Source organism: Macaca fascicularis, chromosome 2 (genome assembly GCF_037993035.2).
Source record: "Macaca fascicularis isolate 582-1 chromosome 2, T2T-MFA8v1.1".
Classification (NCBI taxonomy): Eukaryota; Metazoa; Chordata; class Mammalia; order Primates; family Cercopithecidae; genus Macaca; species Macaca fascicularis.
The window spans coordinates 97,196,562-97,413,549 of record NC_088376.1 but is presented as its reverse complement, the minus strand read 5'-3'; the positions used below and the strand labels follow the sequence as shown (position 1 = coordinate 97,413,549).

At 40.0% G+C, this 216,988-nt stretch overlaps 1 protein-coding gene across 28 annotated transcripts; it reads right to left on the bottom strand.

Moving 5' to 3' along the window:
* Positions 1-305: 305 nt before the first annotated feature.
* MAP3K13 (mitogen-activated protein kinase kinase kinase 13) lies at positions 306-190,397 on the bottom strand. 28 transcript variants are annotated; one of them, XM_065540323.2, is made up of 17 exons: positions 190,331-190,397; positions 187,641-187,768; positions 64,178-64,267; positions 57,622-57,679; positions 52,047-52,606; positions 43,742-43,925; positions 37,555-37,746; positions 33,290-33,448; positions 31,188-31,346; positions 30,146-30,254; positions 19,825-19,934; positions 17,591-17,707; positions 16,498-16,635; positions 9,410-10,196; positions 5,773-5,843; positions 2,638-2,935; positions 306-808 (listed from the first exon to the last, which is right to left on the bottom strand). In XM_065540323.2, exons 5-17 carry the CDS (start codon positions 52,519-52,521, stop codon positions 707-709), a joined length of 2,901 nt encoding a protein of 966 aa, XP_065396395.1. In that variant the 5' UTR covers positions 52,522-52,606; positions 57,622-57,679; positions 64,178-64,267; positions 187,641-187,768; positions 190,331-190,397; the 3' UTR covers positions 306-706. The 28 variants fall into 28 exon arrangements, 27 of the variants coding, with proteins under 27 accessions (XP_065396395.1, XP_073887687.1, XP_065396394.1 ...); XM_074031586.1 differs by having other exon boundaries at positions 52,157-52,606; XM_065540322.2 differs by lacking the exon at positions 57,622-57,679.
* Between the last annotated feature and the right edge of the window lie 26,591 nt (positions 190,398-216,988).

The window sequence follows — 216,988 nt, the reverse complement described above, 5'->3', positions numbered from 1 at the left end:
TTGTTTTTCCCTCCTAGAGGAAGCACACGCGCTTGAAGACGTTGGGCGTGAGTATCTGGTCACCAGACTTTTCTAGGTCATTTCTGTAACCCACCTGGACAAGCTGGTTGAAGTGAATATGATCTGTTCACAAGTTGCCTGGAATGGCTTTTCTTTTGCTGTTCTTTGTGTTCTAAAACGTTAAATGTCTTGCTCTGGCTCTTCTTTAGTCACTTATGGCCAAAAGACCTGGTCCCCTGTTCAAGCAGCAATAATACCTCCCGGCCCCACAAATTCCCAAGGATGTTGCTCCTAAATTCCACTTATTTCTTTTTTTCTGTTCTTTTCTTTTTCTTTATCTCTTTTTTTTTTTGCAAGAAATTATTGTATCTCTATCTCATATATAGTTCACTCTTTACAGTACAAAGTGTTAAAATGTCAAACAAAAATAAATATCAATGTTACAGTAGCTAGAATATTCAATAAAATAGATCCCTGCCATTCTTGATTGAAATGTTCAGTGAGACTTAATTTCATTTGGATATTATTTTCCAGAGATTTGCGAAGTTTCATGTTCCTGTTATTGCAGCTCATTTCTAGGGGGTGTAAAGATGGGGTAGTCTCTCTTCCCAGACAAAATGCTGGGAGAGAGTGGGACGAGTCTGGGGGTGGGGTGGATCTGAAATGCCAGTATAGTCACGAGATCTTCAGGATGTGTATTCCTTCGTTACCAGGTAGCAGAGCTGTAGTGTTTATTGGTCCTAACCGTGGCATCAGAACACTCCCCATCTGAAGAGTCACAGTCCGATTCTTCAAACTGCATAGGGTTCTGCAAAGGCAAGACAAAATAAAACCTTAATTCATTTCTATAATCACTCAGTAAATATACGCTCAGTAAATATATGTCAAACACCTCCCACACAACAGGCACTGTGCTTGGTAAGGGGGCTACAGAGGTAAATGAGACCAGGTCCTGTCTTTGTGGGGCTTATGGAGAAAGAAAACACATAAAGATGATGATGATGATTGCTACGACAATAATAACAGTGCCCACCACACCACCACTTCTGTAGCGTTTGCTGTGCTCCAGGCACTGTTGTACTTTATTTATTTATTTAGAGATGGAGTCTCACTCTGTCGCCCAGGCTGGAGTGCAGTGGTGTGATCCCGGCTTGCTGCAACCTCCGCCTCCTGGATTCAAGTGATTCTCCTGCCTCTCGGCCTCCTGAGCAGCTGGGATTACAGGCGTGTGCCACCACGCCCGGATAATTTTTTGTATTTTTAGTAGAGATGGGGTTTCACTGTGTTAACCAGGATGGTCTCGATCTCCTGACCTCGTGATCCGTCCACCTTGGCCTCTCAAAGTGCTGGGATTACAGGCATGAGCCACTGTGCCCTGCGGTAAGTACTTTATTAATACATCTGTTAATCCATTTAGTCCTCATGATAACCCTATGAGACAGATGCTATTATCATCCCCTTTTTACAAAGAGGTTAAGTGGGTTGCCCAGGGTCCCACAGTAAGTAGAATGCTGCGATTTGCATTCAGGCAGTCAGATTCCAGGGTATACACTTACAACCACTATGCTAGCCTGCCTCTCCAAAGGCAATCCTGAATATGAAATAAAGTGCTATATGTCCTATGATGGCATCATCCAGGGAAGAGTCAGGGTATGGAGCGGGGAGGCTCAGACCTTTAAAATAATTTTTTTTTTTCCAGAGACAGGGTCTCACTGTTGCCCAGGCTGGAGTGCAGTGGTGTGATCACAGCTCACTGCAGGCGCAAACTCCTGGGCTCAAGAGATCCTTCCACCTCAGCCTCCCAATGAGCTGGGACTGCAGGCATGTACCATCACACTCAGCTAAATTTTTTTTTTTTTTTTTGTAGATGCAAGGTCTTGCTATCTTGCCCAGACTAATCTTGAACTCCTGACCCTAGTGTGATCCTCCTGCCTCAGCGCTGGGATTACAGGTCTGAGCTACCACACCTGACCTGGGCTCAGACCTTTAACCACGTTGGGAGATGGGAGTGGGAGGAGGGGATGTTTGAGTTAAATCTTGACATGAAGGGTTCCTGAGCAGTTCAATGTATGTGTGTCATTTGGGAGAAACTCCCTCATTTCTGGGAGCTCTGTTGATCTCTGTACTTCTACTTACTTCTTGGAGGCCTGATATGCTTTGGCTCTGTGTCCCCACCCAAATCTCATGTTGAATTGCAATTCCCAGTGTTGGGGGAAGCACCTGGTGGGAGGTGACTGGATCATGGGAGAGGATTTCCGCCTTGCTATTCTCATGATAGTGAGTGAGTTCTCATGAGATCTGATGGTTTCAAAGTGGGTGGCACTTCCCCCTTCGCTTTCTCTCTCTCCTACCACCATGTGAAGGCATGCTTGCTTTCTCTTCACCTTCTGCCATGATTGTGTTTCCTGAGGTCTCCCAGCCATGCTTCCTGTACAGCTTGTGGAACTGTGAGTCAATTAAACCTCTTTTCTTCATAAATTACCCAGTCTCAGGTAGTTCTTTATAGCAGTGTGAGAACAGACTAATACAAGGTTACTGTTATATCTTATTACTAAATGAAAATTGTAAAGGCTCTAGAGCCTTGAACCCCAAAGAGCAAAAAAGGGAACAGTGATGGGAGAAGGGAGAAGCCCCCACCTCATAGCCACGTTCTTCCACGCACAGCTTGCCCAGAGACATCTGAGTCTTCACACGGCGCACGGCACACTCCTTGTCAGAGAGCCCATCTGAGTGTGAGGATATGTCAATGGGAATCTCTGGCGTCTGGGACAGCAGGTCGTCTAGCTTCTCTGCCAAGCGGTCTTCAAGTTTATCAGCTAATTCATCAGGACTGTTTGAGTGGTCACTGGTATTTCCCTCCTCTCCATCAGACACAGAGAAATTCTCAGAGCTAAAGGTTGAATATGACTGGCAGCTGCTGATGCAGCGATGGGGCCTAGAACCAAGAAGAACCAGGAGAACTTAGTCGGAGGAACAACTACTTTCCTTTCCTTATCTGTCACTCATAATAGTGGTAGGGATAATCTAGTTTTCTTCCTGCCATCGAGGAGGCCTAAGAAATCAAGATAGGTAGAAACTATTTAACTTTTAACATTAAAGCAATGGACTGAATTTTATCCCCCACGAAATTCCGTGTTGAGGCCCTAATACCAGTGCGACTGTATTTGGAGACAGGGCTTTCAGGAGGTAAATAAACTTAAATGGAGTCATAAGTGTGGGGTCCTAATCAAATAGGATTGGTGGCCTTATAAGAAGAGGAAGAGATTCTCTTCATTCCTCCCTCCCACCCTCTTTCAACATGCATGTGCAGGGCAAAGACCATGTGAGGAAACAGAGAAGGTGGCTGGCTGCAAGCCAGGAAGAGAGCCCTCACCAGAAACTGAATCTGCTGACACCTTGATCTTGGACTTCCCCAGCTCCAGAACTTGAGAAATAAGTTCCTGTTGTTTAAGCCATCCAATCTGTAGTATTTTGTTATGGCAGCCCAAGGTAACTAACACAAGAAGGAAATTTTAATTTCCCCTTTCATTTGGTTTATATATTTATGTGACTAAATACTACACTCCAAGCTGATGGCTATGACTTGTCTTTGAAAAAAATCAGCTTGTCTAATCGTATTATGTACATGTATGCATGGTATGGAAATGTCCAAATTGAAATTATGCCTCTTATTTAGAGTCATAGATTCTCACAGGTGAAAGAGACTTTGGAGAGTCTCTGGACTAACTCATTTCCCAGATGAGAAAACTGGAGCCAGAGAAGGGAAGTGACTTGTTTAAGGCCACACCATGAGAAAAGGCAGAGCTGAGGTTTGGGCTGGGTCTACACACACTTTGGTCAGTGTCCTTCTCTAACCCCCATCCCTCACCTCCCCGTCAATCTACCCCAGCTTCATTTCCCAGAGCCCAGTATCCACTGGGCATGGTGACCCTGGAGGCCCAAGTGCCTTCACTACCTCTGTTGACCAACCTCCAACAGAAATGAGCTTGGAAGGAACATTCACTCTGCAGCTGTGGGTACTGCCCAGCCAGTTAGTAGCTCATTCCAGTTAACATCTGGGTTTGGCTCTGATGAGCCAGAGCTTCTGGGGAGAAAATTTGCAAAAGTTCCTCACTTCCTTCCCATTGTTTATAAGCAGCTTAGTAAATAAGAATGATATTAGCTTACACTGGCTTAAAAAACATAAGAAAACAAATAATAAAGACTGCCTTTTTCTTTTGCCATTGTCTGATCTTTCTGTATTTCTTAGTACAAAGAGTTTTTTTTTTTTTTTTTGGAGACAGAGTCTCACTCTGTTGCCCAGGCTGGAGTGCAGTGGTGTGATCTCGGCTCCCTGCAACCTCTGCCTCCCAGGTTCAAGCAATTCTCCTGCCTCAGCCTTCTGAGTAGCTGGGACTACAGGCGTGCACCACCATGCCTGGCTAATTTTTGTATTTTTAGTAGAGACGGGGTTTCACCTTGTTGGCCAGGCTGGTCTTGAACTCCTGATTCAGCCTCTCAAAGTGCTGAGATTAGAGGTGTGAGCCACAGCACCTGGCACAGTACAAAGAGATTTTATGCCATATGACCTAGGCCTGGCTGATGCCCAGGCCAGGTGATGGGGTGAGTTGGTGGGGGGTCGGGGGGCAGATCAGGGATATATAAGAAGAGGCCATAAAGAGTCCAGGAATAGCAGGGAATGAGAACAGATTTCAATTTAGTGCATAATGTGGGGATCCAGAATATAATTTATCAAAGGGCCAGGAGTCCTTTCATTTGTAGGGAATTCCTGTTTTGGGGCAGGTACACAAACCTTCCTGGGGAGACCTTCTCGGCTCACTGCAACCTCTGCCTCTTAGAGCATTACTCTTCAAGAACACAGTGTCTATTAGCAGAAAAAGACCTCTTGGTAGGAAAACTATCTTCTCCTCCACATTAGGGGCAGCTTTTATTTTAGAAGTAAGGGGAGATGGCCCGTATTGACTCCTAGCAGGAGTATTATTATCGCAATCTAAGCAAGAAGCTATTTCTAAGGCTGAGTTGAAGGTGGACTCAACTTATCTAATCATATTTAACTTGAGGTATAAAATCTAAGGCATGGGGAATGCTATGGACTGAACTGTCTTCCTCCCAAATTCATCAGTTGAAGCTCTAACCTCCAATATAATTGTATCTAGATAGACCCTCTAGATAGGGTCTTTAGGAGGTAATTAATGTTAAATGAGGTCATAAGAGTGGGCCCCTAATCCAATAAGACTGTGACCTTTTAAAGGAAGGAAGATCTCTCTCTGCCATGTGAGGAAACAGCAAGAAGGTAGCTGTCTGCAAGCCAGTACGAGAGCCCTCATCAGGAACCGAGTCACCTAGAACCTTGATCTTGAACTTCCCCAGCTCCAGAATTGTGAGAAATCAATTTCTGTTTAAGCATCCAGTTTGTGTAACAGAAGCCTGAGCAGACTAACACAGGGAGACACACTAGAAACCAACACAATTACCCATAAAATAGCATGGCCATCTGTCACAAACTGCCCACTGTATTCTCAGTTGTAATCTTGAATCTGTATTCATGCTCCTCATCATGAAGTTGCTGTAAAATGAATGCTGATGAACTAGGATCTGCTGTGCACGGACAACTGCCAAAACATGGCAACAGGAAAACATGAACACAGTGAGTTCAAAGTTGCCTATAAGGTGGCTGCCAGGGAATCACCTGTGGTTGAAGAGCAGGAGTGGTAAACTTAGGATTTTTTCCCCATTCCACTAAAAGCAATCATGTGCATTTGCTGGTTTTACCTTTGTCTTCGTGGAAATTCAACTTCACTATCTACTTCCCCTTCTTCCTCTTCTGAGGAGTCATCTCCACTCTGAGGAGAACAAGGAGAAAAAAGTTTTATTTATTTTAGTGTCACTCTCTCTCTCACACCATCCCCACTATCTGTAAAAAATGTAATTATCATCAAAAGGCATTCATTTAATAGTAGCTTGCTGAATGTCATCTTTAAACATACATGTCCTCATTATTCATTTAGCAACTTTTCCAGAGTACCTGTGATGGTGGCCTGCATTAGATGCTGGAAGACGTGTAGAACTGAGTGAAATTTATCTCTGTCCTCAGGGAGGTGATGGCTCCATTAAAGTGTCCAGAGGTGAGTGATGGAGAGGGAAGTTGGAGAGGAGATCTTGGATTTGGGGGCAGTCTCTTGTAATCATTGTCACTAGTGGTTCCAGGCTCTGTCATAGAAGTGATCTTTGAAATCCTCAAAGCCCAACAATTACTTTTTCCCTTTTTATATACCAATCCCTTTTTCACTAATATTATGTGGTTGGATAGAGATTTTTGAGGGTTAGACTATATCCTGTTTGTACTGTATGCCTCACTCCATTAATACAATTCTGCATACAAAATTGGTGTTATCCCTATAAATATATGTAATTATTGTTTGTCAATTAAAAGAAAGTACTTAATGCATTTTTATTGAGTCAGCATGTTGGCAGCAGTAAGAGAGCTCTGGCTGGGACACCTGAGGCCCCATGATTGCTGGGGCTCCATGGTTGATCTGGAAGGCGGGCTAAGTGTCCTGACTGAGGTGATCTTCCTTTACAGAGAACTCATCTCAAACCAAGGGCATAGGAGCAGCCACACTTAAGATCAACTGTCCTTAAGCACAGCATCATGATACGCTGGATTACCCAATCACTTGTAATGTGGGTAACTGGGTCCAAGGAACTGTACCAAATATTGAGAATAATTTACCTTTTTAAAAGTCAGTTTTAAAATATCATGACTCTTACTTGTATTCTGATATGCTTTTTTTTTTTTTTAAATAGGAAAGACAGAGATGAAGTTATCCTGACTGCTGAGATGAGCAGTTTACCCTAGGAGGACCTATGGGACTATATTTTGGTAAAGAAAAGTTGAGCTGCTCTGTGGGAGTGAGGTTCCAATGAAGCCAAATGTACAAGGTATGTGTTCTACGGCGTAAAGACCCGTAGATGATATCACAACGGCATGAGAAAGGTTCAAAGATACATGTTATCTGGGGGAGCCTAGGGGATGGGGTGACTGCTAAAGGGTGCGGAGTTTGTTTCTGGGGTGATAAAAGTGTTGTAAAATTGGTCATGGTGATAGTTACACAACTCTGTGGATAAAAAGCATTGAACTATACACTTTTAAACAGGGGGACTGTATGGTATGCAAATTATATCTTAATAAAGAAGTTACCAAAAAATACAAGTTACTGGCCATCGGAGTTGGAGGAGCAGAGAATGGATTGGCCCAAATCAACTGCACCAGCTGAAACACAATTATTTATTTATTTATTTATTTATTTATTTATTTATTGAGACAGAGTCTTGCTCTGTTGCCCAGGCTGGAGTTCAGTAGTGTGATCTTGGCTCACTGCAACCTCTGCCTCCCAGGTTCAAGTGATTCTCCTGCCTCAGCCTCCGAGTACCTGGGATTACAGGAGTGGACCACCATGCCCGGCTAATTTTTGTATTTTTAGTAGAGACAGGGTTTCACCATATTGGCCAGGCTGGTCTCAAACTCCGGACCTCAGGTGATTTGCCCGCCTTGGCCTCCCAAAGTGCTGGGACTACAGGCGTGAGCCACCGTGGCCAGCCCCTGAAACACAATTTAATCTCTGGGACTGCTTAGTCAGTACAGGAGCAGCAGTGTAGGTGGAGGGGGAAATGCAATTCTCAGATGACAGCCCTCAGCTTCAGCTTCTTTTCTACTCAATGCCTAGTTGACCAGACATACTCATTACATTTTATACCCTTTCATTCCTTCAGCTAAATTCCTGATGAACAATGATGATGAGATGAAACCATACTTAGAATTGGGTGGGTGTCTAGCATGTTGTAAACATTTTTCATACATAATCTTCTTTTTGACTCATAGCAAGAAGAGCTAATACTTTTGGAAAAGTGCTATGTTCCAGACCCTGTTTTAAATGCTTTATATGTATTCATGCATGTAGTCTTTATATCAACCGATGAGGCAGAGTCCAATGTTAGGCCCATTTTATAGACAAGGAAACTGAGGTCCATAGAGGTACTAAGTGGAAGAGTGTGGCTTTTTTTTTTTTTTTTTTTTTTTTTGAGATGGGGTCTCACACTGTCGCCCAGACTGGAGTGCAGTGGCGGGATCTCAGCTCACTGCAGCAGCCACCTCCCGGGTTCAAGCAATTCTCTGCCTCAGCCTCCTGAGTAGCTGGGATTACAGGTGCCTGCCACCACGCCTGGCTAATTTTTGTATTTTTGGTAGAGATGGGGTTTCACCATGTTGGCCAGGCTGGTCTTGAACTCCTGACCTCATGATCCACCTGCCTCGGCCTCCCAAAGTGCTGGGATTACAAGCATGAGCCACCACGCCCGGCCAAGAGACTGGCTTTAAAGGAAGATCTGTCTGACTCCTAGGCTCGCGCTCTTAACTGCTATGGTAGTCTGCTTCCCAGCTGACAAATCCTAGGCAGCCAGTGGATAAGGAGGAGAGAAACAGGTTTCAATGACTAAGAACTATCTGGGTCACGATGCCTGTCAATTAAGGCAATGTTTTCCAAAGTAAATTGTGAAGAAAGCTAGTGCCACGGGGGATTAATAGATGTTAATTTTAAAAGGCAGTATGTTCAAATAGGTGAGGAAATGCTCGGTTAAACAAGTTTACTGCATGATTTCTCAAAGTAGAGGACTGTTAATGTGCACTAGGAATATGTATGAGGGGATGAGAGAATACTGTGCTTCTTAAACTTACTCTATAACAGGCTCCTTACTTCCCGTAACATCCCTCAGGACTAGAGCTGTAGCATAGTGGTTTCCAAACTATTTTGATTACATATCCCCACTACATAGTTTTTTTTTTTTTTTTTTTTTTTTTTTGAGACAGGGTCTCGCTCTGCCGCCCAGACTGGAGTGCAGTGGCACGATCTTGGCTCAGTGCAACCTCCGCCTCCCAGGTTCAAGCCATTCTCATGCCTCAGTCTCCCGAGTAGTTTGGATTAGAGGTGTGTGCTACCACCTGGCTAATTTTTATATTTTTTTAGTAGAGACCATGTTGGCCAGGATGGTCTCGAACTCTTGACCTCAAGTGATCCTCCTGCTTTGGCCTCCCAAAGTGCTGGGATTATAGGCGTGAGCCACCGTGCTCAGCCCATATCCCCAATATATAATTATGTATTCATAAATTATTATACATACACTTGACTCAGTCCTCTGGTTCAGTAGTTCCTAAAGTGTATTCTGTAGTTTATCACTTAAGTAGTGTGGAAAGAATGAATTTAAAGTAAAATAAATTTCGATTTATGTTTCTGTTATCTTGTCCTTTTACAAAATGTATGCTTTTTACGTAGCTCTCTAATGTATCTAACATAACAGGCTCTGGCATTCTTTGAAGGCAGTGACGCAGGCCCCTCTTGTCATCACACTTTACCTTCTGCAGAGGCCTTGTTTTTCGAGGTAGCGCTGGAGGGGTGACGAGATGAGAGGTGCCGAGGGATGACTCAGACCTACAGCCGCTGAATTCATTTTCTTCCATTTTCTCAGAACTCTGGGCGTTTTCCAAGAGAGGATTGTGTGCTGGTGACTTGGAAAGGTCAGGGCTCCTCCCCACTGGCTCAGCAGAGGGTATGTCTAAGGACCCATACTGTTCTGGCCTGCACTGAAGGCAGGGGTCATAAGGGTCAGCCTGGCAACAGCCCCAGGGACCAGCTTGGCCCTTGTCAGGCTCAGAACTTCTCCAGCAATCTGCAGCCATGGCTGTGGAGATGAGGTCAGGGCTCGAGCCGGGCAGCTGTCTCTGAGCATGGTTGCTGAGTGGGCTCCGCAGGGCTGCTGCTGGGCCAAAATACCTCAGGTTGTTGGCGCAGGTTGCAATGTCCTGTCCGTGCATATTGAGTCTGGGATGGTGACTCTGGGACATGGCAGGAGGGGGCTGCTGGTATTGCTGCTGCAGAGAATTATGGTGATGGAGAGAAGGGTATTGGGATTGAGCTTGGTGTAGGTAAGCAGGATGGGGTGAATTTTCCTGGGCTGGCTGGTTTTTCAAGATCGCCGCAAAGTCACTATGGCTGCCTCTGCTATTCCCTCGACGGTGGCGTGGTTTGCTTCGATACCGGCTCTTGCTGCTAGAGGTGGACATTTTGGGACTTACGGACAAAGGGGATGCAGTGGGAGCCACTTCTGTGCTGGGGATCCCTTCCGACCTCAACAAGTCTGGCCTGGGAGAAAAGAACAGATTTAGTCTGAAACACATGAAAACACATTCAAGTTTGGGGAAATTTATCCTAAGACTTAAAATACATAGAGCCTTTGAATCAGCAGTCACCGGGATTTATCCAATAGAGATAATGTATGAGGAGTCTGCAAAATGTTCATGGAAAATGCATATTATGAAAAAGCTATGCATGGATCTCAAAAGTTTTTGCATCAAAATAAACTTGTACCACCTTATTGGTGACGTCTGTAAACATGATCTAGTTTGAGGCACTCAGAACAATCGCTTTGAAAACAGCCCCTATCAGAGCAACATGAATTCTGCTACAATTAAAGAACAGCAAATTTGTGGGGAAGCTTAAGTGGAAGAATGATGAACACATCGACGCCTTATGAAAAGTTTATGGGGACAAAGTCCCAAAGAAATCAGCAGTTTACAAATGGATAACTTCTTTAAGAAGGGCTGGGCTGGGCGCAGTGGCTCATGCCTGTAATCCCAGCACTTTGGGAGGCCAAGGAGGGTGGATCACGAGGTCAAGAGATCGAGACCAGCCTGGCCAACATGGTGAAACCCCGTCTCTACTAAAAATCAAAAATTAGCTGGGCGTGGTGGCGCGTGCCTGTAGTCCCAGCTACTCGGGAGGCTGAGGCAGGAGAATCGCTTGAACTCGGGAGGCAGAGGTTGCAGTGAGCCGAGATGGTGCCACTGCACTCCAGCCTGGGCAACAGAGCGAGACTCTGTCTCAAAAAAAAAAAAAAAAAAAGGGATGAGATGATGTTGAAGACGAAGCCCACAGGAACAGACCAACCACATCAATTTGTGAGAAAAAAAATTCATCTTACTCATGCCCTAATTGAAGAGAACTGATGATTAACAGCAGAAAAAATAGCCAACACAATAGACACCTCATTTGGCTCAGTGTACACAATTCTGATAGAAAAATTAAAGTTGAACAAACTTTCCACTCAATGGGAACCAAAACTGTTGCATTCAAATCAGCTGCGTACAAGAGCAGAACTTTCAATAGAAATTTTAAACACTTGAGATCAAGATCTTCAAACATCTCTTTAAATAAGTGAAATTGTAACAGGAGATGAAACACAGCTCTACCAGTATGATCCTGAAGACAAAGCACAATTAAAGCAATGGCTACCAAAAGGTGGAACTGGTCCAGTCAAAGCAGACTGGTCAGGAGTAAAGGTCGGCTGGGCGTGGTGGCTCATGCATATAATCCCAGCACTTTGGGAGGTCGAGGCTGGTGGATCACCTGAGGTCAGGAGTTCGAGACTAGCCTGGCCAACATGGTGAAACCCCATTTCTACTAAAATTACAAAAATTAGCCAGGTGTGGTGGTGGGTGCCTGTAATCCCAGCTACTCGGGAGGCTGAGGTAGGAGAATCGCTTGAACCCAGGAGGCGGAGGTTGCAGAAAGCTAAAATCACGCCACTGCACTCCAGCCTGAGTGACAAGAGTAAGACTTCGTCTCAAAAAAAAAAAAAAAAATGAGTAAAAGTCGTCCAGGTCAGGCTCACACCTGTAATCCCAGCACTTTGGAGGCCAAGATAGGAGGATTGCTTGAGGCCAGGAGTTTGAGACCAGTCTAGGCAACATAGCAAGACCCTGTCTCTACAAAAAAAAAAAAAAGCAAAGGTCATGGCAACAGTTTTTTGGGATGCTCAAAGCATTTTGCTTGTTGACTTTCTGGAGGGCCGTAAGAATGACAATATGTGCTTATTATATGAGTGTTTTAGAAAGTTAGCCAAAACATTAGCAGAAAAAAGTCCAGGAAACCTTCACCAGAGAGTCCTTCTCCACCATGACAATGCTCCTGCTCATTCATCTCATCACACAAGGGCAATTTTTCAAGTTTCTATAAGAGATCATTAAGCATCCACCTTACACTCCCAATGTGGCTCCTTCTCATTTCTTTTTGTTTCCTAATCTGAAAATACCTTTAAAGGGCATCCATTTTTCTTCAGTTAATAATCTAAAAAAGACTGTAGTGACATGGGTACATTCCCAGGACTCTCGGTTCTTTAGGGATGAGTTAAATGACTGATATCATCACTTACAAAATTATCTTAACCTTGATGGAGCTTATGTTGAGAAGTAAAGTTTATATTTTTAATTGTTACCCTTTATAATTACATTTTCCATGAAGTTTTTGAAGTCCTCTCATATGTGCATCAAAATATATGTTTGATGATGTTATGTTACAGTATTATTTGAAATAGCAAAAAGCTGGGAACAACCTACATGTCCACTTATAGAGGATTTCTGTTATTCCTTCTGTATTATATCCTATACCTCACCCTAGCAAGGAGTCTTGTTTAAAGTGAGTACTCAGTGAAGCCTGAAGGAAGGAAAAGGAAGGGAGGGGTCAGAGAAGGAGGAAATACAGAGCTCAGCAGGAGGCTGAGTAGCAGCGCGAAGAGAAGGGCTAGTGCGGAGTGACACTGGCATTTCACTTTGATCCTAAAGGGAGGGGGTTCTTTCACAGTCCTGTTTTCACGTGTCCACTGGGCCAGTCGTGAAGATTATGTGCAAAAGAAAATCAGGGTCCTGAAGGTGAACCTGGCCCACACTGACTCCAAGGTCTGTAGGGAAACAGTAACTGGTTTCTGAACTGATGAACTGATCAGGGCAGAGTCCCTAGGATTACCAGGAAGAACCACTGCTTTCTTCCTACCAGCGAGTAGCCTTACCCTTCTTTGGACCAGAAAGACACAAGTCAGCATGAAATTTTACAGATAACAGGCCCAGACTTTTTTGTTTTTAACAACAGAATCCTCTCAAATGAATTATTATGAGAAGTGCAGTATATAAAACAGGTATAGTGCAACTGATTGAAGTGGAGAGCAGCAGCCCCTCTCTGCAGGGCTCCCGGGCTCCCCCTCCTTGTCCTTTCTACACCTGCAGTGGCCTCTGAGAAACCTCTGTACAAGCCTTTGAGTGTTCCAGGCTTCGCTTGGAAACCATAGGTACAATCCTGTTTTCACCATATGTGACGAAGAGCGCACAGCCCAGCCAAAAAGGCTCATACTCTCATAGCTCATTAGTGGTAGAATCCAGACAAAAAGTCTCGCCTAATTTTCAATCTGGTTTATTGAAGGTCAGAGTTCAAACTTGAAGGCACATACAAATCACCTGGGGAGCTTGTTAAAAATGAAGACTTTGATTTAGTAGGTCTGGGGTGGGGCCTCAGAGCCTGCAAGTATAACAAGCTCTCAGATGATGCTAAAGTGAGGCCACACATTGAATAGCCAGAGCTCATAAGTAGGCAGCAGGCAGCAGGAGATGGGTTTTTCTTCTTATACAAGAAAAGTACAGTTGAGGACTTGTCTTAGCATAGAAGTTCCAGGTATTAAGGGTTTAAGATAAGGTGGGTAGGGTATTGTCTGCTATTGGCAGCTTCCTGTCCCAGATTCAAAATTCTATGGTCAGCTGGCCAACTTGTACTGCAGAAAGCACTTGGTTCCTACTATTACAATACCCATTTTATGGAGAAGTGCACTGAGGATCAGAGGTTATGTTGGCTTGTATCCATCACAAAGCTAGCAAATGGCAGAACTCATAACTTGAACCCAAGTCTTTTGACCCTGAGGCATAGTTCTTCCTCATTTCAAGCCTCTCCTTATTATGGGGTATTCAGACTATCTTTTTGGACTGTACTCAGGTATGACAGGCTGGAAATGTCCATGATTGAACTTGACACTCTTCTTTTTAGTCTCTAACTAAACATAAACTGAAATCTGGGCTTAAGGATGGTTGAATGGTTTCTCCTCTCTAATTTCCTTCAAGGTCTCCAGACTTCTCACTAGGTAATCATTGCACTGTCCAAATCATGTGAAACTGAACTCCTTCAAGGGACAATCAGCTGACAGTACAGCTCTTTGCAGGTTGCCTTCTCGTGTTCAGCTAGCTCATTGACTAAGAATCTACTTGTGGTATCAAACTCCTTCAAACATTTCTCATAGCCAAAATAAAAGCAAACACGAGCTCATATTTTAAAAAGTTAAATAGTTCTATTTTCTCCCCCAGTGCTCTTTCTTTTCACTGTAGGCAGAAGGCAGGGAGCAGCCATCAGGCAGACTCTGTCCCTATTAGTACAACAAAAGAAAAGGGGTGTTGGGATTTATCCCACCCACAAGGATTGTGTCAGGTGGAATCTGAAAAAAGTTTCTCAGAACTTGACCATTAGATGCTTGGGGCAGTGGGTAAAAGCAAAATTGGGATTAGTCCGTGTAGTTACTCATTAGAAGTTAGGTACCTATTAATCCAGCTATGGCAGAATGACTGCCATTCTGATAGCATCATAATACATTCTTGGTTTGTGTTCTCTTATTACCTCTATTCTTACTGCATTTAGCTCACATCTCACTATTAGGTCTACACCCTAGGTTTAGGGACATTCCTTCCCTTTACATTAACTTAGCTAGGAGAGAGCCAACCCTCTGTTACTTGAGAGGAATGAGTCTCTACAGAGTTTGGTAAAGGAAAAATGAGAGGAAGAGAATTCCAAGATTAAACTAATATAAGGCAAATATGTAGTAAAAAGATGAAAGGGCAATCTTTTTTTAAACCATCCCAAAATACATTTTTTGAGCATCTATGATTTGATAGATGATTTCACATGTTATACGTATTATCTTATTTAAACTTCACAAAACTCCCATGCTAGGGTACAATGAGGGGAAACATATGGTTAGATGTAGGTAATAATCAAAGCCCCTGCTTTTGTTTCCATGATGAGTGATACGGTTTGAGTCTACATTCCCCACCCAAATCTCATGTCGGATTGTAATCCCTGCTGTTGGAGGTGGGGCCTGGTTGGGGGTGACTGGATCATGGGGGCGCGTTCTCATGAATGGTTTAGCATCATCCCCTGGGTGCTGTTCTCATGATAGTGAGTGAGTGAGTTCTCACGAGATTTGGTTATTTAAAGGAATGTAGCGCCTCCCACTTTGCTCTCTCTTCTTCCTATTCCAGCCATGTGAAGTGCTGGCTCCCCCTTCATCTTTCACCATGATTGTAAGTTTCCTGAGGCCTCCCCAGAAGCTAAGCAGAAGGCTTCATGCTTCCTGTGTAGCCTGTAGAACCATGAGTCAATTAAACCCTTTATCTTTAAAAATTACCCAGTGTCAGGTTTTTTTTTTTTTTTTTTTTTTTTGACACTGAGTCACACTCTGTCACCAGACTGGAGTGCAGTGGTGTGATCTTGGCTCACTGCAACCTCCAACTCTCTAGTTCAAGCGATTCTCCTGTCTCAGCCTCCCAAGTAGCTGGGATTACAGGCGCCTGCCACCATGCCTGGTTAAATTTTTTTTGCATTTTTATAGAGACAGGGTTTCACCATGTTGGCCAGGATGGTCTCTATCTCCTGACCTTGTGATCCACCCGCCTCAGCCTCCCAAAATGCCAGGATTACAGGTGTGAGCCACTGCGCCCAGCCAGGTATTTCTATCTTTTTTTTTTTTTTTGAGACGGAGTCTCATTCTGTCGCCCAGGTGGGAGTGCAGTGACTGATCTCGGCTTACTGCAAGCTCCGCCTCCCAGGTTCATGCTATTCTCCTGCCTCAGCCTCCCGAGTAGCTGGGACTACAGGCGCATGCCGCCACGCCCAGCTCATTTTTTGTAATTTTTTTAGTAGAGATGGGGTTTCACCATGTTGGCCAGGATGGTCTCGATCTCCTGACCTCGTGATCTGCCTGCCTCGGTCTCCCAAAGTGCTGGGATTACAGGTGTGAGCCACTGGGCCCTGCCCCAGCCAGGTATGTCTTTATGGCAATGCAAGAAGGAACTAATACAGTGAGTTTGCAGGTACTTTCCACATTATTAACAAGAACAAACTAAATGTGTGAATACAAGTAGGCATGCATGGACTACTGTGTCATAAATCAAGAATTATGACTAACCCAATTCTGTGTCCTAGAGATCAAAAAAATAAAAAGAAATCTCATGTGCTGTAATTGTACCATTTTAGCCATGAGGACACTGGGGTTGACAGAGGTAAAGTCATATACCTTATAAGGCAGGTCCAGGATTTGCATCCAGGTCTGTCTGGCCTCCAGTTTATTTACCTTTCCATGCTAAGACAATAAATATTTATGCCACAGATGTAAAAGCTGGATTTCTAAAGTCTGTGATACTCCCTCACCTTCCTACTCTGTTTTACCTAGAGAAGAGTATCTCTACACTCATCTGATGAGCTACAGAAGAGGCCACATCCATCATCATGTGAGAATGGATTTGTAGGGGGCTTTTTCCCCATTTATCTGAATACTGTGTTTGTACAGGTGTCTCACCGTTTGGTCTGCATCCCAGATTTGTGAGGCACTCCTTTCCTTTTCATGAGTTTCTCCATGGCGTTGGAGTGGATGATTGGACGAACAGGGTGTCGTTTGTAGGTGCCAGGATACTTCTTTTCCACTGCTTGCTCACGCCTGAAAAATACACGCAAAAGCCACACCTCAGTCATTGCAGACAGAAAGGATATGCAGAATATTTTCACAGGCTAATTCTACCCACAGATTCTGGCCATATTTAGCAGATACAGGCTATTTGAATAACAAAGCTGCCATTCAGGTTTAAAAAACAAACAAAGCTGGCACGGTGGCTCACGCCTGCAATCCCAGAACTTTGAGAGGCTGAGGCGGGTGAATGACCTGAGGTTGGGAGTTTGAGACCAGCCTGGCCAACATGGTGAAACCCCGTGTCTACTAAAAATACAAAAATTAACCGGGTGTGGTGGTGGGTACCTGTAATCCCAGCTACTTGGGAGGCTGAGGCAGGAGAATCACTTGAACCTGGGAGGTGGAGGTTGCAGTGAGATCATGCCACTGCACTGCAGTCTGGGTGACAGAGCAAGACTCCGTCTCAAAAAAAAAAAAAAAAAACAATTCTAGATTCAAATTAACCTGACTGCATTCTGCTCTTCAGCTCATGGACTGACACTAATACTCACTTTCATTTCCCCAACATAATACAATGGCAGAAGTCCTGCTTATTTTCAGTAGCTGCTTTTTTGGTCAGGATTCCCAGGGTTTTCTTGCCACCATCAGGAGGACCTTACACCACTTTCAGCAGCCAACACATTTCCCCAGGCGGCAATCGGCTCCCCGCTCTCCACCCTGTGCTCTTTTTGAAATGCGGACCCCTTCCCAATGCAGCAAATGACTGCCAAGTGCATGTTCCCCTATAACTTGCTCTGTGGCAACTCTGCTTATTTGTATACCTCGCTGGGGGCAGGGACCTGTGCATAGCACATCCTGGAAGGAATGTTGGGTGAATGAATGAAATATCTGCCAGTTCTGAGTAGCAGCAATGTGGAAGGGTAGTATGTTTCTGCTGATTGACAGACTCAAATCAGTAAGAACAGACACTGGTCTGGATACATACTTAATGAGCTCCTTCTCCCGCATTTCTAGCTGCAGCATGATGGCACTCAATTCCATGTATAAATTATTCGCCCGCTCAAGCTTCCGCTCATAGTGTTCACGAATATCCAACGCATGCCTATCAAAGAAAACACAGGGTCAGCCAGGCCAACCAACTTCGGGAGAAAAAAGTCCGCTTGATGAAATACGAAACAGGATGATTGATCACAAAAGCATTTGCCCAAGAGCCCTCGTAGTTTAAGGTTCCCTTGTCCAGCGCAGTAACTCAGACAAAATGGAATGGGAGGTGGGAAATCTAAGCTCTCCACTTGGTTTATTCTAAAGGGCCCATCAGTCGTATAGAATAGCCAAGAGGGCCACAGATAAAACTCTGTCTATAATTTGTCCTATCTTAATAAGAATACAGTAGAAGAGACTCATATGTTAATGGAAACATGCAGTTAAAGCCAACGCCATGATCACTCATTTACACTTAGCCATGGCCCAGATCCTGTGTGATACAGTGGTTGGTATGGTCTGAATGTTTGTGTCCCCCCCAGATTTATATGTGAAACCTAACACCCAAGATGATAATGTTAAGAGGTAGGGTCAGCCAGGTGCAGTGGCTCACGCCTATAATCCCAACACTTTGGGAGGCTGAGGCGGGTGGGTCATGAGGTCAGGAGTTCAAGACCAACCTGGGCAATATGTTGAAACCCCATTTCTACTAAAAATACAAAAAGTAGCCCGGCGTGGTGGCGCACACCTGTAGTCCCAGCTACTTGGGAGGCTGAGGCAGAAGAATCGCTTAAACCAAAGAGGTGGAGGTTGCAGTGAGCTGAAATGGTGCCCTGCACTCCAGCCTGAGTGACAGAGCAAGACTCCATCTCAAAAAAAAAAAAAAAAAAAAAAACGACACAGAGGTGGGGTCTTTAGGAGGTGATTAGGTCATGAGAGCTCTGCCCTTGTCAATGAGATGAGTCCCCTTATAAAAAAGACTTGAGGGAGCCCTTTTGCCCTTCTGCAGTGTGAGGACACAGAGAAGGTGCCATCTATGAGAAATGGGCCCTCACCAGACACTGAACCTGCTGGCACCTTGATCATGGACTTTCCTGGCTCCAGAACTTTGTCCAACACATTTCTATTGTTTATAAATTATCCAGTCTAAAGTTTGTTATAGCAGCTGGAACGGACTCAGATGCGATTGTATTAGTCTGTTCTCACAGAGCTATGAAGAAATACCCGAGACTGGGTAATTTAATAAAGGAAAGAGGTTTCACTGACTCACAGTTCTGCATGGCTGGGGAGGCCTCAGGAAACTTACAATCATGGCAGAAGGCAAAGGAGAAGCAGGCACCTTCTTCACAGGGCAGCAGGATGGAGTGAGTGCAAGCAGGGGAAATGCCAGACGTTTATAAAACCATCAGATCTTCTGAGAACTCATGCATTATCACAAAAACAGCGGGGGCGGGGGGGAACTGCCCCCAAGATCCAGTTACTCCATCTGGTTCTGTCCTTGACACATGGGGATAATGGGGGTTACAATTTGAGGTGAGATTTGGGTAGAGACACAGCCAAACCGTATCAGTGATTATCCATGAACATGTCTTATCTGTCTCTCTCTCTTTTTGAGAGAATCTCACTCTGTCACCCAGGCTGGGGTGCAGTGGCACAATCTTGGCTCACTGCAGCCTCCATCTCCTGGGTTTAAGTGATTCTCATGCCTCTGTCTCCTGCATAGCTGGGATCACAGGTGTTGTGCGCCACTACATCCAGCTAATTTTTCGTATTTTTAGTAGAGATAGGGTTTTGCCGTGTTGGGCAGGCTGATCTCGAACTCCTGGGCTCAAGTGATCCGCCTGCCTTGGCCTCTGAAAGTGCTGGGATTACAGGTGTGAGCCACTGCCTTGGCCTTATATCTCTTAATAGATTATAAGCATCTTGAAGCCAGGGACTAAATCTTACACATTTCTGGAATTCCATGGCACCTAGGACACTGGCTGAATGACTAAATAGCATTGTTTCAAGAATCTTTGTTGCAGAGACATAATAAAAGAGGATAATGGAGTTGGGAGGAAGGGATAGGAAAGAGATATAAAGGAGGGCTAACTTTTGGGGCAACTTTTAAAGAGCATTAACAATAAAACGCAGAGGTGAAAGGTGTGTGGAAAGTGCAATGGTGGTTATGAAGAGCGTTCCTGCTACCATCGGAAGACCTGGGGATGAGGGCAGGTGGGGAAGGAGGGATGAGCTGACCTGAGCTCTTCTCTGCGCCTTCGAATCAGCTCTTCATCTAACCGGTGTATACAAGTTCCTTCACTTTTGATCTTCTCAAAATGTTTCTTCACTTCCTCTCTCCATTCAGCCTGGGCAAGGACAAATTAGATTTTGATAAATTCCAAGAGTTTCAATCCCTGATATATCCAAAAAGTCACGTACAAGATTTTTCATTCCTGCATGCTTATACTGAAGAGCCTTTTTTAGAATAGATGTTCAAAAAATATGATTTGATTGATAGCAAAATATCTGCTGCTACTATATCTCCATGCCCCAGCCCATTTCTATATTTCTACTCCAATATATGATGCTGTGTTTTTCCAAGTTTTCCTCCAGCACTGACTGAGGTACATCACAGCTGGCATGCTGGCCATCACTTCTGGAATAGAAGAGTTCACTTTAAGGCAAGATGGTGGCTCAGAGAGCCTCGCCAGAAAAAAACAGCTCTGATAACCACATGGAAACGTATATGTGCGTGTGAGATTACAAACATGTTTTTGGCCCCAGAATTCCTCCTAGGTTTTATTTGGGAAAGTATCTTGAGAAAATATCTAGAGTAGAAGACCCTATAGGCATGAACAGCAGGAAATGGGACTAGAAATATAAGAAACTATATGGGAATTTGGAGTTGAGGGAAAGAACAGAAAGGAGAGAAGGAGGAGGAGGAAAGAGAGAGTATGGCCAAGCAATTTAGTAGTTTGACAAAATTTTTAGAACAGGGATGGATGTCTAATACATGGTTTATGTTGTTCAAAATGTAAACTTCTTTAAATTTTCTAAACCTTCAGTGAGGTATCTGACATTCACTTAGGCTTTGAATGACTGCTTTTTTTTTTTAAGTGTTTATTTATTATTATTACTATTATTATTATTATTGAGACAGAGTCTTGCTCTGTTGCCTAGGCTGGAGAGCAGTGGCATGATCTCGGCTCACTGCAGCCTCCGTCTTCTGGGTTCAAGTGATCCTCCTGCCTCAGCCTCCTGAGTAGCTGGGATTACAGGTGCCTGCCACCATGCCCGGCTAATTTTTGTAGTTTTAGTAGAGGCGGGATTTCAGCATGTTGGCCGTGCTGGTCTCGAACTCCTGACCTCAAATGATCCACCCTGTTTGGCCTCCCAAAGTGCTGGGATTACAGGCGTGAGCCACCGCACCCGGCCCTGTTTTGTTTTTTAAAGAAAGGCGCTGAATTGAATGTTTGGTCAATATGGGACAAAGATAAAGGCACAACCACAGGGCAGCAGGGGTGGGGACCAAGAATTTTAGGAAGGCAAAGGCAGAATGGCCATTAAATTATCACTCTCCCAGAAATTTACAGAAGTATTAGAAAGGACACGCAGCTTTCCACAGGGCATGAAATTTCAAGCTAATTTTACCTAAATGTTAGGGGGTAGAAAAACCACTACTGGAATGTGGCCTATAGGCAGTAGACACAGAGAGAAACAACAAAAATAAGTTTCTTCATATTATGTATAAACTATCTTCCATCTCCAGAAGCTAATGAGATATAATTTCCAGTGAAGGCTAGATTTGTAACTAAATGTATCTAGTGGTATAATCTTCTCCTAAAATTATTCTACTACCTTTAGATTCATGTTAAAAAGTATCTCTCTAGATTGTAAGGTAGCTCCATTTTGAATTTGGTGAGGAATCTCCCTATTGTTTTCCATATTAGTTGCACCATTTTGCATTCTCACCAACAGTGTACAAGGGTTCCAGTTTCTCTACATCCTTGCCTATATTTTTTCAATTTAAAAAATTTAAAACAAATAATAGCAATCTCTAATTGCTATTGTGGGTGTGGTGGCTCATTCCTGGAATCCCAGCACTTTGGGAGGCCGAGGCGGGCAGATCATGAGGTCGGGAGTTCAAGACCAGCCTGGCCAACATGCTGAAACCCTGTCTCTACTAAAAATACAAAAATTAGCTGGGTGTGGTGGCACGCACCTGTAATCCCAGCTACTTGGGAGGCTGAGGCAGGAGAATCGCTTGAACCCGGGAGGCAGAGGTTGCAGTGAGCCAAGATCACGCCATTGCACTCCAGCCTGGGCAACAAGAGCGAAACTCCATCTCAGATAATAAATAAAATAAAATAAAATAAAATAAGACAGTAGCTCTCATTAAGTTATTATTATTACCACAATAATAAAAAGAGTATCTTTCTGGATCAAGTAAGAAGTTATTCTTAAGTAATTGTGGATTTATAGAAGGTTTTCCTCAAATTAGCTGTTTCTCATCTATTTTTATAGAGGAAATTATATTTTAATCATGCAAAAAATGATCATTCTGTAATATGCTAGATTTTCCCGTATATATATTGAACACTGGAGAGAAGTTTCCGTTGGTTGGTTGACTTTCAGGCAGCAAATCTATCCAACAATGTCATTAGAAAGCCAAGATCCAGAATACACTACTGCAGTCTATGGCCATACCACCTTGAACGTGCCCAATCTCATCAGAATACACTACTCTATTGTTTGCTAATGGCCTTTGACAGCAGCCCCTGGTAATGCTATTCTGTCAATCATCAGATCAAAGTCATGGAGCAGGAGGAGTATTTGAGCTTTAGGAGGTGAAAGAATGACAAGTGAAAGTAGTTAGACCAAAAAAGAATAAGAGTGTCAGATTTGTGTCTTGAAGTATCCTCTTTTGTGCAAAACTGTCACTGTATCCTACTAAAATACTTCGAGAAGGGATGAGAAAAGGAGTACCTCCCTCTGGTGGTGAGGAATTTTATCTCACAGATGAGATTTGTTTTAATTCTAGAGGAAATAAGTCTCCTGACATCTAGCTTATAATTACGGGAAGCTCAAGGAGAACTTTCTGAAGATTGAAATCTGTAAGAAAGTAGGTTTCCAGAAAGAAATTCCCTCCTGTGAAGAGGAAAAAGGATGTATGGGAAAACCAGGTATTGATGAAGAATGTGTTTCCCCCGAAGGTATCCTATTCTTGGCACATGTTAATTTTGAGTTCCATTTTATATACTTAGAATCTTATGGAAAAGAAGTTCCAATTTGAGCTTAATCTGCAATTCAGGCATGTCTGGGCACATATGAAGAAAGGGAGGATTGGCAAGCCTAAAGCCAATTTGCACAGCTGTCGAGGAGCCTCTGAGAGAGAAGACTAAGGGTGGGAGGAGTCCTGCCTGAGCTTGACCTATAACAAAGCCACCTGCCTAGGAGTGGAGGGGCATTTCCCATCATTTCACTACAATGCCTGAGAAACACTGAAATGTAACCAGCATTCCTCTCCTACTGTCCACAGTACTAATAAGAGCCTAATCAGTTAATAGGGTTGCTCCAAAAAATAAAAAAAATAAAAATAAAAAGTAAAGAAAGAGCTTAGTTAAGATAGAAGAGACATTATATTGTGGGTAGAAGATTTGAAAAGAAACGTGTTCTGATGGACAGCAGTCAGGCTCCGTACTATTCAAGGTTTTAGGCATCCACTGGGGGTCGCGGAATGTACCACGGATAAGTGGGGAATACTGTGTAGGTGTCAAAATGAAGTTGAATTAATAGATGAATGGATAAACAAAATGTGGTATATATACCATGGAATATTGTTTAGCCATAAAAAGTAAGGAAGTTGTGACACATGCTACAAAATACGTGAACCTTGAAAACACGCCAAGTGAAACAAGCCAGGCACAAACGAACAAATATTGTATGATTCTACTTAAATGAAATAACCTGGGATAGGCAAATTCATAGAGACAGAAAGTAGAATAGAGATTACCAGGGGTGGTGGGGAGGAGGGAATGTGGAGTTACTGCTGAATGAGGTGATGAAAATTTTTGGAAACAGATAGTGGTGACAATTTCACAACATTGTGAATGTAATTAATGCCACTGAGTCGTGCATTAAAAAAATGGTTAAAATCAGTCGGGTGCAGCGGCTCATGTCTATAATCCCAGCACTTTGGGAGGCTGAGGCGGGTGGATCGCCTGAAGTCAGGAGTTCGAGACCAGCCTGGCCAACATGGTAAAACCCCGTCTCTACTAAAAATACAAAAAATTAGCCGGCATGGTGTCAGGTGCCTGTAGTCCCAGCTACTCGGGAGGCTGAGGCAGGAGAATAGCTTGAACCCGGGAGCTGGAGGTTGCAGTGGGCTGAGATCACACCATTGCTCTCCAGCCTGGGTGACAAGAGTGAAACTCTGTCTCAAAAAAAAAAAAAATTTTTTTTTAATAGTTGGTTAAAATGGCAAATTGTATACTATCTTTATTTTTACCACACTTTTAAAAAAGTAAATAAAAAACAACAACAAAAAAGAAATTAAGCCAGTTCCAGCCTAGCTTAAGGAGTACAGAAGCAAAATGTTGGGGGCTTAGTAAAGGGAAATCAGATGGAATCAGAAAAGCCATAGTGGGGTCCAGTCCAACCCTTACTGGGCACACGACTCCTTCCCTGATGTGAGTGTCCAGCCTCTGCATATGCATCTGCTCCCTTACAAGAAGATTACTTTCAAGGCAGCAGAGTCTAACCTCAGAGTTGGGGTGTCTCTGCAACTCCTAGTCCCTGAATTTCTGGGTGGTCACAGTGGCACTCAAGAGAACACTAGAATGGTTCAAAGGCAGGGGGCTGAGAGAGCTTCAAAGTCAGGCACACGATCCACCTAGCAGCTGGGATCTGGAATGGGGTGAAAATGTTTTCTAAAGACTCATATCAAATGTAATTGAATACCAGGGACAGTAATTGCCTATTTGGAGAAATGGGTGATTGTCTAACAATGAAGCTATAGCTTTGGCAGAATCTAATACTGTATTGAAATTGGTTGCTTTGTTCATCTGCTCTATATAGGCTACATCTTTACACATGTGCTGTTGACAAAAAACGAATGACACATTTTCTCTCAGGAAGGAGTCAGCTGGGCTCTTGGCAGCACCTCTTGACCGACAGTTTTGGTAGCAAGTGGAGACCAGGGGCTAACAACTATTGATTGATAATTGACATTGAGAGGATCTTAGCAGGCAGGAGGAGGCAAGGCTTCAGGTACAAGAGGACTATAGAAAGAGCATGTGCCTGCCAAAAAGCCAGTTCTCCTCTACTGGGGCAGGATAAAGTCAAACACAATAGGAGTTCCCTGGCTGCCATCTTATTTATCTCAGGAGTTCATCAGAAAAAGAATCCAGAATGTAACAACCCAAAGGAGGCTTAATTTTTGTAGCTTAGTACAAAGCTACAAAAATTAAGGTGAATAATAACACCTTCATTTTTGTTTTATGCTATCATATGCAACTCAAGAATAATGACATAATGATATCTTTTTTTTTTTTTTTTTGAGATGGAGTCTTGCTCTATTGCCCAGGCTGGAGTGCAGTGGCTCGATCTCAGCTCACTGCAACCTCTGCCTCCTGGGTTCAAGCAATTCTCGTGCCTCAGCCTCCCAAGTAGCTGGGATTACAGGTGCCCACCACCACCCCTGGCTAATTTTTTGTATTTTTAGTAGACACAGGGTTTTGCCATGTTGGCCAGGCGGATCTCGAATTCCTGACCTCAAGTGGTCCACCCACCTCGGCCTCCCAAAGTGCTGGGATTACAGGCATGAGCCACTGTACCCAGCCAAGAATAATGACATCTTACGATCCAACTGTTCTTGACGTTCTACAATGCATTTGCAGTTTTATCTTTTCATTTGCTCCTCACAGAAACTCTCTAAGGAAGGGAAGATATGATTATCTTCATTGTTTTGGTGAATTAGCCGAGGTTTAGTGTAACTGAGTGACTTAGCCAAGACCACACAGTATGAAGTGACAGGACGGGGTTTAGACTAAAAGTCTCTTGCTATTTGTAGTACCTCACTAGCCAGTTCATATTAGCTAGAGGTAGCCTCACTTTCAGATCCAGAGACGAATTGACTTATAAATACCGAGAAAATTCTAGGAGGTAGCAAAATAGCAGATTTGGAGCTATTTAAGGAGAAGTGAAATTTTATGTCGGGAAAAAATGTGGAAGAATAAGTGAATACGAAAAAATGCTGCTGTGGTCTGAATGTTTGTGTCCCCTTCAAATTCATATGCTGAAATCTTAACCCCAAGGGAATGGCATTAGGACGTAGGGCTTTGGGGAAGTAATTAGGTCATGGGGGCAGAGCCCTCGTGAATGAGAAAAGTGCTCTTATCAAATAGGCCCAAGGGAGCTTGTTCACCCTTCCACCTTGTGAGGATACAGTCAGAAGGCATCACCCAGGAACCAGAACTCAGGCCCTCACCAGACACCAACTCTGCGGGTGCCTTAGACTTCTCAGTCTCCAGAACCGTGAGATTAACTTCTGTTGTTTCTAAGCCACCTAGTGTGTGACATTTTGTTGTAGCAGCCTGAGCAGACTTAGATGCTTAATGTACTAAGTTTTCTTCTCCCCTCTTCTCTCCTCTTCTGACCTCCTCTCCTATTCTCTCCTCCTATTCTTTTCCCAAGAGAACCTTTTCTGAGTTCAATGTTAATGCTCCATGCTGTGGGTATCTTGATAATCTGGGAGCGGTTCAGGTGAGGACACCGGCTGTGGCTACTTAGCTGCCCTGCACAGGGCTCTGCACGTGGTAGGTTCTCAAAAAATGTGGGACTGACTTCAGAAGTGACATTTTAGGAGGGCTTAAGTAACATCTGTTCAGAATTGGAAGTTTTTCCAAATATATAAACTTATATTGACTGTCTCAATGGTTTGTGACTTAATACCATCATCAGAAATTGCTTTTCAAAATTATGGTATGTACAGTTTTATTGTAAAGGAAGCAAAGTTGGCTGTGCACGGTGGCTCACACCTGTAATCCCAGCACTTTTGGGAGGCCGAGGTGGGTGGATCACCTGAGGTGAAAAGTTCGAGACCAGCCTGGCCAACATGGTGAAACCCCATTTCTACTAAAAATACAAAAATTAACCGAGTGTGGTGGCACATGCCTGTAGTCCCAGCTACTCGGGAGGCTGAGACAGGAGAATTGCTTGAACCCAGGAGGTGGAGGCTGCAGTGAGCAGAGATCACACCATTGCACTCCAGCCTGGGTAAGACAGAGCAAGACTCCGTCTCAAAAAAAAGAAAAAAAAGAAGAAGCAGCAAAGCTGTGATCACAACCATATCTTAAAGTTTGCAAGATTTCCTCGAGAGTACTATTATTCTCTTTCATTTCACAAAAGGGTTAAGTGTTTTTTCTGAATACAAACAGAAGATATTTGAAAGATTTCTTACCCAGTGCCCCATACCTACATGTATTTGAACAGATGGGTGATAGTGCTAAGGGAATTGATCTGAATGTATATCAAATAATGTAGGAAATGTCATGAAGTCAACCTCCTGCCTCATCTTATTTCCTCTGAAAGCAAACACTTTACTAACATAATAATTTCTTAGAAATAGGAAAAAACAATAGGGGCAAGCCTGACTACTTAAAGACACAGTTGTGGGGAGAGCTAAGTTTATGGATCACAGAGAGTGTGTTAGAACTTTGGTAACAGGACAGGAGTCTCTGATTTATCATTTCTTAGAAACTTCAATTAAAACAAAAACAAAAACAAGCCCTGTGCCTTTACTAAGATATTCCTCAATATCTGTCTGATAGGCAGAGTGTCTCTCTGTGTATCAGACACCACAGAAGTACTCCAAGCCTCTGGTAGGGGCAGGTAGAAAAGCATATATATATATATATTTTTTTTTTTAGATGGAGTCTTGCTCTGTCGCCCAGGCTGGAGTGCAGTGGCACGATCTCAGCTCACTGCAACCTCCGCCTCCTTGGTTCAAGTGATTTTCCTGCCTCAGCCTCCCAAGTAGCTGGGACTACAGGTGCGTGGTACCACACCTAGCGAATTTTTGTATTTTTAGTAGAGACGGGGTTTCACCATGTTGGCCAGGATGATCTCGATCTCTTGACCTCGTGATCCGCCCGCCTCAGCCTCCCAAAGTGAAAGGCATATTTAAGGACTTGTTCAGCTCCCAGGGATGACGCCCCTCCCAAAGTCCAGTACTGTTTTCATCAGATACTTTCCTGGTGGGTAAACCTATTGCCCTTCAGGGATGAGGGGCTATGAGAAGGAGGTTGAAATGCCAATTGCTAATAAAATGTCTTTTCTGAGAATGAATCTGAAATGATACTGGAAGTCAGCGGGGAGATGCGATTCACTTTACAAAAATTCATTTCTGAAGCACAATAACATTAAGTGAGATAAAGCTATATGAGAAATGAGAAATTAGGTAATAATTGTGTTATGTTCCATAAGCATACAGCTATAATTCAGGATCATCACATTTATTTCCAAAGTTATAGTTCCATCCCTTTTGATATTGCCTGGGTCTGGAAGGGATAAGGGCCTTACTAAATATTCATCTCGGCTGGGCGCGGTGGCTCACGCCTGTAATCTCAGCACTTTGGGAGGCCGAGGCGGGCGGATCACGAGGTCAGGAGATCGAGACCATCCTGGCTAACACGGTGCTACTAAAAATACAAAAAATTAGCCGGACGTGGTGGCGGGCGCCTGTAGTCCCAGCCACTTAGGAGGCTGAGGCAGGAGAATGGCGTGAACCTGGGAAGTGGAGTTTGCAGTGAGCCGAGATCGTGCCACTGCACTCCAGCTGGGGCAACAGAGTGAAACTCCGTCTCAGACAAAAAAAAAAAAAAAAAAGAATTCATCTCTTACCACCCACTATCCACATTGATAGTGGTTAGATGACCAATCCTTATGACATTTGCAGCTTTTTAATTTAATTGCCACCAGTTCTTCCCCTCTCCAGATCCATGCCCTTACAATGTACTGTAGCAGATTCTCTTGTCAAGAGGTGAAGCCTATTTCTCAGTCCCAAGAATCTGGGTTGGCCTGTGACTTGCTTGGCCAATGGAACATTAGCAGGAATAATGCAGCACAGGCTTGGAAATCACCTGTGCATTGGGACTTGCTCTCTCATTACATTTGTTACCCTGAGAACACCATGAGAACAAGCCCAAGGTGGCCTGCTGGAGGAGTAGAGGCCATGTGGAGGAGAAGCAAGGTGCTCTAGCTAATAGCCAGCCAATTGTCAGGCATGTGAATGAGACAGTCTAGGACCAGCTAGCCTCCCAGCTGACCTGGCAACTCACCGCAGGCATGAGTGAGCCCAGTCAAAGCCAGTAGAACTGCCTAACCCAAACTGCCAACCCATAGAATCATGAGCTACATATACATAAATGCTTACTGTTGTAAGTCATAAGTTTTGGGATGGGGCCAGGCAATGGCTCATGCCTATATTCCCAGCACTTTGGGAGGCCGAGGCAGTCAGATCGCTTGAGCCCAGGAGTTTTAGATCAGCCTGGGCAACATGGTGAAACCCTGTATCTATCAAAAAAACAAAAAACAAAAATTAGCCAGGTATGGTGGTGCATGCTTGCAGTCCTAGGTACTTGGGGGGCTGAAGTGGGAGGATTGCCTGAGCCCGGGAGGTGAAGGCTACAGTGAGCTGAGATCAGACCACTGTACTCCTGTCTGACAGAATGAGACCTTGTCTCAGAAAATAAAAATAAGTTTTGAGATGGTTTGTTGTACAGTAGAGGCTAACAGATACATTAAATTATATTTATTTGGAGCTACTAGGTGACATACTTAGAGAAAAGGTTCTCTCTGGGCTGAGTTCTATCATAGGCTCATTCTGGTATTTAACCTCCCACCTCTGTACTTCAGCTTTGCTACTTCAAAGAAGACAATACTTTCTTGAAGGTCAGCAGTAATCCTAATTCAGATATATGTACATTACAGCTTTCATATCTTCTTTTTCTCTTTTCTATTCAGCAGTTTTACCAGAAGCCACTATAAGGATGATATTCTGACACACGTTTTTTTCTTTTCCTTTTTTTTTTTTTTTGAAACAGAGTTTAGCTCTTGTTGCCCAGGCTGGAGTGCAATGGCACGATCTCGGCTCACCACAACCTCTGCCTCCTGGGTTCAAGTGATTCTCCTGCCTCAGCCTCCTGAGTAGCTGGGATTACAGGCATGCGCCACCACACCTGGCTAATTTTGTATTTTTAGTAGAGTGGGGGTTTCTCCATGTTGGTCAGGCTGGTCTTGACCTCCCAGCCTCAGATGATCTGCCTGCCTCGGCCTCCCAAAGTGCTGGATTATAGACGTGAGCCACCATGCCTGGCCAACACGTGCTTGTTCAAATGATTTATTAATATATGTTAAGTGCTGATGTCATGTGTGAAGTAACATATTTATTGTTTCACAATGAAGAGAGTTATATAACCATTATAACAAACACAATGGGCCCTTCTAAGACTTACTTTTTTTCACTGAGAGTTCTCTATCTGTTTAGTAGCGCGTGGTAGAGAGTTTCTCAACTTACCTGAGACTTGAAGTAAGTTTCTTGTGGGGTGGCAAGTACATCTGCAGAGGCAATGTCTAAATGCATGAGTGTCTGCCGAAAAGAAGGTCGGTTTCGAGGTTTACTTTGCCTAAAAGTGAAAAAGACAGTTTGTGCATTTCAGAAGTTGTGTCCAGGAGAATGAAGATTTTATTTTACTTTATGAAAAAGACTGTTTACTTCAAAATGGCTATATCGGAGTAAAATCAGCTGTACTCCATTATATCAGGATAGCATAACTGAATTGTATCTCAGTACAGTTTTAACATTTCTTTAAATTTATTTATTTATTTATTTTTTCAGAGACAGGGTCTCACTATGTTGCCTAGGCTTATCTCAGATTCCTGGGTTCAAGTGATCCTCCTGCCTCGGCCTCCCAAAGTGTTGGGATTACAGGCATGAGCCACCATGCCTGGCCTGCAGTACAGTTTTTTATTTATATTTTATTTTATTTTATTTTATGTTTTTAAAGTAGAGATGGGGTCTCGCTATGTTGCCCAAGCTGCTCTTGAACTCCTGGCCTCAAGTGATCCTCCCATCTCTGCCGCCCAAGTGTTGGAATTACAGGTGTGAGCCACCTGTAATTGTGTGCCTGGCTGCCCTGCAGGACAGTTTTGATATACTGAAGAGCAAAAGGAAAACGTAATTATGAGATACCTCTAATGATGAAATGGAAATCTAGGACCAGTGACCTATTTAATAATAGCCCATTAGGACTAGCAAAGAAATAATAGCTATCATTGGCCAAGGCCTACTATTTCAAGATAATCATACCAAGTTCTTTATTTCTAAATTGTCATTAATTACAACACAATAACTCTATGAGTCGGTGTTGTCTCTATTTTACAAATGAGAAAACTGATATTGGATAACATGCCCAAAATTGCACAGATAGAAAGGGGCAGAGCTAGTATTTGAACCACAGATTCTCCCACTCCAAAGCTCCTATTCTTTCTACCACCAGGAGATTCACTCCAAATACACATTGGAGACCTCCCTATTGTTTTAGAGACAATATTCTTACCACGTCTGTTTCATAAGGATTTTGAATCCATCAGGGCAAGTCGAAGGAACTGGAAGGTGGAGGCTGTTGCTTCCAACACCCCAGATAATGGCTGAAGAATCTACATCTTTGTAAGGGATCTCTCCTGTCAGCAGCTCCCAAAGCACCACTCCAAAAGACCTACCGTAGCACCAGGAACATGTACAGAAGATGTTTCAGAAAGACTGATTTGTATTTTAGCTCTTTATTAATTTAAATCAAATTAGTACATATACCCAGTTTTAAAATTCTAGTATTGCTATAAGAAAAACAGAAACATCTGGGACAACTCTGAAAAAAAAAAAAATTCTATGTGGGGTAATCAACACTACCAGAAATTAAAACTTGAATAATTAACTCTTATGTGTGAACAGACAACCAGAATAACGGACTGGACAAGAAATCCAGAAATAAACCAAATACATTTAGGAACTGAATGTAAGATAGAAGTGACATCACAAACCAGCGGGTAAAAATTGATTAGTCAAAAAATGTTGTTGGAACAGCTGGGAAAAATAAATTAAATCTATAACTCACCATAAATCAAGATAAATTTCACTTGAATCAAAGATTTAAATAAAAAAATGAAACCATAAAAATCTTCTAAAAATAAGGAGTTAAAAAATTATCTAGGAGTGTTAAACACTTTTTTTTTTTTAAGACAGAATCTCGCTCCATCACCTAGGCTGGAGTCCAGTGACCTGATCTTGGCTCACTGCGACCTCCACCTCCTGGGTTCAAGCGATTCTCCTGCCCCTCAGCCTCCCAAGTAGCTGGGATTACAGGCATGTGCCACCACGCCTAGCTAATTTTTTGTATTTTTAGTAGAGATGGGGTTTCACCATGTCAGCCAGGCTGGTCTTGAACTCCTGACCTCAAGTGATTCACCCACCTCAGCCTCCCAAAGTGCTGGAATTACAGGTGTGAGCCACCATGCCTGGCTTTTAAAGACTTTTTAAACCATGAAATCTAAAAGCCATAAAAGGAGAAATTGATAAATTAAACTGTATTTTCAAAATCTGACCAGGGAAAAAATACCATCAGCAAAATAACAAAATGTGAATTATCTACAATTTACACAAAATGTGAATCTCCTTAATATGTAAAATACTCTGATAAATTATGAGTAAAAATCAGAAAGCTGAGCAAAGATTATGAGCCATTCACAAGTAAGAAAATATGAGGGCTCTAACACATACGAACAAATGTATAGGCTTACTTGTCCTGAGAGGAATGCACCCAAGATACCGTTTTTTACCTATATGATTGGCAAAAATCCAAGAGTTTAGCACATTTTGTTGGTGAGACTGAGAAAACACTCTTAGATATTTCCGGTGGGAACATCAGTTAGTAATCCCTAAGGAGGGTACTTTGGTCATGACTATCTAAATTACAAATGACCCCACATTTCTACTTTATCCTATTTACTCTGGTATTACATGCAATTTTGACATGTGCTATTATTTTGGTTTTAAGCCTAAAAGCTACTAGTTGCCAATTTTAAGGGTAGAAGAAAAGCTATTACAGGGAAAAATACTGTTAATAAAAAGACTTATAACCTCAGAAGAAATGTTATAGAGATCTTTTTTTAAAATCATAGCCTATAGAGGCTGTTCAATAAAAGGGCAAAACAACCTCCTACATCTCAAACGTGTCTAGAGAACATAATTGTATCACAGCAAAGTACATTATTGATATGTGTAATGATGACCTCAGTCATTGAGAATAGGTAAGCTCTTGTACTTTATTCAAGAAGGTGAGAATTATGTAACACATTTCAGGAAGACTTCCACACTAAATGATCATTTGAAGTAAACTTTCAGTTTTCTAGAAAGTTCAGCATATTCTCTGAGGTGCCCCAAACTGATGACTTACTGAGTGGAGAGTCACCCTCATTCCCCCTAATCCTTCTCCCCATATATCACTATACTGGCAAGTACCTCAGATAATATGAGGCTGAAATCAACCAAAAGTGGACAACGCTCAAGAACATTCTGGAAAAGTAAGCGCTGAAGGAAGACAGTGCTAATAGGGCGAAAGTGGGAAAAGGCTTTTTAGTTGGCACAACTGGTGGCGCCACTCACCATATATCAACTTTCTCAGATACGGGTTCATTCCGTATCACCTCTGGTGCCATCCATGCAACTGTGCCGGCAAATGACATCTTGGTACTTTTGTCACTGAGTTCCTTAGACGTACCAAAATCAGAAATTTTTACTGCATCTGTGTGGGTCACTAAAACACTTTAAAAAGAAATAAAAATAAAACATCCAGATCGTTAGTACTAATGAAAACCATGATTCTAAATGGCTGAAACGGAAGACTTTATCTGCTGCTTCCTATCTTGTAGTATTCAGCTTGCAGTTTCCAATGTCACTGGGGCACTGGCTATACACTAGAAATAACATCATTCATACTTGTGAGGCAGCTTAGCATAACAGGCTTTTAACGCCTAGTCTTATGCTGCCTCTTCCAGTTGCTGTGCGACCTTTGCCAAGTTACTTAACTCTTCTTTTTTTTTTTTTGAGACAGAGTTTTACTCTTACCGCCCAGGTTGGAGTGCAATGGCACGATCTCAGCTGACTGCAACCTCTGCCTCCTGGGTTCAAGGGATTTTCTCCTTGCCGCAGCCTCCCAAGTAGCTGCAATTACAGGCACCTGCCACCACGCCCAACTAATTTTTGTATTTTTAGTAGAGATGGGGTTTCTTTATGTTGGTCAGGCTGGTCTCAAACTCCTGACCTCAGGTGATCCTCCCATCTCCGTCTCCCAAAGTGTTGGGATTACAGGTGTGAGCCACTGCACCCGGCCTTATTTAACTCTTCTAAGCCAGTTTTCTCATATGTAGGATGGAGACTCTTCATTCTTATCCACAATTTGAAAATACAAAAAGTTCTCAGTCAGCTTATATTTTTTTCACACATATAAGGCAAACTCACTTTCTTCATCCCATTTTGTGTGAACAACAGGTTTTGCTGCAGATTTGTTAATGTGGTTGATTTTAGGGTACTGCTCCAGACCTCGCTGGGTGTCTAAGGTAGTGCACTACCTTTCTGAAAATATCTTGCTTCAAGAGTTTTGGATAAGGGGTGATAGACCTCTAATAACAATCTCATTGAATTTTCATTTGAATTAAATGAGGTAAGGTATGTTAGGCACCGTTATCAATAAATATTGGTTTCCATCCTTGCTGGCTTTAGCCAGCCCACTAAAAAGAATACTTCTTTTTAAACACTGTTTAAATGATAGCCAACTAATATCATGCATGAGACCATGATATTTGGGATTCATTACATTAAAAGGCTAATATGTATGCTGGGATTTCACTAGTGCTGATAAGGAAAAGCAGAAGTAAATCCAAGCTTAAGTAAATTCCATACCAGTAGTGTTTTACTTGTCATAGTAGTTATCTGAAAATGTGACCTGAGGCCAAGTGCTCGTGCCAGCCTTGAAGATGAATACAATCTGGTACCAAATTGACAGCTTCACACCCTAGATCGATTTCACTTGAAACAACCTGTTCAGAACATTAGAAAGTTAATGACTTAGGGTTTCAGAGGCTTTAATGATTTAGGGACCTATGTTTAATGATGAAAGGCTTACAGGCGTGGTGGCGGGCGCCTGTAGTCTCAGATACTCAGGAGGCTGAGGCAGGAGAATGGCGTGAACCCAGTAGGCGGAGCTGGCAGTGAATGGAGTTCGCACCACTGCACTCCAGCCTGGGCCACAGAGCAAGACTCTGTCTAAAAAAAAAAAAAAAAAAAAAAGAGTCTTCATCCTCAAACAGTATCAGAATTGAGGAGGCTGTAAAGCAGAAAACATCTGACTCTATCCCCTTGCTTCTCCATTTAAAGCAGGGATTCCTTCACATTTACCAGGTTCACAACTCCAACCCCAATGGCTATTTACCAAATAGCTCAGAGCTTACAATTGCTTTTGAATACCATCCTCCACGCCCTGGTTTTGCACCTAATATGTAAAATTTATATAACTTAGGAGTTTTGATTTAACAGTGTTAGTCTTAGTGAAAATGCATAAGGATTAAAATATTATGGGATGAGAGAATTGGAGAACTGATATCATACACCATGAAAGTGAGAGTAGGCAGTTAGCCACTAAAAGAGGGAACCTTTTCTGGGAACGTCCTCTCTGCCTCCGTTGGTGTCACAAGAGAGGATGAACTTGGGAGAAGACTAGAGAAATATAACATTAGAACTTTTCTGAAATCTTCTCTGAGACAAAGATGGGGTCACAGAGCCTGCAGACTTAATGTAGGTAATGAGATCTCTTGTTACAGCAAGTCAGATTGATCCCTGTCTTCCCAAAGTCAGCTTGAAACCCAAAGAAGCCAAAGCTGCTGGAGTTGGGAGTGTTATTGTTAATAGAGGGAAAGGCTTACTGGGGTAACCCATTCACTACTCTATTCTACGGCTTCCTGACTCCTTCCCTCTAAGATTAATTCACAAGGAGAACAAGGTGATTAAAAAGGAGAACCATTCAAAGAGGCCTTCAGGTAGTTAATGTCCTTACCTGTATGCACTAAATGGCAAAAGCAACAGGGTAAGAATGTGAACAGAAGAAATGAGCACTACACAATCATGTTTACTTGCAAGTAAAGCAAGGGGGAGGTTGTTCAGTCAACTAAGCACTGTAATTGCTGAGGACGATGGTGATAAATAAGAACTGTTTTGAAGTTTATAATGAAGGATTGATTTATACTGTCCATGGAGGAAAGGCAGGATTCACTGTGAATCCCTTACCGTCACATAATGAGGTAGGATGCAGCAGCCTTTGGTTCAGAAATTCTAGGTTCAAGTCCTAGCCCCATGACTCTGGGCTAAGCTCTAGTTTCCCTTACATAAAATAAGAATAACAATACTTGTTACAAATCCCACACAGTTTTTGCCAGGATCAAAGGTGTGATAATAGATCTCCCCCAAGATATTATAAACCATGAAAGCACTATGCAAATATATATATATGTGTGTGTATATACAATAAATGAATATATATATTTTATTTTGATTATTTTTTGAGACAGGGTTGTGCTCTGTTGTCCAGGCTAGAGTGCAGTGGTGTGATCATGGCTTACTGTAGCCTTGACCTTCCGGGCTTAAGCGATTTTCCCACCTCAGCCTCCTGAGTAGCTTGGACACCATGCCTGGCTAAATTTTTAATTTTTTGTAGAGATGGAGTTTCACTATATTGCCTAGGCTGCAAATATATTTTGAAGAGATTAATCCTCTGCTCATCTACCCAAAATGTGATTATAAATAATAAAAATAATGTTGAAAAACAGGAGTTATACTGAAATAAATCATTTTATCAATTTCCTTCTTCATGCAATTTGGGGAACTAACTACACACTCCTCTTAAAGCGATTAGTAGCCAAGAAATCCTTTTGAAAACAGAGATTACTAGAAACAGCCCTGCTTCTCTTACATAGCCAGTGTTTATTTTTCCTATGGCCATTGTGAACTTTATAACTGTTTATTTCCTCCTTTGCTTAGACACTAGAAGCTCAAAGCCAAATGTGTAGTCCACGTCTATAGAATCTCATGGCATGTAATTTGTGAACAATTTTTATTTCTAATGTTTTTACTTTTCCTTTGCCTCTCTTTCATTATTATTATTATTATTATTATTATTATTATTGAGACGGAGTCTTGCTCTGTCGCTCAGGCTGGAGTTCAGTGGTGCGATCTCAGCTCACTACAACCTCCTCCTCCTAGGTTCAAGCAATTCTGCTGCCTCAACCTCTCAAGTAGCTGGGACTACAGGCACCTGCTACCATGCCTGGCTAATTTTTTATATTTTTAGTAGAGACAGGGTTTCACCGTGTTGGTCAGGCTGGTCTTGAACTCCTGACCTCAAGTGATCCACCCGCCTTGGCCTCCCAAAGTGCTAGGATTACAGGCGTGAGCCACTCCACCCAGCTAGCCTGTTTCTTATTTATCCATTTTATCCTGTTGTATACATTTCTGAAACTCAGTTTAAAAAGTGTTTTGAACACGTGGAAAACAACAAACCAAGGCTTCAAATGGGAAGATCTGGCATTAACTATCTGAGATGATAGAAGGTGAATACTTCAGATAATAATGAATTTTGTTTCACAGTTGTATGATTTAAAAGCAACAAGAGGGAAAAGTGGTTTCAGGTACCTGGAGATATCTGCCATACAGGTAAGCAGGTAGGTCAACAATAACCCAAGAGATGCACAAACAGAATTACCCACTGTCCTGATTGAAACTGAACTAAAAGTATGATGTCTGAAAATGTCAACTGAGGTTGATAAATATTCTGTATTTCAAAAGAACAAAATAGCTGAAACATTAGCTCCAGAACTCACTTAGGTGATTTCAGATCACGATGAATAATTTTATGGAGGTGCAAATAATTCATTCCACTTGCAATTCCTGTGGACCAGTCTACTAGCAATCGAGGCGTGATCTTCCTGCCAGCTCGCAAGACCTCGTAGAGTTGTCCATGGGCACAGTATTCCATGATAATACAGTAACATGGAGCCTGAGTACAAACACCCCTTCCAAGAAAACACAAACATGTACATCAATACATACATACATGCATACATATGTATATTTAAAGAAGAGTTAATCAAAACCAATTCTATACCCAAATTATTTTTAAAATGTGTATAGATAATAGTTTCTGATTCTTAAATTAGCATTGAACCTTCTCTAGTCTACAGGTTTCTCTATGATGTCCATAGACAATTTTCGTTTGTTTTGTTCACTCTGGATATCTATATGCTGTGCTGTGTCTGGTGCCTTTTCTGTGGGACCCTTCCATTCCGGGACAAAGAGCACACTTTTCTGAGGTTTGTGCAGGCTGGATACTGCATTGTTTTAGATCATTAAGAATCATTTGGGAGGCCAAGGCAGGTGGATCACAAGGTCAGGAGTTCAAGACCAGCCTGGCCAAGATGGTGAAACCCCATCTCTACTAAATATATAAAAAGATTAGCCGGGCATGGTGGCGCACGCCTGTAGTCCCAGCTACTCGGAGACTGAGGCAGAGAACTGCTTGAATCCGGGAGGCGGAGGATGCAGTGAGCCAAGATCGCGCCATTGCACTCCAGCCTGGGAAACGGAGTGAGACTCCATCTCAAAAATAAAAAATAGTAACAATTTGGCCAGGTGCGGTGGCTCATGTTTGTAATCCCAGCACTTTGGGAGGCTGAGGCAGGTGGATCACCAAGGTCAGGAGTTCGAGACCAGCCTGGCCAACATGGTGAAACCATGTCTCTACTAAAAATACAAAAATTAGCCGGCATAGTGGTGCACGCCTGTAATCCCAGCTACTTGGGAGGCTGAGGCAGGAGAATCACTTGACCCTGGGAGAAGGAGGTTCCAGTGAGCAAAGATTGTGCCACTGCACTCCATCCTGGGTGACAGAGTGAGACTCTGTCTCAGAAAAAAAAAAAAAAAAGAAAAAAAGGAATAATTTAAAATTTCTTCCTTTTACAGTTTTAGAGGGTTTTATGAGTGTACAGAGAGATAATTCAGACAAAATACTTCTATTTTTAATATTATTTGCTGAATTTTAAATTACTCAAATTAAAAATAACTAACTAGACTGAGGACCCAAAGATGACTCAATTTTCCATCTTACATAATCTTTGAAAAACATTTCTCTTTTTTTATGTCAGACAGGTAATGTGCTAACGTTGTAACAAGGTTACACCCAATCATGCTTACAAATCACAAAAGAGTATGAAAAACAATATACAACCTTTTTTTTTTTTTTTTTTTTTTTTCCCAGACAGAGTCTCGCTGTGTCATCCAGGCTGGGGTGCAGTGGTGCAATCTCCGCCTCCCAGGCTCAAGTGATTCTCCTGCCTCCTCAAGTAGCTGGGATTACAGGTGTGCACCACCACGCCAGGCTAATTTTTTTTTATTTTTTATTTTTTTGAGACGGAGTCTCGCTGTATCACCCAGGCTGGAGTGCAGTGGCACAATCTTAGCCCCCCACAACCTCCACCTCCTGGGTTCAAGCAATTCTCCTGTCTCAGCCTCCCGAGTAGCTGGGATTACAGGCGCTTGCCACCACGCCTACTAATTTTTGTATTTTTAGTAGAGACAGGGTTTCACCATATTGGTCAGGCTGGTCTTGAACTCCTGACATCAGGTGATCTGCCCGCCTCAGCCTCCCAAAGTGCTGGGATTACAGGCTTGAGTCACCGCTCCTGGCCACTAATTTTTTTATTTTTAGTAGAGACGGGGTTTCGTCATTGTTGCCCAGACTGCTCTCAAACTCCTGTACTCGAGTGATCCATGCGTCTTGGCCTCCCAAAGTGCTGGGATTATAGGCGTGAGCTACTGCGTCCAGCCTATACAACGTATTTTATATCCATGTAGCCTATATTTGCATCAATTCCGACATCATCCATGAAAACCTTTCCCAATTATTCCCCTCCAAAAAGATCTTTCTCTTCTCTAAATTCCTATGATATACAACAGCCACTAGTTCTTTATATGCAGTTTTTCTCTCCGCATATAGATTATAGACTCCTTGAAGGGAACGGTCTTCAAGTTCTATTCTCTCTACCTTAAGGCCTAGCGGTTCACAGCAAGTCTTTAACAAATGTTTGTTAACTTCACCTCAACCTTCTTAACTAAAAAAGCCTTCAAATGACACGTACAGAGGCCTTGAGGAGGAGAAAGAAAACTAACATGAAAGAACCTCTTCTATTTTTCACGGACATTTCCATGTTTATTTGTCTTACTTAATCTGCCCCAAACTACTGTAAGATAGTTTTCCATTTTTACAAATAAGGCTCAGAGTGAGAAAATAACTTGTCCTAATCACAACTAGATCATACAACTATTAAGTGACAGAGCTGGGATTCAAACTCAGTCTGCCTAATTTGAACGTCCAGGCCCTCTACACTCTGTACAAGACTGCCTCCCTTTTAGCTTTTTAACTTCTGTTTAGACAAGCACATTGGGAATTCCTATGTTAACACCATTATCTCATAAAAGAAGGAATGATCGTAGTAACTCTACTTCACAGTTTTGTTCTCAGGATGAGAAGAAAAATTACTATATGTAATCTATGTCTTATCGCTTATGGGTATACACGCCTTCCTTTGAAACTTTCTAGAGAAGTTAGCAGAGTATCTGCAAGACATCAGTTAAAGTCTTCAGCCAGCTACTGACCCATGCCTATCTCTTCAGCTGCTCTAAGTGATGAAAGAATTTAGAGGTCATGGCGTACGGCACTGATCATATGAAGATGATGATGATCTTATAACAATAGCAGGTTATGAAGAAGTATAATTAATCTTCATTTTCCCCTGCTCTGATGTGCCTGTCAAATGCCACAAAGCTATTTCTATTACTCTCCTATCATTTTCTAGGCTACAAAGAATTCTTATCTTGATTTTTAATAATTTTTTTCAAGTTCCGGTTATATGTCTCTTAGGAAAGCTTGGTGAACCCAAGTGTCTGGCAGCTACAAACAAATGATTAATTATCATTACAGAGAACTAATAAATATGGCAGGTATAATGTAATATGCTTAAGTATACCAACATAAACATTTTTGAAGGTTCTCAGCCTCCTATTCAACTATGTTTTAACTTGTTCCACATAGAAACAGTCTAACAGTGATGTTACGCACCTTTTATTTCTCTTGACTGACGAACGAGGAGTAATCATTTCATCAGCCCTGTACTATGACAAGGTTTCTTAGTAGCTATAAATAACAGCTCTATAATCACTTCTAATTGCTACCTTTTCTTCCCCTTGGCACTGAATTCCATTAGGAACAGTCAGGTTGAGTTTTCTTAAAAGATTAACAAAAAAATTGGATGCAAAAAGAATACAGCGTTCTTATCTTGTACTTCCCCTTCTGTATGTGGTTTTTATTAACTTCAAAAGAAGCTGTAAGCACAGAAAAAAGTATCCAGAGAGATGTACTAAAATCTAATCATGCCCTCGTATATCTTCCAGACGGTCCTGAATGGGATTCATTGGCCAAGCAACACATGGCACAGATGGCTGCAAACATAACACTGCACAATGCCCAAGAGCATGGTGTAATGGGCCAGGAACACAGTCTCACTATTGTTCTCCATGTAGAGGTAAATACTATTCAAGTATCTTCAGCCTAAAGAGTTGGGCACTAGCAGGGCAATGCTGAAAACTGCATATGCAGGTAGGAGAGTCAGAAGGGTGAGGTGGGAAAAAGACAGGAAGAAAGAGAAAGAAGCAAAAGAAAGGAAGTAAAAATAAAGCTTCTCACAACACCATCCTATTAGGACACATTTCTACTTTCAGTGACCCCGGGTACCCTGCTGGAAAACCCTCTTACCTGCAACACACAGCCTAATTCACTTCAAGAGGGCAAAAGGCCATACTCACCTACAGAACATTCTGTGTCTCAAAGCCAGTGTCCTAGTGATCTAAGTTTAAAAGCTTTTGACCCTTCCTTCCATTTAGGAGGATGTAGCATACTGGAAGTGATGATCGTCTCAGTGAAGTAAAATGAAGGAAAGAAAGAAGAGGGTCTCTGTTTGTCTGTCTGCTTAAAATAATCTCCCCATTGTGTTTTGAAATGTATCCTCTTTGGAAAGATGATAATTTGTCTCTGCAGCATTTCATTTTAGTCACACGTCCTCCTGGCCCTACTAGGTCAACCAAGGACAGAATTAACTGCAGCAACCGCAGCTCTCTTCCCTGCCCTCTGCATGAATGACCCTTCCACAAGGAAACGAATCCAGTACTTCTTTCTGTCTCTTGGTGTCCTGGTTGATTGCTTCTCTTTCTTCACACGTCTTTCCCTTTCCTTAAGGGTTCTTGTTTGGTAATCAAAACTCAACCTCAGTACTCATTTAAACCCATTCTACAAAACCTGTACCCAAAATTTACCTTCCTTACTTCGTGGATGTGATCCCAATTAGGACTTATCACATGACATTTTTAGCTTTATAATCAGAGTTTTATCAAGGAAGGATCCCTTCTGAGGCTGGGAGAAGTTTCTCCTAGCTTAGGAGGGGGATTTGTAAATTATTCCACTTTTAGCTGTAGCCTCATTGGTCATACTATTTTCCAGGAATGCAAAATACATATCAAATATATCACAAAGCTCTAGTTTCTAACTTTCATCCTACCTAAAAATACTTGTCCTGTTCTCCACCTTCTTTCCTCTAAAGCCACTTACCACTTATTTGTTTAAGCCTAGGGCAACATTAAAAGGCTAGCGAGGGAGAGAACTCAAGGGAAAGGTTCAGGCAGAAGAGATCATATCTATTTAGAGCTCAGCACTTCCACCCTTTAAACTTTGACTCTCCTCCTTCTGTTAGGGATCCCAGTCAATATTATGAAAAAAATCATCTAGACTAGAAAGATATGTTCACAGACTCTTGAAAACAATCACTTTGTGAAATGAATATAACATATGACTTACTATCAATAACTTGACAATCATTAGGTTAAGAAAGCTGAATGTTTGACATTACTTGGAAGGGGATCTAGGAAAACCAGAGGCTATACTCTAAAGGTACCTGCTATTACAGGTTAATGTTTAAGAAGGGATGCTAACAGAACCTAATACAAAATATGTATCTACTACACAAGGATTGACTGTTCTTTGATCACTTCAGATGTTACCTTTGTCTGTCTTTCTTTTCTTTCTCTCTCTCTCTTTCTTTCTTTCTCTCTTTCTTTCTTTCTTTCTTCCTTTCTTTCCTTCCTTCCCTCCTTCCTTCCTTCCTTCCTTCCTTCCCTCCTTCCCTTCCTTCCTTCCTTGCCTCCCTCTTTCTTTCTTTCTTTTCTCTTTTCTTTTCTTTTCTCTCTCTCTCTGTCTCTCTTTTTCTCTCTCCTCTCTCTCTCTTTCTTTCCTTCCTTCTTTCTTTATTTCTTTCTTACAGGGTCTCACTCTGTCACCTATGCTGGAGGGCAGTAGCATGAACATGGCTCAACACAGCCTCAGTCTCCCAGGTTCAAGCAATCCCCCTGCCTCAGCCTCTTAAGTAGCTAGGACTACAGGCCTGTGCTACCACATTCAGCTAATTAAAAAAATTTTTTTTAAAAGACAGGGTCCCACTATGTTGTCCAGGCTGGTCTCAGACTCCTGGGTTCAAGTGATCTGCCTGCCTTGGCCTCCCAAAGTGCTGGGATTACAGACATGAGCCACTGCACCCAGTCAACTTTGTTTTCTTAAGTGAATTTTAGGCTGTTCAGGTGATATTGAAGTAACCTCTGTCATCCCATTGATAAATGAGGTTGATGCAGCAGATCTGACTGCTTGGCAGGAACCCACACTTTCCCTTCCTGTCCCATGTGCATGCCCCTTCCATGTAGCACATACTTCAGCAAAATGAACCACTGGATTATAAGATGCCTGAGGACACAACTCCAATATAATAGTTCCTTGATACCCTCCCAAAGCACCTAGCACAGTGCTAAGTCTAGAGAATGCTTTTGAAATATCTCTCAAAGCAGAAACTTGTGTGTCTATATTGGGGGAAAGAAAATAGGTCTACTTCTTTAAAAAAAAAAGCCTTGACCTACTTGAATGCGATGATGTTAGGGTGCTTCAACTTCCTCAAATGCTTGATATCCGTCTCATTCTGTTCTCTCACTTTCTTGATGGCCACCTCTTCCGCTCGGAACTTGCCCAAGAAGACAGCTCCTTGGGCTCCACTACCCAGCCACTGCAGCTCTGAGATCTCCTCAAATGGCACTTCCCAAGTATCTAGGCATACAAGCAAGAAATAAGCTTGAAGAGATCTCAGAAGGGACCACTCTACAAGGCCATTCTGAAGGTACCAACTTCATCATCACCCAGGATGAGCCTTACCCTCTGTCTCCCACCAAAAGATAGAACCTTCCTATGTACCTTGGAACTATAGATCAAATATTCATACACATTAGTTTGTATCAATTTTTAACCACTGAAATAAAGCAGAGCAGAAGCCTCCGATATGCCTTCCTCCAAACAAAACATAACCTACCACTCTTGCAGTCCTACCCCCTCACCTTAAGCTTGCATGTCAGTCAATTTACCCATCTGCCTCTATGCAACTATCCCTACCCCATCACCCATTACAGGTGTTATTTTATTCCTCTTTGAATTTCTAGTGCAGATGCTCAGTGAATCTTTGCTAATAATTTTTTTTTTTTTATGTGATGGAGTCTTGCTCTGTCACCCAGGCTGGAGTGCAATGGCGTGATCTCAGCTCACTGCAACCTTCTGCCTCTGGGATTCAAGTGATTCTCCTGCCTCAGCCTCCCAAGTAGCTGTGATTACAGGCACCCACCACCATGCCTGGCTAATTTTTGTATTTTTTAGTAGAGACGGGGTTTCATCATGTTGGTCAGGCTGGTCTCGAACTCCTGACCTCAGGTGATCCACCCGCCTTGGCCTCCCAAAGTGTTGGGATTACAGGTGTGAGCCACCGTGCCGGGCCGCTAATGAATTTTTAATGATACTCTCCTAAGAATTTCATTATGCATACTACTTACATTAATATTTACCTTTGATTGAGTACTTACTATATACCATACACTAGCATAGTACTTGACATATATCATATGTTCAATCCTTACAACCCTACAAGTATGGCCTTATTATAGTTATTTAAAGATGAAAAAAACTAAGGCATAGGGTGGTGAAGTAAATTCTCCTAAAATCATATAGCTGATAAGTGGTAGAACTGGGCCTAGAATCCCAGGATTGGCCAATTTTAGGAAGAGTGCTTTCTCTCCTATATGACATTGCCTCTCATAAGTAATTGAGAGGGCCATTAGTCATTACATGATATGCTTATTCATAAAGCTGTAGTATTTTCAAGTTTCTCTTTTCCTTAGAGTTTGAATATTTTTTTGCACCAGAAATTTAAGAAGGGTCATTTCTAAGTGGTGGCATTATAAGTGCTTCATATTATATTTCTTTATTGTTTTCTGTCTTAAAAATTATTTTTTACCATAAGCCTATATCACTTTTATAATGAATAAAATGGTATTTTAAATGAAGCACTTCAAAAATTCAATCAATATGTGCTTTAATCTCATGAAACTTTTCAAAAAAAGAATGTAATTCATTGAGCCTTCTCCTTTCCCCCTTCTTTCCAGGGTATTATCACAGGTAAGAAACAAATATCAAAGAGCTAAGAACCCCACGGAGTGAGAAAAATGATGACAGTGTGAAAGGTCATGAGAGATTCTCCTTAGATCACTCAAAGGCTGCTGTTTGCAGAACATGGAACAAAGTAGTGTTGAGTTAGCTTCAAAGATACTCTGGTCTTGAAAGCAAATCAACTCACTGTCTACTGCATTGGTGAAACAAGAGCGGAAAGAGCTTATCTGCCTCTAGAAGTCATGAGCTATACTTCCCTCTTCTCTAATTTTCTCTACCTTAAGAGGAAAGAAACTCTGTAGATCTTAATAAAATGTTTTCTCATTACAATTGCTAAAACTTAACCTTCAAAATATAACTATGTAGAGCAAGAAATATATAAAATGAGGGTGGTTTATGCCATGGGCCTTCATCCCATTCTCCTGATCTGAGCAGTATTAAAATTTTCCGCTGTACTGAAATTGAATAAATGCTAGATAAAAGCAAATCTCTCTCAAATACAAATAGCTGACAAATTTAAAGTCACCCAAGGAACACATGATACCAAGTGAGATTTGGGAGGAAACAGCAAGTGATAGCCTTGGCTATTTTAACTATCTTCAGGGTTTCTAGGACAAGTATTAATAAGTGGCTCATGAAATCTCACTTTCACCTCTATGGGCTCATCCATGCAGCACACATGGTACACAGATATTGATGGCATATTGTAAGAGAATTTTCCTCATTGGGGTCCAGTGACAAATTAACAGTGTCATTGGACGGGCATGGTGGCTCACACCTGTAATCTCAGCACTTTGGGAGGCCGAGGTGGGTGGATCATGAGGTCAGGAGTTCGAGACCAGCCTGGCCAATATGGTGAAACCCCGTCTCTACTAAAAATACAAAAAAAATTAGCCGGGCACGGTGGTGCACGCCTGTAATCCCAGCTACTCGGGAGGCTGAGGCAGGAGAATTGCTTGAACCTGGGAGGCAGAGGTTGCAGTGAGCTGAGATTGCGCCACTGCACTCCAGCCTGGGCGACAGAGCAAGACTCCATTTCAGAACAACAACAACAACAACAAACAAACAAACAAAAACAAAAACAAAAAACCCCCAGTGTCATTTTGACCATTTTAGGGGACTGAATAAAGTATTATTACTGGACTCTGGGGCAAGAACATAACTGAGCAGTACGTCTTTGAACAGCTTTACGCAAGCCCAAATTACCCTAATTTTTAATAAAATAACTACTAAAATTAGACTAATGTTTGGGTGTCTCTTTTACCCTATTTACTCAATCTTTAGTTACTGGCATGCACCACCATGCCCGGCTAATGCATACATTCCAAATTCTATCCAAAAGGATTTTGATAGTTTTTGCTCACAGTAGCAATGTATGAACATATTGGCAGTAAGCATTATCAATTATTTTTTGGTTCTATTTTAATTAGGTATAAAATAGTGTTTTATAACTTTGCACTAGTTTAATTGCCCGTGATCACATTTGTTTAATACTCACAATCTGCTTTGTATGAATTGTCAAAACCCCTTTGTTCATTTATCTGTTAGCCTTCCATAGTTTGCATCAACTTGAAGAAACTCCTTCTATATTTCTTTGATACAAATGAGAATATTTTATAAGCCTTTTTCTTTTAATTTTATTATTTTTGAACAAAGTATTCTAGATCGTTGTCTATTATTTCCTTTGTAATTTCTTCCACTGCCTAGTCTATCTTCTAAAAGTTATCTATCGTTCATTTTTAAAAATTTAATCTTTACATTCATCTGAAACTTATTTTGGTGTATGGTATGAGGACTGATATAAATTATTTTTTTCCACATTGCTATTTAATGATTCCCAAATAATTTGTTAAAAAATGCTTTCTTTTCATATTGCTTTAGGATACTTACACTGTAACTCACTATATTTTTTAGAAATAATGCCTATTAGTATTTTTATAAGATGATAAACAGATTAATTACTAAAATATAAATACATTTGGCACTCAAATACAAAGTATTCCGGGTATTGCAACAAAAAATAAAATTCTCCTCTACCAACCTCTACCTCATGCCTGTGCTATTCAACTATGTTCAGCCAAGTCTCGATTATCCATAGAAAAATAAAGTGGATAGCACTGGTAATAAAAGAACACAGATTGTAAAATAAAGAAAGTAATGCTTCAACCATGTTTCTATCCATCTTTTTACTGAAACTAATTATCAGAAGTAAAATCGATTGATATGAATTTAGCACTCTTTGCCCAGTCTCAAAGTCCCTGTCAATAACGAGCAGAGAGCTCAGAAATGGGAAAATGGCAGGAAAAAGGAAACTGGTGATAAGGATGCACAAAATTAAGGGCCTAGATAATTGATGAGCAAGATAACTAATCTCATAATAATGAAGAACTGACTATACTCTCTCTAGGGTTAGTCCCAAACTTTTCGTTGCTTTTATGTCTGTCCTACTGATACTCTTCCCCAGTGTTTATCTTCTCTTTTATCTTCCCAGTGACAACGATGTTAATTCCAATATCCATCAGGATCCTTAGCACTGGGAAAAAGCCACATGCCCACCCACTTTAAGGCAACAGTTCTCCTTTGTTTATTCAGACATGGCCATGACAGTACTTGCTTTGAGACTGGAAACTATTTGGCAACAGAAGATTTAAATTGCGTGCTACCTTACTTGGGTTCACTATCAATATACTCAAAGGGAGATGAGGACATCATTAAAATTTTTTAAAAATCCAGTGACATTTCCTCATAAGTACCAAATGTAGGGACATGCCTGTGACATGTGTTATCCTTTGGTTGACTGCAATGCAGGGCTAAAGATTAGCTCCCTGATCCCAGACCTGACAAGGAAATTTGCTAGTTTCTGGCTAGCGAAACTCTTTCATGGTGCACAGCAACACCAGCCCTCAGTAGGATATCCTGCAATCTGCTGAAGGGCTAGGCATCTGCTGTGTCCATATCAGAATCTTAAGCTGACCAGGCCTGTTTCTTATTTATTTCTGAAATAAACCTTTTTGAAAGTCACATAATCAATTGGAATACAAATTAAATACCAGTATGCAGAATAATAACAAAAAATTTTAAAACCTCCTTTTGACAAACATACGGGATGGGTGTATTGTCCCTCATTCTGAGTCTGAACCTCAATGATGTACTTGGATCCTGAGATCTTCAAATTATCACCAAAAGTAAGTCTGAGACTGGACAAGCGGAGACCCTAAAAACCAAATGTAGTCGATCACCTATGCAGCTATCAGTAGGTTTTGCGTCCAACCAAAGAAAAGGGAACTTTAAAAAAATAGCAAATTAGGGCCAGGTGCGGTGGCTCATGCCTGTAATCCCAGCATTTTGGGAGGTCAAGGCAGGCGGGTCACCTGAGGTCAGGAGTTCAAGACCAGACTGGCCAACATGGTGAAACCCTGTCGCTACTAAAAATGGGTGCGTGCCTATAATCCCAGCTACTCGGGAGGCTGAGGCAGGAGAATCACTTGAACCCAGAAGGCAGAGGTTGCAATGAGCTGAGATCATGCCATTGCACTCCAGCCTGGGTGACAGAGCAAGACTCCATCTCAAAAAAAAAAAAAAAAAAAAAAATTAGAAATTGTTACCTCTGGATTGTGGAAAGACAGGTGATTTTTATTTTCTTCTTTATTTTATTTTCCTGCTTATATTTATGTCCAATTTAAAACATAATAATGCTGTTAGCAAGAAGCAACTAATTTCCTTTAAAACCTTAAAATCATGCGGGCCAGGGGGTGGAGGGAAAATGAAAGCAGAATATGTAGCGTACTGGAGTATGTATGAAAGAGAGAGAGAAATACACATACACAAAACCAGGGACTGATGAAGAATTTCTGCATGGAACAAGAACAGATCATATGGTTGACAAATCCTGAAAAGGACCTGGAAGTTACGGACATACCAGTAAATCCCAATATACTTATGGAAAACAGGTATAGAGGGTGGAGTTGGTATTTGGTTTAAGAGAATGTATTGCACAAATGGGAAATAAAATGCATGAGAAAAGTGGTTACTGGTAACTGAAGGCCACTGGCTGTTGTGGAAAAACCATCAACAGTCTTGACTAAAAGAGATGAACAGACTTTTAGGGGAGGGTCCCAGAGTCTAAAATTCAGTTATAAAATAAATAGAATCTCATTTGTGGTCCATGTTTTCCCTTTCCAGAATTTCTTGATGAGAGAACTCATAAAAATTTAATCATTTACATAAGGCCACAAAGATATGTATCAAAAGTCCTAAAACACCACATCTTTTGAACTCAAGTATTCCTCTCCTAGGAATTTATCCCAAGGACTAATCAAAGATATATGCAAAAGTAAAGTAGTAGACAAATGGTCACTGCAGTATGGCTTATAATAACTAAACATGCAAACAAATTAATGTTGAGCAATAGGGGATTGCTTAAAAATATTGGCACATTCACATCATTTAATATTATGTAGCCATTAAAAATGATGCTGAAGAATTATACTTAAGACATGGAAAATGTTCACAATATGAAGTGAGAAAACATTACAAAACAGTATGTGATATGGTTTGGCTCTGTGTCCCCACTCAAATCTCATCTCGAATTGTAATTTCCACGTGTCAGGGGAGGGGCCTGGTGGGAGGTGACTGGATCATGGGGCGGATTTCCCCCTTGCTGCTCTCGTGATAGTGAGTGAGTTCTCACGAGATCTGGTTGTCTGAAAATGTGTGGCACTTCCCCCTTCTCTCTCTCCTGCTCTGCCATGGTAAGACTTTCTTGCTTCCCCTTCACCTTCTGCCATGATCGTAAGTTTCCTGAGGTTTCCTAGCCATGCTTCCTGTTAAGCCTGCAGAACTGTGGGTCCATTAAACCTCTTTTCTTCATAAATTACCCAGTCTCAGGTAGTTCTTTATAGCAGTCTGAACACGGATTAATATAGTATGACTCCATTTTTTAAAAGTATACACACACATACACAAATAGACTAACATAACATATAAAATGGAAACATTAATGGTTATTCTCAGGAGATGGAGGATCATAGATTATTTTAAAATTTTTTTGGAACTTACCTGTATTTTCCAAACTCCATACATATTACTTTTGTTATCAGAAAAAAAAAGTTACTTTGGAGAATATTAATGAGGTTATATAAGATCATGTCCTTTGCAAGAACATGGATGGAGCCAGAGGCCATTGTCCTTAGCAAATGAATGCAGGAACAGAAAACCAAATATCACATGCTCTCACTTACAAGCAGGAGCGAAATGATGAGAAAACATAGACACAAAGAGGGGAATGACAGACACTGGGGCCTACCTGAGGGTGGAGGGTCGGGGAGAAAGTGGATCAGATAAAATAACTATTGGGTACTGAGTGATGAAATAATCCGTACAGTAAATCCCCATGACACGAGTTTACCTGTATAATGAACCTGCGTATGTACCCCTGAACCTAACACAAAACTTTTAAAAAATGAGGTTATAAAGAACACCAGGGCTTCAAAAGTACAATATTAATATTTGAATCAGAATATATGAATATGCTGTTACACAATGATGGGAGTTAAAAACTTAATTTTTTTCTTTTCTTTTTTTTTTTTTTGAGGCAGAGTCTCACTCTATCACCCAGGCTGGAATGCAGAGGCACGATCTCGGCTCACTGCAACCTCTGTTGGGTTTAAGCAATTCTTGTGCCTCAGCCTCCCAAGTAACTTGGACTACAGGTGCATGCCACCATGCCCGGCTAATTTTTGTATTTTTAATAGAGACGGGGTTTCACCATGTTGGCCAGGCTGGTCTTGAACTCCTGACCTCAAGTGATCTGCCCCCCTCAGATTCCCAAAGTGCTGTGATTACAAGTGTGAGCCACCACGCCCAACAAAACTTCCTTTTTTTTGGGCGATTGTGGGATCTAGAAATAATAGTGCTTCTCAAGATTGGTTAGATATTTTGTCATTTCCTCAAAATGTAAGCTTTCTATGCCTTTATTGTAAGAAAATAACTCCTTTTTACTATAATCTAAGTTTTACTATAATCTAAGTCCTACAGTCTTCAGGGGCATTACCATGTGGCTTCTTCTGGTTTTAAATCAGTCCAGCAGCCATCAGATTTTTTTGATTGTATAAGTTATCAGTAAACTTTTTAAAATTTATTTTTATTTATCAATTAATTAATTAATTAATTATTTTAGAAAAACAGTCTCACTCTGTCACCCAGGCTGAAGTGCAGTGGCACAATCATAGCTCACTGTAGCCTCAAACTCCTAGGCTCAAGTGATCCTCCTGCCTCAGCCTCCCAAAGTGCTGAGATTACAGGGTGACCCACTGCACCTGGCAAAAAATTTTAAATACATAGCCACTGCATGATTTCTTTATATATTATATATCTGCACAACTATATTAAAATATGAAATATATCTGAAAATTTATGAAAATAGAAATTTTAAATGATGAGATAAACAAGAGCTCTAGTATTTTCTTCTTATAATCCCATGGATTGTTTTATATGTACTGTACTTTGTACACCACTAGACTGGATGACCACAAAAAGATGGGCTACAACCAAAAAAGACCCACCAAATGTGAATCTCTTCCCTTCAGCTGGTCTACTGGAAACTGAAATGAGGTATTCATCTGCCACTAGTTCTTTAATTTGCCCAAAGCTCACAGGTTGTCCAGCTAATGGTGGTGACGGTGGTGGTGATGGTGTGTTTACACAAGAAATATCTTCCAAGTCCATACTCTAGCTTACCTTGCTGCTGCAATTTGTAATCAGTGGAATATGCCTTCCCAATGATATTCCATACAGGCCTTAAGCATCCAAATAGTCCTTCAAGAAACCCACCACTGCCACTGCCTGACCTGCTGAACTGAATCTTGATGTCTTCAGTTCCGCTCGTGCTCTCTCCGTCCATCGTGTTGCTGTTCCCCTGAGACACGGCCATCTCTGATTCATCGTGTTCCCTTAGCTGAAGAACGCTGTTCTCAAACTGGTCCCTGGAATCCTCACTTACGCTTGTCAAAACTGTTGTGGTGATGGGGCTGTTTACACTCTCGATTAGCTCTGTTCGTACCATCCCCTTTTCCTGCTGGTCCTCAAGGAGCTTGGGAGAAGGGTGGTTCCCCATAGCTGCGAGCTCATCTTGTAGTCCATTGAAGGTTTTGCTTTCACTGAAGGGTAAGTGTGGAGAAGAGGAGCAGCTCAGGTGCTCCTGAAAGTTGGCCATTGTGCCATGAGTATGACCAAGGTCCTGAGATGACACTCAGAGGATTGTTGGGACAGAGTTCTGACTTAAGAGAGGGCTCCAAAACCTGAGAAAAACAGGAGGGAGATATGAGATCATCCTTTCTTTAGTATGCACACCACGACACTTCTGTTTGCATTAAGAACACTGAAACATGGGGACTGGTTAACCTGTGGGTTCGTCCATGTGATGGAGATGAGTGCAGCAATGAAAATTTATGCTGTGAGAGAGTATTTATGAACATGACAAAATATCCACGACACATTAACATAAAAAACAGGTTAGAACAATATATACAACATGAACTTAAAAATTTATTTAAAAGGATATACATACAAGAAAAAAGACTTGAAGGAAAAAATCCAAGGAATTAACAATAGTTAATTTTAGGTGGTTAGATCTGGGAGAGGTTTATATTGTTGTGATTTTCAAGGCATTCTAAGCATTCTGTATTAATATCTATTATTATTTATTTATTATTTTTTTTTTTTTGAGACGGAGTTTCACTCTTTTTTTTTTTTTTTTGAGACGGAGTCTCGCGCTGTGTCACCCAGGCTGGAGTGCAGTGGCGTGATCTCAGCTCACTGCAAGCTCCGCCTCCCAGGTTCACGCCATTCTCCTGCCTCAGCCTCCGAGTAGCTGGGACTACAGGCGCCCGCCACCACGCCCGGCTAGTTTTTTGTATTTTTAGTAGAGACGGGGTTTCACCATGTTAGCCAGGATGGTCTTGATCTCCTGACCTCGTGATCCACCCGCCTCGGCCTCCCAAAGTGCTGGGATTACAGGCTTGAGCCACCGCGCCTGGCCGAGACGGAGTTTCACTCTTAGTGCCCAGGCTGGAGTGCAATGGCGTGATTTCGGCTCACTGCAACCTCCGCCTCCCAGGTTGAAGTGATTCTCCTGCCTCAGCCTCCCAAGTAACTGGGATTACAGGCGTGCATCATCACACCCTGCTACTTTTTGTATTTTTAGTAGAGACAGGGTTTCTCCATGTTGGTCAGGTGGGTCTCAAACTCCTGACCTCAGGTGATCCACCCACCTTTGCCTCACAAAGTGCTGGGATTACAGGCATGGGCCACTGTGCCCAGCCCAAAGTATGTTCTTATCAGAAATGTACTTTCTTTTTAAATCCCTTTGTAATAGTCATTCCTTCCTTCACTCTGTACCAAGCATCTAGAATGTGCTAGAGGTCAGGGTATGAAGATGACCTAATTTTGCAGATGGGGTAAAAGAAAGACCAACAAAGGTTGACAGAACAGTGCTTATAATGAATTAAGTAAGTGCTCTGAGAGCACAGAAGAGGGAGGAATAGTTTCAGGGAACGGTGCTGAAAGGTGGTAACTTTTGATCCATTTGAAGGAAGTGTAGGCATTCATTAAGCAAGTCAGAAAGGTGTGAGTGAAAGAAGAGGGGGAGGGTATTACAAGTGTGGGGGAAACCATGAAGGAGGCCATAGAAGCTTGAAAGACTATGGAACAGATGAGAAACCCAAAGTGGCTGGAATGTAGGCTATATAAAAGTGCATGCAGAAAGACTGCACAGATAGGTAGGGGCTAGATTATAAGGAGCTTTGCATGCCAGGCTGAGTTTGAGATTTTATACTGAAGGTGATGGGGAGCCATAGTATCTTATATTGGGGATTATGGATAAAAATAGACCCTCTCAATTTTATTATTTTCTTATCTTCATAACTGAGACCTAAATTTTAAGCCTTTTATTCATTACCATATCCCATGAATAGCTTGTATTAGTGAACCAATGAAAATATCCTATCCTCGGCTGGTGTGGTGGCTCACGCCTGTAATTCCAACACTTTGGGAGGCTGAGGTGGGTAGATCATGAGGTCAGGAGTTTGAGACCAGCGTGGCCAGCATGGTGAAACGCTATCTCTACCAAAATACAAAAAATTAGCCGGGCATGGTGGTGCATGCCTGTAGTCCCAACTACTCAGGAGGCTGAGGCAGGAGAATTGCTGGAACCCAGCAAGTGGCCAAGATCGTGCTACTACACTCCAGCCTGGGTGACACAGCAAGACTCCGGAAGGAGGAGGAGTGGTAGGTGGAGGAGGAGGCAGAGGAGGAGATGGACAAGGAGGAGGAGGAGGAGAAGGAGAAGAAGAAGAAGAGGAAGAGGAAGAAGAAGAAGAAGAAGAAGACGAAGAAGAAGGAGGAGGAGGAGGAGGAGGAGGAGAGAAGAAGAGGAATGAAGAGGAGGAGAGGAAGAAGAGGAAGAACAAGAGGAAGAAGAAGGAGGAGAAAATACCCTATCCTCTGAATTCTTATTCATTCACTGAGCTCCTATTACGTGGCATGCAATGTGTTAGGCATTAGTAAATGGAACATAGGTTCCTACCCTTTGGGAACTTACAATCTAGAAGGAAAGACCAATAGATGACAGCCACATGGTTAGATATGGGACAAAGATATGTATAAGGTGCAATGGGAGCTCAGAAAAATAAATATAAAATGTGTCTAGAGACGTTATAAGAAGTTTTGTTTGAATTGAGTCTTGAGGGGTGAATTAATGGTCACTAGGAAAGAAAGACTAGGCATTCCAGGTAGTATTGGGAAACAGCAGGAGATAACTCTTAGAAAAAGTAGGCAAAGGCTAGATTATGGTAGGCCTGTATGACAAGCTAAATCTTTGGGGTTTTATCCTCATGACAACAGAGAGCCATTAAGGAATTTTAAGCAAGGGAGTAATTTGGTCAGATAAATTAAAATCACATCTATAGAAGTAGAGGTTGGATTCAAAGGGAAAGATTGAAGGTCCAGTTAGAAGGTATAGTTCAAAAAGAAATGATCTGGACCTGAACAAGTCAGTTAGCAATGGCAGTGAAGAGGACAGGAAAGATTTAAGAGGTAGAATTGGTAAGATCTAGTAATTGACTAGACATGGAGGTGGGTAAAGGAAAGGGGGAGAGGAAGACTTTTCAAATCACTTATTTGGAATAATGAACAGACAGACAATGTCAATAACCGAGATATGAAATGCCAGAAAGAAAGGTTTGGAAAGAAGATGATCAGCTCAACTACGGACATACAGAATTTAAGGCCTACTATGCATCACGCACTAAGCTAGGGAGCTAGGCTTTTATTGATGCTATCTGATTTTAAAAAGACACTTTGTAGAGAGAGATTGGAAGAAAGATAAAGATGGGGCTCATTTATCAGAGGGGCAGAAGTTTCCAAATCATAAAGCTAAATTTAAAGTGTATTTATTGAATATATACTCAGTCTGCACAACATGGCAAAAAATACAAAAAATACAAACATTACAAAAATTACAAAAAGTAGCCAGCCATGGTGGCGTGTGCCTGTAGTATCAGCTACTTGGGTGGAAGGCTGAGGTGGGAGAATCGCTTGAGCCCAGGAAATCTAGGCTGCAGTGAGCTGTGTTTGTGCCACTGTATTCCAGGCTGGGCAACAGAGCGAGACCCTGCCTCAAAAAAGAAAAAAGAATATATACTGATAATTGTGCCACGCACTAGGCTAGATTCTGTGGATACAGAACATTACTGTTACCATTAGTGTTTTTAATAATGAATAAGACAAAGTGCTTTACAATTTACAGAAGCCTGTTTACATAATCAGCAGTACTGGTAAATCAGCTCTTTCCAAAACAACAGCAATCTGGTTTGTAGTGTTTGCTCATTTTCCTAGTGTAAATATTCCCACCAGAGCAGATTTCAAGCTAATAAAAGTTTAACAACTTGCTTGCAAAGTTTCTAAATATTTGACAATTGGCTCTTACAAGTTGGTGTATAAGCCAGCTCCAGCACCATAATCCTCGTAATAATGTCATTTCTATTTCACAGGAGAAGAAATTTCTCTAAGGTAATATATTCAATAAGTAATAGAAAAGGAATTAAAATCTAGCTCAAAGTTCAGATTCCCCAAATCCTTTGTCTTTTTTACAACACGATGGAACCTCTTATAACTCCTCACTTTCATAGAGTGCTTTCCAGGTTAAAAAATGATGTTATCTGTGATCATTCGATCTAAGTATTTGATCCCTAGGTAAGGAATCCAAAACACAGAATGATTATCCCTATTTTTCACAGGAGGAAATGAAGGCCTAGAAACAGGTAGATGCTAAAGGTCACAGAGCCAGAATGAAATACCGGGTTATTTTTCCTAATCATGACCCTCTCTCCTGTACCAGGCAGTCTCTGAAGATGTGGTTCCCATCCTGTTGAAGCTCACAGACTACTTATGGAAGTAATAATTACATGTCATCCCCCATGACAAGTGAGCCATATTCTGTTCTACAGAGCCAAGAGAGATGGGAACAATGGTAAAAGAGGTAGGATGTGAAGGTAAGGTGTGTGACGCAGGGAAAGAAATCGGGGTCGAATAAGAGCACTGGCAGGGGCAGGGAAGCGGGAATGACCAGAGGGTGCGTGAGGGGGTTGCTGGCCCAGAAACAGTAGTGGCTAATGTGGGGGAGCAGTGTGCAGCAAGGGTAACTCCTGCCTCTACACATGGGCTCTGAAAGCTTACGATACAGTGCAGGTGATTCTTCCCTCCTAACAAACCAGAGAGATCACTTTAACTGGACGGGGTTAGGTTAAGAGGCACTTAAATTATAGGGTATGGAGAAATCTAAGCCTTGAGAAGCTGCCTGGGAATATAAGGTTGGGGCAGGGGGAAGAAAGAAGAAAAACTGGAGCCCTTTATTACAGACCCCATTCCACCCACTCCAGCCTCCCCTCCCCTGTTCTTTTTGTGCTCATCTCTGAGCTTCAACATTACTGATCTCCTCATTATACTTTCTGGCTGATCACCTGCCACAACCTTGAGCTGTCTCCTGCCTTTGGCCTCTCTCACCTTGCCCTGCCTGATCTCAAATTTTAAGACTGCTGATTTCATACTATCTGACCTGGCCGCTGACTCAGCAGTTCCTTCTGGTCTGCCTTGGCTGCATTTTTGGCACCAGGGACCAGTTTTGTGGAAGACACTTCTTCCACGGACCAGGGACGGGGCATGGTTTTGAGATGGTTCAAGTGTATTACATGTATTGTGCACTTTATTTCTATTATAATTACACCGTAATATATAATGAAATAATTCTACAACTCACCATAATGTAGAATCAGTGGGAGGCCTGAGCTTGTTTTCCTGCAACTAGATACTCCCATCTGGGGGTGATGGGGGACAGTGACAGATCATTAGTCATTAGATGCTCATAAGGGGCACGCAACCTAGATCCCTAGATCCCTCACATGCACGGTTCACAGTAGGGTTCGCACTACTATGAGAATCTAATGCCCCCACGGATCTGACAGGAGGTGGAGCTCAGACAGTAATATGAGTGACAGGGAGTGGCTATAAACACAGAGGAAGCTCCGGTGGCTCACCCACCCGCTGCTTACCTCCTGCTGTTCCGCCCAGTTCCTAACAGGCCACAGACTGGTACCAGACTGTGGCCTGGAGGTTGGGAACCCATGCTATACAGCGCAAGTCCTATATGCTATTGGCTCACATGAATTGCATACTGAAATATATGTGAATTTCAGCCAAACATGTATTTGTGTGATTTATTTTTTTTGAATCAAACTATCAGACTTTGTATTAATTCCTGGTAAATTTCTACTTTGTCAATTTTTTATCCTGAACTTCTGCCTAATGACATCATGTTAGGATAAGCTCATACACAAAAAGTTAGAAAAATGCATGTTTGTTTTGTAATTTTTTTCCTATCTCTAACAGGTTAAAGATGAGTGTGAAGTGGACCTGTTCCCATTGGCATGGGAATGGGTCTAATCACAGTCATCAAATGCAGTTTGATATTTAAGAGATCAGGGAAAAACAGGACAATCAAGGAATATGGTTCAACCCGCTTATTTCACATATGAGAATCAAATTTCAGAGAGATTGCGGACTTGCTTAATATAACAACTGCCCAGTGGCAGAGCTGAGATGAGTCCTCCTTCCTCAGCCCAGCTCCTTCCACTAGCACGGTTGTTTGTTTATTCGAAGAGAAACAAATAGCCATAGTATCATGGCCACTGATGACAAAAACAATAGCAATTCACAGTGCTATTCTAGATGCACTAAAACTATTCCGAAGGAAACGCTAGCGCCCACCTAGCGGGGTGACCCTGCGCCTATCCACAGGCCAGCAGGAGGCTACCCACTGACTGCTCTCAGAATGGGCAGAGGTGAGGTAAACCTCAAGGTGCGTATAAAGCTGTGTAGTCAAATAGGCTTCCCTCATGCTCACCAAGAATATCCAGTCCAACGTGACCCAACAAAGGCAGAGAAATAGAGAGGTTACAAGAACAAAGGGAAAGAAAAATCATCACCATGGCTATATTCAAATGATCTGAGTTGACTCTACATTTAAGAAGGGTGTAGGAAGCTAAAAATACCTAAGTTTTACCTGTGTCAGTATGCACACCCACACGCTGCCACTGCACAGTGAAGAGACTGTCAGGTGGAAACCGTGGAAACACAGGCGGTTCCACTATCTCTGGCTGTCTTCTGCCCTCTCGGTTCCTCTCTCCCTGTGCAACCTGGCTCAGGTACCCTCATAGGAGCTGATTGTTTAGTCCTTTCCATTCATAAGAAATCAAAACTAGTATATATTAGAAGGAGACAGAAAGGAAGTGGGGCAAGATTTTTGAATGTGGAGAGTCAAAGGGAAAAAGATAAGGAACATCGGAGGGGTAAAGGGCAAGCTTGGAATGGCACCCTTACCAGAAGAAAGTACTATGGGGGCCAGGCGCGGTGGCTCATGCCTGTAATCCCAGCACTTTGGGAGGCTGAGGCAGGCGGATCACCTGAGGTCAGAGTCCGAGACCAGCCTGCCCAATATGGCGAAACCCCGTCTCTACTAAACATACAAAAAATTAGCTGGGCGTGGTGGCAGGCGCCTGTAATTCCAGCTACTTGGGAGGCTGAGGCAGGAGAATCGCTTGAACCCAGGAGGCGGAGATTGCAGGGACCCGAGATGCTGCCCTTGCACTTCAGCCTGGGCAATAGAGGGAGACTCCATTTCAAAAACAAAAGAAAAACAAACAAACAAACAAACAAAAAACAAAACAAAAAAGAAAAGAAAAGGAAAAAGAAAAAAGAAAAAGAAAGGACTCTGGGAAGGTCTGAAGGTGAGGTGATGCTACTGCCGCCCTTACAACAGGTCCCGTTCTGCAAAGGGCGCAGGAAGTGCTCCCATATCTGCCCTTGAGGAACACTTTCCCTGCCTTCTGAGTTTCTTGGCCCCAAGAGGAGGAAGTGGTTTGTGCAAAATTAGTCGGCAAGAGTTGGAGGCAGCAGCAGCTGCGCATTTGGCCGGGCACTGCCAATTTCTGGAAATTACCTTGGCTTTGTGCCAAGATCCCAGGATGCAATGTAGAGAAAAAGAGGAAGGGAGGAGGCAATGTGGCCAAATGGCTCTCAAATTCTTGGATTTCTATCATAGAATACAATTTTTCCCATGTTACTAATTGAGGATTTTTATAATGATCAGATTTTGAATTTTATATCATAAATATAAATAAATCAAAAGATTTTGGACAATTTAGCCCCACAAAGTTTTTGGTGTGACTAAAATTGAATAAAAAATTAAATTAAGCATTATTTCTACAAGATTTATTGATTGATGCTGAGCTCTTTCTAAGCTACCTTCTCTTTACTTGGCGTCTTCTTGTCTATCTTTAAAAAATGAATACAACACTGCCATCTTAGCCTTCTGGTCATTTCTCTAAAATTCATATAGCGGTTGAGAACGTAAAATAATTTCTGCTGCTAGGAGCATCAATCCCATTTTAAAACTTGGATGATGTTACTTGTGCATAGTAATAACATAAAATGATCTTTCCAGGATAGAGGTCTGTCACCCAGATCTTAATTTGAACTTTGAAAACATTAGCTAGCTTTCTCAAATGGAGTTATATGATTAGAAGTAGCTGACTTCAAATCAGATAAAAAGAATGGCCTACAATCGTGCCTTTATCCCTACTTACTCTCCTAATTGTGGACCATCTCCTGAAATGCCTATTTGAAGGAACAATAAAAACTCAATCGACGAAATCCACTGACCTACCTCATTTCACCTTCTTTATAACATTTCATTCAACAATTATGCATTCAAAAATATTGATTCCATGTTTGCCATGTACTTATATTTTCGGTTAAAATTATGAATGTTTAATAATCTTGAAGTATGCTGGAGACAGCAAAAAAATAAAAATTACAAAGAAGCAAATTCTCCATGGTGACAAATTACCTTCTGAATACCAGTACCTATAAATGCAACTGTGATTACAGTTATAATAAGTTTTTTGTAGGCTTTAAAACCAATAAAGATACTTCATTTTCAGAGTAGTAGTCTGTAAATTTATCAAGAAATAGAAACTTGTGAGACTTCAAAAATGCCTTAAGTCAAAAGTGAAACATCTTGACCAAAGGAATGATTTATCCATAAGTCATATCATAAATGCTATCTCCATAAATCTTTAATAAATAATATATAGTATTTTAAGTATTAATATTCAACATTTTCTGACCTAAATCCAACTTGCCATGTGAATGATAAAATCAATAACTTTAAATGTTTTAAAAATAAGATACAGACATATATGTACCTTTAAATATATAAATATTAATAGGTATAAAAAGTCAAAATGTATATAATTAAGTAAACATTTTAAGAAATTAGCTTTAAAAGGTCAACAGTGGTTATTATTGTTGTTCTTTGAAGTTTTCTATATTTTTCCAAATTTCTACCATTAGCATGTATTATTTGTTTAATCAGAGGTTTTCAATACAAATCCTTGTTGCTTTAAACAAACAGATTAATGGGCCCACTTCATTATATTTGCAGATATGAAAAATGATGTGAAATGTTAAGGATACTGTCAGGAAAGCTAATTGTCACTGTGTGCTGAGGCTTGCAAACAGGCTTAAAAAGAATTATAGGCCAGATGTGGTGGCTCACGCCTGTAATTCCAACATTTTGGGAGACCAAGGTGGAAGGCTCACCTGAGGTCAGGAGTTCGAGACCAGCCTGGCCAACGTGGTGAAACCCCAGCTCTACTAAAAATACAAAAATTAGCAGGGTGTGGTGGTGCACACCTGTAGTCCCAGCTACTCAGAAGGCTGAGGCAGAATTGCTTTAACCCAGGAGGCAGAGGTTGCAGTGAGCCAAGATCATGCCACTGCACTCCAGCCTGAACAACAGAGTGAGACTGTCTCAAACAAAACAAAACAAAACAAAACAAAAAAGGATTACAAATTCAAAATGAAAAGTGAACTTAAAAAGATGACAATGAGCAAACAAAAGTTAATGACTCCTATTTTGTTTTTACCTTTTCTACTGATGAGATTCACATTCATTCTAGAAAAAGTAGAATGATCATGATTAAGAGAATTGAAACCCAAAAGAGATGAAGAGACAAGAACGTATATCAGTGTCTTGATTATTTCCAACTTCTAAGGTCCAGATGAATTACATGTGAAGGCACCAAAACTCTTGCATTTAGGATTACAAAAACAACCTTTGGTAAAGAATTATCTTCAGGAACTATGAGCAAGACAGTTGTTCATGGAAAAGTGGAAGAGAAAGAAATACCCTATTTTTTTAAAGGAAGATTACAGAATATATAGAACTATGAACTTGAGTTGGTCCCTGATAAGATACTAAGTATACAGTAAGCATTCAATAAATGCTAGTCCCTTTCCTTTTCTTTTCCTTTTATTTTGTGACTGTTTCCTCTCTCTTTTTGGAACTCTCCTAAGATACATAGTTTAGGAGAACAAGAATTGAAATGGTTTAAAAGTTATTATTAGGCCGGGCGTGGTGGCTCAAGCCTGTAATCCCAGCACTTTGGGAGGCCGAGACGGGCGGATCACGAGGTCAGGAGATCGAGACCATCCTGACTAACATGGTGAAATCCCGTCTCTACTAAAAAAATACAAAAAACTAGCCAGGCGTGGTGGCGGGCGCCTGTAGTCCCAGCTACTTGGGAGGCTGAGGCAGGAGAATGGCGTAAACCCGGGAAGCGGAGCTAGCAGTCAGCTGAGATCCGGCCACTGTACTCCAGCCTGGGCGACAGAGCGAGACTGTCTCAAAAAAAAAAAAAAAATTATTGTTAAATGTAAAGGTTAAAATAAAAATAAAATTAAAATTATTTTTAAATAATTTGTTTTATAGCTGGGCAAGGTGGCTTATGCCTGTAATCCCAGCACTTTGGGAGGCTGAGGCAGGAGGATTGCTTGAGCCCAGGAGTTCAAGACCAGCTTGGGAAACACAGTGAGACCCTGTTACTGCAAAGAAAAATTGGCTGGGCATGGTGGCACGTGCCTGTAGTCCCAGCTACTCACTAGGCTGAGGATCACTTGAGCCCAGAGGGTCTAAGCTGCAGTGAGCCATGATTGCTCCACTGTGGTCTAGTTTGAACAACACAGCAAGGCTCTGTCTCAAAAAAGAAGTGCTATAATATACACTTTAAAGTTATTTCTCATCCAAACAATCAATATTCAGATGTACTTCATCATATTGAGAGTAATATTGTAAGGGCTTAAGAGAGAAGGCGCTAGAGGAAGATAGATCTGGATTCAAATCGTAGTCACTAACCTCACCATAACTCTCTCTAAGCCTCAATTTTGTTGTCTATCATTAGCAGTAACAACAGAATCCACCTCATAGAGTAGATGATTATATGAGATAGTACATATATAACACATTTAGCCTCAATATTTGTTAGCTATGCAAATCTTTAGAAGAACTAGAATAAACAGATAATATGTCAATATGCTCAATATATATGTGAAATCAAGGGGAATAAAAAGAAGGGCAAGGGAAAGACAAGTAAGCTTTTCTTTAGGAAAGTGATAAGATGAGAAAAGAGAGCTAAGAAGAGGGGAACAGGTTGATATATATAGAAACTGAGGCAAGCTGAGCTTGTAACATTCATTTGGCATTATCAATGAAAGCACAAAGAATCAATAAATAGTGAGATACCAGGTGAAAAGGATAAAAGCAAGATGGAAAATAGGAGACAAAAATCCCAAATGTATGCAACTTCTTTTTCATATTTCATTTCCTTTGTCTTTAATCACAGCAGTTATTTTTACATTCTAGGTTTTAATTACATTGTACACACAAAAAGGAAGGTTCTACATGGCTATAATGTTTGGGAGAATATTAATACTATGTAGTTCTAGCATTTGGGAGAAAAAAAATTGGCCGGGCGCAGAGGCTCGCACCTGCAATCCCGGCACTTTGGGAGGCCGAGGCAGGCGGGTCACCTGAGGTTGGGAGTTTGAGACCAGCCTGACCAACATGGAGAAACCCCACCTCTACCAAAAATACAAAATTTGCCGGGAGTGGTGGTACATGCCTGTAATCCCAGCTACTCAGGAGGCTGAGGCGGGGGAATCACTTGAACCCGGGAGGCAGAGGTTGCAGTGACACAAGATCGTGCCATTGTACTCCAGCCTGGGCAACAAGAGGAAAACTCTGTCTCAAACAAAACAAAACAAAACAAACAAAAAAAATTAACCCCTCTGGTTTTATATTGTGATGTTAAATTAGGAGATGATTTCATTGACTCAAGAAAATATCTCTAGAAAAGCATTGCTTATGCTTTAAACATAAGAATAATTAGACCAGGGCAGGGCAGGGTGGCTCATACCTGTAATCCCAGCATTTTGGGAAGCTGAAGCAGTAGATCACTTGAGCCCAGGAGTTCAAGACCAGCCTGGGCAACATGACAAAACCCCGTCTGTATTAAAAATACAAAACAAAAATTAGCTAGGCATGGTGGCACACGCCTGTAGTCCCAGCTACTCAGGAGGCTGAGGCACGAGAATCTCTTGAAGCCAGGAGGCAGAAGTTGCAGTGAGCCGTGATTGCGCCACTGCACTCCAGCCTGGGAGACAGAATGAGACTCTACCTCAAAAATAAATAAATAAATAAATAAACAAAATCTATGCCATTTGGGAAGTGATGGATAGTGTGCTGCTTAGTAAGAATAGGCTGGCTCTGCTGTCAGGAGATTCATGACTCTAAGCAAGTGAGAAGGGAGGAAAGCTCTTTAAAAAATGTGTTTTAAGAGTAGAGACAGGATCTCACTATATTGCCCAGGCTGGTCTTGAACTCCTGGCCTCAAACAATACTCCCACTTCAGCCTCCCAAAATGCTAGGATTACAGGCATGAGCCACCACGCCTGGCCAAAAAATCTTTTTGAAATAAATTATATTATGAAAATTTTCTTTTCTCATTAAATTCATTGTTAGTATTTAGATTGTTTTGTTGGACAGTAAAATATAACTAGAGATATCAATATACAATACATTCTGTACTTATACTATACATTAAAATCAAATAATTCATTGCCAGTTTAATATTTCAGGCTGTTGAAGAGCATCAGTAACAGACTTCGACTTCCAATGACATATATGAAAGTTCTCACAAAGCTGCAGATTCTACACACTGTTCCTGGGCAAGTCCTAGATATACTTGGCAGGCAAGATGTCATCAAAAGTCCTTCTGCCATCCTTGCATTGCTTTTCCAGGCCTTTCTTAAGAATGGTAGAATCATAGATGGTTCACGTTGGAGGGAGCAGTGATTGGGCCATGCCTTCTATTTTTCAAGATAAACAACTAAGTCTCATCAGTTTGTGAGAGTAGAATCAAACATTGTTTATCTCTGTACCTTGTCCTTTTTCTTTTCCCGCCATCTAGCCTCAGCACCTAGCGCAGAACCTGATATAATATGGTGGAATTCACTTTTTGGATGAGAAGATTTTACATGCGCACAGAGCAATGTGATAACATATTAACAACATTTATTGAGATTATGTGAAACTGCTCTAAACACATTTCCCATATTCACTTCTCTAATCCTCACATCAACCCTTTGGGAAAGGTACTATTATTACCCCTTGACAATAATTGGTGAAAAATTGGGGCACAGATAGTTTAAATGACTCACAGCTACTAAGTGGTGAAGACAGGAATTGAACCCAGTTCCACTCCAGTTCCACAGCCTGAGCCCAAGACCAACCCCTTAACCACAACTGTATTGTCGATATTATAATGGGCTTCTGTTTAACTAAAAAAGGTCTAGGTCAGAAAAATATGGAATAGGCTCATATTTTACCTTGAACTTAGGTTCTAAACTTAGGGTGAAAGGTACAAATTCTTAGCAATAACTAAAGATAATTGGAGAATTCTAAAATATGCACACTTTCTGTAGGATTTACTCCATTCTGGTTTTTGTTTTGTTTTGTGTTTTGTTTTTTGAGATGGAGTTTTGCTCTGTTGCCCAGGCTGGAGTACAGTGGCACAATCTCATCTCACTGCAACATCTGCCTCCTGGGTTCAAACGATTCTCCTGCCTCAGCCTGCTGAGTAGCTGGGACTACAGGCGCGTGCTGCCACACCCAGCTAATTTTTGCATTTTTAGTAGAGGTAGGGTCTCACCATTTTGGCCAGGCTGGTCTTGAACTCCTGGCCTCAGGCAATCCACCCACCTCAGCCTCCGAAAGTGTTGGAATTTCAGGCGTGAACCACTGCTCCCAGCCCCATTCTGTTTTTAACATTAAAACTCTATACTTGCATCATCCAATATTGTAGCTTCTAGTTATATGTAGTTATTTAACTTTAATTAAAATTAAATAAAATAAAGATTTAGTTCCTCAGCTGTACTAGTCCATTTTAGGTATTCAGTAGCCACATGTGGCTAGTGACAACCATATAGGACAGTGCAAAAAAATAACATTTCCATCATTACAGGAAGTTCTATTGGACAGTGTCGCTCTATGTGCTTTATTCATATTAATAGATTGATCTGTTCTAAGGATTAACCAACATTGTGGCTCCCTTCCTACATGGGGATTTGCTAACTGCACAGTACTCCACTACCCTCTTTAATATGACAGGTTTGCAACCATGTTTTACTAATATTTGTGAATGATTTAAGTATAGCTCATTCTAATGATGATTCATCAGGATCAAACTGAATTGGGGATTTCATCTTTTAAAAGACTGTCCAAGGAATCACAGCCAGGTGTCTAAAAGGAGTCAGAGGAATAATTTTCAATACCTAAGTAGGTTCATTTGTGGAAAATCTAAAAAATGAAATTAGATTACTGCTACCATCATTCCTTGAAGCTCCTAATCACAGGTCTAGTGTAGGTGAAAAGCACAAACCTAGGGGAGGGCTAATGGAGGAAAAGGTGAATAGGAACAGAAGTTTTACCAAATCACCAGAAGTATGTGTCACTTCTCAGAGGAGACTGTGTTACAGATAACCAGGACAAAAACTCCAGGATGAACAAAGCACTCCTGACTCTGGATCCAATGTCAAATTTTAACAGAGCAGTAACCAAAGCCAAATTAGTGAGAGATCCTATTGTTTTAGACTTTTACATTTCTTGTGACTTACTGTTGTTTTTGTTCACAGAAGTAGTCCTGAGTTTTAATTTTTTAAAGTAATGATTCAATCAAGATGATATTCTAGAAAATGTGTGATAGAACATTTTGAGCTTTACCGACAATAGAAATCTGAAATTGTCAAAGATTGGCCATTTTTCACTTGTCTTATGTCACTGTTTTGGAATGACTTTGTGCTAGAGTGTAATCCATACCCATTGTTTAATTATTCATTGAGGGTAGTTTCAATTTCTACTCCCAATATATAGCTGAAATTTGCAGACTATTAAAGGATCCTAGATAAATCCCATCTGTCCAAAACGAGGATGGCAAGGAAGAACATCAATAAATATTAATTATTGATTCTAAGTGCTAAAAAAATGATAAATATATGAGACAGTTCTAATGGAAAGAAAAATAAGTACAAAATAATAAACTATTTGTGACAGAAAACAATATGTAGTCCCTCAATACAAAGATAAATATTACAAAGGATAGAATTTAAAGACATATTTAGGCTGGGCATGGTGGCTTACACCTGTAGTCCCAGCACTTTGGGAGGCTGAGGTGGGAGGATCACCTGAGGTCAGGAGTTCGAGACCAGCCTGGCCAACATGATGAAACCCCGTATCTACTGAAAATACAAAAATTACTTGGGCGTGTGGTACATGCCCTTGTCCAGCTACTCGGGAGGCTGAGGTAGGAGAATCACTTGAACCTGGGAGGCGGAAGCTGCAGTTAGCTGAGATCGTGCCACTGCACTCCAGCCTGGGTGACAGAACAAGATTCTGTCTCAAAAAAAAAAAAAAAAAAGACATATTTAGCTGCCTCCCTTTAGGAATCATAATTTTAATTCATTACAAGTGCACATGGTTTCATTAAGTGCTCCTAAAAAGTTGCATATAAATCACATTTTAAAAATAACATTTAAAAATCACTAATAGAAATTACTATTTGAAGTATCACTGATAAATCTACTTGCAAAATGAAGAATCCTTCTGAAATGCTAATGATTGCTTTATCATTGTACTTGTTTGCTTAATTTGAATTTTCTGTTGTTTCAATGTCTATTATTAGTTGTTTAATTAAACATCAATTTCATAACTCTTAGTAAATTTGCCTGAGTAGGTGGTGGTGTATCCAGCAAATCTACCTGAGAAGTTAGTATTTGTCATGGGCTTGGAAACCGTATGCCCAAACATGTTAGAAATGTGTGCAAAATAACAGCAATAAGATTTTGTACAAAGGCTTGATGACTCTTCATATGAGTAAACTGTGAGATTTTGTACATGGGTTTCGTGACGTACATTCTGGCTATATGCAAATGTTTTTCCCTTCATTTTCTGATTTTTTCTCTGTGTTGTAAATAACTGATTGCAAATTCATGTGTATGCATGTCTAGCTGTTCTTGAAGCATGGTATAATCTACAGTTAGGACATCTCATAAAGTGAGGACAAGAAGAGACAACTCTGCCTGAAGAAGCCAGGAAAAACCAAGGGCCCTTTTACCTAATACTTTGCTTCCGACGATAGCTTTGAAGGGGAAGTCATTGTTTTTTGTGACATCTGTTTACAGAAGGAATGGGTATAACATAAACTCACTTTTCTTAATAGCCCATGGAAGAATCTTATTCATAAGCTGAACCTTTTTTTTTTTTTTTTTTTTTTGAGACAGAGTCTTGCTCTGTTGCCCAGGCTGGAGTGCAGCGGTGTGATCTTAGTTCACTGCAACCTCTGCCTCCTGAGTTCAAGCGATTCTCCTGCCTCAGCCTCCTGAGTAGCTGAGATTACAGGTGCACACCACAACACCTGGCTAATTTTTGTATTTTTAATAGAGACAGGTTGCTCCATGTTGGTCAGGCTGGTCTTGAACTCCTGACCTCAGGTGATCTGCCCACCTCGGCCTCCCAAAGTGTTGGGATTATAGGCATGAGCCACCGTGTGGGCCTATTTTTTAATTTTTAAAAATTGACACATAATAATTGTACATTGTTATGGGATACATGCTACATGTAATACATAGTGAGCATATTGGGGAAATTAGCATATACATCATCTTGAACATTTATCTTTTTTTGTGTTGGGAACATTATTCTCTTTTCTAGCTATTTGGGAATACATATTATTGTTAACTATAGCCATCCTGCAGTACTATGGGACACTATAGCTATAGAATTTATTCCTCCTGTCTAGCTATAATTTTGTATCTTTTAACAAATCCCTCACTATCCATCCTTCCCAGCCTCTAGAAACCTCTGTTCCACTCTTTACACCTATGAGTTTAACTTTCTTAGCTTCTGGGTATGAATGAGAACATGTGGTGTTTAACTTTCTGTTACTGGCTTATTTCACTTAACATAATGTCCTCTAGGCCAGGGATCCCCAGCTCCCAGGCCGCAGACTGGTACCTGTTTTTGGCTTGTTCGGAACCAGGCTGCACAGCAGGAGGTGAGTGGCAGGCGAGCATCACCGCCTGAGCTCTGCCTCCTGTCAGATCAGCAGCGGCGTTAGATTCTCACAGGAGTGCAAACCCTATTGTGAACTGCACATTCGAGGGATCTCATAAGGTTGTGTGCACCTTATGAGACTCTAATGCCTGATGATCTGAGGTGGGACAGTTTCATCCCCAAACCATTCCCACCCACCACCCACCACATCCCTGGTCTGTGGAAAAACTGTCTTCCACGAAACTGGTCCATGGTACCAAGAAGGTTGGGGACTGCTGCTCTAGGCTCATCCATGTTGCTGCAAATGACAGGATTTAATTCTTTTTTATGGCTGAATAGTATTCAGTTGCATACATATACCACATTTTCTTTATCTATTCTCCTATTGTCAGACATGGGTTGATTCATACCTTGGCTATTGTGAATAGTCCTGCAATAAACACTTAGGGGTGCAGATACCTCTTCAGTGTACTGGCTCCTTTTCCTTTGGGTAAATACTCAGTAGTGGGGTTGCTGGACCATATGGCAGTTCTATTTGTGTTTTTTTTGAGGAACCTTCATACTGTTCTCCATAGTGCTGTACTAGTTTACATTCCTACCAAAATGCATAAGAGTTCCCTTTTCTCTGTATCCTTGCCAGCATTTATGTTTTTATCTTTTTGATAATAGTCATTTTAATGGGTGAGATGATATCTCATTGTGGTTTTGATTTGTACTTCCCTGATAATCAGGGATATTAAGCTTATTTAAAATTAATTAAATAGAGACAGGGTCTCGCTCTGTAGCCCAGGCTGGAGTGCAGTGGTGCAATCTCAGCTCACTGTGACCTCCGCCTCCTGGCTTCAAACAATTCTTCTGCATCAGCTTCCCAAGTAACTGGGACTACAGGCACATGCCACCATGCCCAGCTAATTTTGGTGTTTTTAGTAGAGACAGGGTTTCACCATATTGGCCAGGCTGCTCTTGAACTCCTGAACTCATGATCTGCCCACCTTGGCCTCCCAAAGTGCTGGGATTACAGGTGTGAACCACTGAGCCCCGCCTCCAGTCTGTAATCCTAAGGCAGGACATACACTCCTTGCATCATCTCAGTTGCCCTTGTCTGATCTATGTCCAACTCTAGTCCACCTTTATATATATATATATTTATACATTTTTTATATATATTTCATTGGTAGATGCCTTCTGATGATGCCCAATGTGGTAGTGAGATGGCTAAAAACAGCACACGAGCAAATTTCATGTCTAACCTCCCATTAATGCAAGGTTGCCCTAGGACTGTAATAAATCAGATTGTAATGAAGCCTGGCATATTACAAATAGTTGTTGTCCCATGTTTATTACATAATGCTTATGATGTGCTGTAATTGCAGAGAATGCAGGTTTTCAAATCAGAAATACCTTGTTTATTCCTAGCCACTTATCTGCTGTGAAGTCTTTGACAGTTATGTAAATATTCTGAATACTAGTTGTCTCACTTGTACACAGGATATACTAAACCTCCCTGTTGGGGTTGTTGTAGATGCAAATCAAACTAATCGGCTTTTTTTTTTTGTTTTTGAGATGTAGTCTCACTCTGTTGTCCAGGCTAGAGTGCAGTGGCATGATCTCAGCGCACTGAAACCTATACCACCTGAGTTCAAGTGATTCTCCTGCCTCAGCCTCCTGAGTAGCTGGGATTACAGGCATGCACCACCATGCCCGGCTAATTTTTGTCTTTTTAGTAGAGATGGCATTTCACCATGTTGGCCAGGTTGGTCTCAAACTCCTGACCTCAAGTGATCCACCCACCTCAACCTCCCAAGGGGATTACAGGCTGGGCTAACAGGTATGAGCCACCGCACCTGGCCAGCTAGCATTTTATTGAGTGCTTACTATAAATAAGACCCTGAAAGCTTCAAATGGTTTCTCTCCTGAAATAAGTTTGATTTCAACTACAAAATTGGAAGATTTCACTCTATACTCCCACTTTCTGATTTTTCCCCCTAAAACTATTAAGCAAGATTTCTAGTTAAATGTGATAGATTGAACATAAACATTTTATCTCTGCTCTGCCCATGCCAGACTCTACCAAGATAAAAGTGAGGAAGAAAAAAAAAGTGGCTCACACCTGTAATCCCAATATTTTGGGAGGCCGAGGTGGGAGGATCACTTGAGTGTAGGAGTTCAAGGCTACAGTGAACTATGACCATGCCACTTCACTCCAGCCTGGGTGACAAAGCAAGACCCTGACTCAAAAAAAAAAATAAAAAAATAAATAAATAAATAAATAAACTCAAAATTCTACGAGGAAATCTAAAATGAGCAAAGACAAAAGGCTACATATTGTATAATTCCATTTATATGAAATCCATTTATAGAAAAGACAGCACTATAAGGACAGAAACCAAATAATAGGGGCCAGGTGTGGGAACTGACTAATATGGGCAACGTGTAGGGAAGAGGGAACACACTTGAGCGTTCTTCCCCCTTAATTCCAATGCTGAAATTGGCAAAACGCACTCTGAAGCTAAAGTCCCCACGCTATCCTGAGCAATAGTAGAATCACCAGAAGGCATCAACAAACTGCTGGACACTGATACTTTTTCTGACACTTTGTCAAAAACACTTAAGACGCCTTTGACAAAGTCCATTTAATTGTGCACGGTGTGGCAAACTTTGTTAAAATGCAGTCACTCTGCTGTATAGTTATAACGTTCTATTTTGTGTGTATCAGAGTTAATTTTGTATTTAGAATCCTTTAGCACCCTTTGAGACGGTGGTACTGCCGGGCGTTTCCAAATGAAAATTACTAATCATAAGTCTAGACAACAAAATGAGGTAAGAGTTTAGCACAGTCAGGGTTACATGTCTTTAGAATCTGAGCCATCCTTAGAGATTCCCACTCCAGAAAGTGGAGGTGGGTTAAGTCTCAAGATCTAGGGTCTGGTGGTGGCAAAAAAAAAAAAAAAAAAAAAAAAAAGGTTTAAAAAAGAAACATTATTTATATCTGAGGGTTCACAGACAAATAGATAATCAGCTCATGTACAATTTCCATCATTTACTGAGGCAAATCAACTTGGAGTGTCCTTTCCATATAATCTTTAGAGTTTCTACTGTTCTTTTATGATTTTCTTTTCTTTCTAGGCATACTTTTAATATAAATTTTAAAATTTTATTTTATTGGATAAAAATGTTGTGGGAATATACCCCACATCTCTTCTGGAATGATCCCACCCCACTCTATGATTTCTGGCTTTCATTTAAAGGCTTTTTTCCACAGATCCCCTTTTTACTTGCCTAGCATGAAAACAAGTCAGTTCATTAGTGAAATGGTTACTGCAATGGGGCATCCATTCAACCTCAGTAGATGAAAATGAATTGAGCACCAAAATTTAAAATATGAAAGTAAATCATTATTAAATACCTATGGGAAAAATCACAAAATCCTTACATATAGTTTGTTAAATGACCTTCTTCACATAATAACTGAAATGACAATAGAGCTAGAATAATACCAAAAACTTAGAAATTAACCCATCTACAATACTTTGTACAATCTAGGCTTTGGGATTAGTGGCTTTTTCTCTTAGCCTACATATGTCTAATCCCATTTGACAAAATTAGAAGGCATGCTTGGCTATGGTTACAGAGAAGCTCAAAGAATAGTCTGATTATTTTTTAATCCCAGTAGATTCAGATGGAGATTCTGATTTATTCCCTCTTTCTTGCTTTCCTTACTACCACAAAAGAATCAAGAGAAAAGACTTAAACTGCACAATAGCTAGAATTTAGTTTGAGAGTTAAAGTGTTAGCATAGAAATGTATTTAGCATACTTCTAAATATGCCTTCCATGTTACTGGCTTTATTTCAAGCCTTTTCTTGACATGGCAGTACAATTTAATTAAGGAAGGTGCTACAAAAAGAATAGTTGGGAACTAAATAGCCGGCTAGGAACGGCTAAATTGAGATTCAAGTGGCACCCTGGGCTTCCTGTTTTTCTGACTTCAAACTGTTTTAGGTAATTTTTCCTGGCTACTCTGGGACCTCCCAATCCTTTTAAACTCTTCTGATATTGAACTCTTACTACTTTTTCACCCAGGGTCACGACATTGTATAATTCTAGGGGGACTCATTCCCACTGACAGCACTGCTTTTATTATTTATCTCTTACACAAATGCTTCTAAAAGTCAAAACTATTTCTAACAAGATCAACTGACGTCAACTAGCTGTTTCACTTTAGGGAGTTAACACTCAGTGCTTTTCCAATTCCCTCACTCAGTAAACACGTATTGAACGTGTGCCAGACATCACGTTACGATGCCATGGATAATGGAATAGACCCCGGTCAGATAGTCCCACCCTCAAGGAGCATACAGTCTAGTGTGTCAGCAAGTAAACAAGTACAACGTAAGGCAGACTTTAGCCTTCAAGCACAGTATAAGCACAGCAGGTGAAGCAGCAACTATGATTGAGATACCAGAGAAGACTTCACAGAAAAAGAGACATTTGAGCAACAAAGTGAGGCCTTGAAGAAAGAATCAGAGTTACACCAGTAGAGAATGAGTGGAGGATGGAGAGAAATGAGGCTGCTGCCTGGAAGAAGACACATATTCTGGCCAAAGGAACTGTGCAAAGAAAAGAATGGAGGGCAAGAAAATAAATAGCATTTTCCAAGAATAGCAAACAGTCTGGAAGAGCTGGAACATAAGGTGCATAGAGAGCAGTGATCAGCACTGCTCTAACTATAGGGTGGTGCCACATCATAAAAGGTTTTGAATGCTGGGCTGACGAGTCTCTTTTCTCTGATCAAAAGAATTTGGCCTCATAGAAAACATTACTCATTACTTATGTAATGATCGGAAAGCTTTTGTTCAAGACCACAGTAATTGGAAGGTGCAAATGTGTAGTTTCTGAATTTATGTGATTACATTAAATAATGTGTATATACCTTATTAGAAAAATAGCATTGTTTGGTGGCATAAAATTAAGGCTGAGTTTCTTTTAAGTCATTCATTGGCAGGGACACATTCTTCAGAACCACTTTTAGAAGTCTAACAGTAGTCAGGTAGAAATAAGCATGCTCGCCTTAGAGCAAAAAGAGGCATGACACAAGAAATGTTCAGTGTACTGAAACGCATTGCTAATAAGAACATCAACTAAGGACTTACAATTTTATACATTGCCAGTAGGGTGGGCTACAAAATTTGCAGGACCAGTACAAACTAAAAATGAAAGACCCCTTGTTTAAGAACTATTAAGAATTTCAAGATGGAGATACCAGAGTATTAAACCAAGCATGGGGCTGGGCGCAGTGACTCACTCCTGTAATCCCGACACTTTGAGAGGCCGAGGCGGGTGGATCACCTGAGGTCAGGAGTTTGAGACCAGCCTGGCCAACATGGTGAAACCCCATCTCTACTAAAAATACAAAAATTAGCCGGGATTGGTGGCGGGTGCCTGTAATCCCAGCTATTTGGGAGGTTGAGGCAGGAGAATCGCTTGAACCCAGAAGGCTGAGGTTGCAGAGAGCCAATATTGAGCCACTACACTCCAGCCTGGGTGACAGAGCAAGACTCTATCTCGAAAAAATTTTAAAAAATTAAACCACGCACGGGTCCCTGTGCAACTGTGTAAGTTACATACCCATGAAGCTGGTCTGATTGCCAACCCTAACTTTTAATGACAATCCATTCTGTTTCCATAGCCTGACATATGTAAAACAACTCTCACGTTCAAGTGTAAACTTTGCTACCAATTTGCCCCCAGAATTGATTCCATCTCCACCACTGTGCTTTCCTCCCTGCCTTCACTGGCAGTGGAGACCACAAGAGTTCCTCTTAGAGAAATGCTGACACCTTCATCCGTTCTTATAATGCTATTTTCTGCTTATTGAAAACAGGCTTTGTTTCCTTGATCTTTTGTGTTTAAAATTTCCCCTCTTTATAAAGTCTTCACTAATCACAGGTAAGATAATAAGTTCTCATCTATTTCCAGTGTTTAATCTGACACTCATGTAGTATCCAGGCTACTGTTTATGCGGAGTGTAACTATGGTTGCTACTGCTGCAGGAAATGTTAATGGTGGTGGTGGCAGGTACCACTTGCTGAGTGCCTAGGCACTGTGCTGGGCATTTTACAGTCCTAAAAATTGATCACTGAGTGATCCCACTGTTATCTGATGTGCTTGTTCTTTATATTTTAGTCCTATTCTTCAGCACCTTCTCCAAAGAAAAAGGAAAGGAATAAGGGGGAAAAAAAGCAAACCGTAGGTCAGACAATTTTGCTACTTGTTAATAGAGTTGGTAACAAAACTGTGACTGTTTAAAGAGAGATATAATTACCTGATTACAGCTTCTCTATTATCTATGCATTTCATTTATTCTCCTGACCTGTGATGGATAAACTGGCCATTAGGTTTATCTGTATATATAAGTTGGTCATTTTAGGTAATGAAACCAGAGAGGAAAGATATCGTGTCTTGTTTTTGTTTTCCAGCTTTACTGAAGCCTAATTGACAATCTTATGTTTACAGTAAAAAATAAATTGACAAAAATTGTACAGTGTGATGTTTTGAGATATATGTACATTGTGAGATGATTACCACATCAAGTTAATTAGCATATCCATCGCCTCACCATATCTTTTTGAATTACATTAGTACAACATATACATAGTCCTAATTGTGAATGAAAAAAAACCTAAAAACAGAGCATTTACTATAGCTATAAATTCTATTCAACCAATTAATAAGTATGTACATTATGCTGTGCCTTATGCTTCATGCTATATTTAAAAAGTTCAAGTTTTCATAAATGTTAGTGTATTATCACCACTGAAGAAATTCAGACAAGACCACTCGGCGGCCCTGAATCAATCAAGATGTGTGTTAGTTCAGAGCGGGGTTAATCTGTTTAGACTTCAGCAATTTCAGAACAGCAGCGGATCTAAAGTCAGATACTCTCAACTGATCTGAATTAAACTCTTTTGATTAGATTACGCCTCTCTGCTTTAGCTAGATAGGAATTAGTTCAGTCTGCTAACAATTTCCAAAGCACTCTATGTATAGCTGAGGTTTGGCAGGGTTTTTCTTATCTCCATTTTGCCTTTTATTTTTTGATTTGGGAAGACTATATACCAGTATTTTCTAAATATGAGAAGCAGGGAGGTTTTTCCTTTTGCTTGCATCAGATATATCTAGTACCTCAGGACATTTTGCCTCCTGGGCCACAGCTTAACAGCATTAGCAAAAGCAGTTCAGCCAGGGGGGAACTGAACAGCAGCTGAGTCAGTCTAATAATTTACACTGGGGAAAGCCCTTGGAATTCAGAGGCACATTGCCCAGCTGGAGAGACAGATCTAATCTCTGCTAATGATGTTCCTGCCTCTCTTTCCTATCAGGGCTAGGTTTTTTACACATGCGCACATAATTATATATGCACACTCAGAGTCCAATGAAGCCAAACAACACAGCGCCCAGGATTAAATTACACAGTAAGACTTCCAGGCGTCATCTGGCCTCAACGTCCTAATAAATGTTGTCCATGGTTCACGCTGTAGAGATGTTAGAGATCTTAAGAATTCAACAGCATAGACAATAAATACTAAAATTCAAAGGGGAGAACATTATGATTTTATTATGAGAATGGATATAATAAGCTTGACTTCTTAAACAGACTTAAAATTTAAAAGTACACACTAGAAGAAAGCAGACTCCAGACAAAGATGTACACAGTAATAGGTAAAGAGGTGAAGAAATAACACAAAAAAAGTTTTAAAAAAACCACCCAAAGCAAAAATCAGTAGACAAAAATAATTTGTAAAAAAAAAAACACCTGACAATAAATAAATAAACAAATTGTAATACTACTACTACTAATAATAATTCCTATGTGCTAAGGCCCGAGAGGCTTTTGTTTCATTGATAGATCCCAAATGAGTATAAAGTAGCCTCAACAACAGCCTCCCAGCAAATACAGTGGCATCTTTCCTAGGACAGTTTTTTAAAATTTTTATTATTATTATTATTATTATTATTATTATTATTATTATTATACTTTAAGTTCTAGGGTACATGTGCACAACGTCCAGGTTTGTTACATATCTATACATGTGCTATGTTGGTGTGCTGCACCCATTAACTCATTATTTACATTAGGTATATCTCCTAATGCTATCCCTCCCCACTACCCCCTCCCCACAATAGGACCTGGTGTGTGATGCTCCCCTTCCTGTGTCCAAGTGATCTCATTGTTCAACTCCCACCTATGAGTGAGAACATGAGGTATTTAGGACAGTTTTTAAGAGCACCTCTCCACGCAAGGTGAGATTCCCAAAATTCCAGAAAAGCAACACTTATAGTAGGAAGAGTCCAAGTAAATAATTCTTGGAATTAAAATAGGAGAAATAGAAATAGCCATAAATGGGGAAAATACCAGAGCCCTTGTCGACACCAGCACCACACTGTCGGTCCTCAACCCTACCTCGATTAAAAACCCTCTCCCTTGGAGTAAAGAAAAAGTCCAAATAGTAGGGGTTTCAAAGTCTCTTATTATAGCCTTTAAACAAATCCCCTTCAATTTTAATTAGGAGAACTAGTGGGGCATCACCTTTTTCTTATAGTAGATAGTGCCCCCATACACCTACTAGGACGGGATTTCCTAGAGACCTATAATGCTCACATCTCATTTTCACAGAAGGGAGAAATGATTCTCAACTTGGCAGATGCAGAAGACTTACAAAAGCCCACATGTATATCATGCTTGTGAAAGTTAATCAAGATAATACACCTACTAGGACGGGTGTCCTTCCTTGAGCATTATTTATCACACTCAAGCTTTCAAGAATATTGAGTAACTAAAAATTATAGGTTATATTTTCTGGCAGGAACTTGGAATGCAAATAATCTGGGTTTCCAGGTAAGAGGTCGCTCTATAAGCATTAACAATCTACCAAAAAGAAAGAGCTGACACTCTCCTATGAAAATCCAGGAATCTCACCAGAAATTGTGCCTCAAAACCTCATTTCCACATGGAAGTATGCCAAGAAAAATAAGCCTGACCATGTGGTTGTTTATTTTTTATTACAATGCATAATGGTCTTCATATACTGATGAAACTTTACTTACTAAAATGTTTGAATAAGTACATGTATTTTTATATAAGGTCCTTTGCAAATGACTTCAATTATTTTAAAAAGGGGGAAGCAATTTAATCGTTAATGCCTCTGCCGCTTTACTGAAGTAAATAGGGAGTGGTGGGGTAGGGGAGTCACCATCTGGGGCTATAAATTATAATCCTGCTACATGGTAATGGACAGAGGGCTGATCCATGAAGCTCCCCGAGGAGATTCCATCCATCAGTGCAGCCATCCATAGCAGGGGCTGAAGACAAGGGCAGCCCTGAGCCCAGACAGGGAGGGGATCTGCTCCAGCAGCAAGATACAGTGCTGTCAGTTTTTCAAAAGCAACTCTCACTCACCTGCTCCCACACAAACTCATCAATTCAGGAAATTATAGGGAAAATGCTCCCCCTTTACATATTGGCAATTAGAGGATAATTTAGGATTCAAAGAGCCCTGGGCAAATAAAGTCCTCAAGTGACAGAAAACAAGCAATAGGCTTAAGGCTGCTTCACCTATACTTAGTTAACTTGCAAATATCACTTGAAAAGAAAACGGTGATATTATTTACCACAAAATGAAAACTACAGATGATATGTTCACCTGGCAAGAAGCAACACTACCTGCACACATGAGCTTGTATAAACTTGCACAGCCCCCAGACAAGGTGCCCTAGTGGCCAGTGATTCTCTTCTGCCTCTTACTGCAAGCTAAGAGCTTAGCTGCTCTGGATTATTTCCCAAATATAACAATGTTAGAAGAAGACAAAAAAACAAAACAAAACCAGGAATGATCCTAATAAGAAGAGAAACAGTGCGGAAAATCGAGTTTATTGAAACAATCAAAAAATTACAAGTCAAAACCAAAAAAAAGACCTAGAAACACCTAGCAGCCTTATAAGCACTTGAGATCATTCTAAGAAAGAGAATATAATTAGAATCGCTGAAACAACTGTGTTTTCTTGCATGCTGCTTAAATACATAAGATTTAGATCTTTCGTGTCTTTGAAAATATTCAAGGACTTTTATAGATGTCCTCACATCAGTTCTCCCCACAGCCCTCTGAGAAAAGCATCCATCCAATTTGCTACTGAAATCACAAGGCTACATCTAAAAACTCCCATTTCTGTGAGGAGAGTGGTCACTTAGATATTTGCTATTCTGCTCACTGACTCAACAAATGCTATGTTAATCATCTATGGTGTGGCTCTGTGTTAAGCAATAACGATGATGCAAAGATGAACAAAACAGTGGACCCCTGCTCTAGAGGAATCTACTAGAGGAAAAGTGGATGAATAAATAGTTACCATGTAATGAGAGAAGCTCTTTAAGGGAGATGGATACAAATTACTGAAATACAAAGAAGGGAAAATTCCCATCCAGGATGGCCAGGGAAGGGGTATGGAGAATATCATCTAGAGGGGCAACCTTGGCAGACGCAGGGAGGTGGGAAGAAATCACATGGTTGTTTGGGGAGAAGGACAAACATCAGCAGGGCAGGTGAGAGATGATGAGAGATGTCGAAAATAGGGCTGGAAAGGTGGATTCGAGGATTTTTTTTTTTTTTTTGATTCGAGGATTTTTTTTTTTTTTCTCCTATGGACAGAGAACTATAGAGAGGTGAAGGGAGGTGACATGATTCAATTTGAAAGATGATTCTGTTTCAGGGTAGAAAATGGAGGGAGGGCAAATGGGGTGTGGAAAGAGCTCTAGGGAGAATGAAAAGAATCTGAGCAACACTTTGGAGACAGAAGTAACAGGATGGAGTGACTGGCTGGATGTGATGGTGACAGGGTTTTCTAGTGTGGAGGACTCGATCCTACCACTAACTGAGGCAGGACCTCCAGCAGAGGGGGTGCAGGGCAGAGGAGCTGCAGGGAGGAGGTAATGAGCCAGAGTTTATTCTTTCCTATAGCCATCAGGCAGGGAGGGAAATAAGGAAGTAGCTAAACTGTAACTGGGGCAAAGAACTACAAATATTGTTAGAGAGATGAATACAAGGCAAAGGTTTCATATCTCTCTCCTTCCTTCCTTCCTTTCTTCCTTCTTTCCTTCCTTCCTTCCTTCTTCCCTCCCTCCCTCCCTCCTTTCTTTCTTTCTTTCTCTCCCCTTCCTTCCTTCCTCCCCTCCCCTCCCCTTCCCTCCCATCCTTTCCCCTCTCCTCCCCTCTCATTTCCTTTCTGACGGAGTCTCGCCCTATGCCCAGGCTGGAGTGCAATGGTGCGAGCTCAGCTCACTGCAACCTCTGCCTCCTGGGTTCAAGCAATTCTCCTACCTCAGCCTCCCGAGTAGCTGGAATTACAGGCACGCACCACCACGCCCGGCTAAATCTTTTTTTTTTTTTTTTGTATCTTTAGTAGAGACAGAGTTTTACCATGTTGGCCAGGCTGGTCTGGAACTCCTGACCTCGTATCCGCCAGCCTCGGCCTCCCGAAGTGCTGGGATTACAGGCTTGAGCCACCGCGCCTGGCCTCATATCGTCATTATACTCAGGACAGGAGAGTTACAAATTTTATGGGCCCATTTTATCCTCAGCTTTTGGTGATCAGTATTTTTTCTCCAGGGTAATTTTGTCACTTTCCTTTGTTTCTTTTTCCTCCCCTCACTAACACTAATATACACACGAATAAGTTCTTTCTGTCCTTTCCTCAACCCAACAGTGTTCCTTTCTTCAAAACCCTCTGTCTTCCAAGAGCCACACTTTGGTTTCCTCAATAAATCAATGATGGCAAAAGGATGTGATGGTGAACATAAATAAAAAACTACTATCATCAAAGCCCAAATCTATATTCCCATTAGCTACATACAGTTTTATTGTTTCACTGCTTTCTTTAACATTTAAGTCTTCTGAATAGGACACTTGGCTACCTCTCAACTCTAATGACAATCAACAGTTAGGACTGTGTAACGTGGGCACCACTGTTCCAAAGGCATTTTAGACCAGCTGTTATTTCCATGAATATCAGAGTATATTTGTATTGACCATGAGCACTTAGGCTCTAGAGAAAAATGATTCTGATTTGACATAATCTGCAAGGAATAGAAGAAATGAGTGCATAAGCATAAGAAGGAAGTTGGTACCACAATTCAGCAAATCTTTCCTGTGTGCCTGCTACATGCTAGGCACCATGTTTCTCAGAAGACATATGGGGCTAAAACGGTGTAAAGATAACATCTTCTTTATCTTTTGGTATGCCTGACATATTTCATAATTTTTTAAAAAGAAAGAAATAGTGCCGGCTCTTCAGAACTCAAGTCTAACCTAGTAGGGGATATGGTAATATCTTGTAGGGGAGACAGCCACAGACTCAATTAGTTCTAATGAAGGCAGACTGTGCTAAGTACTTTTAACAGAGGCACTAAGTATAGTGAGATTAAATAGGAATAAAGAGATTACTCTTTCTGCTTTTGGGGAATAAGAGGCTGCTCATCTGCCTTCATAGGATATGAGATCAAAAGTTTGAAATTTTTTTTGTGGGGGAATGTCTTTTTTTCTGGTGCATCTGATAAACCCTAAATGAATATTTTCACATCTATAACTAAAACAGCATTAGGGCTACTGGCTCACAGATGCAAAGATATCAGGTTCCCTTTCTTAGGCTCTCAGTTATTTCTCAGAACAGACAGCATTGCTTGTCAGTTCTTTAGGTCACACTCTTTCGAATATTCCTCTCCTCACCCCCACGAGTCTGTCCGATACCTCAGAACCCTCCCAGAGTCTGTGGGCTTCTCTCATCATAGCCGATCAGTGTTCTGTCCCCCTCTTACCTCCAGTCCTCCCCACCCCACCCCACAGGGCCAGGGGTGACCCTAAAGCTTCCAGCAAGTAATTTCACAAGACAGAAAGGTTGCCAATTCCCTTTATGTGCAGCCCTTCCAGGAGGCAGGGCAGACCAGGCTACCTTTCAAAGTCTCCCTGGCATATGGGCAGGCTCCGCTCCAGTCTCATCCACACGGCCACTGACAGGCCGGGCACCAACGCCTGACAGGAATATGAAAAAGCCCCTGGCTCTGGTCCACCCCACAACCCTCATGGCAGGCAGAGAAATGTGTTTTTGTGTCTCTTCTAACGACAAGACATCTTAGATATATTATAAGGGTCAGACTGATTACTTCTTTCTCCCCTCTGTGAAAAGGAAAGCAAAGAAAAAAACAGTCCTATTTAAAGGAGGGAGTTTCTCAGAGAGGTTTAAGGAGATCTTTGTACACAATTAACAAAATAGTCACATTTTCTCCATCAAAATAGAAATAAGTTTATAGAGCAACATATTTGCTATGCTAAAATATGCTACATACTAAATACACACATACTATATACTGAATAATAGCATTTAATGCTACTCAATATTTACAAATTCAACAATTTTGTAGTTTAATGATTTTGAAAGAAGTTACCATGAACCGGGAGTCCCAGCTGGGTCATAAATTATTTGTTTGGCCTTGGGCAAGTCACTTGACCTCTCCAGGCCTCAATTTCCTCATCTGCAAACTGAAGGAATTGGACTAGAATGATCTCTAAGGCCCTATAAGCAATTAGAAAAAACATTCTGTGAATATAAGAAATTAGAACAATCCAATAATGGAATAGGATATCTCACAACTGATTAGCTCTCTATCACTGGAAATGCACAATGTGGGACACATCTATCAGATAAATTGTACAAAAGATTTTTGCTTTGGGAAAAAGGATTGAACCAAATGACCTCTCCTATGTCTTTCAATTGTAAGATTCTCTTATCTTATGAATTGGTTCTGGAAACCATGAAAAAAAAAAAAAACAAACAAGAATAAATAGGAAAAGCAGGGGATGAAATGGTATCCTCTAGGTATAGAAAATGTTTGATGTTACGTTAACAGAACAACGACAGCTACAGCAAGTCACTGCTTTGCTAATAGGGACTGTTCACCTTGGGTTAGGTTGCTGGGTGGTGTAAATAACTCTGCAAACACAACACCCAGAAATGAAAAGGTCTACACGCCTTCAGTCACCCCAAACTGCGCCCATAGGGTTTCACCACACTGACACTTCTGACTGCTGGAAAAAATAAAGGAAGGAGGGAAGAGGATCACAGTCAGCTCTCATTTGTTTGGGGACATCTAGATGCTCCCTACGGCAGGTGTGCTCCATCGGCCTATGTCCTTAGGAACAGTATCAAAACAGCAGCAAATAACAATAATCACTGTTATCTTACATTTGTACATTGAGTTGCATTTCCAAAGTAATTTCATATATTTTAATTTCATTTGAGCCTCATAGTAGCCAAGTAGGGTGGACACAGCAGGTATAATTGATCTTTCTTTGAGGAACATTGAGGTTTATTACCCTTTCCTTAACAATGGGAAACAGCTCAAATCATTATTCTATCACTACCAACTCCTTCAAATGCTTTTATCACCAAGAGGTCTGGAAGGATATACCTATGTTTATTTTTCTATCTATCTATCTATCTATCTATCTATCTATCTATCTATCTATCTATCTATCTTTGAGACAGAGTCTTCCTCTGTCACCCAGGCCAGAGTGCAGTAGCACAATCTGGGCTCACTGCAACCCTCACCTCCTGGGTTCATGCAATTCTCCTGCTCAGCCTCCCAAATAGCTGGGACTACAGATGCGCACCACCATGCCCGGCTAATTTTTGTATTTTTAGTAGAGACGGGGTTTCACCATGTTGGCCAAGTTGGTCTCGAACTTCTGACCTCAAGTGAACCACTCGCCTCAGCCTCCCAAAGTGCTGGGATTACAGGCGTGAGCCACCGCACCAGGCCGAATATACATATTTATGATTTCAGTATATTTGTATATACTCAGAAAATGGCCAAAAAAGGAAACCAGTAATAATCTCGAATTGTAATGGTGTTTTTAAAAGCTAAATTAGGGCCAGGCACAGTGGCTCATGCCTGTAATCCTAACACTTTGGGAGGCTGAGACGGGCAGATTGCTTTGAGCTCAGGAGTTCAAGACCAGCCTGGGCAACATGGCAAAACCCTGTCTCTACTAAAAATACAAAAATTCGCTGAGCATGGGTGCCTGTAATCCCAGCTACTTGGGAGGCTGAGGCATGAGAATTGCTTGAACCTGGGAAGCAGAAGTTGTAGTAAGCTAAGATTGCACCACTGCACTCCAGCCTGAGTGACATAGCAAGACTCCATCTAAAAAATAAAAATAAAAGCTGAATGAGAAATAATATTGAATTAGAAATGCCTGTTGCATCTGAGAAATAATACAGGGGACCAAACAAAACAAACCTAATTTAAGTTATAATACAGTGATGTCATTCTGGAAGCATGCAATGGTAAAGTTTGGTATAATGGAAAGAAAAAAGAAAAGTCAATAGACTGGGAAGAAAGAGAGAAAAGCAAAGTATTTGAAACTAGTAATACCTATATCAATAAATAAGAATCTTTCTGCAGAAATTATATTGAAAAAACTACATTGAGATTTATAAAGAATTAAGCAAAGGAGCTCAGTACTAAATATATCCCACGTTAAAAAAAGGCATATTTTGATATAAAGTAAGCATGCAAAAACTTTACACCTTAGAATTAAAAATACCAATTTCCATGAAGTCATCTATTATGCTTAAATTTTTGAATACTTTATCTCATTTAATATTTATATCTTCATGGAGGTCAGTATCATCATCATTTTATAGATGAAATAATGAGGTACAGAGAGGTTAAATAACTTCTCTAGTGTTACACAGTCAGTAGATTGCTTGTCCAGTCCATCTGATTTCAAATTAGATCTTTCTAGAAATTTTCCTCTCCTTAGAGAGGAAATATATGCAAATTTTGCAGTTAAGCCCTTGAACTCTTTAGGCCATAATCCAATATATGTGTCTTTCATTCTATATATGTACTAAATATAATTGCTGGATGTTATGCTAAACATCCCAGGCATAGAAAGATGCTTGAGATGTGTTTCTCTACTATACGCAGAGTTTATTTTCATTAAATCAACTTAGTTAAGTCAAAATTACCTTCTTAATCAACATAATTATTTTAGGTTTCTACTCCAAGCAAGCAGGTACTCAGGGACTCGTACCCAGAGGGACACAGGATAAATGAATAATTCTAAATGAGAAACCACTGACACCTATGAATCAGAGGACTACTGGGAATAATTTTTCAAACCTGTAGCCAGCTAATCCCACCTTGTGTCACATTCCTGTTCTCCTTTGTTACTACCGAAGAAGTAAGCCCCTCTGGTTTTTAGTCTCAACCCTATATTTCTTCAGGCATCCTCTTCCCTGACCCCACCTCTCATTCTCCCTTGCCTGCACAACTTTCCCCTTGTACCCTCCTGTTCCAACATCCACATCTTGGCTAAATGCCCCCCGACCTCCTTGAATAAATGGCCACACTTGACTTTTCTCTTTCATTCTTCCTTGCTAACCATCATCACATCCAATTAATCACCAAAATCTTGCTGATATCTTCTTGTCAGGGAAAATTGAAAGACTTTGAAATGGGCAGAAAAAATGACTGGGTATTCTGCCTAAGGAAATAGGTTAAAAAAAGATGATTGAGTACTCTTGCCCAGGGCACGATTCCCAGTTTTTTTGTGAGCCTTTCCTTGTTTTTAAGATATTTACGGCTGGGCACCGTGACTCATACCCGTAATCCCCAGCACTTTGGGAGGCCGAGGCGGGTGGATCATGAGATCAAGAGATCAAGACCATCCTGGCTAACATGGTGAAACCCCGTCTCTACTAAAAATACAAAAATTAGCTGGGCGTGGTGGCGGGTGCCTGTAGTCCCAGTTACTTGGGAGGCTGAGGCAGGAGAATGGCGTGAACCTGGGAGGTGGACCTTGTAGTGAGCCGAGATCGCACCACTGCACTCCAGCCTGGGCGACAGAGTGAGACTCCATCTCAAAAAAAAAAAAAAAAAAAAAAAAAAGATATTTACAACTCTGTAAATTATAGCAAATAATAATGCAGCTGATTCTTATCCATAGATATGCAACTGAATTGTGTCTTCTGGTGGAATGTAATTGATTATTGCCCTGTGGATATTGACTGGTTTTGCCCCTAAGTATACATTCAACATTCCTCATTGCATATATATATATATATATATGTTTGAATTTTCCTTATAACATCTTACTAATTTCCTCATTAATGAGTTAAATAAAATCTTCAACTCATTTTATGTGTGTATGACTTAATATTTTATTCTTATAAAAAGTATCCTTTAACATTCTGAATATCTCTTAAATTTGCATACTTCTCCCCACCCCAATAACCCCTTCTAGCACAGGTTATTAACATCTTTAACTAGATTATTTTATTTTATTTATTTCTTTTTTTTTGAGACTGAGTCTCACTCCATTGCCCAGGCTGGAGTGCTATGGCATGATCTTGGCTCACCGCAACATCCGCCTCCTGAGTTCAAGTGATTCTCTTCCCTCAGCCTCCTGAGTAGCTAGGATTACAGGCACCCACCACCACACCCAGCTAATTTTTGTACTTTTTATAGAGACAAGGTTTCATCATGTTGGCCAGGCTGGTCTCGAACTCCTGACCTCAGGTGATCCGCCTGCCTCAGCCTCCCAAAGTGCTGGGATTACAAGCATGAGCCACCATACTCAGTCAGCCTAGATTATTTTAATGCTCACTAATTGTACCCTTGTCTGTAGTCTCTTTATCCTATTCCATGATCTCCATTACCAGAGTGATTTCTTCAGCATGTAATTCTGAACATACCACTCAACTTTATAAAATCTCCTGCTCCCAGAACAAAGTGCAGCCCTCTAGGCCTATTTTGCTTCTCTAGCCTCATGTGTGACATTGACCTGCAGTTCTCAGTCACATTCATTTCAGTTCTCTGAATTCACTGCCTTCTCTCTCACCTCTGGAATAAAGCACTTGCAATCCGCTTTGCATGCAACACACTCTGCATGCCTCTCTTCTCCCAATTTTTGCCTGTTCTTTAGGGCTCATCTCTGTTACCACTTCCTTCAGGAAGCCTCCCTCTAGTCTGGGTTAGATGCTCCACTTACGTCCTCCTCTGGAGCCTGTATTCCCTCAGCCCTTTACCTCCTCCCCTAATAGCACATATCACGCTGTATTATAATTGCTTTTTAATGATCTCCCCTGCTAGTCTGTAAGCTCAGTGCAGGCAGGTGCCACATTCAGGTTTGAATCCTGAAATTCTTACTTAAGCAGCTATAGGATCTCGGGTAAATCCTTGAACTCTGTAGGCCATAATCCGATCTATTAATAATGTCTTTCATAAATTATATCATATATCCAACATGTTCAAACCTGCTATTGTTTACCACTACATCCCCAGGGCATAGCACAGCATGTAAAAGTCATTCAAGAACATATTCTGAAAGTTGAATTCTCTATATGGTCCCAGGATAATAATAGAAACTTCACTATAAAAGTCCTTCTCAAGGACTATGACCCACCCCACCTACCCGCGCTCACCTCACCTAACCCCACCCCAAAACACAGGTTATACTTAAATAGAATGTACTTCAGTTTATTTAGGGTTTTTATTTTACAGATATCTAACCCATCTGCTTTTTAATTGTGAACAGTTCCACAGAATGGCCATCCTAGGAGAGATGAAACAGAGTTTTGTTTTACTTTATGATAGGGAAAAGGGATTGGGAACAGAAAAAAGCAGGAGAAAAGGAAAAGAAGGTCAGAGTTACGTGAAATGGCTACAGTAGATATGATGGATTCTAGCTGTTGCTCAACCATTAAAAAAAATCTGTTGAATGCTTATGTTCAACCAAGTAACATCATGAGTTTTAGGATAAATGTAGAAAATAGTAACTTTGTAAAAAGGCACAGAAACAGTACCTTAGAGGTCCTTTCTGTGTTCCTTTCTTTATACTATTTTATTTTTGTTTTGGAAATTAACTGATATTTATTTAGGTCCTGTGTTTATGGCTTATTCTTAACAGACAAAATCCTTGAGATGTATTTTTCAGCCTTAAAAAGAGAGGAAGTGACAGCACATGCTACAATATGGATAAGTCTTGAAGACATTATGCTAAGTGAAATCAGCCAGTCGCAAAAAGACAAATATTGTATGATTTCATTTATATGTGGTACTTACAGTACTCAAATTCATAGAGACAGAAAATAGGATGGTGGTTGCCAGGGTGTGTGGGGAGGGGGAAATGGGAGTTACTGGTTAATGGGTACAGAGTATCAGTTTTACCAGATGAAAAGAGTTCTGTGGATGGATGGTGGTGGTGATGGTTGCACAACAACATCAATGTACTTATTGCCATTGAGCTGGACACTTCAAATGGCTAAAATTGTAAATGTTATGCTATGGGTATTTTATCATAAGAAAAAAAGAAGGGGCAAAATCCTGTCTTCAGCATTGAAATTGCAGTAACTGGCAGCTATTGGTAGGAACCTTGCACAGATTGGGATGTGTAGGATGGTGCTGTTGATGCAGGTATAAGAAAGGAAAATACTGGCCCAGCGCAGTGGCTCATGCCTGTAATCCCAGCACTTTGGGGGGCCAAGGCAGGTAGATCATAAGGTCAAGAAATCGAGATCATCCTGGCCAACATGGTGAAACCCCATCTCTACTAAAAATACAAAAATTAGCTGGGCATGGTGGCGTGTGCCTGTAATCCCAGCTACTCAGAAGGCTGAGCCAGGAGAACTGGTTAAACCCGGGAGGCAGAGGTTGCAGTGAGTCGAGATTGTGCCACTGCACTCCAGCCTGGTGACAGAGCAAGACTCCATCTCAAAAAAAAAAAAAAAAAAAAAATTCTGACTGTAAAATGATTTCAAAGAAACTTAGGAGATAAAGCTGAAGGTTGAAAACATTCACAAGAATAAAATCCTGCTTTGTAATGATAAAATGTTCTCTAAGGGTTGTCTATTAGAACCTCCATCTTTGAATAGCCTTTAAGAAAAATGTTATTTTCTCTATGAAACTGTGCTCACTTGCCAAGGAGGGAGGCAGTGCAGTGGCATAGGAAAGTCTGGACCCTGAAGCCAGACAGTCTGAAACTGAATGCTGACTCCACCTTGATGAATTTACTCTCTTTGTGCTTTGGTTTCATCTGGAAATTAGAGATAATAACAACAGCACCCCCCACACAGAGCTGTTGTGAGGATTAAATATGTAAAGCACTGTGAACAGTGTCTGGCACACAGTAAACCCAATAGAGATATTAGCTATTACCCACACCCTACGCAATGGTGCTTATAGTATGCTCTGGGAACTCCTGGGGATCTCTGAGATCTTTTAGGGGGTCTGTGAATTATTTACATAATAATAAGATACGATTTTCCTTTTTATCACATTCTCTCACAAGTAGACAGTGGACATCTCCCGTGGCCACTATATACCATTTGATATCACAACAGATTGAAAGCAGAAGCAGATAGAAGAATCCGGCTATCATCTATTAAGTCGGACATTAAAGACATTTGCAAAGACCTCTTTTCATAATACCACTCTCCTCACAAAAAATTGTGAAGGTTTGGAAACTGTAGTTCTTTTTCATGAAAGAAAATGTTCTTTATGTTACTGTATAATAGGTTTATTATTTTTAAAATAAATTAATAAATACTTAACAAATATTTTGTTTTAGTTTCTAATATGGTAAATATAGATGATATAACTTACATAAACAAAAGCCTTTGGTTTGGGGTCCTCATTTTTTTTTTTTTTTTTGGTCCCGAGACCAAAAAGTTTGAGAATTGCTGTCCAACTAAAATACAGTATATGTGTCAATCTCTCCAAGTAGACTGTGAATTCTTGTGGACAGGAATACTATTTTATTTTCTTTCTTTTTTTTTTTTTCTATCTTTTTTTAAAAAAATTTCCCCCAGGTATCAACTGGCAGTCTTTTTTACATGGTTAGAAAATAAATGAAAAGAAAGAAGCTAATGTATATTAGCAACTATCATTTATTCAGGGCTTAGTACATCTGATGCATTATGCTCAGACTTTATGTATCTTATCTCATTTAACCCCTGTTGGTTCTGTAATTATTCCTATTATATACATAGGAGAAACTTAGAGACTTTCAATAACTTACCCAAGGCATACAGCTAATAAATGGAAACACTAAGACTCAACTAGCATTGTCTCACTTTAGAGGCCAAACTTGTAACCCCTTTGAAAGAGTGGGACAGTGTAGAGAAATTTGGAAGGCTATGATTAGGCAAGACAAATTATTTACAAACATGGTGCTAGTAGTATCTATTAAGTACCTAGTTTAGCTTTACCAGAGGTTTGTAATTCTGAATTACTCTTGACCAGAGGTTTGTAATTCTGAATGACTCTTGGATGTTCATATTGTCATTTAGGGCAACTTTTATTTTGTTTAACACAGAGAACATACTCTCGTATACTGATGTCCAAAAGGTCTTTCCTAAGAAGGTCAACTCCTCAACCAGAATGTACTACTTCTGCTGCTCAGGGAAGTAAAATGGAGGTACCTCTGAAAGAACGAATACAACACAAATTTTAAGGTGTAACATTTAAAAAACAATGTAACAATATTACGAAAATTAGTTGCCCTGACTTCTTTGGCCAGTGGTGGGGAAACAGTGAGTGCTCCATGATGGTCATGTTCCAGGTGCTAGTACATCATTCATGATCACCTTAATGCTCATGAGACTATATTTATGATCAGTGAATAAAAATGTCAAAACTGAAAAAAAAACAAAAAACAATATTAGGAAAATTTGAGAAATAGAGAAGAAAGTAATTTTATTGCCCTAACTCAAAAATTTTTGGTAAAAATCAGTTGGCTGTAAATACATGAATTTATTTCTGGGTTCTCTATTCTATCCATTGGTCTATGTGTCTGTTTTTATACCAATACTATGTTGTTTTGGTTACTATGCCTTTGTAATATATTTTGGAGTCAGGTTTTGTGATGCCTCCAGCTGTGTTGTTTTTGTTCAGTATTGCTTTGGCTATTCAGGGTCTTTTGTGGTTCCGTAGGAATTTTAGGATTGTTTCATCTATTTCTGTGAAGACCATCATTGGTATTTTGATAGGGATTGCATTGAATCTGTAGATTGCTTTGGGTAATATGGCCATTTTTAACAATATTAATTTTTCCAATCCATGAGCATGTGATATCTGTCCATTTGTTTGTGTTCTCTTCAATTTTCTTTTCTTTTCTTTTCTCTTCTTTTCTTTTCTTTTCTTTTTTTCTTTTTTTGAGCCAGGGTCTCACTCTGTCACCCAGACTGCAGTGCAGTGCTGTGATCATGGCTCGCTACAGCCTCGGCCTCCTGGACTCAAGCAGTCCTCCCATCTCATCCTCCCGAGTAGCTGGGACTATAGGTGCATGCCACCACATCCGGCTACTTTTTGTATTTTTTGTAGAGACAAAATTTTGCCACGTTTCCCAGGTTGGTCTGGAACTCCAGGACTCAAGTGATCCACCTGCCTCAGCCTCCCAAAATGCTAGGATTACAGGCATAAGCTATCATGCCTGGCCTCTTCAATTTCTTTTAGAAGTGTTTATAGCTGCCTTGTATAAGTCTTTTACCTCCTTGGTTACATTTATTCCTAGTTGGGATTTTTTTTCTTTTTGTAGCAATTGTAAATGGGATTGTTTTCTTGATTACTTTTCAGCTAGTTTGTTATTGGTATATATTTGTATATATACGAATATATACAATATATATTTTCAGCTAGTTTGTTATTGGTATATATTGGTATATATTATATATTATATAATCAGTATCAACTACTGATTTTTGTGCACTGATTTTTACACTTTTTTCAGCCACCTAAGTTCTTGTCTCATGTATGTTGACTTTTGTATCCTGCAACTTTCCTGAATTTGTTCATCAGTTCTATGAGTTTTTTGGTGAAGTCTTTAGGATTTTCTATATATAAGAGCATGTTATCTGCAAAGAGGAAAAATTTGACTTCCTCTTTTCCAATTTGGATGCTGTTTATTTCTTTCTTTTGCTTGATTGCTCTGGCTAGGACTTCCCATACTATGTTGAATGAGACTGGTGAAAGTGACCATATTGTTCTCGTTCTTAGAGGAAAAAGCTTTCACCTTTCCCCGTTCAGTGTGATGATAGCTGTGAGTTTCTCTTATGTGGTCTTTATTATGTTGAGGTATGATCCTTCTATGACTAATTTTTTGAAAATTTTTGATCATGAAAGGATGTTGAATTTTATCAATAATTTTTCTGCATCTATTGAGGTGATCATATGGTGTCTTAGCCCATTTGGTGTTGTTAAAAAGGAATACGTGTGGCTGGGTAATTTATTTCTTTAAAAAAAGGTTTCCCTGAGTCCTGATTCTGATGCCTGAAAAAGTTCAAGATTGGGCATCTTCATCTGGTGAGGGCCTTAGACTGCTTCCACTTATGGTGGAAAGCAAAGGGAAGCCAACTTGTGCAGAGATCACATAGAGAGAGAGGAAGCAAGAGAGAGGTGGGGAGGTGCCAGGCTCTTCTTAACAACCAGCTCTCACAGGCACTAATAGAGTGAGAACTCGCTGATCCGCAAGGGAGGGCATTAGTATACTCATGAGGGATCTGCCCCGTGACCCAAACATATCCCATTAGGCCCCACCTCCAACACTGAAAATCAAATTTCAAAATGAAATTTGGTGGGAACAAATAAACCATATCCAAACTATAGCATATGTCCTCTCATTCTGCTGATGTTGATGTGATGTATCACATTTATTTATTTATTTTTCCCTTCTTTTTTCAACTTTTAAGTTCAGAGATACATGTACAGGATATGCAGGTTTGTTACATAGGTAAATGTGTGCCACGGTGGTTTGCGACACACATCATCCCATTACCCAGGTATTAAGCCCAGCATCCACTAGCTTATTCTTCCTGATCCTCTTCCCCCTCCCGCCCCCTGCCCTCTGACAGGCTTCAGTGTGTGTTGTTCCCCACCATGTATCCATGTGTTCTCATCATTTGGCTCCCACTTCTAAGTGAGAACATGTGGTATTTGGTTTTCTATTCCTGCACTAGTTTGCTAAAGATCGTGGCCTCCAGCCCCATCCATGTCCCTGCAAAGAACATGATCTTGTTCCTTTTTATGGCTGCATGGTGTTCCATGGTGTATACATACCACATTTTCTTTATCCAATATATAATTGATGGGCATTTAGGTTGATTCCCTGTCTTTGCTATTGTGAATAGTGCTGCAATGAACATATGTGTGCATGTGTTTTTATAGTAGAATGATTTATATTCCTTTGGGTATATACCGATTAATAGGATCGCTGGGTCAAATGGTATTTCTGCCTCTAGGTCTTTGAGGAATAGCCACATTATCTTCCACAATGGTTAAACTAGTTTACACTCCCACCAACAGTATAAAAGCATTCCCTTTTCTCCACTACCTTGCCAGCACCAGTTGTTTTTCAACTTTTTAGTAGCCATTATGACTGGTATGAGGTGGTATTTCATCATGGTTTTGATTTGTATTTCTCTAATGATCAGTGATGTTGAGCTTTTTTTCATATGTTTGTTGGCCACATGTATGTCTTCTTTTGAGACATGTCTGTTCATGTCCTTTGCTCACTTTTTAATGGGGATGTTTGTTTTTTTTCTTGTTAATTTGTTTAAGCTCCTTATAGATGCTGGATATTAGACCTTCGTTGGATGCATAGATTGCAAAATTTTTCTCCCATTCTGTAGGTTGTCTGTTTATTCTGTTGATAGTTTCTTTTGCTGGTATCACATTTATTGATTTGCATATGTTGATCCATCTTAATAAGTTCCACTTGATCGTGTATATTAAACATATTAACTTTTTTTTTTTTTTTTTTTTTTGAGATAGGGTATTCTTTGTCACCCAGGCTGGAGTGTAGTGGTATGCTCTCGGCTCACTGCAACCTCTGCCTCCCAGGTTCAAACAATTCTCCTGCCTCAGCCTCCTGAGTATGTTGGACTACAGGCACTCACCACCATGCCTGGCTAATTTCTGTATTTCTAGTAGAGACAGAGTTTTGCAGTGTTGGACAAGCTGGTCTCGAACTCCTGACCTCAGGTGATCAGCCCACCTTGGCCTCCCAAAGTGCTGGGACTACAGGTGTGAGCCACCATAACCAGCCATGTATTAACTTTTTGATGTGTTGTTGGATTTGGTTTCCTAGCGTTACGTTGGGGATTTTTGCATCTATGTTCATCAGAGCTACTGGCTTGTAGTTTTCTTTTTTTGTTGTGTCCTTGTGTAGTTTTTGATATCAGGGTAATTCTGGCCTCACAGAATGAATTAGGAAGAATTCCCTCATCTTCAATTTTTTTTTTTTTTTTTTTTTTGAGATGGAGTCTTGCTCTGTCACCCAGGCTGGAGTGCAGTGGTGCAATCTCAGGTCACTGCATGCTCCGCCTCCCAGGTTCATGCCATTCTCCTGCCTCAGCCTCCCAAGAAGCTGGGACTACAGGGGGTCGCCACCACACCTGGCTTTTTTTTTTTTTTTTTTTTTTGTATTTTTAGTAGAGACGGGGTTTCACCGTGTTAGCCAGGATGGTCTCAACCTCCTGACATTGTGATCCGCCTACCTTGGCCTCCCAAAGTGCTGGGATTACAGGCATGAGCCACCATGCCTGGCCCCCTCCTCTTCAATTTTTTGGAATAGTTTGAGAAGAATTCATGTTAGTTCTTCTTTATAAGATAGGTAGAATTTAGCCAGGCATAGTGGTTCCCACCTGTAATCCCAGCACTTTGCGAAGCTGAGGTGAGTGGATCACTTGAGGCCAGGAGTTCGAGACCAGCCTGACCAACATGGCAAAACCCCATCTCTACTAAACAACAACAACAAAAAAATACAAAAATTAGTTGGACATGGTGGTGCATGCCTGTAATCCCAGCTACTTGGGAGGCTGAGGCAGGGAATCGTTTGAACCCAGGAGATAGAAGTTGTACTGAGCCAAGATTGCACCACTGCACTCCAGCCTGAGATACAAAGCAAGACTTTGTCTCAAAAAAAAAAAAAAAAGATTGGTAGAATTAAGCAGTAAAGCCACTAGTCCTGGGCTTTTCTTATTAAAAAATCTAATCAAAATGGATTGACAACATAAGACCTGAAACTACAGAACTACTAGAAAAAAACATCAAGGAAATGCTTCAGGACATGGGTCTAGGCAAAGATTTTATGGCTAAGACTTCAAAAGCACAGTAAACAAAAAATAGAAAAACAGAACTACGCTAACTTTAAAAACTTCTACTCAGCAGAGGAAACGATGAGCCAAGTGAAGGGATAACTTGTAGAATGAAAGAAAATATGTGCAAACTATTCATCCAACAAGGGACCAATATGCAGAATATACAAACAACTCAACAACAAAAAGTGATAATAATAATCCCATTACAAAGTGGGCAAGGGATCTGAATAGACATTTCTCAAAAGAAGACATAAGTAGCAAATGGGTATATGAAAAGATGCTCAGCATGACTAACTATCAGGAAATACAAATCAAACCACAATGAGATATCATCCAGTTAGAATGGCTATTCTCAAAAAATAACAAAAGTTGGTGAGGATGTGGTGAAAGGGAAACTCTTATACACTGTTGGTGGGAATGTCAATAAGTACAGCTATTATGGAAAACAATATGGAGGTTTCTCAAAAAACTACAAATAAAACTACCATATGATCCAGCATTCTCACTATGGAGTAACTTATCTAAAGGAAAGGAAATCAGTGTATCAAAGGGATACCTGCACCCCCATGTTTACTGAAGCACTATTTACAATATCAAGATATGGAATCAACTCAATTATTCATCAATGGATAAATGGATAAAGACAATGTGACACACACACATACAGAGAATGGAATACTATTTAGCCATAAAAAAGAATGGAATGCAGTCATTTGCAGCAGAGGTAGAGCTGGAAGTCATTATGTTAAGTGAAATTAGCCAGGCACATAAAGACAAATACTACATGTTCTCACTCATATGTGGGAACTAAAAAAAGTTGACCTCACGGAGGTAGGTAGTAGAACAATAGTTACCAGAAGCTGGGAAGGGTGGAGAAGAGGGGATGAAGAGAGGTTGGTTAACACATACAAACATACTGTTATGAAGAAGGAATAAGTTTTAGTGTTTGATAGCACAGTAGGGTGACTATAGTTACAACAATTTATTGTATATTTCAAAGTAGCTAAAAGAAGATTTGAAATGTTCCTAACACAAGAAACTGATAATTGTTCAAGGTGATGGATATCCTAAATACCCTGATACAGTAACATGTTATATACACGTATTAAAATATCATATGTATCCCATAAATGTGTAATTATTATTTATAATTAATTTTTTTTAAACTATTGGTATATGTCTTAGTCTCTGTGTTGCTATAAGGGAATACCTGAAACTGGGTAATTTATAAAGAAAAAAGGTTTATTTGATTCATGATTCTGCTGGCTAGAAGGCCGAGCATCTGGTGAAAGCCTCAGGTTGCTTCCACTCATGGCAGAAGGTGAAGGGGTACCAGTGTGTGCAGAAATGACATGGCAAGAAGGGAAGCAAGAGTGAGGTGGAAGGTACCGCACTCTTTTTTAACAATCAGCTCTTGTGGGAACTAATAGAGTGAAAATCCACTCATTACCACGAGGACGGTGCCAAGCTCTTCATGAGGGATCTGTCCCCATGACCCAAACACCTCCCATTAGGCCCCACCTCCAACACTGGGGATCAAATTTCAACATGAATTTGGAGGGGCAAACATCCAGTCTGTAGTTGTATACTACCTTCAATTTTCTTACCTGAAAAAAATTTCAATGTAACTCTAATCGTAATATACTTGACACTTTGTCTCCTGTTTCTTGTCTTTTATCACTACATCATATACAGTAGTCTTAACTTAATTTGCAGTTTCACTTTCCACAGTTTCAGTTGCCCTTGGTGGACCATGGTCCAAAAATAGATGAGTAAGATATTTTGATGCATAACATATTGGATGAGCAAGATATTTTGAGAGAGAGAAAGAGATCATATTCACAAAGTTTTATTAGTTTATTGTTATAATTGTTCTATTTTATTATTCGTTATTGTTGCTAATCTCTTACTGTTCCCAATTTATAAATTAAACTTTATCATAGTTATGTATGTTTAGGAAAAACACCTGGTATGTATAGGGTTCGATACTATCTGCAGTTTCAGGTATCTACTGGGAGGTCTTGAACCATATCTCCCATGGATAAAGGGGGACTATTGTACATTTTTTATATTATTGCATAGATTTCATCATTATCCTTTTAAAATGGCAGCATATTGATTATTAACTACAGTTAAGTCTTGTTATTCACAATAGCTACATTCTATAAAGCCTCAGTGAGGACTGAACTAGTGAATATTCAGCCATTGCTCCTAGGGGAAGTACAGGGTTAGGTTTCTGTAAGCCTCTGGTCACAACATGCTTGTCAACTGATCAATACATAACCTTGTTTTATGTGTGCTTCTGTTTAAGGACACTTTGCATAATCTATATTGTTGATTTGTTATTATCAAACTCATGGCCAACTGCACAATAACTCATGCCTAAATGAAACTTATGCAGCACATACATTTTCTCTGTAAGGCACATCATAGTCTTCTTGGGCTCGGGGACACTAGATAGTATTTCAACACTATGCTTTAGTGCCATTTTAAACAGTGAAATCACCAACAAAAATGCAAAAAACAGGGCACTAAATAGACCTCAAGAAGGACAGTTGTTTACAATAGGAGAGCTGAAACAAGAAGGCAGAGAGCCTCATCTTGTTCGACCCCAGTTGAGAGTGTGTTATGTCAGGTGACTCAATTTTTTTGCTGTTGTGTGCATGTCTGCAAATGACTGTAAAAGCACCAGGAGTATTGATTTGGGGGTTAAAAATAGATTCTAGCTACTAGGTGAATTTGCAAATATAGTATCTGTGAATAATGAGGATTAACGAACTATATTTCCCTATTATTGAGAAGTTAAGCTAATTCTCTTTCTATTAAAATAAATGCTACGATCAATACTTTGTGCATGAAATTCTTCCTCTTGGCTGGACACGGTGGCTCACTCCTGTAATCCTAGCACTTTGGGAGGCCAAGGTGGGTGCATCAGTTGAGTCAGGAGTTTGAGATCAGCCTGGCCAAAATAGTGAAACTCCCTCTCTACTAAAAATACAAAAATTAGCCGAGTGTGGTAGCATGTGCCTGTAATCCCAGCTACTGGGGAGGCTGAGGCAGGAGAATCAGTTGAACCCAGGAGGCGGAGGTTGCAGTGAGCTGAGATCTTGCCACTGCACAGCAGCCTGGGTAACAGAGCGAGACTTCATCTCAAAAAAAAAAAAGCCTTCTTCCTCTTTTAGGAATATTTCCCTAGGAGCTACTGGTAAAGTTAGAATTTTGATACAGCCTGCTTCTCATAGTAGTTCTTGGAGTGCCTGCCTTATGACAGTTCTTCAGATCCTTGCTACTCAAAAAATGTGGTCCTAGGACCAGCAGCATTAGCATCACCTGGGAGCTAATTAGAAATGTTGACAAAAATCATTCCATGCCAAGTGATCAGAATTTGTTTCTTTAGCAAAATCTGCAGGTGATTTCTATGCACATTAAAAGTCTGAGAAGCTCTGCTATAAATCAAGGATTCTTGAAATTTAGCATGCATCAGCATTACCTAGCCAGCTTGTTAAAACACAGATGGCTGGGCCCCACCCTCAACATTTCTGACTGAGAATGCCTGGGGAGTGGCTTGAGAATGAGCACTTTTTTTTTTTTTTTTTTTTTTTTTTTGAGATGGAGTCTCACTCTGTCGCCAGGCTGTAGTGCGGTGACGTGATCTCAGCTCACTGCAACCTCCGCCTCCCGGGTTCAAGCGATTCTCCTGCCTCAGCCTCCTGAGTAGCTGGGACTGCAGGCACACACCACCATGCCCAGCTAATTTTTGTATTTTTAGTAGATATGGGGTTTCACCATGTTGGCCAGGATGGCCTCTATCTCTTGACTTCATGATCCAACCGCCTTGGCTTCCCAAAGTGCTGGGATTACAGATGTGAGCCACCATGCCTAGCCTGAGAATGAGCACTTCCTCTGTTTTTTTTTTTTGGGGGGGGGGGTTTTTTGTTTTGTTTTTGTTTTGTTTTGAGATGGAGCATCACTCTGTCACCCAGGCTGTAGGGTAATGGCATGACCTCGGCTCACAGCAACCTCTGCCTCCCGGGTTCAAGTGATTCTCCCACCTCAGCCTCCTGAGTAGCTGGGACTAAAGGCACCTGCCATCATGCCCGGCTAATTTTTGTATTTTTAGTTGAGACAGAGTTTCACCATGTTGGCCAGGCTGGTCTTGAATTCCTGACCTCAGGTGATCCACCCGCCTCGGCCTCCCAAGGTGCTGGGATTACAGGCGAGAGCCACCACACCTGGCTGAGAATGAGCACTTCTAACAAGTTCCCAGGTGATTCTGATGGTCCTGGTCCTGGGACCACACTTTGAGAACCACAGCTTTAGCTGGTTCACGGGTAGGTCTCTTGCAGAGTTGATGTTTTTAACTTGCTAATTCATCTTTTTTGGTGAGATGGAGGGAAAAAAATAATGAATGTATAACTCATCAAAAGAAATCCTTTTCGCTGTATAGGACCAGGCTAACCACGTAGATGGGAACCAGTCATGGTTGGCAGGGGCAGGGCAATATGAATGGGAATTGAGAAACAGAAATAGAAAAAAAAAGCTTTGTTCTCTTGTTATTTAGACACACTCTATCATTAAAGTATCAGAAAAATATTCTTTTTGTTTGTTTTTTGAGATGGAGTCTCTCTCTGTCACCCAGGCTGGAGTGCAGTAGCATGATCTCACTGCAACCTCCGCTTCCCGGGTTCAAGTGATTCTTGTGCCTCAGCCTCCTGAGTAGCTGGGATTACAGGCATATGCCACCACACCTGGCTAGTTTTTGTATTTTTAGCAGAGTTGGGGTTTCATCATGTTGGCCAGACTGGTCTCAAACTCCTGACTTCAAGTGAACCACCCGCCTCAGCCTCCCGAAGTGCTGGAATTACAAGCGTGAGCCATCTGAAAAACATTGAGTAGTTTTTCATAAACTATATTTTATGAATTACATACAAAAGCAGGAGAATCTGAGGAATTTGGTAAAAAGTATCAAAGATACATTTTTGTTTGTTTCTACTTTTTCAGTTTCCTATGATGAAAAATAATATACAGCTATGAAAGCAGAGGTCCCAAAACAAGGCACAGAAGCTTAGCTTTCCAGTCTCTGACAAATCCTTGGTTATCACTACCCAAGAATAAACCAGAAGAGATTTCCTAGAACATGGAATCCTCAATACTATCGCTTCCTTACCCCGAAACTTCAAATCCAGCACACAGCCAATTCAAGTCTATAACTATTCATCAGTGTAAAGAATTTCTGGGTACAAGTTCTATGTATTTCAGGTAGATGAAAATGACCATTTCATATTTCTCATGAGCTTGGTGAAGCTTTAGCAGGACAGTCTCATGTATAGGTACTCCCTTGGAGTGACTTCCTTTTCCTCGGTGGGGGGGGGGGTTGGGGGGGGTGGGGAGAAGAGGGACCTTATCTTAGGGTCCTCTTTGCTCTGCATTAATAATGAGGTTCTCTTATCATCTCTCTTTACTTTTCAGATATGGTCAAAGTGTATTAGAACCTAGTTGGCTATTCTTTGGCTATTCTTTGTTTTTAAAGCCATTCCATAGCCTATTAAATAGCAGAAAAAAGATAAAGGCTATTTATAAGAAAATTTATGACAAAAGCAGATTGACTTTAACAAAATCTGGTATCAAAGGTGTAAGATTCAGTTAAAAGAAATCCTTATCATCAATGTAGATAACCTTTTAATCAAAAGAGAGCAGATGACGAGGAGTGAGTACTTTTCAATGTGTTATGCGGAAGCCCTGATTGGAGAAAGGAAATTATTACAGAAAATATAAAGGATTATGTGATTGCTTTTCTTTCTCCAAGAAACCTGGTCTAGTCTGTCTCTAGGTCTTTGAGAATACTTAAAAGACTAGATTAGGGCATAACTTCGATCATTAACACAAGCAAATGTTCTATTATTTTTTCTTAGACAAACAGATGGAAGGGATTCTGCTCAAAAATGGCCAGAAAAAAGAGAAGGAAGGGGAAGGGAGAACCTGGCAAAGTCATAAAATTTCTTTGTAAATGGGCTCTTGAGCCCTAATGGCTATAATATCAGGTGAGTGTTTCCCAGGAGTTTCTATGCTTAGCAAAAATGAAAGTGGGTCTGTAATTTAGGTCTGGAAGTAGTGGCTGGAAATATCCAAAGGTATGTTGCATCTGTTCCTTCTTAGTGTGCATACTATCTAAATTTGTTATGGGGGAGGAAATAATTGGTGAGTAATTAGTAAAATGCTTAACCTAACTTTAATCAAGAGATTATTTTCCCTGGAAAAAGCAATCATGGCTTTGCATTTTGGTGAGCTTTATCTCACTAGCCTCAATTATCCATGGTTATCCAAGCCTGCAGATAGCCTAATGTGTCCTATTAAAGGCAGGCAGGCCAGCTACTAAAAATGCAGGCACAATGCCTCAGGGTAATAAGGAGCCTTAGTGGGCTTATTTTGCAAATTGAGCCCTCTTTAGTAATGGCAACTGTGACAGCCCCCCTTTACGACTCCAAAGAGTCTTTTTCAGTCTGAGTCCCAGATCCACTCCCTTCTGTTTAAGGTGGAAACTGCTGTCCTGGCTGCCACCTGCCTCATCAGCTTAGCCACAGTCTCCCTGGGCTCTGCTCTCCTTTTTTTCTATCATCTTTCTCCAGTCCTTCATCTTTGGCTACCTTAACCTTGAATCAATTCATTCTTTACTTCTCTGGCCTTTTGTGAATCCAGAATTTCACTAAAATGTCCTCAGAATTGCTCAATTCTACTATTACCCCAGACCAGGAATTCACAATGCAAATTAGCACACTGAAGACAATCACCATCTGTCAGCAGGACGTTCTACATTGTTTTTCCTGAAAATTTTTAAACAATTAAAATTGTACAGTTACTGCACATTCTCTTAGGGTTGCCCTGCAACACATGATTGCTTTTTGCAAGATGTTTTTACCACACTGCTACATAGATATGTATTGTTACTAAATGAAAATGCTATATGAAAATTATTATAGCTGTTAGGACTAGACATCAGGCCTCTTGGCTTGACAATTATACAAATGAAGAAGATTGTAAGAAAAATTCCAAACTGATGAAGTGAACATACAAATGAAAAGGGAATTTTCCGTTTTGTAATTTTAAAATTTACCTTTTTTTGGGGGGGGGCAAAATCTACAAATTTTAAATACCAATCCATCGACCAACTTGTTATTGGGAAAATTATGAAAAGAACAATTTTCAAAAGCTAGCAATTATCATACAGAATAATATCTTATTTTTACAAAGGCTGGTTATAATATTTATGAATTTAGTGGGTCTTCATTTTTTCAATTTAATATAGTCTTCATCCTTCATCTAGCTTCAGTTCAAATTAGAAGACAAAAGGAGATAGTGAGAGATGGGTAGAAAGAGGCAATAGGATGAATTCTGTTAGGAGCACTAACAAAGGTCACATCAGGAAAAGGCTACAACGTACAACCAAACTAGGGTTACTGGATTATCTGTAGCCACATCCCCTATTAGTCCAGATCACCAAATCACTAGTCTAATGGAAGGTTTTTGTTTTTGTTTTTGTTTTTGACTACAGAGAACAACGGTCAAGACAATTGACATTTATAATGGGCATGCCTAAAGGTGGTAAAGTCATAACTGATCAGGAATCTATTTCCTGCTTATAAGGAAAGTCCATGGGCAAATTGAAGGTGATTTAATCTATAATGTATCACCTAGATGTCTCCATCTGAAACAATTTTGACACTTTCATCTCCTCCCCAGTTGTAGCAGCATGCCATGGAGGCTAAATTTCTATAAAAATACTGTGAAAGCGCTGGGCTTGTAATCTCAGCACTTTGGGCGGCCGAGGCTGGCAGATCAGGTGAGGTCAGGAGTTCGAGACCAGCCTGGTCAATGTGGTGAAACCTGTCTCTACTAAAAAATAAAAAAATTAACTGGGCTTGGTGGTACATGCCTGTAATTCCAGCTACTCAGGAGTCTGTGGCAGGAGAGTCGCTTGAACCCAGGAGACGGAGGTTGCAGTGAGCTGAGATCACGCCACTGCACTCCAGCCTGGGCAACAGGAGCAAAACTCCATCTTGAGAAAACAAAAAACAAAAAAAATACTGTGAAAGAATTGGAATAAAAGTATATTTTAACCAGATTGCCTTAGAAATTGTCACTTGCTTATTTAATGTTGTTAATTAACATCCAGGTTCCAAGAATGTTACAATGTTAGCGTTAAAAAGAACATTTGAGATCACTAAGAACAATTTCTTCATCTCTCATGTTAAAACCAAAACTAAGGAAAATTTTTTAAAAAGCTAAATGGGTAATTGCCTTGCTAAGGATGACCTGGTAAGGATGACCTGATTGCTACATAGACTCCTACAGTCTTAGTCCAATTCTTTTTCCATTGCATCCATCCTCGTGCCTTGCAGTAGGTAAAGAGAAAACATGTGGATTTTATCCATTTTAGTATAAAAATCTTCTAGATAAAGAAGGCAGGTAAATGGATGAATGATAAACCTATTTATTAAAAACTTTACTATACACCAAGGGTTCAATTCAACCTCTGTTCAAGGTGGTGAGTGTGAAACTCCTGCTAAAGTGTTTTTAAAGGTAAAAGAAATTTAAATGTTTTCAATATTGCCTACATTGGTGGTTCTCTGCCCAACTCATCTGAGAAGCAGAACACATCCCCCCATTAACTATGCCTTACTATGCAGTGATTCTCCGTGGTGATATTATGGGAGGGCACACATTCGCATCCACACACTTACGTATGAGGATCTATTCTAATAGAGAAGCATGCAAGGTTAAAAGAGTTCTCCACCCAACAGAAACATCACTAATCTCCCCAACATGGCACTTATACAATAAAGTTAATACTGAATATTCACTTTGACTTTTAGGACTTAGAAGAAACTCTCTACATCTCAGGGTGCCTGACTAGGTCAATTACTGACCCCTTTGTTTGATGGTTCACAATCTCCTTGAGGAATCAATATCCGCACATAAACAATACAATGCAAAAGTCCCATTTTAAATTTACCCCACTGCCAGCACAGTCTATTCCCCTCCCATCTTTATTTTTCTCCTTAACATTTATCACTGTCTAAACATAATTTACTTACTTACTGTTCATCTGCTTTCATTAGATTAAAATAAATTCCAAGAGGGCAACAATTTTTGTCTGTTTTATTCACTGCTGCGTACCTAATACTTAGGACACATAGTAAATGCTCAATCAATATTGTTGATTAAATGAATAGAAAAATGATGACAGCACCTTTACACTTGCTAATTCTACTAGGTTCTTTTTTTTTTTTTTTTTTTTTTTTTTTTTTTTTTTTTTTGAGATGGAGTTTCACTCTTGCTGCCCAGGCTGGAGTGCAGTGGTGCAATCTCGGTTCACTGCAACCTCTGCCTCCTGGGTTCAAGTGATTCTCCTGTCTCAGCCTCCCAAGTAGCTGGGATTACTGGCATGCACCACCATGCCTGGCTAATTTTTTTGTATTTTTAGTAGAGATGGGGTTTCTCCATGTTGGTCAGGCTAGTCTCGAACTCCTGACCTCAGGTGATCCGCCCGCCTTGGCCTCTCAAAGTGTTGGGATTACAGGCGTGAGCCACCACGCCTGGAAGTTCATCTTTTCTATCATTCCCTTCAATCATTCTCTCATGCCCAATATATTGGACTGCCACCCTCTTAGGGCGTTTTCTGCTGGCTACATCTAGGGAGAGTACAGCCTGTCTGGGCTCCATGGTTATTATGTGATAATCCTCATTTACCCTCACCTTCTTACTCCCACTGCATGTGCTGTGCCAACACTTAACCCTATATAACCCCTAACATCTAACTTACCTTACTCTTGCCCATTCCAGAGCAGTGCTACAGAAGATTTTAGACTCATGCTGGACTGGACCAAGAGCAATTCATGGCAAAACTTAATGTTCACAATCCATGGTAAACAGAAGAAAGAGCACAGAATGAGGAATCAGAGCTGGGTTTGAAAATTGGATACAACATACACTACCTGGTGTCTTTGGTTGAGTCAATGACCTATCTGAGTCTTTTTTTTCCTCATCTGTACAGTGGGAATAATACTACCTACTTCATATCATGAAGATTACATTTAATTAATTAATTTTTTGAGACAGGGTCTATTCTGTCACCCAGGCTGGAGTGCAGTGGCACAATTAAGGCTCACTGCAACCTCTGCCTCCCGGGTTCAAGCAATTCTCATGCCTCAGCCTCCTGAGTAACTGGGACTATAGGCGTGCCACCACATGCAGCTAATTTTTGTAGACCCAGGGTTTTGCCATGTTGCCCAGGATGGATGAAGATTATATTTTAATAAAATAATTTATCTAAAAGCTCCCAACAGGTTTATAGCCATGTAGGCTGGGCACAGCAGCTCACGTCTATAATTACAACATTTTGGAAGGCCAAGGCAGAAGGATCAGTTGAGCACAGGAGTTTGAGACCAGTCTGGGCGACATAGGGAGACCTCATCTCTATAAAAAATTTAAAAAACAGCCAGCCATAGTGGCATGTGTCTGTGGTCCCAGGTACTCGGAGCCTAAGGTGGGAAGACAGCTTGAGCCCAGGAGGCTGAGGCTGCAGTGAGCCGTGATCAAGCCACTATATTCCAGTCTGGGTAACAGAGGGAAACCTTGTTTAAAAAAATAAAAAAAATTTACAGACACGTAGAAAGTGCTTAATAAATGTTAGCTCCTCCTCTTTAACAATTCCATTAACTTCCAATGATACCCTCACTCTTTCAGTGATTAACAAGAAAACTCAAGCTTTCTGGTATGAATCTTCTCAATTTTCCTCTCTTCCCTCCTTTTCATATCAGAATTCTGTTTTCACTCATTTTCTCGCCTGATTCTGAAAGTCTGTCTCTCTTCTAAGACCCTGCATGTCAATAGTTTTCAAGCCTGGCTGCACATTAGAATCAGCTGGGGAGCTTTTTAAAAATACATCAGCACTGGGTCCCACCATAAACCAATTAAATGTAAATCTCTGGAGGTGGGATCATAGCATCAGTATTTTTTTTTAAGTTCCCTGGTAGGGGGTCAAGACTATTTAATGGGGGAACGAATAGTCTTTTAAACAAATATTACTCAAACAACTGGATATCCAGATTCAAAAGAATAAAGTTGAACTCCTTCTCAAATCACTCAAAATGAATCATAGATCTAAATGTGGAGTTAAAACTATAAAACTCTTAGAAGAAAACATAGAAGAAAATCTTTATGACCTTGAGTCAGGCAAAGCCGACTTAGATATGACACCAAAAGCATAAACAACAAAAGAAAATAAACACTAAACTTCATCAAAATTAAAAATTTTTATACCACAAACAATATTATCAAGAAAGTGAAGGCAACCTATGGAATGAGAGAAAATATTTGCAAAGTATGTATCTGATAAAGAGCTTGTGTCCCGAATAAATAAAGGAAACTTACAAGTCAAGAATAAAAGATAATCTAATTTTTAATGTGGACAATGTGTCTAAATAGATATTTTTCCAAAGAAGATATACAGATGGCCAATAAGCACATGAAAAGATCCTTGACATCATTAGTTATTAGGGAAATATAAACCAAAACCACAATGAGATCCCACTTCAAACTTGTTAAGATGGTTCTAATCAAAAAGATAGATAATAACAAGTGTTGAAGAGGATGTGCTGAAACTGGATTCTCATATGTTGCTGATGGGAACGTAAAATGGTGCAGCCACTTTGGAAAACAATTTGGCATCTCCTGAAAATGTTAAACATATAGTAATCATAATGAGCCAGCAGTTCCTGTCCCAGGTGTATACCCAAGAGAAATTAAAACAAATTCACACAAAAATATGTACACAAATGTTCATAGACGCATTATTTCTAATAGTCAAAAAAGCAGAAACCCAAATATCTATCAACTGATGAATGGATAAGTAAAATATGGTGCACTGTAATATTATTTGACAATAAAAAGAAAAGCACTGATACAGGCTACAACATGGATAAACTTTGAAAACATTATGCTAAGTGAAATAAGCTAGTTACAAAAGAGCATGTACTGTATGATTTCATTTATATGAAATATCCAGACTGAGCAAAGCTATATATAGAGAAAGCAGATTGGCGGTTGCCTAGGGCTGGGGGGTGAAGAGAAATGAGGAGTGACTGCTAATGGGTATATGGTTTCTTTTTGTGATAATGAAAATGTACTAAAATTGACTGTGATGATGATTGTACAACTCTGTGAACATACTAAAAACCATTAAATAGGAAAAAAGAAAAGAGAAAGGGAAAGGAAGGAAGGGAGGGAGGGAGGGAGGGAGGAGGGGAGGGGAGGAGAGGTGAGTGGAGGCTGTGGGTGAGGGAGGGGAAAAAGGTTCCAAAGGTAATTCTAATACTGAAGTTTATTTCTGGCATTTTACTTTCTAGATTCCTTCAGAGCAAAGACTGCATTTTCTCAATTTTTTTTCTCCCCCATATTCTTACAGAATAATAGCAGAGAACAAGGGTGTGGTATTTTTTGAATTTTTTTTTTTTTTTTTTTTTAAGCAACAAAGTGTTCTTGGGGAATGTTCTTTATTTTAATCAAAATTGCAAGATCAGGCTGCCACCTGGCAGAATTGGTCATCTTGGTTATCTTGAATTATTTGAGCTCACCAAGCAATTAATTCAGCTGAAGCACATAGAAAGAGGATAGGCACACAGTGCAAACCAAACTGACCGGTTTTGTCATCCGAAGTATGGTTGTTCTGTCATCTACCAGTGGATGTGGCCTCTGGCCCTTAGGAACCATTCTTTTGACAGTTCCCCAGGACATGGCTCTGGTTTGACTGACTTTGTTTACTAAATAAATTAATTCCTACTTCTGGAGTAGCTTCAATTTTTAAACAGAAAGCCATCTATTGACAGTCACTGATACACAGGATTTTATTGTTTGATATTAAACAATTAAGAGTTATTGTTTTTTTCCCTACAAGTACACTATACATGAAGATAAATATAATGTAGAATACAGTCACTAGGAGTGGGGGGAGAGGAGGATTCTATATCTGCTCTGTGCCTTAAAGGAACAGTTTTACTTTAGTAAATCCAAAGTACATACAGTATTTCTTTCACAGAAATTAGGCTCTTTTTTGGCAAAATGTGCATCAAAGACATTTTTTAAGATGAGTTGGATTATGTAAACAACATTTTAAAAATATCCCAAGAATTTGATCTTTCGAGCTAGTAGACTTCAATAATTTAAAATTACTTGGAAATTGCTACTTTCAACAAACTCGCTGAAGGTATACACAAAAGGAAAATGCTGAAATAAGTCAAGGTGTTTACAAATATTGTGTCCAAAATGTTATCTCATTTGTTAAACACAGCAAATAAAAAATAGTAAAATATGAAACCACAATTGTCTGAGTATAGGACAAAGATCTGATTTAGAATCAGGCAGAGGTTCTCCCTCTATTACTCCAGCAAGTTCAAATGTACTCAGAAATACAAAACGATTGATGGTAATATCAAGATGAGAAACAAAAGACAATGTTACATCCTCGGGTATGATAAGTTTGAAATTAGATGAGTTTACAGTTGGAAGATTCATTAAGAACAACAATTCAAAACATATTATAGCCATAATTTAGAAGTCTTGCTTCACGAGAAAAGATAATGGAAAAATCTAAAAATTAAGTATTGATTTTACAAGGTAAACATGACAGCCTAGACTATAAGAAATATCAGGCATTTTGCTTTCTCACCAAAAAGAACACCTGGGTACATGCTGCAGACAGGCATATAAATTGCTCAAAGTGAAGCAGTTGGAAAATGCTGTCAGATTATTCGGGTTGAGGAGCTGCCCCAGGGGCAGAACATGTCACAGTGTCACATCCCTCTTCTTTACTCTCACAACTTTCACCAGAATAAACCAGACCCTTGAAAAACAAATTCAATTACAAATACTAACTTTTTGTTAAAACTGCAGTAGCAAACTATCAAACCAGCTTCACACTTAGAACATGTCAGAACTTTTCCATGTTTCCCCAACACAGTGGAATAAACTATTTTCAGCTAATAAGTTCATCTTAGGAAAACACTCGTGTGCATTTCTATGCAATATAATTGTGGAACATACATAACCACTTCTTAGTTTTCATTAGAGGATATTGAAAAACTCAGGTGTAAGGATAATTCCCTCTTTCCCTCTAATGCAGCTTTTTAGGTTTTTGACACTATAAATAAAGTGTAGAGAGTGACATAAAGAAGAGCTATGAATATATATAAATACACCACTATGGCTCCCGTCATAAGAGCTTTTGAAAAATGGTTGAACAAGTATTCATCTTCCCCAAATTGCAATCGCAAGATACTGACTGTTACACAATATGAAACAAAGGCAAGGTGAAGGGTGAGGAACCGCAGAAAGAACGGCCGCAAGGAAGACTAGTGCCCCGCAGGATAGAACCTGCTCTGTCTTGCGGGCCCCGCTTTTCTCAGCACCCTTCTGGTGTTCTGGGCTTTTCCGCTAATACCATCCACATCACCTCTCAGAGAAATAAATCTCCCTTTAAGGAAAGCCAAGCAGGCATCCGAGGTAACGTGCAGAACCGTAAATGAAAAATGTCCACGTCTAGCAGGCAGACAAGCAAAGGAAAACCAGCTGTCAGTTTCAGAGGCTCCTAGCTGTAACGGGGTTTCGGGTTTCTCTCCGCTTCTGTCTCTCTGTCTCTCTCTCTCTCACGGTGTCGCCCTCAATAATATCAGCTTTCTAATCACCTCAAATCACAAACACATTCTCTGTCCTTGTGAAATAAATGCTGATGAAACAGGAAAAACAGAGAGCAATACTCACAACAACGAAGAATTCCTACACATGCTGTTCCATTTTCTTGCTTTGAAAAGATGTAAGGTTAATTTTAAAAGCCTTGCAGAATTGGAAAAATAAAGGGGAGGGGGATTCCACCCACACAATCCTCCAGCCCACCGCAAAGGAGCCCAAAGGCTTGCTGACGTCACAGATTCATGAATGGATGTAAATTGGGCTGGTTTAGGATTCCGCACAGACTTCGCTGTGGTGTGTGCCATGAAAAAAAAGAGGGGCGGGCCCAGAGTAGGCCTGGCCAATAGGCTTCAGGCAGACATGGCCTTCCTTCTTTTAGAAGGAATCTGGTCACAGAATAAACAGAGCCCGCCAATCAGGCATCTGCCACTGCCTTAAGACAGACTGGCAGCTTGAGAGTGTGTTTGTGTGTGTGTGCGCGCGTGTGTGTGTGTATGTGTGTTTCAAGCTGTGATAGTCATAAAAAATTATTATTGCTATTGAATGAAGGAATCAAAATAGAATTTCGGTGGAATCAAGGCTAACAAAAATGCATATAGAAGAAATCCCATCTTTTATTCATTAGAATTCTTTTCTTCAACCCTTTTCTTACTGCTCAGCAATATGCCTGATGCGATAAAAACAAATCAAAGTCAGGAAAACCATTTCTAAAACTAGCAGACTAGTGGACATGTATGCCCTGCCCACCACGACTTGTAAAAGCAAAATTGTCAGGAAGAATGCATGGGAACAATAGTAACTAAGAAAACAGGCATATGGAAAATAATATTGCATGAATGTAGCTGTTTTGTACAGCGGTAACATCTTGCTGACCTTCATGATGTATCAAAAGTGGATATGGAAGAAAAATTTACTACTACTTTTAAGTAGTGTACAGTGTTTCCTCATTGGTTTATTCAACTTCCGGCAGTCGATTGAGACACAGCTCCGAAAGGGTGCTTAATGAAACTTTGAGCAAATTTTGGTTTCAGTAAGATGTTTTATTATTAACAGCAAAAACAGCTGTATTAAATTCACTCGAAAAGCATCTCTTTCTTCTTTATTTTTACACTTTTCAGTTATGCAAAATTGGAAATGAATATATTTATTGTCCCCACTCCTCATCACTACACTTCACAACGACTAATACTTGACAAATACTGACCATGATTTTTCTGAACTTGGGAAATGGCCTCAAATCCTTGAAACTAGAACAATTGTGGTTAATATAAAGCCTCAGTTATGAGGTGTCCAGTGACCAAGAACATTCTGAACAGAGATCTGCTCTATTTCTCAATCAGATTATTTACACAACTGTGAGAGAAGGAAAGTGGTGGCCTGTTTCTAAGTGGTTCTGGAGGGTCTAAACCTGACCACTAGTAAGTATTGTACACTTCTTAGCTCATTTGGAAAAGGAAAACTTTTCAGGATTATTTTACACACAGCAAAGGTATTCAGTGTACCGTATATACTGAAGCAATAGAATATTGTTGGCAAACAGCATAGCCAACAAACTTCTCTAAAGGAGCTTATTATGGAATGTCACTACAAAGAACATAGGCCAAAGAAGTTTACTTAGGTAACATGGGAGTGCTAAAGGCAAATACGGTTTTGGTACACGTCCAGTAGGCCTGAGTGAACCACATTATTTAAGAACGAACAGGCCGGGCGTGGTGACTCACGCCTGTAATCCCAGCACTTTGGGAGGCCAAGGTGGGCAGATCACAAGGTCAGGAGATCGAGACCATCCTGGCTAACATGGTGAAACCCCGTCTGTACTAAAAATACAAAAACAAAATTAGCCGGGCGTGGTGGTGGGCGCCTGTAGTCCCAGCTACTTGGGAGCCTGAGGCAAGAGAATGGCATGAACCCGGGAGGCGGAGCTTTCAATGAGCCGAGATCGCGCCACTGCACTCCAGCCTGGGCGACAGAGCAAGACTTCGTCTCAAAAAATAATAACAATAAAAAAGAACGAGCAAATGGAAAGATGAAGAATATACATCTCTATTTATTTTAACAATGACCAAAGCCAACCAGGATACATTAAAAGAATCAGATTTATAAAAAACATTTTTTTCTTCCAAAACAGTACAGACTAATAGAAAGAGGCAAACTTTTTGTGGACTACGTCAATAAGATAGCCAAGAAACATCAAGTTGTATGTGTGTGTGTGTGTGTGTGTGTATATATATATATATTTTTTTTTTTTTTTGAGACAGGGTCTCACTCTCTGTCACCCAGGCTGGAGTGCAGTAGTGCGATCATGGCTCACAACCTCGAATTCCTGGGCTCAAGTAATCCTCCAGCCTCAGCCTCTCGAGAAGCTGGGACTACAGGCATGCACCACCATGCCTGGCTAATTTTTAAATAAGTTTTTGTAGAGATGGGGTCTCACCATGTTGCCCAGGTGGGTCTCAAACTCCTGGGCTCAAATGATCTTTCTTCCTCGGCCTCCCAAAGTGCTGGGATTACAGATGTGAGCCACCACGCCCAGCCAAGTTGTACACATTAAATATTTACAGCTTTTTCTACATCAATCATATTTCAATAAAGCTGTTTGTTGCTGTTGTTGTTATTGTTGTTGTTGTTGTTGTTTTTACAGACAGCTAAAGCTGGCCAGGTGTGGTGGCTCACACCTGTAATCCCAGCACATTGGGAGGCCAAGGTGGGCAGATCATCTGAGGTCAGGAGTTTGAGACGAGCCTGGCCAAAATGGTAAAACCCTGTCTCTACTAAAAATACAAAAATTAGCTGGGCATGATGGGGCACATCTGTAATCCCAGCTACTTGGGAAGCTAAGGCATGAGAATCACTTGAACTCAGGAGGCAGAGGTTGCAGTGAGCCGAGATCGCGCCACTGTACTCCAGCCTGGTGACAGAGCAAGACTCCCTCTCCAAACAAAACAAAACAAAGTGGCTAAAGCTGTTGTAGAAGGTTTTCTGTAAGGTTTGATAGCAACAAAATTACTAATAATAAGTCTACTAGGGATGGGAGTAGTCTCTGAAGCAATTCAACAAAACAAGGTCTATAAATGCTTCTAATAACAGTCACCTAAGATTCTTGGCTCAATATATAACCTGGAAAATAAAAACTTGCTGGCTTTATGGACTTGCCGCTTTAGTAAGATAAACTTGGCCTGGGTGAGCATGCTTCCCATACCACAGGAACATCAGCTAGGCCAACAAAGACTCCTCCATGTCAGCTATCATGGGAAATCATTGGAAAGATAAGCTGTCTCATCAAATTATGGAAGATATAGAACTCAGTCTTGGAGGAAGTCATTATCATTTTAGAAGCAGAAGATAGGAAAGGAGATAGAGGCATGAAAAATGTATACTCTAGAGAAGTACAGCCCAAGAGAACTTGCTGTGATTACGGAGTGTTCCATAATTTGCACTAACACAGTAGTCACATGTGGCCACTGAGCATTTGAAAGATGCCTAGTGTTCTTGAGGAAGTGAATTTTTAATGTAAAGTGATTTAAATTTAGTTAACTCCAAAAATAGTCACATGTAACTGGTGGTTATGGTATGGAACAATGCAACTCTAGAGATAACAAGCCAAGTTCCAACATTATAAGTAATTTTTAATTTCAGTACATGGGCATACTAAGTGTAGAGGACTGCAAAGCCATTATCAAGGTGAGTAAGCTCTTTTAAGAACCAAATGAATCTCCTCAAACTTCAGTAATAACTGGAAAATGACTCTAGTCTCGTTATGCACGAATATATTTAAAACTAATTATTAGATAAAAATCTATAGGTAGAAATTAAGGTACAAAAATTCTGCTATAAAAATATAAGCTATTCTAGTTTTGGAGTTTTTTTGATGAAAAAATGTGTTTTTAAAAAAGCAAAACAACTCATTTAAGCCAGAATCAAAGTCCGAAGTATCATGACCCATGGGCAATTTTTGTCAGAAATGCCAGGAAAAAGAAAGAGTTTAGTGATCTCAAATGCTAATACATGGAGACTCAAATTTCCTTCACAGACAACAGTGTGTAGTGGTTAAAAGCTGGTAAAGAGATCTGGGCTGAAATCCTGTTTCTGCCACTTATTAGTTATGGATATTCAGGTAAACCTGAGTTTCAGTTTTCTCATTATTAGAATGGGGACAATAATAGCCTATATTATTGTGTGAAGGTTAAAGTAATATTATCACACATGTAAAGAGTTGCACACAGTATCTACATACAGAAGATACTCAGTAAATGATACTGGTAGCTGGTTTTATTTTGTTATTGAGATTCTGCTACTCTCTCAACAAGGGAAATTTCAACAACTGTGCAGATCCAGGAATCAGAACCATAGGAAATAATACAACATCTTTATTTTGCTTATAATAAATCTTGAACAGATCTGATATGGTTTGGCTCTGTGTCCCCACCCAAATCTCATCTTGAATTATAATCCCATAATCCCCACGGTCAGGGGTTTCCACTTTTGCATCTTCCTCACTCTCTCTTTGCCTGCTGCCATCCATGTAAGATGTAACTTGCTCCTCCTTGCCTTCCGCCATAATTGTGAGGTTTCCCCAGCCACGTGGAACTGTAAGTCCAACTAAATCTCTTTCTTTTGTAAATTGCCCAGTCTCAGGTGTGTCTTTATCATCAGCGTGAACACAGACTAGTACAAAATCTTTTCAGGAAATTCTAAAAATATCTATTCGTGACCCAATTTCCAAAGGAAAGTTCATCCAAGTCATTTTCCTTCAGGTGGTTGGGGAATATCTTTGGGGTTCTGAAACAGATCCAGGGAATCTTCAGGTAGTTATGCTAGCTGATCAAGAGCTCTATTCATTGTTTTTAAAAAGCAGCTACATTTTTTCTACATAAAGACGTAGCTTGTATAAAATGATGTGAATTAATTTGGAAAACAGTCTGTCTCCTAGTTGGGAATACTGGTCAGAATTCTCCACTTTCATATCAGAATGTTAACCCTATTTCCACACCAAAGTATATGGAGCCTTGGTCAACAACTGAATTTCAATATTCAAAGACCTCAATAGATTATTATTATACTGCCATTTTTTCCCTGTCCAGCTCCCATTAAATGCCTAGCTGAGAAAGTGATTTTTAAGAAACATCTAAGGGAAAACATCCTTATAAGCTCACTCAAATCTATCCTTTTGTCAAGGGAGATCATCAGAAAGCTACCTGCTATCTAAATATAATAAGCCTAATACACCTTAGCAGAATAACTATCACTGAGTGTTATGGTCTTGCTTTTATTAAAAATTATTATAAGGAAGATTCATATTGCTTCTGTGTTGTCCATTACCTTGAATGATATCTTCCATGTAAGGAATTCATATGAGGAATTTGTTTTACAACTTAATATGAAGGAAAAATTTTCTGTTCTTGAAGAATTATTAGGTGTCTGTCTACCTTTTAGATGACTACAATGTAATCCACTGAATTTTCATTTTTTCGACCCTGCTGCTGGGAAGCTCAGAGCCAACTTTAAAATTCATATGCTTTAAAATAAGCTAAGCACAAAACTATATATTTATATGCATACTTGCTTTCTCGTCCTTGTTTTGGGTTGGATTACTCTATTGTTAACCTTATTAAATGCATTTTTTTATGATAAGCACTTCAAACTCTTTTTGAAAAGGTACGCTATAAATAAAAATTTGCACTAAATACATATCTGTAAACTTTTAAGAAGATTAAAGCCTCATGTTAAAATTCTACAGTCATCTTTATATTAAAGGTACACATTATGGCAAACTTTAAAGAATATCGTGAGTTAATTGGACTTAACTATTCAATATTTTTTATTAAAGGATAATAAAATATCTATCCAGCTGGAGAAAAGCAATTGCTTATGATATTATGCGCTATTCAGAATAAATCTTAATAGCTTAATGAAGCTTTAATGTGTTATTCCTATCAAAAGGATAACTGCCACAGAGGGATGTAAGATTCTTCTCTCATTGATAACGCAAATGTACTGAAGCAAATCAAAAGCAGACAGATTTCTCAATTAATAAAATATTTACCATCCCCAAAATACACCATTCCATAACATACAAATTCTGGCAAAATACCATAAACCGAACCTTTGTAGGATTAAAAATAATATACTGAATTTGCAAAGGTACTTTATACATTGAAAGAGAAAAGAAGACTTTATACATTACTTTACTCATCCACATAGAATTGATACTTTCTTTCTTTCTTTTAGATGGAGTTTCACTTTTGTTGCCCAGGCTACAGTGCAATGGCATGATCTCAGCTCACCGTAACCTCCGCCTCCTGGGTTCGAGCAATTCTCCTGCCTTACCCTCCCAAGTAGCTGAGATTACAGGCGTCCGCCACCACATGCAGCTAATTTTTGCTGTGTTTTTAGTAGAGACGGGGTTTCACCATGTTGGCCAGGCTGGTCTTGAACTCCTGACCTCAGGTGATCCGCCCACCTCAGCCTCCCAAAGTGCTGGGATTACAGGCGTGAGCCACCGCACCTGGCCTAGAATTCATACTACTTTCTTAGAGCTCAAAATAAAAAGAGAAAGAGAGAGAGAGAGAGAAAAACAAAAAAAACCAAAAAACAAAAAACCTCTTAACTGTCTAACTTCCATTCTTTTGATCCTGTTTTAATTTCTCCCCTTATTTAGCTAGACACAAGTTGGCATTTCCACTTTAGCCACATATTGCAGGTTACAGAATTCAATACCAAAACATCAGAGTAGTGGATATCTGCCTTTTAAAGTCGGGCGACAGAGCAAGACTCCATCTCAATACATACGTACATACATACATACATAAAGTCTGCCTCTGTATCTTCCCCATTTGAAAGAACTATCTCTCCCCTACTTTTAGTTCATATGGAGAGTGCTCCAAGAGTGACCACATGGCACAAGGCTGGTCAACTCAACTCCCTGGTCGTAATAATTAGTGAAAGGATAGACACATCCTCCAAGCCAGCCAATAAGCATCATCCGAGTCATCCCCAGGATGTTTGACAACTATTGATAGGGTGGGGGCTGAACATTTGTTTCATCAGGACACTAGCTGTAAGGACAAGTAGGCAGAGGGCTGTCGTCTCCATCCATATATAGGGCAGAGGAAAGCAGACCAGAGATAAAGGAAAGAAGACAGATTCCTGAAAAAGGCCACTGGGCCTTTTTCCTAACTTCAGTCTTGTCTGAAGCCAGTTACTCTGCTGAACCTCCCAATTACATAAGCCAATCAATCCCTTCCTCCCCACTCCCTTTAAAAAAAGACACAAACTTAAACCAGTTTGATACAGGTTTCTGTCACTTGCAGCCAAAAGAGTCCTTATTAACACAATGTCATTAACTGATTCACTTTCATCCTATTCAATAAAACCAAATTAAAATCAGATTCCCTGTACTATAGAATTCCTTTTTTGACACTAATAATTTCAATATGTTGGTAGATTAACTTTCAAATTCTGTCTTCTTACATGGTGTTTACACTTCTTACATTCTAACTCTTACATGGTGTTTACACTTTATTGTTATTATCTTTGTCATTATCAAAAGTTCAACATTTTAAAGACCCAATATTTCCTCTCAACAGCAAGCTCTATCTTTGATATTTTGAAGTCAGTGACTTTCACAGAAATCTTTTTACCGTTTATCTCAATTCATCCAGGCTTTAAGATACATTAATTCTGAAGCCCTGGGCAAGGTTACTTAAATGTTCTGTGACTCACTGCAAAATGGAAGTAATTATAGGTATAGCATAGCACCTCAACATGGTAAACAATGTTAGTTATGTTACTTAATAACCTCATAATTAAAACTATAACTAAACATATATTTTATATTTCTGAATTTCATGCTTTTTCTCATAGGTTATTCTTATTCTGTGGTTGACAGATTATAACTTTGAATCTCTTAATTTTTTTTCTATTTTTCTCTATTCAAAGGTTATAAAATCATATTTTTCCTGTGACCTATCCTTTTTCTGACTTTCATTTTAAAGTCAATTCTGAGTTCTCTTTGCTTTTTGTTTGTTTGGTTGGTTTTTATGAGACGGAGTCTCACTCACTCTGTCGCCCAGGCTGGAGTGCAGTGGTGTGATCTCAGTTTACTGTAACCTCCGTCTCTTGGGTTCAAGCGATTCTCCTGCTTCGGCCTCCCGAGTAGCTGGGCTTACAGGTGTGCACCACAACGCCAGGCTAATTTTTCCATTTTTAGTAGAGACGGGTTTTCGTCATGTTGGCCAGTCTCAGACTCCTGACCTCAAGTGATCTGCCCACCTCGGCTTCCCAAAGTGCTGGGATTACAGGTGTGAGCCACTGTGCCCGGCCTTAATGTATCTTCATTATATTGCACTCTTTTGGAAGTTCAGATACCTAAATTCCAGAAATAATAATTGGGAGCAAATCTGGTCCTAGACATTCTTTGTAAATGACCTTGTACTGCACTTTACAGTTTACACATTTCTTTAAAATAGGGTAGTTGTTAGTTCCATTTTACATGTAAGAAAATAAGGGCCCCAGGGAGATTGGCTCATCTAATATAGCTTTTATCTGTTATCTACTGAAAACTGACTATACTTTTAAATTCTATCCGTGACCCATTAACCCTCCCCCTTTAAAGACCTGTTTTTCATCATCCAATGAGTAAAATTAAAGATAAATTTTTAAGAAGTAGCAATGCAAAGATTAAAAAGCCAATCCCTAAGTATCAAGGAGCTTTGGTGAGATGAGTAACTATACAAAATGGTGTAGATGTTAAATTAGTGGGGCAGACAGGAATGTTGTACCTGAATTTGGGAAACAATACTACTAGAAAGGTAACTGAAATTTGGGGGCAAGAATAGTCTTCCTTGCATGGGACCATCCTACACACAGCAACACATTTAGTACCCTGCCACCCATGCTTATAACAGTCCCTGTGTTGTTCTTGAGGCATCTTTATTCTTGTCATATTTGTCTCCAGGGGACTTAGATGTTTCCCTAAGGGACGGGATGAATGGGGGCAACGGGTACACTCTCCATGCATTTGCTTCCCTAGGCACTTGGATTGCTATTGCCCTGGTTTGAAGCCTACAGGTTAGGCTACTGGGTGGTGCTCTCTGCTGCCCTCTGTTGACATAGAGAGGTAGGAGCAGACCCTTGGCAGATAGATATGTCCCGTCCCTTAGGGAAACATCTAAGTCCCCTGGAGACATATATGACAAGAACAAAGATGCCTCAAGTTGAGGCTCATCAAGAGCTCTGGGAATGTGAAGTGAGGCTGAGTCAAGGCCAAGAGCCACTCTTCCTAGACCAGACGATAGCTGATTCTTATGATTTACTTATCTTTGGCAAGTTGGCACACTTGTGAAGGGAATAAAGGCTTGTCCTTACACAAACACAGCCTGGTCTAATGCTGCAGTTTGCTCTACTAGCCCCAGTCTGCACTGCCACTCTCTTACCCAGAGCTTGAATTAAGTCTTTCTTCTTTTTGATGGAATGACCATTTGGGGTGGGTGGGGGCGGGGGTGGTTATGGTCAGTTTCAATAAGGAGGTAGACCTTGAAGGGGAAGGATTTGGGGAAACTGGATATGAGAGAGCAGGGACAATTCCCCCAAGGTCCATATCAAATGTAAAACTGGCAAGGCACAAATTAGTACTTTTCATTCTAATGTAAGATTACAGTGTGTGAGTACAGCAAGTGAAGAACTAGAAGTTAAAGATGATAAGATATTAACACTGAATCAGTAAACTGTGAAGTCAGTGTTTAAAATGAGCCTTATATAACCATCCATAAACAGGTCCATACTATGTAGAGTCACACTGTTAAGTCAAATTTAGCCTAAAGCGGCCTCTTTATGTATTTAAGTTTGGCCTAAAGATTTTTCTGTACATCGTAAACTGTAACAAGTGGAGGTGTAAACCGACTGTAGCCCACACCTATGCCAGTCACTGGGTTTTGCCCATCAAATGTAGCCAACTGTTCGAACCACGTTCAAATGAGGCAAATGCCGAGCTGGAACCAACCCAGCTGTTTCTGCACCTTGCTTTCATTTTCTGTACTGTCACTTTCCTTTTGCTGTCCATAAATCCTCTTCCATCCCATGGCTGCGCTGGAGTCTCTGAATCTGCTGTGATTCCGGGGGCTGCTGAATTCACGAATCGTTCATTGCTCAATTAAACTCCTTTAAATTTAATTTGGCTGAAGTTTTTCTTTTAACAATACCCAGCACTATAGTCATCTCTTTACTATTAGCACTGATGAAGGGGACAGAAGGGGCAGAACCCAAAAATCTTTCAGGGAAAAACTCTGTTTTAAAGTGTACTCATGAAAGTAATTATACTTTATGTCCAGGAAATACACTTAAAATTAAATAATGAAGCCGCATTGGAAAGCTCTTGGTTTTTCATTACGTGTAATTGTTCTACTCCAAGATAGAATAGTAATATCTTTACATCAAGTAGTAAAAGATAGTAGTCGTTACTAGCAGCAACCTGCCCTGAATCGACCAATTTCTATTGCATTTTTAAAATTTTATTTCATAGGTTCCAATCTAGTCTGTTCAACTAGGTTAAGAATTAAAGCTATACAGGTAGCATTCATTAAACAAGTAATAAGTAGATCCAGGAGAATATAGGAGTGAGGAAGGGGGCTGGCCACAGTGCTGATTTAGATACTCTGAACATCAATATATAAATCAAGCATACATATTTTTAATGCATGCCATCTATGTTCAAGATAACTTAACATATGCTGGTTTATATACACATACGGATAAATCACAGAACCTGATCTCAGCCTATTTTACTAGACAAGAAACACAATAAATAGGAAAATAAAAATTGTTTTAGTGGCTTAAAATTATAACAGAAGGTATAGTGGTAGAGATTGTCCTCCAGTATCCAATCTTTCCTCTTTCCTTTAGGTAAGAGAATCCTTGATCCCCACTCCTACTTTTATTTTTTGAGATGGACTGTTTTGCTCTGTTGCCCAGGCAGGAGTGCAGTGGTGTGATCTTGGCTCACTGCAACCTCCGCCTCCCGGGTTCAAGTGATTCTCCTGCCTCAGCCTCCTGAGTAGTTGGGATTACAGGCATGCGGCATCTCGCCCGGCTAATTTTGAATTTTTAGTAGAGATGGGGTTTCTTCATGTTGGTCAGGCTGGTATCGAACTCCCAACCTCAGGTGATCTGCCTGCCTCGGCCTCCCAAAGTGCTGGGATTACGGGAGTGAGCCACCACGCCCGGCCCCCACTCCTACTTTTAAAGTTTTAGGTAGGTACATAGCTACTCCGCTAAAAATTTCTGTACTTTCCTGGCTGTACATGTGACCACATAACTAAGTTCTAGTCAATGAGATGTGAGTGAGTGATGTTTGCAACTTCTGGGTTTTCTTAGAGATGAAGCTGCTGCCCTGGACTCTCTTTCCCCATTGCCACACTGAGTCAACTTGTACTATGCAGATGATGACAACACCCTAGGCAATGGCAGAACAACAAATAGAAGTAACCCTGAGCTTTGAATATTCTAGTGAATCAAAGCTGTCTATCTGTCCTAAATTATCTGCCTGCTTTAGGGTTGCTAATTATGAGTGTTCTTCCTTTTATGAGGGACCAAATTTTTTGAGACTCTGTTGCTGCTACTTACTCTATATCCCAACTAATACATCCTGCTACTTGGTGTTACGTGGCTATTTATTAAATGAGATCAGTAAATGATTGCTTTAGACATTCTGAGAATTAATTACTCAGAGAAACAAGATACTGGGAGAAATCTTTTTTTTTTTTTTTTTTTTTTTTGAGACAGAGTCTCGCTCAGTTGCCCAGGCTGGAGTGCAGTGGTGTGATCTCAGCTCACTGCAAGCTCCGCCTCCCAGGTTCACGCCATTCTCCTGCCTCAGCCTCCAAAGTAGCTGGGACTACAGGTGCCTGCTGCCACACCCGGCTAATTTTTTGCATTTTTAGTAGAGATGGGGTTTCCCCGTGTTAGCCAGGATGGTCTCGATCTCCTGACCTCGTGATCCGCCCGCCTCAGCCTCCCAAAGTGCTGGGATTACAGGCGTGAGCCACCGCGCCTGGCCTACTGGGAGAAATCTTAAAACTCAAGCTACTCTGTCTTCCTTTTTTTAACACATGAATAAATACAAGTTCAGAGATTTGTCCACAGTCTTGGAATTCATGGCAGAGCCAGGAATTGATTACCAGTCTCCTGGGATCTTCTTTGCATGACATCATCCCATCTGTGGATAACAGTGACCACTAATACTGCCTCTTTCTTTGACAGAGTCAGTTAACATTCACTCAGTAATCCTGGGACATAGAAAACTGTCCTCAATTCTAAAGGAAAGCCAACAAGAATTTTTAAAATCAGATTTTAAAAAACTTTTATTTTAGTTTCAGGCATATATGTACAGGTTTGTTATACAGATAAATTGTGTGTCATGGGGACTCGGTGTACAGATTATCTCATCACCCAGGTAATAAGCATAGTGCCCAATAGGTAGTTTTTTAGTCTGCATACTCCTCCCATCCTCCACCTTCAAATAGGCCCTGGTGTCTATTGTCCATGTGTACTCAATGTTTAGCTCCCACTTATAAGTGAGAACATGTGGTGTTTAGTGTTCTGTTCCTGGATTAGTTCACTTAGGATAATGGCCTCCAGCTCCATCCATGTTGCTGCACAGAACATTATCTCATTCTTTTTTGTGGCTGTGTAGTATTCCATGGTGTATATGTACCACATTTTCTTTATCCAGTCTACTGTTGAAAGGTTGATTCCATGTTTGAGCTACAGTGAAGAGTGCCGTGATGATTATATGCATGTACGTGTCTTTATGGTAGAACGATTTCTTTTCCTTTGAGTGTATACTGGATCATGGGACTGCTATGTCGAATGGTAGTTCTGTTTTAAGCTTTTTGAGAAATTGTCAAACTGCTTTCCACAATGGCTGAACTATTTACATTCCTGCCAACAGGGTATATGCGTTCCCTTTTCTCTGTGACCTTGCCAGAGTCTGTTATTTTTTGACTTTCTAGTAATAGCCATTCTGATTGGTGTGAAAATCACATATTTTGTCTCAAAAGTATCTGAAACGTAACATAAGAGAAAATGCTAGCATACCATATAGTATGATTAAAACAAGGATGAACAAACAAGAAACATGGACCCAAGCAATTATAGTCAGAGATCCAACAAGATATAAGTGAAAATGGTCAAAAAAGTGTCATAGGAAGCTGGGCGCAGTGGCTCATGACTGTAATCTCAACACTTTGGGAGGCTGAGGCAGGTGGATCATCTGAGGTCGCAAATTTGAGACTAGCCTGACCAACATGGTGAAACCCCGTCTCCACTAAAAATACAAAAAATTAGCCAGGCGTGGTGATGCATGCCTGTAATCCCAGCTACTCAGGAGGCTGAGGCAGGAGAACTGCTTGAACCCGGGAGGTGGAGGTTGTAGTGAGCCGAGATTGCGCCATTGCACTCCAGCCTGGGCAATAAAAGCAAAGCTCCGTCTCAAAAAAAAAAAAAAAAAAAAAAAAAAAAAAAAAAAAAAAAAGGTGTCACAGAAGCAGTTCTGACAACAGAAGTGCTTTGGAAATATATGATTCGAGAATCTTTGGATCAATTCATAAGTGCTCTGTTGAACCTAATAAAATATGCTAGGGTCTGGAAATGTATTTTAAATTCTTATAAAAATTTCTATTTTTCTGTGGCCTGGAAAATTTTGATGCTTTAATCTTTTAAAAACCACCTCAGAAGGCTTTGGCCTCGGGTCTCCCTTATGCTGACTAACCAGCAATAGACATTCTTTACCAGAAACCTCTCTTCTAAGCTGTGTCCTGGTGGAGCAGGAAGAATTCCTGCCTACTGCACCATATGCACACAGCAAGCTAAGGGCATATAAGGAAAAGGGGAGTCTTAGGGAGGCATGAAAGGAAAGAGTCACTGTAAGGCAGTTAACTTCATTTATTCATTCAGGAAACTCTTCAGAGCACTCGGTATGTGCCGGCACTGAGCTGAGATCTGATGATAAATACGCAGTCCCCGCCCTGAAGAAGCTTACAGTCTAGAACTGGAAAGTTTCCTTCCTTAATATATCTCACACAAAGAATTTGGGCTGGGATGGAATTAAGGGTAAAAAAATTCTTCACTCCAAAATACAATTTTTGAAAACCACTCCAGACCATCTTCAGTTAGTTGAATCTCAATCTGTTCTTTTTTATTTTGAGACAGTCTTAAGACTGGGTAGATCATATACACCATGGAATTCTACACGGCCATAAAAAGAATGAAGTCATGTCCTTTGCTACAACATGGATGCAGCTGGAGGCCATTATCCTGAATGGATGAATGCAGAAACAGAGAACTAAATACTACATGTTTTCACTTATAAGTGAGAGCAAAATAATGGGGACACGTGGACATAAAGATAGAAATAAGAGACACTGAGGAAAGGAGGGAGGACAGCAAGGACTGAAAAACCATCTACTGGGTATTAAGTTCAATATTAGCGTGATGGGTTCAGTAGAAGCCCAAACCCCAGCATGACACAATATACCAATGTAACAAACCTGCACATGTGCCCCTTGAATCTAAAATTTTTTTTAAAAAGAATAGGTAGAAATGGAAGCCTTTGATTACAGTACCATATGCTTATAGCCTCTGCTTGTTCCTAGTTCAGAACAATCTGATTTCTCTGCTTTTGAAAACACCATTAGCTTTTCAACCAGCCAAAGTACCAAGTGCTCCTCTTTTCTTTTCAAAACCCATAACCACTAGGCCTATCTTTCATTTATCTATCTATTTATTTATTTATTTATTTATTTATTTATTTATTTTTGAGATGGGGTCTCGCTCTGTCGCCAGGATGGAGTGCAGTGGCGCGATCTCGGCTCACTGCAACCTTCGCCTCCCGGGTTCCAGCGATTGTCCTGCCTCAGCCTCCTGAGTAGCTGGGACTACTGGTGTACACCACCACGCCCGGCTAATTTTCGCATTTTTAGTAAAGACAGGGTTTCACCATGTTGGCCAGGAAGGTCTCGATCTCTTGATCTCGTGATCCACCAGCCTCGGCCTCCCAGAGTGCTGGGATTACAAGGGTGAGCCATCATGCCTGGCCAGGCCTATCTTTTAGCCACCCCTCGTGGTCTATGGGACAGAATATCCACCTGTTAGTATAGTTTGGAAAGAAAAGTGACATGTCCATAGGTCCCCTGTGGTAGTGTTGCTTGCTCCTGTCATGAGTGAATTACAGAAAATGCTTGTCTAACTTTAGGGGGAATGTTATGATCTAGAGAAAATTATTACAAATACTCAAGAGATGTATTGAGCCTAAATTTCAAAATGAGCAAAATGAAGCTCCATTGAAGATCATTCAAAATGGAAGCAGGGGCCTAAAAAGGCCACATTTTCTGAGCATGTATTTTTAGTTTATTAAATTACTCAAGGCTCCATAATAAATGGTCATCTGCAAAGGGCCATTTGTCTAGAAAAGAGGCTGGTGCCTTGAAGTGGCTTTCACTGTAAGTAAATATAAAGAGAGGTAGGAGGAAAAAGGAGAATTCCAGAAAACCAGTAAAATATACTGTAATTAGTAAACAATGCAATATTTGAAAAATTAAATCCATTTTCCCCAGGAGATTATTTGTTGGAGCTCACTGCTTAGTTGGGGTATAAAATAGTCACCAATTTCATGCTACATTTATATTTATTTTTCTTTTCTTTTCTTTTCTCTTTTTTTTTTGAGACGGAGTTTTGCTCTTGCTGCCCAGGCTGGAGTGTAATGATGCGATCTTGGCTCACTGCAACCATCGCCTCCCAGGTTCAAGCAATTCTCCTGCCTCAGCCTCCTAAGTAGCTGGGATTACAGGCATGCACCACCACACACACCAGGCTAATTTTGTATTTTTAGTAGAGACAGGGTTTCACCATGTTGGCCAGGCTGGTCTTGAACTCCTGACCTCAGGTGATCCACCCGCCTCAACCTCCCAAAGTGCGGGGATTACAGGCGTGGGCCACCGCGCCTGGCTACATTGATATTTCTGAAATTGCCTCCATTACAAGTTCTTCACATTTAGGGCAAGTTCTTTTGTATTGTTCCCTCAAAATGCCTGATGACATTTTCAGTTGAATGAAAGAATGCTTTCTGCTGCTGCCATCTACTGCAAACCTTAAAAATATGTTTTAAAAATGTGAAAGAGAAAATGGGCTAGTATTAAAGAATAATTTATAAGTCAGACAAGTAGACTGAGATCAATATCATGCTTTACTTTAACTAAAGTATTAATTATTCCAGGCCTCTGAATGATGATCAATAAGGCAACATATAAGAAATAGAGTAAATAGAGATGTATAAAGAAATAAAGTAAGCTACACAGAACAGTATTAAATGGCTTTGTAAAGCTTCACCTTGATATACCTATATCTATATACATAATCTGTAGTCTGTTCAATATGAAAACAAGTCTCGGCTGGGCGCAGTGGTTCATGCCTGTAATCCCAGCACTTTGGGAGGCTGAGGCAGGCGGATCACGAGGTTAAGAGATCGAGATCATCCTGGCCAACATGGTGAAATCCCATCTCTACTAAAAATACAAAAAATTAGCTGGGCGTGGTGGTGCATGCCTGTAGTCTCAGCTACTTGAGAGGCTGAAGCAGGAGAATCGCTTGAACCTGGGAGGTGGAGGTTGCAGTGAGCCGAGATCATACCACTGCACTCCAGCCTGGTGACAGAGCAAGACTCTGTCAAAAAAAAAAAAAAAAAAGCAAATCTTCCTTTGTGTTATGAACACCTCAATTCAAAAGTATTAGAAAAATGAAGTGCAAAATTCACTTTTACTAATTTGAACAAATGTGAGTTCAAAAATTATCAAGGTAGACAGATAAACATACTAATAAGGCAGAGGGAGGAGGAGGAAAAGGTTAATGAACAAGCAATTCACAGACAAGAACGTTGCACCCTTTGGAAAGGGTATAGCAAAATAGGTACTCTTCTATACTGCTGATGGCTAAATAATTGCTGCATCTTTTTTGAAGTACAATTTGGCAATAGGTATCCGTAGACTTAAAATGTAAATATCTTTTGACCCAAGATTCAAGTTTGAGAAATTAATTCTAAATAAATAATCAGTACTCTGCAAAACAATCTAGCTACAAGGATTTCGTCACATAATTGTTTAAAACAAAAATAACTGGGAATAATATAATACTCCTAATAATGGAAGGTATTAAATAAATTATGATAAAACTATTCAATAGAACACTTAAAACCTTTACAGGTTGTATACTAAAATGTATAAGAACAGGTAAAAATATTCATGACAAAGTGTGAAAAAAGGCAAGCAACACAATAATGGATACCAGGTGATCTAACATGTGTAGATGACTAGAAGGATGAAGGATTTAGATCATACATATATCATGCCTATCTCTGGATATAGAGAGACTGGTGGTTTTATTTTCTTCTCTTTTAATATAAATTTCTAGATTATCTGTGAAGTACAAATGTATTGCTTTTGGGAAAAGTTACAAAAGTTGATAAGGTAAGAAATGTTCACTGCTATTTTAACCAAATTACTTTAACTTTAAAAAACATGTTATTGGGGTTTTGGGGAGATGTTGGTCAAAGGATACAAAACTTCAGTTAGAAAGAGTAAGTTCAGGAGAGCTCTTGTACAACACAGTGACTGTAGTTAATAACAACGTATTCCACACCACATGAAAAACTGCTAGAATAGAGTTTAAATGTCTCACCACAAATAAATAATAGGTATGTGAGGTAAAACAAAAACAAAATTTGTTACAATTTTTTCCCTTCTAATTTAAGCAAGATAACCTGAAAATGACTCTGTAATACACTATGCCAGCAGTTTCCAACCTTTTTGGCACCAGGGACTGGTTTCGTGGAAGACAATTTTTCTATGGATTCAGGGTGCGGGATGGGAGGGGGTGGTTTCAGGATGATTCAAGTGCATTACATTTATTGTGCACTTTCTTTCTTTCTTTCTTTTTTTGAGACAGAGTCTTGCTCTGTCACCCAGGCTGGTGTGCAGTGGCACGATCTTGGCTCACTGCAAGCTCCGCCTCCCAGTTCACACCATTCTCTTGCCTCAGCCTCCCAAGTGGCTGGGACTACAGGCGCCCGCCACCACGCCCGGCTAATTTTTTGTATTTTTAGTAGAGACAGGGTTTCACCGTGTTAGCCAGGATGGTCTCGATCTCCTGACCTTGTGATCTGCCCACCTCGGCCTCCCAAAGTGCTGAGATTATAGGCATGAACCACCACACCCGGCCCACTTTATTTCTATGATCACATTGTAATATATAATGAAATAATTACACAACTCACCATAATGTAGAACCAGTGGGAGCCCTGAGCTTATTTTCTTGCAACTAGACAGTCCCATCTGGAGGTGATGGGGGACAGTGACGGATCATCAGACATTAGATTCTCATAAAGGGCACGCAACCAAGATCCTTCACATGTGCAGTTCACAATAGGTTTCCTGTTCCTATGAAAATCTAATGCCACTGCTGATCTGACAGGAGGAGGAGCTCAGGCAATAATGCAAGTGATGGCGAGCAGCTGTAAATACCAGATGAAGCTTAGCTCACTGGCCTGCTGTTCATCTGCTGTGCGGTCCAGTTCCTAACAGGCCACGGACCAGCATCAGTCAGTGGCCAGGGCGTTGCAGACCCCTACACTACGCTGTAATAGATAGTGTGTCTTTTCACTAGAGTGAGGGATGGTCATGGCTGGGATAAACTTTGAGGAGGTGGGAGGATTTGGAATGAAAAGCCTTAACCAGAAGAAGGTGTATGTGTTTACGTGTGTGTGTGTGTGTGTGTGTGTACTTTTTTGAGAGAAAACAGAAAAGTGTAGATGGCAATAAAAGATGATGAGATCAGTAGAAACGGGGCTGGGCGCAGTGGCTCACGCCTATAATCCCAGCATTTTGGGAGGCCAAGGTGGGTGATCACCTGAGGTCTGGAGTTCAAGACCAGCCTGGCCAGCATAGTGAAACCCTGTCTTTACTAACAATACAAAAATTAGCTGGTGGCGCATGCCTGTAATCCCAGCTACTCAGGAGGCTGAGGCAGGAGAATCACTTGAACCCAGGAGGTAGAGGTTGCACTGCACCCCAGCCTGGGCGACAGAGCGAGACTCTGTCTCAAAAAAAAAAAAAAAATGAGATTAGTAGAAATGAAGTTGCGAGATCCCATTTCCAACATTATAGAAGGCAGATCACCTGGTGAAAGGAAAAGGTGACAGATTTGGGATTCTATGGCGTAAGAGAGGTTTCGACAGCCACTGTGGGAAACGACAGATAGAAATGAAAGGCCACCAATCAGTCGTGAGGGCCTGACTGAGGATGCAAAGCAATCAACATGGTAGCTGAAAATACGATTAAGGAGGTACTCTGTGTTGGGCATAGTCAGAGGAGGACAGACCAAAGGCTGATAAGGGGTGGCGGAAGTGATAAATGGCTAATGATATTTCCAAGCTGGATGGGGCATAAAGGGAAAGGGGTCAAGCGCATATTCAGTTTGGTATCTACTGCCATGTATAGCATACAGTAGAGCAGAGTAATATATGTTTAAGAAAAAAAAAAGAAGTGAGGAGAAACTGTGTAAGGAGAGGGGTACGATAATTAACTGAGCACCTATTATGTAACAGATTCTTTTGTCACAGATCATCATGTCTCTTCTTATTGGCTGGGTTTCTCCTTTGCCTATAAGCATGTCCATGTCTCTCCTTTTCAAAATTTCCTTCTGACTTATCGACTCACTACCCTTTTCTTTACCACCAAACTTCTTGGAAAAAAACTATATACCAGGACTAGCAAACACTAGGCACATTTCTAGGCCTCTATGCCTCTTCCCAGACCCATAGCAGGTATAGACAGTAGATGGTGGCACTCTTTCCCTCGGACATACTCCATCAACATATGCAAAATTGGGTAGCACCTAGCAAAGGGCCTTGTGTGAGAGAAACATTTAATAGCAATTTTCTAAATGAATGAATGCATGCATATCCTATAGCAAGGTAGATTTGTGATCTATCATATTTACTGGAACAAATAATAAAAGTTTTTGCACCGTATCTTTGATCTCCTGGAAATGGGTTCCCTTTATGCTCCTAAAAATAGCACCTTTGGCTCCTCATAGGCAGGAAGCCTTTGCTTAGGTCAATCTAGTTAGCTGCATGCCAAGCTGTTTCTAGCTACAGTACATTCCAGTTTGAAGGTATGTTTTGGGTTCATGTATATTTTTTACCCTCCTGCTTTTTATTATTCCATTTCCAGTCATTAAAAAATACCTGGCCAGACACAGTGGCTCACATCTGCAATCCCAGCACTTTGGGAGGCCAAGGCAGGCAGATCACAAGGTCAAGAGATTGAGACTATCCTGGTCAACATGGTGAAACCCCACCTCTACTAAAAATACAAAAATTAGCCAGGCATGGTGGCGTGCGCCTGTAGTCCCAGCTATTTGGGAGGCTGAGGCAGAAGAATCACTTGATCTTGGGAGGCGGAGGTTGCAGGGAGCCAAGATCACGCCACCGCACTCTAGCCTGGCAACAGAGCGAGACTCTGCCTCAAATAAATAAATAAATAAATAAATAAATAAATAAATAACAACCTGCTGAGAGTCACCCTTTTGCAGCACAGAGGAGGAAAAAAAATAAAAACAAGGCACTCCATTGCCTCTTAGGTACAGAAACCATCTTTGATAAGGCATTAATTCCACCCTGCAAGTAGGAGTTGCATAATCTCCAGGCCTATTATGGCAGACAAACTCTTAAGGTGGCCCTGATGATCCTTACCTTCTAGTGTTCACACCCTTGTGTGATTCCCTCTCTTTGAGTGTAATACTTGCTTCCAATCAATAGAATGCAGAAAAGGTGCTGGGATGAACATGATTACATGCACGTAATATATGAATATGCTATATAAAGCTGGAGCACTTGTGTGGAGTCTCTCCCTCCCTTGCTAGCTGTAAGGAGGCTAGTGGCCATGTTGGGGAACCCCCCGTGGCAAGGAAATGTGGGTGGCCTCTATGACCTAAGGGCAGACTTTAGCCAACAGGGAGAAAAAAGCAAAATAATAAAACTATAGTTCTTGGTACTACAACCACACCCTAAAACCACAAGGAACTGAATGGTGTTAATAACTTAGGTCTATGAGTTCCCCAGTTGAGCATCCAGATGAGAACGCAGCCCTGACTGAAGTTATGTGAGATCCTCAGAGGAGGACACAGGTAGGCCATGCCCAGTAACCGAGGTGACAAAGGTATATTGTTTTGAGCCACTAAGTTTGTGATTATATTATTATGCAGCAAGAGAAAATTAATACACCCACAGAACTTCACACCATTCCATCTGGAAACAACTTGCTTTACATTTATAGAAAACATTTATAGAAAGCATCTAATAAAGATTATAATGGCATACTCTAATACTCCTTTTTGTATAAATAATAGTGAGAAGCATAACAAACATCTTGCCTGATGACTCAAATAAGCGTGATTTTAGACCTAATATCAGTGGCAACAATCATACCTAGTATTGTATTAGACAGTTAGCAGAGTTATGAAAATATTCTTGCCTTCCAATGTCCTTTGTTTCCTAAAAGTGTTGTCTGTGTCATCCTGGAGTTTCTTTATATAAAAGTCTCATTTCCCAGTATGTTTCTAAAATAGCAAAAGCCTGTGGCATAGATAAGACACATAGAGCAGCTTGCAGGTTGCACTGAAAACTGCAGAACGGACAGATGAGTGTATTACTTGTGCACTGCAGCATGCAGATTGCCCCAAAACTTAACAACTTAAAACAACTAACATTTATTATCTCACACAGTCTCTGAGGGGCAGGAATCTAGGAGCAGCATGGGTGGGTGGTTCTGGCTCAGGGTCTCTCATTAAGTTGCAGTCAAGCAGTTGACCAGGGATGTAGTCCCCTGAAGGCTGGAGGAACTACTTCCAAAATTGTTCACTCACGTGGCTGTTTGCAGGAGGCCTTGGTTACTTGTCACATGGGCCTTTCTGCAGGGACATCTGAGTGTCCTCATGACAAGGCAGCTGGCTTCCCCTAGAGCAAGTTATTCACAGCAGGCAAAAAGCTGCAGTGCTTCTTATGACCTAGTTCAGAGTTTGGCAAACTTTTTCTTAAAGTACTAGAGAGTAAATATTTTAGGCTTGTATGCCTTATAGTCTGTATCACAGCTACTCATCTCAGTTGTTGTCGTGTAAAAACAGCCACATGCAACACACAAATAAATGGGCATGGTGTGTTCCAATAAAACTTTATTTATAAAATAGGCAGTCAGCCTGAGAACTACAGTTTGCCAACCTCTGACCTGGTCTCCAAGGCCGGTGACTTGAAGCCTCTTGCTTCTTCTTTATTCTATTCATTAGAAGCAAGTCATTAGCTCCAGCCCACACTCAAGGGGAGAGGAATTAGGCTATACAAAGGGAGGAATTAAAAAAAAAAAAATTTAGACATGCCTTAAAACCACTACCACAGGTTTAACACAAAAAGCAGAATGTGGGTTACATATTGCATTAGTTTCCTGGGCATACTTTAACAAATTATCACAAACTGGTGGCTTAAAACAACAGAAATTTTTTCTTTTATAGTTCTGGAGGCTAGAACTCCAAAATCAGGGTGTTGGCAGGCCCATGTTCCTGCTGAAGGCTCAAGGGAAAAACCGTTCCTTGTCTCTTCATAGCTTCTGATGGCTCCTGGAAATCTTTGATGCTCCTTGGCTTATAGCTTCTTCAGTCCAGTCTCAACCTCTGTCTTTACATGGTCCTCTTCCCTATATATATCCCTGTGTGTCCTCTCCTCTTCTTATAAGGATACCAGTTGTTGGATTTAGAGTTCATCCTAATCACTATGACCTCATATGTAACTAATTGCATCTATAAAGAGCCTGTTTCCAAATAAGGTCACATTTTGAAGTTCTGGTGGACATGAATTTTGGGGGGACACTATTTTGTGTTGTGGTGTGTTGAATAGTATGCCCCCAAAATTCACATCTATCCAGAACCTCAGAATGTAACTTTATTTGGAAATAAAGTATTATATTAGTTAAGTTAATATGAAATGAGACTGGATAGGATGGTGTAATAGTCCTTTCTCACACTGCGATGAAGAAATACCAGAGAATGGATCATTTATAAAGGAAAGATGTTTAATTGACTCACAGTTCTGCATTGCTGGGGAGGCCTCAGGAAACTTACAATCATGGTGGAAGGCAAAAGAGAAGCAAGCACCTTCTTCACAGCGTGGCAGAACTGAGTGAGTGCCAGCAGGGGAAATGCCAGACACTTATAAAACCATCAGATCTCGTGAGACTTACTCACTGTCACAAGAACAGCATCGGGCAAACTGCCCCCGTGATCTAATTAGCTCCACCTGGTCCCGCCCTTGACACGTGAGGATTATGGGGATTACAATTCAAGATGAAATTTTGGGTGGGGACACAGCCAAACTGTATCAGTTGGGTTCTAAATCCAATGACTGATGTCCTTATAAGAAGAAGAGGGCCACTTAAGCCCTGAAATATATTAGGGAAGTTTCTCATCATCCTTAGGGTAAAGTACACATTCCTTAACTTGGTACATAAAGCCATTGCTGATGTGTCTTTAGCAATTTCTCTGTCCTCATTTCCTGCCACTTCCTTAATATTCACTCTAGTCAAATGGAGCTGCTCCTTCTCCCAACCTATTAGGCTGCATAGCCTCACTGCTTCTTCTCCCTATAGTGCCCTGTCACCTCTTTTCCTTGGACTCAGGGAGGTACCCCATAAGTTATATCAGGTTTTATTTGCAATGAGAATGTCACCTAATACGAACTGCATACTTTATTCCACACCTTTATTTTGTACTATTAAAAAATCTTTGATTATATATTCTTTACATACATGAAATTCATAATCTCATGTGCTCAGTATAATAAATGCTGACAATGCTATACATTCATGTAACCACCACCCAGAACAAGACCTAAAACATTTTTATAACCTCTAGAAAGTTCCCTGGTGCATCTTTCCAGTCAATAAAACACCTCCCCTCCACCCCTTACCAAATATATTTTGACAAAAAAAAAAAAAAGAAGTAAAGGTCACAAAACAACCATAATTTTTCCCATTGGTTATTAAAACTGCTTTGCATAGTTTCAGCTTGCATGATCATTTTTATAGTCCCATATTACTATGCAAAGTGAGGGCTGTCTGTATGTTTTCATGTTTCCTTTTATTTTCTTTTCACCAATTTAGCTGTATCTGTGTGTGAATAGTTGCTCTAAAGCAGAGGTAGGCAAACTATAGCCCATGGGCCAAATCCAGCTGGCTGCTTATTTTTATAAATAACACTTCATTAGAACACAGTCCCTCTCCTTCATTTATTTATTGTCTATAGCTGCATTTGTGCTACAATGGCAGAGTTAAGTAGTTGCTACAGAGACTACATGGCTCACAAAACCTAAAGATATTTATTATGTGGCTCTTTATAGAAAAATATTTCCCAGCCCCTGCTCTAAAGCAATGTTTTGTAAAGTTTAGCATGCATCACAATCACAGAAAGACAAATCATGGTAGCATACCCCAGAGTTTCTGATTCAGTTAGGCCTGGGGTGGAGCCCAAAAATTTCCTCTCTAACAAGATCCCAGGTAACACTGATGCTGCTGGTCCGCAGAACACGCTTCGAGAACACACTGTTCTAGAGATAGCATTTTATTTTATTTTATTTCATTTCATTTCATTATTTTAGTTTAGTTTAGTAGTTTTTTGAGACAGAGTCTCACTCTGTCACCCAGGCTGGAGTGCAGTGGCACAATCTTGGCTCACTGCAACCTCCGCCTCCCCGGTTCAAGCGATTCTCCTGCCTCAACCTCCCGAGTAGCTGGGATTACAGGCACCCACCACCACGCCTGGCTATTTTTGTATTTTTAATAGAGATGGGGTTTCTCCATGTTGGCCAGCCTGGTCTTGAACTCTTGACCTCAGATGACCCACTCGCCTCGGCTTCCCAAAGTGCTGGATTATAGGTGTAAGCCACCACGCCCAGCCTAGAGATAGCATTTTATAATTTTAACTTATTACGGTCTACCTCATATACCATACTATTTTGTTTCCACCTTTTGTGCTCTTGTTATTATGTATTTTACTTCCTTATATGCTCTTAACTCTATTATACATTGTTATGATTTTTGCTTTAAACAGGTCAGAATCTCATTCTTTGTAAATTAACACAAGTAAAATTGACTTTTTATGGTGTATAGTTCTAAGAGTTTTAACTTACATACGGATTCGTGTAACTGCCATCACAATTATTCCCTCTGTTAAAGGATCTAGCAGGAAAGGGGAGCATGAACAAATGGGGAAGTTGACCACAGAGATGGAAAGTATAAAAAAGAATCAAGAAGAAATGCTAGAAATAAGAAATAAATATCAAAATTGAAGAATTCATTTGATAGGCATAGGGGTAATGTTATATAATGAAGGCAACTTCTGTACTGAGTGGTAAGCTTTTCATAATATTTTCCTTATTCAGTGAGCCAGCACTATTAACATCCACTTATATGTTAGTAATTTCCAACTTGCTACTTATGGCTTCTAAGTCATATCTTGTATAATTTCTTAAGTATATTGTTTGAAAACTTGATTCTTGAGCTGGAAAAAGTTCTAGCAAAATTATTTTCTTTTTTACAGCTTCTTAAAACACCCATATAAGCCACTTGTTTTTAATGTCTTTCTTTCTTTTCTTTCTTTCTTTCTTTCTTTCTTTCTTTCTTTCTTTCTTTCTTTCTTTCTTTCTTTCTTTCTTTCTTTCTTTCTTTCTCTCTCTCTCTCTCTCTCTCTCTCTCTCTCTCTTTCTTTCTTTCTTTCTTTCTTTCTTTCCTATTTTATTTTATTTTATTTATTTTTTTGAGACGGAGTCTCACTCTGTCACCCAGGCTGGAGTGCAATGGCACGATCTTGGCTCATTGCAACCTGTGCCTCCTGGGTTCAAGAGATTCTCCTGCCTCAGCCTCCCATGTAGCTGGGATTACAGAAGCACGCCACCACACACAGCTAATTTTTTTCTATTTTTAGTAGAGACAGGGTTTCACTACGTTGGCCAGGCTGGTCTCGAACTCCTGGGCTCAAGTTTTCTGCCCACCTTGGCATCCCAAAGTGCTGGGATTACAGGTGTGAGCCACCGCGCCAGGCCATTGCTTTTCGTGTTTATTCCTGTGGGTCTCATTATCAAATCATTTTTCAGATAATAGATTATACAGGCAGCCCTTTACAATTTTTCAATTAGTGACTTTTATGGTCTCTCCTTGATGAGCTTGTTTACTAGTTGGTGTTAACCTAGTTATTTTAGGGAGTTTTAGTGAGGAAAATTTGTAGTTTCCTAGATACTTGGGAGCTATTGTGTCCCCTCCCCACCCCCACCCCCACCATATTATTAAATTCTGAAAACTGGACGGACTATGGAAAGACAGCCTAGAGCTGAGGCCCAGTAGTTCTTAAACCTTCTGATTATAAATAATAAAGAATCAGGTTACTAGAAAACAGATCAAGTTTCAGCAACTAGGTCCAGGTTAATAAGTGTTAGAGTTATATAAGGCTCTTTTCTTTCACCCCCCACAACCCCCTATATGCCTTCTGTGGAATTTCTCATCTTCTAAATGCCCATTTTATCTTAACACAGGCCCAAAATCAGTTTTCAAGTTCTGATGTGAAATTCTTTTCATTATCATCTGTGTTGGCATTCTCCTCCACTTATTTGCCTAAGTGTTTTTCTTGCCCATTTTTCTTAGATGAGATGTGTCATAAAATACCGTAAAGTGTGTGTTTACTTTGTGTTGCCTTTATTGAGAATTAGAGAGAAGGTTGCTATACTTTCCAGGTGTTCCGTAAGTGTCTGTGAAACATCCTGTGTACATTGCTTCTTCTAAGTTTGTATTGCAAGTGTATTTTGAAATGAATTTTACCAGGATTCATCACATCATTTTGTTATGGAAACCATTGCTACACATCTCACAACATGGCATTCAAGACTGAATCGTTAGGCTGGCTGCTATGGCTCACACCTGTAATCCTAGCACTTTGGGAGGCTGAGGCGGGAGGATCACTTGAGCTCAGTTCAAGACCAGCCTGGGCAACATAGTGAGACTTCATCTTTATTTTTATTAAAAAAAAATTTTTTTAAAAGATTTGTCTTTAAATTATAGAGTCATGCTCAAAGCAGTGTATTTTATTGTCTCATTATAACCACATTTGTTGTTCTGTGAGGAAGGCAGAATGAGATATTATTATCCCATTTTCCAGGTTGAGGAGCTGAGACACAGACAGATGATTAAATGAGATGGCACATGAGGAAGTATCTAGGACAGATCCTGGTGTACATGTAGATAGATACAGACATAAACACACACATATTCATACTTTTTTTGCAATAAGGGGAGGGCCATAATTTTTTTTCTTTAAAAGAGTATATTTTACTATCAAAAGACAAATTAGTGGCAGATCTAAAGTTAAAGCCTTTTAACTTCCAGTCATGTATAGTCTATCTAGTAAGCCCTATTCAGATGACATTGATGACATTTCCATATCTCATTATTAGCTTTCCACATTCAGGAGAAACTGGTATCTATGATAGTAGTTCAATTTAAAAAATATAACCCAGAAATATTATAGGGATACTTCCTTAAACTTTCTTTTTTTTTTTTTTTTTTTTTTTGTGAGACAAAGTCTCACTCTGTCACCCAGGCTGGAGTGCGGTGGTGCCATCTCGGTTCACTGCAACCTCCGCCTCCTATGTTCAAGTGATTCTCCTGCCTCCGCCTTGTGAGTAGCTGGGATTACAGGCACGTGCCACCAGGCCCGGCTAATTTTTGTATTTTTAGTAGAGATGGGGTTTCACCATGTTGGCCAGGCTGGTCTCCAACTCCAGACCTCAAGTGATCTGCCCATCTCAGCCTCCCAAAGTGCTGGGATTACAGGTGTGAGCCACCACACCCAGCCAATTTCTTTTCTTTTTATATTTATTCTGGCATTACATACCATTTTGACTTCTTTTTGAGATTTCTTTTTCTGAACAGGATGGGCCTTGGGTCAAATTCTGGTTAAGGTGAAGTTTGCCCTCTACTTTCTCTTCTGGTTCCTCTCCTATTTCTTATGTGACAACTCATATTCCATAAAACTTCAGTTCATGGGCAGCAACAGAAGGTAGGGGAATCTGATTCATCAGTAAACTATGAGTCAGAGACCAGGTACACTACAGAAATCTAGAATGCATAAAGACTGTCAGTCTACAGCCCTTCAAGCAATTAGGAGCTAGGATTATAGAAGCTGAGTACAGAGAAGCAAAGGGTTAATAACCTGGAGTTTGCTAGGCAGTGACAGAGGAGGGCTGAGCAGGCCAGGCAAGTACAGTTGGCCCTCCTTATCCTCTTCACTATCTGTAAATTGAAAATATTTGGGGAAAAAAATTGCATCTGTACTGAACATGTATAGGCTTTCTTATTTCATAAACAATAAAGTATAACAATGATTCACATAGCATTTACATTGCATTAGGTATTATAAATAGTTAGAGATGATTTAAAGTACACGAGAGGATGTGCATAGGTTATATAGGTTTTATATAAGGAACTTGGACATCCTTGGATTTTGTTATCCCTAGGAGGTCTGGAACCAATCCTCCACCAAAACTGAGGGACAATATATATGGAACTTGCAGCAAGGAAAATGAAAAATGCTTTGCACCTTCAGTCACTCTTTGCCCCGCTTACTATGGTGAATTCTGCTGTAATGTGACATTAGCCTGGAGTAATTGCAACAGTTGGCTGGCCAACCAGCAAAGAGGGGATGGGGTGTAATCACAGCTCTTTGGACAGAAGTGTTTTCTTTACTCAAGTTGTTGAAGGGAAGTGGATCCAATTACATTACTTTGTATCAAAGAGGGGGCTTACTATAGCTCTCAAAAATACTGTATTTTGAGGAGAGGATCAAAGCAACACTTCTCCAAGTATGTTGCATGTTCCAGATGAACAAAGGATTCTGTGGTGGAAAATGCTGCACGGTCCTCTTACTAAAAACAGTAACATACTAAAGGTCCTAAGAAGTTCTTGCAATAAGTAAGTTTATTTAATTGTATTTAATGTACTATTATGGTTAGTGCTTTTAGTGTTCTGCTCGAGAAATCTTTGCATAACCCAAGATCGCTAAGATATTTTCCTATTTTTTTTTTAAGGTTTCTGGTTCTATGTTTAGATCTATGATCCATGTCTATTTATCAATAGACCCATGTCTATTGCAGTTTTCTGTATAGTGAGAGCAGCATGAAATTTTTTCCCCCTATAAGAAAATCCGTTTGTTGGCTGGGCGCGGTGGCTCATGCCTGTAATCCCAGCACTTTGGGAGGCCGAGGCAGGCAGATCACTTGAGGTTAGGAATTCTAGACCAGCCTGACCAATGTGGTAAAACCCCATCTCTACCAAAAATACAAAAATTAGCCACGTGTGGTGGCACTCACCAGTAATCCCAGCTACTTGGGAGGCTGAGGCAGAAGAACTGCTTGAACCCAGGAGGCAGAGATTGCAATGAGCCAAGATGGCGCCACGGGACTCCAGCCTGGGCAACAGAGCAAGACTTCATCTCAAATAAAAAAAAAAAAAGAAAAGAAAATCCATTGTTTCAGCAACATGTTAAAGAAAACTACCCTTTTCTCACTGAACTGACCACCTGATCAAAAATCAATTGACCTCACATGTGTGAATCTATTTCTGGTTTCCCTATTCTGTTCCACTGACATATCTGCCTGTCCTCAAGGCAATATCACACTGTCTTGATTAATGTTTCATAGCTAAGTGTTCAAGTCACGTATTATAAGTCATTCACCTTTTTTGTTCCTTTTTAAGATTGTTTTAGCTATTCTATATCTTTTGTATTTTCACAAAAAACTTAGAAATAGTAGATTTCATCAATATTGCCTGCTGAAAGTTTGATTGGGATTGCATTAGATCTACAGACTGATTTAGGGAGAAATGGCACCTTAACCATTTATATCCATGATCATGGTATATATATCGCACTTTTTTATTTCTGAGTTAAGTTTTTCTCTGCAATGTTTTACAGTCTTGAGTATAGAGGTGTTGTGTTCTTTTGAAATATTTATTCCTATGTGTTAGATATATTTTTCTTTCTTTCTTTTTGAGACAGGGTCTTACTCTGTCACCCAGACTGGAGTGCAGTGGCGTGACATAGCTCACTACAACCTCCACCTCCTGGGCTCAAGTGATCCTCTCACCTCAGCCTCCTGAGTAGCTGAGACTACAGGTGTGTGCCTCTATGCCGGGCTAATTTTTGTATTTTTTGTAGACACAGTGTTTTGTCATGTTGCTTAGGATGGTCTTGAACTCCTGAGCTCAAGCAGTCCATCTGCCTCAGCCTTCCAAAGTGCTGTTTACAGGCATGGGCCACCACACCCAGCCTCTTTTTCTTTCTTTCTTTTTTTTTTTTTTTTTTTCATATTTTTAATTTTTTTTCATGGATATGAGGTCTTGCTATGTTGCCCAGGCTGGTCTTTAACTCCTGGCCTCAAGTGATCCTCCTGGCTTAGCCTCTTAAAATGTTGGGATTACAGGTGTGAGCCCACTGTGCCCAGTCAGATATTTTTAATGGTGATATTTTCACCTATTTTAGCTGTTAATTGTTTCTAGTATGATTTTTATGTTGACTCTAACCTGTGGCCTTACAAATTCATTAATTAATTCAAGTACTTTTTAAAAGATTTTATAAGGTTTTTTTATGCATACAATCATGTCATCTGTTAATAATGACAGTTTTATTTCTTTTCTGCACTTTAGGTCTTTTAATTTGTTTTTCCTTTTTTGTTTTTGCCTTATCATACGAGCTCTATACTAAGTATCTAATATACATCATCTCATCTTTACAACAATCCAATGTTATTCCAATTTAACAAATAAGAAAATGTGGCTCAAAAAGGTTCAGTAACTTGTCCAATCAAGATTGCACAGCTATTAGTAGATCTAGAACTCAAACCCAGGTAGTCTTATTCCACACCTGTATGTACGACTACTAGACTAGTTTATAAATTTGGAAAACTCAAGGGCACAAGAACAAAAAATGTTATCAAATTAATAATAGGAAAAAAATTCCATTACTGGCAAAGAATATAAAGAGTTCACAGAAGAAAAAAGGCATTTATTTTAAATATGAAAAGATGCTCAACCCCTCTCATAATGAAAGAAATACAAATTAAAACGAAGATAAAATGGTACAGCTGCTATGGAAAGCAGTATGGTGGTTCCTCAAAAAATTAAAAATAGAATTACCATATGATCCAACAATCCCATTGCTGGGTATATAGCCAAAAGAACTGAAAGCAGGATCTCAAAGAGATCCATGTTCACAGAGGCCTTATTTGCAATAGCCAAGAGGTAGAAGCAACCCAAATATCCATTGATGAATGAATGGATAAACAGGACATGGCATATACATACAATGGGATATTGTTCACCTTACAAATGAAGGAAATCCTGCCATATACTACATCGTGGATAAGCCTTGAGGACATTAGGCTAAGTGAAATAAGCCAGCCACAAAAGGATAACTACTGCGTGATTGCACTTACATGAGATAGCTACTAGTCATTCATTGAAACAGAAAGTAGAATGGTAGTTGCTAGGAGTCAGCGGGAGGAGGAAGTGGGGAGTTGTTATTTAATGAGTATAGAGTTTCAGTTTCACAAGACAGAAAAGTCCTGGAAAACTGTTGCACAAGAATGTGAATACACTTAACACTACTGAACTGCACACTTGAAAATGGTGTTATAGGATTTTTAACCACAATTATAAATGAAAATTAGTTTTTAAAACTTCAACACAAATTTTATTGTAAATTCTAAAAAACAAACACTATGCCGAAACCATTATTTAACCTATCAAACTGGCATAAATCCAAAAGTCTGATGACTTTGTTGGCAAGGATCTAAGAAACAGTACTTTTATAATGGGGGGAGGGGTACACATTGGTACAATCCCTAAAGAAGACAGTTAGGCAATATTTATGATACCTTTTGATCCAGTAATTCTACTTTGGGGAATTTAGTCATACGGATATACTTTATGCATGTATAAAATGATACATGTACAAGGTTATGAACTTCAGCATAGGAAGACACTGGAAAAAACCAAAATGTCTATCAATAGGTGACTGGTTATATAAATTATAGCACATCCGTACAATGGAATAGTAGGCAGCTATTTAAAAATGAGGACACTCTCTATGTACTTACATGGAAAGAGATTCAATATATATTACAAGTGAAAACATTTAGAACATTATGTATAATGTTATGTGTGAAAAGGAGGGAAATAAGAATCTATTTATACTTTTATATTTCCTTACATATATATCAAGAAACTCTGGAAAGATACATGGAAAAATAATAGCCATGGTTTGGGGACCCTGAATGGGAGCTGAATGGATGGACGACGGGCTGGGGTGGGAAGACTTTTCAATGTATAACTTGATATGTTTTGGTCTTGGAAATGTGAATATATCAGCTATTCAAAAAATTTCTATGGTTGGACATAAACTTTAGTAACACCAGTTGACATTACTTTACTATTCATACAATGATTTACCAAGTGTTTACTACATGTCAAGCAGTCACTGTCCTAGGCACTGACAATATGGCCCTGAACAAGACAAAGTTCTTACATTCTAGAGGGAAAGACTGAATATATATCCTACATACACAACACACATACATATACACACACAGGCATACATATAATATATGTACACACATTTTTTAATTTATAAAATAAACACTGCCAGGTGGCTATTTAAAAAAAAAAAAAAGGAAAAAGAAATTTCGGGCACAGTGGTTCATGCCTGTAATCCCAGCACTTTGGAAGGCCGAGGCGGGCGGATCACCTGAGGTCAGGAGTTTGAGACCAGCCTGACCAACATGGAGAAACCTCCAACTCTACTAAAAATACAAAATTAGTTGGGTGTGGTGGCGCGTGCCTGTAATCCCAGCTACTCCAGAGGCTGAGGCAGGAGAATCGCTTGAACCCGGGAGGCGGAGGTTGCAGTGAGCCAGGATTGCGCCATTGCACTCCAGCCTGGGGAACAAGAGTGAAACTCCGTCTCAAGAAAAAACAAACAAACAAACAAAACAGTAAATTAGGTTAAAGGGAAAAGAAGTGTTGTGGTGGAAGTGGAGTAGGGTGCCATTTTAGTTAGGGTAGTCTGGGAAGACCTCTCTGAGGAGGAGCCATTTGAATAAAGACCTGAATGAAGGCTGGGAAGAAACAATGAGGGGGAAGAGTTTTCTAGGCAGCAGCTGCCCTAAGGTAAGAGCAGGTTTGATGTGTTCAAGAGAAAGCAAAACACCTTTGTAGCTAGAGCAACTTGAGTGAGAACAATGGTAGGCAATGATGTAAAACACACGCTTGAAAGCCAGATCCTGAGGGCTGCTTTGTAGGGCATGAGCAGTGGTCTGGATGGTATGGGCACCTATGGAGGTTAAAAAATTTTTTTCAAAGGGGCTTGTTAACGATTCGGCTAGTACACACCTGTATGGCCTTCCAGGTTGTTAAAAGACTGAAATATTTCAAGTCCCATGAGAAAATAGCTGCTTCCCCAGCAACAATGTCACCTGCCACACTGGCTTCTTTCCCAGGACACCCCCCAGCCCTCCACTCCTTCTCATCAACCAACAATTAAATGAGGAACTTGGCCCAGCCCAAGCTATAGACTTGGAGACGTTAATCAGCTCAAGAGGCTAGAATCACGAGATTCAGAAAGCTAGAGAGTGAGTAAAGGTTTTCACTTCATTGTAGCCCTAGAGCCTTCTTAGGACAATGCGTCCTGGACTTCCATCTCACCAAGATTCAGTTGGGGCTCAGAACCATCATCTGGGCTCCCGCTCAATACAGCAGAAACAAGAAGCAGGCTAGAGAAATAGACTGAGGTCTGAGATGAAGACAGAGGAAGGGGAAACCCAGTGAACATCTACATAAATAATCTCTCTTCTGGGCACTCCTCCAGTGATTTGAAAGGCTACTGGCTAGGCCGGGGGCGGTGTCACGCCTGAAATCCCAGCACTTTGGGAGGCAGAGGCGGGTAGATCACGAGGTCGGGAGATCGAGACCATCCTGGCTAACACGGTGAAACCGTCTCTACTAAAAACTAACAAACAAACAAACAAACAAAAAAATTAGCCGGGTGTGGTGGCAGGCGCCTGTAGTCCCAGCTATTCAGGAGGCTGAGGCAGGAGAATCGCTTGAACCCGGGAGGCGGAGCTTGCAGTGAGCCAAGATCGCGCCATTGCACTCCAGCCTGAGCGACAGAGCGAGACTCCGTCTCAAAACAAACAAACAAACAAACAAAAAAAAAACAAAAAAAAAAAAAAAAGAAAAAAAAAGAAAGAAAAAGAAAAAAGAAAGGCTAGTGGCTAATCGCCAGCCTTTAGACCTTTTATGTATTTATACAGTTAAAAGTCATAAAATTGTCATGTACCAGGTTTTTTAAAAAATGCATTGTGGTAAAAGGAAAATAGAAAACACCAACTTTCCATTACCACATGCGACCTTAACATTCTCATAGCTGCATTAATAAAGTCAATATGTTTGTGTAACAATGTGTAGTTCCTGGATCGTAATCTCAAGATAGAATCAGAACAGCTGAAACACGGCAACTCTAATTTCATATATGAAACTCATTTTACACACCATAGTACTGGGAATTTAGTCTGAAAAATCCATACAGATGTCAAATTTTAAGAAAACAGATTTCTCCGAAGTTGTGTGAAACCTCAGGCTGCTTGCCACTTCTGTTTTACAAAGTTCTTCCTCTTTGAAAATACATTCTGCTGCTCTTAAATCTAGGATCCCAACATCTTGTTACAGGGTATTAAGTTCTACTTTATTCTCATTCTTTTAATTTCTTTGAACATCAAAACCTCCAATTTAATTATCTGAGAGACTGCTACATATTTGCTAACATGAATCTGTAACTATGAACCTAAACCAGAGGAAAAGCAACTGGAAAGAACACGAGGAGAAATCTAAGCACTGCTTAGAAACAATCTCTCGGCACTAGATACATACTCACTTTTATTTTCTAACTGTAAACACTTTCACTCAACATAAGACATTAGAGATCATTTCATGCACACAGGACCTGTTTTAGCAGCACACTTGCTGAAACACCTCACGGCTTTCTTTTCCATTAAAAAAAATAAAACTACTGCTGAGTGCTGAAACTTTCTTTTCAGTAGTTCTAATCTGTAAGATTCACAGCCAGGTAGAAACTTGATTTAATGTTTGATGGAAATTATTCTTACAATCCTTTTGATATTAAAATGTCATAATAGTTTTTTAAAAACTACTTACACCAAGCTGAAGTCTGAACAGACAGCATGGAACTACCAGCAGCCGACAGTTTCCTCATAGACTAAACTAAACTTTGCTCCCTTCCTGGCTGTTTCTGGATCAGGTTCACACTGATACACATTTACAGTGGCCTTGGAAGCTACCACCCAACAGAGCGAGGTGGGAGGGTTTGTAAATCCAACTCTTGTTTGATAACCGCTTATCAGCAACTTCTCAAAGGTCGACTTAAACATGTTTAAAGAGACAAATGTAAGGAAGATTATAGGGAAAGCCTGAAAAATCTTATAATCTCTGATGGCTGGGCTTTGGTTTCCGAGGGGATTTCTTTCCCTTATGTTCCTGGAAAAAAGAAAAAAAGAAAAGGATAGTCCTCTGAGCTTCAAATATCTTGCTTTCCTCTTAAAACTTTCCCAGCCACCCGCGGTGGCTCTCGCCTGTAATCCCAGCACTTTGGGAGGCCAAGTTGGGCGGATCGACTGAGGTCAAGAGTTTGAGACCAGCCTGGCCAACATGGTGAAACCCCATCTCTACTAAAATACAAAAATTAGCTGGGCGTAGTGGCGGGCATCTGTAATCTCAGGTACTTGGGAGGCTGAGGCTCCTTTTTGAAATTCCATTTCAAAAAAAAACAACAACAACAACTTTCCCCTTCCTCCTCAGAATCTAAACATTGTATAATCATTGCAGAAAAGGGCCAGAAAATTGCTTCTCCACAATAGTTCTTCCCCATCTGCATTCTCCCTGACTCCTTACTAGAGAAAGAAAAAACGCAAAGTTCTTGGTAAATGTAGTACTTTCTGACATTCAAACCACCGGCTGATCTGATGTAAATTGAAAACTTGGATCCCAAATTCTATTCTTTGCAAGATACTGCTTCATCTCCTGCTGCATCCTAAGCTTCTTTCCCTTCTGAGCTACCATCTTTCTTCCTTTTCTTTTCTTTTTTTGAGGCAAAGTCTCACTCTATTGTCCAGGCTGGAGCACAGTGGTACAATCTCGGCTCACTGCAAACTCCATCTACTAGGTTCAAGTGATTCTCCTACCTCAGCCTCCTGAGTAGCTGGGATTACAGGCATGTGCCAACATGCCCAGCTAATTTTTGTACTTTTAGTAGAGACGGGGTTTCACCATGTTGACCAGGCTGGTCTCAAACTCCCGACCTCAGGTGATCCGCCCACCTTGGCCTCCCAAAGTGCTGGGATTACAGGTGTGAGCCACTGCGCCCGGCCTTGTAATTTCTACTATTAGCCTTTGAAGCAGCAACCATTTATTACATCCTTACTGCACTACTCACTTTATGAACATTATTTTATTCTCTCCCAGGCAATAAATTTGGGGATCATCTTCAATTCTTTTTAGTCTGACTCTCTGCATCCAATGTGATCCCTTCACTATCCTGGGGATCTTCTGCAACAAGCAATGTGACAGGCAAAATAATGCACCCCTCAAAGATGTCCATGTCCTAATCCCGAGAGCCTGGGACTATGTTACCTTCTGTGGCAAAAGGGACTTTGCAGATGTGATTAATGTTAAGGACTTTGAGATGGGGAGATTATCCAGAGGAGTCCAACCTAATCACATGAATCCTTGAAAAGCAGTGAACCTTTCCCTCCCAGCTGTGCTCAGGAAGATGTGATACGAGGACTTGACCAGCTCTTGCCAGCTTTGAAGATGGAGGAAGCGGGACTTGGAGGACTGCAGGTGGCTTCTAGAAGCTGGGAATGGCAAGGAAACTGATTTTTCCCCAGAGCCTCCAGCCCTGCTGACATCCTGGTTTAGCCTAGTGATACCCATGTTGGTCTTTTGACCCACAGAACTCTAAGATAAACTTGTGCTATTTTTAAACCACAAAGTTTGTGATAATTTTTTATGGGAGCAATAGAAAAATAATACAGGTACTTTAATTTCAAGCTCCCTTTAAAGTATAATACTCAAGACTGAATAGAATACTCAAATGAAAACTGATACAGAAAAAAACTGTGGAACTATCAAATTCCTTATTCTGGATGCTATACTTTTATAAATGCAAACCAAGATTATTTCAGATTTTTAAAGCATTATACTCTTAACTTACTAGCCTCCTAAGTCTTTGCTGCATGAGTTACATTAAACCAAGTGCCTACCTCTACCCTCATTTTTTTTCCTTTCCTGTGTTGGGATCAAACACACACAAGTTTCCCAAGTGTGAATCCTGGTTCTATCCCTTGCTTGCTGAGTGGTTTTAGGTAATTTGCTTAACACCTCTCTGGGTCTCAGCTGCCTCATCTGTAAAACGGGCACAATATTTCACCTACCTTTTAGGTAGGATGAAGTGATGTAGCTCATACGAAGTACTTGGACCTGTGCCTGGAGCATAGTAACTGCTGGGCAAATGTCAGCTGCTCCTGTAAGGAGGGGCTTTCTTGTGGGAGCTGAGAAACAGGCTGAGATTTGTATCTGGATCAATAGATAAGCTGTAGAAGAAAGCAGAAGCTCCAAGGCAGGGGTGGCCTGGAGAACAGGAGCCACTCTAGATTCTGCTACAGTCCTGGGGGTGTGGTGGGGCACTAAAATCCTGGGGGTGTGGTGGGGTTTGAAGCTTTTAAGTACATGTGGAAAGGGCTTCAGTTGATCCTAGTTGGATTTCATGGGTCTGAGAACCCCAATTTCCCCTGGAGTTGCAAAGTGAACACTTGCTACCTGCTAGGCACTGTTCTAACAATGAATCCATCTGACAAGACCCTTATTCTCCTGGGACTGACATTCCAGCAAGAGGGTGGATAATAGACAACCCAGGAAATTTCAGGGGGTGCCAAGTACTGTGATGATAAGAGAACAGGGTGACTGGGGAAAACTCAATATTCAGGACTCACTGAGAAGGAGGGATGTTTGAGCTTAGAGGAACGTGAACTGAGGAGTGAGGGGAAGAAATAGTGTTTCAGGTGAAGGAACCAGGTGTGAAGCAAGTAGAAAGGAACAGTGTTTCAGCCAAAGGAACAGCCAATGTAAAGGTTCAGAGGCAAGAATGACCTTGGCTTGCTCAAGAACCAAGAGGAAGAAGGCCAGTGTGGCCAAAGGAGAGAGACCAAGGACCAAATTTGAGGCCCAAAAAAGTAGTCAGGGATCCTGTAACTGTGGGGAGAGGTTTGGATTTCATACAGTGAGATGCCATGGGAGGGTTTTCAGCAGCCAAAGGACAGAATGTGATTGACAAGGGAACACTTGAACCTGACAGAAAGCTTGTCCTGCCCAAAGCCTCTGCTTCAAGTTCCAGAATCCCCTTCACACCCAGTCTGATCATACCTGGTCCTTCTACCTTCTCAGCTTTTAGCCACCCCTCTACCTCCCAAAACCAAACAGGCAGTTTTGAGGTGACCCTGAGCCAAGGTAGCAGTCTATGAGGAGAGAGCAAGGGATGCAAAGCGACACACGTGATGGCTGCAGTTCCTCTTTGTAGTAGGCTGCATGGTGGCCCCTCAGAAAGAACCCATGTCGAATCCCTGGAATCTATGAATGTGACTGTATTTGGAAAAGGAGGCTTTGCAGATGTGATTAAGGATCTCAAAATGCGACCATCCTGGATTATATAAGTGGGCTCTAAATCCAATGACTTGTCCTTGTGAGAGGACCCCCTCATTCTTTTCTCAATTAATTTTAGAGATGAAATACAGGGCCCTACATACAACCTTTTTACATTTCAATTTTGGTTTTAGTCCACTTTTCCAAACCATTAAGATCATTTTGAATCATGCCAGCTGTCCTCTGTCATAGTAAGTAACCTTTTCAGCCTAACTACATCTACTTAATTACCACGATTTCACCCAAATTATTAGTTAATAAACATTGAACAGTCAAGATTGAGAATAGAGTTCTGAAACATGTATTAGAGACGTTTAGTTTGATATTGATCCATAAATCAATATTCTTTGGGTACACATGTTTGACCAGCTACAAAACCACCTATTCTCACACAGCTTATATTTTTGTAGTTCCTCAAACATTTCAGGAGAACAAAATACCTTATAAGTAAAGATATGTCCACAGCATCCCAATCTTGTCAAACTCTAATGGAAATGAAGATGAGTTTGTTTGAGCAGTTTTTTTAATTGTGCTGGCTCTTAGTGATGATCATTTTTTTAAAGAGTTTACAAACTATGAGTTAATTCTTTTTTTCTAGAAGTCTCCTTGAGGTTAAAAGGAAGTTTACACAAATGGAGGAAATGACAGGAATCTCCATCTCAAAATAGGAGATATAAGTGAAGGAGAAAAGTAGGGGAATATTAGAAAAGAAAGCATGGCGGAAGGGACGAGCATGGTGTGCCCCTGGGAGAGGAAAGAAACCAGGCTGGTCATAGTAGGAGTGGTTGTTGAAAAGTACTGGGAAATTGGAGTTGAAACATAGAATGTAAAGTCTAGAAAAAGGGACTAGGATTTAAACTTAAAATATCAGAAAATGGGAGGAATTGAAAGATTTTAAAGCAAGAAAATAAAATAATAAATATGTTTTAATAAACAACCTAATTGAAAAGTGGGCAAAGCATATGAACAGTTCACAGAAGAAATATAAATGGCTCTTAAATATATAAAAAGACACTCAACCTCACTCATTATGAGAGAAATAAAAATGAAAAGTACAATGACATCATCTTAACCTATATTTTCACCTAACAAATTGGCAAAGTTAAAAAAATTTCGGCTAGGCGCGGTGGCTCAAGCCTGTAATCCCAGCACTTTGGGAGGCTGAGACGGTTGGTTCACGAGGTCAGGAGATCGAGACCATCCTGGCTGACATGGTGAAACCCCGTCTGTACTAAAAATACAAAAACAAAATTAGCCGGGCATGGTGGCGGGCATCTGTAGTCCCAGCTACTTGGGAGGCTGAGGCAGGAGAAAGGCGTAAACCCAGCAGGCGGAGCTTGCAGTGAGCTGAGATCTGGCCACTGCACTCCAGCCTGCGCAACAGAGCGAGACTCTGTCTCAAAAAAAAAAAAAAAAAAAAAAAAAAAAAATTCATAAGACACAAAGTTGATGAGGTTATGGGAAAATAATGGAGGATAAATTGATAGAACCTCTCTGAAGAGCAAATTGGCAATCAAATTATGAACACATACACTTTCACCCAGCAATAACTAAAAACATACTTACACACGTAAACTGACACATGTACATGTGTCAGTTTAACTGCAGCATTGTTTGCAAAAGAAAAAGATGGAAATCAGGAAGGAACTGGTAAATTAAATTATAGTACAGATATCTAATAGGATACTAGAATGTAAAAATTAGGTAACTTTGGCCGGGCACAGTGGCTCATGCCTGGAATCCCAGAACTTTGGGAGGCCGAGGTGGAAAGATCACCTGAGGTCAGGAGTTCGAGACCAGCCTGACCTACGTTGAAAAACCCCGTCTCTACTGAAAATACAAAATTAGTGGGCGTGGAGGTGCATGCCTGTAATCCCAGCTACTCTGGAGGCTGAGGAAGAACTGCTTGAACCCGGGAGGAAGAATTGCTTGAACCCAGGAGGTGGAGGTTGCGGTGAGCCAAGATCAAGCCATTGCACTCCGGCCTAGGCAACAAAAGCAAAACTCTGTCTCAAAAAAAAAAAAAAAAAGGTATGCCAAATGTATTGTGGTACACTGGATCAGATCCTGGAATAGAAAAACTATAGTCATGGAAAAACTGGTGAAAACCAAATAAAGTCTGGCTTTTAGTTAATAGTCATGTACCAATGTTAATTCCTTAATTTTGATAAATGAGTCATAGTTATGTAAGATGTTAACATCAGGAGAAGGTGGGTAAAGGTTCTATAAGAACTTTCTGTACTATCTTAGCAGATTTTCTATACATCTCAAATTATTCCAAAAACCAAAAGTTTATTAAAACAATAGACTTTTTTCCCAATAAACAGACATTTTAAAAATTATTAGAGCAGCTATGGTGAAAACGGCTTGGAGAAAGGAGAAGTTAGAACCAAAAAGGTCAGATGGACAACTGTGGGAGTAATCTTGGCATGAGGTAATGAAGGCCTACATTAGGGTAAAGGCTATGAAATTACAGTGAAAATAATTGATCAAATATAAAATGTATTTCAAAAGAAAAATACTTGCAATATCAAAGAGAGATCAGAACAGTGGCACCAGTGACAAAAGATGGAAATTAGATGAAGGGAATGAGATTCATTTAACTCATTCATTCAACAAATATTTGTTGGTACCTACTATGTAAGGCACTATGCAAGGCGCTGGGGATATGAGAGTGAGTTTATAAAGGCAAAGTGTGAAGGGACTCTAAAATGTCCTAGTTGAATTGTCCAAAAGGCATCTGGATACACACAGTATGAGAGAACAAAACTGAGTTAAGAGAGAAAGATTATACAGAGTGAGGAAGGAGCGGTCAAAACTGAGCTGTGAAATATAAACACAGGGTAATACAGGAGAAGCATGGAAAACAGAGAAGGGATGGACAGAGGGTTTTGAAAAGGAGCAGGATGGTGTAATTTCCTGGAAACCAAGACAAAAGAAAGATCTAGGAAAAACGGTTAAATCAAATGCACTGTCTAAGAAACAAAGATATATAAAAGATGACAAGATGATTACAAAAAGAGAGCGAGATCACTGATGGCCAAAGTCACCCAAGAAACTTCTTTCACTTTCAGTAAAGCCTAAACGGAACTCAGATTACAGAAGTCAACATTTTCCTAGAAGAAAGTCCTTCTGATTTGCAGCCCTTTGGAAAATAGAATTCCACTTAACGTGCTCCTCAAACTGGGGTGTATGAAGTCGCAGAACAGATCTTTCTGTAGTATCAACTTTATATAGCGGAAAATATATTGAAACAGAAAGAAAAATGCAAATTTGCCATGAGCTTTTAAAGACAAATCCTGACATTTCAAACATAAAATGCCCTTATAGGAAGTCATCTTCCTATTTCTAGGGCTACAAATTGACTTACCATTTCCATAAGGGGATACTTAGGTAGAAATTAAAGAAGCACTTATATAATAGCCAGCTATAGGGAAATGTGTACTTGCTCTTAAAACTCAGTTATGGCCGGGCGTGTTGGCTCACGCCTATAATCCCAGCACTTTGGGAGGCTGAGGCAGGCGGATTACCTGAGATCAAGAGTTCAAGACCAGCCTAGACAATCATGGCCAACATGGTGAAACCTTGTTATACTAAAAATACAAAACTTAGCCGGGCATGGTGGCGCATGCCTGTAATCCCAGCTACTCACGAGGCTGAGGCAGAATTGCTTGAACCCAGGAGGCAGAGGTTACAGTGAGCCAAGATTACGCCACTGCACTCCAGCCTTGGCAACAGAGTGAGACTCTATCTCAAACAAACAAACAAACAAACAACAAAAATCCGGTTACTTGTAACAAAAAAAAATAAGAATATGGCCACATGTGGCAAATCACAAGAAATACTTTGTATACAAAGGAGAAAAATAATGAAAAAAATCTTGAATGTATCACTCATATTTACCACTATTTTGCTATTGAGTCTCATTTATTATGTATCCTATATGTCTGTAGCTTGAGCTTAGCTACATGTTTAGAGTGAAGTTATAGTACTGATTATATCCAGATGCTTAATCAATGCTATTTGATACTGTTAAATATGCATTGAGCCTCAATCAATACTATACACATACATACATATATATAACACAAGTGCATGGTATGTGCATGTCTGTGTGTGCATATATATAATATACACATGTGTATATATGTGTGTGCATATATATATGCACACATGCACACATATGCACAACTGTCACATACTATAGGTGTTAATTCAAGAATTGGTACACTGCTTCCAATCTTAATTTATATAAAAACAACTGAAACCCTGACTTATGTGTAGTACACAGTATACCAGTAAAATGGAAATGCAGTTTTAATCTGTAATTCTCTGCCAAATAAATTAAAATACAAATTTGGCATTAGATTTTCATAAACCAGGGTAAGCATGAGTTTGAAATCTTTGCTCTCATATTTGCCATCTAATTTTATCCTCAGCCTACAAGCCAGAAGGTAATACTCCCACCAAGCAAAAATTTCTTTTAAATTTGTATATGAGCAAGTCATTTGAATGGTAACTATGGAGGTAATGTCCAGAAGCTTCTTGAAAATGCCATGGGAAACCTATGTCAGGTTGTAATTTTTCTAAAATCAATCATCTAGTCTGATGTCATTTGAATGGAGAAATTAATATTATCATTTATTAACCTAATGTAATTCTGATTGAGATCTCTACTGTTTAAAAGAAAACCAATTTTAAGAGTAGTCAACATAAACACCCGTTTTCTTAAGGTTTGCCTTTCTACACTAAAAGTTACTTACATAGGCCAGGTGCGGTGCCTCATGCCTGTAATCCTTACACTTTGTGAGGCCAAGGTGGGCGGATCCCCTGAGGTCAGGAGTTTGAGACCAGCCTAGCCAATATGGTGAGACATTGTCTCTACTAAAAATACAAAAATTAGCTGGGTGTGGTGGTGGGCACCTGTAATCCCAGCTACTCGAGAGGCTGAGGCAGGAGAATCACTTGAATCCAGGAGGTGGAGTGAGCCGAGATCACGCCACTCCATTCCAGCCTGGGCAACAGAGCGAGACTCCTTCTCAAAAAAAAAAAAAAAAGAAAGAAAAAAAAAGTTTCTTACATAGCAAATAGTTTTCATTACTCCATCTTGTATACGTTATCTGAAAACAGTTCCTGAGGCTAAGAAACAAAAACCCAATGCAATACCCAACCTGGAAGAGAGAATTACAGCCTCATAAGTAATTCATTTCGCTTAAGCTGTGGCTTTCACAATTAATAACAACTACAGGGCATGTTGTCACTTTTTAACATTGTCTACTACCTATAACTCTCTGCTGTCACATTGTCAAAGAATTTTGACATCTGTTTTGAGAAAACAAATCTGAATTGATTTCCTAGGGAATAATTATTTCTTTTCCTACTTAACCTTCTTAATTAGGAGGTTGGTAGAATTCTCAAATCTTTTTGATTTAAATATATTTAGAGAACGTGAATTGATACAAACACTTTAGATGTCAGTTAAATGAAATAATACCACCATGCAATTTGGTATCTAGCCTGGAAGGATTGGAGAAGCATTTACCTATAACCAGCAATTCTACTCCCAGGCACACACACTAGCAGAGCTTCCCAACTGGTGTGCCAAGGCCTAGTATGCAGTGAGTGGGTGACTGGTGTGTCCAGTTATGGAACTCAGCTCTCTAGTTAAGCAGAAGCCCCCAGGCCAGGACATGGCTTTACTTCTTTAACCTAGTGTATTGTACACATATTATCTATCATTTTCTATGTGTGCCGTGACACAAAAAAGGTTAGGAAACATTGATGGAGAAATAATTGCATATATGTGGTAGATACAAACACAGGAATATATCTATACATAGGTACAATGTTTATAATAACTAACAACTGAAACATTACAATGTTAATCAATCAATTCACCTGCTAAGAAATTCTGTAATACTCATACGATGCTATATTATACAGTGAAAACTAATGAGGAATAGCTGTAAGCATTGACATGGATAAATCTAAGGCTAAAATGTAGAGTTATTTTTTTTTTAAATGCATGTCCCAGAAAAAAACATACAATAGGATTTCATTTTTATAAAGTTCAAAAGCATGTAAAACTAATCAATATACTGTTTAGGGATATATAGAAATGTGATAAAACCATTGAGAACAGCAAGAGAATTATTAACACAAAATTTAAAACTCTGGTTACTTCTGAGGGAACAAGAAAAGTACAGAATTAGGAATGAGCCCACAGGAGATTCTAGAAGTAATGGTAATATTGCTTTCTTAAACTGGGCTGTAGGTACACAAATGTTCTCTGTATAGTTATTCCATAAGCCTTACAGATGTTTTATAAATATTTTGTATCTACTCAACATTTAATAAACATTTTTTTAAAAGCTCTAGTTTGTCCAAAGTAGATCATGAATGTATCTGCCATCTCTGCAGCAGTATGAGGTCTGTGGAACAGGAGGGACTGAAAGCATAAATTATATAGAAAGTTTCACAGAAGCCCCTACAGACTCATACACAACTCCAACAAAAAGATTTGAAAGCTACCAACACAATTAAAATTAAAACTAAATTCAGTGTACTATCATTTTATGAGGCACCATATGTGAGAATTTTAACATTAAATGAAATATGAATTTCAAGATTCAGGACTGAATAAACTGCCAGCCTAGGGATGAATAACTGCTCTTGCTATTTTCTAAACAGTCAGCATTTCATTGTGTATCTAGACCTCACAAAAGACATTTACAGAATGACAATACTTTAATTCATCGTGTATATCCAGCAATGTTTGCTTAGTCAAATGACTGTCTGTCAATGTTATTTAAGGGCAGGTCTACAAAGCTTCAAGAGCAAGAACTTGGTATGTTTCAGCTGATATAACTACCAAGGATAACATACCACAGACGTTTTAAGAATTTCTTCCTGTATTTTGTGGGCTACATAATGGGAAGCCATTTTTTTTTTAAGCAATGGATATTTTGCCAACCCAGAAGAGATATAATAAACGACAAAAGTATAAACTTAACTTCTAAATTAATTAAATTTATTATTTGTGATTTGAAATATTTGACAATCCAGTTTGAACTCTCCCTCTAATATTAAAAAAAATTAAACAAAAATAACCACTTAAAAGCAGATAGGTTAATGGTTACACAAAGGCAATTTTTTTGCTTTGCATTTTTTTTTTTCTTTAGAGTTTTAAAGGGTGAATGACCTTGCTGGAATTCCCCTGTCAGTTCTGGAGTATCTATTTGGAACTTTCAAGTAGAAACTACTTTCATATGTGGCATTAGAATGGTACGCCAAGTAGTGTCTGTCTCAATACCTTGAACTTGAATGTTACACCACAGATGAATCAATAAACTTTACACAAAATGAAAGGCTTCCCTTCCCCACTTAGGTCACTTAAGAAGAGATCAAATTTAAATACATTTGACATTATATAGATGTAGGGTCAATTATACATAGAAAACTTCACATGTTTACCCACTTCAAGAAATTTACCCTTGATATGGCTTCAAGCTATTCAAAGGCCTATTTTCAAGTCTGTCAGACATTTAATATAACATGCTAAAGTAGAATCTGAGTCCATACGTAATTCCTGTGACCTTAGTATAACTACCTAAAAGTCTAGATAATACAAAGCATTTATTGTTTTTGCTTTATTTTAGAATTTCTAAAATACGTATTTTCACTGACAGAAGTAACTTCAGATTAACTGTGAAAAGACTTCAGGAAACCTGTCCTTTCCAGTATGAGCCAAGTATGAAACTAACCCTAAACCACTGAAGATCATTCCAGTCATAGGCAACAGTAAGGACAATTTAGAGCAGAAACAAAATATTTCTCCGATCTAACCACACCTCTAGTTTCACCCTTGGCACTTCTCTCCCTCATTTTCAGAAGGTGAAAGAACAATAAAGATTGCCCTGGAATTTTAGCCTAGTCATCTATCTTCCTTCCAAAGCTGTTTTCAGGGCTGAAAAAAATGTAACTCAGATTTCATAATCTGAGTTTCTACAGAACATACTGGTGTTTCAGAAGTTGACATGAAGGGTACACAAGAGTGAATGGAGAAAGAGTGGAGTATCGGGGAAGTCCAGCAAAGGAAGCACTGCTTTTTAATATTTTTCCTAGACTATTTCAATACACTATTTTATAACAATGGCTGGAATATTTTCAGTATTACAAGTCTTTTAACAGGAATTTTTAAACTATTAACATGACATCACAATAATTATAGTTTCAAATTAAAGACCCAGTCATCGTCCTTCCTGTCCAAGCTCACAATGTTTCTGTCCCTACTGTCTCCAATTTAGGATGGGATACTAATGCCACATATAACCTCAATCTTGATTTTTAAAATAAAACTGGAAAAATTGCTGTGGTTGGAGATGGGGAGAGAGAAAAGACTAGATAATCAAACTGCTTTTTCCCAAGGACATCTCTCTTCCATTTCTACCTCCCTACTCCCATCTAGTCAGCAAAACAAAAAAACTGTTTTTTTCTTTTTTGAGACAGGTCTGTCACCCAGGCTGGAGTGCAATGGTGTGATCTCGGCTCACTCCAACCTCCACCTGCCAGGCTTAAGTGAACCTCCTGCCTCAGCCTCCCAAGTAGCTGGGACTACCCAGCTAATTTTTGTATTTTTTGTAGAGACTGGGTTTCACCATGTTGACCAGGCTGGTCTTGAACTCCTGGGCTCAAGTGATTTGCACACTTCGGCCTTCCAAGGTGTTGGAATTAATGGCGTGAGCCACCCCACCCAGCCATAAAAAAAAACTTTTGATGATGCTAGTTTGGATATTAATAAAATATTTAACATAAAGAATTTGTAATTATTTCCTAACCTTTACTTTCCCTAACACTTTCTTTAAAAGTTATTGCAATATACAGAGATGTCTGAAAGGATATTAATAAAAATGCTGGCATCCCAGGAGGTGGGGAGTGGAATTTCAAGAACATCTCTTCTTTTATTTTTTACATATTTTAGCTCAAATATATTTGTAACCAAAAAATCCCAATAAAATAACTTTTTTTTTCAATGCAAAGGTTTTTATGCGAAGTTATCTATCAAACAGTAAACTCTCAAATGCAAAATCAAGAAGCACGCTAGCCTCTAAGATATAATTTCATTTTTATAAGTAAGCAAAAATATATTTATGGCCTTTTTGTTCAGGGCTTTCTCTAATTGATCTTCTATATCCCAATGACTCGCAAATTAATATCTTCTATTCAGAACTTCTCTCTCTCACTTTTCTGTGGTTAGTTTTGATGTATCTTAACCAAAAATATTAATATAATAATAGCAATATATATTAATCCAAACACTGTTCTGAGCACTTGATAATTTAATCCTCACAACCCTGTGAGATACTTCTAATTAAAAGATACACTGTTATCCTCATTTTACAGATTAGGCCCCTGGAAGTAAAGGTGGTTAATATCCCATTTGCAATAGGGTACACTAACAAAATTTGTTAAGTGTTATAGTGAAACAATTTGATTGTTTTGGATTTCTTTGGAAGGCATTCCCAAAGGAATGATACTTGGAGGAAAGGGCTATTTGATTTTGTTATTTTCATTATGTATTTCCATATTTTTTCCCATGATTTTTCTAATGCAGTGGTTCTCAATTAATGGTCTCTGGACCAGCAGTATCAGTATTACCTGGAAGCTCCTTAGAAATGCAGATTCTAAGATCCCAACCAGACCTACTGAATCAGAAACTCTAGGGTAGAACCCAGCAATCTGTTTTTGTTAAGACGTACACACACACATTCTCCCCTCTTTTTGCTAAGTTACTCCTCTGGGTGGTTCTGATGCATACTAAAGTTTAAGGACCATTGTTCTATGTGTAATATATTTATAGAATTTTTTTTCTTTTTTGAGATGGAGTCTTGCTCTGTCATCAGGCTGGAGTGCAGTGGCGTGATCTCGGCTCACTGCAACCTCCACCTCCCAGATTCAAGTGATTCTCTTGCCTCTGCCTCACGATTAGCTGGGATTACAAGTGCATGCCACCACACCTGGCTAATTTTTTTGTATTTTTAGTAGATACTGGGTTTCACCATGTTGGTCAGGCTGGTCTCGAACTCCTGACCTTGTGATGCGCCCAACTCAGCCTCCCAAAGTCCTGGGATCACAGGCATGAACCAACGTGCCCGGCCAACATGTATCAGTTATTTTTAAAAAATCGTGGCCAGGTGTGGTGGTTCACACTTGTAATCCAAGCGCTATGGGAGGCCGAGGTGGGATGATCTCTTGAGGCCAGGAGTTTGAGACCAGCCTAGGGAAGAAGATGAGACCCCATCTCTACAAAAAATGTTTAAAAATTAGCTGGATGTGGTGGGGTGTACCTGTAGTCCTAGCTACTTGGGAGGCTGAGGCAGGAGGATCACTTAAGGCAGGAGGGTTGCCTGAGCCCTGAAGTTCTAGGTTACAATGAGCTATTAACATGATTGCAGCACTGCACTGTAGCTTGGGTGACAGAGTGGGATCCTGTTTCTTTTTTTTCTTTTCTTTTTTGAGACGTGGAGTCGCTCTTGCCCAGGCTGGAATGCAGTGGTGCGATCTCGACTCACTGCAACCTCCACCTCCTGGGTTCAAGCAATTCTCCCGCCTCAGCCTTCCGAGTAGCTGGGATACAGGCATGCACCATGATGCCCAGCTAATTTTTGTATTTTTAGTAGAGATGGGGTTTTAACATGTTGGTCAGGCTGGTCTCAAACTTCTGACCTCAAGTGATCCAACTGCCTCGGCCTCCCAAAGTGCTAGGATTATAGGCATGAGCCGCTGCCCCCAGTCAGAATGAGATCTTGTTTCTATGTAAAACAAATAAATTCTCATTTAGCCACGTATTTCATGTATTGAGGTATAATCAATTTTTTTTAACCACTTTTATTCCATGTCTTACAAGGGAGCATCACTTGCATTTATTCCACATGTATTAAGCACATTAAGCACCTTGTATGTGCCAAAGAATAAGTGCATGAAAAACCAGCCTAGTAAGACAGGCAGAAATGTAGTAATCACGTCAGTTGGTAATACAGCAACAGAAGTGCACGGCGTGCTGAGGAGGGGCAAACTGCAGTAGGTCAAGGACTGAATCTGGATCTCTTAGAAAATCCTACACTCCACTTCTGAGAAACATTGTTTCTTGGCAACACATTCTGCTGCCCAAAACCCAGGGATCCATGCCCAAAACAGAGGCATTGCCAGAGCAGCATTCCCCATCAGATAGGGATTAACAAACTCAGTAAGGTCATTGCTCCTTGGTTAGAGTGCAGAGGCCATGATAGACAAGTAGAGAAGGTAGTCAGTCTCTGGGTTACTAAAGCGTCCAAAGAGCTTACCAATTCGAATCTATAATTAACTTCACAATAATTCACCTTTTTTTTTTTTTTAACCACTGCTTCATGTTTTTCATGTCTGTATCAGATATTTTCCAAAATCTTTACTTTTCAAACTTGGAAAGGAAACTGTACCTTTCAAAGTTCATATTCTCCTCCCTAATACTTTAATCAATATTCTGAATTTGGTGTTTATCTTTCCAAATAAAAATTGTACTATTGGCCAAGAGCAGTGGCTCATGCCTGTAATCCCAGCACTGTGGGAGGCTGAGGCAGGTGGATCACAAGGTCAGGACATTGAGACCATCCTGGTTAACATGGTGAAACTCTGTCTCTACTAAAAACACAAAAAAATTAGCTGGGCGTGGTGGCAGGCGCCTGTAGACCCAGCTCCTCAGGAGGCTGAGGCAGAAGAATTGCTTGAACCCAGGAGGCAGAGGTTGCACTGAGCTGAGATCACGCCACTGCACTCCCACCTGGATGAAAGAGTGAGATTCTATCTCAAAAAAAAAATAAATAAAATAAATAAATAAATAAATTGTACTAATGTTCATTTTTGTGAAAACATTAAATGCTTCTGAAATTTGTTTTACTCAACATTTTACTTTTTTTTTTTTTGAGATGGAGTCTTGCTCTGTCTCTCAGGCTGGAGTGCAAAGGTGTGATCTTGGCTCACTGCAACCTCCACCTCCTGGGTTCAAGTGATTCTCCTGCCTCAGCCTCCTGAGAGCTGAAACTACAGGAATACACCACCACGCCTGGCTAATTTTTGTATTTTTAGTAGAGGCAGGGTTTCACCATGTTGTCCAGGCTGGTCTTGAACTTCTGAACTCAGATGACCTGCCTGCCTTAGCTATTTTTCTAATTTTCTATTTCTGTATTATTTTTATTATGAAATTCAGAAAGTATGTCCATATGTACCATTAGAGTTTTATATTCATCTAACATACTTTTAAATTTACTGTTTCTCAGTGGCTATGAACAGTGGATAGGCCTTCTAATAATCATGCTGCTTTATAAATTGTCAGGCATTTTCATTAGAGAGCTTTATTATCTATTTCTACTTTATTCAAAATATTATCCCACACTGATAGTTTGCATATAATTATGTAATTGATTTGCATCAAGATGCTTTTGATTTCAGCATAGTATATTTCCACATTGATATACCATATATAATTACTTGATAAATGTTAATTTGTTTAGAAGTGCCCTGATCACGTTTAATCCCCTTCCTAGGGCAGCACAAAGTGGGAAATCTCTGCATTGTATAACCCCAAATACTTCTTCACTGGGTAACTCTCTGCCAAGATAATATGAATCCTTCCTGCTCCTCAAAACATTAAAATCCCCAACAGAGTCCTGCTGAGACAGAGCCAGAGATGTGATCCCAATTTCTGTCCAAGCATCTCTCTGCATGACCCTTGAAACATACATGAATGGATATACTCATAACAGCATAGCCAAAGAAACAAAATTGGAACTGAGACCCGAGCTTCTATCTTCTGTCTGCATTTTGGAGACTGAAGAGCAGCAGTAATTCTGGAGGGTCATGTGGCCTGACTGGAGGAGGTAGCTATACAGGTAAATACTTCCTCTCCTTGGCTTGCAACCTGGGGCAAAGGTTAGTCAGTTTTCAGAATACCCAGTAGAGGAAGGAGTTCCTCTTCACATGGAAAAATGGAATTCAAAAATTCCACTGTTTCCCCAGCCTCCTGAAATCACTCATGATACCAAAGACATAGTGGCTATTTACCCAATGCCTTTCTAAATAACATTTAGGCTCTTACAAGGCCAGTAAGTTTCACAACTTACATTCAACATGATTTTTGACAACATGATTTTTGAGACTGATCTATGTTGATACATGAAGCTGTATGATTCATAGTTAAATTTTATTCCAATGAATGAATAGTCCAGCAAAGCTCATTCATTCACTTTCCTCTTGATGACTGTGTAAGCTGTTTCCTTTTTTTTCTTTTAAAACAGTAATGCGATGAACATTTTTGCCAATTACTTGGGTAAGCATGAAAGACTACCATATTTTCTAAAACACGTGCCCAAGTATCTGCCCATCTCGCTTTCAACCAAAAATGTAGAAGTTCTTTCAAAATAGCCAAATAGAAGGAGGGGGAGTCTAGACAATAACTAAAGGTCTACATACCAATTTGGGGGACTCTGAGGCATCAGGGAACCTTGATGAGGCTGAGGACTACCCCAGGCTGCCAAGAAAATATGTAAAGGTGATTCTGGGGCTCATGGTAGACACATGAGATTGCAGGATGATATGGTTTGGCTGTGTCTCCATTCAAATTCCAACTTCAGTTGTATCTCCCAGAATTCCCATGCATTGTGGGAGGGACCCAGGGGGAGGTAATTGAATCATGGGGGCTGGTCTCTCCCATGTTATTCTCATGATAGTGGATAAGTCTTATGAGATCTGATGGGTTTATCAGGGGTTTTCACTTTTGCTGCTTCTTCATTTTCTCTTGCCGCCACCATGTCAGAAGTGCCTTTTGCCTCCCGCCATGATTCTGAGGTCTCCCCAGCCACGTGGAACTGTAAGTGCAATTAAACCTCTTTTTCTTCCCAGTCTTAGGTATGTCTTTATCAGCAGCATGAAAAAGAACTAATACACAGGATTAACAAAGAAAGGAGGAAACAAAGGCTACTATGACTTGGAGTAGGAATATTCCTAGGAAACTCATTCTATAATCAAAGAAAATCAAGGTACCACTTGTTGAGTGCTTTAGAGACATATGATTTAGAGAAACACAAAACAGTTTAATTCAAAGCGACTTCCAATTCAACTCCTGCAAAGTTGTCTTGAGTTCCACCATAGAGCCTGGATGTGTTCTGGAATGTGAGTACAACCTTTGCTCATCACTGTGAATATTGAAAGCAGAAAACAGCAAGAACAGAGAAGCACTAAGGAATACAGAAATGAACACAGAAAAATGGCAGTGATAGCATAGTGGCAGGTATTGACTCCTCTGCCTATCACAGGAATAAATGGATAGTTGAAGAGTTATACCATGTTATTTTTATTTTTTCTCATATTTCCTTTTTTCCCTTTCCATATTATTCTTTTGTTCTCTTTGTGCTTCAGTTTGAATAACATCTATGGATCTATCTTCAAACTTATCTACTCATTCCTCACCACTTTCCATTCTGTTGAAAAGACTGTCAAAAGAGTTCTTCATCCCAGATATCATGTTTTTTTTTTTTTATTTTACTGTGTCCATATGACTCTTTTTAGAGTTTACATTTCTCTGCTGAAATTCCCCAACTGTTCATGCATGAGGTCTACTTTTCCACTTGTTCCTGTAATATATCAATCATAATTAAAGTCCTGATCTGGTAGTTCCAACATCTGAGTCATCTCTAGGTCCGGGTCTGTTGATTGCTTTATCTCCTGAAAATGGTTTTTCCCCCCACATATTTAATAATTTTTTATAGAATTCCAAATATTGTTGATAGAATAACAGTATAAACTGAAGGAAAGAATAGTTATTCCTGGAAATGGAGATGCCTATTCTGTCAGGCAACCAGGTAAACAAATTCCAAAAAGAGAGAATCTACTCAGTGGTCGAGGTACTGCTTCCCTGTTGCTGTAGTTACCTTCTGCGCACCTTCCTCTAACAGTGGGCAGCTACCATCTTGTGCTTCATGTGGAGCCTACAGTGTTCAAGGGATTTCACTCAGTGTTCCTGCTCCAATCTCAGCTTTCAGCAGTCACTGCATATCTGTGCCATGGAGGAGGTTCTCTCTCTGCATCCTTGTCCCTCCCTCGGCAGTAGGCTACAGCTGTTTTTAACTCCACTCTACTAAGAGAACTCATTGTTCTTCTTGATATCTCAATCTTAGCTAGGCCCTGTGCACCTAGGACTTGGGTATGGGGCTTTCTGTGCCCCTACCCCAACCTCTTGGCAATGAAATTTTGCCTTATATCTGTGGAGGAACACTGTAAAAACAAAACAAAACAAAAACCCTCCAGTATCCCACGGATCACACTAAATACAAAATAGTAGCAGCTACTGCTGGAGAATGTTCTGTGCCTTCCCTAAGGGCAGACAGCTTTTGCTTGCACCCTGCCCCCATAATCAGTGAATCTTTGCCTGGACTGAGGATAAAAGGGTTTCCTTTCACTTAAAGTTTTTGCTTCATATGAGAGAATAGCTGATAATTTAGGCAGGGTTATGTAATTGTGTATCACTAAAGAGTGGCTCTCTTCAATCTGCTGTCTTGCCCTCAATCTTTTCGTTTCTTTCTTTCTTTCTTTTTTTTTTTTTTGTGAGACAAGGTGTCGCTTTGTCACCAAGCTGGAGTGCAGTGGTGTGATCTCTGCTCACCGCAGTCTTGACCTCTTGGGCTCAAGCGACCCTCGCACCTCCCAGCCTCTGGAGTAGCTGGAACTACAGGCATGTGCCACCACACCCAGCTAATTCTTTTTTTTTTCCTTTTTGTAGGAGGCAGGGTTTCACCATATTGCCCAGGCTGGTCTTAAACTCCTGGGCTGAAGTGATCCACCCACCTCCTTGTGGCCTCCCAAAGTGCTGGGATTACAGAGTGAGCATCCAGCCTCAATCTTTTTATGAGCAGTGGTGGAAGCTATTGTAGGTTCAGTTATATACCCCAAAAGATAAGTTAAAATCCTAACCCCTGGCACCTGTGAATGTGGCCTTATTTGGAAATAGGCTCTTTGCAGATATAATCAAGTTAAGATGACGTCACACTGGAATAGTGTGGGCCTTAATCCAACATGACTGGCATCCTTATAAGAAGAGAAAACACGGTGGAATAGGAATCCCTGGACCTCATTTCCCCACAGAGATGCTGACTTAACAACAACATATGGTCCAAAAAGACTTTAAAAAACTCCAGAAACCAGTTAAAAAGTCACAGTATCCCAGGCAAGCTCAAAGCCAAGAATAGCCACATAGAAACAGGCAAGAAAAGCCTATACATTTCACCCATAATAGGCCTTCCCCAAGCCAGTCCAGCCCTACATAATTGCAAGAAAATGCCAAACTTGCATCTTCTCATCAGAAGGGAAAGAAAAGAGTAGAGTACATCCCAAGTTCTAGCTTTTTAGGGAACTGCTCAAGGGAATAGTCGCTGTCCAGCATGATGTGGAACACTGACAGAACCAGAATACTCTGGATGCTTGGGGGCCACTGAGAACAGTGGAGAGTTCAGCAGCTAGCTGCAGCACCTGAGAACCTGTGGCACAGCAGACAGAAGACAACAGAACTCAGTGTTATTGGGAGAAAATGCCCAACTCATGGCTTTCTCTCATGAAGAAAAGAGAAGAGTAGAAAGTATATCCAATCTTTCAGCTTTTCTGGGGACTGCCTAAGAGATAGCTTTCTGTCTTGCCTGACTTGGAATGCTGACAGATCTGGCAACTTGTGGTTGCCTGGGAACTGCTGAGAACAAGAGACCTAGGCAGCTTGTAGGAACACCAGAAAACCAGCAATACCATGGAAAGACACCACAGGGAGCAAGTGCCTAAAAAAGAAACCAGCAAGCCTCTAACTGGGAAATTACAGGCACAGTTCAGAGGAGATACATCCCCATTAAAGGTTTGAGAGGCCCTAAGACTCTACAGCTGGGCTAAAGAGAGTCTTAACGCCTCTTCCTCCCTGTATGAAGCCAGTTCAGAAGACTGGGAGAGTGGCTGTTTTTTAAAAATGTGCAAATCCCGGGAAAAAAATAATCAGGAATACAAAGAAACAAGGACCCAACCAAGGGAACAAAATAAATCTAAAAAAAAAAAAAAAAAAAAAAACCAAAGAAATGAAAGGCTATCAATCCCGAGACAAAGAACTCAAAATAATTGTCAAAGAAACTCAATGCACTACAAGAGGACAGATGGACAAATAAAGGAAGTCAGGAAAATGATACATGAACAAAATGAAAATACCAACAAAGAGATAAAAACTATTTTAAAGGTGGGCACGGTTGCTTAGGCCTGTAATCCGAGCACTTTGGGAGGCCGAAGCGGGTGGATCAGGAGGTCAGGAGTTCAAGACCAGCCTGGCCAACATGGTGAAACCCCATCCTACTAAAAATACAAAAATGAGCTGGGCATGGTGGCGCACACCTGTAATCCCAGCTACTCAAGAGGCTGAGGCAGGAGAATTGCTTTAACCCGGGAGGCAGAGGTTGCAGTGAGCCGAGATCATGCCATTGCACTCCAGCTATGGGCGACAGAGCAAGACTCCATCTTAGCGGGGTGGGTGGAAGAATAACTATTTTTAAAAAACCAAATGGAAATTATAAGCTGAAGAATATAAAAAACTGAATTAAAAATTACACTAAGTAGATTCAACAGCAAACTTGATCAAACAGAAAACAAAATCAGTAAACCCATTAAAAATTATCAAGCTCCTGCTTGATAACTGAATAAAAAGTGAAAACAATGAAGAAAAGTGAAGAATGCCTAAGGGACTTATGGAACACCATCTAGTTGACCAATATATGCATTAACTGGATTATCAAAGGAAAGAGAGAGAGAGAAAGGGACAGAGAGGTTATTTGAAAAACTAATGGCTGAAAATGTCCCAAACGTGAAGAAAAAAATGGAAATCTAAATTGAACAAGCTGAAAGGACTCCAACTAGGATGAATCCAAAGAGGCCCACAGAGACACACTGTAACCAAACTATCAAAAGCCAGACACAAAGAATCTTGAAAGCAGCAAGAGAAAAGCGACTTGTCATATACAAGAGAATTCCCATAAGATTATTATTGGATTTCTCAGCAGAAACATTGCAGATCAGAGAGAGTGGTATGATATATTCAAACTGCTAAAAGAAAAAACTGCCAATCAGAAATACTATAGCCAGCAAAACTGTCCTTCAAAACTGAAGGAGTTTAAATGTAAGACCTCAAACTGTAAGAATCCTAGAAGAAAACCTAGGAAACACTATTATGGACATTAGCCTTGGTAAAGTATGTATTATTAAGTCCTCAAAACTGATTGCAACAAAAACAAAAATTGACAAGTAGAGCTAATTAAACTAAAGCGCTTCTGTACAGCAAAAGAAACTATCAACAGAGTAAAAAAACAACCTACAGAATGGGATAAAATATTCACCAACTATTCAACCACCAAAAGGTCTAATATCCAGAATCTATAAGGAACTTAAAGAATTCAATAAGCAAAAGTCAAATAACCCCATTAAAAAGTGTGCGAAGGAACTTTGAACAGACACTTCTCAAAACAAGACATACATGCAGCCAACAAACATATGAAAAAAGCTCACCATCACTAATCATCAGAGAAATGCAAATCAAAACCACAATGAGATACCATCTCACACCAGTCAGAATGACTATTATAAAAAAGTCAAAAGACAACAGATGCTAATAAGGCTGTGGAGAAAAGAGAATGCTTATGAACTGTTGGTAGGAATGTTGATAAGTTCAGCCACTGTGGAAAGCAGTTTGGAGATTTCTCAAAGAACTTAAAACAGAACTACCATTCAACATAGCAATTCCATTTCTGGGTATACATCCAAAAGAAAATGATTGTTATATCAAAAAGACACATGCACTCATGTACATCACAGCACTATTCACAATATCAAAGACATGAAATCAACCTAGGTGCCCATCAATGGTGGACTGGGTAAAGAAAATGTGATATAGATAGATAGATAGATAGATAGATAGATAGATAGATAGATATACCATGAAATGCTATGCAGTCATAAAAAAGGATGAAATCATGTTCTCTTCAGCAATATGAATGCAGCTCAAGGCCATTATCCTAAAAGAATTAGCACAGGAATAGAAAACTAAATACTACATGTTCTTACTTATAAGTGGAAGTTAAACACTGCATACAAATAGACATCAAGATGGCAACAGTAGACACTGGGGACTAGTAGACAGGGAAAAAAGGGGAGGAAGGGAGATGAGTTGGAAAACTAACTATAGGGTACTATGCTCACTATCTGGGTGACAGGATCAATTGTATCCCAAACCATAGCATCATGTAATATACCCATGTAACAAACCTGCACATATATCCCCTAAATCTCAAATAAAAGTTAAAATCATAAAAATAAATATATAAAAATTTAAAAATTTTAATGAAGGAAAAAAATAGACCTTCCCAGATAATCAAAAGCTGAAGGAGTTCAGCACTAGAGCTACCTTACAAGAAATGCTAAAGGAAGACCCTCAAGTTGAAATAAAAGGATAGTACATAACAACTTGAAAGCATATAAACATGTAAAGCTCTCTGTAAAGGTAAATACACAGGTAAATACAGAATCATGTAATACTGTAATGGTGGCACATAAATCACTTTTAATTTCCATGTAGAATTTAAAAGATAAAAGCATAAAAATAACTATAACTATAAACTATAAAATTATGTTACTAGATACAAAGTATAAAAGACATAATTTGTGACATTGATAAAGTAGGGGGTATATAAAGGAGTAGAGTTTTTGTACATGGTTTAAATTAAGTTGGTATCAGTTTAAAATAGATTGTTACAATTATAAGATGTTTTATGTAATCCCCATTGTAAACACAAATAAAATCTCTTTAGAAGATACACAAGAGAAAGTGAGAAAGGTGTCAAAGCATATCTCTCTCTACAAAAAGTCAACAGAACAAAATGGCAGGCAGCTAGACAGGAAAACAGGTACAAAAGAACTACAAGACATACAGAAAAGAAATCTTAAAATGGCAATAATAAGTCCTTCCCTATCAATAATTACTTTAAATGTAAACAGAACTTTCAATCAAAAGGAAGACTGAACATTCTCTGGGATAGATAATATGTTATGCCACATGACAAGTCTTAACAAATTTAAGAAGACTGAAACCATACCAAGCATCTTTTCCAATCACAATGAAACAAAATTATAAACTAAACCCAACATAGAAAATGGATTTTAAAGAAAGACCCAACTATATGCTATGTATAAGAAACTTACTTTAGGTATAAGAACACACACAGACTGAAAGTGAAAGGATGGAAAAAGATATTCCATGCAAATGATAACCAAAAGAGAACAGGGGTGGCCATAGTAATATCAGATAAAAGAGACTTGAAGTTAAAAAAAAAATTGTCAGGAGACAAAGAAGGACATTATATAATAAATAAAGGATTAATTCACTAGGAAGAAAGTAGTAATTATAAATATGTATTTATATTTGTAACAGGAGAACAACCAAATATAAAGCAAACATTGACAGACTAAAAGAAAAACCAGATGGTAACACAATAATAATAGGAGATTTCAATGCCCCACTTTTAATAATGGATAGAACAACCAGGCAAATAATCAATAAGAAAACAGATGACTTACACAACCCTATAAACCAATTGGTATTAACAGATATACAGAATATTCTACTCCACAATAGCAGAACACACATTCTTCTCAAGGACACATGGAACATTCTCTGGGATAGATAACATGTTACGCCACATGACAAGTCTTAACAAATTTAAGAAGACTGAAACCATACCAAGCATCTTTTCCAATCACAATGAAACAAAATTATAAACTAAACCCAACATTAGTATTAGGAAGGAAATAATAAAAATTAGAACAGAAATAAATAAAATAGGGGATAGAAAAATAGTAGAAAGAAATCAGCAAAACGAAGAACTTGTCTTTTTTAAAAAGACAACAAAATTGACAAATCCTTAGCTAGACTAAGGTAAAAAATAGAGAAGATTTGAATAATAAAAATTAAAAGTAAAAGAAGACATTACAACTGATGCCATAGAAATAAAAAGGATCATAAGAGACTACTATGAATAATTATACACAAATTGGATACCATCAAAAAAAATGATAGATTTCTAGAAACATACAACCTACCAAGACTGAATCATAAAGAAAAAAATCAGAAAAGACCTGTAACTAGTAAGAAGAGTGAATCAGTAATCAAACACCTCCCAACAACAACAAAAACAGCCAGGACCAGATGCCTTCAATGGACAATTCTACCACACATTTAAAGAAGAATTAACACTGATCCTTCTCAAACTCTTTCAAAAAATTGAAGAGGATGAAAACTTCCAAACTAGCTACCACTACCCTGATACTAAAAGCAGACAATGATACTCTAAGAAAACTACAGACTGATATCCCGGATGAACACTGATGTAAAAATCCTGAATAAAATATTAGCAAGCAGAATTCAACAGCACATTAAAGGGATTATACATTATGATCAAATGGGATTTATTCCTGGAACACAAGAATGGCTTAAACATATGAAATCGATCAATGTAATATACCACATTAACACAATGAAGGCCAAAACCACATGACCATCTCAGTTGATTCAGAAAAAGCATGATAAACTTCAATACCCTTTCATGATAAAAACACCCAACAAACTAAAAATAGAAGGATATATCTTAATACAATAAAGGCCATTTATGAAGAATCCACAGCTAATATCACACTGCATGGTGAAATACTGAAAACTTTCCCTTTAATATCAGGAAGAAGGGAAGAATTGCCCACCTTCACCACTTCTACTCAACATAGTAATAGAAGTTCCGGCGAGGGCAATTATACAAGAAAAAGAAATAAAAGTCATGCAAATTGGAAAGAAAGAAGTAAAATTATTTCTGTTCACAGATGGCTTGATTATATATGTAGAAAATCCTAAAGATTCCATAAAAAATTAATAAATTCAGCAAAGTTGCAGAATATAAAATCAATGAATCAGAATATAAAACACAAAAATCAGTGTGTTTCTATATACTAACAAGGACCCATCTGATAAAGGAAACTAAGAAAACAAGTCCATTTATAATAGCATCAAAAAGAATAAAATAAGTAGGAATAAATGTAAAGAAGGAGGAAAAAGACTTGTACATTGAAAACTATAAAACATTGCTGAAAGAAATTAAAGAAGACACGAATAAATGAAAAGACATCCTATACTCATGGAGTGGAAGACTTAATATTATTTATTTGCTCATTTATTTATTTACTTTTTCAGACACTCTTGCTCTGTCACCCAGGTTGGAGTGCAGTGGTGGGATTTCGGCTCACTGCAACCTCTGCCCCCCAGACAGGGTTTCACTATGTTGGCCAGGCTGGTCTCAAACTCCTGACCTCAAGTAATCCACCCACCTCGGCCTCCCAAAGTGCTGGGATTACAGACATAAGCCACCGCGCCCAGTAAGACTTAATATTATTAAAATGTCCATACTACCTAAAATGACCTACAGATTCATGCAATCCCTATCAAAACCCTAACAATGTTTTTACAGAAATAGAAAACAAAAACTTTTAATTCATATGAAATCTCAAAGGACTCTGAATAGCCTTAAAAAATATGAGAAAGAAGAAAAAGCTGAAGGCCTCAAACTTCCTGACTTCAACATGTATTACAAAGCTTTAGTAATCAAAACAGAATAGTAGTGGCATAAACAGACATATTGTCCAATGGAACAGAATAGCCCCAAAACGAACCCTCATGTATATGGTCAAATGATCTTTGACAAGGGTGCTGAGGTCACACAATGGGAAAAGGACAGTCTCTTCAACAAATGGCATTGGGAAAACTGGATATCCACATGCAAAAGAATGAAGTTGGACCCTGTCATACAAAGATCCTACAAAATGTTGATTACAAAGATGAACTCAGAATGGATCATAGGCCTAACTGTAAGACCTGAAACTATAAAACTCCTGGAAGAAAACACAGGGGAAAAGCTTAATGACATTGGGTTTGGCAATTATTATTTAGATATTAACACGAAAAGCACAGGCAACAAGTGCAAAAAATAGACAAATGGGACTACAGCGAACTTACAAACTTACATGCAGCAAAGGAAATAATCTAAGAGTGAAAAGGCAACCTTAAAAAGTTTCTCAAGAGAACTTGACAAAAATCCAGAATATATTAATATAATGATGTCTTACAACTCAATAATAATAATTAAAAAAACAAAATAACTCAATTTAAAAATGGGCAAAGAACTTGACAGACATTTCTCCAAAGAAGATATACAAATGACCAACAAGCATATGAAAAGATCCTCAACATCAATAATCATTAGGGAAATGAAAATTAAAACCAGAATAGTATCACCTCATACCTATTAGGATGACCACTATTTAAAAAAGTAAATTAACTAAAAATAAATAAATAAATAAATAAAAACAAAAAAAACAATAACAAGTGTTGGTAAGGATGTAGAGTACTTGGAGCCTCTGTACACTGTTGGTGGGAATGTAAAATGGTGCAGCTGCTATGGAAAACAGTATGGAAGTTCCTCAAAAAATTAAAAATAGAATTACCATATGATCTAGCAATCCCACTTCTGGGTATATACCCAAAAGAATTAAAAACAAGGTTTCAAAGAGATATTCGCACACTCATGTTCATTGCAGTATTAGTCACAATAGCCAACAACCTAAATGTCCACCAACAGATGAATAAAGAAAATTTGGTATATTCACACAATGGATATTATTCAGCCTTAAAAAAGAAGGTAGGCCAGACGTGCTGGCTCATGTCTGTAATCCCAGCACTTTGGGAGGCAGAGGCAGGCGGATCACTTGAGGTCAGGAGTTTAAGACCAGCCTGACCAACATGGTGAATCCCTGTCTCTACTAAAAATACAAAAACTTAGCTGGGTGTAGTGGTGGGTGGCTATAATCCCAGCTACTCGGGAGGCTGAGACAGGAAAATAGCTTGAATTCAGGAGGCGGAGGTTGCAGTGAGCTGAGATCGCGCCACTGCACTCTAGCCTGGGCAACAAGAGTGAAAATCCGTCTGAAAAAAAAAAAAGAAGGAAATCCTATCATATGCTACAACATAGATGAACTCTGAGGACATTATGTTAAGTGAAACAAACCAGCCACAAAAAGAAAACTATTGCATGATTCCACTTCTATGAAGTATCAAAAATAGTCAAACTCTTAGAAATGAGAAGTAGAATGGTGCTACTAGCAGAATGGGGAAGAGAGAAAAGGTGAGTTATTCAAGGGGTATAGAGTTTCAGTTTTGCAAGATGAAAAAGTTTGAGAGATCTGTTTCGTAACTATATATATATATATATATATACACACACATATATATACAGTTAATATTACTGCACTACATCTTTAAAAATGGTTTTAAAAAGAGAGAGAGAGAAAAAACAGACAGACATACAGAGAGGATGGCAATATGAAGATGGAGTCATTGGCTGAAATGTCGTTACACAGCACACTGCTGTACTTTGTTCTGGTAGCCCTAGGAAACTAACACAGGGGCCCATAAAAGAAAGCTTGCAAGTGAGTGCAGGCTACTTTTGTGACTGGGGCTCCCCGTTATTCTGAAATGTTACAGGATCCCACACTCAGCCTTTAAGAATTCATTACAGTTTTAGCCGCTTTCTTCTTACCTACCTTTACAGTGCCTTCTCTTCCTCCTATGCTCTGCCAAAGGTAACACAGTTTCTGTGTCCTATCTCTTCAAAAGGGCTTGTCTCTCTTTGGAATTTCAGTTCATCTGATTGCCTTGTGACCTCAACTCTCTGATGAGCTCAAGAAACATCATGACTTTGTGGATTATCAAGATTTTTCTCATTGTTAGGATAGGAACAATGTTCTCTTGCAATATTCTACATCCTAAACAGAAGCAAAATTTTCAGCATTTCCTGAAAGATGATTCCAAGGGTTATTAATAGATTTTATGAGCGAAAAAGAATTGTGATTGCACATTTGGAATGTGTTAAGATACATTATAAATTTTCAAAAAAGACTGCAACGTTTTCCAAACATGTCATTACAGAACCCTTTTGGCTTACAAAATCTCTTGTAGTTGTGTCAGACATTCTGTGTACCATAGTTGAGGAGATAATGAGTTAAACGCCTAGACATATTTTTTTGTTCTCACTATATGGCAAAATTTGTGTCAGCAAACCAGTCGGGGGATATTGTCTTTCTGCCACTTCACCACTTCTAATGAAAATAAGATCTTTCTGCTTCTACATCACTTATGCTGGAAGACACAATGACCTTTGCATTACTTTTGTCTCTTCTCAGGTTTTCTCCTGTTACTCATGAAATGTCAAAACGAGGAGATATTTGACGTCTTAAAAAATGAACATAAAGTTCCATCAAATAAATACAATATGTAAAGCAAATTCAATAAACATATTTTAAATTAGAATAATGTATACTTACACGTTAAATATAACAACACAAATTTAATCAGCAACATGTTATACATAATGCTTTTGGTAAATACTTTCCCCTTATATGAGTTGTCCATTTTAATGGTTCTGTGGTGTTCTTAATGTGTCTCCTCATTTCCTTTCCTTGAAATACGTGGAACATAAATGGTTTTTTTAAACATCCATATTTCCATTATTTCCCTAAGTCTATGGTTCATTTAGTTTTCCTCTTCCCTGAAAAAAATGGTGTGGGACAGATGTGACTTCAAATGTAGTATTTATCTGCAAGTCAAAGATAGAAAGGATAAAGCTTTCTAAGAAGGAAGAAAAAAATCAAATAAGAACTAGCACATTTTGCAAATGGAACACCATTTAGCTAAATATTCTCATCTTTTGCCTCAAAAATACCAGCTTTGTTTAGTGAGGTACTGTAGAGTTTACTGAAAGGCCTGTAGTCTGTCCCCACGTTCCTTGCTTTATCTCTGGCCTGCAGACATGGCAACAATTCTCAGACTCAGTTTTAAATGACAAAAAAAAAAAAAAAAAGACAGAATTAGGAAAGTATACATACCATGAACAGAAAGACATGTACTATATAGTATCTATTAATTGTATGCACAGAGAGAGAGAGAGAGAGAGAGAGAGAAGCTCTTATTTTGGGTTACTGTACTGGTGAAAAATTTCTTGAAGTCTAATTCATCCGACTCTCAATCTTCCTACCTTGTTTAGTTGTGACTACATAAGAACCTATTTCTTTTTCTTTTCTTTTTTTTTTTCTTTTTGAGACGGAGTCTCACTGTGTTGCCCAGACTGGAGTACAGTGGCACAGTCTCAGCTCATTGGAACCTCCGCCTCCTGGGTTCAAGAGATTCTCCCACCTCAGCCTCCTGAGTAGCTGGGATTACAGGCATATGCCAGCACACTCGGCTGATTTTTGTATTATTAGTAGAGACAGGGTTTCACCATGTTGGCCAGGCTGGTCTCGAACTCCTGACCTCAGGTGATCTGCCCACCTTGGCCTCCCAAAGTGCTGGGATTACAGGTGTGAGTCACCACACCCAGCCAAGAACCTATTTCTAAGTTGCCAATTATCTACCTCAAAAGGAAGGAAGCCACAACCACTGTACTGTCATGCTACCTCATGATTAGAGGAGGAGAAACTGGGGTAATTAATGTGCTGGTTGGTATTTTTCACAGCTAACTTTCAAAAATATCCAATTACTTGGTTTAAATCAACTTTGGGAATGTCCTGGACATGATATAAGCAGAGGTGGTAGCTGTGACTGCCATCTCTCAAATGTAGCAGAGCCTTTATAATGGATAGACTGTGTACATTTTATGCCAATAGGAAATTTCCTAATACAGAAAGCAAGTTTTTTTTTTTTTTTTTTTTTTTTTGAAGAGTAATTGCACAATGTCTTATAGTTAAATGGGTTTTCTGGGTTTCTATGTAAGACTCAAATATCTGTGACCTGTGCCAGAGAACAGATTCTTGATTCCAGCTCAACCATTTCTGAGCAAGCTAACTCTTTCATAAGCCAAATTTATAACATGCCTTTAGCCACTATGCGGGACCTTCTGTACATTACTCACTTTAATACTATTACATTCGCTTTGTCTTATTCTCTTTATGTCTCCATCCTACATACTACATGCATTTGAAAATTTTTTTAGAACAAGGCAGGATATAAATCAATTTAACTAACTCATCTCCTAAAATCATCTTGAAATATTCAGCCCTCATAATTTGGGCTACAGGTCTCATTGTCCCAAATATGCATCTCTGTGAGTACAGGTTAAATTAACTCAATTAATAAGTAAGTTCTAAGGTCCTACCATGTGTCAGTCACTGTTCTCAGTACTGGGGAAAATACCCATGAAGAGAATGTCAATCAGAGATAAGTACGATGGAGAAAAGTAAAGCAGAGAAGACTAGGGATGCCACATAGTGAGGTTACAATTTTAAATAAGATGGTCAAAGAGGGCCTCACTGAAGTCACATAACCTCAAGGGCCTAAAGAAGATGACAGATTAAACCAGACAGATATCTAAGGCAATGGTATTCCAGGCACAAGGAATATCAAGTACAAAGGTCCTGAGGCAGAAGAAAACTTGACATTTCTGAGATCAGCTAAGAGATCTGGGCTGGGCAGTCCAGTAGATGGTAGAGAGGTAAGGAGAGAGTAGAGGCATATCAGGTAAGGCCCTAGAGACCATTATAAGGACTTGGGCTCATATTTGGAGTGAGATGAGAAGCAACTAGAGGGTTTTTGTTTGTGTGTTTGAGACAGGCTCTCGCTCTGTTACCCAGGCTGGAGTGCAGGGGCACAATCATGGCTCACTGCAGCCTGGACCTCCTGGGCTCAAGCAATCCTTCCACCTGAGCCTCCTGAGTAGCTGGGACTACAGGCGTGTGCCACGATGCCCGGCTCATTTTAAAATTATTTTTATTTTGTAGAGACTGGAGTCTCACTGTGTTGCTGGTCTTGAACTCCTGGCCTCAAGCGATCCTCCTGCCTTGGCCTCCGAAAGTGCTGGAATTGCAGGCATGAGCACTGCACTCAGCCAAGTGGAGGGTTTTAAACAGAGGAAGTTCAACAACCCAGAAGAACTTACAGTACTGAAATATCTAAGTGAAGAGTGGTAGCTGTGGGAAGAATCAGTTGACAAATATTTACTGATTCCCTACTATTTGCTAGGCAATTTCCTAAACACTGGGCATACAGTGTAATAAAACATGCATCAGTCACTGCCCTTCTAAAGGTTGCCTTGTAAGATTATTCACAAATGATTATATATGAGAAATAATTACAACTATGCTATGTTTGAGAAAAAATGGGTGATTTATGAAAGAATGATAGAGAATGGAGGTCTAATCTAGTCTGAGATATGGAGGAAGGCTTCTTGGAAAAAATAATATTAAATATTATTTTAAAAGTGAGACTATATCACTTTAAAAGTGAGACTGGTAGTATGAGTAGAAGTGGGTTATGTGAAGAGGAATAGGAGAGAGGAGGGCATTCCAAGCAGAAAGTATCTGCAAAAGCCCTAAAGAAGGCTGGGCACGGTGGCTTACGCCTGTAATCCCAACACTTTGGGAGGCCGAGGTGGGTGGATCACGAGGTCAGGAGTTCAAGACCAGCCTGGCCAACATGGTGAAACCCTATCTCTACTAAAAATACAAAAATTAGCCAGGCGTGGTGGCGAGCACCTGTAATCCCAGCTACTCGGGAGGCTGTGGCAGATGACTGCTTGAACCGGGAGGCGGAGGTTGCAGTGAGCCAAGATTGTGCCACTGCACTCCAGCCTGGGCGACAAAGCAACACTCTGTCTCAACAACAATAACGACAACAAAAACTCTGAAGAAAAAAAAAATGGCATTGTCAGAGAATTGGAAGACCATTATGGCTTGAGCTTAGTAGGCAAAGAATGATTGAAGATTTGGGGTTGAATTCTAAGGGCAATAAGATAATAAGAGTTTAGATCAGAGGATCAAAAATATTAGAACTGTATTTTAAAAAATCAGTCTAAAAGCAATGAGATTAGAGGGGGGAGGAGTAAATACAAAAAACCATTCAAGAGATATTGCAAAAATGTAGGCAAAGATGATAAAATAAATAAGGACGGACATGGAAACAAAGATGAATAATTTGAAAGATATTTAGGAAGCAGAAAAGACTGAATTTTGCAATGGATTAGTTTCATGAGGGTTGTGGAAGAAGGTCAGGGATAGCTGAACTTGCCTAACTACTCTCTTGAACTTTCTCATAGGTAGATCCTACTTCCTGCATGGAGAGGTAGTAATACCAATGCCATTTTTTGGCAAAAGTGTGGAGGAAGGAGGAACAACAAAATGTCAATTACAGATGGTAATGAGCCTTTTATGCCACAGCTGCCAATTGTCATAAACATAATAGCCTCGATTTATACAACCTTTGCAATTCATTCAGTCTCCATTAATGTAAGAAGTTTGGCCACGCCTGTTCAGGAAGAATGAGGCAGTTGGATTCTACATTATACATCTTCTGATAAACATTCATATTGTTAGGACTATATACATTCATATAATTTATAAGCAGAGAAAATTAATACCTTGCACAACCTTCTAACAAGCTTTAAATAATTCCAGGGCACTAAAGGCAGCATTTCAGTACACTAAAGCACTAAAAAATTAGTTCTTCATCAATGAACTGGAATGCATAACCCTGGGAAGCAGCAGCAATGCCCTATTGTTCATGGACACTATAATAAAGTCACCTCTGCTAATCTAACCAATGCTATCACCAAAGAGGGAGATATCTGTTTTTAGGAGTAACAGTTGAACAAGTTAATGTTAGTGAATTATTTATCTTAAATCATTAAACTAAAGATAAACCTAGTTACTCAAAGAAAGAAAAGAAATGGCACTTTCTTTTCCAGAGACCATCAAATTCCCAGTCATGCTAACTACATTCTTGATAGCCTCTCTCTACTTAGTCCTCGAATAATGCTAAATGGAGGGTTTTGTTTGCCATTAGGCCAGAAAGATACAAGAAAAAAAAATTAAAAAGCAAAATATTTGACACAATCTTTCTGCTAGTAGAGGTTGAAGCAACCTTTTAAATGCTATAACAGTCTGGGTATCAGAATAGATACTAAAATATTAAATATCCATGAGGCATACAGGCTTTATCTGTGCTACGAAATAAAAAAATATTTCAATTACACCATAAGTCAAATTGGTATTAATTTCTTTGTCACAAGTAGTAGTAGAAAGTGAAAAAAAATGCTGAGTCTCTTAGGAATCCAAATGTGTAGGAAGGCATTAGTGCCAAAATGGTACTCTGAGAACAGCAACTGATGGCTGGGCACAGTGGCTCATGTCTAATCCCAATACTTTGGGAGGCTGAGGTGGGTGGATCACTTGAGCTCAGGAGTTCAAGACCAGCCTGCATAACACGATGAAACCCCATCTCTACAAAAAATAGAAAAATTAGCCGGTTGTGGGGGCCTGTGCCTGTAGTCCCAGCTACCTGGGGAGGCTGAGGTGGGAGAATCACTTGAGCCCGGTAGGTCAAGGCTGAAGTGAGCCATGATCACGCCGCTGCTGTAGCCTGTGCCACTGCACTTCAGCCTGGATGATAAAATGAGACCCTGTCTCAAAAAGAAAAATAAGCTGGGTGCACTGGCTCACGCCTATAATCCTAGCGCTTTGGGAGGCAGAGGTGGGTAGATCACCTGAGGTCAGGAATTTGAGACCAGCCTGGCCAACATGGCAAAACTCCGTCTCTACTTAAAATACAAATATTAGCCGGGCGCAGTGGCGAGTGCCTGTAATCCTAGCTCCTCAGGAGGCTGAGGCAGGAGAATCACTTAAACCCAGGGGGCAGAGGTTGCAGTGAGCCAAGATCGCGCCACTATACTCCAGCCTAGGTGACAGAGTCAGACTCCGTCTCAAAAAAAAGAAGAAAAAAGAAAGAAAGAACAGCAGCTGCAACTCACAGGGGAAAAAAAGTACATTTTATTTAATGACCAAGTACACACACCTTCACACACACACATTTGTACATATAACTAAAACAATTTTTTACTCTTACCACATGGAATGCATTGTGAAATATTCTATGTTCTTTCATTTAAAGAAAAATGAGGGTCACATTTTAGTAAAAAAGTTTCACAAATCACTAATATGTTACAACATATAACTCTGATAACTGCTCTAGAGCATTAACAATGCTAAGCTATAATTTTAGGGGAATATATATTCGTGCTCCTTCTTAGAATCAGCCCATGATAGTATTTTAGGGACTCAACTCAGAGAAAAAAATTTAATATAGCCTTGTTACCATGTATCCGACCTGAATATGGTACATGCTTTCAGTGAGTTTAAATCACCTACCTTCCTAGACCCAAGATCTGAGGGAATGACTTCCAACTATGTAACAGGACCCTTTGTCTGTATTATACATTTTATATATGTCTTTTCATGTACATTATTTCATTTGATCCTCACAACAACCCTGTGAGGTAGGCCGGGGGGAAAATGTCAGATTCACTTCATAGATGATGAAGTTACGGTTCAGAGAGGTTAAGTGACTTTATTAGTTACCATATACCTAGTATGAGGTAGACAGAATAAGAACCACTAACTTTTGTGGTTGGGGACCCTTTTCTCTAAACCATATAGCTTCTGAGAGTATAATGTAACCCAAAATATTTTTGCCACTTCGTCCTAATTTCCTTATTGTTAATTCAACTTTTTTTGTTGTTTTTAGACAGAGTCTTGCTCTGTCACCCAGGCTGGAGTGCAGAGGCACGATCTCAGCTCACTGCAGACCCCGCCTCCTGGGTTCAAGTGATTCTCCTGCCTCAGTCTCCCAAGTAGCTGGGATTACAGGCACCCTCCACTACGCCCGGCTAATTTTTGTATTTTTAGTAGAGATGGGGTTTCGCCATGTTGGCCAGGCTGGTCTCAAATGCCTGACCTCAGGGGATCCGGCTGCCTCAGCCTCCCAAAGTGCTAGGATTACAGGCAGGAGCCACCGTGCCCGGCCTGTTAACTCAACTTTTTATAGGATACCATAAAAGTCCTAATTCTAAATTCATCATGTTAAATTTATGCTTCTCTATCAATGAAAACTTATGGCCACAGAACACATTTTTTGGAAAGCACTGTCTCCTTGGCTCTAGTCTATAGGAACATAAGCAATATGAAGCACCCTAGAAGCCAAGGAAATTGAAGAGAAGTCAGAGGAAGGGATATAAAATGGAATGTATGAATGGATTTTAGTCCCTTTAAGCTTGTACTTTTGTGAGAGGGTTCAATGGAGAGCTTTAATGCAGATGAGACTTGAAGCTTTTGAAGAAGATCTAAGTCTTGATGAGGTTATTCAAACTCAAATCTTGAATGCATAATGATGATAGGCCATGGTCTTCAAAAACGTGGTACTTGATGCTTGAAAACAAAACAAAACACAAAAAAAATTCTACTACAAGTCTAACAATTTTTTTAAGGGAAATTAAAAACTTCTTTTTGGTCAGTAATTAATCAGATTACTAGATACCATGCTAAAAGAAAAGGAGAACATCAAAAAAAAAGAAAAGGAAAAAAAATTTTTTTAAAAGGTACAGTAGACAGAACGGCTAAATATGTTCATTGGCTTATCTCTTTGATTAATACCCGTCACTGAAAATTGCAACAGAATTTAAAGTTCTTACAGAATCTCCCTGGGGCTGTAGTCAGATACACTGATTTAATGATAATTTATTGTATCTCTTTGATCTCTATCCATGGTATCGAATTGTCTTAAAGAGCTTTTGATCTCTGAAAGCACAGCCAAAATGCTTGTTGGAAGAGGCAGCATAAAATGATGTTGACTTTGTGGGGTAGGGAAAGAAACTGATGTGGAAATATTATGGTTCAAAAATATTGAAATATTTAAACAGGGAGAAAAAGAAACAATGCCTTCAAATGGAAAAATTCAGACCCCTTTGCAAGGTTCAAATGAAAAACATATAGTAAAAATATTGTAAACATGTGCCTGATGCAACAAAAGACAAGTTATAGCCCTCTGAAATTTTAGCTCAGTAAATAATTACCAGAGGCCTCTCTCCCTCAGGGGATACTAGCCTCTGTTCCATACCTCTCCCTTTTTTAGAAGAGGTTTTTAATCTCACTGACTTAATTTTGTGCTCATTCTGTTTATCTTATATGCTTGTATAAACCTGCCTAAAAACGAATAATAATAGCAGCTAATATTTACTGAGTCTATACTTTGTGCCAGGCACTGCTCTAAACCCTTTATGTAGATTAATTCCTTTAATCCTCACAACAACCCATGAATTAGATACTACTATTGTCCCCAATTTACAGATAAAGAAACTGAAGTACAGAAAAATTAAGAAATTCAGGTAATTACCCAGCTGATAAATAGTAGAGACGGGATTCAAACTTGGGCTCTCTGGCTCCAGAACAGAAAGCAACACCCACCACTCTACAAAACTGGTTTCAATACAACAAAATTTACCAGGACCGGGGCTTTATTTTAATCAGTATTGTGCCATGTCACAATCTTTCACTTCATGTTATGATTAGAAAGCACAGTGAATAATGTAAATTCCCCAACAGTAGTAATATAGAATCCATTTCAGCAGTCACTACTCAGAAGTGACACCCTGTGGGAATGTCAAAGCAGTTTAAAAATGAAGCATGCACTAAAATATTATAGTGATAAAGGATTCTGACAACTTTATTCCTTGTTTTGCTTAGGTATATTTTCTATAACCTAATTTTTGTAAGGTGGATATGAATTACTTGTATAATTTTTAAAAACTTTTTTCAAGCATGCCATCACCATTATTAGCATTATATATATTAAACTTACACTAAAACTATTAGATAAGTTTATTCTTGCTCTACTTGAATAGCCAAAAATTTTTTTTAACCAAGATAGAGTCAGCTTTATGGTAATAATGAAATAATAACAATAGCTATTTTTACTTAGGCAAGACTTTATATACATTAACCTTCAGTAAATTCCTTTTTACAGCTGAGGAAATGGAGGCTTGAAATGAATAATAAAACTTAATTAATAGACTGGAGCCCAGATTCAAATCTGTCTATATTACTCTAGAGTTTGTGCTCTTTCCACTATACAATGCAGCCTCTCCAAATGCCAAAATATCTATCCAGCTGTCTTTTGTTATTAAACACACTGAAGAGATCTTTCTAAAATTCAGGTATTCTTCCCTTCTTCAATAGAAAATACTAAACATAAATTACTTCTTTTCAGTCAGGGTTATCATTTTGAATATCCATTAATATAGAGCTGTTTTCATCTTATCAAAAGGACTCAGGTTGCTACAATTTTAAATTCGCTGGTCTGCTTTATGAGTTTTTTCTTTTTTTCTTTGCCTCTAATAGGAGCACCTGGACTATTCATGATTTGTTACTTCTAATATGTCATGGAATTAGATGCCAGCTAATTAAGCCTATCAGAATTGTGTCTAAAATAAAAGTAAACTGAGTAAGGATCTGAGAAAAGCATGTTGATTTTATGTCTTATAATTTGAAGTTCAAATAATTTTAAAATTTATGTCCTAGTTATGGGTGAGGTGAGGTTGATGGATAAGTGACCAGTGGATATGTTAGCTATCAGTATTTAAATATAGGAATAAGAGGTTAAACCCATCTACAATAAATCACTTTATTACACTACAAAAAAGTTTTTAGGATTTGAAAGAGGCCTCCAGAATAATCTAGTACATTCTTCCATACAATGAAAAATCCCCTCTACAGTGTTCCTGATGTTCAAAATCTGCTTAAGCAACCCAAATTACCAGGAGTTCACTGCCTCTCAACACAGTCTGCTTCACTGCTAATTATTAATAGTTTTATACTTTCTCTTATTTTGAATGAAATTTGGCCTCAAATAACAAAGAACAAGTATACTTCCTATGGAGTTTCTCCAACCCTTCCAAAGTCTTCTAAATAGTTCCAGTCCCCTCAATCTAGATCATTACAATTGCCCTTTTATAGGATCAAAACATTGATTAAAAACAGTTCTCCTGTTCTGCAAGGTAATCAAATCAGTTTTTGTGCATTAATGTTTTATAGGTTAATGGGATCTGTTTAATCTTGGTCATAAACAATTGGAATGCTAGGAAAGACTTATGTTCTAGTTCAATTCAAATTGAACATCAATAAATTTTTGAGTTCTCTATTCTTTCTCCCCTCCCCAAAACAACACAAAACAGAATCTCAAAAGATATGGTTAACATAATAGTTTATGTTGCTAGATTTTAATTTTCTCACTTAAGCTTAGGTCTGCCTTCTTGTCATTTCAACTCTGTGAATAATCTTAAAACTTCCAAAATTATTTAAGCTACTCGCAAAATCATGAGTTAGCCTATGACAGGCCCAGCTCTAAGGACTTAATGCGCTTTTTTTTTTTCCTTATTGACTAACTGGATAACCTCCTATCTGGTTTTCCGGAATATATATATATATATATATATATATATATATATATATATATATGTATATTCTCTCTTTATCTCTCTCTCTATGTGTATATACACATACACACACATATTTCTGGAATATATATATTCTCTCTATATAAATATATATGTTTCCAGAACATATATGTATGCAACATACATAGATGTAGATATTATATACTATATCTCTATGTACACACATATATACACACACATATAGAAGCATCTTTCCTCAATTCTGTGTTCTCTACATGTAACTTTTACATTCAGGTTCATCTCCTTTCTCTCCATGTCACCTTTACCATATTCTATCCTCTTGATTTAGGAAAACAATCTGTCCTTGGATTCAATTCATTGCTATCCATTCACTTAGCAAGAATAAAGAGTCTTACTCTAGGCATCGCACTCACTGATTTCCCCTTCATGATGATAGTGATTAATCCCAAGGACATTAGGAAACAAAGCATCATTTAACAGAGATGAGTATATGCAAAATACTCTGCCAAGTTTGCCCAGGCTGGAGTGCAATGGTGTGAGCTTGGCTCACCGCAACCTCTGCCTCCTGGGTTCAAGTGATTCTCCTACCTCAGCCTCCTGAGTAGCTGGGATTACAGGCATGTGCCACCACGCCCAGCTAATTTTTTGTAATTTTAGTTGAGATGGGGTTTCTCCATGGTTGTCAAGCTGGTCTCGAACTCCCGAACTCAGGTGATTCACCCACCTCGGCCTCCCAAAGTGCTGGGATTACAGGCGTGAGCCTATAACTTCTTCTATTCTACTAATCATGATTCAACCACTAGTTAGCAGCCTTCATTATGATTTTTAACAGACACACAATAAGTGGTATCATATAGGTATGTATCTTACAAAGCCTATTCTCAAGCAAGTTTCTAATAAAATCCCTATTAAAAAATAAAGATTATTATATATTTAAATTTTTCATATAATTCATTTTACTTATCTATTACTACTATTCCAAATGTCCTACAATAAAAGTATGGGAAGACAAAAATGATTATCGAAGTAAAAGTCACCAGAATTTTCTGCTGCATTCCCAAGGCAGATAATCAGCTAATTAAAAGTAATACAAAATGACATTACCAATTATATAAATTATTTTTCTGGTTTACTGATTTTACTAACAGAACAAGCCATTCTTCTCAATGCTTTAAGCCAGTTCTAAACATCAAGAACAAAGTAAAATAATAATGAGTTGTTTAAAAAGTCCCTAAATAGCAATTCAAATAAAACAAAGTTCATCCTATTCAGTAATACTGTGAAGTTCAGAATTATGCCACAGCAATACTAACCTAGCTTGCAAACAATGGTAACACCCACCATATCACCTGGTCAGGTCAGCAACACTCAGTATACTGTAAATGAATACTGAATTTGGCAAGACTAAGCATTTAGTATTCTTAAGATCTTATTAATAGTAACAATCTAACGTCAAGGTTTAAAATCTATTACAATGGATTGGAATAGATTGCAGCTCTGAAAAAATCTTAACTCATTTATGTAACCCTACTTCTTCTAAATAGTCCAAGTATTATAAGAACAGAAAGTCATAAGGGAATAGTAAAAGACTCTCATAATTGTTAAATTATTGTAAAGACTTGCTGTTTGTTTCTTAGTATTATGAAAATACAAACATGCTCATAGTAAAAAAAAATCAACCCACCAGAAATAGTATACGGAAAAATTGTGAGATGTGAGTCTCTTCTTCCTAGTCTAGGCCTCTAGTCTCATTTCCCAGGGTTATCTGTCAATAATTCCTTACGCTGGTTTGAAGGAATTTTGTATGTATGTATATAAATGTATGCTTTATATAAACACAAATGAAAACATACTGTATGTATAGTTCTTTTTATTGTTTTATCAGTTAACAATGTGTATTAGAGATTTTTCCATATCTGCATCTCTACAACTACTTTATCCTAAGAGCTGCAAAGTATTACTTTGTATAAAGACAGTCATTTAACTAGACCTCTGTTGAAACACAGGCTATTTCTAGCAGGTTTTTTAAATTTCAAACAATATGGTGACAAAAATCTTTGTATGCAAATTTCTGTGTGTAAGGCCAAATAAATCTGAAAGATGAATTCCTAGAAGTACTGTCTGCTATAGAATTAAGCAAATTCTAAATAAGAAGCCAGGGTATCTACAAAGGAGACCAGAAAAAAACTACAAGTTTAATGCTTAGTGATTAAAGGGTGACAAATATTATCATAAAGTTAGAAGTTAAGGTTCTGAAAATGAACAAACCCATCAATTAAAAAAGGTAAAATGGGAGAAAATAAATTTTACCCCCTTGAGACAGAAAGATAAAAGGCCTGGAGAATCAACCACCTAATACATTTTTTAAAAGAAGAAGAAAGAAAAAAATAAAATAGCATGAATAAGGCAGAAAAAAGAAAAAAAGACATTTTTGGGCCTCTTTTCTTGCTTAAATCTGAGGCACAAGATAAAATTGATCAGTAGATTTGATACATATACTATTACATAGCCAAACTTGGATGCAAGATAATTTAAATGACTATTTGAGGCCTCATTTCTACAGGGTATCCACAGATTAAATTATTTCTACCAGGATGTAAAGTGTTGAAAGGAGGTTTCCCCCTAAAAACAGAAAGCAGAGCAGTAACTTTCCAGGAACAATATAAATATAGCTTGCCAATCTTCAATTTCTGATCAACTTTACAGAAAAATAAGAACAATTGCTTCATATATACAAAACAAACTTTTCTTTGGAAGGTCCTGATTAAAACATAAAGAGATTAAGAACTGTACTTTTCAATTACAATCCTATAATTTCCTAGGCAAATTTAAGATTGTTCTACCATCTCAACAAACATAAAACACAGTCAATTACTTACCTCTCCCAAAGTGCTAGGATTTGAATGCCACAATACATATTGACTCATGTTTTTGTCCATTAATGGTCCGTGGGTTTCTTTAAATGAAGTCCATTTTTAGAGTCCATAGATATCAGTGTTCTGCAAAACTAAAAACCTCAAGAATGTCAATGTACAGACCTAAGTTACCACTGAGATACCAACTCATTATGAATAAAAGTTATACTACACAGACATTTAGATGTCCACAGTTTAGTGGACATCACACTGAACAACAGATTGACACTGAATAGGAGACTGAGGTAGCAAAATTAGACTGGATTTTTAAGTAAGACAATAATATTAACATAAATCTACAGGATCTCAAAACATGACTTTGTACCATAATTTTATGTATTCTAAAGGTGGTACCACAGTAACAGTATACACAAATGGGCATGATTCTGGGCACTTTCCAGAAACTGGGAAAACAAGGTTTAAGGGTATGTAAACTTAAAATTTAAACAGTGCAATAGTATATTTACATGTCAACTTTTTGGAGTTTTCAACCTATTTTGAGAACATCTTAGATTTTTATATCTAAAAAATGCTTAAGAAGTTTCATCTCTGTAAAACACACACACACACACACACACACACACACACACACACACACACACTCCCATGTGGCATAAATTCAGGGTTTCCTACTCCTACTATACCCAATCTAATGGTAAGATTCTGAAACCAGAGCTGCTATCTCATTATGTGGTCCATACACACATTCACCTCACTGGACTAGGTAGTGATTCATGCCAAGATTTCATTACACAGCCTGACGACAGTCTCATCTGCTCTTTTTTTCCATTTGACAACCAAAACCAATAAGGTTACAGTAGTTGTTTTTTAGGTCCCTTCCCACTTTTTATCACATTTTTAAAATTAATTTTCATTTTTTAAGTTTTATTTATTTATATTTTATATTTTATTTATTTATTTATATTTCCTGAGGAGTTCACTCTGTCACCCAGGCTGGAGTGCAGTGGCCCAACCTCTGCTCCTGCAACCTCCGCCTCCCAGCTTCAAGTGATTCTCGTGCCTCAGCCTCCCAAGTAGCTGGAATTACAGGATCGCACCCTGCCTGGCTAATTTTTTCCATATTTTTAGTAGAGACGGGGTTTCACCATGTTGGCCAGGCTGGTCTTGAACTCCTGACCTCAAGTGATCTGCCCACCTTGGCCTCCCAAAGCGCTGGGATTACAGGCGTGAGCCACCATGCCCGGCCCCACTCTTGATCACATTTAAGACACCTAAACAAGTATTTCCAACAAAGGAAACAGTTTAATCTTCTTTTGGGGACCCTCTATTAATATAACTGTTTGGAAGGAGTTAACCTTACTTATAAACACCAGGTGTAATCTCTGACTGGATTTTTATAAATTACTATTTTCATTTTCATAATCAAAAATATAAGGTATATTCTCAATTATAATATAATAATAGTGAGTTATAATTCTCACATCTCAAATGTAAGTAGTACACTTACGTATAAGATAATGAAGAAACCATTAAGAAAAAGGAAAGCGGCCGCACACGCAGTGGCTCAAGCCCATAATCCCAGCACTTTGGGAGGCCAAGGTGGGCGGATCACGAGGTCAGGAGATCGAGACCATCCTGGCCAACATGGTGAAACCTCGTGTCTACTAAAAATACAAAAATTAGCTGGGGGTGGTGGCGTGTGCCTGTAATCCCAGCTACTCGGGAAGCTGAGGGAGGAGAATCACTTGAACCAGGAGGTCGGAGGTCACGCAGCGAGCCGAGATCGCCACTGCACTCCAGCCTGGCAACAGAGCGAGGCTCCGTCTCAAAAAAAAAAAAAAAAAAAAAAGGAAAATAAGTTTACTTTGCTTAAAAGAAAACATTAAGAGCAGTCAGTGCTATAACAGCAGTTTGTTTACAACGGTCCAACTCCTCCCTGGTATCATTTCCCTACAAGTTCTTCCCAGAAAAGTAAAGGAACCTGAAAGAAGCCAAAGTAAGTGACTCATCTTCTCCACCCGGATAAGAATACTAAGACACATTTCTAAATTTCAATAACCATAAAAGACAAAACTAACAAAACCCAACAATGTCCTGGGTATCTGCTGCACCAGCATCCTCATAAACCACTGGTTAGCAAACTAAACTGGAGTCATTTCTATATTCAGAGGTTAGAATACTGAAATTTGGAGAGAGGTTCTGCCGGGGAGGCAGAATCAGGTTGGGTGGTTCATTCATTCATTCATTCCTTCGACAGCATCTAAAGAATGCTTACTTGCGGCAAGGCATTGTGCTACGAGTTAAGAGACAAAAAGTTGAGGTCCCTGTCCCCTATTAGCAGAAGAGGTCGGGGTAGGTGAACCCTAGGTCAGTTCCTCTCAGTGTCCCAGGCTCCGTCTCTCCACCATACGCGCCAATGATCAGAAACCCATGGCCCCCAGCCATGTCTGATTCTAAGACTCAACCTGTCTGTATTTCCTCGACGACTTCGGGCCCCCAAGACCAAGTTCCCAAGAGTTCTCCATATCCTCAACCCCTCAGGGAGCCTCATGCCAAGGAGCCTTTTCTCCAGCCACGACCTAATGCTGTCCATTACCTAACCTGTGTCCGCCCGCGCTTAGGGCCCCGAGCGACCTAGGCCATCAACCCCAGCTGCCACCCTCGCCCCAGTTCAGATCCCGCCAGCAAGTTACCTGTCGGGGATCAGAGGCTCCCAGCGAATCCCAGACGCTCCGCCCCGCCCATGGCGTCACCCTCCACAACCAGGTACCGCCTCCCCTGCGTAACTTCCCGTGCGCCACATCCGGCCGGAATTCCACCGGACCCGCAGTCCCGCTGAGCGCCAGACTCGGCTAGTGACGTCACTTCCGACCTGTTCTTTGAGTTCACCTGGCGTCCTGTCACGCTCCACATCTTGCTTGTCGGATTTTATTCCGCCGGTTTGCTTCTCGGCCTATGTATCTAGCCTGGAAAAGTGCATGTTATCTTTTTGCAAACTTCTTTAGCCTTCTTTTCGGCAGCTACTTCCCTCTGCTCCTTCTGTAGGTTGTACTCATCACTGGTCAAATTCACCTGGCCTCTTGGAGAAATCACGATTGTTATTGTGATTTTTCTTATTTATCTACGTAGTGGAGCGCTAGGAGTGCAGGCTGTGAGGTTTCGCTATCTGGTTTCAAATGCTGCCTCCCACTTCTAACAGTGTTGCCTGGGCATGTTACTTAACCTCTCTGTGCCCACTTCAAGTGTGAAACATAATACTAGTACCTAGAAAATAGGACGATTGTATTACTTGAGATAATACACTGAAAGCACTGTCACATTGAAAGCATTCGATGAGTGTTAACCATTACTTTTTGCATTATTATGCACTCTTATTCCCTGTTGTAACATACCTGTGCTTAAGGACAACTGGAACCAGGTATCCTACTAGCCTTTATGTCCCCCCGCGTCCCCCCACCCCACTTTTTTTTTTTATTTTTACAGATACTCAGCTTTTAGTTAATTGATGATGCCTGGCACCCTCTTTGGAACTGTGAGCCCCTCCATTCAAAGTTGGAATCTTATATAGAAAACAACTTTAACCCTACTGGAAATAACCTGCTTAGTTATTGTACTAGGTGATGGGGAAAGTTGAATAAAACCCAGGCCCTACCCTCAAGAACATGGAGATACTCAATAAATGATTGTGGGAGGAAGGAAGTCAACCCAGGAAAAAGCAGAAGAGACCAGCTGAACTGAAGATTTTTTCTTAGCACAAAAATTTCACAGAATGACAGAACTGAAAGGAACTTTTAGAGGTAATCACTTTGTCAACCCCTTGCTGTTACAGGTAAGGAAAATGGGATCCAAAGAAGCGTCTAAATGTCACACAATGAGTTTCAATGCTAACACCAAAAGTAGAGTCTCAAAATGCTCGCCACCTCTCCCCGTTCCCAAAATCTGCCTCAAAATGTTAATAAGGTAGGGGTAGATTCACTTTTAAATCCTTCCCTCTCAAGTGAAAAGGATTAGGAAAGTCCCAGCCCTGGAGAGACAAGGGCAATGTAACCTAGATGCCGCCTAATTGTGATGATCATCTGAATGTTTGGTGTGGCCATTGCTGGATTCATTTGAAATACAGTATTTCCATTCCCCTGGCAAACTTCTTATATTTACCCAGAAATAAAGTGTAAAGTATCAGCTCCTGTGAGCTTCACCTTCAATTTTAACTGACTGGACAGGAATAAGTAACAGATCCAACAAACTCCAGAAGGTAACATAAACTCTGAATGCACTGTCAATGATGTGGCATAATTGCATTTAGTTTTCTCTAATATAATTATTCACCCTTTGTTTAGGAATATGACAGAGCTAGCATAGGCATTATTATTATTATTGAAATGTTGGTAATAGGACCATTTAATGGAAAATAATTCAATGTTAATATTATCTCATAGGCCCATCTTGTTCCCTCATTCAACCAATGGCATTTTTTCTCCTTTGATACTAATGTACTATAACTTAATACAAATAAATACAAAACAGGATGATGCTTTAATCAAATTTAAAATCATTTGAATGACATCTTTATGTTTCAAACAATCAAAATTTACACAGGTCTTAAAATCAACTTGTTTGGGTTCTATGCCAAGCTCTGCTATTAACTAGCCATATGACCTTAAATCACTTTACCCCTCTGGCCTTAATTTCCTGTTTGTTCCATAAAACAAACCATGTATTAATCTGTCTAGTAGAAAGCATGCATGTTACTCATCACTGTAACCACTAGATGGCAGGTGGTAAGGGACTCTTTTCCATTCTTCTTTTCTGGCTAAACAAAAACATCATTGTCCAGTGCCACCTATCTGAACAACTGCCTACACTAGTGATGATTGAGACTTTGAGAGAGGGTAGGTCTAAAATGTTTGTTGAATGAATGAAAGGATTCCAGTATTTGTTCTGAGCCTTTTATCCCTTACCACTGCCACCCCTGCCCCTTCTCCTATTAAAACACTTCCTCTTTTTAAAGCTATGGTGGTGGGAAGAGGAAGAAAAGATGAGATAATATAAAGAGGAGTTGGATTAGGAGAAGAATGGAGAAAAAGGCACTGTATTGCATCTCAAAGCAAACATTGGTGCACTATGGTATTTTTGGATGGAATAATATATTGTCTAGGACTTATTTTAAAATAATACACGAGGGCATCAGATGATAACTATTTGTCATATATTGATATTGTTGTTTCATTATATTCTTCTCTCTATTTTTGTGCATGCTGGAAATCTTCCTTAATACAAAGTCAAAAATAAGAGATCATGAGTGCATTTCTCATCCTGTAGATATTCAGACTAGCTCACTGAATCTCAGGATGCTTTTGCCTGATGTTACAGAAAACTTGTCACAGATTGGGTATTCCACATTGGAGATGAGAAGAAAGATTTTTATTAGGAATGGAGTGGAAGCAGGATTGTTCAGAGGAAGTAGTTAAACTGCTATTCATGTCCAGCAAATTCTCAGCCATCCTGAGAGGGAGCTTTAGAGTAAGTATTGCCCATCAAGAGTATCATTGTCAGGCTAAAATGGCCAGCCCCTTATACTAGCTGCTGTCTGACCTAGAAAGGGTGTAATCTCAAGCAAGGTGGCCTTCTGCTGCTGAAGCAGACCCTGAAGAAAATAGCTAGGGGCTGCCTGCTAACCGCATTCCCTACACCTGGGCAGCAAGTACTTCCTTGAAAGGGAATCTGGGCAGCGTATCTTTACATCTTCCACAAAATGCAACACAAATTGGCTTAAACAATAAGGGGATATCTTGACTTCTATAACTGGAGTATTATGAAGGCATCAGGGTTGGTTGCCTCAGAAACTCGACGATATCATCCAGGACCCATATTTGTTTCTGTCTTTGCTCTGCCTTCAGTAGCATCTGCTTCCACTTATGGCCAGCTTTCCTTGAGATGGCAAAATTGCTCTAGCAGTTTGTGTTCATATTTACACACTGTATATACCCTGAGGGGATGGACACACATTCAGTACAGGCATACTTCATTGTATTGTGCACCACTTTCTTGTGCTTCTCAGATATTGCATTTTTAACAAATTGAAGGTTTGTGGCAATTTTGTGTAGAGCAAGTCTGTCAGTGCCATTTTTCTAATAGCATATCTCTGTCACGTTTTGATAATTATTGCAGTATTTCAAACTTTTCAGTATTATTATGTCTGTTACAGTGATCTGTGATCAGTGATCTTTAGTGTTACTATTGTAATTGTTTTGGGGCAGCATCAACCATGCCATTAAGACAGCAAATTTAATTGATAAATATTGTATATGTTTTGTTTCATCAATGGGCCTTGCCCTCATCTCTGTCCCTCTCCTAGGGCCTCCCTATTCTGAAACAAAACAATATTGAAATTAGGCCAATTAATAATCCTACAATGGCCTCTAAGTGTTGAAGTGAAGAGTCACATGTCTCTCACTTTAAACCAAAAGCTAGAACTGGTAAAGCTTAGTAAGGAAGACATATCGATAGCCAAGATGTGCCAAAAATTAGGCCTCTTGTGCCATATAGTTAGCCAAGTTGTGAATGTGAAGGAAATTAAAAGTGCTACTTAAGTGAACACACGAATGACAAGAAAGCAAAACAGCTTCATTGATGATCTAGAGAATGTTCTATTGGTCTGGATAGAAGATCAAACCAGCCACAGCATTCCCTTAAGCCAAAGCATAATCCAGAGCAAGGCCCTAACTCTCCTCAATTCTATGAAGGCTAAGAGAGGTGAGGAAGCTTCAGAAGAAAAGTTGGAAGTCAGCAGAAGTTAATTCATGAGGTTTAAGGAAAGAAGCCTTCTCTATAACATAAAAGTGCAAGGTCAAGCAGCAAGTGCTGATGAAGAAGCTGCAGCAAGTTATCCAGAAGATCCAGCTAAGATTATTGATGAAGGTGGCTACACTAAACAACAACAGATTTTCAATAAAACAGCCTTCTATTGTAAGATGCCATTTAAGACTTTCATAGCTAAAGAGGAGAAGTCAGCATCTGGCTTCAATGCTCCCAAGGACCTGCTGACTCTCATTAGGGTCTAATGCAACTGGTAACTTTAACTTGAAACCAGTGCTCATTTGCCATTCTGAAAATCCTAGGGTCCTTAAGATTTGTGTTAAATCTACTCTGCCTGTGCTCTATACATGGAACAAGAAAGCCTGGATGATAGCACATCTGTTTACAGCATGATATACTGAATATCTTAAGCCCACTTGTGACATCTGCTTCTTTAAAAAAAAATTCCTTCAAAATATGGCAGCTCATAGACAATGCATCTGTTATCCAAAAGCTCTGATGGAGATGTACAAGGAGATGAATGTTATTTTCATGCCTGCTAACACAGCTTCCATTCTGCAGCCCATGGATCAAGGAGCAATTTCAAATCTCAAGTCTCATTATTTAAGAAATACATTTCAGCCAGGAGTGGTGGTTCATGCCTGCAATCCCAGAACTTTGGGAGACTGAAGTGGGCAGATCACCTGAGGTCAGGAGTTCAAGACCAGCCTGGCCAACATGGTGAAACCCCGTCTCTACTAAAAATAAAAAAGCCGGAATGGTGGCACACACCTGTAATCCCAGCTACTCAGGAGGCTGAGGCAGAAGAATTGCTTGAACCTGGGAGGTGCAGGTTGCAGTGAGCTGAGATCATGCCATTGCACTCCAGCCTGGGCAACAGAGTGAGACTCTGTCAAAAAAAAAAAAAAAGAAGAAGAAGAAGAAGAAGAAATACATGTCATAAGCTATAGCTGTCATACATAGTGATTCCTCTGACGGATCTGTGCAAAGTAAATTGAAAACTTTCTGGAAAGGATTTACCATTCTAGATGCCATTAAGAACATTTGTGACTAATGAGAATATTTGACAAATTTGAAGAGTTTTCTGAACAACCAACATAGCAGCTAGAAATACCTTACCATATGAGAAATGGTAGTCCCTGAGAAAGCCCCTAAGAGGAACAGCTTAGGGCAGACTTGTTAGTATCTTTAAATATTTGATGAAAGACCATTCTATTAAAGATAAATATAATGTATAATTCTTGAGTAGATAAAAATATCAACATTAATAAGAGTTTGGAAGTTTGGAAGAAGTTGATTCCAACCCACATGGATAACAGGAGGGGTTCAAGACTTTAGTATAGGAAGAAACTGCAAATGTGGTAGAAATAGGAAGAGAACTAGAATTAAAAGTAGAGCCTTAAGATAGGACTGAATTGTTGCAATCTCATAGTAAAACGTAAGTGAATGAGGAGTTGCTTCTTATGAATGAGCAAAGAAAGTGGTTTCTTGAGACGAAATCTACTTCTGGTGAAGATGTTGTGAACACTGTTGAAATGACAATAAAGGATTTGGAATATTACATAAACTTAGTTGACAAGGCAGCGGCAGGGTTTGGGAGGATTGACTCCAATTTTGAAAGAAATTCTCCTATGGATAAAATGCTACCAAACAGCATTGCCTGCTACAGGGGAATGTTTCGTGAAAGGAAGAATCCACTGATGTGGCAAACTTTATTGTTTTCTTATTTTAAGAAATTGCTTCCTTTTCTCATCTGTCGCCAAGCTGCTCTGTCCTGAAGAAACTAAAGCTGCATTGGGGTGAGGCCCACTTCATTCAGTGACTAACACCACACCTGGCAGAGACAGCCCTGCATTACCCACACCACGGCCTCTGTCTTCATCTCCAAGCTCCACTGCATCTACTCAACCCTCACCCTGCATGCTGATGAGGTGCCCATCATAGAGGATAAGATCAATGCCCTCATTAAAGCACCTGCTGTAACTGTTGAACCTTTTTGGCCTGGCTTGTTTGCAAAGGCCTTGGCCAATGTCAACATCAGAAGCCTCATCTGCCATGTAGGGGCCGCAGACCTGCTCCACAATGGCTCAATCCCCAGGCTTAAAATCAAGGCACTTTGTTAGGGAAACCTGGAAAGAAATAACAATTGCTGGAACATTTAAGTTATATCAACCTGTTTTTCCTTGACCTCAGCAATGCATCATATATTAGGTATATTCTATTTGCTACTCAAAGCAGATGGAACTATAATACTAGAGAAAAGGCAACTCAATTTGATTCCTCTTAAAGGTACATAGTACTGATAATGACTAACAATATGAATATTTTTATTGAGTGCTTTCCATAAGCCAGACAAATTCTAAATATGTATTTACACAAAAGGAAGAAGACCATGCTTGGTGACAAAGAAAGATGTGATATAATTTATAGCTAAGAACAAATACTTTAGTAATTTTTTAGAAATTGACAAGTATTGTCAAGGTTATGGAGAAATTGGAAACCTCATACATTGCTAGTGTGACTTTCAAATGGCGTGGCCACCTTAGAAAGCAGTTTGGGGCTGGGCATGGTGCCTCACACCTGTAATCCCAGCACTTCGGGAGGCTGAGGCGGACGGATTACTTGAGACCAGGAGTTTGAGACCAGCCTGGCTAACACGGGGAAATGCTGTCTCTACTAAAAATACAAAAATTAGCCAGGCATGGAGGCATGTGCCTACAATCCCAGCTACTTGGGAGGCTGAAGCAAGAGAATCACTTGAACCTGGGAGACAGAGGTTGCAGTGAGCCAAGATCGTACCACCACACTCCAGCCTGAACCACAGAGCGAGACTCCATCTCAAAAAAAAAAAAAAAAAAAAAAAAAATGAAGAAAGCAGTTTGGTAATTCTTCAGTAAGTTAAGCAGAGTTACCATATGACCTAGCAATTCGACTCCTAGATATATGCTCAAGAGAATTTATGCAAAAATTTGTATATGAAATGAATAGTTCATGAAAAATTTCATATACATATTCATATACAGCATTATTCACAGTAGCCAAAAAGTAGAAATAACCCAGGTATCTATCAACTGGTGAATAAATACACAAAATAGTTTATTTTTGCAATGAAATATTCAGCCATAAAAAGAAATGAAGTATTGATACATGCTATAACGTGGATGAAACTTGAAAACCTTCTTCTAAGTGAAAGAAGCCAGACTTTGACAAAAGGCCACATATCATGTGATTCCCTTTATTTGAAAAATCTAGAAAAGGCAAACCCGTAGAAACAGGTTAGTGTGTCTATTAGAGTAGATTAGTGGTTGCCAAGAAGAGAGAGGAAGAGGAATGGCAAGGGACTGTTTGATGGATACAGGATTTCTTTTTGAAGTCATTAAAATGTTCTGGAACTAGAGAGAGGTAATGGTCGCACAACCTTGTCAATATACTAAAAACCACTCAGTTTTATACTTTAAAAGGGTGAATTGTTTGCCACCAGCCTGGGCAACATGGCAAAACCCTGTCTCTACAAAAAATACACAGTTTAGCCAGGTGTGGTGGCACACACCTGTAGTCCCAGCTGCTCAGGAGGCTGAGGTGGGAGGATCACTTGAGCCGAGAAGGTTGAGGCCGCAGTGAGACGTGCACATCACTGCACTCAAGCCTAGAAGACCGTCTCAAAAACAAAATAAAATAAAAGGGTGTATGTATAGTATATGAGTTATACCTCAATAAAAAGTTAATTATCCCTTTTAAGAAAAAAAACACAACAGGTCAGGTGCATTGGTTCATGCCTGTAATCCCAGTACTTTGGGAGGCCAAGATGGGCAGATCACTTGAGGTCAGGAGTTTGAGACCAGGCTGGCCAACATGGTGAAATCCCCCCTCTACTAAAAATAGAAAAACTACCCAGGCGTGGTGGTGCGTGCCTGTAATCCCAGCTACTCAGGAGGCTGAGGCACGAGAATTGCTTGAACCTGGGAAGCAGTGGTTGCAGTGAGCCAAGATCATGCCACTGCACTCCAGCCTGGGCAAAAGAGTGAGACTCTGTCTCAAAAAAAAAAAAAAACCACTTTGCTGGAAGTTTAAAAGGCTGGCGGGGGTGGGGGGGAACCCTGTCTTTATAGTTTTAAAAGAGAGAGCAAGAGAGAGCAAACATGAATTAAGGAAACATGAATATGGCCCGATTGATGAGAGGTACAGGATACAGGGAATCAATGCTCATTGAAAGAGTCACTGACAAATTCGAAGAGTGTTCTGAACAACCACCATAGCAGTTAGAAATACGTTACCATATGAGACATGGGAGTACCTGAGAAAGCCCCTAAGAGGAACAGCTTAGGGCAGACTTGTTAGTATCTTTAAATATTTGATGAAACACCATTCTATTAAAGAGAGATTTAATGTGTAATTCTTGAGAACAAAAGTAGAATCATGTAGGGGAAGGTCGCAGGGAATAGAATAGGAACTTTTTTTTTTTAAAGTAAGCAGAACTCTGTACCTTGAAGAGTGCTGTGTTGCCCATCACTGGAAGCATTCAGAGGGATGAGTCATCTTTTACCAGGAATGGTGGTGAAGCATTCCTGTATTAGAAAGAATACTCAACAAAGTTACTTGGGGCATATCTCCAATATATATCTATGTAGCCTTTTTCTTACTAGGGTCAGTTTGTCAGAAAAGCTAAAAGGGATGATCACTGGCAAATGAAATATTCTCTGAAAAGAATGATATACGGTGGAAATTGGGAGAAAGACCTGCAAATGATAGCCTAATTGCATTTTCAACACGAAATGAAATTGGATGCCGGAGAATGCTGAGATGTCATAAAAGGTGCTTATGTTGTTGAAAAGGGACATTTCTTGTATGATTTTCAGTTCAGAAGCTGACAGAGATGACATATGTAATGAAGAACTACCTGCAAACCTAAAGTGACAAGCCAGGCTCACTGAAAAGCTAAGAAGTTGAAACACGAGAAATAGCAGTGAATGCATTCTCAGATCAATTTTTGGCTGTGTTCAGCTCAGATTTGGTTGCAGCATATGACTGTGAACTTTAAATATGCTCAATAATACATCATTGATCTCTGACTTATTTCACCTGATGAAGAAAACACGCAATTGAGTCATTTTTGCCACAATTGCATTTTCTTTAGGAATCACGATGGCTTCTATTAAACATTAATATAATGAATATATGTATATCTCCAAGGCTCAACACTTGACACTTGAACAAGCCACTTGAAATTATATAAATCGTCATTACTGATATTCTTTGTGTCAACCTAAGAAACCAGCAGAGAGACTCTAAAAATATTGAGTTTAATTGGGAATAAGCAGAAGAATTGCAATACAGGACACTGGGGCCATAGTAAACTGTGGGCATATTTGAGGAGGTTGAGGTAAGGGGAAACTTTTAAAGGCAAAAGAAGTACGCATAATTTGTTTTGAAACAAAGAGAACATTGGTTACAGTGGTTTATCACAGAAGATGATGTCAGTTCATTAGTGGAGACAGTGTGCCAGGCAAGCATTCTTGCCCTTTTGGCTAGCTGTCCCTGTGATTCATGAAGCAAGACGCAGGTTAGAAAGTCTTTGGCAAAAGTTCTTGTTACAGGCAAATGTGCATAAGAGCATAAGATACTTTCAGAGAGTCTTTGATATAGTTCTTATCATAGGCATGTGTGCAGGAGGGCTTTCCCTTTCTAACCTGACTCTTTTTGTTTGGGTTTGACATGAGTGACTCCATCTTGAGATTGACAACTTTCATATTGGTATTGTGAAGAAGTTATTTTTATCCTATATCTCATTTTTTTTTTTTAAGACAGAATCTCACTCTGTCGCCCAGGCTGGAGTACAGTGGCGCGATCTCGGCTCACTGCAACCTCTGCCTCCTGGGTCCAAGCAATTCTCCTGCCTCAGCGTCCCGAGCAGCTGGGACTACAGGCGCGTGCTACCACGCCCGGCTAATTTTGTATTTTTAGTAGAGACAGGGTTTTACCATGTTGGCCAGGCTGGTCTTGAACTCCTGGTCTCAGGTGATCTGCCCAAAGCTCTGGGATTACAGGTGTGAGCCACCATGCCCAGCCATTCTATCTCTCATTTAAAACATTTATGTGAGTAGCCTTTTTCCTTGAATGTCAGCCAACTTCACCCTGGAAGAGTATACCCAATGCCCATTTAGGGCATGGTAAAATTTGTTAACAAACAGACTCAAATTTATTTCTTGCTGCCTTAATAGTCTTTCATCACCCAGACTAGAAAACATTATTTTGTTTGTTCCAGAAAAACCTGATTGGTTTACCAGAGAAGTCAGTTTTGATGGCTTCATGTCACTATTGAATGAAATTTCACATGCGCACCCTGGGTTCCTGGGCTAATAGATCACCATTGCAGGGAAAGCTGGGTTTAGATAGCCACTTCTCTTCTTCCTATGACAATAGATTTGCGTGTTCTAGCAGCAAAAGCTTGATATTTGCATTGAAATCCAGCTCACCGTTTGTCTTCTGGGCATTATGCTAAGTTATAGCATTTCCATTCTTTTATCTTTGTTTTTAACTGTAATGAACCACTTCGGACGAACTGATCTGCTTTTGTGAATTAGGGATATAATGCGACATAATGACAACAATGAAGCCCAACCAACGCATTTAACAAGCAAAAGCACTAACATGAAAATGGTGTGGAAGTGCGCTAGCCAAGAGGACCAGCATCCTGTTAAGTAGCAATTACTGAAACAAATTAAATGAGAAGATAATTTAAGAATATATCAGATCATAACAATGATAAGGAGACTGTCAGGTGGTCAAGCAGTCTATAAGTAGCAGGATGGTAGCACCTGCTAAATTGGCTTGTCTTCTATGGAATCAGCAAGTAAGAAGCCCAAATGGATTTAGACAGTTTAGTATTTACAGCAAAAGAAAGTCAGCATGGCATCAGCTCCCTGTATCCCTAGTATCACAGCATGACACCAAACAGAGGAACCAGATGACAGATGTCAGGAACGGTGAGTTGCTCTGTTGTTGAGGAGCAGAGCAGGATCAGCATTGCACAGCCCTGTTACTGTGCCCCCACAGTTTTGTCCACTAGGTGTCTTTCTTGCCTCACCCTAGTCCTTGCCCTGTTAAGAGCCAACCCTAAACTACCACCAAGCATTTTTATAGATCTTCACAGAAGCTTGCAGCCGAACCCTTAGGTGGGGGCACAAGGCAGAAAGTTCTGCATTCAATTGAAACTAGGAGGATAAATGAGAAATGGCCCGCGACAGACTCCTACCAGACAGAGGAGAGGCTGCCTCAAAGTGGCTCCACACCATGCTCATTATCTCGTCTTGCTCCAGGAGGAATTTCAGGCTATTCAGAGCTGTGAAGCCTTGCCTACTTAGCCTTTGTGGAGATGTTCAAAGTTGCTAGAACACCCTGGCAGGGTGTTCCTGTAAAGACCAATATCTGAAGCAAGATGACTGAATTTATTGCTTACTATAGTAAGGGAGAACTGTGCCGGCTGTGCAAGTCTCTCCAAGCAGAACAAGCTGTTGGTCTCACTTAGAGTTTTAGAGCACAGTGGAGTTCAGGGATCAGCGAATTTGCAGAGGTGTTAGAGATTGATATCTCACCTGTAAGAAGCTGATTGCTGTGATGAGGCTGTTGTTGATTGTCAATACTCAGAAGCATGTGCTTAGGACTGTTCATGATTGGCTGTCATCGAGACGTTGTCATTGATCATTGAGGCAGTTGTCCATGCTGAATTGAATGGGGTCTCATTGCTACTTGTTACCAGGGCTTCAGGTCAGTCAGTACTTTTCTAGTAGAAGCCCAAATTCAGGCTCTTGTATCTGATGTGCAATTGATGCCAAACACTGACACATAGCAGTTCGGAGATAGAGGAAGGTTTGTTCTATCTGGCCAAAGCAACAAGGTAGGAAAGCAAGATCTCTCAAATCTATGTTAACAAAAGGAAAAAGCAGGGAATTTTTATATGGCTAGAGAATAAAGGAGGGGGAGTTTTAGGGAATCAAAGTGAAACGTCTGTTTCCTCAGTCCCACTTAACACCTTAAACAACCAGAGTTCTGGGCGTCAGCAGCTGGTTGCAATAACTTTCAATGCATTCATTCCTTCAGCAAACACCTTTTGTGACCCTGAAGTTATCTCCTCCCACTTGACAAATAAACAGTATATCAGAAGTTTATAGTTACATTGTGGGAAAAACAGGTATTGGGCAAAAAGCAAGTGGTTAACATGAGCAAACAAGCAAGGTCCTGATCAGAATTCTCATTATTTTAGTCACTAAAAAATGCTGGGGTGCTGAAAATCTCAAGTGACCCAGTTACAGTAGTAGTGTTGCAGGCAAATCCCCAAATTTAGGCTCAGCTCACAAGGCCAAGTGGGTTCTTGGCTTCATGCAAGAAAGAATTCAAGAGCAAGCCGACAGGCTGGGAGCAGTGGCTCATGCCTGCAATCCCAACACTTTGGGAGGCCGAGGCGGGTGCATCATCTGAAAGTCAGGAGTTCGAGACCAGCCCGGCCAACGTGGGGAAACCCCATCTCTACTAAAAATACAAAAATTAGCCAGGCATGGTGGCGCATGCTTGTAACCCCAGCTACTCGGGAGGCTGAGGCAGGAGAATTGCTTGAATCCAGGAGGCAGAGGTTGCAGTGAGCCGAGAGGGTGCCACTGCACTCCAGCCTAGGCAAAAGAGGTAGACTCCGTCTTAAAAAAATTAAAAAATAAAAATAAATAAAATTTAAAAAGAGCAAGCCGATAGAGTAAAGTGAAAACAAGTTTATTAAAAAGTAAAAGAATAAGAGTGGCTGCTCCAAAAGCAGAGCAGGGCTACCCCATATGCAGAGTAGCATTGAGGGAGCTGCTGGCTGGCTATTTTATAGCCATTTGATTATATGCTATACAAGGGGTGGATTACTCATGAATTTTCTGGGAACTCCTGGAACCGGGAGTTTCTCCCCCATCCAGACCATACAGGGTAACTTCTGGATGTTGCCATGGCATTTGTAACTATCATGACACTAATGGGAGTGGTTTTTAGTATGCTAATGCATTATAATTAGCATATGATGAGTACTGAAGGTTGCTTTTTTGCCATCTTGCTTCTAGCTGGTTTAGGCTGGTTTCTTTACTGTCCCGTTTCTTATCAGTGTGGTCATGTGACCTGTTGTTTACTGTCTCCTGTCTTTAATCAGTGGGGTCATGTGACCCACTGTTCTGGGAATGGGTCTTTGCAGGCATTATTAAGCTGTTTCCTTATCCTTAAACATCTTATGACTACTGGTCATGACTGGCAAAGGATGTGCCTTGCTAGTTTTAAGATGGAGTTGATTTTAAAATGGTGTTACCCTGGGTCTCCCATGCTTCTATTTCCCTAGCATAATCCTCGCTTTACTTATCACAGAACTCTTAATCTTAAGGAGAGATGAAGGACAAGATCATTCTTCTGTAACTTCTTCCTGCTGATTTTATGAGCATAGCCCTGCCTAGTAAAGGAGGAGTAAAAAATATCTGGATGCCTGATCTAAGGGGCAGGGGCAGGATGTCTTTATTTCCAAACTCAGAAGATAGGACAGGTTAGAAGCCTTGTGCCAGCATGATGTTTATATGGGATTAGTATAATCTAGACCACACAAATTTCACCAAGACGTTAAACAAGCAAGGGCCAAAGATTAGTAATAACAAGATAGCCATCAAAAGTCCTAGGAAGAGCAAAAACTAAGTGAGACTTGGGAGGGCGCTTTTAATGAAAAGTTGCCCCATGGGGCCAAAAAGCTGACGACAGCTCCAACCCTAGCCAATATAAGGCCGATTGCCTGCCGGCATAGCACTCAGGTGAGTGATGTTATATAATTGTATGTTAGGGTCTCTGCTTGTCCTATTGTGCATTGATCCAGGAACCAAACGTTATCAATACCCTGATAATCATGTGTTTTATGATCCCAAATGAAACACAAGTTATTTATAGGCTGATTGAGTGGGTGACCACATAGCCATAGATATCCATTGGGGTGCAAATCTGTACGGGATGGAGTTGTTAAGAAAACAGAGTACCTGCAGGAGGGACTAAGGCTGTTACTTATGTGTTTATTTGCAAAACAACAGCTTTAGGTGTCCTAGGGGTTCACAAGTATAGGTCATGGTGTCTTTCTCAGGTGCCCCTGCGGGGCCTCATAAGAAACAGGTTTAGGGCCGGGCGCGGTGGCTCAAGCCTGTAATCCCAGCACTTTGGGAGGCCGAGACGGGTGGATCACGAGGTCAGGAGATCGAGACCATCCTGGCTGACACGGTGAAACCCCATCTCTACTAAAAAATACAAAAAACTAGCCGGGCGAGGTGGTGGGCGCCTGTAGTCCCAGCTACTCAGGAGGCTGAGGCAGGAGAATGGCGTGAACCCGGGAGGCGGAGCTTGCAGTGAGCCGAGATCTGGCCACTGCACTCCAGCCTGGGCGGCAGAGCGAGACTCCGTCTCAAAAAAAAAAAAAAAAAAAAAAAGAAACAGGTTTAATCTTTGACAAGTGTACCCAGCTAGTGACTCCCTCAAATTTAACAACAGTTGGGGTACTTAGCAACACCTGATAGGGGCCCTTCCATTTTGGTTAAATTTGATCTTCAGGGAATCCTTCTCTCCAAGTTTTTAATAAGACTAAGTCTCCTGGTTGAACAGGGAAGCTATGAATATTTATGAAAGTGGTCCTGATGCATGTATATTGAACAAACATGGAAGAAACATATGACTGTTTACCTTGGGGTGGAGAATTAACCCTTCCTTGGCATAGTCTTAGATTCTGTTTATAATTTGATATTTTATTGCCTTGAAGAATCTGTCAGTCTTATAAGCTCTATTTTAATATTAAGCCTGGTCAGTTGTGCCTGAATTCCAAGGGGTAGTGGGGGGAGTATAGCGAGGTGTGTCCAACCCCAACTTCCTTCATGGCCAGAACTAGTTTTTTCAAGTTTTGTGTGTGTGTGTGTGTGTGTGTGTGTGTGTTTTCAATTTCTTTTGGCCAAGAGGGGTGTTCATTCTGTTGGAGAGCTTAGGATTTTATTTTTGTTTATATGTTTCCTTTTTTGTCAAGGTATGAAAGAGGCAGCATCGATAGCCAAGCTTTTATTTTGTCCCATATCGATGCTGGGGTGACTTGCTACCTGCCTCGGGTCCATCATGTCCTTCAGTGGGAACCCTGTGGCAAGGGACTTAAGAGTCAAAAGATTTATAGCCAATGAAACATTACAGGCCAGATGGGAATGGAGATGGACAGGCATTCATCAACCCTTAAAACCCCCTTTAAGCAACCTAAGAGCCAAAAACCAAAGCCAAAAGGCAAGGTCATAAAATTGACTTTTCTATAAATTCTATGCATTGAGCTATTGTAATCTTGGCTTTAGCAATTAGCTATACAAAACACAAGCATTTTTTTTTCAGCTGCACAGGCATCTGTGCACCTGGCCTTGATTAGGAGGGTCTGAATTAATTTTATCCCTCAGGACCAGCCCCAACAATCTCATGTGATAGTCCCTAGGCCACCTGGAGGGATTTAATAGTTTTAAATTCTGTAGGTAAAACAAAATATTTTAAAATTAGCAACGTTTTAAACAAAAGGTCATAGGCCTTGCCTAATTCTAAAGAATGATAGGAAAGGAAGCCCATAGGTAGCCAAACATTTAAATTATTTAGTATCAAGGCATAGAAAAAATTATATAATTTCAGATAAAGGTAAAATTATTAAACGAATTTTAATGTTTTGAATACAGGTCAGTCCCTGTGTCTCACAAAAGCAGTTTATGGCTGGGTGAGGTGGCTCAGGCCTATAATCCCAGCACTTTGTGAGGCTGAGGTGGGCGGATCACCTGAGGTCAAGAATTCGAGACCAGCATGGACAACATGATGAAACCCCATCTGTACTAGAAATACAAAAATTAGCTGGGCGTGCTGGCAAGCACCTGTAATCTCAGCTACCTGGGAGGCTGAGGCAGGAGAATTGCTTGAACCTGGGAGGCGGAGGTTGCGATGAGCCGAGATTGAGCCGTTGCACTCCAGCCTGGGCAACAGAGCGAGCAAGACTTCGTCTCAAAAAAAAAAAAAAAAAAAAAAAGCAGTTTACTTTAATTGCTGCTTTTGCCCAGGTCTAAAGTCAAGGCTTTGGTTAACTTGGGTTTGGTGTCAGATACTGGCAGGACTCCATGTCTTCTTCAGATGAGATGTGTGTACCCAGGAGTCAAAGCCCTGTAACTTAGCACAAGGATTAGTTAATAACACCTGACGAGGACCCTTTTAAGGGGACAAGAAGGAGTCCTTTAATGGTTTTCTTCGAGTATATGTAATTATCAGGCTTGAGGTGGTGATACTGGAGTTCACGCTCTGACTAGAAGCTGTAGAAAGATTCTACAACCTTGCAGTGATTAATTTGTATAGCCTTAATAAGCCCCAGTAATAAGACTGAGAGACTTAATTTAGGATTTTGATTTTGAGGACATTTGTTTAAGATGTAAACAGGCTCAAAACATTTGATTAAAACAGAATCACAGGTTATTGTAAAATAAGTCATACATTTAACCAAGAGTGATAAGTGATAATTAAAAGACCTCAAAGGCAATACAGAAAGTTAAATGGATGTAAAAACCTTAACCCTTTTAAATCTCAGTTGGTTTTTTTTTTTTTTTTTAAAGACGGAGTTTCGCTGTTGTTGCCCAGGCCTGAGTGCAATGGCATGATCTTGGCTCACAGCAACCTCTGCCTCCCAACGTTACAGGGTGGGTCGTTGTTCTTAGAACTCCCAAGGTGGTGGCAGGCTGCTCCCAAGATGGTGGCAGCCGCTCCCAAGATGGCAGCAAGCCTTTTGTTCTCTCACCTGAGGTTCTTTTCCTCACAGATTCCAAGGAGTGGAACCTTGGGCCATGCAGTGAGTGTTATAGCTCTATTAGAAGCTGTGGGTCATGGAAGAGAACCATGGAACCCAGCAACTAGTGTTGCTGAAGGAAAGATCATCTCAGGCCTTCTCAAGCAGAAAAAATGCTGAGAACAGGAAGACTTTGCAAAAGCTGAACTTCTGAGATGTGATTCTGAGTTTTCAAAAGAAATAGGCGGGCCGGGTGCAGTGACTCACGCCTGTAATCCCAGCACTTTGGGAGGTTGAGGCGGGCAGATCACCTGAGGTCAAGAGTTCGAGATCAGCCTGATCAACATGGAGAAACCCCCGTCTCTAATAAAAATACAAAATTAACCGGGCGTAGTGGCGCATGCCTGTAATCCCAGCTACTTGGGAGGCTGAGGCAGGAGAATCGCTTGAACCTGGGAGGTGGAGGTTGTGGTGAGCCGAGATCACGCCATTGCACTCCAGCCTGGGCAACAAGAGCAAAACTCCATCTCAAAAAAAAGAAAGAAAGAAAGAAATAGGTTAGGCCAGGCACAGTGGCTCATGCCTATAATCCCACTTCAGGAGGCTGAGGCGGGGGGATCACTTGAGGCCAGGAGTTTAAGACCAGTCTGACCAACATGGTAAAACCCTATCTCTACTAAAAACACAAAATGTAGCCAGGCATGGTAGCACCTGCCTGTAATCCCAGCTACTCAGTAGGCTGAGGCAGGAGAATCGCTTGAACCTGGGAGGTGGAGGATGCAGTGAGCTGAGATCATGCCACTGCACTCCAGCCTAGGCAACAAGAGTGAGACTCCATCTCAAAATAAATAAATAAATAACAATTTTTTAAACATTAAAAAATTTTAATTTTAATTTTAATTACAGGCATGGTGGCTCACGCCTGTAATCCCAGTACTTTGGGAGGCTGAGGCAGGAGAATTGCTTGAACCTGGGAGGCAGAGGCTGCAGTGAGCCAAGACTGTGCCACTGCACTCCATCCTGGGCAACAAAGTGATATTCTGTCTCTAGAAAAATAAATAAAATAATAAAACTAAAGGAAATAGATTATAAAATTGAAAGTAAATTTTTTTCTAATTTCAGTAAGAGCAAGTCAATACCTTAGGAAAATCTTCTTTTAATATAGGGGACCAATCTTAAAAGACTATTATAAATAATTCCCTTTAAATTATAGCTAACTATGTATGGTGCAACTCAGGGTGAACTTGCACGTGTTTCAGGTGACTTAAACCTTCTTTTCTTTTTTTCTTTTTATTTTTTGAGACAAAGTCTCGTTCTGTCACTCAGGTTGGAGTGCAGTGGCGTGATTTTGGCTCACCACAAACTCCACCTTCCAGGTTAAAGTGATTCTCCTGCCTCAGCCTCCCGAGTAGCTGGGACTATAGGCGCGCTCCACCACGCCTGCCTAATTTTTGTATTTTTAATAGAGACGGGGTTTCACCATGTTGGCCAGGCTGGTTTTGAACTCCTGACCTCATGATCCACCTGCCTCGGCCTCCCAAAGTGCTGGGATTACAGACGTGAGCCACCGCACCTGGCCAACCCTTTTTTTCTTATGCTAAATTCTTCCCTTACCCTACTCGGCTGAGGACAAGAGAAACTCACCTAGCCTCCAGTTCCTATCATTACATTTCATGGCTATCACTTTAGTAGAATGGGAAGCATGGGAAAGCACAGACTTATCAAATTATAAGGATGCTAAAAGTCGGGATTTATACCCATGAACCAAAGGAAAGCTCAGAGTAGGGCACTGCCTCTGGAAGGAAAACATGCAAAGTGGCACCTGTGCCCACCTAAGGTCAAAGATGTCTGACACTCAGATTGGACCCCAAAGGGGGTAACCTGGGGGATCCTCCAGACCTCAGTCTCTCCAAAGGAAACACCCTCGGCAGAGGTTCTGAGGTCTAGTACTACCTGCTTAGAATTTTCTCTGGCAGTTGCAATACTGTTTGGCCCCAATATTGTTTAGAATCTGGAGTTTGCTGTTGAATGGAAAAGTGGAATGGAGTTGCATGTATCCAGGCTTTTGGGCTGCTGTTCTAAGCTGGGTCAGGACTGGTTAGCATGTGAAGTTCTCCTTTGGTGCTGTTTGGCCCCCGTGTTCTTTGGAATCTGGGGAGGTTTGGCCTTTAAATATCAAACTGCTGTGAAAACCGCTTTACCTGAAATTTTGGTTCACGGCATTGTATTACCTATTGGGGCAAACAAAGTAAAACTGGCAAGCTTGTATTGCTGTCTCATGGCTAGGGTTCCAAGCTATTGGATCTTTGTGTGTGTATGTGTATATACATTTCTAGATGTGGTTATTTGTATGTACACTTATTGTTATATGATGTGTCTACAAAACTGACTTATAAGAGCACTCATATATTAAGTAAATAAATCTAAGCAATTTCAAATTCATGTGACTTTATAAGTTGCTAAACAAGTTGGTTTTAAAATTATTGATAAAATAAAAATAGGTATGCCTTCAGAATTGTCAGCATACATGTTGGTCTGGATTTTGTTTGTCTTTGCTAGATACTTTGAGATGTCAGTGTTTGGCATAGAAGGTTATAAAACTATAACCCAGCCAAAACAAAATGATCTGGGTTTGAGTGCTTTTTTTTTTGACAAATGAGAGTAATTTAATATTGTTTGCTAAATCTTCTGAGTTACTGGTAAAAATACCAATGTATTTAACTTTGAGGCTCTTACTTAGGTTTGGGTGAGCACCTGATGTTCACTGGCTATTAAAAACATGGTTAACAAGGAAACAACTAACTTTAAATGATAATGTCTAATACCTCAGTTTACAGAAGTAATCTAGATAAACTGTTAAAAAGGTAAAAGAATTAGCCAGGCACAGTGGCTCACACCTGTAATCCCAGCAATTTGGGAGGCCGAGGTGGGCGGATCACCTGAGGTCAGGAGTTTGAGACCAGCCATAGCGAAACCTCGTGTCTACTAAAGATACAAAAATTAGCCAGGCACGATGGCTGGCGCCTGTAACCCCAGCCACTCGGGAGGCTGAGGCGGGAAAATTGCTCGATCCTGGGAGGTGGAGGTAGCAGTGAGCCAAGGCCGTACAACTGCATTCCAGCCTGGGCAACAGAGTGAGACTCCATCTCAAAAAAAAAAAAAAAAAAAGGAAAGTGAATGAATTGAGTACAGTGAATGTAATAAATGTTTTAGGGAAACTTTTTATGTAAATTAAAATCTTAAAATTATTTTGGATGTTCATTGAATATCTGGGTCATTTCCAATTAAGAAAGGTTTGTGATATGGGGAAGTAAGTTTCTAAAATTGTGTAATTGTTCTTATCTATAAATGTCCATATCTGATAGTTCAGGATTTCTTGCTTTTTAGGATTTCATTAAAGTTTTGAGTTACCAAGGATAAGAATTCTAGTTAGCGCATAATTCTGTATACAAAATGTGCCTGAAAAAGTTGTGTTGTTTATGAGAAAAAGAATAGTTTTATCTAATTCAGAAGTTATCTAAAAGACAATCCTAAGCAAAAAGAACAAAGCTGGAGGCATCACGCTACCTGATTTCAAACTATACTACAAGGCTATAGTAACCAAAACAGCATGGTACTGGTACCAAAACAGATATATAGACCAATGGAACAGAACAGAGACCTCAGAAATAACACCACACATCTACAACCATCTGATTTTTGACAAACCTGACAAAAACAAGCAATGGAGAAAGCATCTCCTATTAAATTATGCTGGGAAAACTGGCTAGCCATATATAGAAAGCTGAAACTGGATCCCTTCCTTACATCGTATACAAAAATTAACTCAAGATGGATTAAAGACTTAAATGTAGGACCTAACACCATAAAAACCCTAGAAGAAAACCTAGAGAGTACCATTCAGAACATAGGCATGGGCAAAGACTTCATGACTAAAACACCAAAAGCAATGGCACAAAAGCCAAAATAGACACATGGGATCTAATTAAACTAAAGAGCTTCTGCACAGTGAAATAAACTATCATCAGAGTGAAGAGGCAACCTACAGAATGGGAGAAAATCTTTGTAATCCACCCATGTGACAAAAGGCTAATATCCAGAATCTACAAAGAAACAAATTTACAAGAAAAAAACACCCCATCAAAAAGTGGGTAAAGGATAGGAACAGACACTTCTCAAAAGAAGACATTTATGCAGCCAAACAGACATATGAAAAAATGCTCATCACTAGTCATCAGAGAAATGCAAATCAAAACCACAACTAGATACCATCTCATGCCAGTTAGAATGGTGATCATTAAAAAGTCAGGAAACAACAGATGCTGGAGAGGATGTGAAGAAATAGGAACGCTTTTACACTGTTGGTGGGAGTGTAAATTAGTTCAACCATTGTGGAAGACAGTGTGGCAATTCCTCAAGGATCTAGAACTAGAAATACCATTTGACCCAGCAATCCCATTACTGCGTATATACCCAAAGGATTATTAATTATGCTACTGTAAAGACACATGCACACATATGCTTATTACGGGACTATTCACAATAGCAGAGACTTGGAACCAACCCAAATGTCCATCAATGATAGACTGGATTAAGAAAATGTGGCACATATACACCATGGAATACTATGCAGCCATAAAAAAGATGAGTTTATGTCCTTTGCAGGGACATTGATGAAACTGGAAACCATCATTCTAAGCAAACTATCACAAGGACACAAAACTAAACACCGCATATTCTCACTCATAGGTGGGAGTTGAACAACGAGAACACATGGGCACAGGGAGGGGAACATCACACAATGAGGCCTGTCGGTGGGTGATTGGGCTGGGGGAGGGATAGCATTAGGAGATATGCCTAATGTAAATGATGAGTTGATGGGTGCAGCAAACCAACATGGCACATGTATACCTATGTAACAAATCTGCACATTGTGCACATGAACCCTAAAACTTAAGGTATAATTTAAAAAAAAAAGAAAAGGTTATTTATGAAACAATGTAGTAAGGAACCAGTAAGTAGGGGAGAGAGATGTGAAAAAAAAAGTTTACATAATAAAATATTCCTTAAAACCTAATAGAAAATTGGAGAAATTTGGCTAATTAACATTTCATAGTTAGAGCTCTTAGTCTTAATTAAAGTAAAATAAGAAATATAAGTATATTTTTTAATATACTTAAGCATGAAGCCGGTTAAGTATGGAGCTAAGTTTCACGTACATGCATGCATTGCTTCACATCGTTTACTGTTTTGCATGGATAGTGCTGGAACTGGAGTACTTATTGGTCATGTGCCTAGAGTGAATTTCTTGATTGTACAGGATGTATGGTGATATTGGTGGACTTAAGGATACTGAATTGTGTATCAGGAATAAAATATTCATTATGTGGGTGTTTGGAGACCCTGAGTAACACTATAGCCTCCAGGGTAGATTGAGTAGGAAAAATTTAGGGTTGGGTTCCTGTTTGTTTGTTTTTGCTTCTAATTTTCATTTGTTTGCTGTTTATTCTCCTCTGGACTTTGCTTGTGGTCACATATTTATAAAACCATTTTTTTGTTTGTTTTTAAAGTTTCTAGTGGAAGGCTTTTATTTGGTTTTGTGAATAGTTATTTTATTTTCTATGCATTTCTACGAAGTCATCATTTGTTCCATTTATCTGCAATTCCTAGGCTACCTTTGTCGAACCCACAGGAATTGACAGAGCACATTAAGCCTTTTTTTTTGAGATGGAGTCTCCCTCTGTTGCCCAGGCTGGAGTGCAGTGGCTCAATCTCAGCTCACTGCAAGCTCCACCTCCCAGGTTCACACCATTCTCCTGCCTCAGCCTCCTGAGTAGCTGGGACGACAGGCGCCCACCACCACACCCAGCTAATTTTTTTGTATTTTCAGTAGAGACGGGGTTTCACCATGTTAGCCAGGATGGTCTCGATCTCCTGACCTCGTGATCCACCCGCCTTGGCCTCCCAAAGTGCTGGGATTACAGGCATGAGCTACCACGCGTGGCCAGAGCACAGTAAGCTTTTTAACCTTAAACTAACTTTTGGATATTAGGCTTCCTGATACTTTAAGCGTATACTTTTGTAAATAGAACTTGAGTCATATTTCTCTCTCTCTGCCCAATGTCTTCAAAATTTGTGAATTATTTGTGAATATTCTTAATTCATGACAATGTGTTTGTTTGCATACAGTTGAGCAGGGTCACTAGGGCTGCTCACAGAGAGACTACTCAGAAACCTGACATGCCAGCAATAGGGTAAGAATTTCTTACCAGTTGGACTTCTGGCCCCTCTCTGTACAAACTGGTTGAATGAATGGTAAAAGATTATAAGAAGGCATGGAAATGTAAATTTTTATAAACATTTAACAAGCTTCCCAAAATCAAATTGCAGCTTCAAAATTGTCTTTTCTGACCTCAAATTTTGAGATATACATCAGGCCTGTGAACCATCCAAAAGAGAGATAAACAGGATTATTTGATATGTTTAGTTACATGGGAAGCATTGTGAAAATAAAAAATAATGTTTAATCTTCAGTTTATATGTTAGTAAATGATATTAATATATGTTCCAAAATTGTATGGAATTTCTAAAATTCTAATATGTGTGAGTGTATGCTATCAATCATAATTATTATGTTATTGTAGACCACAGAAAACCAAATCTCCTTGTCAATAGTGTTTTTAACTATCACTGTTTAAAGTCATTTGAACTCCATGGTCTAAGTCAAATTAGCTATGAAAACCCATTAGTTATCAGTGCTATGCACCTAAATTGGAGAAACAACTGGTATTCAAGAGGACATAAGTCTAGTGTTAAGTATGGACTCATGGAGAACCAAGATGGCCACCTTGTTCTTCCTGAGTCCTTAAAGCTTTTGTTATTAAAGTTTCTGCATTCCATGACTCATCATGGAAAAGACAAAATGATCCAGATTAAATATATATTGGTGTGCCGACTTATAAATTGCTAAAATAGTTTATAATCAATGTTCGGTTTACAATCAAAGCTTCAGGTATATTTGGCTACCTGATGGGCCATTTAAACATTTAAACTGTCGTTTTCTTTTCTTTTTCTTTTTTCTTTTTTCTTTTTTCTTTTTTTTTTTTGAGATGGAGTCTTGCTCTGTTGTCAGGCTGGAGAGCAGTGGTACAATCTCAGCTTACCGCAACCTCCCCCTCCTGGGTTCAAGTGATTCTCTTGCCTCAGCCTCCTGAGTAGCTAGAATTACAGGCACCATGCCGGGCTAATTTTTGTATTTTTATTAGAGATGGGGTTTCACCATGTTGGTCAGGCTGGTCTCGAACTCCTGAACTCGTGATCTGCCCACATTGGCCTCCCAAAGTGGTGGGATTACAGGTGTGAGCCACCACATCCAACCATCATCCTTTATTCACATAGGGCATACACCAAGTAACTAATGGAAAATTCTAGAGGGTATTGAAATCCCAGAAAATTCTGTAACTGGGCCACTGAGCCACTTGCTCAGGCCTGCTCCCACCCTGTGGAGTGTGTTTTCATTTTCAATAAATCTCCACTTTTGTTACTTCATTCTTTCCTTGTTTTGTTTTTGCATTTTCTTTTTTTTTTTTTTTTTTTTTTTTTGATACGGAGTCTCGCTCTGTTGCCCGGGCTGGAGTGCAGTGGCCGGATCTCAGCTCACTGCAAGCTCTGCCTCCCGGGTTCACGCCATTCTCCTGCCTCAGCCTCCTGAGTAGCTGGGACTACAGGCGCCCGCCACCTCGCCTGGCTAGTTTTTTGTTGTTTTTAGTAGAGACGGGGTTTCACCGTGTTAGCCAGGATGGTCTTGATCTCCTGACCTTGTGATCTGCCCGTCTCGGCCTCCCAAAGTGCTGGGATTACAGGCTTGAGCCACCGCACCCAGCCGTGTTTTTGCATTTTCAATTCTTTGGTCAAAACGCCAAGAACCTGGACACCCTCCACCCATAACAGTTTCACTAGTTGCATGTGATTGTAAGACAAATAAAAATGATGTTGAGGGCCAGGTGCGGTGGCTCACAACTGTAATCCCAGCACTTTGGGAGGCTGAGGCGGGCGGATCACAAGGTCAGGAGATCAAGACCATCCTGGCTAACACGGTGAAACCCCATCTCTACGAAAAATACAAAAAGTAGCCAGGCATGGTGGCAGGCGCCTGTAGTCCCAGCTACTCAGGAGGTTGACGCAGGAGAATGGCATGAATCTGGGAGGCGGAGCTTGCAGTGAGCCAAGATCGCGCCACTGTACTCCAGGCTGGGTGACAGAGCGAGATTCTGTCTCAAAAAAAAAAAAAAAAAAAGTGATGTTGAGGCAGGAGAATATGGCCTGGAGGCAGGGAACATAAAGACTTCCTAGAACTAAATCAAATGATGGAAACACTTCAGCTATGACAGGAAATATTCTCTTCATTTACATAGGGTGTACACTGAGTAAATGACTTTGAAACTTTACTTGGTCCTCTTCATTTACATAGGGCGTACACCCAGTAACTAATGGGAAACCTCTAGAGGGTATTGAAACCCCAGAAAATTCTGTAACAAGGTCCCTTGAACCTCTTTCTCCAGCCCACTCCCACCCTGTGGAGTGTCTTTTCGTTTTCAATAAATATACGCTTCTGTTGCTTTGTTTTTTCCTTGCTTTGTTTGTGTGTTTTGTCCAATTCTTTGTTCAAAACACCAAGAACCTGGACAACTTGCAGTCCAGACCCTCCTCTAGTAACAATGTTATATAAGTATTTAGTTGATGTTAATCACTGGATGAGTTCTTCCTGCCTGCTGCACAAACAAAATCAATTCAGGAAGTCTACAGTATTGCAATAAGGAAAGAATTTAATTGATGTGAGGCTGGCCACGCCACATGGGAGATGGAGTTATTACTCAAATCAATCTCATCGAAGGCTAGTAGGTTAGGGGTTTTTCAAAGGTAGTTTGGTGGGCAGGGGCTAGAGTATGGAAAGTGCTGACTGGGTTGGAAATGAAATCATAGGGGGTTGAAGTTATCCTCTTGTGCTGAGTTGCTTATGGGTGGGGCCACAGGAGAGGTGGACTGGTCCAGGTGGAGCCATCAGTGTCAGGCATGCAAAAATCCTGAAAAAATGCCTCAAAAGGCCAAACTTAGGTTCTACAATAGCGATGTTATCTGCAGGAGTAAATGGGGGTTGTCTGTTTGGTGGCCTCCGGAGTAATTGCTGGCAATGGTCTCTGTCTACACCTTAGCAGACAGAATTCACACTCCTCTATCCTCCTAGCCTGGTGGTCTCTCAGTTAGCTTTACAAAGGCAGTCGAGTTTTGGGGAATAGCTATTATCATTTAAACTATAAACTAAATGTCTCCCGAAGTTAACTTGGCCTGAGCTCAGGAATAATTAAGGGCAGCTAAAGGCAAGATGGAGTTGGTTAAATCAGATCTCTTTCACTGCCATAATTTTCTCAGTGTTAGAATTTTTGCAAAGGCTGTTTCATTAGTACCCTACTCATTTAGGTGAAATGAACAATGTGTATTTTATGTGTTCCAGATGTGTATCAATATCACATAACTGTCAGGGCCCCAGGTATCTGTCCCTGGTTCAGAAAGATCATGAAGATGAATACCGCGATGCGGACAGCTTGCCCGACTCAGCGAACTCAGAACTTGTCCTCAGTAGCCAGCCCCTATGGGCCAAGGGGTTGCAAACTTCCACTTGCCGGCAATTACACCTGTTTCCATCATTCTCCTTGCT

Bases quoted from the DNA above. Each gene is read 5' to 3' on its own strand.
- MAP3K13 (XM_065540323.2), bottom strand. From the start codon at position 52,521: ATGGCCAACTTTCAGGAGCACCTGAGCTGCTCCTCTTCTCCACACTTA. The intron at 17,708-19,824 runs GTCAGCTCATCC...TTTCTTTGATAG, and splicing joins AGGCGCAGAGAAGAGCTCAG to GCATGCGTTGGATATTCGTG. The intron at 5,844-9,409 runs GTAAAGTGTGAT...TGTTCTCCTCAG, and splicing joins AAACAAGGCCTCTGCAGAAG to AGTGGAGATGACTCCTCAGA.